This window comes from Perissodus microlepis, chromosome 8 (genome assembly GCF_051167445.1).
Source record: "Perissodus microlepis isolate ML-2025 ecotype Zambia chromosome 8, ASM5116744v1, whole genome shotgun sequence".
In the NCBI taxonomy this organism is placed as follows: Eukaryota; Metazoa; Chordata; class Actinopteri; order Cichliformes; family Cichlidae; genus Perissodus; species Perissodus microlepis.
The window spans coordinates 17,146,267-17,429,683 of NC_140468.1; the positions used below are offsets into that span (position 1 = coordinate 17,146,267).

Below are 283,417 nucleotides of genomic sequence, written 5' to 3' on the forward strand. Positions count from 1 at the left end.
ATGAAGGTACATATAGTTTTGTTTTTACATGTTTTTCAGGCATCATATGTGAGGGGCTCTACGTGAGTATTTCAAAACTTTATATTGAAAAAATGAGAAGACTACCACAAATTTTGGATATAATATTAACAAAAATGTGCTCTTTCAAGAAAGATTCATTTGGATTTGGTACATGGTGTAATACCTGAGGTATCTCCCACTGATGTTGGATGAAAACGTGTGTGTGTGTGTGTGTGTGTGTGTGTGTGTGTGTGTGTGTGTGTGTGTGTGTGTGTGTGTGTGTGTGTGTACAGGCTCTTACTATCTTGGTGGGGACCAAAATCTGAAATTTACTATACTGGAGGGGACCAACAGCCCTCCTGGGGACCAAAATCCATGTCACTCAAAGTGGTTTTAGTGTCAGGGTTACAATTGGGTTATGGTTAGGTATAAAAGAAAGTTTCATTTAGTTGACTTAGGCATTATGTCAATGGGATGTCCCTACGAGGATAGCAAACCAGACGTGTGTGTGTGTGTGTCAAATCATCTGATTTTGACAGTTTTGTAGAATAGTATGTGCCTAGTGCATGAGAAGCTGTAAATAAAATATCAGTCCTCTACCTGCAAAACTGTGGTTTCTGCAGGCCTTTAAATGCTGTCAGAGATTGGACATCCAATTATTTTAAGGATTCAGGGATCCATCTTTCAATGTTAGCTTGAGTTACACTCCTGACAGCCCATGTACATAGAGCCTTAGACCCAGATATTTAACATTTTATTATTCTTAAAATAAAAAGAAGATCCAGGTCAAAGAGTTTTATCAGCTTTTGTAGATATTTTTTTTAAAAATGCTAGAAAAAAGTTAAAAGACCATAATTCCTTTTTTTTAACAGAAAAATAGTATTATTAGAAATAAACCTTTCTGATAATAATAAAATAATAAGTTCCATTAAGAACAGTATGTTTCCCTTGGAATTGTTTCATGCAGATCTGAGGTGGTCAGGTGGACGTTTTATTTCGAACACATTGGAATAGAGATGGAATAACCCCAATATGGTTAAACAGCAACGTGTAAAAATGTCTTGCAAACTGATAATCTATTACGCATTATTATTATTATTATTTTTGCTCAAGATTATAAAAATAACTCCTCTGTGCACAAATGAACATTCCTTTTGAATGCTACTACTACTAATAAGAAGAAGAATATGATTTATATTATAATATGATATTAATTAACATCAGTGGCAATTGTAGCACACTTGTGGCACACTGAATTTCTCAAAACAGAAACAAGCTACACTGCACATGCTCATTAGGATTCTTTCTCTGCCGGTAGAAAAAATGCAGTTAGATTTCTCCTGCAGAAATTTTCCAGGTCAAAATTGATTTTGATGTAAAAAAGTAAGGTTTTTTTTTTTTTTTTGATCTATAGTATTTTTATTCTACTGTCTACAGTTTAGATGACTGTGAACTTAAACGTACTTCACTGTTATCTTTGTGTTATCGGTTAAAAATTAACATCAATGGATTGTGGTAAGATAGGTATTGCTTGGTAGAATAATGTAATGTATTGTAATGGGTGCCATATGTCATAAATAAATGTGAGTCATTGGGCTTAAATTGTAAGAAATACATTTTTCTTTCAGTAAAGAAAAAAATTCAGTAAAATCTTTGTGTAAATTTTAAAAATTTGTAAGATAATTTCTGTACCACACATTAACTTTACTGTCACTGAAATATTCATCTACTATGTAATTACTTTGGTGTAGTATGTTCATGTGAGAGGTGTTTATCAGTAGGAAAAGCAGTAAAACGTGTTATAATGCAGTTAAACGTCCAAAATCTAGGCCACATTTTTCAAACGTTTCCAGTGGATCTTACCGGAGTCTCTCCCAGGCTGATTCTGGCCCCCGAGCCTTATGTTTCATACCACTGATCTACGTGACTACTAAATTCATTCTGTTTGACATGCAGTTACAATGATTTTTTTTTCCCAGTGTTGATTAAAATATTTTAAACATGCCTTTGTAGTCACTAACTAAAAGTAGTCATACTATAATATTGACATGGTTTGTTTTATAATTGTTACTGTTTATTTTCTATCTTTCTTTAAAAAAAATCAGTGCAACGAAACAGACACAGAATGATTGTTAAATGTTAGTATGATTAAATTATCCACGCTACACTAAGTTGTGCACTTCAAATTTGACAGCTCAAAGGATTAAATGATCAAATAAAACAGGACTCTCTAGATATCCCCTAACGAATTGCGTCTGCATCCGCTCCCTGCGTCCATGTATGAATAAAAGAAAAATAATAATAATGATAAATGTCGATGACAAAAACAGTAAAGGAGGTGTCCGCTGCAACTCCCGGGAGCCCACTGCGTGGCTTGTGCTGATGTGAATGCAGAGATAGGCGTATTTTGAGGAAGATGATCGGGAGGAGGAGGGCGGGGGAGGAGAGGAGACGAGAGGATGGAGAGGGAGTGAGACCCGGATGCTGATGCGAGTGAGGCGAAGGAAGGAAGAGGGGAGAGAAAATATCGATTTACGGCAAGAAAACCGAAGGGAGTGTAATAGAAGGGGCCTTTACCCTGCGTGAACTGTCATCAGGAGCGAGGAGGGGGATACGGCAGCTGGTTATAGCGCACCCATATCCGCGGATATCAGTGTGCGTGTGTGTGTGTGTGTGTGTTTTGCACCTGTGTACCCGGCGGTGAGGAGAGGAGGACACGCCAAAGGAGAGAAGAGAAGATGCTGTGATCCGCTACTTGCAGGGATGTAGAGAGGGAGAGACGGGAGAGTCAGGGAGGGGGAGGACGGCGCTACGTTAAAAAAAAGATGCTTGTTTTGCGGGGAATGCGCGTTTCACCTCGAAGTATTGTGAGAATGCGGCGGCCGTGTAATAAATCGTACCGTTTGGCGAAGCCCAGAAACTTCAGGCGGTGTCGGTTTTTTTGACAGGCGGCGCGAGCGAGACGGCCGTTCGTCAAGGCGTTGAAGCTAAAGCTAGCCTCGCTGCTGTGTGGGAGAGCGGCGGCGAGGCTAAAATAGCATGTTGTTGGACCTGTGAAACAGGCCTGGCAGTGAGGGGAAAACAGTGATTTCATTTTCAGTGCAAGCATACACTTGACGTATTGGACGTTTTGTCCGTTTACTTAACTAAAAATAATATTAAGCGTAGGAAAAATACATGAATATTTTAAGGCAGACGTGAAAACCTGCTCGTTTTAAGGCTATATAAGGGTAACGTTTTCTCATTAACAGTCATATATCGTTAACGTCATACGTATAACAAGGTGCGAGTTATAGAAATAAGCTAATGTACATAAATAAGACTCGTTAGTTTGCCTACTTTAGAGTAGTGGTTGGTATTTAACGCAGAAAACACCCTAGAAACTTAATGCCATGTCAGTTCCCCCCGCTTTATTCTACATATAGCAAGATGTTTTGTAAAAAAAAAAAATAATTAAAAAAATAAACATCATGTTTACCGTGCTGTCTCGGTTTAGATGAAAAACGTCCACCCAGGTGTTGTAAATCAGCAGCAGTTTTCACTTCTATGGTTTTTTGTTTTTTTCACGTTCATGAAGTGACTTCAAAGAAAGTCCGTGTTACCGCTGACATAAAAAGACAGTCGTTCTAATTTGAGCATCGTCTTGTGTCCCACAGTAACTTCTGTGTAAGCTGTACAATATCACAGTAATTGCAATAACTACAGTGCAGTAAGTAGTAATAATTGTGTGTTAGCCTCCAGTTAAGAGCAGTATGAGTAAGGAACTGTCTCTAAGTCAGTCAGCTCAATATGTTGGGCCCTATCGACTGGAAAAGACTCTGGGGAAGGGACAGACAGGTGAGTATTGTCGAGTTGTTCCTGAAATTAAAACTAGTGTTTTGTGTAGTGTTTAAACTGTGCGCTTTTATTCTACCCCCACCCGCCACCCTTCTTGTGTTTTATATTGATCTCTCTCATCCAATCTACAGGACTTGTCAAACTGGGGGTCCACTGTATTACGGGTCAGAAGGTAGCCATCAAAATAGTCAACAGAGAGAAGCTGTCTGAGTCAGTCCTGATGAAGGTACAGTCTGACGCTGTTGAAGGTGTTGCTCACAGTGACGTTAATGATGACACTTATATGTATATACATATACATATATATGTATATATATATATATATATATATATATAGCATGGTGTTTTAAGATGTTAACAAAATGTCCCATATTCACCATATTTATCTTCTGTATGAGTTAACAGTTAACCTCCGTTCAGATGTGTGAAAAACAACTCGCTCATGAGCCTCGCTTCAAAATCTTTCTCTCTCTATGCTTTCCCTTCTTTCTAACCAGGTTGAAAGGGAGATTGCCATTCTGAAACTGATTGAGCATCCGCATGTATTGAAGCTGCATGATGTTTACGAGAATAACAAATATCTGTGAGTTCCCTCTGCATTCAGAAAAAGCTTTGCTCTTTGGCTCAATGCAGTCTGCATGCTTTCTAGCTGCATACTAATCTTTGGAGTGGGATGAGTATAAATATTGCAAGAAAAGCTGTAATAATCTGCTGTCGTTACTGTAATTCTCACTTTTCCTTCATCCCCTACTTTTATTCTCAAAAGTGTGTCTTAATGAGGAGTATGTCTCAAATCCTTTAATACCCTTACAAAACAACTGTTGGAGTAGACAGACGGGTTGTCCGAAAGTGAGTACAGCCTGAATATTGTAGTCCTAGTATCCAACATCATAAGCTTATTATATCAAACCATGGGAAGTGTCTAAGTTTAAATAGTTTTTTCTTAGCATCTTGTCTGCTTTTCACTACTTGCACCACTTTTCCACCAACGTGGTGCCAAACTAAGAACCTGTTTCCCACATTTTCACCAAAAGTGCAAACACTGATATCCTTTTCTGCGGGATGGGCCTTTAATTCTCTTCCTGTAGAAACTACATCAAACTTTTGCAGTGTTCGGTTCGGTCAAAAAAGTCGGTTGGTCCTCTAAAAGCACCAGGGCAGAACTGGCTCTGCGCTTGGTCCAGCACCACGTCAGTGGAAAAGCGTTATCAGAATCATAAGTTCAAATTACAATGTTGTCCCTGTTTGTGGACAGGTACCTGGTGTTAGAGCATGTGTCAGGAGGAGAGCTTTTTGACTACCTGGTAAAGAAGGGCCGGCTAACTCCGAAAGAGGCCAGGAAGTTCTTCAGGCAGATCATCTCTGCTTTGGATTTCTGCCACAGTCATTCCATCTGGTTGGTTTTTTGCACCGAGCTGTAATAACCGTGTTTGAGTCAAGTTCATATGTAGGATGTTGATTTAGGGCTCATCTACTGACTTACAAAGCTATTTTGAGCGTTTCTTTTTAAACAATAAAACAGCTGTTGTCTGATGTACTAAATGAGTGAAACACATTATGATTGTGCAAACACATTTTCAGAGTCATGCAGTTGTATTTAATTTAAAGCACCATGTTGACAACAACTCTAACAGTATTGGTTGTATGTGTGCAGTCACAGAGACCTGAAGCCTGAGAACTTGCTCCTGGATGAAAAGAACAACATTCGTATTGCTGACTTTGGCATGGCCTCCCTACAGGTGGGAGACAGTCTGTTAGAAACCAGCTGTGGGTGAGTACCAACTCTGTGTGTGAGCTTCATGAATGATGATGTACATACATAAACAGGGTTATATAATTCAACAGCTTGCAGTATGACTCTGTACATTTTAAACGTTAAAGGCTCCATGTCAGCAGGAAAATACAGTGTCTACAACACAGATCTATGACTTCTTTTATACAGTGCTCATTTTACTTTCACTAATATTAATGGCAAACCTTTTCTGATTTTAGATCACCACATTACGCTTGCCCTGAGGTTATACGGGTAAGTATCCAGCTCTTATTCTCTCTTTCTCAAATGTTCTTGTCTGAAATGCAAATAAAAACATTTTTTTGTAGAGAGATGAATCGCTCCAAAGGTACATGATCTAAACCAGGGATGTCAAACTCATTTTACACTGTGAGACATGTACAGTCCACTTTGATCTTAAGTGTGTTTGATCAGTTAAACTCTGCTTTCTGAGAGTGTAAAGAAGTTAAATCACACATTTAATCTCAGAGATATTTTGATATTTAAAAACGAAGTGCAATTTCAACAATACAGTTTTTCTGCATGCTAAAGAAATGCTGTGTTGGGCTTAAATTGTAAGAAGTAAATATATAAAATTACAGAAACAGTTCTGTTAGTTTATTGCTCAGTCTGTGATTATAAAGCGGAACATTTTTGTTATTTAACAGAGCATCCTTTTTTTTGAAATGGTGAACCCTATGTAAAAATTGTACATTTCTATAGTAGACAGTGAAAAAACAGGAATTTTTTGTCATTTAATTGTTTATCTTTTACTTATTTACTTTGGTGTAGTATGAATGGTTTTTCACAAAGCTGTTAACCGTTTGAAAATACAATAAAAAGTCAAATTTATGCCCCCACATTTTCCATAGCTCTCCAGTGGGCCTGATTGGCGTCTTTGGCTGGCCAATTCTGGCGGCCGAGCCTTATGTTTGACACCCCTGATGAAAACTAACCAGTAACATGACACTTTTAATGTTAAGTTCAGTCTGTCTTTTGAATTGTTTTTCTGAACGTTCACACCTTTTAGCATGAGTAAATCTTTAGGACACTCAGCATTTAAAAGATTATCCAGTGTTGTCGATTCAAATCTGGCTTCATGGTATTTTTAGACTGAGTTTGCCTAAATGGATTTTAGTGTTCCTTTCAGTGTTTTTCATCCTGAAATCAGCCTAAATCATCCTGTGACGGGTGCCAAGTTTTGTGAATCACTTTTGTATTGAAATGGCCGGCGATGAATAAAATCATAAGTGTTTGTGTGTTTGGCAGGGGGAGAAGTATGATGGGCGGAGAGCAGATGTGTGGAGCTGTGGGGTCATTCTGTTTGCCCTACTGGTGGTAAGTCTTTTACTTGTGTTTTCACAGTGCACTTTGGTCTTTTTTTTAAATCCCCTTGTCTTATGTTTTTTGCAGTTCTTTCTTACATCCCACGCTTGCCAGTTTTTTTTGTTTTTTTTTTAATGCAATCTGTTTTTTTGTTCCTTTCTTGTTTTTGTCTCTCTCTCTCTCTGCCCTACAGGGGGCCCTTCCTTTTGACCACGACAATTTACGCCAGCTCCTGGAAAAGGTAAAGAGCGGGGTGTTCCACATGCCTCACTTCATCCCCCCGGACTGTCAGTCCCTGCTGAAGGGAATGATTGAGGTCAACCCTGAAAAGAGGCTCACGGTATGAGACTGCTCACATTAATCCAGACCTCAGATGCAGCATGCATTTACACCTGTTTTCAGTCACCTGCCTTAAACTGGGATTGCCTCTCCTTCTGTAAGATAAAATATATGTTTAATGGGACTCTTACTTTTGATACAAATAATTTTTGTCTGGATTCACTTTTAGATTATCCTTCTTGCCTTTCCTATTATCCTTTTTTGCTGGATCTGCACTCTAGCTGATATTTATGAGGGGCACAGTTGCATTTCGTATGTGTTTTATTGGCGCATTCATTGTAATACTGTACAGTCAGGAAGATGCATTGTAGTGGCAGCTGTTGAAGCATGTTTTGGGGACTTAACTGAGCCATCTAGAACTTGCTCAGTAATATTTCTCACACACACACACAAGTGATTTTCTGATTAAACTTTCAAAAGCAAACATTGCAAAGTTGAAAATGTTTTTTATGATCCAGTTTAATGGGTAATATTCTGCAATCGTGAGATTTGTGGATGTAAAAAAAAAAAAAGTGATGTGAACTGTTTACACAGCACAGCTCTGTGGCCATCTGGCTGTTAACAGACTGTAGACACTAATGGCCCCATCTGCCCTCTCACCCCTTACAGCTAGAGGCCATCCAGAAACATTCCTGGTATCTGTGAGTATACATTCGTTTTCTCATACGTGACGGCTGAAGTGATCGTATTTAATCATGTGCACTACATCTGTGTCATTCCTATGTGCTTCATTTTGTTTGACTCCTACTAGGGGTGGTCGTAACGAGCCGTGTCCTGAGCAGCCTCCTCCAAGGCGAGTTTGTGTGAGGCGAATCTTGTCCCTGACTGAGCTGGACCCAGATGTGCTGGACAGCATGCACTCGCTCGGTTGTTTCCGAGACAGAGTCAAGCTCACACGTGACTTGCAGTGTGAGGAGTAAGTAATTTCTTTCAGCTTCCAAACACGTATGTGGTTTCTAGTGTCAGCTTGAAATGGCTGGAAAAATCAGAACATTTGTGGCATATAATATGCAATGCAGTCACAAGCATGTAATATTTCTTTCAGTGTATATTTTGCTTTTGCTGTTGCGTATTTTTTGTTGTATTTTTTTTCTCCTTTTAACACTCAGCCAGCATATTTGATGTTATGCAACCGATTAATATTGGCCACAAACATCTATCTTTATCTTTTGTCTTATTTGCCTATATAGTGTTGAGGTAGAGGAAGGAGTATGTGGCTTATTTTTAGCTCTTTTCCCATTGGTGTGATCAGTTAAATAAACTGATTGTGTCATGAAATCCATGTCTGCGTGACCGTGTGAACAGCCTACTAAAAGCTAATCGCGTGGCTGTGTGGCATCTATACAGATTTCCTTTTTAAATAAATATTATGACATTTTAGCATTTCATTCACTCTGTATTTTTCTCCCACCCCCCAACAGAGAAAACCAGGAGAAAATGATCTATTACCTTCTGCTAGACAGGAAAGAGCGGTACCCCAGCTATGAGGATGAGGACTTACCTCCGCGCAATGATGTAGGTCAGTCATTAGGGGGCAGGAGGGATCCACTCAAGAGAGGACGCTACAGTTATCGGTCTGAGACACATTTTACCGACTTTTTCAAGAGCGGTGTTCCTGTATGCTCAGTTCTCCTTCCAGTGAATTAGGGATTACTTGAGGTTATGATTTAAACACTATTAAGTTATAATTTTATTACTTGATGCACTGACTGCACTGACTAGCATTAGCATTAGAGATAAAATATACAGCAGTATGGCCCTTAATGTCCTTGTGTTGTAGTTTTAGTCTGTTTACCTGTTTCTTTAATACTATAAGTTGTCGTTGGCTTTTACCATGATTATACCAGCCTTTGCAGGACATCTGCAAGCTTTGTTTATGAGATAAAACTGGAAGGGACAGCAATTCTGTAAATGCAAATGAAGCTAAGTTTATCACAGTCACAGATGGTGCAGTGAGCAAAAGGCCTGTGAAAGAATTAGAATTTTTCAGAAGAAATTCCTGAAGTGCGAAACACAGCACAAAGCTTAAAATTAAAACAAAATTTGTAATGAGTTTATGGTGGCGTTTCTCAGCAGACCCTCCTCGAAAGCGCGTCGACTCCCCTATGCTGACGCGCCACGGCCGTTGCCGTCCCGAAAGGAAGAGCCTGGAGGTCCTGAGTGTCACCGAACAAGGGTCTCCTACACCACCTCGCAGGGCCCTGGACACAGCTGCACACAGCCAGCGGTATAGCATGTTTTTCTTACACATATATAGTACATACACTCTGTATTCTGCAGAATTAGAGTGCAAGACTTCATTATCATACAGTTTTTGTTTTGGGTTTTTTTTTTGGGGGGGGGGGTTAACAGCTTATTAATCTTTGGGTCTCTTTGTCAGGTCTCGCTCAGTCAGTGGAGCATCAACCGGTCTCTCCTCCAGCCCTCTCAGTAGTCCCAGGGTAAGGTTCTGTAAACCAACTTGTTCATACTTTTACTACATTATCTTTGAACACTATACCTGGATCCATAATAAAATGCTAATTTCTGGTAGTCTGCATTTATATTATTTAACTCTCCCCTGTCAGCAATATAGCTTTAAGTCCAGTCTCATATTTGTGTCCTGCAGTTCAGACAGCTGTCAGTGTCAGCAGGGTACTGTGTACATTTTAGCCTCATTGGGCAATAACAGCACTGTAAACCAACAGTGGAAATGACTTCAGAGATATTGTTGACAGACTAGGTAGTAATTTAGTTTACTTCAATTCAGTATTACTCCTTTACCAACTATTGATTCCGTATGTAACAATGCATTGTTTTTTTTGCTGATGTCAGTCTCTACATGAAGCTGCTTTAAACAAAAAACAAATATTCACTCCTCGCAACTCCCTAAAATATCTTTGTAACAGTCTTCTCAGTCATTTTTACACATCATCACAACACAGGTCCCTTAAATGAATTGTCTCACCCAACAGGAGGCTTGCATTTGTTTTCTGTCTTCATGTCACTTTTCTTCCTCCTCATGCATGAGCTAGTTTTATATATGATAATTTGAACAATTTGACAGCTTAATTAGATGCTTTATTGGATAATTAATAGTTTGATCGTGCTTGAAAGTGTATAAAAACAGTCCCTAAAGAGTAAAAAAAATACCTTAATTGGCAGCAATTACTCTATAGTAACACCTTCACTGCCACTGTCCTGTGTCACTGCATTCTTAACCCTGCCACAACTGTCACGAAACCCTCACTTTCAATAGATTTAAAGGGCGCGTACTAAAGACTGAAATGCACTAAATGAAAGACTTTATGATCGGCACTTAGAACTGCATTCGGCACTTTCACTCCTCACAAGATGCACTCTTCTGTCATTAAGCATGATATTCATTTCCATCCTTTCTCCATTTTCCATCCCTTCTCTTTCTTGTTTTCCATGTCTCCCACCCCCTCACCCTGAAAAACCCCCACCCCCCAGTCCTATCAGAGCCCCGTCTTCACTTTCAGCCAATCAGATGTCACCTCTGCCACCGCTTCCCCACTCACAAAGGAGTCCAAACAGGGAAGCACCACCACTCCTCGCTCAGCACGGGCTCATGACAAGCCCAAAGCTCCCCCAAACCCAAAGACCCAGACCTTGCCCACCAAGGGACCCGCCAACCGACCCCACCTACAGCCCATCAAATCCTTGCCTCTGCAAAATCCATCCTCCCGCTCGCCCTCCCCTTCCCCACTCCTGTCACCCATCCCCCGTTTCTTCTTCCCTTCCTCTTCTGTCCTAAAGTCAGTGACTAAGAGCTTCTACCCAAACTCTGCCCACTCTGTGCCGCAGGTCACTCCCCAGGGCTCTCCGTTGCCCACACCCTTGGGCACCCCTGTTCACCACCCTCACCACCCCTCCTCCACCCCGCCCTCCTCTTCCTCGTCCTCATCCTCCTCGCGGGCGGAGGGAGGGGGAGGGGTGGGCTCACTGTCGCTGACCCCACCCTCCAGTCCAGGAGGGGGGAGTGGCATGGCAGCCAGCAGCTCTGCCCATTGGAGGACTCGCCTCAATTCTTTCAAGAACAACCTCCTGGGCTCACCAAGATTCCATCGGCGTAAATTGCAAGGTCAGTCCTGTATGTTTGCTCTCATATTTTGTGGGAGTTATGCTTTTAGTGCGTAGGGTTATAGCTTCAGAAGATTTTTTATTACTTCTAATACACTGATTTCCTTTTTCAGCTTTCATCTCTGTAATCGCTGAGGATTATCTATGAGTTAGTTTTTCCTTTTGCTCCAATCTGTCAAATGTCGATTGCGGAATTTTTGTGTGTGCTTCGTCTCTCTCACAGTTCCTACATCAGAGGATATGTCCAGCCTAACGCCAGAATCCAGCCCTGAGTGAGTCCCAGCTCCTGGAGATAAATATTTGTCGAGGTGTCGTATTTTCACGGTATAAAGCCGTTTGTTTGCGCTGTCTGTGTCTCCTCATGCTGTGTATTTCTTTTGTCTGGCTACCAGGCTAGCTAAGAAATCGTGGTTTGGGAATTTCATCGGCTTGGAGAAAGAGGAGCAGATCTTCGTGGTGATCAGAGACAAACCGCTGAGCTCTGTTAAAGCTGACATTGTCCACGCCTTCCTGTCTGTGAGTGTCTGACTTGGACTGTCCTTCACGGCTCTCGCGATCAAAGCATGGCTCTGGCTGGATCTGACTTGTGCTCTCATACTGTACACACTCCATTTCTCTCATTATTTCAGTTTTCTCTTTATTTAATCTTTATTTGATCTTGCTCACTCGTGGCATGTAGATGGATCACTTTGCTTTCACCAATGGCTCACTCTTTCTCTCTCCTCTCCTCACCCTCACCCTTTGTCTCCCTATACTTACGTCGGTCCCCATACCTCTCCCGCCTCGTAAGTCTGTCGGTCTCTCTGCTTCTTCTCTGTCTCCCCACCACACAGATCCCATCCCTCAGTCACAGCGTCCTCTCACAGACCAGCTTCCGAGCCGAATACAAATCCTCCGGCGGTCCCTCCGTCTTCCAGAAGCCCGTCAAGTTCCAGGTGGACATTGCCTTTTCCGAGGGCGAGAGGGAGCGGGACAGGGAGAGAAACGAGAGGGAGGGCAGGAGGGAGACAGGAATTTACAGCGTGACATTCACCCTCATATCAGGCAAGTAAAGCAGATGCTAAAATTAGCTAATGGTGGATTGAAATGTTAAACATTTTGACAAAACTATGTCGCTCCCTGAAAAAATCTCAATTTTTGGAAATCTGCTCAACAGCTTCCTGCTTTGGAAAGTTATATGAAAGAATCAATAATACTCGTGTCAGCAAATAAAGCTATAGCAAGATGAGGTTTAATAAGTCAAGGGGTTTAAGAGGGCTAATAAGTAAACCTTATAGTAAAATACTCAACATTTCCTGAAATGTTTATGTTTTTGGGCAGTATTTTTAAGTTGAAACTGGGTTCTCATTCATCTGAGAAGTTTGGTTTGTTTTTACCAAATTGAGGGTTTTTCTCTGAAAATAACTTTGGATGTATAAAAAAAATCAGGTGACGTTAAGATCATATTATTTTGGAACAGTACCTACCCTAAGTTAAATGTGTGTGACTCCTCTTCAGGTCCGAGTCGCAGGTTCAGACGGGTGGTGGAAACGATTCAAGCGCAGCTTCTCAGCTCCCATGATCACCCATTGGTGTCAGCCCTATCTGGTAAGATTGCTTAACCACGCAATACTTTTCCACACACTGCTGTAGAAATTCACCCTGTTTCACTTTTAGTCTTTGAGCTGATTTCTAGATCCATATTTGTTTTTGGAGCTGACTATAATAGCTTTGCATGATTCACAGTTCCTAGACTATAGTGAGCAAAGCATAGGGTGGAAGATTAGCTGCCACCTTAATCAGGTCCTTTCATTCACACCTGCATTTCTGCCACTGACCCGTGAAGCCTGTGGATTGTAAACATTCAGAGTGACTTTCCCGTTCTCTTCTCTTGATCCCTTCCCAGATGAGAAGAACAGTCGGCCCCACGGGACCCCCACCCGCCAAAACTCGAGGCGCTCCGAGGGTGGGGGCGACAGGTGCGAGTGGGGTGACCGAGCAGATGGCGGAGGCATAGGAGGCAGCGGGGGAGTTCTGCAGCGCAGAGGCTCAGCCAAAGAGAGAACCCGACTGCTGTCCTCCAACGGAACCCAATCCCAACCGTAGGATAGAAAGTTAGACTGCGCAGCAGGATGCCTGAACTACACCAGAAAGAAGACAGTGTAATTTCATCTCCAAGTATCCCTGCAAGCCATGAGCTACTCCTATTCTTCCTTGTCTAAGTTACTGAAGGTGCTTGACCACAGAGCAAGGATTGAGCCTTTTTCCTCCCCATCATGCACATTTTTTCCAACTCGAGATTCTACCGAGCTTATGATTACCAGGATTCCTACCCTTAAATGAGAAACAAGTGTTAACAAACCGCCCTTTAATGAAAAAATAATAATAACAATACGTGAATGAGCAGTTTGGTATTCATCATAGGTACAGCTTCACAGATCAAACTAGGAATTTTGAAGTGCTAATGTGCATGCCAGTTAGCGAATCAGCCTGCTCAAGGATGCTGATATGATCAGATAGGCTAGTCTACCATATCATCGTAATACAGTATCCAACACCAAAAAAAAAGGAAAAAAAGAAATAACAGTCTTGTGATGGTTCTCGAGATTACTCCTAAAATGAATCAGTGCGCTCATATCACTATCAAGCAACATCTAAACCCGCCCACTAAAAAGAAATATGAATGCATCTCAGCAGAAGAATCCTAAAGAGTTAGCACCCTGCTGCCGCCCCAGTGAGTGGCGATGAGCTCAGTGAAGGTCCTGTTTTTCTCCAGCAGTGTCTCCTCCTAAGGTAAAGAAAACCAACAAAGTAAGCTAAGTAAGTGAATGTGAACAAAAAAAGATATTTTTTTATTTAGTTTTTATTTATGTTTACACATTTCTTTTAAGGATGTCAGTAGCACAGTGATCACAGTAAAGACAGCAACTGAGACACTCCACACAGTGTTTGACAGTGGAAGCTGCTTTTCCGACAGGCATTCATTCAGAGTTAAGTGTTTCGATTCTTTTATATTTGCTTTTTACTCAGAGACAATATGAAACAATGCTTCTAAGATTTTTGCATTGGACCCTCGTTGCTCTGAAGAAAAGTGTTTGAACAGAAATATGAACAGTAATATATGAAAGCTTTGTTTTGTCGTCACTATCCGTGATTAGCTTCATGAACCTCATCACAGCTGTTTGCGCCCAGATTGAATGAGAAGAGCATCACCGGCCTGTGGATCAAACAGAAACCGCCTTTCTCGTCAAGCTTTGTCTCCTGTTGCCATAGTATTCATATACTGACTCATGTCAAAATAAAGCAAACAAACAAACAAAAAAAGAAGATACACAGTAAGGAAATTCATCAATGGGACGTATTCATGATGCTGGACTTTAAAAAAGGTGTCAGCTTCTTGTTGAACAGGACTTCCTAACCCCACGCTCGTTATTTCAGTGTTCACCGACAAGCCAAGTATCCATCGCCGCACCCTTGCTCATCACTAAGAGTCGCCATTCTGCAAGCAGACGTAGCAACTCAAGGCAGTCACATATATTACTCCAGTACTCTATCAGACTAGTCGATGTTCATCACAGTCTTCCATACGGTGCAATATGCAACAAGAGTGCAGAAGGATTTCAGAGAGACACACAGTGCTACACCTTATTATTTTAATGTCATTTTTTCTAATCTGTCGATTTTTCTGTCTGTTGTTTATTTATTTATTTATGGGGGTTTTTGTCATGTATTTGTTTTATAAACTAGATTTCATGCCAACAAAATGTGTCAATAACAAACCCAAGAAACCCGTTCCTGTTCCTGTTATTTACTCTTTTTTTTCTCGATAGCAGCAGTTGCTCTCATCTCACGTCCCCACTGAGCTTTTGTCTGTATCTTGCGTCTCTGTGACTCACACTGATCTCTGGTAACTGGTATCTGTGTGCGAGACGGGTGGGTGGCGACTGAATGAGAGTGGGCTGAGCACTTTGCAGCGGATGCATTTTGAGGTAGTTACGTGTGGATTTTCCCGACTGACCCAGTGATTTTGAACTAACCAACACAGCCAAACCCTAACAGGCCTATGTTTTCTCTGTCACAAACACGCATGAGCACATCAAATACTTGCTTGTTGGCTTTATCTCCTGTGTTAATGCCTTGTCCGTTTGACCTGTCTGTCCCGCTTCCTCACCTCTGTTTTGTTCCCATTGTCACAAGAAGAGAAACTGTATGGAGTTGGTTGCCTCACAGTCCTAAACACACTGATTGCTCACCTCATCTTTCACGTCACCTTCATTTTTCATTGACCCAACTCTGGCTAAGATTGTAAACTATTCTCCATCCATAAGGGTCAGTAGAATAAGGTGTTTAAAAAAAAGAAATGTCTGTATCATAATTTAAATATAAAAAGTGCACTATTATAACTATTGCCTGTGATTAAAAAGAACAATTATGATTGAATTGATGGTCAAAATAAAGAGAGATCCACCTTATTGTTATGGTTACAGTAATAAACCCTAAATTCATATGTGTGTCTGTTTAGTTCCTGTGTAAAAAAAAAAAAAGTGGCTTACTTTTAGGAAGCTTTTCCTTTCTTCATGACAGTTTGTCGTGACACACTGTCACACAAACAGGAAGTGTAATGTCTTATACAGTAATTATAGAATAATATTAAAGATTCTTGTGACCTTCTGAAGTTAGACTACTCAAGGCAAGTTTGATGGAGTTTATAATCACTTTTTTTTTTTTCAATTTAAGCAAACCTTCAGAATAATCTGGTCAACTTGAATCAAGATTTTTCAGAAATATGTGTAAGAGACCTTAATTGCTTTGCTAAAATATAAAACAGAAAACCTATGTTTTATTCTCTTGTAGAAACAAGGAAAGCTGTGCCACGTGATCCAAACTATCCACCCGTTAAAAACGTTAACATTTCACAAAGACTCCTACTCTCGGCATTTTGTTTAAGAAGATTGGCATTGCCTCATCGCTCAGGTATTATGGGCGTTACTCTCAAAGCGTTGTCGTGAAATTTACGACAGTCCTTAAAGGCAACCTCAGCTCATAAAGCGAGCATCAATGTAGTACACCCGCGAAGAGGAAGAGGAGGAGGAGGAGGAGGTGGTGGTTTTCCAGACCTTACTGTAGCGGTTACCGTGTGCTTGTGCGACGTCGGAAGTTAGCCGTCGGTTCCTGCTTCTCAGAGATTTCTGGAATTTTGACATCCGTTAGGAGTAACAGGTATGTTTAACAAGCTTTTGACGGTGCTTTTAGTGTGTTGCAAAGAGGAGACAAACGGTCGCATCTTTGTTAGCACTGTTAACATGCACCATCAGCAGCCGTTTGTATGTCCCCAACTCCATGAAGGGCTGGGTGCTCTGCTAGCGAGCACTAGCCACGGCTAACGTTAATTTTCATACCTGCTGCACTTGGGCAAAACACTAGCTGGCTTTAACCGTCACCACTTGCCTTACTGTGGTTATAGCTAACAGGAACATAACGCTTTCAGAAATAATTTCGATAATTATTAAAAACGTACCATATATATATTTGTATTTTATTTTTATATTATTTTTTTCACTGTCACTGCTGTGAATTGGATTTTACTTTGTTTAAGCAGGACGTATCTTTTTTGTTATTGTTATGGTTATTAAAATGTTATACATCTTTGATAACGCTTTTTTTTTTTCGGTTTCCGTATGCGCCAGATTGTTATCTCCACAGTTAATCGCTTTGTTGACTTGTTATCTTAAACATATTTCGCATATCGGCGGCAGAGTGCACAGCTTGATGTTCCCATCCAGAGTTTGGGAATGAGCTGCTTCCACTCGTAAGTTTTCTGCCTGACATGTACACCTCTGCTTAGTCATATCTGGAAACCACAGTGGCTCAGGTGAACTTCGGGTCAATCTCAAGTGAGTTGATGATGTACAAGCGTATTAGACTGGTGATGTCGAAGTATGGGCCCTCACATTCCCTCTTTTGTGGAAGACTTTATAACAAAGTAATGCTACATATCTAGTTAGTCATGCTATATGACATCAAACAAATCTGAAAAAATAAATTTAACACCCGCCTTAAGTGTCACGGTCTTCTGTTCAGCATGCTTTTTCTGTAACTGTGAGCATCAATGTCATGGGATTTATCACAGTTTCCAGCAGAAAGTCTGTACCAGTTTAATGTCTGACATAAAGCAACAGGGAAAAAAATCATTGGTACCCTGCATGCTTTAGCTGCATTATTTGTATTATATAGTTTACTGGACTAAACATCAAAAAGTGTATTCTGGGCAGATGTTTTAAAGGTACCATTCTTACCTACATTTTGATATCAAATGTTAACTGGCTTTATTGAATATACCACAGCTATTGTACAAAAAAGGAGCTGAATCTGAGGGGCTCAGGTGGAAGCGCTGATTGATTTTTCGTGGATTGAGTTGTAAATCCCATCAAAGCATCGTGGAGTCTAATGAAGTCATTTAAAAAAGGATCTTGGCTTGGATTGTCAGTGTTTTCACAACAAGAAGCTCTTAGTTTTATGAAATAAATTTTCATTGCATTTTTTGCTATTCAAACCTGCACTGTGCATATCCGTCTGACATCACGTCTGAAAATTGTTGTTAAGCTGAATTACTTCAGTCTGTTTAACAATACCAGATTTTACATTACATTACAGACCTTTAATTTTTAATATCTGTCCAAATGAAAACATGGGCAAGTGAGAAGAGCCAGCACATAAGCTTGGCTGATGGGCACGATGGTCAGTTGTTGATTTTCTGCAGGATATTTGTGTGCAATAACACAGAAGATACAGTGCTTCACATGTTGAATTAAAGTGTTTTTGAGTTCCTGAACAATGTGCACATAATGATTACACTTTCAGTTCTTGTAGTCACTATACACATTCACCAAGGTTAAAGCCAACATGATTATACACTAAACACATGTACTGAAGTTAAAGCCAATATGGCATGGTGTCATGTTCACCAGAGTTGTGTAACGCACAGGGTTTGTGGGGTTTTTTTTTGTTTTTTTTCTTCTTGTTACTCGTCATACAGACAGGAAATGTTTAGTCGAGATAAGCTGAGCTTGTAGAAACACCAAGAATCCAACGGCTCTTGATCTTTTCTTGAACCTCATAGCCGTTTTCTGAGCACAAGTGTGCCCCTGTGCACAAAAGTCATTCTCTCAAAGTTAATGAGCAACAGGAGCAACAACCTTTATTTTCACAACCCGAAACATACGTCTCTGGTCTGGTGCAATGGGCATTCTTATGCTTAACCAAGCTTAATGCAGTTTGCTTGTACTTTGTTGTGGTGTAAATTCCTCAGTGGTGTTGGTGTTTACCTTTCACCTAGTTTTCACTAGCCCTGCCTAGTTCTTCTTTTTCTGTCTGATTTCAATGCTGATCTGCTGGCAGTGTTTGCCAGTTTTTTCTGGTTTAGTTCATAGATAAAGCAACTTATCTTATCACAGCTCATTATACCCCTTATCTGTTACTTGTATAAATTAAACGATATCTTTAAGTTGATCAAAATGCTGTTGTTACGCTGTGTCAGCATCTGATAATAGGAATTAAAAGGATTAATACACACCTGAGTACACATTAAGCTCTCAAAAGTTTTAGTCTAGTCAGTGAGATATTGATATTAAATCTAGAGGGACCCGCATAAAAAGGCTCCCTCATGGCACGTGCCTCAGATATGACCTGAGCAGGTGTGCTGTGCCTCTGTTGTCCCTGACAAAAAGGAGCTGAAGTAAAACAGGTGCAGCTTTTTAGAGTACTGCAGATATTCCAGATATGACATAAAGCTCATCACCTCACTGGGGTCTAGTGATGGTGAGAAAACATGTGTTTTGTATTATTTTAGATGCAGTAGGTTTAGCTTCCACAGGGATGCATTCCAGTGTGACAGTCACTGTACCTCAGGGCATTATCCATAGCCTTTTTTTTGTGGCGGAAAATCAATTCCCTTTGTGAAGAGAATCAGTAATTGCTTTAGAAATATCCAATAACATCAGCAGCCGGTCAGCGCCTCCCCCCATCAAACATCAAATCAAGTTTCAAGTTCACTTTGCATTTGAAAGGAGTTATTTTGAACTTGTCTTTAAAAATGCTCAAATGCACATGATGGATGTGTTCAGCTTAGCATAAACTCATTTTCAGTCTGATGAATCATCTTCACTTCATTCGCTACCACCTTCAGGGCCCAGCAGCTGCTGTAACCAAGTTACACATGAGAAATATCACAGTTCACGACGTGTAGAGGTTACTGCTGCAATCTGTTTTCCGTTTACTGGTTTAAGGGGGCCAGTTGATGTTAAAGAAAGTAGCAGTGGAGATGTTCCTTGTACATGTCCTGGTTGTTGTAATGTACCCCTGGATAGCTAAATCTCATAGCCAAGGACTTGTTAGCAGTTAATCTAATATTTATCTGGCAGATGCTTTAATTTGTTATTGCTACAAAGGGTAATGCCTCAATCAGGTCTTTTATGGTGATTTACATTTGCAACTCCTCACCTATGGGGTGTACTTTAAAGTAAAAGCAATAGCTTAGTAAGGTTTGTTGAGCCTGAAGCCGGAGGGTTCAGTGTCAAGGCCAGACTGCTTTGGTGATTTATGCTGAATTGCATGTGTTCAGAGTTGTGGATTAAAATGGGCTGTAAATGGAGTGGCTGTTACATGTAGTTGTTACATATTTTCCTAACAAGTGAAGGATCAGATTGGTTGAATTCTGGGAGGAGACACAAATCCCTTTGGGGGATTGCGTCAGGGAAAGCATCTGGTGTAAAAATCTGCCAAATCAAACATGTGGAGCTGCCCACTGTGGTGACCCTAAAAGTAGCTTTTATTCACTATCAGCATAGATTCTTGGAAATCCGTTGAGCAGTACAGCAATGATGCTGCAGTTCAGAGCTTTGCAGTAAAATAGTAAATAATTATGTTTGTTTGCAAATTTGCATGATTAGCCAAACTCTTTTCTTCCAGCGTCTCTCTTTCTTAACCTCATTTGTTGCAACAATGACGCTTTTTCCTGTGAAAAAATTTTAATATAATTCTTCATGACCTCTTTCACATGAGTGAAGTGGAATCAGCTTGTTAACTGTATCAACTCCAAGTATGTTTACTCTGAATTAGGGGTGCCAAGAAAAGTCATCAATAGAGTTCCAATACCACAAGTTCCCATTGCATTACAGAGGATAGAGGCCATATTTCAATTTAGTGGAACAGAAATATGAATGCATGCCAGTGTAGGTCATGACCTTTATCTTAAAAAAAGAAAGTAGTAGAATGAGTCAGAAAGTTCACACTGTTGCTTTTCATTCAGTGCCCTCTGTTCATTCATAGTTCGGACTCATTCACACATTCACATAGTCAGCAGCACACTGATTGTGACGAGAATTTCTATCAGTGCGGTCGATCACAGCATCACATAAGATTGTTAGTTTATTAGTGTCTAAAGCTTCATACATACATATTTAAACAGTGATTACTACAGTAATGAACAGATGTTTTAACTGCCAGGTTATCAGTGGCTTAATGTCCACAAAGCTCAGTTATAATCAGGCACAGTTCCTCTCTAGGTAACAGATTAATGATAAAAGCATGTTATTATTATGTCCTTGTAAAACAGATATGTGCTTTGACATTGGTCATATAATGATTAACAGCGCCTTCAGGCTCAGCAGGAGGGGAGGCCAGGACAACGTGTCAGGTAGTTGGTTTTTAAGCCTTTCTGGAATGGAAAAGCACAGAATTTGCCTCATCCCAAAGTTAACAGAATTTCGCCTATTCTGTTTATCTGGAAAACCTGTTAGATATTTAAACAGGTTTTTGTTCTTTTGTGCCTGTTTTAAAAGTCGGCACCTGGAATGTTGAATACTTTCGCCTGATGTTTAATTTCGCCTGAGGTTGGTAATTTTCCACACGTGTTCTTGTTCTTGTGTCTAAACACTCGGTTCTCTGGCCTCTAGGGTGTCAGATGACTTTTCTAAATTGTTAGTTAAAGAAAACCTTTCCTCTCCTCTGCTCCGTCTTTATTTCAGGTTCACTGTGCACAGTAATCATGGCAGAAGCCCACCAAGCCGTCGCTTTTCAATTCACCGTTACCCCAGATGGCATTGATCTGCAGCTGTCCCACCAGGCCCTCACTGAGATCTACCTCTCTGGCATGCGTTCATGGAAGAAGCGTATCGTCAGAATTAAGGTATCTTTGTTCGTGTTAAGCGGCATGTCCCTAAAACATTGTTGGTATCATTCTTCCTCTTTTCGTATTACAGTGGTTCCTTAACTCATTACAGTAGCACGTGCATCTGAGCTGCAGTTAAATGTCAGAGTGGCTTTCACCCTGTAGTTTTGTTTTCATTTTAGTCTCATTATGTTTGTCTTTGTATAACAGTTATTTTTAGTTTTGCTTTGAGCAAGTTTTTTTTTTTTCATGTGGGTTTAATTGTCAGCGATGAACACAACACATTACTGCACACGCTTCAGAAGTGAGTGTTTGACTTTCTTTATTTTGTCTTCACTTTGATCACACTCTTTCAGAGGCGCTATGAATAATTACTAAAGTTGTTTTGATGTGGTAGCATTTTACCGTGTTGGACACCCACCTTTTCGAGGCTTAAATTTCCAGTTTAATTACTGGTAATATCTTTTATAAATCCAATGTGAAACCGAGCTGGATCTAATTTAGCCATTCATAGTTGAACATTTATGTAATCTGCACCTTAATTATAAGTGAATTTGTGTACAGCATGCCAGTGAAATGACTACAAACAGAGAATAACATTTTTTTTTCTCTCACTCTACCAGAACAGTGTGATAACAGGAGTGTATCCTGCTAGTCCGTCATCCTGGCTGTTTGTGGTCATCGCAATCCTGGCTACTATGTACACTCGCTCAGACCCTTCAATGGGACTCATAGCCAAGATACAGGAGCACCTGCCAGTCAGGTAACACACCTCATGACTCCTTTAACCCTCCTAAGACCCGAACTCTTACATTGCATGCATTTTTAAATTCTCTTTGCTATTTGGGCTGTTCAGGACCTGATGAATGTAAAGAATTTCTAGATTTTTTTAAATCTGATTTTTGTCTCTGACAAAAATAAGATCCACATATGAGGACATTTGTTTTAAATTTCGATAGAACAGTGTCAGTATAATGTCCTCGTATATATATATCAGGTCCTTGTAGAGTAAAGTTTTGTATTTTGGTCTAGACATCCCGAAATGTGATGTCCACATATATGGACGCCAGGTCCTAGGAGGTTAAACAGTGTCAGATTAAGATGATTAAGAGGCACCCTTTCTTCATTTTCTGTGACACTCACAGAGAGATCAGTGTATTAATGAATGAATGTTTTCTTATTAGTTGTTAAATAAACAGAATTAATACTTTAGTTTTACTGTGATTCAATAAAAATACCAACCAGATATGACACACTTGCATTTATAAGTTCCAAAAAGCTCTGCATATGAGTGCAAATGTAATGTTTCTCTGGTTTTTAGTCAGATTGACCAAAAAAAACACGTTTTTTGTTTGAGTTGTAATGGGTTCACTACAACTATAAGCACACTTTAAGGCAATGAGATTGTGTCTCCCTGCTAAACAGAGATCTATGTTTTTTTTCTTGTCTGTTTTTAATAAACAAAAATGCTTGTAATAAAAATATAGTTGGTGGAACCTGTAGCCAGAAGCTAAATCAACATGAATTTTCTTTTTTCTTTCTTGCCCGCCTTTGTCTTAAATATTAAATGTGTCCATCTTCTTTCTTCACTGCAGCATCTGAAGCTTTCGTACTGTCTTGTACTCGAGTCTTGTTCACTCATCTTCTTTTTGTCTCATTTTATTTCACACACACATCATTTCCAGCCAGTCGATGAGTACACAGTGCCAGGCAGTGGTGTCAGCAGTGCTCTTCAGCACCATGCTTTGGCTAATGCTCATCTTCACTATGCGCCTGTGCCTCAAGCAGCTCCTCTCCTACCACCGCTGGATGTTCGAGCAGCATGGCAAGATGTCCACCACCACCAAAATCTGGGTGGTCAGTGCTTTTTCTTCAGTTTTTCCACTTCCCAGTGTGACATAACTACCTTCCACTGTCCATCTGGTTTTAGATCTCGTAAAATATCAGGTGTCCCTCTATCATACCAAGTTTATATGATATTTTTATGCATTAGAATAAAGCATTTTTATTTACAGCTTTGCTTTGAGTCTAAGTTTAGAGGCCCTCATTATTTAGCATAAAAATCTAATGTTTATTTATTTTACATGGCATTTTTATCTTGTGAAATACTTGTGTAAATTACTGGATTCAAATCCAAACCAACTACTGTGAGTCATATAGGTGTGATGTGCATTCATATTTACAGTGCGTCTCTCCTTGTGTGTCTATGTCAGGCGCTGGTGCGCATCTTTTCTGGCAGAAAGCCGCTGCTCTACAGCTATCAGGGTTCGCTGCCAAATCTCCCTGTGCCCACCATCAAGGACACAGTCAAGAGGGTGAGATGTCACATGAAGCAGAGGAAATGATAACATGCTGATCACTGACCATAAAACAGATGGTTCTTTTATCACATTCATCATTCGTTTTCAGTTTTTTATTTTTGTTTTTTTTAGCTAGTTGAGAATTTAGTAAAAAAAAAAAAACAAGGTTTATATTAATCCACACTGAGCAAAGGAGGAATAGAAAAATAATTTTTGTATTGTATCGACAGAATTAGATATGTTTGTGCTCATATAACATTTTTTTTATCACGTTACCTGTTTCATTTAGTACTTGGAATCAGTGCGTCCGCTGATGGATGATAAAGAGTATGAACGCATGACCAAGCTGGCCGCAGAGTTTGAGAGCAGCCTTGGTAACCGCCTGCAGTGGTACCTCAAACTCAAAGCTCTCTGGGCTTCAAACTATGTAAGTGGTTGGTCACAGTGATCTGGTAAGGTGTGGCCAAAGCAAAGCCATTAAGAGAAAATTTCAAATTCCATTAACAATGTATATCTGTGGTCTGAATTATTTAGCTTGTGTGAATATGCAGTCACTTTTGCTTTCAGGTCAGTGACTGGTGGGAGGAATATGTCTACCTCCGGGGTCGAAGCCCAATCATGGTCAACAGTAACTACTATGGCATGGTAAGAAAGTGTTACTGCATTAAGTTTCTTTAAGATATTTCTGCTCTAAGAGACGATGACCCTAACTCCGGATTGAATACAAGTTGGTATTTTGAGCAAGCCAATAGATTTTCATTTTTCTGCGCCATTAAACATATTAAAGGATAATAGCCAAGATCCGCACTACATAAAGTTTTTGCCAGGCCAGCATCGCTTTTTTGCATTGCTCAGGAATGAAAATGCAGTGATGAGTGTTTAATTTCTAAAAATGAGTAACTGAATGAATATGAAGAATCTTTGTGCAAAAGACAAGATGTCTTTTACTCAGAGTTTTTTGTTCCTAGGTCCTGTGTACAAATCATATATAAGCAAACCTTGTCTGAATAGTCAAACAGTGGTGTAGAGAGCATTTGCAAAAATGCAGACAATAAAATCACTGACTGCCAAGGCTCTCTACGTTGTAAGGTAAAGACCCAACAATCAGACCATCCCTTATGAGCAAGTACTTGGAGACAGTGGGAGGAAAAAACTCGCTTTCAACAGGAAGAAATCTCCAGCAGAGCCAGGTTCATAGAGGGACAGCCAAAATGTTTTGCCATCACAAGTATCGCCCCCTGGAGACCATGTTGGTGCCACTGTTTTTAGAGAAATATGACGTGGGTACTTTCTCCACGTCATATTTCTCTGTGTTTTTAATTAGGGCATGGTGCCAGCAAATCAGTATTTCTAATGTAAACCTCTCCATAACCTCAAACCTGTCACCTTTTAATCCTAGATGTACTCAGGGATCATTTTGTCTGGATGATCCTTACTTTCTGTATCTGTTCATTTTCTCCGCAGGACTTCTTGTATGTGACTCCAACTCCCATCCAGGCAGCCAGGGCCGGCAACAGCATCCATTCATTCTTCCTTTACCGCCGCAAACTCAACAAAGAAGAGCTCAAACCTGTGAGTTAAGCCACCAGTCCACCCCTGCTGCTACGTATATATGAAAGCATTCATTTTTCTTATCTTTGTGCTATAGCAACAGATGGCTTGTTAACTGGATGTCTCATATTTTAATGTTATTTTTCAAACATCAGTGTATTATGTGATATGTAGAATAGAGTGGGTGCATGAGGCCATCAGTATGTGGTGTGTGTGTAGCATTAATTCTTTCATTCATCTATCCATCAGCGTTTATGTGCCTTGTATCTCCATACATTTTATTTTTTTGTAAAGACATTTCCCTTATGTTATCATACCATACTCATCTTTACCCCTTCCTTTTGTATCCTTTTCAATCTCTTCTTTACTTGCTTGATTTTTCTTTATTTACCTCCCTGTTTCCCTCTCACTCTTAAAAAAAAAAATCTCCTCCTTTTCTCTGGCCCTACGTTTCTTCCATGGCTTTTTTCTGTTCTTCTCCCCGTGCCCTCGCCTTCGTCTTCTCCTCTCTGTTTCCCAGAGTCGTATACCAGGCACTGTCATTCCTCTGTGTGCTGCTCAGTGTGAGAGGATATTCAACACCACACGCATTCCTGGAGAGGAGACGGGTAAAGAGACTGAGCAGCATGCACGCGTCAACAGCATTCTGATCCACAGAAATGTCTGAATGCGAAGTCTGCTCCATTTTCAGACTTCATAGCGAGCATTGCTAACACACCTCCCCTTCAGCAATGATGAGGCATACTGAAGGTGTCTGAAGCCTCTGGAGTTTAAGCATGGGATAGAAAATTGTGTTAGTGTGTGTTTGTATGTTTGTGTGGTTCAAGTAAGGCGTCTCTGATTCACTGAGTCACAATGTCTCTGCTGAACAGCTCATCCTGTCATCTCTCATCCATCTCCTCTCGCCTGCTGGTTTCATCTCAGGTCTGTCTGGGTTTCTGGAGAGACGCTGTCTTAAACTCATTTTTTTCCTTCTTCTCTTCCCAACACTTCCTTTCTATCAACCTTTGTTTCCTCTTCCTCCTTCTTCCCTATACTGTTCCTGGTCTGGTCCATACTTCTCTTATTCTACTCAGTGGTTGCTGAGGTCTGCAGTTCCTTGCTGTTCCTATCAGTTTGAGCGGATGTTTGACACTTGTCGAATCCCTGGAATACTAACAGGTAGTATTTATATTCTTACTCAACTGGCCCCAAATTTTTTTAGGTCTCTAAATGCCCCCCAAAAAAGTAAAAAAAAAAAAAAAAACAATTTAAAATTGACAAGAATTCTTGTTTCATATGATATAGTTTGTGTTTGGGCATCATGATATATGACGATCACTCTGTCAGTCATTTCAAGTTACAGATCATAGTGTAAAGAAACCCAAATTTCATTCCTGCTTTTATTATTGCAATTCCACTCAAGCATGCAGGCTCAAATTTGACTACGTTTTTTGCAGTTGTTCTCAGTCACAGCCTGGCTTAGGTTAGGTCATTGTAAACCTAATCAGTGAAGTTGTGCTTTGCCCTACACTTGGCTTGAATTCAGTGAGGCCAGGTGTTTCAGTCATGTATGATAATGATGGTTTAGCATTGCAGTCTTTTTACAACATCTTTTTAGATGCTCATGGCAACATCCTGACCATCTCACACCATGTGCATTCAGTTTGCATTGGACAAGACCTGAAATATTTAGAATGGTGTGCTGGGTTGTTGTGAATTCGTCTATGTTACAGTGTTACTGGGGATTTTAGCTACACTGAAACCCCACGCCATAAACTTGATGTGTACCTCAACAAAGGTGTAACTATATATCACATTGACACAGGCAGCAGCTATTGTTATTGGCCTGTTGAATGCTCCTGTGCATTTGTGGAGACTTTTTCACTGCAGTTTTCAAATTTATCAGTGAGAGAATAATCATCACCATCTCATTATAAGGACTCAGACTCCCTGGAGGAGATTGTTTAAACTATTGCAATGGAGGTGTAAAAAGAAGTAGAAAATATGAGGAGCAAATATGTTTTCCCACAGAAATAAGTGACGACAACAAAGAGAGAGGACCCACGAGGGGAAAAAAGCCCAGCATTTTTTTTTTGTTGCTGTTGGCTGGTACCGCATATAAAACACGGGATTACATGGTAACACATAATGCACCAGCACAAGCATAATAAACCAAAATCTGATCAGGCCTTTAGGCTACTTTGGAAAAAACTAAAGGTTTCGAAAACACACACACACAGTGTGCATGCATTTATTTTAGGGACACAAGACACCTTAACCTGTAAGTTAAGTCTATCATCTTATGTATGTGTTTCCCTGACATTGTGGGGTTTTTTTACAGCACCTTCCCACCATCAACATTTTCACATCCCACCTCATTATCTTCACTAAATTCATCACTATTTTACACCACAGTATGTCCACTTTGTCTTTTACCATCTTCTTTCTTCTTTTCTATCCAAAGATACCGTCCAGCATTGGCAGGACAGTGACTACATTGTGGTTTACCACAGAGGGCGCTACTTTCGTCTCAGGGTGTACCAGGCAGGCAGACTTCTGTCTCCGAGGGAGATTGAATTCCAGATTCAGAGGATCCTAGATGACCCTTCACCTCCTTCCAAAGGGGAGGCCAAACTTGGGGCCCTGACTGCTGGAGACAGGTCAGTTTGATTGTTTACATTACCTGCAACATACACCACACTGTAATTCTAATGTAAATGTCTATAATCACTAGAGTTCCCTGGGCTAAGGCCAGGACCAAGTATTTCAGCAGCGGGATCAATAAACGCTCTTTGGATTGCATCGAGAAGGCCGCGTTCTTTGTGACCCTAGATGACGAAGAGCAGGGCATGATGGGAGATGACCCAGCAGCCAGTTTAGACCGCTACGCCAAATCTCTGTTGCACGGGAAATGTTATGACAGGTACTTTTGCACTAAAATATTCACTGTGTTATGAATTTGTCATCAAGTTATTGTTGCTCTGCTGTTGACTTGGTGGAGATTTTCCTGTAGTGATCTGTTATTATTGGTCGCCATGCAGGTGGTTTGACAAGTCCTTCACAGTTGTTTACTACAAGAACGGGAAAAATGGCATCAATGCAGAGCACTCCTGGGCTGATGCGCCAGTGCTGGCACACGTGTGGGAGGTAAGGAATACAAAAGAAAACTTGGAATGTTGTTATGTTGCTCTGAGTAGCTATAATTTTAGATGCGTTTGTGCGTTTCCAGTACACTCTGGCCACTGACAGCTTCCAGCTCGGTTACAACGCAGAAGGTCACTGTAAAGGAGACGTGGATCCATCCCTGCCCCGACCAGTGAAGCTCAGCTGGGAAATCCCTCCAGAAGTTAGTTCTGTGTTGAAATTTTTCCATTAAACATTTTCCTAAATGAAGCAAGCTATTGTCATAAAGACGGAAACAAGAAAGTACAAGAAATTCAGGGATAACATTATGACCACTGACAGGTGGAGTGAATAACACTGATTATCTCTTCATCATGGCTCATGGCAATGAGAATGTGAATATTTTATCCTGTAAGATGATTTGTTAGAAGCACAAAAATGGGCAAGCATAAGGATTTCAGAGAGTTTGATAAGGGCCAAAATGTGCTAGCTAAGCGACTGGGTCAGAGCATCTCCAAAACTGCAGCTCTTATGGGGTTATAGATCATGCAGAGGTTATACATATCTCAGTTTTGACTGATGTTGTTTTTCACTGTGTGTGTGACAGTGTGAAGAGCAGATCGCTCAGTCTCTGGCTGTGGCCCAGGCGCTGGCTGATGATGTGGACTTCCATGTTTTCTCCTTCCAAGAATTTGGCAAAGGAAAAGTCAAGAAGTGTCGAGTCAGTCCAGACGGCTTCATTCAGATGGCTCTTCAATTGGCCTACTTCAGGGTGAGTGTTCCACTGAAGTCGAATGGCAGTGTTACCATCTGATACCTTACCTAAACATGTAAAACAATGATGAGCTTTAACATAAAGAGAACACATGCAGGTTTAAACGTTTGAGGTCAGACTGACATCTGTTCAAAAGTTTAACCTGTTTAAACAAAGCAGAGTTACATAACTCTGATGGTCCGCATCCACTCTTTAACTTGAGATGTTTAAAAGTGAATCTAATATGTAATACATAATTAAAGGTTCCATGCACTGAAAATGAACCTTTATGAATTTGTGATTTCAGTTTGAGGTAATGATTTAATTTAATGACCCCAAAACAGACAAAGTGAGTTTGAACCAAACACCCAAAAAGGCTGAAACTTGCTTTGGAGACATGTGAGACTAGTGTTAATCAGACTTCAGATGTCTGGTAGGATACGAGATTGACAACTTTATTTATTTTTATAGCATATATTACATTAGAGCTCAATGTGCTTAACACAGAAAGTGAACACATGGCATATGAAACAATTGTACACTTTAATCAGTTGTTTGTTTTTTGCTGTTGTTGTTGTTTTGCGTGGTTGCAGGAACGGGGGACTTTCTGTTTGACATATGAAGCCTCCATGACCCGTCTGTTCAGGGAGGGCAGGACTGAGACTGTTCGCTCCTGCACCAACGAGTCTAGCGCCTTCATCCGAGCGCTGGAGGGCGGAGAGGTGAGAGCATGAAAACCCTCTCCTGATTTGTTTTATAAAACCTAAACACAACACAGCCATGTCACTTCACCACGTCATTCTCCACCAGGCAGCAGACGTGTGCAAACATTTGTTCCGAGTTGCCACAGAAAAGCACCAGCTACTTTACCGCTTGGCTATGACTGGAGCCGGCATTGACAGACATCTGTTCTGCCTCTACGTGGTGTCCAAATACCTCGGAGTGGAGTCTCCTTTCCTCAAAGAGGTTTGTTTCCATGTCGTGTTTTTGTCTAGTAGCGCTTACACTGAGTTGATGTTAGCAAACTGATGTGGTGGCTTGTGTGTGGTTCAGGTTCTGTCTGAGCCATGGAGGCTGTCCACAAGTCAGACTCCCATCCAGCAGGTGGAGCTGTTTGACATAGATAACCACCCGGAGTATGTCTCCTGTGGAGGAGGCTTTGGTCCGGTCAGTACCACCTCCGGTGTTTCACAGACTTTAAATAATTGTTCTACAATTATTTATTTTATTCTATATAGTTCCTACTGGATTAGTGGACAGATTACATGAATACAGATTCAAGGGACTGGTGATGATTCAAGTATTTTTGTGCCTTTCAGGTGGCCGATGATGGATATGGGGTGTCCTACTGCGTTTTGGGAGAGAACATGATTAACTTCCACATCTCGTGCAAACACTCATGTCCAGACACTGTGAGTTTAATGCTTTTGGTCAATTTGTAGTCAAATGTCTACTTGGAGTAAGAAAACCAGATGTGTATTTTAGTACTTCATATGTAAATCTAGAATTGTGTTATGCTCCCTTATGCCTGTAGTTATTTACAGAAAGACATGGTTGTTCACTGCACAAGTAAACCTTTAAAATTTTTATATTTTGTTATGCAATGACCATTCTTACTATTATTTAGATTTTTTAAAAAGGCATAATATGACATTAATTTTTTATTGGCTCAATTTTGTTTTGTTTGCTTGTTTGTTTTTTAACGCTATGCTAATGCTTTTTCCCCTTCCTTCTCCTTATTCTGTGCTCTTCGTCTCTCCTTGAAGGACGCTCATAAGTTTGGTGATCAGATCAGACAAGCCCTCCGTGATCTGCTAAAGCTGCTGAGCCCAAGCCAAACAGAGGCCAGCAAAACGGAAGAGAGCCAACCCAAGGTCAAGAAAGAGCAGTAGATATTCAAATCAGAAGATGTGATGCTGAAGGGAACATGTGCAGGCATTACAATATGAAGTGAAGAAAGGCGGGTTTTTATTCTTAATTTAGTCTGAGGCATTTATAGCCAGGTAGTTGATATTCGTGAGACAGCTCCACTGGAAAATGATAACAACGGAGGTGATGTTTTTACTGATATGCATATGTTTGTGCGTTTGTATTAGCTGTGTGATGGGTGCATGGAGCGAGAAAGGGTCTGCAGAGTTTGGTTTTAACAGTGAAACAACTTGAAATGTGCACGTGTAAATGAAAAGTACAGTGGGGCCAGTACACATCTCAGTGTTAGGATGGGAGATCCTAACTTCACCTTATTGCAGGGAGTAAATGAATGCAAATTTCTGCAGTGTGTTTTTGACACAAGTAAAGATAAAACTCTCCTCTGTTGTTGGATCTGTTTGGGAAAACGCTGTGGGATGTTAGTGTGGATTTTGGAGTATTGGCATGGGGAGAAAACATGATGGACTGTTGAGGTGACTTCATTTTCTACCATCTGAATGCAAAACTGCTGTAACGATGACACCAGGTATTTTAGAATCATGGAAGTCTGTGACTTCTCAGTGTTTACTCGATGTGTATAAATTGCTTTTTACATACACAACTGTAATGCTGTACTTAAAGCACCAGGCTGGTTATACATGTAGTGAAGATACATGGCTATTTTAAATTAATTAAATATATCCAGTGCCATATTTTTATTTTTTTTTTCTTGGAGGCTTAGTTTGTATTCACTAAGTTTAACTTAGTTAAACTTAGACATACAATCTAGTTATTCAACTGCTATAAATGTATTTTATATTTTTACTTTATTGTTACCACTGTTTAAAAGCACCATAACAATGCAAGTTGTATTTATGAATATGATGTGCAATTATTCAGTCCCACGCAGCGCTGCAGGTCAGACCTGGATTAGATGTAAAGTGTACCTGTGACACAGATTGATGTTTTTCTCCACTTACTGCTGCCTTCTTTGGTTTTTACTCCAGATCAGCTTCTCTTATTATGTTGTTCTCATGAGCCTTTTTAATGCAATATTACGAGGGGAAATAAAGGTATTCTTAAAGAAAAAACTAGTGGGTTTTTTTTTTGTTTGTTTGTTTTTGTTGCTTTGAAACGTCTCTCCCCCAGGTTAGCAGATTGCTCATGAAGAAACCTGTTGGGTGTCTGTATATTTCTGTGCAACGCTCAACACCAGCGCTGACTTACTTGCCTCAACTGATATCACCAAGAAAATTTATGTTCAGGCTATTTTTCTCACAGACAGTGCTGTGAAAAAGTATCTGCCCTGCGTTCTTTTTTTTCTTGCATGCTTCAGATCCTCAAACAAATTTTATTAGGCAAAGATAACCTGAGTAAATACAAAATGTAGTTTTTAAATGATAATTTGATTTATGATGGGGAAAAAGTTATTCAAACCTACCTGGCCCTATGTGAAAAGTAATCGCCGTATTTGTTTAATCTTGAATTAACTTTGACCACATTTGAGTTTAATTTCATTTACCACAAACAGATTTGAGTAGTGCCAGACCTGCTGAATCAAGAAATCACTGACAAAGTGAAGCAGGCTAAATGATCTCAATAAGCAAACATTGACATAGAGAACCACCCACAAACATTTTGCAGCAGGATAAGATCCGAAACACACCAGCATGTCCATTTTTTCATGGTCTAGTCAAAGTCCAGACTTAAATCCGATTGAGATGCTTTGGCATGACCCTAAATGGGCCGTTCATACTTGAGAACTCTCCACTATGACTCTTTGACTTTTAGGAGAGCTTTAAAAAGTAGAGTAAAGAACTGACCTCCTTTAAAATAGCCTCACTCACAGCCAGTCATTTTTTTATGTTTATCATTGGCTTCACATTTCTGTTCGCAGTTGCTGACGCTTTTCTGCTTGATGTTGTGCTGCTTCTTTTTTTGTTGTTGCAGAAGCTACACATAGAATCAAGTAAGCATGTGGTTTTTCTTATAAGTCTTCAAGTCATCTTTAGGACATCATTTTAAAATAACCAACACGCAGTAACTGACAAAGAAAGGATGTATTTATCAATAGCTCTTTGCAAAGAATAGAAATGTACCCTGTATATGCTTACCAATGTAACAGATAAATGGTTTAAGGTAAGTACAACCTCTGTCCCAAAGTGCTTTGAGAGGAGGACTGCACAATGAACACTCCATCATTATTTGGTTGATCAGTGGCCCAGTATCTGAAGGAGCTGTTGCTCTGGTCTGACCATTTCCACTCATCGTTGAACAAACCGATCCAGACTGAGGACAGCGAGCCATTGTTATTGTCACTGATTATTTGCTGCAATGCCAGAGTTTCAGTGTCTCCCCCTGCACTGGCCAAGTCTTTATTCATCACTCCACAATCTTGTTGGGCGTCAGTCCAGCTTTTCTCTTGAAAAACAACATACAACCCAACGGAGCCAATGTCTGTGAATAACTTTTACACAGAAAAATTCGATTACATGTAGAAAACAACATATCACTGCTGGCTTTCATGCTGTTGGGTAACAATAAAGATGAATTTGAATTCAGGTGACTGGACAATGAGGGCAATAATTTAGAACTTTTAACTGTATTCTCATAGGTTTTATATCTTTTGTTAAAGACCTCACCCATTGCCATTCATACAACAGCAAAGTAATTATGCAATAGATAAACAATTAAAAGACAGAAAAATTCCTGATTTCCACCATCTATTATTGATTTTTTTAAATTATGTATTTATTTATTTATTTTTACAGTGGATCTATAGTAATAAACAAGCAAACAAAGCACAAATACACTGCGGTTCCAATGTTTAGAACAGTTTAAACACCAATACAGGCCATTTACCATTGTTATAGCCTGTCTAAAGTCTCTGTGTATTTCTGCTGGTCTCTTTGTTTAGTTTAGCCCTCAATGCGTGTGTGTGTGTGTGTGTGTGTGTGTGAAACAATTAGAATATAGTATATAGCCAAAATATTTGCTGAACTTGAACATGAGTGACACAACTTTTTGAAACTACGATAATGAAATAATGTTTGAGATCAACGTTGCTTTTTAAAATTTTCTGCTGTCTGCTTAAACACTGACACTGATTATTCGAAGCACTATCTGAAGAGGTCAGAGGTCCAAAAAAGTGATATTTAGAATGTTGTCAATCCAATAATAACTGCAAGAAACAGTCTTAAATACCTCTATGTAGCATTATTATCACTGTGATCTTCAGAATCTATTGACTTTGAATGAGAGGTCAGAGGTCAGATGGGAAATAATATTTTTAATCTTTTCATGTGTTAAGAACACACACCACACTTGTAAGAATTATTATTTGTAAATTATAAGGCTTTTTGTTAATTTCCAACCAATAAATCATTATATTGACCATGAAGGCCTTGGCAGATTTAATTTTGAAGTCTAAATTTACACATTCTGAATGTCTTTTGACAATTTATTAGTGTGAGTTAACACCAAGCTGCACCCAGATCACCCACTCATTGCAATTGTTTTTTCTTACCTGATGGCCACAGCTTTCATAGCAAAAGATACAGTGCGCTTCTGCAGGTCGCTGCTTTTTGTCCTTCTGCCTTTCTGAAAGTCTATTTTTTTGTCCATTTCATAGTGTGTTTTTGTTTTTTGCTGATGGCCTATGGAATACATATTTGCATTTTTATAAACAAATTTAGCTTTGAGGAGCTGAGCAGGATGTTGTAAAGATCTAAACTGATAGATGCTATCACAGGTGCCAAAAACTTGATGTAACCAACACACTGTATTTCCATTGGGGGGTTGAAATGATCTTGTTTTATTACCTCTCCTCTATCTGTCTGTGTTCCTGCCACTTGTCTTTCTGTCTCTTATTTCAGCAGTGAGGTCACTCACTGTCATCATAAACCTTAAAATGGGACTGACTGTAATGAAGTATTCTTAATTGTTATTGCTTAATTTAAAAAATATATATTTTATTTACTTATTTAATTTTTAACAGCGTGACAGTTTTCTTTTATTCTATGTGGGAGCAGCTGACGACCATGAAAACGCATTTCTTTGGGATTAAAAAAGTTTCATGATATGAAATGAGAGGTGTTTCTTTCTGGCTTCCTCCAGAGACGCTGATGTTTTAGTTTCTTCAGACTTCCTCCCTCAAATATTTCTTATAGATCCTCTCTTATAACACTGTCACCATTTTCACTATTTTATCTTGAGGTACACATATTTCCTTATATAAAGAAAAGTGGCCAAAGCAGTATTCAGATTGCTGTATTTATGAAAATTATGTGAAATGATCCAGTGCTAGGCAGTGCTGAGATATCGATTAGATATTAATGTGTGATAATAGTAACACTTTTTTTCTCCACTTCTTACTGCTTTCGTTTGTTTTTACTCCAGAGCAGCTTCTCTTATTATTTTGTTATAGCTGATGCAATATTATGAGGGGGAAAAAAATATTTTTAATCATCATACTATAATGATCGTAGCTTATGTATTTATGTTCCCTATTTGATCCCGGACCAATCTTGATGAAATTTTGAATAAACATTGTCTAGCGTGCTGTCAGTGCCAACATCTATATGGCATATGCAAATATTTTCTACAAATCCCAAAGACAAACAAAGTGATTCACTATGTTTCTTTATTATAATGTTTTCAGACAAAAGACAGCATGTGGAAAAAATAGTGAAAGTTCATGTCTACCCTTACAGGTTACAGAGTAATAAATCAACAGACTTTTAAAGACTTTTAATGAGTATTTAATATATCACATATGCATATTATATTTGCCACATGCTTAAAAAAGACGCTCCAAATGAAAGCATTCCAAATATGATGTGAGCAGACTTTAAAAACAAACAGTAAAAAAAAGTCTCCCTTTATCTCTATTCATTTAACGCTAGGCTAGTTTTGTTTATTCTCTACATGCAAAATCGTGAGTAATTTTTCACTGCAGGAAAACTTCATGTCGTATTCTAACAGGCATCCTTGATTTCCTTCTCCTCTTCCTTATGGAAAATTTTCCCATCAGGCTGGACTCTCCACCGAACCCTGGTATTCTGGTACTTTGATTGGATCTATGGAGGCATTCAAATGAGCTAGTTACAGTGTGTTACGATTATAAGTGCCTGAATCCAGTAAAAGTGACTTCTTGACTTATATCAGAGCTTTTAAAAAGACACATTAATGGAACATTTTAGAGTAGAAAACTGACCTGCTGCAGAATGGCATCACTCACACTGAAGTCATTTAAGTTCAAAGATGACTTAAATTCCACCTTAACAGTTCTGGTGTGTTTTGTTTCTTGATTGGCAGAACATTGACATAAAATTCACATGCATTTAATTTGTTAAATAAGATGCCATGTTAAGAAGGGCAGTAACTAAAAAGAACAGATACATTTGTTCTCTATAAAAATAAACAATGAGAAGTCAAAAAGGTACATGATACACTGTGGAATTATATTCTTACCCTCATAGCAGATGAAGGGTAGAGAGTAAGTACAGCCTCTGTCCATGAATCCTTTGAGAGATGGATTGTACAATGTACAGATTCCATCGTTATTTGGTTGACCACTGGCCCAGTATCTGAAGGAGCTGTCGCTCTGGTCTGACCATTTCCAATCATCTCTGAACAAACCGATCCAGACTGAGGACAGCGCAGCGCTATTGATTATTTGCTGCAATGCCAGATTTTCCACCTGGCTCCTCGCACTGGCCAAGTCTTTGTTGTTCATGCGACAGTTCTGCTGGGCATATAGCCAGCTCGTCCCTTGAAAAACAACATACAACCCACTGGAACCAATATCTGTGAACATTTACAACAAGAAAGATTAAAATCGAAACAAAATCACTCAGAGAGCACAACTCTCCTCGAAGGGCAAGGGCTAAAACTTTGACATTTTATGATGATTTTATGACAACATGCTGACTTCTGACCTTTGATCTATGAACATGAATAATTACATAGTAAAATAGTTTCTTTTATTCGCATTCACATTTATGTGAAAGAGGAGCTGTGTGTATTTTGAATGATCTTTCCCATGAATGCACTGACCTTGGCATACATAAGGAAGCGTTGTTGTACAGGGTGCGCTGAACCATTTCCCATCATCCCTCATTCCTCCACAGTTGTCAGTGGAACTCAGTAAACTGGCCCAGTTAGTGTATTCAACTACTCCATCACTGATCTGAGTTTCTCCCACAGACCACAGCCAGGCTGGTGGGCCTGTTTGTGTCAGACCGATCCACATCTCTGCTGTCACACCACTGGCTGATACCATGTTCACCAGCCTCTGCATGTCATCCTGGCTGCCAATCGTGGCGAGGTCGGTATAATTGCTCCTGCAGTAACTCTGGGCATCAGCCCAGATTTTAGCCCCGTTTATCAGGTAGAACTCCCGATGAGTGGGAGAACACAGAGTAACATAGCCTGTACAGGTGCACCAACCAAACATCAAACAAAGGAGGACTGCATCATCATAACACTGTTTAACTTCAGCATGAACGTTTCATCATAAGCAGTTAAGAAAATGGATTCATGAATGGATTTCATCACTTATGACACTTACCTGAAACTAGCAATAAAATCACTGTAAGGACCATATTTTCTCTAGGATGTAAAATAGAAAATGTTATACAATACAATAAAATCAGTTTGCATTTGTTAGCCTACTAAAGTGGTTAAAGACTTTTTAATTCAGTGGTAGTCCACTCAGTCTCAAACTTTTTAAAACCCATGAAACTGAAGCATTTCCTGCCTTACTTACTTTAATGTTACAATCACAAGTCTCTGAATGCACAGCCAGAGCATTTAACAAATGTGCCAAAACAAATGTATGCGACAACAAAATGAAATAAATCAACCAGTCATCAAAGAAGGTGACAATACTGTGTTCTAACATTTTGAGGGACTTTTTTCCCCTTTCAAAGCATAACTGGCATCTTGTGCTTAATCAAATCAATATGGAAGTAATACAGATTTTTTGTTTTTGTTGTTAGGTTTTGTGGTTAGATTTACAGGCAGAAGTTTTAAGGACAGTGCTTAAAGCAAATAAAAACGAGGACAGATGAGTCACTTTGGTAGCATCCACTTATTTTTTAAATGTATTTCAAAGACACTTATTTTTTGGTTTTAAATGAATTGAAGCTATTTTATTGAATAAGTCAAAAATGTTTAAATGACAAATACTAAACTTTAAGAACAGAATTGTTTGTTGTTCTGGCAGACAACAAATTTGAAACTATTTTGGGAATCGTTTCATTACTTACATAATTACTCTTATGTCCTAACTATACTTGTACAGTATGGTTAGGAACCATAACCATAACAAGAATTGGCAGTAACATGTTTAAGCTAGTGGCATGGACACATGCCTGTCTATAACTACCCTGCTCCCTCTGATAAATCACCTAACTGAGCAGCACCATTACGTGGGTACAATTACCAGCCACACCTAGTAATGATGAAAAAGAGGTTTTAAACTTTGACAGTTAAAGATTTATTTCTTTTGTATAAAAATCTTTTTCACTCTTTTTCACTCTTGAAAAGTTCAAATAGGATTAATATTATGGACAACCTGATACAGAAGAACACATAGACTGATTAGAGAATTACAACGAGACACAGATGAGAACAATCAAAGAATAAGCAGGAGGACAGAGACAGTAAGTAGAACTAACAACAACAACAACAACAACAAAAATACACTACCTTAGAAAGTAGAACAGGCACCAACACAAAGACTCAAATGTATTAACTAAGAATCCAAAACTGAGTGCAGCAGAAAATCCAGCAATCCTGAGACGATTCATATACAGATTTTTTCCAGGTCAAGTGACACTTTACATATAATTTAACTCTCCATAATTCTCAGAAACATTTAAATTACATTGATGCTTTAGCATTACTAATGTGTTTGTGTTGACAACACCTAACATCATGACATGGCAGTTGCTGTCCACCCAGATGATCAACTCCCTGCTATATTTTTAGAAACAACTCTCTTCTTACCTGATGGGAAGATATTTTATTACAAAGGATTAAATGGACAAATAGGCAGTTGTTAATCCTACTTCATACTTCCACGTATTAGTGTTTTGTTTGTTAGCAAGTAGTCTTTGTATTTGTCTTTATGAAAATGAAGCACTGAAGCTTAGCAAAGATGCAAAAGAATATTTGCCTTCCTTAGGACAGGATGCTTATGCAATATGATTTTTAATATATATATCTTTATATAATTTTGCACAAAAAGTAAGGAATTTGTGTTTGGTCTATTATGTCTTTGTTGTATAATAGACCTGTCTTTGTTGTTGTTAAATCTTGTACGGTTGGAAAGCCATGCATTTGTGAGTTGAGCAGAAGAGTTGAGTATGTGGGTTGTGCCTATGAGTGTACATCTATGCCACATATGGACTACAAGTCCGCAAGTTCCGAAGGGAGACACGAGAAAAGGTGGGTGAGACCAAGAGAGCACAATTCCCCCTGAAGTGCAAGGGCTGAAAATATAAAAATTGTGCTGTACAGTTCTCTCAATGCCTTTTCATATGATACATTGCTTGACATGGTTTCTTGAATTTTTTTTTCCAAGGTGAACTTTGATCTTGGGTGCTAACAATCAAGGTAAAATGCTTAGCCAACCTAGGTACTCATGTCCCCCAAGGCCTAGTATATTGTTGTGAACATTGAAGACGATCAATAAAAAACTGTGGGTAATATATGTTTTTACTGATTTTCACATTTGGTGCTTGATTCGCACTGAAGGAATCAAAACTATGAATGAACACATATGGAATTATGTAGTGAACAAAAAAGTGTGAAATAACTCAAAACATGTTTATTTTGGGGGGATTTTTCAAACTAGCCACCCTTTGCTTTGATTACTCTTTGCATTCTCTCGATGAGCTTCATGAAATGGTTTTCCAACAGTCTTGGAGGAGTTCCCAGAGATGCTGAGTGCTTGTTGGCCCTTTTGCCTTCATTCTACGGTCCATCTTATTCAACACCATCTCGATTGTGTTTAGGTCAGGTGACTGTGGAGGACAGGCCATTTGGCGCAGCACTCCATCACTCTCCTTCTTGGTCAAATAGCCCTTACACAGGCTTGAGGTTGTTTGAAGTCATTGTCCTGTTGAAAAATAAATGATGGTCCAACTAAATGCAAACCAGATGGGATGGCATGTTGCTGCAGGATGCTGTGGTAGCCATGCTGGTTAAGTGTGCCTTCAATTTTGAATAAATCCCCAACAATGTCACCAACAAAACACCGCCACACCATCACACCTCCTCCTCCCTGCTTCACAGTGGGAAACAGGCATGTAGAGACCATCCGCTCACCTCATCTGCATCAAACAAAAGACACAGCAGGTGGAACCAAAGATCTTAGAAATATGGTATCTAACCAGATTCTTACTCTGTATGGCATTACCTTGGCCTCCAGTAACACTGTGAGAAACCTTGGAGTCATTTTTGACCAGGATGTGTCCTTCAATGCACATATTAAACAAATATGTAGGACTGCTTTCTTCCATTTGCGCAACATCTCTAAAATTAGAAATATCCTATATTAAGAATGGATAGATAGTTCATGCATTTATTACTTCTAAGCTGGACTACTGTAATTCGTTATTATCAGGATGTCCTAAAAACTCCCTGAAAAGCCTTCAGTTAATCCAAAATGCTGCAGCAAGAGTAGTGACAGGGACTAGAAAGAGAGAGCAGATTTCTCCTGTTTTGGCTTCCCTTCATTGGCTTCCTGTTAAATCCAGAATTGAATTCAAAATCCTGCTCCTCACATACAAGGTCTTAAATAATCAGGCCCCATCTTATCTTAATGACCTTATGGTACCATATTACTCCATTAGAGCAATTCGCTCTCGCACTGCAGGCCTACTTGTTGTTCCTAGGGTATTTAAAAGTAGAATGGGAGGGAGAGCCTTCAGTTTTCAGGCCCAGACCCAGCTTCCAGTTTGGATTCAGGAGACAGACACTATCTCTACTTTTAAGATTAGGCTTCAAACTTTCCTTTCTGATAAAACATAAAGTTAGGGCTGGACCAGGTGACCCTGAAACCTCCCTTAGTTATGCTGCAATAGGTCTCGGCTGCTGGGGGATTCCCATGATGCACTGAGTATTTCTTCTTCAGTCACCTTTCTCACTCACTATGTATTAATAGATCTGTCTGTTGAATCATATCTGTTATTAACCTCTGTCTCTCTTCCACAGCATGTCTTCTATCCTGTCTTCCTTCTCTCACCCCAACCGTCCCTCCCTGAGCCTGGTTCTGCCGGAGGTTTCTTCCTGTTAAAAGCAAGGTTTTCCTTCCCACTTTCACCAAAGTGCTTGCTCATAGGGGGTCATATGATTGTTGGGTTTTTCTCTGTATGTATTATTGTAGGGTCTACCTTACAATATAAAGTGCCTTGAGGCAACTATTGTTGTGAGTTGGTGCTATATAAATAAAATAAAATTGAATTGAATCTTAAATTTGGACTCATCAAACCAAAGCACAGATTTCCACTGATCTAATGTTCATTCCTTGTGTTTCTTGGCCCAAGAAAGCTTGTTGCTTTTCCTTAGTAGTGGTTTCTTAGCAGATATTTGACCATAAAAGCCTGATTTGCACAATCTCTTCTGAACAGTTGATGTAGACATGTGCCTGGTACTGGAACTCTGTGTGGCATCTGTCTGGGCTCTAACCGGAGGTGCTGTTAACTTATATATATCTGAGGCTGGTGATTTGGATGAATGTATCCTCAGCAGAAGTGGTGACTCCTGGTCTTCCTTTCCTTATGTGAACCAGTTTCATTGTAGCACTTGATGGTTTTTGCAACTACATTATACATTCAAAGCAATTTTCCAGACTGACTGACCTTCATTTCTTGCATAAAGTAATGCTGGACTGCTGTTTCTCTTTACTTAGCTGATTGGTTCTTGCCATAATATGAATTGTAACAGTTGTCAAATAGGACTGTCAGCTGTGTACCAACCTGACTTTTGAACAACACAACTGATAGTCCCAAGCCCATTAAGAAGGCGAGAAATTCCACAAATGTGTAGTGTATTTTTTGATGATGCCACAGAGAGTACATAGAGAGGAACAACATAGAAAGCATGAAATTTAATGCTCTCTCTTAAACTGTTCTTCAGATTTATGGATTTGTGTTAATAATCTTTATAAAAACCAAATGTAATCAACACACTTTATTTCCATTTTGGGACAAACTGTTTTTATTCATCTGAGCTCCTGCCACCTGTCTTTGTGTCTCCAATTTCAACAGTGAGGTCAGCATCAAACACTGTTCTCATTTTTTTTGCCTGTCAGACTTCAGCTTATGCCCTCAATACCCACTAATAGTCCACATTCAATCCCTGTTCCTTATTTTTAAATTATGACCCATATTCACATGTTTGTAGCATGTGAATATGGGTCATATTTGTGTATCGTGTAAGTTATTGGCATTACACAATCCCACTTCCTTTCTCATCTTAACCATCAAAACTAAATTTCATATCCTAATGCTGACCTACTTCTACCTAAGTTCACCACCAAAGCAATTCTGAATTCTCCAACAGTTGTTTTAAGGTTTGTCTGACAGCAAGAAGCTGCCAAAATGTCCTAAAATCTTCAAAATGACCTCAAGGTCTTAAGCTCAAACTGGTGCACAACAGAAAACGCTAAGTATTATGTTCATTACTTTAGAGAATTCCTGGCATTACATCCGTCATGCACCAATAGTGAAACAATCAGAGACTGTGAAAATACATTTGTTTCCACCGTATGAGTAATAACACACACACACACACACACACTCTCACACACACACACTCCTCCTTGTCGCCCAGAGGACCCCATATAAAGCCGTGTTTCCCCTGCACTTGTTACTGCTCTTCGTTTCAACATCAGTGTTGTTGTCTGCTGTTCAGGTATGTACTTTGACCTTTTCCTATGATATCTAAACTGACATTTAAATTATAGCACCATCCACATCCAAATAAGATAATCAGCTCGAGCTACAGTTTCCACTGAGCACATGCCCAACTTAGTGTTGCTAAATTAACAGCTATGAAAAATCAAGCATTTTTAAATAAATGGAAAGACTTTGATGATAAGACACAAAAAACTTTGCTCAGATTAGTGAGTTTGGATTTGGAAATGACTTATTTGTTATATTCAGTGTCTTTTCCGGTTATTTTGAGTGAAATATTAACACCCAGTGTGCAGCATTTGGTGTTTGGGATTTTCATGAAGTGAAAAAACTCAGTGGTTTATTCTTGATCAAAACAATTCTGTAATGTATTTAAATACTGAACCCACCAGTGTGTTAGTGGGTGATGATAAAGGTGTAACATTTCTCAGAATAAACATGCTCCAGTTATTCTCGGTAACTCTGCTGGTCAATTAATGCAATAAAATCCTCCTGAAATCCTTTAGTCATTTTGTCCATACCTGTTTATTTAGACTGACACAGTCATATCTTAAAATCCTTGCTAAAATTGACCTGTGAGGTATTGTAGACACTTTTATCAGTGCCTGTAAACAGGTAGTGTCATACATTTGCATAGGAATGAGACTTCAATATCCCAAATTTGCCTTTGTTGGTTTTTGTCTATTTGATCAGTCAAACGTGGTTTTGTACTCATGCAACATCTCACAGTGACACATGTGCATAAGCCTATGAAGTAATGGTTAAAATATCTGTGAGGCTACGCACGTATTTAAAGATCCTTTTAATTTACTGAGACTGCACGTAGATCAAATGATAATAGAGGACTTGGCTGGTGTTAATAGCAGCTAGCCGACCAGCTTAATCTCTTTCTATCCCACATTCTCTCTTGTAAATCAAATTAAACAAGATGGACTGGACAGCTGTTACCTCACTCTGATCCTGGGTAATTGGATGCTGCTCCAATCCAGTGTCCCTCTGGCCTCTTCTATTCCTAGATCATTAGCTCCAAATGGCCTTTCACTTAATCTTATCCCCTAAAGTAAAATCTTACACTGGATGTTGCTTTTTTAATTTCAAAGGCTTGGAAAAAGAAGTGTGGTGCGTTATAACTATACATAATAGCACTGATTTTTATGTGTCTTTCCAGTGTCATCATGTCTTACTTAGATGAACACGGGTGAGTCGATCCAGTCCAGAAAGTTCTAATTCATTAACTTGTGTTTTATGGCACGTCTAATGCATTCTTTCAATTCCTTTTGATTTAGAGGGCATCACGAGGGTAAGGGCAGCAATTCTTTCATTTAATAAATATATAAGCTGCAATTCATATCTCAACTCAATCAGACTGTGACTCTTTCTTTCTCCAGAAGAAGATGAGGAGCAGGGAGAGGGAGGTGAGACTGAAGGCTCAGTGTGGGTTGATTATATTTAGCATACCTTGGAGATAACACATCAACTACCAGCTGTTTTAGCAATCCAGTAGTAGAGACACCCCATAGACCCACACCCCATAGACCCACACAATTGTTTAAATCCTGTAATTGACTTAATGTTTACGTGTTGATTCTGTATTTCTGTGGGTAGTCCATAATCACTACTTTAGTACACAACCCAGTATCACGGCAAAACGTGTAATAGATGCGCTGGTCCATTTGGACACGCATGTTGAGGTAGCCTGTAAGCTGCAGCACCAGCAGAGGGAGATATTTTATTTAAAGCAAACATGAAAATGATCGGAAAGCATTTAAACAGACATTACTAACAGATTTACATGTAAATACACATTAGCCGCCTAGCTTAATTATGTCTGGTGATTAAGGACCTGGAGCATACTTCATGCATTCCTTGCTCACTAGCCACTTCTTGGTTTTAACCCTATAATGCCATTTGTATCATATTTGCTACATGAATTTCTGAGACCTCTATGTCATCAACATGATCAATACTTGCCAGAATTTCAAAATGTTATGGACAAAACTCTTTTTTTTTTGTCTAAAATTAACATTGTTGTTAACAAAAGTTGCCAAACATGCCCAATTTATCAAATGCGATACAAAAAATATATAATAAATATATCATAAACATGATACAGAAAAAAAAATTGTGGATTTTGTTATAAGAACATCTCAGTTCCAAAAAATCTGAATTTTCTGGCTATTTTTTGATGGGTTGGGTCTCACAGGGTTAAATATATTATCTCCCCTTTCTGGTTCTGCAACTTTTGCATGCAGTACCACAACTTTTGCATGCATGTCCATTTCATGCTTTGGAGAGGCAAAGCTGGCAAAGGTGGGGCTGTCACCTTGGAGGTGGTTTAGAGAGTCCTGAGTTGAACCGCTCTTTCATCATGTGAGTCGTTAGAAACATCTGTAACATTTGTGAACTTTTTTTCCACCCTCACCATACGAGTTATAAAGGTCACATGGGTCGAGGTGTGAGTTGGGGTTGAATCGCATGGGAAAGGATCTCAAGACTGTGTTACAAGTAGCTGACAAATGGTGTCATAGGCCACCACCTCTACTTAATCACGGCTGTTCAAGCTGGACATCGATGGCCTCCTTGACTCCTCTGTTTCATTTATTTCCACTCTTGGCTGTGTACTATGTGGGAATCTTTAACATTTTAATCTCTGGAGGTGAGCATAAGAGACTCACCTGCATGCTGTTTTGCTTGTTAGTGGCTGCCAATATGAAGAAAGTTAGCTTTAAAGAGGGTAAACAGCTTGATTCAAACAGTAAATGAAAATGAATTGCAGGGAGGTTCCAACACCCAGAATAAGATAAAGATAAACAGCTTCCTGTCTGATATAAACTTGGTTTAACTTGAGCTTTTCTGTTTCAAGATGTATTTTGGATTATTCTAATAACAATAATAATAATAATAATGATGATAATAACTGATTTACTGTTTCATTACTTTTCTGGCTGCCATACTGAAGAAGAACGGCCCAAATACAAGTAAGAAAATACAAGAATATTATGCTGTGAGCTTTCAAAATGATTTGATTAGTTAAAAACAAAGCATAGCAAATCAGTACGCCTTCATGTGGTTTTACAGGCCACTTACGCAACTCGGTGCACCAAAAATCCCAGAGGGAGAGAGGGTTGACTTTGATGTATGTGCCTTAATATCATTGTTTAAGAAATACATTACACGAAAACCAAACATAAGTAATCCCAGTAAGTTTCTCCCATGCTAGGATATCCATAGGAAAAGGATGGAAAAAGATCTTCTGGAACTACAGACACTGATTGAGGTCCACTTTGAGCAGAGGAAGAAAGAAGAAGAGGAATTGATTGGGCTCAAAGCAAGAATTGTAATGCCCTTCCCCATACTATTTTCTTGTTTTGCATGTTTGTCTATTTTCCCCTCACTTGTTTGTATGAAAAAGGGATTTGTCAGGGTGCAGTGACCATTCAGACTAATAGAGAGTAAAGCAGCAGAGTTGGTTTTTTTTTTCAATGTAGGAAAGCCGGAGGGCAGAAAGAGCTGAGCAGCAGCGTGTAAGGGCTGAAAAAGAGCGGGATAGACAGACACGGATAGCGGTAATGAGTTATGTTAACACATATGTTGCTTATTCCATGAAAATATCAATAATCCAACAAAGAAAAGAATAATTTAAGTGACGATGCAACTCAGGAGGAGCGGCAGAGGAAAGAGGATGAAGAGGCAAAGAAGAGAGCAGATGATGAAGCCAAGAAGAAGAAAGTTCTCTCCAACATGGGCGCTCACTTTGGAGGGTTCCTAGCAAAGGTCAGAGGGATTCAAGTGATTCATTTGTGGGCAGGTGTGCCGCTATATTCTGCAAATATGTGAGGTGCATTTCTAGGCTGATGTGACTGGGCAAGAGCGGTCGTTTCTTACAGGCAGAGCAGAAACGGGGTAAAAGACAAACTGCAAGGGAAATCAAAAAGAAGACACTGGCAGAAAGACGCAAGCCACTGGCAATTGAGAGCCTGAAAGAGGATGGCCTGAGGTCAGTTAAAGCCTTCACTGGATTACATTTTTATTTAGCTACATGTTATCGATACATCAACTGGATAAGCCTGAGGCAAACAATTGTTTAAGCCTTAGACACAAGCTATAATGCCTTTTGTGTTTTAGAGAGCGAGCCAAGGAGATGTGGGAATGGATCCACCAGCTGGAGTCAGAAAAGTTTGATCTGACTGAGAAGATGAAGAGACAGAAATATGAGGTTAGCCCTTTACTTGGGAATATTTAAGATTTTTATATTAGAAATCGGAGACATTATATTCTTATGTACTTTTTCTTTTTCAGATCAATGTCCTCCTGAACAGGATCCAACACGCTCAGAAATTGTGAGTCAGACGGCTTGTCTCAATCTACCCACAAAACAAGGGAGCTAAGTGCAGGGTTGTAGGTAGATCAACTCTTTGCACATCTTTGACTATGCAAAGATTTCACAGGTCACTGGCAACAGCCACACACGCACAGGAAACACAACAATCTAAGATTTTGCCACTTTCTGAACAGGATACACACACTTTATTTAATATATTTAAATAAAGCGACAGAGCAGAAAGAGGAACTAGCACTACTTTACTGTCTTACATTTCGCTGATCTTCTGTGAACTACTGTTTACGATCTCCTTTTAATCTTCTATTTTCTTAATGCAGCAAAAAGGGACATGGCAAGGGAAAAGTTGGAGGACGTTGGAAGTGACCTCATACACACACAGACACACACACACACAGGAAGCATAAACAAACAAGAGGATGGTTCACTAGTTCCAGGACAAACTTCCAGCAACTTTGCAGTGTTCAAATAATGGCTTCCTGTCGAGTTTATTTAAATACATCAACTTATACTTACATTTGTGGCTATTAAAATACACATATAAATATATTTGAACTGCTGTAATGGTTCCATTTAAACAAGATGTGAAATATTATTATTAATTCATAGTTGCTACCAAACAAATATGAATTATTATCTGAAGCATCTGACAGCTCCTCCTAGTTGGTTTGCAAACTGCTGATAAACAAGATGTGAAATGTCTCTGTTGTATGGCTTTATTATGCTAAGTGTCTCTCGCATCTTGGTAAACAGCTATGCTGTGATACGAACACCTCTACTTTATCTGTTGTACGAAGACGGCGTGGACGTCATCACTGGTCCCCTCATGCCAAGGTTCAAATCCAGCCTCTAAAGCGATGTCCTCTACTTTCTTTGCAAAGCCAGCTTCTTGCTCTTTATTCAGATCCAAAATGTACCTGAGACACACATAATGACACAGGAATGCACTGTGAATCCAAATATGGCGATCGCTGTCGCTATTAACTTTCAAGAACAGTGTCACAATTGAATTATAAGGAATATGTGGCAAACTCAAAATATCCCATATGCAAATGCCGATACACGGCAGTCACTGTAGTCCTGGTGGCCATGGTAACGAGCCCTGTGTTACTAAAAAAACCCTCACTTGGCCAACTCCACGACAAGCACAGCGTCTGGTGCTGCAATCTGTCTCATCATCGGGCCCAACTGGTGCACAAAGCTTTACAGCAGAGGCAGAGGAGGAAGCAAAAACACAGAGAACGAAACATGGTCAGCAGTTATACCAGTAGTGTGCAGTCCAGGTGACTGGATGCTAAAGGAATATTTTTTCAAGATGACTTAATATATTTCGTATTCATTTAAAGAAAAATCCACCTGGCGGAGAAGTAAATGGTGTTGAAGAATTGGGAATATTTCTGTTTCTCAGGCAGTTTGTGAAATGAGTCCAAAGGCAGGAAGGTGACAGAGATCCCATTTGGATACATCAAGTCTGAATGGGATTAGAGAAAACGCAGTGCTGGTTTTAGTTTCTGGAAATGAAACATCAAAACATATTGCATAAAGACAGGAGGTAATACAGTAAATAGCTGGAGCACCTCATTCCCCTTTAAACTTCTCTTAAAGTTGTCCAAAAGAACAAAATGAAAGAACATATAAAAATAGAAACCAACCTTTCACATCACTTTAAGGGTCTTTTTGTCACAGTGGTTTTACACTCTGGTTTTAATCAAAGCTAAAGCTGAAGGCCTTTTAGCATTCATAGTCTTTCACCTTTAATACTGACAGTCCGTATGGATGTGTCGTCCTCTGCATCGGTGTATGTTTGAGAAGTAGTAGGGCAGCCCCGTCTGCTGGACAGGGACTGGAACAATCCTTGCAGATTTGCAAAAGAGATATCCTGGGCGGTCTGTGGATGTGAGAACAGGATGGATGACAACAGACAGACAGTAATGTGTTTAGAGATGTGCACAAACTGATTCCAGCAATGAAGACAGAAAAAGACAGAAAAACTTTGTACTTTTTACCTTAATGGGTTGCCCATTCTGTGTCTTCAGCAGACTCTTGTCATCAGTTTCAATGCCAAAGGACAGGTACGGACTAGAAACAATGTCTCCCCAGTATCCCCTGATGGCTACTTTGTCTCCTTTCTGTACAGACACATGACCAAAATTAGCTTCCTTCGTCAACTTACTGTTTACAGTGAAGTGAAAAAGTAGCTGGCCCCTTCCTGATTTCTTGATATGGTTTTTCACACATTTGTCACACTTACATGTTTCAGTTCAGCAAACTCATTTTAAATATACAAAGATAACGCGAGTAAATACAAAATGCAGGTTTTCAATGATGGTCTTATTTATTAGGGGAAAAAACGTTATGCTTACCTATCTGGCCCTGTGTGAAAAAGGCATTGCCCCTTTTGTTGAATCATGAATGAACTGTGATAACCACATTCTTTAGAAGGCTGAGTTCAATTTCTTCTCCTTCACACTCAGGCCTGATTAATGCCAGACCTGCTGGATCATGAAATCATTTAAACAGAACCTGTCTGTTCTGTTTAACTGATAGATAGAGCAGGCTTCTCTATCTATCATCTACAAATGGTTACAAAGAATTTTTTTAGGCTTTGGGACTCCAGTGAACCACAGAGTCCTTATTATCCACAAATGAAGAAAACATGAAACAGGGTGAACCTTGCCAGCCTACTAAAATTACTCCAAGAGCACATCGATGACTCATCCAGAGGGCACAAAAAACCCTGAACAGCATCTAAAGAACTGCAGGGCTCACTTGCCTCAGTTAAGGTCAGAGTTCATGATTCAACAATAAGAAAGAGACTAAGCAGAAATGGTATCCATAGGAGCCCCGAGATGAAAACCACTGCTGACCAAAAAGAACAGGCTTCTCTCATGTTTGCCAAAAAACATCTTGATGATGAGTCAAAAGCTGAACTTTTTGGAAAGTTTGTCTGGACTAAAATCAGACTGAGTTACTTTGACAAGCTTTAAACAAGTCTGTTCATACTTAAAATCCTCCAGTGGCTGAATTAAAACAATACGAGGACAATTACTTTTTCAAGCAGGGCCAGGCATGTTTGGATAGTTTTTTTCCTCCTAATAAATGAAATCATAATTTAAAAACTGCATATTTTATCCACACAATGTATCTTGGTCGAATATTAAGATTTCTTTAATGATCCCAAACGTGAAACACGTGACAAAAAAAAAAAATCATTGAAGGGAAAAATTCTTATTCACGGCACTGTAGAAGAGCGATGTAGAAAAAACAATATGTAATTACCTGACTAAAGACTCTTGAAGACAGCAAACTAGGATTAGTTATTTGATAGACGCCTTCCCTCATTTCGAATGCCAGTCCCTGTTCCCTCCATCGCATGTATTGCTGTCTGTTGATGACGCCACACTGCAGACAACCAGTACACAAACATATATTTGAATTTCTTTAACCAACTTTTTATTTGCAAAATCTCTGGCCACACCAGAGGAATGTGCAGAAACTACTCAGATACCCCTTTCTCATGAAGCTTCATTGTAAGATCCCAGTCAAAGCAGCCCTTCTTGGAGTCATAGCGTGTCCCGAGGTGTTGCCTGACTCGATAATCCCAAGCTTTGGACATGATAGGAGCAGGACGCTCTGGTGATGAAGACCGAGTTTGGATCCATGACTTAAATATCATGTCCAGTTCGTCTCGCTCCTTAAACTGTAAAAAGTGTCCATACTCAGTGAATAAAATTTGGAAGCTTTTTCTGAATGTGTAAAGCACTTACACTTACAAATTTTAATGATTATGTTCAGTGCACTACAGGTTATACTGAGCAAGCCGCAATGTCTGGCTGTTTAGGTAAAAATAAGCTCCTTCAGCAGATGTTTGTACCTTAAGGAGAGTTGTGTTCAGACAGGCATGCGTTGCCATCGTTTCAGTAACAGACAGAGAAAGTTGTGATGCTACACGTTGCAGTACTTCCTCTGCCTGACTGCGGATTTCTGCGTTTCCAAACACTTCTAGGAAAACTTCGGTCTTCTCTAAAGATTTAAAATAAGGATTAAAAAACCCCACTGGTTTATGGACAACAACACATCTTGCTTTAATAAAATGAATAATTTATCCAACTCCCACGTACCATTAATCCCCATGCTGTCCTGGGGAATCAGTGCCAGGTAGAGGAGCAGCAGCTGTCTAGCAACCACCTCCATGTTGTTTTCTATCACCCATATCTGCAGTGTGGCAAAAAGAAGTTATTTGTAGCTCAAAGTATTGTTAGCCATTTGCAGTTTAAAAAGACTTAGGCTCACATGGACACTTTGGTTGTCTTGCAAACCGGCAATGGTCTTTAAAATATGTCGTGGATCTCCACTGCCCACCAGTAAAACATTCATTTCCCCTTCACATCTCTCAGGGCCTAGTAAGAGAAAGAGACAGAGAGAGAGAGCACATATTATGCTTCTGTCTATTTAACCTGACAGGGACAAACTGTAGGTGATAGAAACTGAATATAGAAATCTGGAGAAACAGCTCAGATGTTTACTGATGGACCTGTGATACTGACAGAGTTGACAGAGACACAGTGTAGCATACAGCATCAGATGATAAAACACGACTGACGGATGACACAGTTTGCTGATCCATTGCATGTATCCAGTTCTGGGTCGACTTACCGAGGTTGATTTGTGTGATTTTGAGTGGAAAATATGTCAAGGATCAGACACCATACCTTTCAAATGTCAAATTTCAATCTTTGAACAAATTTCCACAAAATGTTCAGAAGACAAACTGTCTACAGCTGCACCAAAAAACTCACTGAAAAATGCATTTAGTTGTTTTACAGTCTTTAAATCATTTCAGCCTCATCTTCACTCAAATATTGCCATCAACTCCAAGATCCAACTGTGATAAACACTATTTCCATCAGTGTGACCAATTATAATGTGACAAATGATTGATCATCAGTGCTATTTTTGCCTCTGTTAGCTGCTGTTAGCTGGCATTAGTGAAACTTTCTTTTAAGCGGATCCAGAATTGTTGGACTCTCATGCAATGTGAGAATGTAATCAAACAGTTTATTGGGAGGAAATGTACTTCTGAGGCCTACCATTAGCTAGCACAATGCTAGTTTATAACCAGCTGGTGTTTTTGTTTAGCTGGTTCATCATCAGCTGTCCAGAGACAGGAGGGTCGCATGTTTAATCTGCTGACGATCAGTAACTGCGGCAATATCAGGAATAAATAAGCATGTTTATGCATGTCTTCCTGACTTCAGTTCAGGAGATGGGGCTTGAGAGGAGGAAGAGGATGAACTTTTATTCAGATGCTGATTGTGTTGTCTCTCTCTTTTTGTGCTTTCACTTCTTTGTTGAAGTGGATCCCTTCTCAGATAATAAAAAAATTCTTCATATCTTGAGTATGAAGGTGCAAACATTAATTAAAACTTGCCTCCTCAGCACATGAACTCCTGAGAATTAACTTCTTTTCTGCCTCTGATATAAGACATATGTGGCAATTCTCTGGCCACATACATAAGATCAGGCAGAACAGTCCATCGGGATCACTGCATTCAAGAGGCAACATGACATCTTACACTATGTATTTTTAATGCTTTAATTCTTTATTTGTTGGAATTTAAAATAAATTTAGAATTGCACACTAATAAATCTATATTTATGAGTACACCATTATTTTTTCTATTAAAAAAACTAAAAAAAAAACAAAAACCCGACTGACTACCTAATTTTGAGATATCACACGTGTATTGTGTATTTATGTGTGTGAAACTAAAACGTGGCTGTCTATTTTTAAATGCACTCAACGCAGCATAATAAATGAATACTCTTGAAAAACATCAAAGCAACTCATACAATCCTTTATCTGCTCTGACGCACGTGCGCGGGCCCACTCACAGGATCCTCGTGCAGCCAAGACTCTTACCGACATGGAGCAGGTCGCGTGCAGGACTGAAGCCCCACCAAGTGATGCAACCCGCACCCTCGGATGCCCGTCCAGCACTCATACTGCAAAGAAAAGCAAACGAAGGCGTGCACCCCGTTGGTTTATGTCAAGACAAAACAAACGGCGGTAGGCAAGGGACCATATCTTAACACAAAGCCGTAAAAATATAAAATAGCTTAGTTCAACTAATGCTAGCCAACTGCTACATAACTTTTAAATGGTGCCCTGAAAATACAGCTATTGCTCAAACCCATAAGCGTGTCTCTGACTTTAATTCTGTAATTAAAAAACCTTAGATAATATCAAAAACTGTTTGTTAAACCTCACCTGACCGACTCTTTGACGACAGCTGTAAAAAGTGTGAAGCTGAAAGTAAGTTTGGGTTCTGTTGCTAGGCAACACTTTTGGCTACGTAGACACCATCTACTGGTGAAAAGAATGAATTACACAGTACGTTCTTCTATGAGTGCCTTCATTGTTAAAGTTTATTCAATTTATTAAAAGAAACTGAGCATTAATGTGAAACATTCCATTGTAGGTTTATTTGTTTATTGCACCACAACACTAGAAAGTGAGCAAAGTGGCCCAAAAAAGGCCCAAAATACATTAAAAAACAACAAAGTTTACATCATTGAGTAATTATGTGAATAAACTCTCTTTCATAAATTTTTAACATAACCTTGCATGGGCCTACACAAGAGATGCACATTTACAGATATGTGGTTTCTAGGCTTATAAAGACAATCACTTTGGTTTATGGTATGAGGTAAATATGGGGAGACAAGGTTTTAATAACAGCCAAATATCAAACATTGCTTGACAGGTGCATATATACACACCTACAGACACACACACACGCAATAAAGTGTCTCAAAGGAAATAAAATGGAAAGGAGAAAATAGAAAGAAAACTTCGGGTTTAACAACAAGTAGCATATTGGCAGCAGTCACTACTCAGGTGTGACTCTAACGAGGTTTTGCTTTGAGTGCCGCATCTACTTCTTCTTCAGGCAGAAGAGTGTGCCACTGGGCTACTGGACGTCTGGGATTAGCAAGCATGTCTGACCAGTGGCGCAGTCCGACTCCTGTAGCTCCATAACCCATAAAGGTCTTTCCAATAGGGTCGTTGCTTCCAAGTTTATCGTAGTCGAATACTGTGATGACAACCTGCACTTTCTGAAAGGCAAAAGAAATACAAATGACCCAGACAAGCTTGTCCACACAGTGCTTGGTATTTCAAAACTGATTACCGGTAATAAAAGGTACCTGTATTTGCTCAAAGGGGACTTCAAAACTGAAACTCTCATTAAAATAAGGATTGAGTGTGTTTTTCTTTACTGTTGTCTTCTTCTTTTTAATCCGTTTCCCATTTTGTTGCAGAACAATCTTCACATATGGGTCTTTTGAAAGAGGAAGTGAAGGTGAGTTGCATCATGCATGTCTATTTCAATTCCTTATGATACTTTGGGATTTATTTATTCATTTATTTGACTGATAAAATCATGAGGCCTGATTACCTGATAAACCTCCAACATCCATTTTCTTAAGGTTCTTTGCCTCCATGATGTTCACTGTCAGTTTCCCGGCAGTGGGTACATAGCGCAATGAGATGCAGATATCACCCAGTTTTTCCTGCTGGGATAAAATTTTGTGAAGAGAATATTGAAAAAGGGTTATTATCCAGATGTTTAGCATTGAAGGGTTGAAGAGCTGAAACATGTTTAAACAAAGATACAGTACATCATACCTCCTCCTTCTCACCACTCTCCAAGTCCCTCCATTGTTGCATTGGCTGACCCAAATCAACACTGTTCATGGGAATCTTTATTTCACCGATCATGTCATGCTTGGAGAATCGATCAAAGTCAAAAACCTGCAAGACCAAAGTCTTTCCACCCAACTCTGCGTATGGAATCTAAAAAGAGGGGGAACATGATAACAGACATTTCAAAACATACTGCATTGGTATTTTGGGGGGAAGGGACAGGTTGAGGTTGATTAAGGGGAAGAAAAGTCTGAAGAGGAAGTGGAGACTTGTGCCCAGCGAAGCGTGAAAAGCAACAGCCCGAAGCACCAACTCGAGCTGTGACAAAGACAAAACCCTGACAGCATCAAGTCGACAAGGACAAGTAGTACCTTGAAGATGAAAGTTTCGTTGAAAACAGGGCACAGGTTTTTGCGCTGAACCTTGGTCTCGTACTTCTTCTTTTTATCTGGCAGCAAAAAAACTTTGACATAGGGGTCTGAAGTCCCCCCCATGTCCATAGCGGCAAGGTCCTGAGCCTGAAGGATACCCACGATGAGCTTTAGAGGAAAGAGATCAAGTGTCAGAATCAATGTTATTAGAGTTATCTATAAGTAAAGACTAAAACTAGTTGAGAAAAATGTTTTAGTTATCTGGAATAAAAATCTAAACTAAACTGTAAATGAAATAGAAATACTTAAAAATACAGAACTTTAATATATCTGGACAGAACTGGTCTGAAGTGGTTTAAGTGGTCAAAAAGAAAAAGGGTAGGAATTTTGACGTTTCCATGAAGGACCTACTTGAGCATCTGTGAAGTTGTAGTCCAAGGAAAACTCCAGTTTACCCAACTTTTCCTGTTCTTTCTCCTCTTCCTCCCCTTCTTTCTTCACCTCCCCCTCCTATAAGATTAAAACACACACACACAAACACACACACACACACACACACACACACACACACACACCTGATTTTCTTGTAGTTCTTGAGCTGGTAAGATAAGATAATATAATACAGTGATAGGCGTACCTTCTCTCCAGTCTCTCCTTCACCTTCCTTTGCCTTTCTGCGGCGACCTGCCTTCCCCTCCCTCGCTTTCTTTGGCTTTTTCTTTTTACCAAAGCATTTCTTAAAAATGCAGAAGATGAAGCATGCCACCAAGACCAGAACCACCACAACAATGGCTCCCACTGCCCACATGGGAACTGCCAAAATAGAGATATGGGTTGGCTCATCAGTGGATGTTATAGAAGTATGGTTATCATGAAAGTGCTGGAAATCTCTGATCCGCCTTTGCTGTTAACATACACAGAACTAACACAATGCTGAAACAACAACCAAAACCTCATCAAACAAATATGAGTCAGAACTTTAGATTGATATCCTCACTTTTCAATTCTCTCTATGGAAGGTTTTTTAAAAGCTTGCTGATCTCATATCTTAAGAAGAGTTTTTTTTGTATTTTATATCTTAAAAATACAAAAAAAAACTAGGGAAAGTCACTTTTTCCCAGTGTTCAGTTGTATCAGGTTAATCAGTTATAAGAATATTGTTCAAGGGGACCTATTATCCACCTAATTGTTTTTTACAGTAGTGTGCAAAAGTTTCGAGCCACCCCTCATTTGTGATATTTTCGATTTTGAGCAGCAAGGTCTTGAGCATTAGTTCTCCAGACTTTCTGAAGGACTGTGGACATTGGGTTCTTTTTCACTTATTTTCAGTCCAGTTCTTGTATTTGGGCATTTTCAAACAAATGCCTTTTTGCATTCAAGAAGAAAAAAACTAAAACTAACACAATAGATGAACCAGTGTTTTGTCCACACACATAAGTTAGCAAAGAAGGAATTCTTTAGTTGAATATATCAATGCCAAAGATAAATGCCAAAGATAACACAGTTTGATGGGCATAAAATAGTATTTTTACAGGTTTTAGATGTGTCCTTGATCGAGCACAGCTGATTTAAATGGCTAAATTACCTCCTCAACATGTCTTAAAGTTCTCTAGAAGTCTGATAATGAACTAATCATTTGAGTCAGGTGTGTTGACCCAGGGTCTAAAACCTGCAGGACACCAGTCCTTGAGGCCTGGAGTTCCCCACCCCTGGTATACACAAAGGAGGTCAGGAGAGATGTACAAAAGTGAGTGTCCACAGGCCTCTGTAAAACACGGTGGAGGTTCTGTCATGGTTTGGGCCTGCATTTCAACCAGTGGTGTTGGAGATCTTGTCAAAACTGATGGAATTATGAATGCAAAAATGTGCTTGGAGATTTTGATCACCCATGCAGTACCATCTGGAAAGACTTTGTTTTTCAGCATAACAATAATCCCAAACATACTAGCAGAAAAAGTATACCTGGATTTAAAACACACACACACACACACACACACACACACACACACACACACACACACACACACACACACACACACACACACACACACACACACACAATGGAGCCCTCTCAGTCATGGACTGGCCTCCCCAGAGCCCAGACCTCAACTTTATTGAAGCAGTGTGGGATCATCTTGACAGAGAACAGAACAAAAGGAAGCAAACTTCCAAAGAAGAGCTTTAAATGTCCTTCAAGAAGCCTAGAGAACTATTTCTGAAGACTACTTAGGAAATTACAAGAAAGCTGCTGAAGAGAGTTCAGACTATGTTGCAGAATTAAGGTGTTCATATTAAATATTACCTTTCAAGCTCTTTAGAATTGTACAAAGCCTGATTTTTGCCTCATATAGTTTATGAGGCAAAAAAGTTGATCTATGTTTCCACGTGTTTCAATAATGAGTGAATCCATTTCCCATTTTCCAAGCAACATATGAGTAAATTAGAGATGGCATAAGATTTCTGCACTGGAATGCATTCTTAGAGTAGTGGATGCCTCATTTAAATTTCAAAATATTCTAATACTGGGCCTTTGCGCAGAGGCTTAGTTTATGTTTGATCTGAAATAGGTCAAATAACTCACAGTTATTTGCATGTGATTACCTCATTTTTTCAGACTTTGCTCATGGTTGTTTATGAGTATCTGCCACCGTAACAGTAAATATATTTCAGAAAGTAAAAGCAAAACATAGCAGTTCCCCTTCAGACATTAACAGCTGTTCATGAGCTCGGAGACAGAACCAAAGGTGTAATGCATAATGTCAAAATAAATCATGATTTCTTCTTTTTACCACAATAACTAAAACGTTCTCAAAATTATATTTTAAGCACTTTGTTATCTATGTTTTGCTAATGTTGTGTTATGTCAATAATACACATGTCAGCATTGAGATAATAACAGTCTGTAAACTCACAGCCACCACCCGCAGAAGCTCATTAAATGCTTTACTCTTAGCATCATAAGCAGTAGTTCTTCATTTCTTGGCAAAATGACTCAGAAGCACGTTTTCGTGTTCTGTCATTGTAGGCATAAACACTTAAACTGTTGACGTTCTTTGACATCATTCTTTATGCCACATCACTTATGTTAAAAAGAGCAATTTAGTGTAGGAAATTTCTCCTTACATCTACAGTAGCTTGAACTTTTGTGGAAGACTATAAACATAACTCCTAAATATAACTGGTAAATATTATTATCCATCTTCTTCTGCTTATCTGGAGCCGAGTCGCAGAGGCAGCAGCCTAAGCAGAGAAGCCCAGACCTCCCACTCCCTGGCCACCTCCTCCAGCTTGTCCAGGGTAACACCAAAGCATTCCTGGGCCAGCCGAGAGATATAATATCTCCAGCATGTCCTGGGTTTGCCCCGGGGCCTCCTCCCGGTGGGCATGCCCGGAGCACCTCATGCCCAGGAGGCATCCTTATCAGATGCCCGAACCTCCTCAGCTGGCTCCTTTCGATAAATAAATTATAAATCCCTTTGATAAATATAAATTTGACATAATGTAAATTCTGCACAGGGATAGTTTCCTCCCCAATAGCCACATTTAGTTTACGTCATCACTGGTTTATGGATTTCTGTATCATTTTGCAGATTGTGGCAGTAGCTTACTTGACAGATGACTCAGCTCATTCATGAACTTTTCCTTCATGTGGTTGTAGTCGTGCCCAGGGTGATGTTCTGTATGTGAGTGCTCATGGTGTTCTGAATGAGAGTGCTCATGATGAGCAGGCTCTGTTGTTTCCTCCGATTCTGGTTCAGACGGCTCAGCGGCCCTCCGGACTCGAACCCCAGCACCGACCAGCCTCATGTCAGCTGCCAAAACATTAGAATTACTACAGTTATTCACGCTGTTTTTAAGTTGGCTGCCACATTGAATGATAACACAACTTTACATGCATGCTGTGTAATCCCTGTGTTAATGTGTTGCAGGAAGGTTGAAGAGCATAGGACAACTCTAAGCCAGATGCTCAACATGGCTGACCCTAATCCCTCTGTTACTCTCATGCTCTCCTCCATCTCGTGGCCCACGCTTTCACTCCCACGTTCAGCCCATCCCCATTTCTCTCTCATCACTGACTCTGCTGTGGACTGGATTAAACTATGCCTCTACAATATTAATCCAAAACCACAGATTCTCAAAGCTTTAAAAAATAGGGGTTGGTATCATCCTTTGGTTTGCCTTGCATAAAGCCACTGTTTCTGTCATATTGACTGTTTAGAACAATATTTAAATGAGGTTTAGTGGAACACAGGCAACTTTTGGAAAAAACTGATTTTTTAATAAGTAGTTATTATGAGCTGTATTTCCATTTCAAAAACCAAACAAAAATGGCAGTGAAAGTAATTTTTACTGCACCCATTTACTGTGTTTAATAATTGAACTTTGAAATTGAATATAACTTAATGGAATTAAATGATCACTGAAGGACATTTATTAAAATTTAAAACACAATGTGACATCTAATAGGAAACTAAAGTATGTAAAATGAACCATTTGCAATATTAGTGGTCCTTTAAATTGGTTTCTTCAAAGCCAACAGAAAGAAAATACACACACAGAAATACAGCATGTTTTTCTCCTCAGTTTAGACCTTTTTTTTTTTTAGGATTTTTCCACTTAATCATAACAACAGTGTTTGAAATTTTACTGAATATTTATCTTACCTGTCGATATCTCCCTTTAATTTTGTCAACACCAAAAGGAGGCAACTTCTAGTTCGGTGTCTTTCTTGTGGCTTTTCCTCTGGCTTGTTGAAGACCCTGCACACCTATCAATCCTTGGGTATGCTGTTGACTAGAACTGGCAGGCTCCCTGCAACCCTTTCCACCAAAGCTAAAGCACTGGCAAATCACTAGAGAAATGTTGTCATTTAATCCCCCACTTCCCCCCCTCCTACTGATATTAGAAGGCAGACAACACATCTGTTGCTTTACGTCTGACTAAAGAAAAATATAGACCATCATTCACCTTTTATCGTGTTGTAGTTGCAGGGTTGGTAAATTTAACATGTTGAAGTATTCAAAGCTTTTCCTTGCGCCAGGGGAAAACTGTTTATTACACTGATGGCAGTGTTTATCCATTAGACTCAAGAGATTGTAGTACATTCAGCCCTTCACTAATCTCCTCAGCATAGCTGCCCTCGCAGTCGATCGTCCAACAACAACTTGTACTGCGAGTGGATATTGTGCATGTATGTGTGGATATGTAGTTTTTCATCCTTTTAGCCTGCCATTTTACTGTACAAAACACATACGCATATTTATCAAACTGTAAACAGTAATCTGTTTTGTTGAGGGGGGGGGGCACAGATGAGCATGACATAATTGCCTTACATAGGGCGGGCACTTAAAAGAACTCTGTATTTCAAGATATTTTATTAATAAAAAATACATTTTATGCTGCAATACATTAAACCACACAAACACAAGTTATGAATGTTTTCACACTTGGTGAAAACCTGTGCAAACCCTTGTGGTTTCTTAATCTGTCTGTCAAGTGTTCTATCTCAAACCACTAGAACCAAAATGACACTTGAACAGAGAAAGGCTACGTCCACACGTACACAGGTATTTTTGAAAAGAAAAATTTTCCATTTTAGTTTAAAAGAAATTCTATCCACACGTGGTTTTGAAAAAATACCTCAGTCCACATGTAAACACCAAAAGACGCAGTCAAACACTGTGAAGAACATGCCAAATCCTAACCGTGTAGAAATGGCCAATCAGAAGTGTAGAAGCCTGGGAGGAAAAGAGTAAACAGGGTTTTATGCAAACCTTGAGTACTTCTGAAAAGTTTTTGTTTTTCTGGAAAGGCAACTAATTTTGTGTTACTTTTCAAGTGCCTTCATCATTTCAAATGTTAATAACCAAAGACAGTATTTTAGCTGTTGTGTAGACTCACAACTTAGGAATGAACAAAATGCATATAGCATACATAAATTTAATTAAAAAAATATTCAAACCCAAAGACGACGTTGGGATTTGCGTTGTGAGAGCGTCTGTTGAATGGAGAAGTTCACTCTAATGCCTCTATCTTTCTAAATGGAGTGACAGTAATTGAGTATGCATATGTAACCATGTAAAAACTGCAGATAGTAAGATCAACAGCATTTTGTCCATATCCGCCACTGTAGAAATTCATCTCATGTAAACAATAATGTGGCGCACAGCATGACGTCAAGGTGCACACCTTTGGCATTGCGTGACTAAGTCTCAGTTTTCCTCGTCCACACCTAAACGCAAAAACAGAGTTTTCAAAAATCTTCACCATGGCAGGAGTATTTAAAAATATCAGCATTCAGTGATCGAAAATGCAGTTTATGTGTGGACTAAAGGCTCAAAAGCATAGAAAAAGCTCAGTTTTCAAAAATACCCGTTGAGGTGTGGACGTAGCCTAAGACCCATGCCTGTGTGGGATCCACTCTGACGTAAGTCACATGACTTATCTTTGCTGTCAGATAATTAACCAAGAAGCAGCTTGGAAATCGTTAACCACAAACTCTCCAGCAGCCCAGCGTTAGCACCACCCAACTGGGAGTAAGCATGTGCCCACTGTTATCTCGTGCAGACGTGACCTAGATAATGTGCTCAGACATTGTGACGAGTCAGATAACTACCTGTCAGAGGAACTGAAAATAACAGTTACACACATGAACCTGACTTTTAAAGACACAAACAAGAGATTTGTCAGCATAATGAGACTTTATTGAATGTTTGAAATGTCCATTTGTTTTTCTTCTTCATAAATTTTTCATTTATAAAAATGTTCTGTGGGTTGAAACATGATAATGGAATGTTTCACACATGATAAAAAACGGAATCCACATGAACAAGTTACTCATTGTAACAGCTTAGAAAAACGGTAGTGTTTAGCACCACATTTATGAGAACAATTTCCCCAACACATTTGAATTTCTTTTCTTTATAAGAAAAACTGAGGCATTTCGATTAAACTTGGTCTAGTGCAATTGGATAATACCTGTGGTTGACTGTAACAATTTTGTAAAGTTTTAATGGGAAAGGACGTACAGTGTGGATTACTGCCTTTGTCTATCTCTGTATATTTTGAAATGTGGACCTTTTTCACTCTTCTCCCAGGACCTTTTACAGAGTGTGCTTGTCAAAGAGGTATTCTCCCACAGCACCGGTCGTCTCAGACGCAGTGATGCGGGTGAGACTGCCAATGTAGTCGCCCAGCTTCTTGATGGTGTCATGGCTGTCGACGAGGAAGTGCTGCTCGAGGAAGTCACACAGCTACAAGAGAAGTTAGATAAGTGGTAAAATAATTCATACTATGACACTCGTAAATATTCTAGACCAAATATACTTCTTGTGTTAATAGCACAAGAATTATATTTAGATATTTAAAAAACTAAACAAAAAACCCAGACATACATGGGGATCAGTATGGCTGCCAGCTCTGCGGTGCACATCAAGGATACGTGTATTTAAGGTTTTCTGATATTCCAGGGAAAAGGTCATTGCATCCAGACCGCCCTTCCAGTCTTCTTTACTTGGTTTCTAGAACAAAATGTTTATTGGAGGAGGGAAGAAAGAAAAAAAAAAAAAAAAAAAAAAAAAAAAGGTAGTGTGTACCAACAGATACACCCATCTCAACAACAACAACATCTTTAAAATGACACCCATAACATTTGGGACGTACAGAGATGTTCTGAAGCAAAATTCGTCCGCCTCTCATGTTCTGGTATTCCAGCAGCTTCTCAGCCTGTTCCCTCTCTTTGGCTGAACGCTCCAGGAAAAAACTGGAGAAGTTTGGCAAAGCAACATCATCCCTGTCGAAATACATACCCTAAAAAAGAGAAACAAAACAATAATGATATCTAGAAAAATATAGTACAGATTATGAGACATACAGGTACTATACTGCTAGGTATTAGTGTTACAATTACAAGAATCATACCAGGGCAAGGTAGGCGTAGGATGCATTTAACTTCAGGTTGATCAGTTTGTTGACATCTCCTTCAGTTTCTGCATGAAAGTTTTGTTTCACCGCAGACTGCATGTCTACAACACAGAAAAAGAAAGCAACGAATGCAGTTAGTGTTGTGCTTAAAAGACAGAAAGAACAATAGAGACAAGTGCCAACAATGAGTGATTTCTCCTTCGTAGTAGAAGTAAGCCCAAAAGAAAGTTAAATATCTCCTACCGCCTCTTCCTCGGGTTCAAACTAGCAAAGACGTTCCGTGTGAAATGCGCTCGTTTTAGCGAAGCACGTATTTATCAGCCAGCAACACATTGCAACTGATATTTAAGAGCTCAGAGAAACACCTGCCCCACTGCCGCCGTGTGTCATCAAACGATTGGGTTCAGGTGGTTGTTACGTTAGTACATGTTATTAAGACTGTTGCTCGGTTAAACACCACTTTTTGTACCCACTTAAACAAGAAATACCTGCTGATGCTATCAGGGTGCAGTTTAGCTAACTTTAGCTACGTTTGCAGCAATTTAGTGCTTGTTAATATACCGTAAGATACGCCAGACTATGAATAAAGTTTTATAAATCTATTCCGGGTCAGTGTCACCCTACCATTTTGTTACCTACCTTTTATTGTGACACCAACGTGACCGCAATGTCACTATCTTCCAGCACAAAATTGTTTATTGTTTACGCCACAAGTAGCGTCCGGTTCTTCTTCTTCGTCGTCGTTGTATGGCAGAGATACACTGAAGTGCAGCGCCGCCCCTGTGGTCGGAATGATTCCTGCAGAGGATTTAACCTGAGCACAATGGAAGAGAGAGAGGGAGCGAGAGAGAGAAAGCAGAAGTTATTATAATTTTTTTTTATACAAATACTTCATGGCTTGAGGTTTTTTTCTATACGTCTGTTCTACACTTCCTGTCTTTATTTTTAAATTTTTTTTCCCTTCTCTGTACACGTTGCAACTTTACAACTTCTATTTTTATGTTTCCCCATTCTTTCATTGCTGCAAACCACTGTATTGAAACGGGACATGTCTCTCTTTGGATTATTTATATACAGTTGTGTTATTCCATGCACCTGGCATATTTTTCTGGCTTTCCTTTTATTACAGCTTTACTTTTGTTTTCACCAGATTATTAGTTTTCTTAATATACCCCTACACAGTACACTGCAATTGATTCCCTGGCATCCAAACACACCAAACATGTAGTTACGCTAATATGCTAAGTGTTTTCTTTGTCCCAGTTCCCCTTGTCTTGTGTCTCTCTGTTTCAGCTTGGGCCTGGGTGCTGATTCAACAATGGTTAAAGTACAGGTTGGAGTACTAATCTGGGTATCTCTGTCTAGTTAGATTTCCACCAAGAATAGTTGCATTAGAGGTGGTGCTCTCATGGACATCCAAGACTGCAGCAACAGATCAGGCACACATTCCAGCAGCTAGCAATTTTGTGTTGGACAACTTCAGTTAGTCACAGCGTGGTGGCACTGAGGAAAGTGTTGTACACACACTGTTTTTTGTGTTCTGAGAACAATGGCTTGAGAGTGCTCTAAACTGAACCAAGTCTAAACTGTACAAGTGAGTATATTTGTATATTTCACAACATTAAACATGGATTGCTTTCCCCCCCTACAGTTAAGGGTAGAGTTCTGATAAATGCGTTTGAGGTTGTAGGAGCCATAATATATGCTATTTATTACTTTACCATGGCAACTATCTCTTCCAGTTACTGGAACAAGGGATGTGGTTTGAAAATATTTCCCGATTCTCTTTTAGGATGTGATTTGAACAAGGAAGATGAGCAGAGTTCTAGTACTTTCTGTGAAGCTGTTCCAGTGCAGCTTTGATCCCTACACTGAGGGAGATTAGAGATTTTCACTGATGTGTTTGATGGTAGTCTTCACCATCATCATGAAAACTTTAGCCTCCTGCAGTGAAACAAAGGCCAGCATATAAGTGTTCACACAGAGAGGTAAAAAGTTTGCATCTATTGTATGCGGTTAGGGCTGAAAGATTTGAGAAGTAGATTCAGTGAGGCTTGTCACGATAGCATATGCAGGTGACACATTTATTGCCATTCAAACTATTGTAACAGAAGAGGCTGCTCTAATTGTGGTAGAAGAGCACTGCCACCACTTATATTAAAGGAAAGCTGCAGAATGTGGTTTGCAAAAGCGTCATGAAACTCAAGCACCATGCTAAACAGAAGCGCATTTGTTTTTAAGACTTTCACAAGTCTTAATAACATGCAAATGATTGTGCTGAAAGCTCCCTACATAATAAAATACTGTTATTTAAGTATGAATAGTCAATGCATGCACTTGTTTAAAAAGAGCTATCTTTATCCTCAGTATAACACGGAAGCTCAAAAATTGAAATGACTCCATATTAACAGATGAGGAAAACTATTATCATTTATGAATCCTAACTTCCCCATCATGTTTCCACAGTGGACAACAATTTTCTTTGAAATAGCAGCACTTTTATTGAGCGCTACTCAAAATATGACACCATAAAGACTGTTATGACTTTGTGCGCAGTTAACAGTATGAGGGTAAGTTTCTGTTCGCAGTTCCTTATTGAGATCAACCACAAGGAAGCTATAAATATCACAACTTTCTGAGACAGTGCTAAGACACAAGAAGGAGATCCACTGTGCTGTGAAAGCAATCAGCGGAGGAACCTAAACAGTGATTTTACTTAAAACCTTAAAAAAACTGGAAATTCTTAAAATAAAACAACACAAATATTATTTATTCAAAGTAGCAGTTCACAACTTTACCTGTGATCATAAACAAAAACGTCTCATCTTTTATTTGCCCATAATAAAGGCACACAAGCGGCCACAAGCATGAACAGATAAATAGCAGCTGATATACAGCAATTACCTCCAATAAACATGTAAGAGAGGCAAATGTTCTTGATTGACGTACCTTTGACAAGCAGCACAGCATGACCGTTAATAAGGAAGTAACAGGCGGGGCAAAGGTCTCTGTAGTTGTACAAGGCCAGAAAGGAGAAGCAGTTATTTACTTAGTCACTTGCCAATATGAGAAGGGACCAGAGGTTACGAGAGGAGGATGTAGCTAAGAATTAAAAGTCAACAACTTTGAATTAAAGTTATCATAGTGCAGGGTCAGAGAAATTCTTTGCCAAGCTTAAGTGTGGTTTTTGTCAACATACCAGCAGAGGTGCTGAAAATAGCAGCTACAAGGTTATCCTGGGAAAACAAAGGAATTGAACAAGTTCAAAGTATGTGTGCCAGTTAGGAGTCCTGAAGACGATGAAGCTTTTATCTCTTATCTCAGACCACTTGTTGCTCTGTGTCTTCCTGAGTCTACTCTGGGTAAGTTTTTTTTTTACCTTTCACTTTGATGGTGATCAGATAGCGAAGCTCAGTGTAGGTTACCCTCGACAAAAGGAAACAGTACAGTCAAAACCACAGTGAAGCCTAAATGCATGACATGCTTCATTATGTATTTGAAACACCATAGTTGTTTTGTAAAATACTGGTTTGTACAGAAGTACAGGAACAACAAAATCTTTTTAAACATGAATTTATTCCTTCTTTGCAACACCAATCTATTATCATTTCCTCTGAGAACAAAAAGAGCATGAAGGAAGAAATAATGTTAAAACTAAATTCAACAATATCTTAAACACTTACACGATACAGTCTTAATGATTTAATCAGATCAGATGTGGAATTTTAAAGAGTGTGTCCGAGGAGAAATGTGTTAGATATTTTATAGAACACTGATTAAGTAACTGTAGCTATAATATACAATATAATAATAAACATGATTTGCATTTTTAGTGAAAACAAACACTTAATACATTTTTTTGCCAGCTCTGTGATTTTTATGTTTTAGATGTTGCTATATAGTTTGTAGAAGCTGACACATAAAATGCTAAAATAATTTGATACCGACTTATTTGTTTCCTGCACATCAGAGAATATCTTTAAGAATTACATCTTTAATCAGCCAGTCACGCTTCTGTTCACATAATGTTCATGATATAATGTAAAATTAAAAGCAACAAACATCGCTCTGTGAGATTGCCAAGCCTCAGGTTAACTGGGTATTCAATGGCAATTTGGTTTTACAAATTTTAGATTCTGCAGTTTTCACTCTTTTTGTGTTTTTAGGGTACAACTGACTCCACTACAACAGCAAAACCAGAAACAACCACAAGACTAACAACCAATCTGCTGACAACTACAACACGACAATCCACTTCACTGGCTCAAAAAAAAGAAAGTTCTACTCCATTGACTTCAACAGAACAAACAACTACATCTTCAACAACAAAAGCCCGTAAGAATGAAACACTATCCTTTGACTTTTGTTGGTGAAACTGAAGTGAATGTCATTCTGGGTTTTTATTGTGGTAAAAGGTGAACGCCACTCTTAACTCATCACAGCTCCTGATGATGTAACAAAAGGCACAGTGGTACAAAGGAGTGAAAGCAGTATAATCAGTGCTTCAGTTCTTGTTCTTTTTTTAACTATAACCACTGTGTGTCCTCTTTTCTTTTCCAGCTCCAGATAATGTTGACAGAGTGAATGTGACACAAAATGAGAATAGTATAACTCTGACGTGGAACAAGGTTAACAACATCTCAACATACATCCTGCAATATGGTGATATAACAGTAGGTATTAATAAAACTGAAGAAGGACCCATAGTTCATGTGGTCACTTCTCTGACTGCTGGGACAAACTACACATTCACTCTCATCACCGCATCTAAGGGACTCAACAGCAGTGGATACAGATTCAGTGCTGTGACAGGTTAGTGAGCACTGAACAAAATGTTCAGTCTAATTAAAACATACACAAAATGCAAGATTTTGTTGGGAACATTGTTACAGTTTCTTCTTTGTACGTTTTTCTATTCTAGCTCCTCGTAACGCTGACAAATTTAAGAAAAATGGACAAGATGAGACCAGCATAACTCTGGAGTGGAAAACAGTCCCCAACATCAACAATTATATTCTTGTGTTTAATGGGAGCAAGATCAACATTAGTAATTCTGAAAAAGAATACAGAGTGTCAGATTTGACCAGTGGAACCAGATACAATTTCACTCTCTTCACTGTGTTTGTAAATGTCAGAAGCAGTGGAGTAAACTGCATCGCTGTTACTGGTGAGATATATTTTCTCTAATATAGATATATAAACCAGGATGGACCGGCTCATTAGTACTTGAAACTTTAGCTGATGGAGAGTTGTTGGTTTTTTTGTGGGGGTTTTTTGTGTGTGTTTTTAAATCAAAGCCACTTTCCTCTGTTATCTTTAGCTCCACAAAGTGTTAATAATGTGACTGTGGTGCATCAAAGTGAGATGAGTATACCACTGGAGTGGAACAAGGTTAAAAACATCCCAGAATACATCCTACAGAATAATAACATAAACATTTGTTAAATCTTCCGATTTGAATATGTCAAATACTAACCCTACCTATAATCCTAGACTGCTTACTGCTAACCTGGTGGAGGTTAACAGATTAAAAACATCTAAAACAGTCATAGTCCTTTAAAATGTTCCACAGTTGATGCTCCTCTACAACATGAACAAGGGCAGAGCTCTATAATGATGTTTAAGGTTTCTCAGAAACAGAAGAGTGTAGCTCACCTAATATTTTTCAAAAGGACTGATAGAAATACTGAAACTGAAGCCTCGCTCCATGTTTCTGTTTCTGACAGAAAATGTTGTTACAGTTTCTTCTTTGTACGTTTTTCTATTCTAGCTCCTCGTAATGCTGACGAATTTAAGAAAAATGGACAAGATGAGACCAGCATAACTCTGGGGTGGAAAACAGTCCCCAACATCGACAATTATATTCTTGTGTTTAATGGGAGCAAGGTCAACATTAGTAATTCTGAAAAAGAATACAGAGTGTCAGATTTGACCAGTGGAACCAGATACAATTTCACTCTCTTCACTGTGTTTGTAAATGTCAGAAGCAGTGGAGTAAACTGCATCGCTGTTACTGGTAAGATATATTTTCTCTAATATAGATATATAAACCAGGATGGACCGGCTCATTAGTACTTGAAACTTTAGCTGATGGAGAGTTGTTGGTTTTTTTGTGTGTGTTTTTTTTTTAAATCAAAGCCACTTTCCTCTGTTATCTTTAGCTCTACAAAGTGTTAATAATGTGACTGTGGTGCATCAAAATGAGATGAGTATACCACTGGAGTGGAACAAGGTTAAAAACATCCCAGAATACATCCTACAGAATAATAACATAGACATTTGTTAAATTTTCCAATTTGAATATGTCAAATACTAACCCTACCTATAATCCTAGACTGCTTACTGCTAACCTGGTGGAGGTTAACAGATTAAAAACATCTAAAACAGTCATAGTCCTTTAAAATGTTCCACAGTTGATGCTCCTCTACAACATGAACAAGGGCAGAGCTCTATAATGATGTTTAAGGTTTCTCAGAAATAGAAGAGTGTAGCTCACCTAATATTTTTCAAAAGGACTGATAGAAATACTGAAACTGAAGCCTCGCTCCATGTTTCTGTTTCTGCCAGAAAATGTTGTTTCTGTCAAGGTTCCTTAAACGGACTCAGGCGCTGACCAGGGATATATTGTGCAAGAAAACAGTGTGTTTATTTACAGTGAAGGAAACACCAGGTTAATATATATACAGAGTGCCAGGGGAAAAGGGGTCCGGAGCTCCAGGGTCCGTAGAGGAACAGGGAAGGGTCCAAAACGCTCCTCTCTCTCTCCAAAGAGTCCAACTCCTCTCCTACTGCTCACTTGTCCAAAATCACAAACGGGTTCAGGGATGAGCTAAACATACAGAAAACTCCAGTTAACAAAAGTCGCACAAAACTCACGGGTTCAGATTTACTGATTTGCAGGATGACTGACGCCAATAGCTCAACGATTCCAATAGCACAGCCCGGCCTCTTAAGTAGTGCTTTAATCTACTGGAATCGGCAACAGGTGTGATGACGAGTGCAGGTGCGTGGGCCAGGGGCGGGAAGAGAGAGAGAGAGAGAGAGCAAAACAAAAACAAACATGTCGCCTGACACGGAGTCAGCCGGCGAGACACGGGGACCATGACAGTTACAGTTTCTTTGTGTGTTTTTCTATTCTAGCTCCTCGTAACACTGAAGAATTCAAGAAAAATGGACAAAATGAGACCAGCATAACTCTGGAGTGGAAAACAGTCCCCAACATCGACAATTATATTCTTGTGTTTAATGGGAGCAAGATCAACATTAGTAATTCTGAAAAAGAATACAGAGTGTCAGATTTGACCAGTGGAACCAGATACAGTTTCACTCTCTTCACTGTGTTTGTAAATGTCAGAAGCAGTGGAGTAAACTGCATCGCTGTTACTGGTAAGATATATTTTCTCTAACATAGATATATAAACCAGGATGGACCGGCTCATTAGTACTTGAAACTTTAGCTGATGGAGAGTTGTTAGTTTTTTTTGTGTGTGTTTTTAATCAAAGCCACTTTCCTCTGTTATCTTTAGCTCCACAAAGTGTTAATAATGTGACTGTGGTGCATCAAAATGAGATGAGTATACCACTGGAGTGGGACAAGGTTAAAAACATCCCAGAATACATCCTACAGAATAATAACATAGACATTTGTTAAATTTTCCAATTTGAATATGTCAAATACTAACCCTACCTATAATCCTAGACTGCTTACTGCTAACCTGGTGGACGTTAACAGATTAAAAACATCTAAAACAGTCATAGTCCTTTAAAATGTTCCACAGTTGATGCTCCTCTACAACATGAACAAGGGCAGAGCTCTATAATGATGTTTAAGGTTTCTCAGAAATAGAAGAGTGTAGCTCACCTAATATTTTTCAAAAGGACTGATAGAAATACTGAAACTGAAGCCTCGCTCCATGTTTCTGTTTCTGACAGAAAATGTTGTTACAGTTTCCTGTTTGTACGTTTTTCTATTTTAGCTCCTCGTAACGCTGATGAATTTAAGAAAAATGGACAAAATGAGACCAGCATAACTCTGGAGTGGAAAACAGTCCCCAACATCGACAATTATCTACTTGTGTTTAATGAAAGAAAGATCAACATTAGTAATTCTACAGAAGAATACAGAGTGTCAGATTTGACCAGTGGAACCAGATACAGTTTCACTCTCTTCACTGTGTTTGGAAATGTCAGAAGCAGTGGAGTAAACTGCATCGCTGTTACCGGTGAGATATATTTTCTCTATATTTTCTCAGTTTTTTTGGGAACATGCTTATATACTAGCTTCTCGTAACATAAACATTTGTTAAATTTTCCTATTTTTGTCTGATGTACATTTACAACATTAGACAGGGGACATTAGAATTTGAAATTAAATTTTTATACTTTCTAAAGGCTTAGGAAACATAAATGGTTACTTAAGGATGAAACATTGTGAATCAGACTTTGTAAAATTGTCTTTATTTCATCTTTAGCTCCTGATATAATATATTTAAATGGACAATATAAGTCCAAGTCGATATTCTGTATTTTCCTTCTGGCCTGCAGTGCCATTTATCCATCCTGGCTCCACCCACCAACCATATCTCTGTGAAGAAGGAAGTGTGCATCTAACCCTGATGATAGGCTTGTGCTTGTGATAGAGCAGCAAATATGGATAATGTGCTCTTAGCGAGCAGCATGCTTAATTATTATATTTTATACAATAATTATCTAATTATTATATTATTAGTACACACTATTTATTTAATTTTGACTGATCTGATCACCTGATTGGAAACATACATCGATGCTGAGCCATTTAGCTCACACACCTACTCAGACTTAAGTATGTAAAAGCTTGTGATAACTGAACTAGCTCTATACTCCTGTATTTCATTTTAAAAGAAAAAGCTGAACAAATTCCACTTCTGAGTTTTGTTTTTGTTTTTTCAGTTCCACCAGTGGTGCCTTGGGTCAGTGTGACTGAACGATTTACTAACAGCATAACTCTAGAGTGGGAGAACATGAATAAAGCCTGGGAATACGACCTTCAAATCAATGGTGTGTCAGATAGTGTGTCAGACAGGTCCTCAGATACAATCAGAAAAGTAGTGACATCTCTTCAGCCTGGATCACAGTATGATTTCAACTTAACCACAGTGTTCGCTGGACTTAGGAGCACTCCTTATACGAATTTCACTGTAACAGGTAAAAAAATTATCTCTGTTAGACTTTTATAACTTTTTCTTGTCTCTTTTCAATGAGTTGTGTAAAAAACAAGAAGCAGGTTCCTGCATATAACTGTTTTCTCCTCTATTTCAGCCATCGACTGTGCCAGTGCAGACTGGAAAGTTACCAACTCATCAATCAAAGCAAAGATTGAAGGCTTGTTCTCGACCGCAAGAGCCTATAATGGACCTAACGTTCATGTCAGTGATGGACATGAAAATGTGTCGTTTACTGGACTTTACCCTGGTGCCACCTATAATATCTCTCTTGTGTATCAAAAGTCTTCCAGAGTTTTCCTGCAGTGTGAACACAAATTAACAATTCGTGAGTACAACAGAAACCATTTGAAGGACTAACATATTTTTAATCTGTAAATTAGTTTTTAAGATCTTAAAGTATTCAGTCATATTGGTTACAGAAAGATTATCTGTGAATTTATTTAATTAAATTTTTAATTTTTAGTTTTTGCCCTTGCATTAAATTTTTTAATCTTAAAAAGGTTTGCAGAAAATAAATTTTATATACAATCTACATACTACCGGTTAACACAGTTATATAATATGATTCAGTATTAATATATGAGCTTCTAACTATCATTTTATTATTGACTGACCAATTTGTTCTGATAAATTAGCTCAAGAAATTAAAAAGCTTAAAGCAGAAAATGAGTAATTCTTTCAATATCTAATGTGTCAATGTTGAGGTCTTTATTTTTAGTTTTTTATAATAAATTATAATAAACTTTATAAACTGTAGGGTACTGCTTTGAATTAAAAGTAAAGCAAATAATCTTTCTATTTGAGAACAAATTTTAAAATGATGCACTTTTCATAGACTCTGTTCTATAGTATAAAATGTTCAATTATATTTACTGTAAGTCATATATTTTCTGCTTTAGTTGTGATTGTAAAACCTTTTTCTTGTTTTACTCAGTTCCTCCTAATCTAAATGCTCACTGTGAGTACTGGGCAGCTGGATACTCTGTTCTTATTAAATGGACAGACGCAGAGGGCGAGTGGACTAATGCGGAGGTGAATGTGACTGGAAAGACTCACACAGTAGCTAGTCCTGAAACTGAGATCATAATCGATGGATTCCAACCTGCCAAAAAATATAAGGTGTCTGTAACTTCACTGTCTGGGGTGAGGAGTTCTGAACCGCATGTTTTTTACTGTCAGACTGATCCAAGGGGTGAGTAAAAGTAACTATATTACCATGTTACTGCTTCATAACAGTATACAGTATTTTCAACTTTGACTTGATTACAAATCGTTTCATTTCACTCAAGTGTAAAAATAAACCTCTAAACTTTTTAACTTTGTTGCATTTTAACTATGCTTTTGCTCTCTTTAGGAGTTATTGCAGGGTCCGTATTTGGTGTGCTTCTTTTTGGTCTCCTGGTCGCTCTGGTTGTCTTCATTTTCCTCATAAGACCAGATATTATTAGGTGGGTCTCACTTCACTGACAAGAATAAAGTAGATTAAATCAAGACATTTATCAAATTTAATGTTTTGATCCTGCAGCAGAAAGAAGTCTTCATTCATTGGTGGATCCAAAGTATCAAACACACAGAGCAAGTAAGTGTTTTTTTACAATGACAATTACCCACAATGAAGAAAAAACATTAATTAAGGCAAAATTAATGAATACGTTTGAGAGACAATCATTAATGCCAAGTACTATTGTATAATCTGTATTATTTCATTAGGTCAAAACAAAGGTAAGATTAATTTTACTTTTTTTATGTTTTATTTATTTATTTATTTTTAGATCTATTCCTGTTGCAAAGTTTCCGAATCACTTCCATCAGCTGAGTTTGGATGAGAACAGAGGCTTCAGCGAAGAATATGAGGTGCATAAAAAGATCAAGATTTTTTTTCCTCTTCTGCTTCTGTGTGTTCCTGTTTTTGTGTCTTTACTGTTTTATATCTTACCATTTTATTTGTTTTATGATGGCCAATATCTCCGTTTCATGCTTTGTTATCTGCTGCGTTCATGCAGTGCCTCGCTCCTGTTGGAACAGACCAGACACGAAAGACTGCTATTCTACCTGAAAACAAAGCGAAGAATCGTTTCAATAACGTCTTGCCATGTGAGTCTCTCCTCTGACTGTTGAACCGTGCTGTTGTGAGCTCAGTCTAGCAGTCTATGTCAGGTCTACTGGAGGTGCACTGGAGTTAAATCACCTGTTTTCTCGTATTAGATGACTGGTGTCGTGTGAAGCTCACTACATCAGATCCTGATGGAATTTCAGACTATATCAATGCCAATTACATGCCGGTAAGTGTTACATTAAGATAAAGTTCAGTAAAGATCTCTTTATAACTACACCATACAGAGATCATATAAACAAGCACCTTTGTGTGATTTCATGAGCTTTCTTTTTTAATTTCTATAACGAGCAGAAGACATACAAGCTAAATTAGTCTACATATTAACTTTGTCCACTGCTTTTCAGGGCTACAGCAGTAACAGAGAGTACATTGCCACTCAGGGCCCTCTGCCCTCTACTGTTAATGATTTCTGGAGAATGATTTGGGAACAAAGAGTTAAAACGATCGTTATGGTAACCAACTGCATTGAAGGAGGGCGGGTAAGTCTTCAGGAAAATCTTAAAATGTTTTATTGATGGCTTTCCTTGATAGTCTTTCAAGGAAGTGGTTGTCAGGAGGAAACATACTGGTCACTTCACAAAGAACAGATCAAGATCTATGATTAAAATACATTTTGTACATGTATTTTTTTGCTTTTTGCTCAATTTTCTAGACCAAGTGTGAACAATACTGGCCTGCAGACAGCAAGTCATGCCTTTATGGAGAGCTGTTGGTAACCATGAGATCTGAGCAACAGGAGACCAACTGGACGCTGAGAGAATTCAACCTGAAAGATGTATAAAAACTTACTTATATCTTCTGAGTGTGTGTGTAGATGGTACTAAGTAAGGCTAGAAAACATGAATAGAAAACATTAAAGGCTTTAGCTGTTAATGTTGCTTTTAAAAGAATAATGGTTGATTGATAATTGCTGTAATATCAAGACATAGACATAAAGTAACTGTATATGAATGTTCCTCACAGAGAAAAACCTCAGAAGAACAGACAGTTAAACATTTCCACTTTACTGCCTGGCCTGATCATGGAGTCCCAGAGTGCACAGAGGTCCTGATCCAGTTCAGAGGACTGGTGAGACAGCACATAGAGAGAGAAGGGGGCAAAGCACCAACTGTGGTTCACTGCAGGTACGAAATAAGCGTTTCCTTTTACATGGGTGCAGAGTTGCTTTTATACAATATCCACCCAGCTAGTGTGTCTGTTGTGACAGAACAGTTTGTTCAGGTTTTGTGTTTTCTAATCCGTTTTTCTTTCTGTTGTTATGTCTTGTTTTCAGCTCACTTTAGTTTCATTTTGCATTAACTAGTTTCACTTTGGTTTTTACTGTTTGGAAATGTTCAGTTTTATTGAAGCTTTAATTAGTTTCTGTGGGTTTTTTATGATTAGAACATTGAGGGTATTTGTCAGGGGTATATTTTTAAAAGTTTTGAACAGATATTACATTAAAAATTGCAAATACATGCATCAAATCCTCACTGTGATGACAACTTTGACCAAAGACATTTCCTCAATAGGGAGGATTAGTATTGCACATTATAGTTTTTCACTTTTTTCAAAAGTCCAATTCTGCATTTTAACAGTTTTCACATCTAGTTATAGGTTCTAGTTTCGTTTTTGTTAACTACAATAACTTTGGCACAGACACAGTGATGAGAGCTTTCTATGTGACCTTAAAAACCTTTTGCTGTCTTATTATGACGCTTGTGTCTCTCTTAGTGCTGGAGTCGGGAGAACTGGCACTATCATTTCCCTGGATGTGCTGCTTCAGCAGCTGGAGAAAGAACAAGCGGTCGGCATCAATGCCTTCGTACACAAGATGAGACTGAGCCGACCGTACATGGTGCAGACGGAGGTAACTGTGTTAAACTGCTTCTGATTGAGCCACTACTTCCTTAATTAGCTAACCGTGTATTTCTTTATAGTCACAGCTGGTGAAACAACACACAGACAGCATTTTATTCATCATAAGATATGCAGTTGTTTTTTTGTTTGCTTGTTTTTTAAATTGGGGTCCTCATTTTTGATCATTTCATCTTAAAATATGAGTTTGAAAAGGATTTTTTCTATTGTTCAACTTTTCAGAACAAGGCAGACTTTGTAGGTATTACCAACAGATGCCTGCTTAAAATATATTTAATGCCCAGTTTTGTTAAGTAGTAATTTAGACAGCAAAACACTTGATTGAAATGTTATTATAGTCCTGTTGTGACATTAGAGCCAGCATTTCTCTCTAAGGGTCTATGTCTACATCTTTTTAAGTAAGAGAGCTGAAAATTTGTTTTCATAAAACAAAGCTTTATTGGATCTTTTTGTTTCAGAAAAAAAAATGAAATGCTTTATTGTGAAACTGTTTAGCAATGTTGCCTGCAAGAAGCTATCATAATCTCCCCTGGCAGAAGTTCTGCATTTCAAATGACCAACAACTTCTGGTATTTCCTTTTCAGTCTCAGTACGTTTTTCTGCACCAGTGCATCATGGACAGTCTGCAACCAAAAGACACGAATGAAGAGAACATTTATGAGAACACGTACGAGAACGCAGATATGATATACGTCAATGCCACTGCCCTCCAAGAGCTCCGTCGGCAAAACGCAAATGCGTAGTGTCAACCCTGCACTCAATGAAAAACTATTTGTCTATAAGCAATATGTTGGTTTTAAATGTAATAATACAAACTATTACATCTTAACTATTGCTGTATATGCATTGCACACTTCAGATCTTATTCAGTTTGCATCTCTTCTAAATATGTAATATTATTATTTTTGTTGTCATTGTTTTTATGTTTGAAAATAGCACTCTGATGACTTGAAAATGTTTAAAAAATGAATTTATTAAAAATAAGTACAAAACAAAGGAATAATTACAAGAAATATAATATTTCACATTCACAGAAATATAAAAGCTGAGTTTTGGTTTCAGTGTGTCATTGATCCTCTTTCATAGACCAGAAACAACCATTTATGCATCTTCTTCTGTGACGTTGCTACCTGAGGGGTCCTGACTGTTGGACACAGCAGAGAATTTACTATCAATAACTTCCTGTCTGGCTTTGAGGGCCTCCTGTTTGATCTCTACTGGCCCTGACTGCTGCTTGCCAGGATATAGCGGCTCAGCTTTACCAGCGTCAGGCGGGGGAGGGACAGAGAACTTTTTAGCAATGTTGTGCAGCACACTGCATGCTTTGATAATGTTAGACTGTTTGTTAAGTGAGCCTTCTTGTGCAAAACCAAGTTGCATCAGACACTTGAAACGCCTTTTCATGGAATCCAGTGTCGTCTGCATGACATCGAGGATCTTTGTGTGGGCCTCGTTGAAGCAGATCTCATTGTTGTTCTCGGGCAGTGATACAGGAGTCAAGACGTGCTTGCTTAAGTGGTAGCCTTTCCCACCTTCAAATGAAACATAAGAAAATGCAGTGAATATCAGAGCAGGAGAGCATCTCTGAACAATGTGGACCACACAGGTGCCACTCTATTGAGAGCCATTCTCGGAATACTTTGATCCCTGATTACAAACTGAGAATCTTCTAAATGCCAGAGCCCAGATCTAAATATTGATGCTGACTATGTTCTCCCTTTATGACCACAGTGTACCCATCTTCTAGTGACTCCTTTAGACAAGATAGTCGCCATGTCACAAAGCTCAATTCATGTAAAACTGGTTTCTTGAGCATGAAAATGAGCTCCCTGTACTGAAATGGCCTCCACAACTCAAAGTGAGAATCACAGTGGGAAAGAAAGAACTTTGAACGTGAGATGTTAATGCTAGATGGGCTGGTCTAAGTATTTCACAACTGTCTGCTGGGATTTCCTCACACAAGCGCTGGAGTTTACATATAATGGTAGGAAAAAGAAAATATCCAGTGAGCAGCAGTTCCCTGGCAGAAAACAGCTTATAATGTTAGAGGTCAGAGAAAAATGGCCAGAGTGCTTTGATCTGATAGGAAGGCAAAAGTAACCACGATTGAGGTATGCAGAAGGTCATCTGTGAAAACACCTGAAGCCAATGGGCTACTACAGCAGAAGACCACAATGGGTGCGACAGCCGTCAGCTAAAAACAGGAAACTGAGGCCACAGTTTGCACTGGCTCATCGAAACTGGACGACAGAAGAATGGGATGTGGTGATCAGGGAGATTCCCGTTATGGATGTGCAGCTGACAAATCTGCAGCAATCTGATATGAATCAAGAAACATTGACCAAAATCTCTGACGAAATTTTCCATCACCCCGTTGAATCGAGGTCATGAATAATAACGTAATAATGCATTAATAACATGCCCAGTAAGTTTATGTGTAAGAAGTTAAAACACTATTTTATTTGTGCGTTTTGTAAAAAGAATGAACTATTCCAGCGAAATCAACTGTTTGCCAAGAAGTTAATACTTTTGCCAACTGTCAATTTTGCCTTTTTCAGGGGATAGAAACACTAAAGAGCAGCTCCGTTCTTTCTGGGAATAACTGCCTTGCATTCATTGCCTTAACTTATATCTGTATCTTTGCATCCCCTCATACACCTTTACTTAATCAAGGGATCTTTACACCTTTCTGGAAGGGTTATTGCTGGGTGACCCAAGTAGGGGAAGTGCAGAATTTCAGGTAGTTTAGATGATGGGGTGGGGTCTTCCTGGGCGTCTTCTTGTTGCTAGGCAACCAGTCATCGTCAGACGCAAACAGATGATAGTTTTGTAGGTTTTTATGCTTGACTTGATACCTCACTCCAGTTTACATTTCTAAATAAACATTTGCACAAGAGGTCATCACTGCTCTTACCAATCAACCAAAACGGGCTGTGCAGGTCCTCTTGCATTTCCCTTCCTTTAAAGGAGGAGTCCCACATCTCTTGCTCAAACGTGCCACCAACACAGCACTTTTCAACACTCAGTATGTTGCCGTCGCAGTCGCATATGATCTGGCTTACAACCGATGTGTAACCCAGGGCATTGATAAAAGACCTGAAAGCGTCCTTTTCATATGGAGATGCTCTGATCTTGAAGTGCGCAGGAGCCAAGACGCCCAGCACGTTTGGGATTTCGCAGAATTTCTCTATCTTTAAGGCGACGTTAGTTCTGGCGTCCAGGGTTAGCGGGAAAGAGATGAATACATCGGACATCCCTGCTATGACTCCCGAGATTGTACCAACCACAGTCGTGGGGCAATCCGTCTGCCTCAGTCCGGCTTTCTGCAGCACGGCAGTGGTGGAGACCCCATGTGCGTAATAATTGAGCGCCACCATGACCATCTCGTCCACGGGCAGCTGGGATTTCTTGGGGGCGGCGTCCTTCATGCGGATGCGGACGGCGTCTGCGATGAAAAGGATGCAGGGTCTGCTCAGGTGGAACAACTGAAAAAGAGCTTCATCGTCGAAAGCGTCAAAACAGCTCGAAGCTCCGCATTCTGCCTCGTTTTGTGCCAGGAGCTCCTCCTGGACCGCAAGCCACACAGGCACAGCGAAAGCCATTAGTTTTTACTCCGAAGAATTTAAATAAGCAAAGATCCCCCACGGCGTGCCCGAAATCGTTCCCAAACAACGTCTTCTTCTCCTTTGGCTTGGCAGACTGGACGCTGGGCGGCGTGCTGCTGCCCTCTGCTGTTCACTTGTGTCCCTGTTTCGACAGCGCTCTCGGCGTTGTTACATATTGCAGGATTATGCGGACACTCGCCCAACTTCGTAATCTTATTCCGGTTATGCACGTTGATTAAAGCGCAACAACAAATCTCCTGGTTGCCTGGTCTTTGTTTAACGTTTAGGCTAAAGCGATCCGTTATCGCCACCTAGTGGACACCAATAAAAAGAATATTTGAAAAAGACTGCAGCTCATAATGTGTAAACTACAAGTTGTGTTAACATACAGTTAAACAGGTGTACCTAATAAAGTGGCTGGTGACCAAAAACCAAAAATTTATTGTGGGATAAAATGCTAAAAACTGCCTCTTATTCTCTGGGATAATCAAGTGCAGATGTTCATTTGCAGCTTTAGTAATGATTCAGATGCAGATTGGGCATAAATAATTATCTGGAGCCACTTTTAATTTAGACACACATTTCTGACAGGCATTAAAGTACAAGAACAAAATAAGATGTTAATTTCTCCTAGCAGTGGACTTAAAAATAAAAGAATTAACATAAAAAATATGATTATTTATGATATGTTTATTGCACAGAATAATAAATATAAGCATTCTGTATTTTAACATAGACAGTACAGCCATTTACTTTTGTTTTCATTCAATATACATCTTATTGTGACCAGTGTATTCACATTTAACCATTATAAAGACACTTAAACAATAAAAAAGTCAACAGAATATATCTTCTTATAAATAACGCACAAAACATTTCATAAAAAAAGACAAACAGTAACACCAAAATAAAACCCCTGTAGCTTTACTTCTGCTTTGTCCACAGCAGTATCAGACTGTGCTTGTTACATACTGGGTGATAAATAGAACATTTTGTTGACTTCACTAATCGACACATCCTTCAATCTGGGTATTCCTCCGTTACGGCAGGACTCGGTGCTCTGGCCTTGTGCATACACATCTGTGACAGAAAAAGGACATTTAACAATCAGGAAATTCTGAAAATGTGGCATGGTTGTTGGTGGCAGACAGGTTGGTCCGAATATTTCAGAAGCTGGTAATCTACTGGGATTTTCCCCACACAACAAGAGGAGAATGGCCAGACTGCTTCAAGCTGACAGGAAGGCAACAGTAACTCAGATAACCACTTGTTATAAGAAAGCACCTAATAAAATGGCCAATCAGTGTAATATACTGAAGTGCATTTTATTTTCAGCTTGTTTACATGTATATTCTCACGCAGTACAATTTTAGATTCCTTCTTCTTCTCACTCTAAATGTTAGCTAACCTAATCAGGCAGTCAGAGTCTGAACAGTGCAGCATCCTCACCTGTGATGTTGTCCACAGAGTCCAGCGGTGCCGTGTTGCTCATGTTCACACCAAATAACAGAATGAAACAGACTGTTATTGCGACCAGCAAGTAGATTGGCATCGCAAGAGCCCAGTACCTACACAGGACACACATTTGACACTGTCATGAAACCGTGCAGGTGCTTTCCCAGTGATCCATTTATCTCAGAGCAGTTTTATACAGTGGCCCTGAGAGGCCAAATGGACTGCAACTTCAGAAAACACTTGCAAAAAGAAAAACACTTGCAAAAAGAAAAATGCTGCAAAAAGTAAAATGCTGCAAAAAGAAAAACACTTGCAAAAAGAAAAATGCTGCAAAAAGAAAAACGCTGCAAAAAGAAAAATGCTGCAAAAAGAAAAACGCTGCAAAAAGAAAAATGCTGCAAAAAGAAAAACGCTGCAAAAGCACACAAAGCACAACGGAAATAGGAAAAAAGACAACGGAAATGTTTCTGGGGAGACAATAACCGGACGGACCAGTTGCACGAACCAAAACATGCTAACAAGTGCACTGGGACTGGGAGACACTTCAAAGAAGTGGAGCGGCCAAAGAGTAAACTTTCAAAAGTAAGTTCTGAATATTATGTCACTTATTTATGTGCAAATGTTTAATAATGAGGAACATTAAAACATTACTGTTGGCCACATGCCGGCAAAGTTATGTGACATTAGCAATGTTTGTACTTTCAGCATTTACTTTGTTTTAAAGCCTTTACTTTATACGCCGTTAGATAGTCGAACTTAATCTTACAGAGAATCTGATGATTTTGTGGATAATTAAAGTCAGTCATATATCCACAAACACAACAGGCTGAAAGTCAGTGATGCTGCTCGGTTTGCAGTCCTGAATATCACGGCACAAGCAGGATTCACTGCACTGCTAATGTTAGCTATGTTATATTGCTGCCTCTGTTCGGTGGTGTCGAGCCAAACGGACTTTAACGTGTGTTTGAATGAGCTGACGGTTCACTCGTTAAGCTGAAAGAAAGATACTTTAATCACAGGAGTCACACATGTGTCCACTGTACCATCTGGGAACTCTTCTTGTTTAGCACTCGTAATAACACAAACACTAAATCCTCCTGTTTGTAGCAGTGTATACACCTGAGACTGTCACCTGTCTGTCCTGCACTCTCTCTCTGTTTCTTTCTCTCTGATTGTGGAATAAAAGTATGAACATTTATTTATAAGTTACACTTGTGTTTGAATCCTGCAGCTTATCATACATTTGATTTCCATGTGTGACAACTGCAAGTGTCCAGAGTGAGGACAGACTGAGGGACCCACTGCTGCACATCATCTGTGAGGCTTTGCACCCCTGATGATCCACCAGGACAAACTCAGCAGTGTGTGAGGAAGAGGAGGAGGAAGAGCCAGCAGCAGCTGACAGATGGAGAGAATAGACAGACTGTTCCCTGTTTGTGAAGGACTGCTAGAAAAGTTTAGAATCACTAATTGTCTGTCCTGAATCAGTCTTATTAGGTAATGTTCAAATAATTTTATCATTCCAGTGTTTTCAGTGTGGGAGAAAGTACTCAGGGCCTTCAAGTTACACACTATGAAAGGCAGCAACAAGTTTAATATTCAGAAACCTAAAGTATGTATCAGCAGCAGAATGGAGCTAAAAATAAATGTTTGTTTCAGTTCTATGAAGCTTTGCGTATTTTGGATTAGTAGCACTGCTGTGTTTGTTGCATCATATTGCTGTAATTGTTTATATGCTTTATATATTCTGAGGTAAGTTGATCTATAGTGTTACATCATATTCTATAAGGATGTTATGCGTTTGGATGCTTTCTGCCCAGTTTGACCCATTTAACAGAAGTCAGCCTGTTTAAGGCTCTGATATCTATTCTGTATGACTTAAAGCAGTTATGACATGGTCTGATTTTCTCACCCAATAAAGGAATATTTAATATATCAGTCTACTCTTCATTCTATCAGAAACAGTTATCACAGCTCGTACATTTGCTTTTTACACACATATTGAGCCAAATTTAGTAATGCCAACATATTAAAAGAACAATATTTGTCTCTTATATATAATACATCTATATATACACTGTCACAGATACTTGTCTTTAAGTGAAGATTTAAGGTGATAGGAAATATAAATAAATGCAACTTGAATCTTTACTGAAGCTCAGTGTTTGGCACAGAGTTCATGTTCACTGCTGTAATAACTAATAATGATTAATATAATATTGGCCATATTATATTTACATTACCAAAGTGAGATGACTTTAGTCTCATGAACAACATTAGCTAATTGTTATTTACTAGCTAATCTTAAATGACTGTTCAGTACAGAAATGAAGCCCAAAAATCATGTTTTACAGTCCTGTGGTCTCAGCCTCAGATACTTATCAAATCACACAGAGCTCATGTAGAAACAAATGTACAAAATATGTTCTCCTTCATTTCTGTCAAACAAAGCTGTATGAAACGTTTCCAGCTGTTGGTATCATGGTTGCTAGGCAACCTGGGCAGCGCAACGGAGGCTAGACTGTCCCATCTCACAAGCCTACAAGCCTCACACTTCCGGCCTCAGCGGTCTTTGAGTGCGGCCCTTGAGGACCGTTAAGGCTGCGTACTTTAACGCTGCAGACCCTGAATTGGGAAACAGCCATACATACATGTTTTGGTTCGTGCAACTGGTCCGTCCGGTTATTGTCTCCCCAGAAACATTTCCGTTGTCTTTTTTCCTATTTCCGTTGTGCTTTTGCAGCATTTTTCTTTTTGCAGCATTTTTCTTTTTGCAGCGTTTTTCTTTTTGCAGCGTTTTTCTTTTTGCAGCATTTTTCTTTTTGCAAGTGTTTTTCTTTTTGCAAGTGTTTTTCTTTTTGCAGCATTTTTCTTTTTGCAGCGTTTTTCTTTTTGCAGCATTTTTCTTTTTGCAAGTGTTTTTCTTTTTGCAAGTGTTTTTCTTTTTGCAGCATTTTTCTTTTTGCAGCATTTTTCTTTTTGCAAGTGTTTTCTGAAGTTGCAGTCCGTTTGGCCTCTCAGGGCCACCGTAGTTTTACTTACTTTTGAGGCCAGTAAGTGAGCCCTATTGAATTAAGCCAATCCTCTGGCACGAAAGCCCATAAGCAATACAGAACTGTGGAGAGACACAGTGAGTATTACTCAGTTGTATATAGCATTTGTATTCTATTTTTATCTTATTGTATATTTATTTTATTTTATTCTACTGTATATAGTATTTTATTCTATTCTGTACAGTTGTGTACTGTATTTATTCTTATTGTATCCTAATTTTTGCCTCATAACTTTTGCACTGTCCACTTCCTGCTGTGACAAAACAAATTTCCCACGTGTGGGACTAATAAAGGTTATCTTATCTTATCTTATCTTATCTTATCTTATCTTACAGACATGCACTGCTTGAACACCTTTTTGTGTTTTGGATTGGAGGACGCGATATTTCACTTACAGAAGCCAAACTGTGATCCGAGGAAGAGAACAAACCCATAAATGGCCCTCTCAGGCAGAGGAGATGGAGAGTTTTCCAACATGATCTACAACCAAAACACAGACAGAAACGTGTGAGAGCAACGAGACAGCAATAATACATTCAGGCCCCAAAGAGAAGTTACATACCTGGAAATACGTTTTTTCTTTGCTCCTTTAAACGCTAACTTTACTCAGATGCTTAACATTAATTACCACGTTAATTATATGCCTGATGATTATCCAGAGTAATACAACATGGGTTTAATACGTCTATCAAAACCCACTGGTTTTTTTACATTAGTGCTATGAAGCCTTCCGCCACGGTCCGTCATTTTTTCTCAGAACGATGAGAAAACCTTTCTAAAACATTAGTTCCGCATTTGAATCGCCCACAAAACAAGCGTCAATACATGACTTTTTACGTTAATTATATAAAATTTCACATGTATATAATTGTAAAGCAAAAGCACGGTCGGAGATTTTTTTTCATATCTTACTGACTTGACGCACTTGCGCTACAGCACGACGTCATGTTTGTGACGGACACATTTTACTGTTGCACATCGTGGGAAAACACTCTACGGCATGGCTTCGGAGTGAGTGAAGTTTTACGAGTAAGCGATTTTATGTACAGTTCAGGGACGTGCTTCAGTGATGCTCGTGTGCTGGACGAAAGGTGAGCTTAGTCTGGGGGAGACATTTCTTACTGTCTGAAGTTGTTTGGCAACTCAAGTAACGGACATCCGACAAGCCAGCGTGGCTTCACACACCTCACCAAGAAAAATATAAGGAGGTGAGGATACATGAGATAGGTGATCATAATGTCTAAGGTGGAGAAACAGAAAAAACACTTTCCCGCTCAAGCATCTAAGCGGAAAACTAATAAGAAAAACGGCATATTAAAAAAGAACGAGAGGCATTGGTTTTACTCAGCTCCTGCAAACAAGGAGCAGGAAAAGCCTACAGCTCCACAAACTGCTCCTCCAAAAGACTCCCAGCAGTTCTCTGCCAACTGGAAAGCACTTCAAGAGGTTAGTGAGTGCAATAGTTTGAGCTCCATGCATGTCCTGTCACACACTTTGGTTTTTGTGTGCCTGTGTTTAATACTACCCACAGGTTTTTCTCTCCTATTTTACTCCCTTCAGGTGTTGAAGGCCAGTCAGTCAGAGAAGAAGCAGCTGGCAGCACCAAGACATCAGAACGGCTTCTCGCCAAAGAATGTCCAAGAAAATACTTCTAAAATAATTTCTAAGAACAATGCTGCACCAAGCCAGAGAGACACTGAGAAAAAAGCAGATCACAAAACTGTTCCTAAGAGTTTTGTCTCCGGTAAGACTGGGGTCAACTCAAAGGTGTCTAATGTCTCGAAGACTAAACATGCTATTGCTCCAAAAAGAGAGCGGGATAGCGGGAAGCCAAACAGCCTACAGGCAGCTAAGAAGAAGAAGCTTGAATCCGAGGAGATGAAGCCAACAGAGTATGTATATATTAGCACTGACGTTGACTCATTTATTCAGCAAGAATAAATATGTCTGATAATCCCATCTCATTCTCTGTTGCAGAGAGGACCTTTGGTTTGATGACGTGGACCCGGATGACATTGAGGCGACAATGGGAGCAGAAGCAGCCGAGATCATGAGGAAGAAGCAGGGCAAGGCCAAGGGTACGGATGGTGCATCGGCTAATGACACAGAGAAGAGCCTGGTTAAGGAGAATGCTTTTGAAGGGTAAGTCGCTGTGCATTCAGTGTACAGTGGGAAACACACTCAGAATACAGCGGGCAGCTTTGATGCCATTTTAGAAAAGTGCCTGAAAATATTCCCGGGGAAAGATGCACGCCTTGACAGCGATTATAAAAAATATCAAGTCTCTAATGTTATTACTTATCTCAATACAAGTATTTAAGAGGAATGTTGCTGCTGGGGTGGGATTAGCTGGCTGTGATTAACTGTGGATGTAATATTAACAATGTGAATTTGGCACATAATGTCATACTTGGGGAATGTCACACAAAATGTGTTTTTCCCAAAATTCAGACTTTAATATCTCTGAAACCGCTCAACTGGGTCGACAACATCATGTGCCTCGTGTATAAGAAGCTCAAAGTAAATTATCAATCATTATGATCAGGTGGGATTTATTTTTTTAATTTGATGAAATTGATGAGATGGAATGACCCAAAGGGGATGGAGACTATTTTTCCCCCCTCAGTGGAGAGCTTCATGGAGCTTTCCTTCAAGGAGTCAAATATTACACATAGTCTGTGATAAATACTTTTGTCATTGCATGTTTTAGTGAATTGACCTGACAGTGCATGAACTAAACATGGCTGCTGAATATTTTCTGCAGGATATGGAAATGGATAAATTGTTGAATGGAATTTATTGTTCACTGTACTTTGTGGTGACGCAACCTGTCAATACCGCTTCAGAGTTCACTACATTGCTGTAGAAAATCACTGATAATACGATAAATGCTGTGGAAAAACCTGTGACTCCTGATGGATGCATGGATGGATGCATTCTGAGCTAGGTCACAAAAGGTGTGACCCTATTATGGACTGTGTGTCACGCGCTGGATTTGACATCACAGCCTGTGTCTGCTGGTCATGCACCTCTCAATGTTTGTAGCCTGAAGTGTCGAGCAAGGGTTAAAGATGCAAGTGTAAAATCATGTCAGCGAGCGAAGCGACCATTGCGTTCGGTGTACATTGAGGGGTTTACATTGACACAGAAGATGATGATTGTAATGTCTCTCCTTTCTTGTCACTTTGTCATTCACCTTAAGCCTCACTAAAGCGGTGGCCATTGACTGTGAGATGGTGGGAGTTGGTCCTGACGGAGAGGACAGCATCTTGGCACGTGTGTCAATTGTGAACCAGTTTGGGAAGTGCATCTATGACAAATATGTGAATCCCACAGAGAAGGTAACAGACTACAGGACAGCTGTCAGCGGCATCCGACCAGAGGACATCAAAGATGGTGAGAGAAATGAAATGAGTTGCAAAGAACAACTTAACGTCTCTTTGTTCCTTATGTTTTGTTTCTGATGTTTTTTAAACCACGTTTGTCTCTCTGCAGGAGCGGATGTACAGATTGTACAGAGGGAGGTTGCTAACATCCTGGAAGGGAGAGTAGTGGTTGGACACGCCATACACAATGATCTAAAGGTAGCATGGATGTGATATCTGAAATGGAACAAATGTAATATTTTTTTTAGCCTGATTATGAGCAGCCACAAACTATCTCCCGTTTCAGATTCTGCTCTTGGATCATCCGAAAAAGAAAATCAGAGATACTCAGAAATATAAACCCTTTAAGACGATTGTAAAGGTATGATGCAGTCACCAATGTCTCAACAGTTTCCGCAGTGAATGTGTGAATGAATTATAACTGATAATGAGGCATTTTTCTTTTGTTTTAGAGCGGTCGACCCTCGCTCAAACTCCTTTGTAGAAAAATCCTCGATGTGAAGGTCCAAGAGGGCGAACATTCATCTGTAAGTCATTCGATAAACTCCTTTTAAATCATCAGCGACCGAAAATTGGCACACGGGTATATCTTTGACGCCTCAAGGCCAGAAGATAGTGTATATAATATATAATAATAATAATATTCTCGTTAGCAACCACTTACCCAAATGGTCAATTTGCAGCATTTTAGCACTTGTAGCATCTTACAAAAGCATCGTGTCACTTTATATTCATGACATTAACATTTATTCTATATCTAGAAAACTTTATTGTTAATCTCATGATGTCATCATCCAACAGTGGACTAAAATCACTGACCCAGCAGTATTGCAGCATGTAGAAACAACCAGTGTGTTATTGCCCAACAATGTTAGTAACACTTGGGCTGATCTTTGCCTGTTGCTTTCTCCAGGTCCAAGACGCACAGGCCACCATGAGGCTGTACACAATGGTGAAAAAGCAGTGGGAGGCAGAGATTAAAGTGAGTAGGAAAAACAAATTCTTGGACAAGAGGAGCGAGAGAAAGGCCAAGCTTCCCAAAGACAAGAATCACTGAGGATTATAAATTCAAAACAAGCACGCAAGAGGACAGATGATCTCCTGATCAGAGCAGAGCTGACTGAAGTGATCAGAGGATTCTTTTAAGAAGAAAAAACAACTGTGTATTTTTGTTTATTTTAATGTGAGGGATGTTGACCCTGTGATTGTATAAAAGCGTGACTTTCCTGAGCTTTTGTGAGATCTGGCGCAACAAAAGCGTGTTAAATGCTTTCGCAGACAGTGACCGGTTTCATCAGCCTAAGTCGCTCGGGGAGATCGTTGCAGGCTGTGAAAGACTTTATCGAGTTGCAAATCAAGAAGTTTTGTTCCTCAGTGTGCCAGACTGACTCATGCAGGGATTAGAACAGAGTCTTTATATACAAAGATTGTAAAAATGTCTGTTTTTAAAGTATAAATAAAACAAAAGATGTACTTCGTTTAATTCTGCTATGCATATTTTTTTGTCCTCAGTCTAATACAACCACAGGAGGTTCAGTTTTTATTTAAAAACTTAATGCATTTAATGCAAGCTAATGTCAAGACATGAATTGCTGCCTCACATTTAGTTCATGATTACTGAGACTTCATTTCCCATTTCTCTGACAAACATCAGGAAAGCCATTAAAGAGGACAAACGTTACTGTTTGCTGTGAGTGCAACCAAATGTGCAGCTTAAATCATTTATTACTCAAGTCCAGTATTTCCTTACGTAATCCCATGCAGGCCTTATTTTGATTTTTCGTTTTACTATGTCATGGTGATAAAGTAAGAAATCCCCTGCCTGCCAGCAGTGTGTCAGCGTGATTTGCAGCCCGGGAGCAGATGCGCTCTACGCTGTACTTTATTGAAAGCACGCGCCCTCGGTCTACAGCCTCCAGGCTCTAAATTAGGTTCTCTGTGGGTTTCTGACAGGTAGTGCGAAGGCTTCAGGTAGCACAGCAGATGCTGGTGTGCCTTAATATGTTGACACAAGATGGTAGCATGACTTTTGTTTTCTGCATATAAATATTTTTTGGTTGTAATGTAATAAAGCAGCAGTTTCCATATGCTGACAGTTCAAACTATGTAACCATGCCTTGCCCGGTGGTCACATGTCGGCATATACTACAGCAAACAAACAGCTGAATTTAAAGGAAGAAATCCATTACTGGATGTCCGGGCTTCAACTATCTAAATACTAAAGCCTTAAAAATGAAAAGCAGCGCTCTCTGTACGCTTTTACTCAGGTTTTATGGGAGGCATCAAGTTGCATTGGATTTAATGTAACTGTTGAAGGTGTGTTGATAAAGTTTAGCACTATCCTATCTTTTAATCAATATTTCTCTCCTGGGGTGGCTGTTACATAGCTTCTATTAACTTCTGAGGACAAGATAATAGCTAACAGAAGCGAGGACTGTCTATTCAGTGATGTGATTCCAGATTTTCCACCTTTTCAACTGAAGAGTTTGCATAAATGATACATTCAAAAGTGCCACCAGTGTAGGCAAATTATCACAAACACACAGGAAATAAAGACAACCACACCAAGATACTTTTTCTTTATTTTAAGTTAAAGAAATGCAACAGGTTGTGTTTCTGTTTACTACAAAACACTGATGTGCTGGGCATCCCCAATTGCACTTTTCACCTCTGTGCAACCAGGTCCAAAACATTATTATAAAGAAAGGTCAAGATTTATGTCCAGAAAAGCAAACCACCTCTAATCATATGTATTGCATGTGTCTGAGTGTACACTGTTTAAAGCTACAGTAGTACAATAGTTCTTTTTTTCCCTTAAAAAAATCTTGAATGAAGCAGATAATTACACACTGCCCAATAAACAATAGAAACAAGTCAGCTCGAGGCGATATTAACAGCAGTGTAGGAAACACCATGATAATAAGACTGCTTTGACTCATTTCATAAATCACATCATGAGACTGAAGGCATTACTGCTGTTGCTCACACGTCACTAGTTAATAACTCTTTAAAAGGCTTCTTATAGTCTTCCCAATTACTGCACTTTGCTGCGGCTGTTGTTGACATCTGGTGCTTGGTCCCACACAGCATACAAACAGCAGCTCTGCACTGTTTGATTTGTGTGTTCTGTCTCGTTCCCTTACCAGAACCAATTGTATATCCTCATACACCTTCCACCGAACATAAAATGCATCAAACGCCTTAAGATCGCTTCGGGAGGTTTTATTTTTCATTCTGAACATGGGAACCCCTGAGTGAGTGGACACTTTTTCAGTTAGTGGGAGACGACGTTAATAAAGATTATTCAATTGCCGGTTTGTCATCGTCATCGTATTCTGAAGACCAGCAGTCTTTTTTCTTTTATATGCATATGTGCAAACACCAGTATATACGTGTATAGGCTGTTTAGTCCTGATTGTAGTCCTGCCCTCTTTCATTTTTTAACTACGTAAAGTGCTCAACATCCACCTCTGCAGTAGGAACAATAACTCCTAAATAGATTACTAGAAACTGTGTTGAACCTATGAGATTGAGGGCATTTTCACAGCTTCTTTCTCAATGCAGGAAATCTTGTCTCGTCCACACAATGTATGCTCAGGTCTGCTACCTGCTTCCTTATGCATGAGCTGCGGAATGCTCCCGTCCAGAGATTGACTGTGAGTGTCTGTGATGACTAATGCTCACTCTTAGTATGGACAAAGTTGAGCATTCAGTATTTATGCAGGTTGATGAAGAAACAGTGTCAGCTACTTTCTGTGGCCGACTTCCTGCTCGTCTGTTCTGGCCACAAAGCGAGGCTTCACTTTGAACTGAAAGCAGAAAATGGTGCCTTGATGAGCAGTGATTGATAGTCTTGTTGTTATTGGACATAGTTGGTACATTAGGTTTTAGCTTAGCAGCTCTTTGACTTTGGGCCATGCTAGTATTTTGGTTGGTTACATTTATGGGGACAGCCACACAGTGGTGAGGTGTGTGGCAGATGTGGCATATTGGTTCAAGGTGGGGGTGGGTTTACATGAGGGTTGACTGACAGGCTGAGAGATGAGGTCAGGCAAGACTCTTAGTGGATGTGCAGATGATGCTGTAATCTATACTGAGAGTCTGGAGAGCTAGAGGTATGCAATGGAGAGAATAGGAATGAAAATCAGTTGAAGCAAAACAGAACATGTATAGACAGATGTGGCTGTGAAGGTGCAAGGACTACAAATGGTCCACTATCCAAAACAATGGACAATGCACAAGAAAGGTGAAGAAGAGAGTGCGGGCAGAGTGGAGCTGGTGGAGACGAGTGTCAGGGGTGATTTGTGACAAAAGGGCAGCAGCAAGAGTAAAAGTCGAGGTTTATAAAATGGTAGTCTGACCTGCTGTGACGTATGGCACTGACAAAAAGACAGCAGACCAACCAGTGGCAGTGGTTGAAGATGTTACGATGATCACTGGGAGTGACCAGAATAGGCAAAATTAGAAATGAGTACATCAGAGGGACAGCTTGGGTTGAGCATGTTGGAGACAACGCTAGAGAAGCAAGGTTGAGATGGTTTGGACACATCATCATCAACTACATCCACCATCAGTGGAGGGATGGTGGATGTAGTTGAAGAAAGATGTTGAAGACGGAGCTGCCAAGCAGGAGGAAAAGAGGAAGACCACAGGGGAGGTTTGGGAATGCAGTGAAGAAGGACAAGCGGAGTGTTGATGTGACAGAGGAGGACGCTAGGACAAAATAGTGGTAGATGGAGGCAGGTGAGCCACTGTGGCAAACCCTAAAGAGAGCAGCCGAAAGAAGAAGAAGAAGAGTCTGATGGTTGATTGTTCCTCCATTTTGGTCCAGACTGGATTATTTCAGTCTGGACAGATTATTTCAGACAATTGATTGCACTGTAGTCAGTTCAAAATCTGCCATTGAGGCCTTTTCATTAGCACAGTTTTTTCAGAGTTTGCAGTAAAATTTCTTGTGAATTATATGACTTTTATTTAATACCTACATACATCTAACACTATATCCAGGCATTAGAAATAGTGTGTATAACTCTTTGACACTGACTTTAATCACTTAAGACTTTTCTTTAGTTTCATGAGCAGTTTTATCCTCCTCAGTGTATCACTGTGAATTTATACTTATCTAAGGCTAAATAATGTGGCATGTGAAAGCTACTGTTTTAATTATAGCTATATAAATTCATAGGGTCTAAAAGATAGGCTCTCCCAAGTGTACCTAACAGCGGTCCTTTGTGTTCCTACTGTACTCTGACTGCTTTCCTTTGCAAACTGTAAACAAAGGATCTGTGCTTATAGTTCTTATGTACTTCTACCACTCAGTACAATTAAACACATTTAGTTTATTGTTTATTTCTCAAAGAATTCTCTGATTTCTTGTTGGATCCTCCCTTTGCCATCCCATTTTTTTTTTAAATCCTGGAAACGCCCCTCCTGTCGCTTCTCTCCCTGCCTCAGGCTGTCCATGCACAGTTATGCAAGGGTGGGGAAGTCCCAAAGCAGAGCTGTGCCACCAAACTGAAATGACTGCAGATGGAATAACAATCCTCAGGCTAAATGCTAAAATGATGAATTTGGTAGATAATTCGTGCTAAACACCAGCTTCATTACTGAGAGCATTACATGAAAACATGCAAATGTTGGCTTTTGTCCAGTAAAGCCCAATAAAGCTGCTGCTGTCTTGGCCAAAGACTCATAGTACTGCCAATACACCAAGTGCTATAGATGGTTTTATGATAAAAAAAACTGTGGTGTAGAGGAGTTTGACACCTCTATAAATCATACGTTTGACTGATCTGAGACAATGCCGCAGGGCTCTTGGAGGTATAAATGAAGGCGTGTTCCCTGAGGGAGGAAAAAGCAGCTTCTAGATTTTGTGCTTAGATCTGTAAGGTTCGTAAAAGGTGACTTAATTTGAACAATTACTTAAAAAAGGACTTAAAAGCAGCTTTGCAAGACACTAATGGCTCCTGCGTTAATCGTTTTAATTTTTCAACTTAGTGGAGAAAGTAAAAAAGAAAAAAAAGACTCAGGCTTCCTGTTCAGAATAGCAGACTGTATTTATATTTTGATGCCCTGCCTACAGCATAAAGCCCCTTTTCCTTGCACAGACTGCATGGGATGCATGGGATAAACTATCACATTAGAGTTCAGATGTTACAGTTTTCAGTGTTTGATTCCATAAAAAAAAATCAGTAAATATCCTTAAATATCTCCCACCTTCCTTTGTCTCCTTAGCTCACTGGTTTTATGTCTGCACTTTGCTCTTACAGGAATATTTTGTGGTCAAAGGACTTTTTCTTCCTTGTAAGTTTCATGAGATGATGCAGCTCTCATTGACAGTTTCCTGCCAATAAGTGCACCATCAAGATATCCTGCTGATCTCTGTACTTTTGCTAGAAGTCGTCTCCACACACCATTAGTCTTCTTGTAAAAGCAGCAGGTAGAAAGCAGAGTCTCTTCCCCCCCCCCCCCCAAGATTCACCTAAAAATCATGTTGTTAAACCTGTGACACTTTGTAGAATATTACAGAGGCATACATAAAGGGAATATTCTCCATGCAGCTTCACTTATTTAAAGATTTTCAGATTTTTTTCTTTTAATGTATAATAGCAGAGATGAAAAAAAGCCAATTTTTCTGTATTTTTACTGTTTTCAGACATAATCCACCAGCTTGTACCACATGACTGCTGATGTCAGCCAAGGCAGAGTCAAGGCTGCGAACCTGTAGACAAAATGGTGTTTGTGCGTCCGTCCAGCAGAGTGAGCATGTGTGGGCTCCAGGCTAAAGTGGGGAAGTGAAGGGGGGGAAACGGGGGGAAGAGAAAAAACAGGCAGTTAAACAAATGAAAATAAATCAGCGCATTTATTCTTTTTATAGCCCAGCGTGTATTTTCTTTCTCTCTCTCTCCTCAGCATATGTATTTATAAAGTTCAGCAGCCGTATGAGAAATTAGCCTCTGTATTCACCGGGGTCCTCCCACCCCTCTGTCTTCTTCTCTAATCCGCCCACATGTATCGTCTGAGGAAAAAAATAGTGCAGAAGGTGACGCTCCTCCAAAGGAACAGAGAGAGGCACAAGAGAGGGAAAGGCAAAGAGAGCGAGGTGTCTACAGGCTGCATCTCCACTGAAACATTTGGATGGGGGAGACAGAGGAAGAGCTGAATGGTAGCTACACCCTGCGCCTGGAAGCGTAGAGACACTGTAACAAAGGCTGGCAATTATTTTTGTTTTTGGCAATAACAAAGGTGGGAGAGGGGCTCTGAAATCGAGGGGAAATAGCCAAAAGACAGATTTTTGTTTTTCAGGGGGACTTCTGCTTCATTTCATCCGAAAGACTCATCCCGTGCCATCATCAGCATGACCATAAGCTCTAAGTAACATTCGGCAATAACGCTATCAAAACAAGATTTCCAGCAACAGTCGCGCGCAATCCTATTTCTGATTTATTATAATCGTGTGGAGGAAAAAACCCTCCACAAAAAACAGAAAAAAACCCAAACAAACCCCAAAAACAGATCAGCTGAATGCCTGCGAGAAACTGGATACTCTGTGAAAACGTAAGAAAGAGCGATCTAACAAAGAAAACTACATTTTGATTGATCTTTTTAAAGCTTGATGTGCGTGTTTCTGCGCGCACTCGAATCGAACCAGAACCAAAAGCAAGTGAGTATTAACCGTGTCTGTGTATCTGTCTGTATTTTTATGGTGGTTTTATATTCTGCGTTTTATCCGCCTAATATCAAGAGGGTTTTTATTGGCCTGGATTAAAAAAAGGCGAAAATACAGCCTCTAACCTGCATTCAACAAGTATCGTGTCTTTCCCACAATATCTGCAAAATATTTCTGTATCCTGTTTCATGTTTTAAAATCAGTACGTGGAGAAATCAGGATATGTTCTGTTCTTTTAATTATTATTTTTTCCTTCTAGCTGCTATAAGAGAAATTCAGTCTGATTTAGTGTTGCCCACTGATATGACGCCTCAGAATTGTTCCATTTTATAATTCCTAACATCCTTCATTGCACAAATGGTGGGTGTTTCCCCATCTACACCACTAGATCAGAGCAGGTTCACGCTTCTGAGAGGAATGTGTGTGTGTGCATCTATGTGTGTGTGTGTTTGTGTGTGTATGTGTATGCATTCCTATCTGCATCATTTTGTCTGTCTGCATGAGTAAATAACTCCATGTGTGTGCTGCTTTTGCGCATTTACAGGCATGCATTTGTCCTACCTGCATGTGCTTTCAGTGTGTGCATGTTTGTGTGTTTGCTTGTGCATCGTGGCAGCACTGGGTAAGCGTCAAGGCCTGAAATGGAGGTTTGATAAAGGCACTATAGGAGTAGGGTGAGAGGGCTGACACACAAACACACAGAGGAGAAGATGCTGTGAGGACAATATGAAGGGTGGGGGTTACTGGAGTGGAACTACTGGAAGGTTATAGCGTCTCATCTAGGAAGTCTAGCAGGGCAGTTAAATGTCTAGACATGGTCATCTTCTTCTTCTTCCCCCTACAACCCACCACGCCACCACTTCACCTATACTCTGACAATCTGCTTCTGCCACGTTCCACTGCATTACACACAAAGTCTCTGGTTTCATAATGCCTCTTCTGCCGTCACTTATCCAGCCCATGCATTCCTTTTCCTGCCAACTGGCTCCAACGTGCTCTCCTCCTAATGGGAACTCTACATCTTTTCCTCCATTTGCACTCTCTTTTTCTGCCCCCAGCATCCTGCATTATAAATCTACAGCTGGTGCTATTTTTAGATTAAGGGTAACCCAGAAAACACCCCCTCCGATTTTAGCACAAAAAAAGGAAAAAAAAAAAAGGGGGAAAAACTCCAGAGACGGTGGCATGCTGTCGGTTGATGTGATTGGCAGAGTAGTGATGGGGCTTGAAAAGGAGGGCGCTGCTGTTTAAGCAATGGGGGGGGATAATCTATTTTGAGGCAGTGATTGAATTACTGATCTGTCGTGTCCTGGGTTTAGTGTGTGTGTGTGTCCCTGCCTCTGACCCTGTCTCTTCTCTGAGACTCTGATGGTTTCTCTCGCTTCCCGTCTTCCGTTATGAGAACTTTCCTCCCGTCTTTCATCTGATTTACCACCTGATTGAGCCTAGCCGGTCTTTTGCGCCCTCTTTCTTTCCACCACTTGACCTTGAGGTTCACCTCAAGATCACCTTTCATGTCATCTCTTCTTGTGCCATCTTGTTTTTATAGCTCTGCTTTAAAACTTCTCGCCCTACTCCCCACCTGCTTAGACTCCCATCTGTGACTTAACCTTGCCCTGCTTTTATGTCTAATTGCTGGATAGTTCACAGGTCAGAAATTAGTCCAGTAATACCCCTTCCCTCGTCCCATTTGTCTGTCTGGCCTCATGTACCACATCGCTGCACTGCTGGATCATAATGGTCCTAATCATGCAGGAAGGGCAGTGTCATTAATTAGGAGGAGACAGGTTTAAATTGCCTAAGAGAGAGACGGGAGGTTTGGGGGATGAAGCTATCTGCTTCTGATGCAAATGCTCCAAGAAAGTTTGAATACTGAAGGATGTTCGCTCAGATTTATCCATGTCCAAAATTAGAGTTCATTCCCGACATGACACACTATCCTGTGCCTTTTCCCCCCCTGTGCTCAGTGCTGTTTCAGAATTGTTTTGACCTCTCCTTGAAGCACCTCCTCCTCCATCACTCCTCCTTCACCCTACATGCTGTATCACCCAGATCTATCCAAAAAGAAAAGAAAAAAAAAAAAGTCAGCCCTCATCGTCCTGTGGGCAGAAAAGATTTTAGTCATGGACACTGACTGAGCTTCGGAGCTCTATTACAGGCTTCATTGCAGCCAGTCTATTCCTGAAAATGACTTTATGTATTAATCTCCCCCCCCCCATCCATCCCCCCCACATCATTAAAACAAACGTTCCCAGGGATATGTTTCCTTTCCTGAAAAGAAAGGGAGCAGCTGCTGCTGCATGCTTCTGGCTGGGGTGATTGACCAATATGCACAAGGCTCAAGACCCCCCTTGGGGGTGCTGGTGCTGCGGTATTTGTGGATTGGTCAGCCCCCGGGAGATCTACACACTGGTGTTGCTGAGTGGAGGAGATGCCTCCGGTTGATTGGCCATTTCCTTTATGCCTCCTTAATTGATTGGCTCTTTAATTCATGTTCTGGGAATTGGCCACTAGTGAGCTTTGTCATTGTTATTATTATTTTTGATGTGTGGTGCCCGCTTACATTATATTTTTCATTAGATTAAGCTGTCTGAGAGCTGCTCAGAGCCCCGTTTTCTCTGCATACACACCCTTTTTTCTTTTCTTTTTTTTGTTGTTGTTGCTTCCTTTGCATCCATTCATGTAATTCCTGCTATTCATATCTATTCATACTCTACCCAACCCCGTGCCACTATCCAGACACAAACACCCACACACATCTTCTGTTCTCCTGGCAGAAAGAGAGTCAGAGCATGAGGTGCAGTGACAGTGGAAAAGGGGGAGGTGGGGGGAGGACAGAGTGTGGTGTGACACCGCACTAAAAGGGGAGGTGACCGCAGTGCTTTTTTACCATGCTGCAGTGCTTCGGTTTCTCCTGCTGGGGTCTCCTCAGCACTGGGGAGTGCGCGAGAGGGGAGAGAGCGAGGGGGGACGAGGAAGGGAGGGAGGGAGGCGATATGGATGGAACAGCGTGAAGCCTTGTGGTTACATCCTTTGATGAGGTAGCTGGTGGGAAAAAAATGGCTGCACACCAGAAACACATACGTAATTTGCGCTGTCTCTCCTCTCTCCCTCGCACACACACGCGCGCATACATAAACATACATTACACACTTGCCTGCAAAGCCTTCCTCTCCCCCCACCCGAGCGGCACATTTGCCATTCAGCTCAGCTGTGTGTCTGTTTTACACCCATACACTGGTTTTCCTTCCTCTGCTCGCCCTCTTTTAATCACTCTGCTGTTTTCATGCGTTTTGCTGGTACTGCAGGACATCTCCCTCCCTCTCCTTCTACACACATGCCTTCACGTACATTCAGGTGCTATCCTGAACCACTGCAAGGTCTTCCTCTCTGTGCTTCTCCTTCTCCTCCCCCACCTGTTTTTGGCTCCTCTCTTTCATTGCCCCACCACTCTCCACTTTGTCCTATACCTTCCCTACCCCTACCTTTTCCCCTCTTCTCCTTCTCCAGCACATCTAAGTGTCTCTCATCTCTTCCCATCTCCCTCTCTGCGATTGGTAATGGTTCTTTTTTTTTTTTGTTGCTTTTTCTGCCAACTGCTCGTTCTGTTCCGCATAGTCAGCACTCCTCCAAATTCCTCTCTTTCCTCCTCCTCCTCTCTCTCTTTCTCTCTCTCTCTAGCGTCCCCCCCCCCCCCCCCCCCCCCCACCCCGGTGCTGCTGCTGGTACCTCACAGTCAATGCATCCCATAATCTCGTGCTCCCTCCCCCTCTTGCTGCAGTGTTTCTGCTAATATATATTAGCGTCAGTGCAGTCTTTGTGCACGAGCATCGCGCTCCTCTCTGAGACCCGTTCTCCATATCTATCTGCAGACGTGATCTCCTGCCCTAAAAGGTTTAGAAAAATTAAGTCGCTTTTCGGCTCCAAAATGTATGTGTGTGTGTGGGTTTTTTTTTTCTCAGCCTTTTCATTGTAGCCAGGTGAGCATGTGTGTGTGTGAGTGTGAGTGTACCCCTCCCCTCACTCCCTCCCTCATTCCCCTCTCCTTCTCGCTTTCTTCCCCTCTGTATGTGTGCAGTGGTGAGGCAGTAGTAGCAGGGTGGCGCAGGACATGGTGGCCAAGGCAGGAAAAGCTGCAGGAGAAAGAAAGTAGTGATGCTGGAGGGGAGGAGAGAGGAGGCGAGGGGATTGTTCCTTCACTTTGCTCCCTCAGCACTCTCCCCCTCCTCCTCCTACTTGCTTCTCCTTCAATTTTTATCCTCTTTCTCGAACCTTTCTCTCTTCTTTCTCTCCACCATTTTTTTTAATAACCGCTGATTTTTTACTTTCTTCATTTTGCACCTTCTGTATCCTTACTTCCCCACTTTTAGCCCCCCCTTCCGTGTGTTTTTGTGCTGCTGCTGTCAGTGCTGAAGGTGCTGATGCTGACTCTTAAAGAGAAGTGCTTACCTCCACTGTATTAGGCTGAACTGAAATGCAAAGCACTCACCTCACCTCTAAACTCTTTACAGGCAATCTTGTCACAATGACGGCAACATTCACTCAAGTTCAAACTTAAAGGCTTTAACAATTCCCCAAAAAAGTGTGAGAGAGAACCCAGCTGAGCCCTTTCCCACTTAACCTACACGTTCTGGTACATGAAAGAATGGTTAATGAGAATCAATAGTCCCACCATGTTTAAGTGTGAGGGAACAAAAAGGCATTTAACTGCAGTGACAGGCTTGTGGCTGTCCACGTATAAAATATTCAGAAGTTCAACTATATCCCATGACTGCCTGTGAAGAACACGTCAGGGCGCAATGTGTCAAAGTTAAAATGGCAACAACGCAAAAAGTTATTTAAAGGATGGAAGTTTCACAGGGAGTTCACAGAAGCTGCTTCTTAAAAGTTCCCGAGCAGAGAGAGTGAAAGAGTGCCGCTGTCCGTGGTGCTGAAAAATAATCCACCCCACAACACAAGTGTTCTCTGCCGGGAAGCCCCACCGGACAAAGCTGACTGTGGATTAAGATCTTTTTACACTCTCCCTCTCTGACCTCATCACTCCAAACATTCTGTTTGTTGCAGATATTTCTTCAGGCTCTATTTAAAGCATCAAACTAAAAGTACTTTGGCACGATAATGCAGTGCAACTAACAAATTCACAGTTTTTTCTTTCTTTTCTGTCAAGTAAGCAGTTTGAATGCTCCTGCACCCAAAAACAAACCAAAAAACAGCAGAAAAACAAAACTGCAAAGAAGTAAGACTGCCACAGAAAAAAAAAATCTTAAGGCATCTAACACTTTGATTTGTTTTCTGATCTGTGAACTTAGGATGTATTACTTTAAGTTTTTGTCTCCTGTGCACAGTTAGTGCTTAATCCATGCAGTAGCCTTGATTTTGCTGGATCTTACCTGAGTGTTGCCAAGACACAGGAAACTTTTCCATGGACAACCAAAAAGTTGCTCCTTCAGACAAGAAGCCCAAAAAACAGGATTAAGCTAGCAAAGCGAAAGAGACGTAGTGGTATCCCGCGTGAAAGATGGCAAAAAGTAAGAGGGGGAAGGAGAAGGAAAGGATGGAGCCGAAGGAAAGGAAGCTTACTTTGGGAAAGGAGAAAAAGAGAGGAAGAGGTGAGATAAGTCAAAGATGAGAGAAATGGAAGAGAAGAGAGAATTAGACTGTAGGACTGCAGTGAGTAAATGAAAACAGGGAGGGGGGGGGGGGGGGGTGGTAGAAAGAACTGGAGAGAAAGACAGAGACGGACAGGTACACTCGAGAAGAAGAAGTGAAGCCCCGATCCCCTTCCTCCAATGAAATGTGATTCCTTTATGCGGAATGTGAGCGCAAGTGAGGAAGACAAAGTGAGGGAGAGAGTCGAACTAGGCAGAGGGTGGGGGGGAGGGAGGGCTACTAAGAGCTTGCAGGAAAGGAGGGGGAGGAGGAGAGTGGTGCATTTCCTTGACTATAAAAAAAAAGGTTCACAACATGGATGTGGTGCAGGTACGGCCTTTGCGGCTGCCATCACGTGGCTTTTCTGAAACATCGCGAGCCCCTCTGGATGGCAGAGCAGCCCGTGGGTGAACAATCCGACCTCACCTGGAGTAGAAACAGAGGGAGAGCGCGAGCAAATAACTCTGGCTTTTTACTGCAGCAGAATTCATTCACTTTTATAGAGCACTCTCCTTTGCAATTCCTCCTCCTCCTCCTGCCCCCTTACACACGCTCTTCTACCCCCTTCTTCCATTACTAGAGGAGAGACAATATTACAGTAGCTGCTCGCTGTAAATGCCCCCAGTGAGAGTGCTGCATTCACTTTGTCTCTTTTTTCCACCCCTCTCTCAAAAAATCACCCTTTCTCCCTGCTTTGTTCCCCATCATAAGGTCATTGTCTGAGCCTCGTTCTCCTGATTGTTCTGTCCTTTTTGACCCTTTGGTGGATTTAAAAAAACGAAAGAAAGAAAAATTGGATTTATGTCCTTTTCCTCTCACCTTTACTTCACTCCCCTCCTCTTATCTATCCCTGCATGCCATCACACACACACACACACACACACAGAGTACATGGGAGAGAGAACAGCAGAGAGAGCATCGGCATAACTGTGCGTTGCATGGATCTCAGTGCGGTCGGAGGGGGCTGCAGCAGTGTGTGTAGCACACGCATAGGCTGATTGAGGAGATCTAACATTAGTACGGACACCGCACTCTCGGGAGGCAATTAACACACACTCACACACACACACACCACCGTGTCAGAGCAGCATTCGTGAGGAAAGGCGGGGGGATAATAAGAAAGATCCCCAGTTCTCCTCTATGTTCACACATGACTCTTTGGTAAAGGAACAGGATTTCTGCATTTGTGCAGGAGGGGTGAAGCTGAGTTGAGTGGCTCAGTTAGAACACTGACTTGAGCATCAACCAGATCAGTATAGAGACCCTAAAGCTACATAGCACAGTAACTCCAGACTGGGATCTGGGATCTTCTCATCACTCTGGTGTCAACAGTCAGCCCATATGGTTGCTGACTCATGAATGTGCTCTAAGCCACCTGTTTATTGCTCTGGCATGTTTGTGTGCTCCGGTATGCTGTGCTTAAAAAAAACAAAACAACTTTGCTACCCATCAATTCCATCCCTGCTCTCCTTGTTCCCTCTGCACCTGCACAAGGTCGTCTTCCTCCCTTCCACCGGCTGATTATCAAGTGAATGATTGCACATACAGCTGGCATTAGCGTGTGATTTTTAATGTGTATTGCAATGTTGATAATCCACATCTATTTCTCCCTTCTGCTGAAATTTTCTGCCCTTTTTTCTCTCCCGCAGACTCCTCAGACTCCTCCCTCCTCCTCCCTTCGGTTTCTCTCATCCTCTCCCTCCCCCCGGTCCTCTATGCTCAGTTCGGTGTGTGTATCCTCTTTTAAAGGGCGCAAGGGTGGGAACAAGTCGTCCAACAAAGCATGTTACAGCGCAGACATGACTTGTCCGTCGGAAAGCGAGAAAATCGTGATAAACTGCGGGGGGGTGCGGCATGAGACCTACCGGAGCACCCTAAAAACGTTGCCCGGTACCCGCTTGTCGTGGCTCACCGAGCCGGACGCGTTCAGCAACTTCGACTACGACCCCAAATTAGACGAGTTCTTCTTCGACCGCCACCCGTCGGTGTTTTCCTTCATCCTCAACTATTACCGCACCGGGAAGTTGCACTGTCCCAACGATGTGTGCGGTCCCCTGTTCGAAGAGGAGCTGGCCTTCTGGGGCATTGATGAGACGGACGTGGAGGCTTGTTGCTGGATGAATTACCGGCAGCATCGGGATGCGGAGGAGGCGCTGGATAGCTTCGAGACTCCAGAACCGGACGCGCCAGACGACGACCCGGCGCTGGGTGGTGCGGATGGGGACTTGAAAAGACTGTGCATGCAAGAGGACGCGAGGAAAGCGGGCTGGTGGAAAACCTGGCAACCCAGAATATGGGCACTCTTTGAAGACCCCTATTCCTCCAAATATGCCCGGGTGAGTTACCCACGTCTCTTTCAGAGGGACCAACTTATTTCTGCATAGGCTACTGTTGCATATTCTGACTAATGACATCTCAGAGTACTGCCTGAGTCATGATAAGTTTAAAAAAAAACTTTTTTTTTGTCACCCAGTTAACATTGCCTGCAAAAACAGAAAAATCAAGCCCTCGTAATTACGTGAAGAATTATGACTGCTGGCGTGTTATTTCCAACAGTATAGCTCGAGTTAAATGTTGGTGTATATAGACTTACTGCTATTGAATAATTAATGCTGATAGCGCAAGACAAAAAATGGAAAACTATATGTCAGCTGTGTTGGTAAATGGGTATTAGACGAAGTAACAGTGAAGACTGTCAATCACATTTCCACATTTGTCTCGCTATCATGATTTCCATCGTCACATTCTCCTGCTCCAGCAGGTTTAACGCATATCTGCCTCCGAACGCAGCATCCGCTGCGCCTCCTGCATCCAAACGCCTTCATTAGGTGATACTTGTCCGTTTGTGATGCACGTCGCTGTGCCGTTTTTCATGTTGGTCGTATTTATTCTGGCACGACTCCGAAAGCAAGCTTTTACGACGTCGAAACGTCAGTGTTGTACTGCATGTCTTTTCACACATTTGCCCTTGGTAGTGCTTCACTCTGCTGATTTTTTTCTTGTTCCAGTTGAAAGCTACATGCCTTTTACGCACGGTCCTTGTTCCTGTTACGCATAACTTACTCCTGAGCTGGGATAGCCTTTATTGTTTTCATGTAAATAGTTAATGATTTACTTGCTAAAAGCAGCTGTTTAATGGCATTTGATCACACAGGTGTAAGAGTAACAAGTGCCCCTGACTGTGGTATGATCTGTGGGTTTGTGAAAACAGTTACATTTGGCTTCGGGTCTCCCCCCTCTCACTTAAAGGCATATCCAGCTGTTTGATCACAGGTGCTTTGATTTTGTGTATCGAGAGTTATATTCTGATCATCCTCATCTTGCTCCCTGCTTTTGCTGCTAGTGATATTTTCAGTTTTGAAGGTGTGAAGGCGAGAAACCACTGGTGCTGTGGAATGTATGAATACTGTAGGTCCACATTCTAAACCAGACAGTCGGCAGACACCTGCAGTGGCCAGGCATTCATGCCATCATGCTGAAAATAGCTGAGTGGGGAAAATGTAATCATAAATCACTGCACACTCAGCAATACATACTACATCTACAGTTATCCACAGATGAGACTATACCTTCACTCCCCCTGTTTTCAAAACTCACACATACATTCGCACCTCTTCTGGCGCCAGGTATAGATCTGCATACCTGACTTCAGTTCCCTCCAGAGGAAGAGAAAAGTGGCGGATGGTGACTGACACATAGTCTGGGTTTAGGCCACCTGATCTGCCTCTCTGGACTTGGGATCAGGCAGGAAGTGCTTCTCTAAGAATTGCTCTCAGATTGATTTCTCGCTACTCCAACCCCATCTACCTCCACTCCATCCCATAGAAACAACTCACCTGGGTAGTTATGTATACAGGAAGGAGACATAGTTTGGATTTACATGCAAATTTGGTCCTAGCAAAAGGAGGCGTCATTTTTGCTGTTGCCATACCTCGGATGCAAGCTCCTGTAGCTCCTGTCTAGTTGCTCGAGTGCTGTGTGTTATGCTCTGTATTATGCAATGTACAGTTAAACACTACATCTACAGGCAAAGACCACATGAATCATACAAAAACATTCATTCAGCATAATGGCTGCAGTTAGTGGTGCTGGCGATACTACATGGGTGTTAAGGTGCGATTAGTTGGATTCGTTTCAGTGCCTGCAAAACATTGGCTGTATTTGTGGGCAAACATAGCCCCAGTTTGCTGTGTAGGTCTAATATGCCAGTGCCATACGTCAAACAGCGATGTGACCCAGATCATTCCTTTTTCTATTCCAGCCTTGCTCTTTCTAAAAGTGTCCTGTTCGGTGTGGCAGAACCTTTTTAATCCTGAGGGATCCGAATTACATGTGAAGAGACAGAGATGAAGAAGGGCTGAGAAACAGGGGAAAATAAAGAAAAGAAAATGAGATGCTGATGTGGAAATACAACGAGGCAGATGAGAGAAAGAGACATAGGGAAGAAGTGGGAGATGAGAGGAAATAAAGAGAGACAGGAGGAGAGACATTACTCTAATGATTTAAAGGGGGTTTGTTTGCATGGCTGTGATGTAACGCGCCAGCAATCAATGTTTTGATCGGAGCGTTCGACACGCACGCGGGGGCTTTTTCTCAATTTCACCTTCATTGCAGGCGATCGTGTGAGGATAGCTCGTGGATTTACCGTAGTATCACACACACACACTCATGTACAAACACACACATGCTGGTTTTCTCGGTGCTGGCTTTTCTGCTGCAGTAGACGCGGGAGGAAGGAGGGGGAGCACTGGAGAAAGAGAAAAGAGGTGGAGGGGGTGGGAGTGAGAGAGAAATGGAGAAGAGGTGAGATAGTGGAGAGACATCGAGGGAAGAGGGACTGAAGGGGAGCCTGAGAGGGGTACTGACTGGCAGGAGGGGGTGCACTGAAGAAAGAGAGGTGAAAGAGGGGTACTGAGACAAACAAGGAGGGGGTGACAATCACAGAAAGAAAGACGTTGCACGATGGGGGTGGGGACCCTTGTCTTAGCGTCTTCGATTATCTGTGAAGGCTCGAGCCATCCAATTTTCCTACCCCGACCCTCTTGCCTGCCTATTGATTGATATTTTATTGATCATCCTCTCTCGTTGCCTGTTTTTAATGCAATTCCCTCTTTCTCAGTCGGCTCTTAAACTCCGGGTAAGCTCGGGCTCATTCTGCGCCACTGAACACAAACGGTTAACCCATTGACAATTTTTATGGACGTATATGTTTCTCTTTGATGAGGTCTTATACAATACAATTTGCATCTGATTTCATTATTGATCCAGGCCTGGGTGACATAGATTTTCCAGCGGAGCTAAGACAGATTTTTGATCTTGGTCTGTTTATTCCCTTTGTTGTTGATGTTTTCCTCAACTTAGTGAACAGCAGCGATCGCAAAAGAATAAGATATAATCTACTAATACATAGTAATGTTTTGTCAGTGTCATTAATTGTCACTCGACAGGTTGAATACATGCTAATGATGAAGACAATAACAGCTGATTCATAATTATTAGTTACCTTAAAAATGTATGGTGTAATAACAAATTAAACAGACACTTAAAAAACACGGGACTGATGTTAAAGCCTGGATTAGGGGAGTTAATCTGAATGAATGTGACACCCAGATCAATAACACCACTTAAACATAGATCTCTATAAGAATGTTGAACTAATTATTCTTTGTACTGTTTCAAATATTTTGCTGTGTTTAAAATAATCTACTTTTCAACCTGCTATTAACTGATGGATTACCTGTTATAATCCTGTCATACAGCGCCACTGTCCCACTGGTTTTGCTGTATTTCAGTTACTTCCAGTTTCAAACCAAAAGGGCCCAGTTGCCTTTGTCAGCAGTCTTCTGACAAAACACCATTTGCCGCTCAGCATGTACAAGACGCCCCTTTGGCCCCACCAAATCTGACTTTGTGTGCCTGTATTTGAGTCTTTTTTGGAAAGGGGGGGGGGGGGGGGGGGGGATTGTCCAGAGCCTACCTCTCCCTGAAGGTCATGTTTTGTGGTTCATTGTTTGCAGTTCTTTTCCACCGTGTTCAGTGCTGGAGCGCACAATGCTGTCATAAACACAAATTTGACCTGCCGCTATGCCACAGCCTGAGAACAGGTTGTCTCCGGGTAGAAAATGACAGGACTGGACAGAAAATAGACAGAAAGGATGTACTGACAGGCATTTATGTAACCTAAAGCAGATCACAAGTTTATGTTGGAGACAATACATCTGAGTTAAGACTCGGTCACCAAAAAGCTACGTATGCAAAGACAAAAAAAGAAAAAAAAGTGTTTTAGTTGTCTAATTTGGCTCATAGACAGCAGTAGTAAAAAGGTCTTTGATAAAGGATTACATCAATTTTCAATAAAGCATGTCGCCCTCTTTTGATTTTAACTGGCAGAGGATTTATACTATATACTGGGTCACTTCTAATTTAGCAGTCTTGTGAGATTTTTTGCACCAGTTCTGTTTGCCCCAGAGCTACACAGCTCCAAATACAGAAACTCCCAATTCTGGTAGGATCTCAATGGAAACTGTGGTGAAGGTGACTGTCTATTGTCTGCAAATTCCTATGGCAAATAACAGCCAGTTCCCTGCCACAATCGGAACAACCAGCTGATCCAAGCAGAGCAAGAATAGCCAACGGCTTTTAGTGACAATAAAATGATTATTTTTTAAACCGCATTGTCATATCATGTTAGTAAGAACTCATAAATAACTAAACATAGCAGAAATTAGGGAAATCTGTGTATGTTTCTGGTGCTGAAGAAAAAAAAATATCGGCCCATGTACTGGATTTCTAAATCACCATATGTCGTATCGGTCTTCAAAATCCTGTGTTGGTGGCGGGCCCAGCCTGCAGCTGAAATCCTTTATTAAGCAACAATGGGAAAATTATTTCAAAACTCTTTCAAAACTGGAGCAGTGGGTCTCCTCTGTTCCCAAGTGCTTGCAGAGTGTTGTTAAAAGAAGAAGTGATGTAACACAGTGATAAACATCCCCCTCTCCCAACTTTTTAAGAGTTCTTGCACCATCAAAGTTTAAATGAGCGTTTATTTTCAATACTAGAGAAATACTGTGTCTTATTTATTCTGTTTCCATTTAGATAACATGATTAAATACTTCTCAAATCATTGCATTTTTATTTAATGTACAGCTTTTTTGGATCCAGAGTTCAGATTCTACCTTCAGCAGTGGGAGTGATTCCCAATTACTTCCATTCAAACGCAATCCTGCTAAAAAGGGCTATTTTCCCACTTCCATTCTAGATCCCCTCCCTGTGGGCTGCATCTGAAAATAGCAAAGAAAGGGAAAGGAGGCCCTAATTTCATTCTTGATCGCAAATCTATTCTTCCATTACTGGAGAGAGGATAAGACTCTGTGCTTATATGACCATTCAGCAAATAAGCAGAAAAAACCCCCACAATTCTCAAAATACCTAAAGCTTTAAGCGCGTTACCAAGTTCATTAAGATAAACTGTTTTTTCAGATCAAGTAGAGGCATGGCATTTATTTAACCTGCCTTTCCTGTGCTTGCACTTGGTAAATATATATTTTGTTCTGTTTCAATTTTCACTGACAAGGTTCTGTACTGCAGGCCTTCTCGTGTTGTGTTTGCATCGACGGAAGTCCCTGTCCCCTCTGTTCGCTGGCTTGTAACTTGAGCTCTCACTGTTGGCGATACATAACTGGATAAATGCTTGATGTTTCATAACAAGGACAGAAGCACGACCTTTGAATTAGCAGACAACACCTGAGAGGGCCAAAAAGAGCCTGATGTGACCTTTGTAGTCATATTTAAAGGACCGCATACATTGCAGCTGTAAGTAAGCCATCTGAATGCCTACACTTAAATCTGAGGTGTTAGAGGGGAAAAAAAGAGTTGACTAAACTGAATAAATAGTATCAGTTTAACCTTTTTTACCCAAGGCCATGAGTGTCAAATTCATTTTAGTTCATGGCTCGATTTGATCTCAAGTGGGCCAGTAAAACTGCTAATGATACCTTATATAAAACACCTCCACATTTTTCCCTTTCTTCAACTAGTTCATTCTTAAAAAGCTCACATTTATTGAACTGTGCATTAACAAAAACAGATGCTAAAAGAGCCCCAGATGCCTTAAGAAACATAACTCTGGTTTATGCTACAGTCACACTACCAAATCCAAGATTATCGTAGCTGTGTGCAAGCAACTTGCAGTCTTGTTCCTTTCTGATGCTTGCTTTGAAGATGGGGACCAGGTCTGCACCCGCTCACAGCCAGCTGCCATTTTCAGAGTGAAATTTTCAAAGTCAAAGCTGTGGGGTCAAGTTCCCAGTTACATGCAGTCTGTGATAAAACAGCATTTAACTTTGATATCTGTTACTGTCTACACAAACAGAAATTCACATTAAACAGAAGCTGATATTAACTGCTTACATTCAGAGTCCAGTCCACCAGACGACCTGTGTGATCACCTTGATTTTGAAAGTGGTTACTTAGAGGTTGAGCATGCAACACCCTAACCATGTGGGTGAACAGTTGGTCACTGCTACTACGCGTAATCTGTTCTTGAATGCAAACATTTAAAAAAAGATAAATAAATAAAAGAATTTCTGCTTGCGAGGAGGTTTCCATTCTATTTTTACTCCAGAATTACTGATCCATTAGAAGAACAAAACAGTTTGGGACATCTGCCTCTTGTGACATTAGCTATTTTTGCAACTTGTAACACAGGAAATGCAACACAATACATTCCTGCATTTTTCCTGCATTCCTGTGTCCCAATACGTTCCCTAACTTTCTAGAGTTTTCAATGTATATAAAGATGTGAATTTGGCAGGCAGGTTCTGGCCCACAGACCATATGTTTGACACCCATGCTCCAGGCTAGGACAAAGGAGGATTTTGGGGAATTTTATTGTCCTTATGCTTATTATTACCAGTCATAAGAGTGAAATTTAAACAGAAACAAACCAACTTTATTGAGTATTATGAATTTTCCTTCAGTTTAATCAAAACTTTATATAAGAGAATAAGGAGCAACTTTTTATCAGCAAGCCCAAATCCAGCATTATTGAACTTATTCTAGAAATCATGACTTCTAACTCTTCTTCTAAAAACCCCAAGCCTTTAAAAAGCAAAAAAAAAAAAAGCATTTGTTGCCCTTTTTATAACAGATATAGCCTGAACCCAACAAACAGACCTCCAGGGAGGAAGAGGTTAAGTGAGTAGGTCAAGATTTTGGGAAATATGCTTAGCCCCTGTCTTGCTGAGTGTTAGATGAGACATCTGATACCCCCCTCATGCCTGTACAGTTAATGCGGTGCTGCAGCCAGCAGCTGGTTAGCTTAGCTGTGCATCGAGGCTGAAAACAGATGGAAACAGTTAGGCCGGGTCTGAGTAATAAATACTAGCAAATTCTGAATGTCACTTAATAACACATTCTGTGTAACCTGCACAAAAATCAAAGTGTAAAAACACTGATTTTAAATCTTTCAGCTGTTATGTTAGCTATGTCTTAGCCAGGACCAGTGACTATCTGAAGGCTCTGCTGGTTGCCTGGCAACTGCTCCGAGCCAGGAACTAGACTGACACATAACCCTCTGAAAACTGTGAATTGCTTCTTATACACTTGGCCTTGTACAGCTTACACAAATGGGACAATATTGGTGACTTTTGCATGTTTTGGCATGCTCATTTCGTTACGTTTGGGACTGAAAGAGGTTAGCTGTCTCTAAGTTAAGGTTATGGCTGATGCTGCAGGCTGTAGCAACATATTTATCCAACACACATGAAAGCGGTATCAATCTCTCCGCTCTTGGCAGTGAAAACAAATAAGGGTATTTGCCAAAATGTCAAACTACAGACACAGCATCATATTTCAGGCAGAAGCATTAAGCACTTCTAATACATTCCCGCTCTTTATGCCCGTCTCAGCCATCTCCCTCCTTCACCTCGGCCTTGGTCCATTTAGCCATCCTGGTTAAGTGCTGAATCAGCACTCTTCAGGACTGCACACACAATTAGTTCAACATAGTGGCAATTTTGCTCTTGCGCTCTCTGGGATTGGAAACATTCAGAACAGTGGCGTGGAGGAGAGCTCTCACGGTGCCAGAGCCGATTACAGTGGTAGGAGTCTGAATTCCCTAAATGGGGCAAGTCTTGTTAAATCGTGCAAGGGAGCGATGTGCTCTGTACTGTAATGATCACACAAACTGCCACATTCACATGTATGAGTAAACAAAGGAGTACACCGTGTGCACATACTGGCAGGAGAAAAAAAATGTTTTAATTGCATGCTGAATCAAAAGTCCTTTCACAGCGTAAAGGCAGTCAATAATTCATAAACGATATCCAGCAGTATCTGGAGAAAGTCTTAGTGTGGTAGAGAAACACGCTATCCATTTCTATTATGGCACGCATGTTCCATTTGACTCCCTCAAACACCTGGCCGGACATACATCATTCTGAGCACGCTCACATGTCCACATTGGCCTGTACACTGTAAGGGTAGCTGCCCATAAACCGGTCAGCTGAGTGTGCGCACTTAGAGCACACTGATAAATCACTTCATGCCTCCGCACGTCATCCTGCTGATCACTCTCACTCACGTGTGGATAAAGCGTTAAACAAACTGAATGTTAGTTTGCTATTAAATTAAACCAAAAAAGGCTTCCCATAATCACACAAGGGTGGAATTAATCAATATTTTTATTAAGAATTAGATTAAGCCAATACAATGTAACTCCCTGAAATAGCTTATCTTGGCTGACTATTCAAACTGAATGATAGAAATCAGAGAAATACAGCAAATTATTACATTTGAGAAGATGGTAGCCTTCAAATATTAATTTTAACAACTGTATTTTATCATGATATACTTTACTACCCTCAAGAAATATATACCATAACTCTGGATGCAAAGGAGAACCTGCCACATCTTCTAAAGTCTCGAGGGGCAAATTATATTTTGTGTCCTCTCTCCTGAGAGTAGAGCCTGCAGAATGTGCCTAGAGTGGAGGTCGGCAGCCATTGGGATACAACCCAAAGAGATTCAAGATTCAGGTTAGGATAACTTACAAAATATTCCCAACCAGTTCAGTTTTGGAATTTAATGTAATTATGATTATTTAATTGTAATTATTGTAGAATTACCTAAAGGAACAGTTTATTATCAAATACCTTTTGTGCTGATATTCAGCGTGTGGTTATTAAGGCGTATGCTTTTACAGTAACAGGTTTGTGTCTTGGCTTGGTTCACCACACTTACGTGGCACTTAGACACTCACACTGGATCCCTGCTCATTCCCTTGGAAAATGACATTAGACGGCGTCACTGGGACAATTCCTGTGTGACCATCTGCTTACTTGCGATCCAAGTGCCCAAGTGGCAGCAGAGGCGAGGTGGAGTGTGTGTATATGACCATTTTAAATATAAAGAGGATCTATATAAGCGTGTAAAAGCCTGATTTTGGAGTAGAGTTGGATGGAAATGTGTGCAAACATTTGTTTAGATCAGGAAATTTTCGGAGAATTTTCCTAGCTTCTTTTGTTGTTGTTGTGCTCTATGAGCAGTTTGGATTTGCTCAGATTCCATGATGCGTCTTCTTTTTTTATAAGAGGTGGAATATGGACAAAGTAATGAGGCAGACAAGGGAGAGGACAGGAAGCAAGGACAAAGGAGGTTTAGAAAAATAGATCTGCTTTAGAGGCTCAGACAGTACAAGCAGGATAGGAGAGCACGGATGGAGACTGCAGGGTGAGGAACCAAGAAAAAAAGATCGACTGAGAGAGATTGGAGCTGCGTCGCTAGGAGAAACGGAAATATACGGCAAAAGAGTCCGAACCAAATACGGAGCAGACAAGAAGAAACATACATGCACTCAGTTTATCTCCATGCTGCGCCTTTCTATTTCCTTTTCTTTTTTTCCCCAGCTTAACAGGATTGCAGTGGGAATGAAATGGAGGAGACCTGAATGCTGCAGAGCATGTACGACACTGTGACGTGTCGACTAGAGAGCTGGGGAGTGTGTGTATGTGTGTGCAACAGCTTACCGATTTGACTGTATCATGTCAAGGAGTTGACTCATTCAGGGAATCTCTTGAAACAGAAGTGCGCGTTGTGATTGAATTTTTACCTGAATCAATTCCAAGAGCACTGACCCTTGAAAGTCAGCGTTTCCGGCTCTCAGAAAATAAAACATACGCAAGGATTAACCAGAGCAGAAGCTAATTATATCTCACATCCTGGGTCCAGCCGTCAACGTTCTACTCTTTCATGTCCTCGTGGATTCACAGGGTTTGATAAGCCTGAAAAAGCATCCGTACGAGCGTGGGATGTGGCCACGTGTTTCGCGCGTTTGATAATTCAACATATGTAGCTGTCCTGCTGCACGTGCCACATTTACCAGGCCCATCATTTTCATGCCTCACCTCTCCTGCCCTTCAAATTCCGCAGTGTCCCGTGTTGGGCGGTGGGTGACCCCTTAGTAGGGGCTTTAACTGCATGTTCTTCGCTCTGTGCCACTTTTCCCCACCCGTGTTGTTTATCCTGAGAAAAAAAGCTCGACAATTAATGGAACTTGACTTTCATTTACAGTTTTGGCTTCCATCAATTGTCAACAAAGATAAATGTGATGGAACTGTTCCTGAACAGCATCCGGTTATACAACACTGGCCTGATTTTGTCTTGTGCTATAAATTTAGACAGCGCCATCTCTGTTAAATCTGTCCTGTTAACTTTTTTTAATCATCAGTGTTGATTTCAGGTAGTTTATTTATATATATATTTTTTAAATAAAATGTAAAATTAGGTTTGTGCTGGACTGTTTCCTGACTGGGAGGAGTCTAAGCCGTCTGGCTGCTGGTGGTCACTTCTTACAGTGCTGTGTCGTCTTGAGCAAAAGTTCACCAGGTTTTCTGAAGATTTTTAGTGTTTCTCTTGAGAAATTGGCTGCTTTTTCACTCATTTTCAGTTCAGTGCTTCTACCTGACCATTTTCAGAGGAATATTTTTCTGACCTATGAATCCCTCAAGTGTAATATAGTCTCTAAATTCAAGAGATGAACCAGTGTGAGGTAGACATAAGAGACAACTCAGCAAATAAGACATTTAGATCTTTAGGCTCTTTGTTACCAGCAGCCTGTTGCAGAACTCCATAATTTGTTCCTAATTCTTTACTTGAATCTATGAAAAATAGCAAAGAGAACACTTGTTAGATGCTATTAGATGAAAACTTGGCATATATCTTGGCATTATGTGAAGTGTGTAATTAAACAAAAAAAAATGAGGAAACTGGACAAGTGGGGGGAGAAAGAAAAATTGAAGGCCTATCTACAGCAGGCAGATGAGCAGTATAGGAAAGTCATGTCCCTAAACAATAGAAAAAAATCCACCAAAGACCAGACACAGGACCTTGGTGGATTCTGCTTTTCACTGAAGCCCTGCTAGCAATGGTCTCACTGGAGGGGTGGTTGTCCAGAAGCCATTCTTAAGGAAGGGAAAAGAGGAGAAAAGCGGCATTACACAAGAACTGGACCTAAAAATCAGTGACAACAGGTCTTACTCAATAGAGGTGATTGCTTGTCTCATGTGTGTGCTGTGTGTCTGTGTGCACGTTTGAGGTTATGTGTATAAAAGTGTGTGTATGTTAGTTTGTCTGCCTCGGACTGAGGGTGAGAGAAAGTCATCCCAACGCTTGCTCGTTAGAATTGAACAAGCTTCGTTGTTGCCTTATATAAAGTATGTCCATCTATGTTTGCACATATTTTCACATTTGCATTTGCAAAGCATAAAGAAAAGAGGGGCAGCTTAAGACTTGGCAGAGACATGGCAGTTGCTTTGATTATAATTTCTAAAGTGTAGCTGTTAAACTGCAATGTTGGAACGCCACTGTGGCATTAGCTGTATGTCAGTGGACTGGATTCAAAATGATGTAATCGTGGTTCACATGGACATATTTCATAAGCTGCATAAAGTAAACTGACATAAGTCATTCATAGTTCAACAAAAAGAAAACATACAGTTCTGAAAAAAGAGGAAGGCGTGTTTTCTCTTCTCTGATTCAGACTTCATCTCTTGTCACAGTCTCCCACTTCACGTGTCGGTAAAGGGAGCACGCTCTCTTTCCTGACATTTTAGTTTTGGTGTTTCACTCTTTTTTTTCTTCTCTTTTTTCTTTTTGATGATCTTGGACTAAAAGAAACAAAACCATCAATTTCAGTATTGCTCTGCAGCAATGATGATGATGATGGCACAAGTGAAGGCTATTCCCGTTACCCACCCAAGGTTACACTCGCCCTGCACGCTAAGTGGTTACTTTGGAAGTCTCTGAGTGATGGCCGCGGTCGTTCACCTAAGATAATAGATTAATCACCCGATCCCGGTCTGAGCCGCTGCTCAGGTTGCCCTTCAGGAGAGGGTTCTGTTCAAATGTTCATTTTTCATGCCTCATTCATGTGCAGATTTCAGATCATCCTTCAGTGTCTCCTTATCAGTGCTGACTCCGCAGCGGCGGTCCCCCCCTCCATTTGCTTTGCCCTGCTGGGAAAGACTCCACGTTCCACCGCTCCCTGATTGTCATACTAACACTAATCAAACAAAAGCCTCGTTAACGAGAAGCGAAATCCTTTACCTGCCTTTATGTATCACTGTCAAGGTCACGCGCCCTTAACTTGATAAACTAAAGCCTTTGATTGGACAATCAGCGTCTGGACCAAATGATCACAATTTGGCTCTTGCTCCTGTATACATTCAGCCCTCTATGCCAGCTGTAGGAGCAGTATTTGGCTTGGTCTTGTCCTTGGTGCCTGAAAGCAGAGGCTAACGCAGTGGTTGTCATGGTGACACAGAGCCAGGCAGGGCTGTGGTAATACTGTAATGATAAAGCTCTTCTGGATGGTGCCGCAGTAAACACAGCGCCACTAGGGTCCCGTTAAGGAAGAGCGCAGCGCACCGCCATGCATGCAAAAATGCCTGTAGGGCTAATATCAGCTCCGACAATCTCTCCTCGGTTATATCGCTTACATTCGTGCTCTCCCAGCACCTCCTCCTTCCTCGCTCCCTGTCTCTTTATTGCAATCTCACTCTCCGCTGCCCCTCATTGTCTTCTCTCCTCTTTCCTTTCCTTCTCCTCCACCTCCATTCCTTCGCTCTCCCTTCTTCATTCATCCATCGGAAACACAATCAGCGCTCGCCGTGATCAACTTCCTTTCGCAGTTTCTCTCTCTCTCTCTCAAAAAGGCTCTTTTTTTCATTTGCTCCTCTCTCCATCTTTGACTCCCGCTCTTTTAAATTTATGTTGATGATCTTTCAAAATCTAATTTCGGTGTCTAGAGAGTGAGGAGGAAGGTGGTGGGACGGTGTGGTGGGCTCGATTGGACCTTGAAGGTCATTGTTAGCTTTAATGTAGGGAATTGACCACATTGCACCTGTGCCTGTAAGTGCTACGCACCGAGAGCATCGTCCAGAGTGCACACCTTCACGTTGCTGTGACGACAACAGCGACAAAAAAAAGGGATGGCGGGAGAGAACAAAGCGCCCAAAGAGATAAATAAGTGTGAAGTGACAGATTGCTACTCCTCCTTTTATCATCTTCTTCCACTTCTCTCTCTCTGTCTCCCTGCTCATCCCTCTCCATCACTTCAATGCAGTGCTCATGCAGCTACCACTTGCTATCTGTGATCAGCAAGTGTGCGCACACACCTCCTGTGCCCATAGGCTGTTTGTCTCTTTCACATTGTGAGTCATGTCCACACACGCACACGTTTGGTGCCAGGAACTTACACCAACAGATGTATATGGATCGAATGCATGCACAGGCTCTGCAGCTGTGTGCTGCAGGCTGATTTGATGAATAGATTTAAGCAGATTTTATTAATGTTCAAGCAGTTTGAGTGCTTCTCCGTCCCCCTCAGAGCCAGAAAACTCCTGCTTGCCATGTTGATTGAGTAGTATTGATTTGATGTTCGCATCTACTGTGCAATCTACTGTACTCTGCTGCTGTAAATACGGCTCGACTTACTCACTGAAAACATGAATGGACCTTTGTTTTATCAGGAGCAATAATTGATTGTGGCTTTTAGCTCATCTCAGTCAAATTAATTGCAGTACTTTTGGTTCAAGCTGCCAGGGTAATGAAACCCAAACCCGAATGTGTCTTTGCATTTTGTTTTTGCTGAATACGTTTATCTGTCATTGTTAGGTCAAGCTTTCTCAGTACAGAGTGCTTTCCTCTGTGTATAAGATTTCCTACTAGGAAAAACATCCAACTCCAAAAGTTTAATTTAATATGAAGCAAGAAATTTGCTAATAAAGAAAGGAAGATGGAAGTCAGTAAATATTGTTGTTTGTTAAGTCAAAGAGTGAAAAACAGTCATTTTACCCAAGAACTGTGACTCGTGACTCATATGATGCTTAATTGAGTCATCATTATTTTTCTAATGAAATCATCTCTATAGCACAAAACAGCCAGAACGGCACAAAGACTCACTCGGACATTTAGAGCATGCACATTCTTGTGGTCCATCTTAATGGCAGTTTCATTTGATAAATTTATAAATTTATATTTGACTCTTTTATATTTATGATATTTATATATCATTATATAGCAGAAGTCAGTGTGGTTAACACAGGTGATAAAAACATAAATTTTCAGGGCTTAGAGCTGGCACTGACTATAATTTATTATAATCCTGTTTATTCTCCAGGTGGACGATGGCGGCTCCTCAGCCACTGTTAGGTCATCACTTACAATTTTGCAATCGGGGAGGGGTCACAGACTTCTTACCCATAATGGGTGTAATACCTTAAAATATTAGTGTACTGGTACACCTGAGATTACAACCACATTACAACTACAAGCAACTCTAGCTGGGTGCAGAATATATATGTACACATATAATGCACAATGAACGGTGTAATGTGCAATTAACTTAAACAAACTTAAACAATACCCTTTCTCAACTTACTCTGTTTTTTCTGTAAGTCAGCCAATGCCTCTCATTAAGAGCAGTCAGACTATGTGCCAGCTCAGCAGGTGTTAAAGGTTTTGGCACGGTGAATCAAAAATATACAGCGCCTCTGAATTTTATTACATCAAGTATCGTTTTAAAACTGTTCCAGATTAAATTATAACACCCAAAATATCAGTTTAAATTCCCCCTTGTATTAATTTAGTCATTTATAAGTTAAAAATAACAGCTGAAGAGTTGATGTGCCAGCATTACAGGTACAGTTGCAAAGGTTTTAGGCAGGTGTGAAAAATGCTGTAAACAAAAGAATGATTTCAGAATTATAAATGATTGTTTATTGGCCCTAAATGTATTCTGCAGCAGGACAATGACCCCAAACACAGAGCGAAAGTCATTATGAACTATCTTCAGCGTAAAGAAGTACTGGAAGTGATGGTAGGGCCCCCACAGAGCCCTGATCTCAATATCATCAAATGTGTCTGGGATTATATGAAGAGACAGAAGGATGTGAGGAAGCCTACATCCACAGAAGATCTGTGGTTAGTATTCCAAGAAGTTTGGAACAACCTACCGGCCGAGTTCCTTCAAAAACTGTGTGCAAGTGTAGCTAGAAGAATTGATGCTGTTTTGAAGGCAAAGGTGGTCACACCAAATATTGATTTGATTTAGATTTCTCTTTTGTTCATTCACTGCATCTTGTTGATTGATGAAAATAGATGATTAACGCTTTCGGGGTTTTTTTTAGTTTCTTTTTTTCCCTTTATGTTGAGTTAACTGGAGGTATTTTGGGTTTTTTGGTTAAAAGAAAATGTTATTTAGTGTAAACAGAAGTGATTCTTGCAGCTGGAATCAAATCAGCTTTTAGATGTGTGTGTTTGAATAATCTAAACAGATCTGCTCTGTTTAAGACAAAATTCTGCAACAAATCAAGCTCGTGAACAGTGCACTCAGCTACATTTGGTTTAGCAGAAATATTATTTTCACTGTATTAAATTCGTGAGCTGAGCTCACTGTCAGATCGGCTCAAACAAAGTTGTTTAACTTTCATATTTTGGTGCTAATATGTGAGTAGATAAAAATTGGCCTTTTTTAAAATGATGTATAAAAGCTTAAGGTGTGTGCATCTACTGTGTCTGAGCCCACATAATTATATTACATATAGGTATATGAGGTACGTGAATGAAAAAAACAACAACATGAAGACTAAATTCAAAAGTGAAAAGAGATTGAAACACCCACTGGACACTTTATTAGGTACACTTTGCTTCGTATTGGGGTGGACCCTCTTTTTCCTCCATAACTGCCTTAATTCTTCATGGCATAGATTCAACAAGGTGCTGAAAACATTCCTCACGGACTTTGATACGTATTGATACGACACCATCACAAAGTTGCTGCAGTTTTGTTGACTGCATTTCCATAATGAGGATCTAGATGCTCTACTGAGTGAGATCTGGTGACTATCTCAAGAAACCAGTTTGCATCATGGCACAATTTCCTGCTGGAAGCAGCAATCAGAACATTGTACACTTTTAACCATCTCCATAAAGGTCTGGAGATGGTCAGCAACAATACTCAGGCAGGCTATGGCATTTAAACAATGTTCAGCTGGTGCTAAGCATCTCAAAGTGTGCTAAGAAAATATCTGCCACAACACCACACCAGCCTACTGGCCTGAACCGTTGATACCAGGCAAGATGGATCCAGCTTACACCACATTCTGACTCTACCACGCGAACGATGTCACAGACCTCAAAACTCATCTGACCAGAGGAAATGTTTCTTCTGCTTACCAGTTTTGGTAAGACCCTTCAAATTATATTCAAGTTTCCTGTTCTTAGCTCACAGCTGTAGCCCAGCTGTAATCTTCTGCACACCTTGATTGTAACAAGTGGTTGTTTAAGTTACTGTTGTCTTCCTATCATTCTCCTCTGACCTCTGGCATCAACAAGGCATTTTTGAGAGATGCTGCTCACTGGATGTTTTCTCTTTTTCAGACCATTCTCTTTAAACCCTCGAGATGGTTGTGCAAGTGAATCTCAGTAGATCAACAGTTTCTGAAATGCTCAGACAGCCTCTCTGGCACCAATAACCTTACCATGTTCAAAGTCACTTAAATCTCCTTTCTTTCCCATTCTGATGCTCGATTTGAACTTCAGGAGGTTAAAAAATGCATTGATTTACTGCCATTTGATTGGCTCATTAGATATTTACATTAACAAATAGCTGAACATGTGTACCTAATGAAGTGGCTGGTAGTGGAGATTCTACCACTTTTGTGCTAGAACGATTAGATGGACGTATTTGACATTCAGACATTCACCTAATCCAACTTTGTGTGAGATTCAGTAATATAAACTAACTTTATGCATAAGTTCCTAGCAGCTTTGAAATCACTTGTATGGAATAACATGTTGGAAAAAGACACAGAGCTCCATCTGTCCCTCCGTTTGACAGAAGTTGCTAAGGCCTGTCATTTATTATTAGCCTTCAGTCTCTTGTTAGGTTTGCTTCTTTTTCTTTGGCTCCTCGCTCTTCCCCTCACCATCATTTCCGTCATACTTTTTGTCCTCTTGCTTGTCATTGCAAAAGTCGTCTTTTCATCACACAGTCACATCACGTTAACATCATCAGAACAATGAGCAAATCTTGCCTCGGTCACATCTCTGAGTTTTGTTAACCGTTTTGGCATTCGTCCATCCCTCTCACCTCGCTCGTATTACTCTATGTCCTTGCTTCTGGACTGTTTCAGCTTTTTCCTTTGTGCTTCTCCACGCATGGATCCGCATCGTCTGGTCTCCCTCCCACTTGTCCACCCCCTCCTGTGTCTCCACCTGTGTAACCTACATAAACGATACAGTGTTATTACGGTTTTGCCGTAAGTTTCTTTTTGCAGTCTCTTGTGTATGTGTTAGCTCGTACATGCGCAAAGGACAACATGAAAACGCTCACTTTGAAGACAAGATCTCACACTTTTTGTCCAGTCTCTGCATCCTCATGCTTTCTACAGTTGCCCATGCTTATCATCTACTCAGTTATTAACTATTATTATAATCCTTGCATCAGTAATGTCTGACGTCGTAAAGAATAAAAAGAACAGTAGAAACAAAAACAAACAAAAAATGAGCACAACACTTCAGGGTGAAACTCTCTTCGTTGTTGTGATTTGTACTTGTGAAGACTTTCTGGTGCTCGGCCAATAAGGGAACATCCTGTGCTGGTCCCACTGGTACTATCCCGCTTCATTGGGACGGGAGGGTGGGGGTTGATACCGGGGGTGGGGGAGTATAGAGGGTGTTTGAGAACCTCTGTGTGTGTATGTGTGTGCTTTCATGATACAGAGGAGGAGAGTACTGCAGCAATCTGAGAAAGTAGGTCAGACACCAACTAGTGAGAAACATAGCAGAGGAAAAAAAGAGGTAGAGAGTAGAGATGGAAAAGAGAGGGAAAGAAAGAAAGAGCATAGATGGTAGAGGAAAAGGAGAGCGGGAGGGAAAACAGACCAGAAAGGACGGCAGATGCTGCAAGAATGACACACCAAAGCAAAAGAGAAAAACAGGAGCAAATCTAATGATAAACATTACCAAACTATTTGGGCTGCAAAGAGGTAGCCTGTAAAAAAAAGAAAAAATGCAATTACACTTTCTTGATTCATTGAGCCAACATTAAACAAAATAAAACAAAATTGCAACCAACAAATGGTTGAAACAATCAAAAAAGAATTACAGAATGGACACCAACTTACTGATTTTCCTGGAAGGTCACGTCTTTGGCTAAATGCTCGTTGGCTAATGTCCTCAAGAAATACAACCGCTCACAGTATTAAGCCTTCTGCCCAGTCTGTTTCTGTCATGAAGGCACTTAGAGAAAATATGTGTAGGCTCTCATCCAATTTCCAACCCAAAGAAAAGGGATGGTGGGGGGGAAGGAGACCTTTCAAGAAACATAAGTGGCACTGGTTGCTCTTTTTGCCCAGTTATAAAGCCTCTTCTTATAAACATTTTGCTCTTGATATTACATAAGTGCATAATGCCGAAAATACAGGCTGGCACTCACAATATGCTGAGGGCACTCATGGTTCTTATATATATGGACTCCACTCAAGTATGAATTACCTTTCTCTTTTGCTCCTCGGGCCATGGTTGTGTTTTATTATTTATTTGGTAATGCACAAAGTATACTGCATCTATAAATACACTGCAGGGCTTAGGAATGGACCACAATGGGGAAAGACTGTGCAGCAGCCACTCGCACACTGGTGTCATCACACTACTGTCATTGATTCGCTGACAACTGAACAGTTACAGTGAAGGGAAAAGATTGGCTTCATATAGTAAACTGCAGATCACGCAGATGAGCTAGAAACAAACTGGAAAACAGAGATGTCTGAAGCGGGACAGTGTGATGGTTTAAATTGGCTTGTTTTTCTTTCTGTCAAGGAAAGCTGCAGAGATTTCTGAAGTGAACAGGCAAACCCATGGGATGCAAAATATTGTAGTATATAGAAAGGACCCAGGTTGTGGAAAGATAAGCAATACATTTCTCACAAGAGGTTCACAATAACAACATAATAAATCAACAAAAAAGCATGGGAGTTAGTGTGAGTTGTTAGTTTTAATAGGCCAAATGCAACCATAGCATTAAGAATATGAACACCAAGTATTAAGTATTGAAAAGACTCGTCAAAATATCCAATTTAAAGAAACACACACAAGTAGGCCAAATGATATGATTGTGTGACGGGTAATGTTACCTTAAAGCATCTGCATGATATTTAAATGAGCAGTGAGGTTAATGAAATCTTCATAACAATGGGATTCCAAACAGTACTGTAAAACTAACTAAATACACCCAGTGATTGTTTTGGCTAATTTGCAGAGCGACCTTTAGCAGGAAAAACTTGAATTAATTGTTTTCTGTATGTCTCTCACGTCACTGTGAGGAAATTTTGGCCACTCTTCCTTTTATTTATTTACAGCTCTTTTAAGGTTTCATCACATCATTTCAGTCAGTTTGAGCTCCAGACTTTGGGACGTTGCAACAGATTTGTTGCTGTGTTTGGGGTCATTGTTACATTGTAAAGCCAAGTTTTAGCTGATGGACGAAATGGCCTCGCATTTGACATTTAATAGTTTGGCATATAGATTGGCTCACTGGCTGCAAGCTGCCCAGGTCCTGTGGCTGCAAAACACTTGGCATGAAGTGTTTTTGGTGATGTGTTTGGTTTTCTGCAAACGCGGTCTGCTGTCTATTTAACCAAACTGTCTTTGGTCTTGTCTGTCTGTAGTTTATTTAGATGCAACTTTGCAAATCTAAATCATGTTGCCAAGTTCTTTTTAGACAGTATTTCTCTTATCAACCCTTTCAAATAAGCCATACCTATTAGTCTTTTTTTCATTGCACCTTCATGAATTTTAAACTTTAACATGCACAGTTGGATTTTGGGGGGAATTTGCTGTGATGTCCACAACTAGGAAGATGGTGACATTGTGTTAACACACACTTGAATGCTCTAGACCGGGAAACTGCCAAAACCTCTGGTTTTATAGAGGTGCTCACACTTGCTAATGATCAGTTATTTGGGTCAATTTGATTATCAGCACTGGCTGCTAATTACTAAGTAAGGTGTTCTTAGTTTCTTTGCATAGAGCGGAATAAACTTCCTTCTCCACATGACTGTAATATGGCAGACATATTTTCAGTTATTTATTTTATCCCTTCTGATTATAAGTTGTGTTTGTGGACTACATGCTTCTGAAATATTTTTTATAGCTTTCTGCACACTTTTTGTTTTCTGGTTAAGATGTGGTAATTAGTTGGAATATGTAGGATACACACTGACATATTAAGACATTTTAAAATATTGAGTCGAGTATTAACTGATAGTATACTATTTAAGGGTATAAGTGTTATACATTCACTGGTTGTTAAATTTAATTTAATGTAATTAAATTGAATGAATAATTAATGCATTTACTTTTGCAGTTGGCTTGAGGTTTTATACTGTTAAAATGCTGACATTTTCTCTGATGTCCTTTGCCTTGCTGGATTTTCATAATTTGACTTTTTTCTTTTGCTCTTTCTCTGATTTCTCTTCCTACATTAACTCTTTCTATTTACCCTTTTCTTCATTCTTTTCAGTATGTGGCTTTTATCTCCCTATTCTTCATCCTCATCTCCATATCCACGTTCTGCATGGAGACGCACGAGGCCTTCAACACCATCCTCAACAAGACAGAGAACGTCACAGTGGGCAACATGACTCGTGAGGAGATAGTTTACGAGGTGGTGACTGATAGCTGGCTGACATATGTGGAAGGTGTGTGTGTCATTTGGTTCACCATTGAGGTCCTGCTTCGAGTCACCTTCTGCCCAGACAAGTTTGAATTCTTCAAAAGCACCCTCAACATCATCGATTTTGTTGCCATCCTGCCCTTCTATCTGGAGGTTGGTCTGAGTGGGCTGTCCTCCAAAGCTGCCAAGGATGTCCTGGGGTTCCTGCGTGTTGTCCGATTTGTTCGTATCCTCCGGATCTTCAAGCTGACTCGCCACTTCGTAGGTCTCCGTGTCCTTGGCCACACCCTGCGTGCCAGTACCAATGAATTCCTCCTGCTCATCATCTTCTTAGCTCTTGGTGTCCTCATCTTTGCCACTATGATCTACTATGCTGAACGAATTGGTGCAGACCCAGATGACCCAACAGCCAGTGCCCATACCAACTTCAAGAACATCCCCATTGGATTTTGGTGGGCCGTTGTGACCATGACCACGCTGGGTTATGGAGATATGTACCCGGAGACATGGTCAGGGATGCTGGTGGGTGCGCTGTGTGCCTTGGCTGGTGTGCTAACCATTGCTATGCCTGTACCTGTCATTGTCAACAACTTCGGCATGTACTACTCTCTGGCTATGGCCAAACAAAAGCTTCCCAAAAAGAAGAACAAACATATCCCCCGAGCGCCACAACCAGGGTCCCCCAACTACTGCAAGCCAGATGCCTTGGCGATGGCTACTGCATCACCACAAAGAATCTTGGGAAATGTCTTAGGAGGAGTGATGGGGTCTGGAGGAATAGGAGGTGACTGTCCTCTTGCCCAAGAAGAAATTATAGAGATCAACAGAGGTGAGTGTTTGTTGTTGTTTTTTAATGCTGCTTATGTTTATCATGAGAAAATATGCAATCTTTTTTACTGTTGAAAAGATAGGAATGAATAAATGTGTATGTTCAAGATAAAATTCAAGTTTCACTATGTTGTTTACCACTTTAAGCAATCTAAAACGAACTTGCATGATTGTAATCAATATGACAGTTTGCTCATGGTAGTTTGAGGCGTACAAAAGGATTTTAGACTTTTAACTGAGAATTAACTGAGTACCAAAGTGTCAAGAGAAAGAAGTGGAAGTACCATCAAGAAGAGATGCATAGCTGATTCTTGAGCCACCCTGGAGAAATTGCTGGCCCATCACAACTCATATGTAATTTATGATCAACTGGTAGGTTCACAGTTGCCTTAAGGCCTCCATCTGTCAGGGGGGAAAAAACAAACATTATGGAAGGAAAATGACCTCAATTATCTTTTAAAACAGCTTAATGCATCTCAATTTTGAGCTGACTTCCCGAATTGAGGAAAGTCAGCCCACATATTATCTCTCTGGCATTAGCAGTGAAATCAGGAGGCGAGGTAATGTGGCTCTTGGTGCGCTTTTTACATGCTGCAGCATCAGGCGTCAGTCATATGCCACAATAATGCACCTTAAATGCATTACTCCAATGGCCTGATCATTAGTGAGTCAGAAAACATTTCTTCAGTGCTTTTACTACATCTTGTCTGCTTGGCTTTTTTCCAGGTATTTGTGGGCGGTGTCTTTTCTTTCTTCTTTTTTTCTTTTTTTCCTTGTTTTTATTAGCAAGTTGTATCAGTCAAACTTTTGATAGCAGACTCCAGACTTGGAAAGTACAATCAAGTAAAAAATTTCATGGGGCGGTCCTCTGATTTCATGGTTTATGAATAATCATACCTACTCAAAATATATATTCCTTATTTACTGTTTTATTTTATTTTAAATAAGACACATTTTTATATGCAAAGCTTGTCTACTAACATATCTTTGCATGACTCATAGTTCCGTATCATTCATATTAATCTTGGTGAGGCCCTCAGCTCATTCACTGCGTAGAACAAGACATTTTCTTCTGGTTGGCTTCCCCTTACAAACAGAAGGGTTGACCAGAACATGCTTTATTTTCCTACATTAGAGTAGGACACATTCATTGAATTTTATTAATGCCAATTATATTGTAACTTAAAGACCCTATAATGTTAGAAATAACCCCAACAATCAGATGACCCCTTATGAGCAAACACTTGGTGGCAGTGGGAAGGAAAAACCTTTTTTTAACAAGAAGAAACCATGTTTAGGGAAGGAAAGCCATCTGCCAACATTAAAGCCTCTCTTTCGATTGGACTCTACTCGATTTTTAGGGTTTTCCATTAGGTAGTATTACCTGGTACCAAGTACTTTGTTAGCCAGGGTTCCAAGCGAGCTTCATCAAGCTTAAAATGTGACGTCGACAGCCTGCATGCCACTGATTGGCCAGGTAGTGACGGCTCAGGCTGGGTCATGAGAGCGACTCCTTCACAAAAATCAAACAGAGCATTTTTGAACAAGAGAAATGGTTACAAACAAACAACAGTGGTTTGTTTGTAACCAGAGTCAAGTCGAGTCAAGTACAGCCGAGTAGGCGAAAAAGAGGCATTAGATATGAAATAGTTTTTTGAGTTAAACAAGATGTTTAATTTTGTAACACAATGATTCTTCTTTGCGTGTTTTTCACTTTCCTTTGCCTCAACTAGATTCTAAGCAGAATGGTGACGCAGCCTCAGCCGCCTTGGCTAATGAGGACTGCCCCACCATCGACCAGGTGCTGAGCCCGGATGAGAGGAGTCCTATTGGGCGAGGCCCCACTCGGGAACGCTACCAGCAGGACAGAGCCTGCTTCCTTCTTAATACCAGGGAATTCCGTGCCACAGATGGGAATGTGCGGAAAGGTATGTTTCACACCAGGAGACGGATATGCAAAACATGCACATCTTATGTAAACAGATCCACACAGCAAGATATTTGGCACAGTACGAAGTAAACATACATTATATATTATATAAGTGCAGAGGCAGCCAATGCAGATAAACTACATATAGGTCACTATACATTTTGAATGTCACATTCAAACATGCAGGAAAGATGCGCTGGATGGGACAGCACACTATAAACTGAGTTAGGAGACTTCAGTCACAGCTAGCAACAAAACATCCACACATCTACAGTCGTGCATTTACCACACATGCATACACACCAAGTTCTTCTGCTCTGCTCTGTTTGTTTCCATCTCTTCACATTCATGTTGTCTGTGTTTCCATCACCGCTTGGTATCACATTTTATTTCTTCTGTCAGACAAGAATCTCTGTCCCTCTACCTCTCTCCTTTTCCTTTCTCTTCACAATGCCTCAGCCATTCATATCTTCCATCTTTCCACGGTGTCTGTGAACTTTGTTCTGTGTCCCATAATGTCACATTCATTCATGCTCAAAAACGATCTCTTTCTCTGTCTTCTGGACTCAGACAGTTGACCATGCATTAATTTACTTCTCGTCACTTCTGTTTCTCCCTCTGTTTCTCTCTTTCTCTCTCTCCTGCCTTGTGTTGTCCTTTTTATTTACTTTTCCCTCAACCCCTTGACCAATTACCCTCCCAAACTTGCCCCACATCTACCCTCCCGTCCCCGCTCTTTCCCTTTTGAAACCCACGCCCTCATTTCACCCCTTCTTTTCCTTTGTGCTCCACCATAACGCCTTCCCTTTTCGTTGCCCCATGTCCATTATCTTCATGCTCATGAAAACCCAACACCTCATTTACTACTGCAATCCAACTACCACCACTGCCACCAACCTGCACTGAAACACTCCCCCACACTCCCTCCAAACTTTCGACACCCCCCTGTTGACAACAAACTAGAGGCAGCAGCCCTGGCACCCAGCCCAGACTCCCCTCTGACTGAGGATTGGTATAAGATGGAGGGGTCTCTGTTACAGCAGGACCTCAATGCAAACTCCACATCTTCCTGGATCAAACCATAGACCAGAGGTAACACTAAAAAAAAAAACCAAAAAAATTTTTAATGAAGGAGCTTGTATCCTGGAAACATCCAGAAATTTTTAATCTGGCTGTCCTAGAGGTAGGATGTTTTTTAATTGCACATACAGCAGTGTAGTGGCCACTTTAACACAGATGCAGCTGCACATGCTACGCATGACCTCAAAAGATACACCAAATGTTTTCACAGTGTTGTGTCTAAATGTTCAATGGAGTTTGTCCTTTGTGTCACCTGTAAGAAGACTGATCTGTGCCTGAACGCGTGGAATGATGCAAACATTTGAGCTCAGGTTAGGTAGCACTTCAGTGTGAATGTGAAGGTTTGGGTTGCAAAGGGTATTTCGGGGCTCACCTTGTGATTTCTGAGGTATTTCATACAATGAGTCCTAACCTCAGCCCAATGTTGTACTTATTATTATAAGTTTGTGAATAACAATCTCAATGAACACTGTACAAGATGTAATAAAAAAGAAAAGAAAAGAAAAAATCTGGAGAGAAAATGTGAAAATTTTGCTGTGATATACACTCAGTAATTACTTGTTTGTCTGTGTGAGAGCTTAAAACCTGCATACAGTCATGAGAGTGCAAGAGCGCATCCATGCGGGTATGCACATGTGCAAATAACACCCAGAAGCTCAAATGAAAAATAACCCCGTTGTTGTGTCCTGTGTCAATAACTAATAAAGCAAGACACTGAAGAAGAACCAATGGGAACAGCGGGTCATGTTGTTGTCTGATGTGCCTCTGTGTTGTTGTTGTCTCTCTCTTCAGGTTGTGTCATATCACGCGTGTGTATGTGCGCTTTTTTCATTCTTACATGTTATACACTGTGTCTCTGTCCTCTCAATGCCGTCTGAGTGTTGTGTTTGTGTTTGTCGTGTGTGGCTTAATTTAGTTTTTTCCCTTCCTATTGTGTTTTACTCCCTACCCCACGGACCTCCACCTTGGCAAACAGAAGTGCACACTGCAATTTAAAAAAACAATGTTTGACTATAAACAACACCTTTCTATTTACACCTGTATATATAATATGTACATGTACTCGCACACTGGTTGTATGCACTAACAGTGGCATTTGTCCCTGCTACGCCGTGATGTGGCCACAAGGATTTGCAAAATTACATGTACATATGCACCATTTCTAATCAGCTAGTCTGCACTGATACTTTAACACATTGTGATTGCAGTGCTGGATATCACCTTTCCAAGGCCCAAGGTAACTGGGGTCACTGGAGCCATCTGTGTCAGGGGATATCACTTCATGAAACATGGCATGCTTAACACTAGCAAACATTTTAAGGAATGCATTAATCAAAAAACAAACAAACAAAAAAATCGACCTGCAAATCAGTTATAATACCAGAGTGCTAATTTACAAAATAAGCGTGCAATGGATCTGAAATACTATCCCCTGACCGTATAACTGTGCTTTCAGTGCCTAGTGTAGTCCAAAGATTAGGACCTTTTGTATGAGTACTGTGGAAAAATCAGAAGGAACATAAGCTGCACTTGGTGACTGAAACACTTACCGGCCAGACAGAAAGACAAATGCTATGACAGAGTTGACCAAAAAAGTGGCTTCATGCTGTTTAAGGTAAGCGAGCCTCGAGCTGTCCGAGCCTTTCAGTTAGAGGTTGCTGACATCGCTGCAGTTTTTAATGGTTTTCTATATGTAATATAAAATCTAGGTGCTACAAAGATCCCTCTTTAAAACAAATCAGGAGTCCATTGAGCAAAACAAGTGCTTGGGTTATTAGGATGCTGCTTAGAGCTTGTAATTTGTAGGTAAGCGATGTATAAAAGTCTTTATTGTTTTAGTGTGTATTTTAATGTTGAGCCTTGTGCACTGGGGGAAGAGACTGTACTAAGTGCTTACAGTAAATACCAAATCAATTTGATCTGTTTCTTACTTTCTCTGACACCTGATTCTCTAGTATCTGATAACAAGATTCCATGTCTATAAGCCCCGTGTTAGACAAATGACCTGGCCAAGGTGATGCCTACCTCTTTCCTATTGGGGGGAAAAAAGATAGCCATATAGGAGCATTCAAACTTATATGACTAATCTGTTAAATTTGTGAATCAGAAGTTTTGAATATCAGTTAAATGAACAAAAAGCACTGGGTTTATAACAGTTATGATAGTGCCTGCTCTCCACTTGTTTTTAAAGAGGGATTTCCTCCATGCTGACTAAAAATCATTCTTGTGTGCTTTATTTGTGATTTATTTTGTAGATATATGCATAAGGTGTTTTTGCCAACTTATTTTCTTAGCTTCTCAGATTCTTTTGTTGGATTGTTGGCCATTTGACTTCCTACGCACCCAGTGCCGTATGCATGGCTCACTAAGGTCAAACGGTCAATCACCCCCCTCTGATTGCTCACTCCAAATCACTCCTCCAAACCTTCTTCAAGGAGTTTATATTGGCTTCTGTCTCTCTCTTCCTCTGTCTCTCTTCTTCTCCACACTCTTTTCCTCTATATATGTATATGAGGTGTTTGTTTTTTTTTGTTCTGTTCTGTGTTTCTAACATGCTCTGTGCATCTGTATTACTGTGATGTGTTATCCAGCAGTTTTGTAAAAAAAAGAAGTATTTATTTGAATGCTTTATTGTTTCGAGGTGTATGTGTGTGGATTGAGTTGATTTATGTTAATTTTAATTATATTTTGCTGTATTCTGTATTTTGTTTTCTTTTTCTCTTGATATTGTGTTTTGTACAAGTTCGTTTTGTGTTTTGTGACTTCCCTCGTGTTCTTCCTGTGATCCCCTTTGAGTTTCACCATCACCTGCGATCTGTCTTTTCTGAATCGGAGTGACAAACAAAACTGCCAACAAAACAGCGGAACGAATTAACAGAAAAGTGGTGCAAATCTCGCTGGTTAAAGGCATTCTCAAGAGCATATTTGGCCAAAACGTTCACTACTTATTAGCAAATCCGTACTTATCTGTGCTTTTTATGCATTCATGTTATTACGCTAATTATCATTAGTTTACTTATATATATATATATATATATAAGAATGAGTCCAGTGTGCTCATTCTTAGATGAATTGGTTATTTGTTAAGCTAAATGCAAAGTGTCACGCATTATAATTTAAAGGTCCTTTTGTAGCTGGAAAGAGTTTTAAATGAACTTCTTTGTAATGTGACATTTCCCACTGTAATCAAAATAGAAAGTGACTCAATAGTCACTCACAACAGGATGTGATTACCGAGGGTACAAAGTGATTTAAATGTGGCTGAGAGGACATTTTTGTTTTGGCCATTTGAAGTTCATACCAAGTAAATACAAAATGGGCTGCTGACAAAGCATAATGCAAGGCAATTAATGATTCCACATAAATTCACTAGTGGTATAAGATTTCTTAAACTTCATGTAATCAACTACAATGTATCAATGATATCAGAGTATTTGCTGTTGTGTAAACTGCGGTTTTGGCCAAATAGTTGTCCAAATTACCTGAACATCGGACGTTACCGTTCACAAGGTGTTGGGTAATTGGTGTTAGATTTTTTAATACTTATTAGCAAATCCGTACTATGTGCAGTAAATCTGCGGCATTTTCATGGATTTCATTTCATTTCATTCATATACATTCATATACATTTTCATGTATATGATTTATTTAGAGACTTTAAACAGATACGATGCTGAGGTTTACTGGAAAAAAAATGCTCTTCATTGACATTTCATCTGCTCCTTTTTTACCCCATTGTTTTATATTGTTAATTTTGACACAGATTAAAGTTAACTTTTGCCAGAAATATTTTTCCAGCCACCACAGACCTGTCTGTTGTTTCTGTCTGTGCTCGCGGTCATTACCAGAGCGACGCGCTAACTCTAAAAGTAACTCCTAAAAGCCTTTTCCTACCCTTGTGAAAGTGTGGTAACACTTGTCAGTCCTCTCATGTGTTCTCTTTACGGTTGACACAGTATGTAAAACTCGCTATACATTGCCATGCATGATCTGATATTTGTAACAGTACCACTGTGTGTGTCTTACTGTGTTCCCCCCATCATGCTCTGCAAATATTCTCTCTGAGCCAGATTTTTACCGATACACATGTGTGCACAGCGTATATTCACATATATGTACAAGAAGCAGGGACATAAAATATTAATTGGGTTCAACATGAACTGCATAGGTCTGACCTACATACTACGAACTAGAGGATGTAGGATACAGCTGGATGTTATATCTTCTCTAGAAGATATAGTAGGAGCTGTATGTAGTGTATGCACATATTGTGGCTTCAGTAATGGTCATGACCAAATCAGTACATTTCATTATTGGTAACAGGAGATCATACGATCTTTATACCATGTAAGAATGAACTAGTGTGTATGTGGCCACTCTTAGAAAAGAATCAAACAGTCAATGAAGCTATAAACAGTGATTGAAAACAGGTTATTGCCTTCATACATGCATACAGTACACTCTGTGTGTACTGTACAGTGTGTTTTTTAAGGCTATTTTTTGAGTCAGTCTTAATTTCACATGATTATGTGCTTGGTAAACAGTCTGGCAACAATATTTGCAGTGCTGTCTCTGTTCCTCTGTCTTCCCTCAACATAGCCTTCTCCTTGTGTGATTAACACTCATTCTCCATCCCATCCCCAGGCCGCCACTGCAGTGCAAGTGTAACTAAAGTCTGACTCTAGGTAGGTACATACTCCCTCTATAGTGTAAATTAAGTGTGACTTTGGGCAGGAATTATGTCATCACTGAATACAGTGACAGCCAGACTCACCGTTTCCCTTGATAGAGAATCCCAGAGCACAAAACCACAGATGATTGTTGTTGTAAATGCAGCAGATAGCCCAGAGAGGAGGAGAGCAGACTGTGAGAGACTGCAGTGGCCGAGACATGATTAACTTATTTTATTTTCATTTCACAATATTTCTTCTTCTTGGATTTTTTTTAAACAAAGTCTGTATGTGACAAAAGCAAACTAATGTCAGCTGAGCAACCATCACAACCATGTTACCACCTGATCTCATCGCTCTCTATCACTTTCACCTTTCATATAATCAACAAATGGGAACTGCTTTTCTGTCTCTCAATTTCCATTTTAACTGATATGCCATTCGGCAAATGTTACGAATCACATTAAAAAGCTTGATTGAAGAAATCAGTTTATTAAATGTCAGTGAGATCATATTAAAGCCAGAAATTAAGAAGACCACCATTACCAACTTTATTTCAATATACACTCACGGGCCACTTTATTAGGTACATCTTGCTAATACCGGGTGTGACCCCTTGCTGGTCGATTTTGATGATGACGATGATGATTTTATGATAGGATAACACAGTTGCTGGATATTTCTCTTGCGCATCCATGGTGAAAATCTCCTTTTCTACAAAATCCCGAAGGTGCTCATTGTGATGCTGAAGAAACCACTTTGAGATTATTTGAGATTTGTGACATCCTGCGTTATCCTGCTGGAAGCAGCCATCAGAATATTGGTACACTTCTGACCATGTTCATAAAGGGATGAACAACTAAATATCCACAGCACCATTACACAACCAGCAGCTTGAACCATTCATGGGTTCATGCAGTTTACATCAAATTGTGACCCTATCATCCGAATGGAATCGAGACTCAGGTCAGACAATGTTTTTCCAATACCCTGTTGTCCAGTTTTAGTGAGCCTGTGGCAATCATATCCTCAGTTTCCGGTTCTTAGCTGATGGGAATGGCACCCATTTTATTCTTCTGCCACTGTAGTACATCTGCTTTCAGAGATGCGCTTCTGCATACCTCAGTTGTAGCAAGTGTTTATTGTCATCTTGAAGCAGTCTGATCATTGTCCTCTGGCATCAACGAGGCATTTTCACCCAGAGACATGCAGCTCAATAGATATTTTTGCAGTTTTGGACTGTTCTCCATAAACTCTAGAGGTGTTTGTGTGGGAAAATCCCAGTATAGCACTTTCTGAAATCAGACCAGCTTGGTGCTAAGTCACTGGCACCAACAACCATATCCTAAAAGCCTAAATAAACTGATTTGCTGACATGTGGTTGGCTAGTTAGATGCTTGCCATATTTAACAGTTGAAAAGGTGTACTTAATAAAGGGAGTGAGTGTATATAAAACATAGCTATTACGTGAGCAGAGAGGAACACTTAGCATGCTGCATGGTGATCTTTAACAATATATAGAAAAAAAGAAAGTTCTTATAAAGGATTATTTTTTGTGAACCCCCATAAATCATACGTCATATCTTCAGATATGCAGAGCATTAATCCAAATTAGAAGTTGTGTAATATTCAGCCTTTACTATTTTGTAAATCTTCACGATTATGACTATTCTGTTTCCCTTTTTAAAGAAAAGAAAACATCTTTTCTTACGTGTGAATCTGAACAGTAAACTTAAAATCATGTTGGATTTCAAGCATACATTATGCCATAAAAAGATCTTTGCTTGTTAGCTATAGGAAAGGCACCTTCAGATTATTTCAATTTGACTATTTTAACTGTTAAACAATATTAAGAATAAATAAGCAGAGATGTTTGAGTTTTGATCTTCAACTCTCACTCTGAAAGCACACTATCAAGCGTTGTTTAGTTCCAACAACATACCAGGTTTGTTTATTTTTTCTCCTCCCGTGTTGTACTCAGTCAGCAGTCTTTCTATACATGGCTGCCACTTGATGTAAACTGACAGTTTGTCTTGATGCATTTGCGTGGTATGAGAAAAACGTTCCTCTAACTTAACTTGAGAATGAAGCAGCACCAGATTTGCCAGGCAGCTTTTCAAAAGTGTTTGTGGTATGTTACGCCAAAGATGACCAGCACAGTGACATATTAATGATGCAAATATGCATCATTAATATGTCACTGAGGTACCATCTGACGAAAGTGTTTGAGTAAAAAAAAAAGAAATACTTTGATTTAAGGTTGGTTATCTGGAGTGGTAGAATCGGCCACTTTGACCCTGAATGTTGTCATATTTTTCCATTGCAACAGGAAGACACAAAGGGTGTCACACTGGATCAGTGGGTGTTCTTTGTTGTCTGACTGCAGCCTTATGGTGGATGGAGTTTGACAAAAATTTACATGCATAACTTAAGTGTACAGAAACCACAAACTCTGCTCCAGCATCACAGTGTTAGAGCATTACATTCATTTCAGCTAACATGAGCATATTGCTAGTAAATGTATAAAACTCCACTCACTATAAGTCAGTCAGTCATTGTTAGAGCAGATAGCTGCTATCTAACAATGGGGCCTTTCACTACAACTGGTGCAACAACACTGTGAGCACAACACAACCTTGTTTGTGGCTGCTTCCTACAAGAAGGGCTCAATATATGCACGAAGTGTTTTGGACCAAAAATACAGTGGGAAAGGAAACGTAGTCCAGTGTGCTCATTCTTAGATGAATTGGTTATTTGTTAAGCTAAATGCAAAGTGTCACACATTATAATTTAAAGGTCCTTTTGTAGCTGGAAAGAGTTTTAAATGAACTTCTTTGTAACGTGACATTTCCCACTGTAATCAAAATAGAAAGTGACTCAGTAGTCACTCACAGTAGGATGTGATTACCGAGGGTACAAAGTGATTTAAATGTGGCTGAGAGGACATTTTTGTTTTGGCCATTTGAAGTTTATACCAAGTTCATACCAAGTAAATACAAAATGGGCTGCTGACAAAGCACGATATGATTCCACATAAACTTCATGTGGTCAACTACAATGTACAGGGAGTGCAGAATTATTAGGCAAGTTGTATTTTTGTATTGTTTTTAGTTTTAGCTATTTTAGGGGGATATCTGTGTGTGCAGGTGACTATTACTGTGCATAATTATTAGGCAACTTAACAAAAAACAAATATATACCCATTTCAATGATTTAGTTTTACCAGTGAAACCAATATAACATCTCCACATTCACAAATATACATTTCTGACATTCAAAAACAAAACAAAAACAAATCAGCGACCAATATAGCCACCTTTCTTTGCAAGGACACTCAAAAGCCTGCCATCCATGGATTCTGTCAGTGTTTTGATCTGTTCACCATCAACATTGCGTGCAGCAGCAACCACAGCCTCCCAGACACTGTTCAGAGAGGTGTACTGTTTTCCCTCCTTGTAAATCTCACATTTGATGATGGACCACAGGTTCTCAATGGGGTTCAGATCAGGTGAACAAGGAGGCCATGTCATTAGTTTTTCTTCTTTTATACCCTTTCTTGCCAGCCACGCTGTGGAGTACTTGGAAGCGTGTGATGGAGCATTGTCCTGCATGAAAATCATGTTTTTCTTGAAGGATGCAGACTTCTTCCTGTACCACTGCTTGAAGAAGGTGTCTTCCAGAAAGTGGCAGTAGGACTGGGAGTTGAGCTTGACTCCATCCTCAACCCGAAAAGGCCCCACAAGCTCATCTTTGATGATACCAGCCCAAACCAGTACTCCACCTCCACCTTGCTGGCGTCTGAGTCGGACTGGAGCTCTCTGCCCTTTACCAATCCAGCCACGGGCCCATCCATCTGGCCCATCAAGACTCACTCTCATTTCATCAGTCCATAAAACCTTAGAAAAATCAGTCTTGAGATATTTCTTGGCCCAGTCTTGACGTTTCAGCTTGTGTGTCTTGTTCAGTGGTGGTCGTCTTTCAGCCTTTCTTACCTTGGCCATGTCTCTGAGTATTGCACACCTTGTGCTTTTGGGCACTCCAGTGATGTTGCAGCTCTGAAATATGGCCAAACTGGTGGCAAGTGGCATCTTGGCAACTGCACGCTTGACTTTTCTCAGTTCATGGGCAGTTATTTTGCGCCTTGGTTTTTCCACACGCTTCTTGCGACCCTGTTGACTATTTTGAATGAAACGCTTGATTGTTCGATGATCACGCTTCAGAAGCTTTGCAATTTTGAGATTGCTGCATCCCTCTGCAAGATATCTCACTATTTTTGACTTTTCTGAGCCTGTCAAGTCCTTCTTTTGACCCATTTTGCCAAAGGAAAGGACGTTGCCTAATAATTATGCACACCTGATATACGGTGTTGATGTCATTAGACCACACCCCTTCTCATTACAGAGATGCACATCACCTAATATGCTTAATTGGTAGTAGGCTTTCGAGCCTATACAGCTTGGAGTAAGACAACATGCATGCAGAGGATGGTGTGGACAAAATACTCATTTGCCTAATAATTCTGCACTCCCTGTATCAGTGATATCAGAGTATTTGTGGTTGTGTAAACTGTGCGGTTTTGGCCAAATAGTTGTCCAAATTACCTGAACATCGGACGTTACCGTTCACAAGGCATATCATAACTCGCATTTTCTTGTCTTGTCTTGTCTGTCTTGTCTCTGTCTGTCTGTCCTTTATATGTCTTTATAATTTTCATTTAATATCCTTCATTTTCTTTTCTCTTCACTTTTGTGGTTCTTTTTTTTAATTCCTACTTTTAACATCTTCAACCTCATGTTCATGTTTCAAAACTATGAAACCTTCATAAAAAACATTCTGCATATGGGAATTTTTCATATTATCTGTAAACATTTCACTGATTTTCTTTCCATTTATTCGCACATGACATAAAAAAAATACAAACAATTTATTAAACTGATTTATTATTATATTTATTGTCTTAAAGCAACCGGCTATGAAAAATCTCGCAGTCTTAATAACATATCGGGAATGACTGGGTCAGCACTGCGACTCGCTCCTATTACTAGCCCGCCGTTTGAGACCTATGAGGCTCCAGGACCTCTGCGGCGCTGTCGTTCCCCCATCCCCTCCATTTTGTAGCAGAAATTGTGTTAATGATTGGCTGATAAGAGATGCAGCAGATTAGCCATGGACCAATTACGTTGAAGCCTCCATTTGCATTGTACGCCATGCAAATACAATAGCAATAACATACAATGAACTCGAATGTAGAAAGAATGAGATCTCGTCTTGTGAATCAAATGGTTTATGAAGCATGTTAGGTGGGGTTAAATGCAAAATTTAGCTTTAAAGATACATGGTTATTTAAATAATTACAAGTAATGTAAAACTGATTGGGGCTGCTTAGTGAATAAAATAGTGCCACGCATCAAGAAGGTATTATAAAAATGTGCTCAGTTACATTTTCAGATGAATATTTTTGCGCTTTCTGGACAAAACTAACTTAGACTCCTAACACTCATACAGTGAAATAATCATGGAACAAGATAAATGTTATGAACAAAATTACTGAGCCACATCTCTTAATCTTTGAATTCAGGTGTTTCAGGTGTCCCATTGTCACAGCTGGATAAAATCCTTCACATTTTTTAAACAGTTTTTAAGACATTTCACCTCTCATTCAACAGACTTTTTCCACTTCTAAAAAATGTAACTGTTATACTGTAATTGGATGCCACCATTGCAATAAGCAAGTCAGTGAAAGGTCTTCCCTCCAAGATAGTCCATAATCAACTGTAAGTTGTTTTGTTGTAATGTGGTCACAAAGCAGGGTCACACATAAAGGTCAATAACCTCCAAAGCTCCTCTTGTATTAACATCAGGACAAAAATGGTCAAGTCATAGTCAAGCAGCTCCAGTAAGTGTTATACGTAAGTGGCTTAGTACTTTTGTCCATATTGTGTAATTTAGTTTATTTAGCCAAAGACAAAGAAAAATATATAGATAATATAATAAATATATAGCGAGTGAGCACAGCGCCGCGTAAGCAATCCACAATGTCGAAAAAAAACTTATCCTATGTAAGTCTCAATTAACACTCAATTCATTTTCATTATTGTGACGTCATTGGGCACTTTATGCTGATAGTTTACACAGCAAAGTTAGGGGATGTCAACAAAATCAGAAACAAATGAAAGTAATACGTGTTTTATTGTACCAAAAGAGCTATCTAATTCTGAGGGTGAACATGTCTCTTGAAAATAATAGTTCTTATATTATATTGCTGTTAGGAGCCAATATATACGACCATTGTCTTGTTGTCTAATCCTTTGTTAGATGCTTGCACATTCACTTGATCCACTTGCTATTGTTGTTATTCTAGATGTCTAATATACATAAGCCAATACTCACTCACAAAGAAAAGTATTGTTTCATTAGACACTTTAAATGATTTGAAAAAAAAATTAAAACTTATGCTTATGATTAACTTAAGAAAAAAAAGCGTAAAAAAATCAGATTTTATTGCTTTCCATATTTACTTCCCTGTAACGCTAATTTATTTCCCCAATAATTTTATTGTTCCACTGGATCATTTTGCATTGCGTTGTAATATTCCTTCAAATGCACTGTCACATAATCGCCACATAACAGCAAAATCTGAACCTTAAATCTACCCACATGTCAGCCAAATCCTTATACCAGTAAGGCAGACATTCACAAGGTCTTTTTTTAAGCTTTTTGATAACAAATTATAGTGAAAGGCGATATGTGAGAAATTTTACCATTCAAATATCTATATAAGTGGGACTGCTTGGCTCAACACATGCTAACTGGTTATTCTGAAATGGCCTTTGGCAAAGGAGCAAAATCTTCTGTTTTATGGTAGCAAATTACTGAGTTGGCCTGAAGTATAATCAGGACAGTGATATAAATGAAATATGCACTTGTAGGTCTAAAACGTTTTATAGAAATTTAAATGCAAAGTATTTATAAACAAGAAAACTAGAACAAATGTACAATGTCAGATATGGATTACTACTTAATTAACTATACAGTTAAATCAAATGCAAGCACTTTACTAACAATCATTGTTAATTTGCTCACTCTTGAAGCTTGTGTCTCGGCATCAGAAACAGATGATATTACAAAACAAGTATACAATGAAAACCTTGGACCACCTAATCAAACTGGCCTCTTCCTTTTTTCTAAATCTAATTAATTTCTTCCTCACCATTTATGCTTTGAAGGTTTTTTTTTTTTGACATTTTCTTTAATACTTTCAAATAAACCATCATGTTTAGGTGGGCTGTCGCTATAATTTTACCTTCAGCAATCTCAATCAAAAGCAAAAAAAAAAAAAAAAAAGATTTAAAAATAGTGACACATTCACAAATGCAATAAACATGCAACATTACTTTAATGCTGGAAAACATGCTGTGCACATACATATGTAAATACACAAATATATTTTTAATCTAAAACACGCACAGACTTAGCAGGCAATCTCCTCATTATCATTGATTTAGCTGTACCAGCTGTAAATATACAAAAGTTATTCAGATGACACGAGCCATTTTTCTTGTTTTATTTCAAGCCAGTATATAGACTTTTTGATGTCCAGGCTGTCATTTTAAATCGCTTTAGTTTTTTAATGATTTTGTATTTTTTTCATGAATACTGTGTATTTCATGGCAAGAAATGACATTTTAATGCCACTGGTTGTCTAAAATAACTATTAAAAGAATACAATGTTGTAAATTGTTCATAGGATTCTTAACCAACAGGAACATAGACTGAAGAGAGCAAAAAATAAAAAATCAAAATGCTTCAGAACTAGTTTTTACAGACAATTGTAAAAGGAAAGTATTTCCATACTTGTTTTGAAGTCTTACTATCCACATGCTTCCAGACCCCATATATTTGTGAACCTAGATATGCAGTGTTTACATGAAAACTGTGACATCACTTGAATGTTTTGCTTGAATCTGTTGTCGAATGATGTTTTAGTGTCTGCCTTAGGATAGATTTTGACATTCAGGCACTGTAAGAAGTAATGCTTGCCTGGCTTCATCCGTTGCTGGTTTTGAAGGCCATCGCATATATTTTCAGACCAAAGTAGTGTTAGGTTGATTCACTTCATGATTATGATGTCAGAAAATTACAACATTTTAGTGTTGTCTGAAAATATCCGAAACCGCATGCCGAGATTTAGTTCTCCCGTGAATGAAAGCATTTTTGATGGATACTTGATGTAAAATGTCAAACTGAACTTGTACAGTTAAGATAAGAAAACTCTGGGATAGGTTTTTCAATTAATTTATCCTGCAGAGAAGTCTTTTGTGAAGTGAAATGAATCACTGATTGGTCTAGATCACATGCTCAAAGATGTTCTTAGTCCACACAAGCAAATCTTTTGGACTATAAGGTTTGCTCACATCGCTTCTCAGTGCTCATTAAACCTTTTTTGTGCCCACTTACTGTACTGTATTATCATAGAATGTCTACGCAATCTATAACATCCCCATTGTGGATGTTATAGTTTGCAGATGCTTTGACTTCGGATGTTATGCAACTTTGTGTAGAATGTAAATTTGTGTTACAGTAAAAGAACATGTCCATCCATCATTTACAATGTCTGCAGGGGATTGTTTTGCTTGAATGCTTTAACTGATTAACATCGAATGAGGGGAGTACCACACCTCACACAACCTTATCCTAACATTAACACTACAAGAGTACTGTATTTGTTTATATTCAGTTTGTATTGCCTCTGAATCGACTGACTATATGTTGAGTAAAAAGAGAAACGAGTAGTTGTGGCAAATGCAAATAACCTAGAATCCTCCAAAGCACCCATTGTTTAAGTAAACGAAAAGGGCAGTATGTTGTAAGTGCCTCTATGAGGCCCATGTAGGCTTAACTTAAAGTTAGATTTAACTAGCTAGACCTTTGATGTAATGCTTAATAGGTCAGTGGTTTTTACTAAATATGTACATATCTGTATCTACATATACATTAAAGCCACAACCTATGTATGTATACCATATGAGGGGAGGGCAAGAAATTCCATAACCACTGATTCTGATCTCATATGCATGTAAAGTGATGTTTGGCTTTCCCTAAAAAATCCTAAAAGTCCCATGCACAAATTTGGTTTCCAGTTATAAATACATACTTTTGAGGTATGTTTGCATTTTTTTTTTTATTATCTTTTGCTTTACTGTTATCACATGATTAGGGTTTTTGTTTTTTTTTAAAATCTATGTAATTATCCAGTGACCTGTAATGATGGCTTGAAAGAAGGTTCAGAGTGTAAGTTCGGTATTTGCTTTGATAAGAACTGATTTGAGTACATGTGCTTTATGTTAATCGATATAAACGTACAATGAGTATGAATATTTCAGTGATCACGACTAATGTATCAAAAAACGTTTGATAAATGTGCAGCTTTGTGGGAAAATATGCAGAACTGTACTGTAAAAACCTTCTAGAAAGGAAGAGAATGAAGCTGAACTTTGTGCTTTGAGAAGGGTGGAAGTGAAACTGTGAATTCAGTTAAACGCCTGTGTGTGTCACTATTGTGCATAACAAGATAGTTAGACTAACTTGTAGTGGCCATTAAGAGGATGATGAGTGAATAAAATCTCAAAGTCTTGGACATAGCAGAAAAAAACAAACAATGTCAATCCCCAACAGCGGAAAAATTAGGTAAACTGTTCCTCGAATTTGCCCTATGGATCAGATTTATAACTAATGTACAGATTAAAATAATGCATACACCACCCTTTAAACAAATCAGGCAGTAATATTTACATTTGTAAAGTGCTGGAGCAATATAAGAACATAGGAATAATGTCAAAGACACCTGTATTTGTTATTTGTGTAATGTTAAAGATATTTCTTGTTGTTTTATTTTACTTATGCCCTGTTTATAGCTTCGTAGCTATGTTGTGTGGAAATGAGTGAATAAGACAAAGACACAGTCAGAACTGCATATTTTGTCCCCAAAACATCAGATCCTAAATGAGGCTGTCACAATGTCAGATTTTTCACAATAACAATATTATTGCAATATCTATCAAAATGAAAAAAAGAAAACAAAGCAATAACGACGAATCTCATCCTCCTTCAACTTTGTGCACTGTGTATTTTGTGTTTTTGTGTATTTTTGGGCAATACACAAAGTATGAGTCTAAGGCTGTGGAAGATGTCTGCAAACATAACTATACTAAATTGAGGAAAAAGATATTAAAGTGTAATTTATGACCAGACAAATAATATTGTTTTACCGTCCAATAGTGGATAATTTATATATTTATATTTATATTCATACATAGGAACTCTCACTTGACAATAGGAGAGAGTCATATACAGTAATGGTTATATGTCTGCATTTAACACATCTAAAAAAAAATACTTTATTGATATTAACAGAATTCAGTGACTTCACTTAATGTCTTGGTTAAATTAAGATGTACTGAGCAGTAATTGTAAGCTTGTAAGCTACATTTACTGCAAAAGTGACTTTTACTAGTTACTGTGCTGTGTTTTTATTTTTTGGTTTGTTTGGGTTTTTTTGTCTGGCGCCTTTCTACTGGATACTGATAGAAGAAGGAAGTCAAATGAAGAGATGAAGGACCCACAGGAAGAGCTTATACAGCATCAACAATAGATAATTATATTGTACATTAATGTTTGCTGGTGTGACCACAACAGAAGTGTTTTATCTCTTGAAAGATGTTTAATGGCATCACAAAATTTGCTAGATTTGTTAAATGAATGAACTTCATAGTGTGGTGTTGTTGACAAGCATTTTCTGGAATTAGTATCTGTGTTTTCAAGTGTAGCTTAAGGGTAGGTGTTAAACCCCTGAAACTGTGTCTGGGAGTAATGCCACAATCTCACAATCTGAAGTCCAATAATACTTTTGTGGATGTGAAAACCTCCATAAATGGCATTCAGTATGTTTCTATGTGTCCATGTGTCAAAATGTCAAAAATGTCTTTTTCCGTGAAGTATACATATCATTCAAATGAAAATGTTTGCACACACGCACTTACACAGACTAGTGAAGAACTGATTAGAGTCTCCCTAATCCTGCTCACTTTGACATGTTCTGTGCTTTGAAATGTTCGGTGCATAACTCACTCATGTAACAATGACTGCTGTGTTCACTGAAAGTTGAAGTGCAACTTTGCAAAGTTGGTCAGTTGGCTGGTAGCAAGTTTCATTCAGTCTATTGTTTGTGTTTTTTTAATAATGTCAGCTGTCATTTTTATCGTCACTGATACTTGAGTATAAATTATAAATGTGTGATTACAAAAAAGTACAGCAACTCTGCCCATAATAAGCAAAATCTATCCCAACTTAAATCTCACTAATCTCCTTGTGCAGCTCTGGACCACACCCAGCAATGCTGTCATTTTAGTTTGCTTCCTATACGTCCACTTTGTACTTGCACTCTGCATCTGTGATTTCACCATAGACCCCAGAGTAATATATTCAGTGACTGCTAGAGAACTGTGGTGCGAGCCGCAATGACACAGTCTTCACTCACCACCCATCCTGTTTGCCATATTTGGCTCCTTGCGACATTGTTCCTTTGACACAACGGAGGGGATCCGGCTAACATCACAAATGCAGAATGCAATTTGTCAGAATGGGACTTCACAGGAATGTACTAAAAATAGCAACCTCTACACTCATTTTTTATGTGCAGAGTTGCAGAACTTAAGTTATATGCAAAGTTACTGTCTGTACATATCTATGAGACAGACTGTTTTTTTTGTAGCTTGTTGTAGATGTCATTACAGTTTAAATGTGTGAACCTCATTCTGACTCTGTTAACCTGCAGTTTACAGGTAATAGCAATCCTTGATTATTTTCCTATTCTACATAATATTAACAGAATTAATAACCTGGATTACAAAAGTCCCTATTATTGACATTCAGAATATGAGAACAAGAAAAACAATGACTTTACAAATAAGACTGGTTTATATCAGTTAAGCACTTTTATAAATTAATCCATTTGTTTATAACGTTTTACTGTGCATGCTATTTCACAAACTCTGTGGACCTGATATTAATGGCTTTCTGTTCTTTTCTTTACAGTGTTAAGTTTCTAGCATTCGCCCTCTCTCTAATGAAGAGTCCATAACCGGTAAACACAAATTTGCGGCGGGAGCCACATAACGACAGGTGTGACACGGATGGACAGTTTAAAGGAGATCTTTGGGGTGACAAGAGAGACCAGAGGTTAATCATGAATTAAAAAATCATATGGTCTGCTCCTCACATTGTTACCAAAGCAGCCTCTCGGAACTCCAACCACACTTTTTACAGCTGTCTGACTGACCTTTTCTTTTCCTTTCCTTTGGCAAACTGACTGAGCATTGCACTTACACACTTTTGGGAGAAAAAAGGACCCCTTAGTTCACATTCCAGATGACATCTCTCTGACACTAATACTCGCCATCTTGTATGAAGACCAACTCAGTGCTGTCTACAGTACTGAACAACTGAGCAACTTTGAGTTTCTGAAAAAACAAAACAAACAAACAAAAAAAACACGTCTTCAACGGGACTGAATGAACAATGTAGCATCTCTGCTAACATATTGTAGCATTTGTTGGCTGGGAAATAACTTGACTTAACTCATCAACCGTTCACAGAGAGAGGAATTTATGCATTCAAGGGATCTTTTAGATGTCATTTTCCTCTTGGGTTTCTTTTCCAGTTAAAAAAACAAAAACAAAAAACGAGTACACGAGAGACAAAGGATTGGTCTTACTCATTAAAACACCTGGCATTCACACACATATATTTTATATATATATTCATAAATATATATACATATATATGGCCCATTTGGGGGACCCTGTGTGTATATATATATATTGATATGTATATATGTATACATATATATATATTACACCCATATGGTCCCTTGTTCAAGCTTAGCACGTGTATAGTATGTTTGCCACTGAATCTATGTCTTCCATTAACTTTTATCTGACTGAAACACTGCCCTCCTCACAGCACTGATATCAAAAAAACTACAAACTATACCAAGTGTGAAGCACATGTAAACAAAGCACATGTAGCATCTGCTCAAACATGTCACATATGGCATTTACTGTACATTTATACTCACCTGAAACAGTCACTGCAACAAAATAGTGAGAAAAGACTTGTCTTTATCTCTCATGTACTGACATGGGCTTGCCCAAAGGTCCTGTAGCATGCACTTGCTGAATGACCTTCTTTAATGTGTTGTAGATTGAGGAAATATTCCATTAAGGTTGAGTTTTATACTTGCCCTACAATTCACTGCCCAATAGAACTTACTTATTAAACTGCCACTATCCCTATCCTGATTTGCACATATAGAATATTTCCCATGTCTGACTGACTCAGCATTCAGCCATGGGGAGTAAAGAGAGGTGAAGTCCTCATCGATCAAGGGATAGCAGCCTTCCTGAATGACAAATAAGACCATACCACTACAAGAACTGTTTTTAATTCACTCTCCAGTGGTTGTAATTTCAATGTTATTTTGAAAGGGACCAATCAGATAAATATTCTCCCTCAACACAAAGGCTGTCACTGCCAGTCAAGGCACAGCACTCCCTGGACTCATACTGCCCCATCTCTCCCTTGCCCTTGATGTGAACGATTTCACGGGCAAGTGTCAAGATAAAGATGGCCCATTTCGGGGACCCTTACGCGAAGAGTTAAACCAGAAGACGTGGACCAAGAGTAGAGCAAACGCGGAAGTGTACAAAGAGAACAAATCTATATTTTGATAAACAAATCCACAACTCTCCATTACTTTGGAGGAGATTTCTGAGCAGAAAAAAAGTCCAGAATGACAGAAAAAATAGAGTCAGATGCAAATGTGATTTGAGTATTTGGCATCAAGAAATGGAGTCAAAGTCCTATAAAAATACGGAGAGAAAATAATCTGTTATGAGGGGTGTGCAAAGCTGTTTACCCCACAAGCACTGAGAAAATGTTTTCTGAAAGACAATGAGCAATGACAGACTGCACCTACAAAGACATGGGGATGATGGAGGATGGACGATGAGATAAACAAATGGAGAAAAAAGATAATGCATTTTTGTAACTTTGTTTACCAGCATGACTACTTTGCATGACTGTCTTTTCTGCAAGCCCTTAGTTGAAGACAAGGGTGCTAGAGATACAAAAAAATATATATAAAATTAATTAAAAAAAATGTTATATGCAATTAATGTTTTAAAAAAGATTATAATGAAAGAGAAGAGCTATATTTTGTTTTGAAAAGTTAAAAAAATGTGAATATTGAAACATGTATGTTTGCAAAGTACACCCTGAACTATGTTTTGTTTGATGAAATCTCTCTGCTACTACTGCCCTACATTCGTCATTCCAGTGTTTTTGACCTTTTCTGTCACTGTTTTATTTTCTAATGCACTGAGCAGTATATTTTTTAACTCTTCTAAGTCAACAGTGGTCGTTCAAGACTTTGCCTATAGCACCTGCGCAAAGGCTTTCTTTCCTGGGATGTTCTTTGTTTTTTTGTTAGGTCCATGTTTTCCTCCTTGATTCATTTGCACAACTTACGTAGCAGCAGCAGCAAGAGCAGCAGCAGTTCTAAAACAGCAGCACTCCATACCACAACTTTGACAGCTTGAATACTACTCATAGTTTGCTTTTTTTCTTTGGCAATAATACAGTAGTTGTCACAAGATTGTAGCAGGTCAAATGGAGAACCTTGAGTCCTTGGAGTATCTTTAAAATCTCAGTGTTAGAGATTTATAAAGGCCTTGGATGACCCATGGCAGGATTTTGCTAGGATAGGCAATTCTGTTCCATTCATAGAAACATGGGAGTAGATGTGTAGGTTATCCAATAAAGACCAATAACAGTACGAAAGATACTATATTGGCAAATAGTCGGAGATATCAGGTTTGCATGGAACCAACTGCCATTCCAAAATTTGTGTGGTTTTAAGGACTCAGGTGTGTCAATGATGTGCTTGGATGTAGGTGTTTTGCTATTTTCTTTCTAAGATAAAAAAAAATCCTAGTATATAGACGACGATAATGTGAACACCTCACAGTGATGTGTAAAAACGCATGCATTATGACTTGATAATCTCTCAAGGGGGGGAACAGAGTCTTGACATATTCCCTTAGCCTCCTATCATTGTTTGTCATGAATCCAGTCCTGATAACTATAAACACTGTGCCGTGTTGTAGAGCAGAAACGTCTTCCTCCAAGAGGCAACTGAAAACTACTCACACTCGCAGTGTCAGCATGAGTGTGTAGAGGTAGCTCGTCTTCGTTTTTTTAGATGGTCAGGTCTTTGCATTCGTCACTTACCATGATTATCGTCATCCAGCTGGCTAGTTGGCAGCTTATTACAGCAAACAGCACAGTCATGTGAGTACCAATCAAAAAGACCCAGAGCTTCCAAAATGATGTCAGAAAGTGGGAACAAAAGGGTGAGAAATACCAGTGTCCACCAAGGGGAGATTGATAATGATGTAATAAGTAAAAAATAATGTCACTGTTGAGTGCTCTCTAAGCCCCTCATCCTTGTCTTGGTATTCCAAGTGAGTTTCAGGCCCTGCTGGTCCAGGGCTTAGCTCAGGCAGCTGCACGGTTCTTTGTCCATTCCTAGTACATTGCATTGGAGGCTCACCAGAATATGAGACTCAGTGGTGTGATGTAGACTGTAGAAGTCCTTCAAAAATTCTGTCGAGTCTACACTGGTTTTACAGGGTCTAGAACTTTTGTCTATTTGCATTAAATGGTCCATGGAATTTCTTTTTTGGTCCCGTATCTTTTTAAAACTCACAATTTCAGTTCCCATTTTGGAAGGCATTAAGCTACCATGGCTTTGATGGTCACAAAGATGTTTATGAATATTTCAGAGGTAAACTTCTTGCAATGGTGCGCACACTTGCAAAAACCTTGTGCTTCACCCAGCTGTTTTTGTTTTTATGGCCAAGTAGTGTCTTTTCCTCTTTTTATTTTTCATGGTTACAGTCTTTATTTCCTTCATTCTCTACGTTGTGGCTGCTCTGCCAATGCCAGGCTGAAAAAGATGTCTTTCCTTTTCCAATGCATAATACTGCCATTTGATTTAGACACGTTTGAAGAGAATGAGTTACAATGTTGAGAGTGCTAAGTCTGTTTTATTTTTACAATCTGTTAAAAATGTTATAAATTTCATGTAGAAACACTCACCGTAACCAAAAGAACAAATTTGCTTTACATGGTAAGGAGGTGCAACTGTTGTGACAATGACTATTATGTATGTGGACATGTCATCTGCAGGTGTTGGGAAAGTGTCATGTGGTCCTTGGATGACACATACTCAGTGGTAACCATTTTCTTTATATGCTCGTTTATGTTTAATATGTTTTTCTGTTTTTCTTTTTTAAGTTGAGGACACGGTATGCAATCTGCACCACGAATGCCACTGATAGACACTTACTGTATGCTCCCTGAGACACAGATATTCTGTCATCAGTTTAGATGATTGCAATGTGTAGTGGCTTTATGGTTTTCCATAGAGTAACTTAGCAATCACACTAATTGAAAAATATTTTATTTTACAAATTAATAATAACAGAGTTGTTATCAATGTTATCATACTAACTACATTTTTCTAACATATATCATATATCTTATTTTAATTAGAAATATAATGATTAAAACAAAGTCATACCCAATATACGTTGAACTAACAGTACATAGTATCATTATGCATCCAAAGATGAAGACATATTCATTTTAGAAGCTATCAAACTGTCTAAAACAGACTTAAGTACTAGTCCATTGTACTGCGGTCTAAGTAGGAGAGTGAATGGGGCGAAGAGGTGGTCACTGGATTATCTGGTTGTGACTTATGCCGGATTTTATTTTTGAAATGTTGTAAAACAAAGAACAACTCATCAAGAACTGTATAAAGTATATTTCAATGGAATGTTCATGATCTATCTTTTTATATTTTGAAGAAAAAATAGAAACATATCAATAAAGTGTCATAATTGAACATATTTCTACTATTGAGACTTATAATGTATGAATGTCAATGCGATCTAATGTGAATCTCAATCTTCATAGCAGCTTGAATGAATAACAAACTAAAAGTCATGAGATGCTTTTTCAGAGACATTAAAATTGCTTAAAATCATTGAAATTAACTTAAAATAAATGAAAAAGTAACACCACTCGTGTGTCTGTTTAAGATTTCTGATCAAATGTGGGCGTTTGTGAACACCGGCTGAATATGACTGATAGAGTGACATTTTGCACCGACTGTCACAGTTAACACTGTTTATCAGCCTGTCGGGAACAGGATACCACAATAAAGTGATTGATATAATTTGATATGAAGTGAGAACACAGTGAAATCCAAAGCCGTCCAAGAAACTGGAGACTGACATTGAATTCATGACTGGAAGGACATGGTGTATATCAGTGCCAGCATTTACAAGAAGTTTCTGTTTAAGTCAGTAACTGTTACTTTGAGAAACAGTCACATAATGGCAATCGATAAATTTGAGGTCAGCAGTAATTGTGTCATGATATTTAAGATTGAGGATGTAATCTAAGAGCTATCTTCCCAGCTTGATATCAGATAACTGTAACTTATAATATTCCTGACACTGGATACCAACATATCCCTTCCTGTTCCAAAGGAGAGGAACAGGAATGTCTATAAAGACATGGACGAGTGAGTATGGTGTCAAAGAACTTGACTGGCTTGCACAGAGTCCTGATCAACCCAATAGAACACCTTTGGGATAAATCAGAGTGGAGACTATCAGCAAGGCTTTCGCATCTGACCTAAAAAATGCACTTTTGAAAGAATCACCAAAACCTCCCATAAACACACTCCTAAACCTTGTGGAAAGCCTTCCTAGAAAAGTTGAAGCTGTTATAGCTTCAAAGGGTGGGTCAACATCATATTAAATGCTATGGAATTATCACTCAAGTTATACTGATGAAGGCGAAATTTTTGGCAATAAAGTGTATTACTTACTACCTGTAATATTTTATACCTCAACTATGGACTGTTTGGAAGAAAAAAACCCAGATATTTAGAAACCTGGTTGTGAAGCGCCATTTTGAAGCATTTTAGTCACATGCCTGTTGTTGTTGTTTGGTTTTTTTTACCTCTAAGTGACCATATTTGAACGAAGAGCCAGTCTGCTAAGTTATCAGCTAATGCTAGCTGGCTTTATTAGCAACCTACATCCATATACTGGTATGTGTGCATTGAACAGAGGCAAACACCCATTAATTCAGGCAAACTAACCGACAGATACTAAGTTTTCACTTACTGAAGTTCTTTGGTGGGGCTTTTACTATAGTTAACAATATGACACACTGTTTTATTTCGCTAAATGCTTCGGAAAGCAGCAACTCAATTTAGCTGATGTCAAGTAGCAAATAGCTAGCCATTGTCTGTGTCAACATCAGGGACAGCATAAAAGATGGATGTAGTTACCATGATGGTACCCACTGGTTTCTGAGGTCGTGTTTTTTGAAGCCTTGATGTGAGTGTTTCTTCCGTTGCCATCTGGCTTGCTAAAGAGAAAAAAACTACTAGTGAGGAATATGTCTGACTGTGAAACTGCGCACACATTGGCTAATGAGTTATGTTTGATAAGAAATATTCAGTGTGTGGATTCATATCACAGACAACTCTTCATTAAAAAAACAACATATGACCAAAATTAAAACAATATTTTAAAAAATAAACTTCTATGGGACTGTAAGTCTGTTTTGCAGTCACAGTCACCTATCTAGTAGCCTGTAGACAGAAAGCAGATTTAAGACACTCCTGCAGTGCCTTAATTTTTCCAACCCGGAAGCTACGTCTGTCTTATATGCTGTCTAGGTTCAGTACTCATTTCTATCACTTTTAACTCAAAGCAGCCTCATTTTGAGTAAAATTTGTTACCGGGAGAAAGTAGCTTTAGAAACCAAAGCTTGTTGAACCTCTTAAAAGAAAACTTGCGTAGTGGAACAAGATTACTGCATAACATTTGCACTACTGCTGCTTGGAAAATGAAGGCAGTGAAGCTGGTGCAGGGGCCACATGCTAAGAAATAAAAATGTGGTCTAATGAATTGGCTGTTCTTTCTACTCATGGTTACCAACTGTCGGTTTCAAACTGTGTTGTGAAATTGTAGTGGTTATGTGTAGCCATCCCATGGGAGTTACAAGATGTAATGACTGCTGCATAGCTGCACGAACAGCAGAGTTATACGGCACTATATAGAACCAGGAGCAATCAGGTTATGATGAATATTGCAACACCAAGAATACCACAAAATGATTGATTTCCACAATTTTAACCCAAACCAAAAAATCTAGCTGAATTCCCTCTTGCATTTTATTGATACTTTATATTGAAAAACGTTGAAATATTTGTATCTGTATATGCCTGAGTGTATTGGTTTGTAAAACAAATGGTCATCAGATTCTTAGTAAGCAGACTGTGATCAAATGACAGTGTATTATATCAGCCCGGATGGCAGTTTGTTTTTTTTGCCAACAGCTATTAGAAATGTCTGCAGAGGCCTTTTTCAGTTTTTCTCCTTTGTGCCTAAACATCACCTCCCTCTGGTGGTAAAACATAGTAGTAGTCCACTTTGGTAGAGATAGGTTAACATCACAAGTATTGTGTGTGCAGTTAGAAATAATCTGTGGTCCTTTACAATATGTGACACATTACTGAAAACAATAACAGCTTGGTATTCTTCTTCTAGGGCACATTTATCTATTTTAATATAGTTTTATATTATTTCTTTTTTGTTTATGGGTAACAAATGACACCTCAGAAGACAGCCCTGTCATTAAATGTAACAATGGCTTGAATCTGATTGTTTCTAGTAGATTATCTCTCTACAGTCATGACGGTCCAAAAAAATAAAAATCCACAAATTTAGTAATATTCTTCTCGTATTGTCCGTTTGTAGCGCATACCCCTGTAAGTTGTCACAGACACTTGAATGATTTTCCACCCAACTGCATGAACTAGCAGATCCAAGGTGTAGGCGGTAGCTCTTTTCCCCCCCATGAAGCCTGTTGTGTGGCACAGCTATCGTCAGCAACAGATTGAGAGTCTGGTGGGGGCTGATCCTGATTTAGAGGTGATGGAGGCAGACAAGGGTCCAATTTCCTTTGAACTCAAAGTATCATTATCTGTGAAATAAGGGTGAATATGTGATATAGCAAAATAAAACCTACACTGGTAAATAATTTATTATTGTGCCGCTCCACAAATAGAAAAATGTGAGCCAGTTCACCTAATAGGTTCAGTGACACTGAAGACATTTTTGTACATAAAAATAACAAAAGCACGAGATGTATTAAATAAAATAATAATGGATGATGATTTCACTTGTGTTTGCCAACTTGTGGAATAGTTTAGTGGTGGACTTTGTGAAAATCAACCCTAACAATATTTACATAAATGAAGATATGTCAAAAGCTAATTTTTAATATGAGCTTTGTAAGAAATTCAAGTGATTGTGCTTTTACATTTTTGAATACTACAAAAATTTATTAAATTTGGTGTAAAAATAAATGACTGTGATGTAAAAAGGAAAACATATTTAGAGCAACTTAGTAACTACAACACTGTTGTTGTTGATTACGGTAGTTATACTGTAAAATAACAATTTCATGCTGGCAAACAGATCCAAGTCGTTTATTGTAATTTAACATGAAATTTTGTTGCAGCATATTTCAGTTCACCCCAATCTCAGGCTGCAGCATTGGTTTGAATGTAATTGGAGGAGCCTACTGAAGACGCTAGAAAATGGAATTAATTAGAAAGCTTTGAAAATATGTTTTCTATATGTTCGTTCAAACTCCACAGTTCTGGTTTTTAATCTACGCACATTCAAATCCAGTCATTTCGACTTAATGAAAAACAGTGAGGGTTTTCTGTCATTCACACGCCCATGCTTGTTAGAGAGGGCAATACCATGCAGAGGTGACATTTGATAGGGAGGTTGAAGGTTGACATGCCCCCTAGCTAAAATGGAGGGAAGGGACACGAAGGGGGTGGAGGGGTCCAGCACAGATCAAATTTCAACAGGACAGCATTCCCCCCAAAATTTGAAGGCAGACAACGTGAGGCAGTGAGGGACAGGACGAGATCCTGGATGTTCCTGGAGCAAATAACTGGAAGTAGAGTTTGTGTAAAGCTGATCAGAGTTAAACCTCTGTGTGATAACTTAGATAGCCAAACAAGGGCTTCGTGCTTGTGACAGGCAGGCACGATGATAGAAAGGAAGAGAGACAACCTGATGAGCCGAAGGAAACAAACAATGTGATTTTTCACCCCGTCATTAGCCTCTGCCAGCAGCTGTTTTTCTTAGTGAGTAAATTATATTCATTAACTGGGTACTAACATTGTTTGTTGTCTTGCCTTCAGTTCATCTAAAAACAAAAGCATGAATTAACTTTTAATGTAATGAAATCTGTCATGAAATGTCAATTTCCCCTCTTTAGTCCTTTGCTGCTAATACTTATCAACTGAAAACCTATTTCGCTGATGTAATTATCACTCTGGTTTTAAACAGGTTTTCTTTTAAGTCCAGGTGTTCAAAATCTCAAGAGGGTGGTTTGCAGCATTCCCTCAGTTAGGATAATAACAGGGATGGAAAGCAGGGATCCACAGTCCAGTGAAGGAGAAGGCAGAGGGAAAGAGAGCGATGGGGAGAAGGACAAGCATCACAAGGACCAGCTCGACAGTGAGGAGAAAGGAGAGAAGGAGATCAGGGGAAACGAGAAAGAGAAGAAGAAAGAAAAGCGTCGCTCAGGATCTCTATGGAGGAATGGATGGGCACTGAGTGAAAGACTGGCCATCAATGTATCAGGGATGCGTTATGAAACTCAGCTTCGCACCTTAGCCCAATTCCCTGATTCCATGCTCGGCGACCCCAGACGAAGGTCACGCTACTTTGACCCACTTCGAAATGAGCTCTTCCTGGACCGCAATCGAGCCTGCTTTGATGCCATTCTGTATTTTTACCAGTCAGGGGGTAGGCTTCGGAGGCCTGCAAACATACCCCTGGATATTTTTATGGATGAGCTGATATTCTATGAGCTCGGAGAGGACATCATGAACCGCTTCAAGGAGGACGAAGGTTTTCCAAAAGAAGAGGAGAGGCCTTTGCCATCCAACAGACTCCAGAGAAAACTGTGGATGCTGTTTGAGCACCCAGAGTCCTCATCGGGTGCACGCATCATCGCCATCATTAGTGTGATGGTAATCGTGGTGTCCATCCTCATCTTCTGCCTGGAGACACTGCCTGACCTCAGACATGACAGAGAGGTTGGAAATTTAATTCAAGTTCATGTTTGGGAAGGAAAGGTGTGAAAGATGGATGGTTTTTGCAGGGTTACCTGAAAGACAAAATGGTGGTATCAAGGCACTAAAAGAGAAACCCAAAATCTTGTTGTAAAGTCTTGAATGAAATATATGTGATTGTTTGGGTCAAAGGAAACATAATACTTTGGTAAGCTGTTGTTTAGGTAAACACACACTAGAAGAGTACTACAGTGTGCTAAGAGGAAAAATACTGACATAGGATACTATTGGCCAATATGTCTGGAAGCAGACCAGAGCGAGCGAGAGCTTATGGCGTGATTATTTTAGTCGGCTGTTAAATTTGATACGCTCAGATTCAGGAAGTGTTAAAGGGTACAGGGAGTAATGGGTGGGTATTGGGATACAAATAATAGGAAGCATATTCAGACCCGAGAAGACAGTTAAGTGTGTTAATTAAAGGTCACAAGTGACCATACATATAGGCAAAGGTGAGCCAAGGCCTTCCAGGTGGCTTAGAACCAGAGACTAAAAGGTCTCACAGGATGAGTTGCATAGTTTTGGGTCATGTTAACACATTCCTCCAGGACTGCTGTGCTGTGGCAAACTTCCTTTGCACAAGGCAGCTGCCAGGAAACTACTGTAACCTCCTCCTGTTCGAGTCAGCGGTACACTCACTGAACTGCACTGGCAATGTTACACGGCCTCGGCAGCCAGGGCGATGGGAATAGCGATGAAGGTGGAGATGGATGAGGAGTGGTGCAAGTAGACACTCATGTTTCTCTTCAGAGATCTCACTGGGTTAAATATAGTCTTAGGAGAGCCCTTGGAGCGAATCAACACATAGATGTCCACCTTTAGTAATAAACACTGTCACTGACCTGCTACTGAAAGTCATAAGGAATACACTAAGTTTATTTAAACTACTCTGAGCTTTATATATATTCCACACAACCCATTACAGCATACTAAACACATCTATTTTAATCCATGCAATCCGATTTCATACTGTTAACTGAATGTTTAGTATAAGATGTTTTAAATAGCCACCAGCCAATGCTTGAATATGCAGTGTTATAATAATAAGTGGCACACATGATGGAATGACAGGTGGACTAGAAGAGATAGCTGAATGGAAAGGCGCAGATGCCAAACACTTGCAATGCTGCCAAATGTGAGAACCAATAGCATGGTGGGCGACATACTGTAGTTTAATGTATCAAACACTACCTAACTCAGCAGTATTTTTTTAAAGTAAAATACTTGCACAATATACAGTAACAGCTTTGCATTTGAAAGAACATATGTTTACTTAATATGTTTTAGAAAGACTTAGATTATAAAATGCATACCACGTTCATATATATATATATATATATATACACACACACACACACACATATATATATATATATATATATATATATATATATATATATATATATAGCTATAGCAACCCACTTAGCTTAGCTTAACTAAGCTTAGCAAAAAGACTGATCACAACAGGTAACCTGGTGCTATCAAAAGTAACAAATCTTGCCAGCACACTTAAAGTTTTTTTTAAAATGAATTTTAATCCATATAATATTAAAATTAGTTCACTGTTCAATGGATGGCTACCTACCAGATTTTTTGCCATGGTTTTGCATAGTAGTTTGCAGTTAGCACTGTTTCCTTAGAGCAAGACAGTTCTGGTTAGCTGGGACATCTCTGTGTAGAGTTTGAATGTATTCCCCACGCCTCCATGGGTTTTCTACACATTTTCAGCTGAGAGACATACAAATGTATTTTATTGGTGGTTAGAAAATAGATGTAGGTTTGATTTACAACAAATCCTGTGGGACTTCACCCTTTGTGTGTGTAACTTATGCACTTTTAGTTTATGCACACTTGATCAAACAATCAAGACACATCCTGTTAATTTTAAGGTGCTGGCAAATGTTTTTGTTACTTAGGTGTTTTTTGATTATTTATTTTTTTTAATTATCTTTTGTTTTTACTTCTAACTTCACAAGTATGTTTTACATTTTTCCTGTCTACCCTGTGTCATTCACTCAGGAGCATCACTCCCAAGCAAAGAACATGTCTGAGAACATGCCGGCTGCATCAAGTTTTTTCCACGATCCCTTCTTTATGGTGGAGACTGTGTGCATATGCTGGTTCTCCTTTGAGCTCATCATGCGATTCACTTGCTCCCCCAGCAAAATGCACTTCTTCAAGGATGTCATGAACATCATTGATTTCAGTGCTATTCTGCCTTATTTTGTCACTCTGGGAGCAGAACTGGTCAAAGACAATGATGCCTCTCCAGCCACGTCCTTGGCCATCATCAGGGTCATCAGGCTGGTGAGGGTCTTCAGGATCTTCAAGCTGTCTCGTCACTCCAAGGGCCTCCAGATTCTTGGTCAGACACTGCGGGCAAGCATGCGAGAGCTGGGTCTTCTTATCTTCTTCCTGTTTATTGGCGTCATCCTCTTCTCCAGTGCTGTCTACTTTGCTGAAGCAGACCACAACAAAACAGACTTTGTCAGTATACCACATGGCTTCTGGTGGGCAGTTGTCACCATGACTACAGTAGGCTATGGTGACATGTACCCTGCAACAGTGTGGGGCAAGATGGTGGGCTCTATGTGCGCCATTGCTGGTGTTCTTACCATCTCGTTGCCTGTTCCTGTCATTGTGTCCAACTTCAGCTACTTTTACCATCGAGAGACTGAATGCGAGGACCGAAGTGAGTACACTCATGTCGAAACTAGCCTATGGGAGGATGAGGAGGCCGAACGAGAGGATTTTGAGGAAGATGGCCAGGATCCAGAGGGAGATTATTATGCCAGTGAAGGTATTTGCAGCCCTCTAAATGGGACTTTGCTTGGTGGACTGTGTACAGGACAGAGTATAGAGTACAGGGGAGGAAATATGTATCTGAGGGAACCACTGGTTACTCAAGTTTAGGGAGGAAGTTTTGTATCCTTTGACAAAATCATAAAAGCAAGAAAAGTTCATGATTCACAATTAAATAAAAATGTATTTAAAGGTTCTGAAGTCCTGGCAAGACAAACTAGTGAACCAACAAATGCTAGTTTGTGTCATTTCAATTTAATGCTCATATACCTCCTAACAACCTAATATTGCCTTTGTTATTTGCTGGAACACTAACCAGTCAAATGTCACTGAAAAGCAACTTTTGCATAACACTGGTTTAAAAAACAAAAGTTTTACATTCTCAGGGTTGTGATATTAATGAAATACAAGCTTTTATTTATTAATGCTGTCAGCTTGTGTTTGAGATGACTTCCTGAATGTCTTGTGTCTTGAAACTATAATGTCTTAGTACTTGTGCCTGAAAGTTTGAAATGAAAGCAGACAGATCATAGGCGATATGAATGTCACATCTTTTCAGAACTCAACCAAATACCAGCTGAGCTGTCAATGAGGACAGACTAAGATCTCTCATACAACACCTTTCACATTCTCAATATTGTTCTATAAGTATAATGTATGCATATTTGATTTTTTTTTTTTTTTTAGTTCTGGCTTATATATTACCTAAAATACCTGTGTTAAATAATTGATTTGACTGCCATGGCAAACGTTCTGTATTTATCTGCTTGATTAATGCATTCAGTGTTTTTGATAAAGATTATATTTTAATAATTTTCTTAAGTTTCCCATTTTGTTTTTTGGTTTTTTTTGTGGTTTCCTTGTGTTGTTTTTTCAGTCAGTATTTAACAGTTAAGAAAAGGTCTATTACAGCAGTGTTATTTATGAAAATGAAATATAACAATCCTTGATAGCTTAGTCTACTGCGGCTCTGTTTTCACTATTGTGTGTCCATGCCTGACCTTTCCAAGAGCCACTAAGCTGTTATAAGCAATACCTTCAACAACATTGCTGTCAGATTCACAGGAACACATAAGACTTTCCAACACATCACAGTGATGATCCATGGAAGGTATGTGTGCTTATGTTACCTCACTTGTGTAAACTGCTGTAATAATGTGTTTTACTTTGTGTTATTGATGTTAGCTTAACAGTCAGTAAAGGGCAAGTACACTGTAAAAAAAAAAAATCCTAAAAAACCCTTCTGATTACAAGGCAAACTGCCAACTCTTGAGCCACGTTCGCCCTAAACAACGCTAATAATAATAATTATTTGATGTAAAAAAAAGTTTATGAGAATCATTTTATATATTTTTACATAGCATTACATTTGAATTTAACAGTTTAATCTTTCAAATAACGGATAAATATTTGTGAAATTATGATACATTTGTGAATGCATTTTAACAATGTAAATATGCATATGTACAGACAGATACATTTAAAAAACAAGAAAATTATGTTCTTTTACATTTACAGTGATTTTATGTTAATTTACATTTGAAATGTAAAATCACAGTCTATTTATGTAATTTTAATGATATTCTAGAAAAACATTACAAAACTGTAAAATACACAGTAAAATACTTTTATATTACTTTTTTTTACAGTGTAGATTAAAATAAACCTTTTTTCATTGTCTTTAACAATGGATCCCTGTCTGCTGGAATAGATTAGTCAGCGATGCAATGCTTGGATGGCAGTAGATGTCTTTTTGAGTTTCAAACAACGCCACAAGTAAACTCTCTGTTTACTTTATAATAATGGAAAATAGCATGAAATACAAATCTTGTGATCACTTATTTTAATCTTTATAGGGAATGTAATCATTGTTACGGTCACCTGCAATCAGGCCTGAAGTGATGAACAAAGAAAGTGTGCATTTACAATGCCTGTTTATAGATCACAATGAAAAAAAAGAACTGATATAAAATGAGAACAATTAAACCTTACAAAAAAAGATCAAATAAATCAAAATATAAATTGTTAAACTCACATAAAACTTTTTTTTAGGGGGATATAAACTGAGAAAATCTGTTGGCCAAAGACGAGGCAAAATTTCATTAGGCACAAAAAAACAATAACTGTACAAAAAACAGACAATAGAGACGTTTTGGCTTTTTGGGGAGCTGTCGCATCGTCCATGTTTTCTACAGTCATTGAAAAAAACATTCACCCACACACTTGGTCTACCTCTCATTGGATTTTGTACCACCAGAGGGTGCTCATGCTTTCACTTCAATACGCTTGTTTTCCCACTTCTACTTTCCCGGTCTGTGTACTTGGTAAATACATGCTTGCTTTTTTAAGTACATTCTGGTTTGTTGAACCATTTAATAAGGTTGCTCAATCTTTTCATGACAAATTTGACAACAAATATTTATATCATGTTTGTTTTAATTCAGAATTTCTCCCCAATAAGTTAAACACACTTGAGTTGTACAAACAGAAACCTCTTAGGCTTCCCCAGCACATCTGGGTTAGGGAAACTTCAGAAACCTCACATGTCAAAATCAACAGAATGTTACAAACATGATTTCAAAGTACAGTTACAGTTTTTGAAATGTAAAAAAAAATAATAAATAACCATTTGAAATGCACAATACATAGTAATAAATAAATAACTTACATTAGTATTGCCTCCACAAAAACACGTTGAGAACAAATAACAGAAAGCTACTCATTTCAAAACTAAATCAAGTTTACAGGCTGAGTCTAAAAACATATATAAAGGTGCCGATCTGTGAGAAGTCTGTGCAGTTCATTCTTTTATTTGTCCATAGAAAACTGAGGACTGCCCATAGAATTTAGACCCATTCCAAGAAGGTCATCAGAGTCCACGTTAAAAAGTCTCTGATTGTTTGGCATCTGCTCAGACACGCTATCCGTTTTCAAGTTATTCCTCAGTGGTAGGAACCGTGTAAAGGGAAGTGCGTGTCGATCTGGGGAATGTCTTGATGCCAGTGACATGGGAAATCCATATTGTGAGGAAATGAAACGGGTGTATCCGTCAGCCAGCAGCATTTCTCTGAAGGTGCAGCTGGTTTCCGAATAGTGACTCTGAAAATAGTGTTAAAATATTGTTAAGATTTGATAGAAAGTGATGCAAAAAAGGAGGAATCAGTTTTCGGTGTTATAGCTTACCTGCCCTTTCAGATTGCCTTCGCTATCCATACAGAGAAAAAGAGATGATGATGGTCCTTTAATGATAACATGGCCTGGTTTAACTGATTTCAGCTGCAGCAAACCTGGAAATACAGAAATAGTGATAATAAAAACTAGATTTCTACATAGGCCTCAAATTATCCACTGTCTTTTGTGGATGGAAGTCAGTGCCAAATATGCAATCTGTTGCGAGCTTATCCTCCTAATACTCACTGTAAGGTGTCTGAGCATCACTTCCTGTGACTCTCCCATCCATGTTCATCTGCAAATACATCCCACGTCTGTGGTTATCTGCAAAAAGAAGCAATGAAGGAAAGTAATCAGAAACATTTGAGTTTTATAAGAGTGACATCGCCTCATCTGTATTTTTGCGCATGCATTCGATTATTCTGTGAATTGCTGCAATGAAAAAATGTTTAAATACCTGTGTAAAGATGCACTTCTCTGACTTGATTATTAAAGGATAAAAGCGGGTTGGAGTCAGGGAGATAAAACGACACAGAGACAGGAAGTGGAATGATTAAGAGAAGAGAAGACAGGTGAAAAAACAAAGGCATTTGGGCAAAAAAAGATTGACGAAGCTTTAAGATAAAGAGATGAATAAATAAGAGATAAATAAAAATAAATAGATTTGCAAAGATGAAAAAAAATAAATAAATATTAAATAAGAAATATACCACTGTGCACTAGTGACTCCGGGAGCAAGTTTTGGCCCTTATAAAGGAGCTTGGAGAAGGAGGTCCTACTTCATGACCGCATGAGTCAGACATTTCTACATAATTAGTGTGATTGAATGCTGAGGGGAAAACCTTTGCTCTCATACTGTGTATGGACTTCTCAGATCACTTACAGTAAGAGGTGTTGTAAAGTTGTGTTTTTTTTGGACTCCCACAAGTTCAAGTGGACTAAGTATTTTCTGAGGCATCATGCACGTGTGCAACATGTATACATAATTATGTTAACCAGTAATTTCATCACTTAACTCAACTTAATCACAATATTTACCAACACCTGAATTTTAGTCTTTTTTTGCACAGAACACATTTTGATATGAATTAGTATTTAAACAACTGTTTCTGTTCATATTAATTGAAGCCCTACACCTTACAGAACCTCCTTATGTGAGGAATTTTTAGTATTGCTTGGAATTTGCAATTCATGACTTCTTGATTAGATAGAGCATCACATATACTCAGTATATTTCAAAATACCTTGATTACACAACAATGCATTGTAGCAATTCTTTCCTTTTCATAGTTTTCCTTGAAATATTGGAGTAAAAATTGACCGGAGCACAACACTAATTTTGCTTCGTCACGTGTGGACGAGTGTGCTGTTTGCTTTTCCATTCATCCCTCCAATTATACATTTAAAAACTGCAAGAAAATATAACAGGAAGTGTCTGCGTCATCTCCCGAATGAATAATAGCAATGAATTGGGAGTGGGAAGTGACCAAGTGTGTTTTGAGTTTTATGGTGTTTATCTTATTTTGATATGCGTGTGTTTGAGAGAGAATGGGGGGGACGAGTGGGTGAAGCAGATTTATAAGCAGCCGGAGTGTTTACAGGAATGCAGCTGTGCAGTCACAAGAGAGGCCTCACGTCAGATCGGAAACTCTCCAGTTAGGAAAAGGTGCATCACGGTGAAACGTCTTCAAACTGCACCATCACTTATTTCACTGCACTGTCATACTGAATCGGTCAGTTAAGAATGTGAAACATCTGCAAACACTACCCTTAAGGCCAAAGGAATAATTGATGATGCTTTCTTAAAAGCTCTGATTTACTACTGATCCATCTCCAACTTCTATAAAATAAGTAATAGATTTAGGTAAATAAATGTCTCTGTTTTATACGGAAAACTCTTCATGCTGTTTCCCAATCAAATGGTACAAATACACACAGAACATAGTCATAAACACTTCAAAATATTCCTTAATGTTTATGCTGGATTTTCCTGTTTACTCTTTAAGCTTCCCAGAAAATTGGGGTGTAAGTCCCATCAGTGTGTGTGCGAGAAGTACTTGTAAGAAAAACCCATCATGCCCTTAATTTAAGCACGTTTTTCCCCACCCTCACATATTAAGGATCTTTATGAATGCGTCAATATATTTACAGGTGATGAGGGTGAGTATTTCAATGAATAGAAATCAAACTAAAACTTCCCCAGTTAATTACATAAATTAAAATCATTCTTTTTTGGCTCACACTTTTTATGGTATCCTGAAATATGCAAATAGACTCATTTAGACTGCGCATGTTGGATGGTTTTATTCCCATAACCTAAAAGAATGAGTTATGGAAGTGAAACGATTGGAAAAATATGTTCTGCCTCTGTGTTCTCACCTTAAAAAAAACAATCTGTATTTGTCCAACTGTTTGTGATAAACAGCCCTGCACTATTTATAACTTCCACTATAATCTGCCATCTGTTTTGGCTCATTTCCAGTCATGTGGTGCTAAATTTACCCTGTAACATAGGCTGCAATTATAGTGTCACTACAGTGATCTCTTTGCTCTAATATAATATTAAAAACCAGGCTGTTTACATATCACCAACATGTCTTATTATAGATCACTCTGTTATGGACCAAATTGCAGGCAAGCATGACAGGAACATAAATGTTAAAAAAAAAGTGCTACCATGCAACTTCCCAATTTGATTACTTACATAAAGCATCTATTTTTTTGCTTTACAAACTCAATTTTATCCATCTACAGTGCATACAGTACACTAATTTGCTTACACAGAACAGACATTGTCATTTATTACTAAATATTATTTAATATAAAGTCAGATTCAAAATTTCTATTTCCTTTCATGTACATATTAGAAGCAAAAGTCTTTACAAAGGAAATTTTGGATGTTGTTCTGCCATATATCAGAAAATGTTATGGATAGCCATAAAAAGTCAATTTCTCTCATTTATTTCGGTATAAAAATGTTCCTTAATGAAACAATGAAAATGGGAAAAAAATGAAACAATTTTGTGAGACGCATATTAACTTTAACATTTTTACTGGAAAACATCATTTACCATTAAAACGTTTAAGTGACTGATATCACTATGAAATCTCCCCACTGATGAACTCACATTAAGAAATTTTTGTAACTTTTCTAGAATTTTCCAGTCATCGTTTTATCTAATTTAAAGTGCCACAAATTGAAACTGTGTTAAATATAAATGTAAATATATATATTTTAGTCTGATAAACATATTTCTTACTAAGAGCTTCATAACTATTGACTCACCCGCATGTGATCTTCTGTGGGCAGGCTGTGTGAAGGCGAAACTCTGAAATAACTCCTTCAATAACATTCATACAGGTATGTTTGTTTTTTTTAATTACAGCTTTTACAATCATTATCATTATTGTTATCATATTATAATCAATTATCATCACTACTCTCCAATAATATGAATTGAAATCATAACACAATTTGTTGTCCAAAATGTACACATACAAGTAGCATATCTTAAATGTCCATAATTTAAAACATATTTCCTTTGTCAACCTAAAATGAAATTACAGTCAGTCTTAAAACTAAGTATGAAATGAACGTACAGTTTAATACGCACACATACATACTGTACATACATACATACATACAAACAATAGCAGTTATCATAAAAAAATGATAAAAATAAAATACACACATTTTACAAAGTCCTGCTTTCACATCATTTGATGATCGATATCATGACGTTCACTCTAAAATGGTTGAATTTGGCATGCATATTAACACAAATGCTCCGTAACTCAAGTCATTTCCCCCCAGTTTAAACAGGATTTTGTCATAAAGCACTTTGCTAATTGTCTCATTGTCTGTCCTATTCACATTTGTGCATCTCACCTCCGTTATGGCTTAAGAACATACATATCGTCCTCCTTGTGTACTCCTACATTCTGGCCTTAAACCTCCCCCCTCGCCACACCATACTGTATTGTGATGTTACTTGGCGTTGTTGAGTATGTTCTATAATCAATCTAAATCACAGTCAGACCAACTTAAAGGATGCGTGTTGGACTATTGTTCTCTTGATAGGAACAGGAATGCATTTTCCAGTTTAAAAACTATAAATTCATTGTGTCAATATTGCCGTCTTACACTCAAAAAACCAAAAAAAGGAAAAACAGAAGATGAATTCACGATAGGCATTGGTCACTTTCTACAGGCCACTTTCTACAGAATCAGACAGCATCATGCCACAACTATGGATCGAAAGAGAGAGAGAGAGGGAGGGAGAGAGAGAGAGAGAGCGAGAGAGAGAGAGACTGATGGTAAAACAGACATTCACTCCATTTTTAACATCTTTAAATCATTCACTCTGTATCTTTGATTTTTCGAGACATGTGGCTCGAAGGTTGTTGGTCATCTTCTAGTGTCCTTTTTGTTTAGTTTTTTTGTTTTTTGTTCCTCAGGTTTTTTTTCCTCTAAAATGTGTTTTTTCCTTGGGTTGATTTGGAGGCGGGGTTCTATGAAAATATAAGAAAAGACATTTAAAGAGTCACAATGGCACCGTACAGACGTGACTGATGTGGTATCCGCTCAAGCTATTTTTAGCTATGATCAATCAGAGTGCTTTTCTCACCTGGTGTGCTTATTTATTTCTTTATTTTTCTTTTTTTTTTTAGCAGGAATATGTTCTCACAGACCCCGACTCTGCTCTTGGACCAGAGTTTGCTGACAGGGGAAAAAAAGGTAATTAGTCCTTGTTAAATATACAAGACAAACAGATACAAGTCAGTAAAGCAAAACATTACTGATGTTATTAAAAAAACGGCACTGCTAAGCTTTAAATTCTGTATTGCAAATATAAACTATTTAGAAACACAGCATCCCAGGGAAACACCGATTTTGCTCTGTTAAGCTAATAAAGCTTACTGTTCCTCAGGAAAAACCAACTACTGGCTATAGTTTCATATTTACTGTAAAGCAAATCATGTTAAACTTCTCATCTACTGCTCTGCATGAAATTAACAGAGATATCCAGTATTTCTTTAAAAAACAGTTTCTTGTTCTTTTTCTTCATAACCAATGAAACTGCTAAATTGTTATTATCACTGTAGGAAGTAGGAGCATTTGCAAGACTTTGTTTATATTTCTGCATAATGCGTTTTTAATATAAAAGTCTTGCATCACCATTCATTGCTTTATACTTTGCAAAGAAAATGGGAAATAGGTGCAGCTGCTGTGGACCAAAACTTGAACATTTTGGTCCAAACCATATCAGTGTCTACAGACATCTTCAGTTTCATTGGTTATGAAGAAAAAGAACAGGAAACTGTTTTCTAAAGAAATACTGGATATTTCTGTTAATTTCATCTAAAACATGGTGGAGGCATTTCAGCCAATGGTGTTGGAGCTCTTTTCAAAATAAGAAAAGGATCATCAGATCCACCATGCGATACCATTTGATTGGCTTTATTTTTCAGTATGACAATGACCCCGAACACACAGTCAAGTAAAAGCATATCTGGGTGGAAAAACACACAAAGGAACATATCGGGCATGGATTGGCCCAGAGACCTTGCCTTTTATGTTTTATTTCCATATATGTTTGCACATGTTTCAGTTATGTTTGGTATGTATAGACTTCATCCATTAGGTGCATCTTTTTTATTCTTGAATGACTCATAGACCAATGTTAACTGACTTAAACAAACAAAAATCACTTCTCTGAAAAGGGTCAGGTACAAGAGCTGACCTGAAAATGAGTGACAAAGCAGCCAATGTCCAAAGAAAAGCTTCAAAAGTCCATTTTAGAAAAAAAAAACCCAAGTCTGGCTCTTTGAAATGAAATTATAAAGAAATGAGGGTTGACTCAAGGCTTTTGCACAGCACTGTATTTAAATATAAATATAATCTATCCAGATGGTACACGTGGAGCACCAAAATATCTCTTTGTATAAATCACAAAAAACCTTGTTGTTAGCAAATTTATGCAGGAACTATTTTCTTTTTACTGTCTCTATTTGCCAAACAAAGGAAGCATGCACATAGATAACATGCTCACAGCAAGGTTTGTAGAGTCAGTTTTTTGTATTTTATTTTGGTGCTTGGAGCACCCAGTTCCATCATAGTTCTGCAGTTAATATCTCCACATCCCAGCAACTCACACCCACATACTTCAGAATGATAAATAGCAGCAAAAGCCAGAGAAATAAAAGATAGAAACTTGATTTTGGGGTGAACTGTTCCTTTGTTTTTTTTTTTTTTAAACAGGAAAAAACTGCTGTGTAATCCCTGATCCTGACAGTATTGTTGTTATCATGCTCAAGTCCTCACCTTCACTCTGGACTTTTCTCAGTGTGACAGACGGGGTCGAGATGGCAGAGGCACGGAAGTTGGCAGGTAATGTTTCTGAGGAATCGGAGGTCACGCCACGGAGGTCTTTCTCCCTAAACATCTTCCTCCATGACGGTGACCGTGTGAATGTTTTTGTGCCGTCCTGTGGAGACAAGGAAATAATGCTAGTGATTCAAAACAACAGCATTCACTGGCCCTTATTCATTATGCATTAGTGGGGTTTAACAAAGCAGTATTTGACAAAGCAGTATTTGTTGTGACAATATTCCACAGTTGCACAGTTTTTAGCCCTACAAGCTGTAACTAAGCAATTAGCACCCGTGTAAACACAGCTGAACCACTGTGGCTTGCCAGCAGTTCACTAGCAGTAAAGCCTTCCTTTACAAGGAAAAGCCATGTTTTAGTCTTTCTTTTTAACCCTGAAAGAAATTTATCTTTCATAGCACATTAAACAAAGGGCAAAAAAAATATTTCCTGAAGTCTATGTTGTTGTACCTCATCGGGCCTCCTCTCTGTTCCCATGGAGATGAGATTATTGTACTCTTTCTCTAGGAGCTGCCTTGCCTGAAAGAGACAGACGAAAAGATGTTTCGGGTAATTTTACACCTGTAGATTAGGATAACAGAAGAGCATCTGACATCGCCGGCTGTTGTAGAGCACGTGAGGCAGTCTACCTGTGTGTTCTGATTTGGTATCTGAAGAAGGAGGGCCAGGTCAGTGTAGTCAAAGGTGTCATCCAGTGCCAGCAGGGCCCCATGGACCCCACTTTCTAACAGGTTGTCAGCAAATTCTTTTAGACCGATAGACTGCACCCAGCACATCACTCGCTCATTGGACCACACCATCACATCTGGAGAAACACAAATTCAAAGACAAAGACAAAAACACACCAGTGTGAGTAAACTAATGCTTTGAAATCAAGTTTGGGGCATTATCCAAAGGCCTCACCTTGGTTCTGATGTTGGCTCTCATCCCTCCTCCTCTCCAGCTCCTTTCTATCATAGTTCAAGCGCTTCAAGCACATGATGCCATAGTGAAGGCTCACCCTATAAGTAGTAAGGACAGAGACCTAAGACATGCAGTGGGTGGAAATATGCAGAACATAAAATTAATCCAATAACGTGGGTGCCCTTTCTTTCACCTGTGGAAACTGTCCACCATCTTCAGCTGGCCCCTCAATTCTTTCTTGGTGAGGTGATCGAGCATGCGAGCATCAACCAGCGATTCCATGAAGTAAGAGCGGTACTGGGGTAGACCCAGGCTGGGCAGCCATTCATTTCCCACCCACTCATGGTTCATGTCTCCATAGGCCAGGATCTGGAGAACAAGGTTTATAGACATGAGAGTAAACAAGATGCATAATAAACATGAAAAAAAAAATCCTAAAGGTAACATTCTGAATATAAAACAAATTTGTGTGTTTCACTTGAGCTAAATAATGAAACAGGAAAAATTACAATGTGTTTGAATTAACAATATTTAGTGACTTCTTAATTCTTTGGAACAGGGCAGATAAAGTGCAGAGAAAATAGTAGTAAAAGGGAAACCTGAAAGTGTAATAAAAACAAAATCCCCCGCCATGCAGGGTTTTCTCCATTTGTTTCTCCTTCCCGTGGGCTCTATATACACCACACTCGTGTATATACACTGCTGGCCACTCAGCGGTCATGCTAAACATCTCTCTGACACAAATTCTGTATTACTGGGAACAGGAAACATTATACTTGTAGCCTAAAATGGCAAAAACAATTTGGTCTCACTTTCTAAAAATGCGCCGCTAAAGTGTAACTGATATCTCAAATAATTAGTTATGTGTTAACTCTAGACCTATGAAAGTAAAGTATTTCTGCTGCTTTTTGTTTTCCTTCACTTTCTGATTATTTAAAGAGAGAGCTGAAAAAAGGCAAAATAAGTGCCAGTCTACAACCTTCAAACCTGGATTTATATAAGCATGTCTTGTTAGACACACAGATGCATATTTAAAGACTTCATTTTAGCTCTTCTTCCCTTTAAGGCTGTGTCTCCTGGTTTCCTGGTAAGCCTTTATTTAAAAATAAATTGCAAATCATGTGATGGCCTGTGGATTCTCAGCAGCTCACCTGATCCCAGCTGAACTCCTTTTGCTCCTTACGGTTCAGGCCGAGCGTACAGAGGAAAGGAGCAGATATTTGCAAAGAGAGGGAAAGGTCACCAGTGAGAGTGTTTGTGTTTGTAATGAATCAGTGTCGGGACAGAGGAGGAGAGGGAAGGCAAAAGGAGGAAAAGCTTTGTTAGTGAGTGAGAATTAGATGGAAAACACTACATCAAAACTGATTTTTAGGGAACAGCAAGGGAAAGGTGTAGCCAAACATGCCTAATTAAGAGACAAAAAAAAAGAAGAAACCTTATTAACGGGACAGTTTGCTCACGACATAACAAATGCGTCAAATAAATCAATGCAATATAAAAACAGCTTCTCTGTATTTCACATGAAATATAATCTTACTGGTTTGGTGGCAGCAGTGAGAGACTCCATCTCAGCGTGCGTCATCCAAATGTTACTTGTTGACTGTAACGGCAGCACACAAATTATTAGTTTGTGTCTAACCCCCCGTGCCGTGTTTTTTAACTGGGATTTGTACGCAGGCTTACAGAGCGAGTGCTTGCGGGTGCAGACGGACTGGTGAGGGAGACCATTTCCTGAATGGCTAGGCGAAGTTTGAGTCTGTGTAGAGGGTTGCTGATGCCAATCTCCCTCTGGATCTCTGTGTCCGACAGGTTTGCCATGATGGCGCCGCTCTTCACGTTGGCGCGACATGCTGCCACATACCACGCTGGCATCCCAACCCACAGCTGGGACAACAGAAAGCAGAAGTGGTGCACAACGAACAGTAACAGTAACATTCTTCAAATAAAGTATGACTTGGTGACAAAAACCTTGTGCCTAATCCTAACGTGAAATACCAAAAAAAAGACATCCTTTTCCTGAAACGAGCATTTTTAGCTTCTCTCCCCAGCTACCTTCCGTTTAAGCTGGCTTCCTTCTGATTGGTTGCCCTTCACAGACAGAAGGTTTTAATAGCAGTAGAGTAGGGCTGCTTTACCAAGAGTGGAAAAAAAGACTTCTCCAAAACTAAGCGTGATTTATAAGTCTTACCTGTGCATTCACTGACCTCATTATTTAAAGCTTTGGCTTTAAATAATATTATCATCTACCATCATGTATACAATATATATTCCGGTAATGTAATATGTCGGTAATGACAACATACTAAACTTTACATAAACTGGTCCGAACCAGTCTGATGGTTTTATGTCCTGAGGCTCAGAAACGTACCTCAAGCCACGTAACAACAGTCGGGCCATCCCATGAGGCGAAAGGCAGACCCTGACGACATGCCTCCTCTAATAAGTCGTGCCTGGCAAGGAGAGTGGAAAACAGAAGATTAATTTCTTCATATCTCACCTTACCACTGTCTTCTTTTATAAATAGAAAATCAACATGAGAAGTTAAAAACTTTTCAGCCTTGCGGCACCGCATAGGCGTACATTTTTCTGTTTAAATTAATACTAAACTACGAACTACTATATTGCATTAGGATCAAAGATGTCGCTACAACATGAGAAGCGTGTGGAAAGATGACTGATCTCACTTCTTTTTGCTGCGGCGATCTTTTTCCACTGTTCCAGTTCCAAGTTTAGCCAGACCTAATGGATCAGCTGAACCCAGGTCATCAGAGGGTGTGGAGGCTGTAAAGACCATAGGTTAAAAATAATAATTACTTCCTGTATTGGTTTCACTGTTGATGATTCTCTCACTGCAAACAGATAAATGTATGACTTGGACATGAGAGACGGCATTTTGAATGACTAGTGTCCAGGCTGTTCACACACCCAGTGAGGCAGATTCACGTCCAGGTGCACCAATCCGTCCCTTTTCCTTTTTGCCAAAGAGACGACCAATAGAGGATTTGATGCTTTTCTTTTTGCTGGCTTTGTGAAGGGAATCCTGGCTAGCTGTGGTGGCACCGTCAGCAGAAAGACTGGACAAACAGAGGGACGGAAAACTGAGTGCATTTCAGGGCTAAATTCAGAGCCAAATATACTGCATGTTAATATTATTCTGAGTACCTGCGAAATTCACGGTGATCATCAAGGCCTGCCCCTGGGTGAGTGTGTGTCATTCGGTCCAACCGTAGGGCTCGAGGAACAGGCGGAGGGGTGGAGTCAATCAGGGCGAGTGCTCTGCATTCTTCACCGTCTTTGTTGTTCTGCAAGGTGGACAAAGTTCAAAAGGTTTATATGGGGAAATTCAGTGTAACTTCACTCATTTGTTGGTATAAAACAGCAGTGAGACAGCACCTGCTTATCGCTCTCCCTGGCAGGTGAATGGGGCAGGCGGGGGGTGGAATGTCCAGAACTGGGTGGCGAGGGTGACGCCAATGTGGACGAGGTGATGGAGGGAGTCATGTAGCCCCTCCCGACACTGTCACGTCCACCCAGTGAAGAGGGTGGAAGAGTTGAGGCATCGAGGGCTACGCTGCTGACCCGACTCTCAATCTCTTCTGCCCTCAGCTCCGTGCTCTCTTTTTCTTCCTGAATCAGCCTTAAAGGAGAAGAGAGAAGAATTTTAACACTGGGCTAAACAATCCTAGGATCTCACAACACTCTCATCTACACACTGTTGCACACAAAACCTACTTAATCTCTTTGTTAATGGCCTCCAGTTGCTCCTGTAGCATGATGGCCAAAGTCTGTACATCCGTCTGCCCACTGGGAGAGAGCAGCTCCGACCCGAACATAGTCTCCCGATCCTCTTCATCATCAGAGCAGCCTCCCTCCACGCCGCCCTCAAACCCAGGACCCAGCATAGTGCTGCTGTCCCACTCTCCATACTGGAAAATGAGAAAAACAATAGAACGGATAGAGACAATGGTGTCATTCAGAAAATAGCACCATATCACAGTATATGCAGTTGTGGTCAAATGTTTACAAAGGCTTATCATAAGCATTAATATCTTGGTAATCTGGTGCTTTGAATGATTTCTTTGAATTGCTCACGTCCCGGTGTGGAATGATTGTGCGGCATGCATCTTTAAAGTCTTTAAGAACCAAGATTTGGGTGCAAAACTTTGAACTGATTTAGGATTTTTTCTACACAAAACTATACACATTCCCTACTGATATTTGCTTAAATGTCTCTTAGCAAATTGCACCTTGACCAGACACTTTTGGTTCCCATCGATAAGCTTTTGGCATATTTCTGACTGAATATGTGACTGCTCTTCTTGGCAGAATTGGTAAAATTCATTTAAATTCCCCCTTCTTCATTATTCCATCCACTTTGTGTATAGTGTTGTTCAGTGTTGGGTAAGTTACTTTAAAATAGTAACTTAGTTACATTACTAGTTACTTCTCTCAAAAGTAACTCAGTTACTTCAAGTTACTCGTTACTTTCAAAGTAACTAGTTACTAGGGAAAGTAACTTTTACTAGTTTTACTCAGAATTCTCTTGTTAATGTGTTGCTTCCATAACTTTGCCAGTCTTCTAGCTTGCTTACTTGCCACAAGTGCACTGTGCCACCTACCAATAGAGAGGAAAAGATAATGTGCATATTTCCACGAGAGAAATCCCACGCCTGGACCATCATTGACTGCTGCCATGATTCTAGCCTACGTCACAGCGTCATGTGCGCCTTTTACATCCAACACAAAAACTGCAGTCGTGGTGCTTTTGATTGTACTCAGAACTCGGAAATTCTGCCTTCTGAATAGGAAGATGTAGGTAACACCAGACTGCAGATGAGCTGCATACAGGGCTGGACTGGGACAGAAAATTGGCCCAGGAATTTTGACTAGAGACTGGCCCACCATTATAGGAAAAATCATAAAGCCTTTGAATGAAAATAAACACTGTTGTGACAGTGATGTTCACTGTTTTGATGGTATATATGCATCAATCTATCAATCGTTTGTTGTAAGACTCAGATAATTATTTTTTAAAAGCTAGTCATTTTAAATGAGAATAAGAAAGAAAAGTATTTCTTTGTGCCCCCCTCTCCCTGTTAATGCCCTACCTGCCCCCCTGGCAAAACTTTGCTAGATCCGCCCCTGCACAGTTACCAGCTGTCAGCTACATAGAAAAGGATCCTGGGGTTATTTGTCTCTCAGAAACAGTTCATAACTTCCCTTCAACTCATTCATGTCACCTAAAAGGTAAACCTGTTTCTCCATCACCTGTTCAGCTCTGATGATTCAGTAAAGACATCTCCTGGTTTCATCTTCATGTTTCCCTCTCACCAGATAACCAAACCGACATCATGACCAGCAGCTTTACAGCTGTGGCTCCAGCAAACATCAGCTGATACTAGAAATTAATATTAAATAAATTCTAACAACAGCTGATCAAGCTTAAACGTGCTGCTGTTGTTTAGCGCGACATCCGCTGGTTTCCTCTTTCGGCGCAAAGTGGGCGATAAACAAACAAGAGAGATGATCAGCTGATCATTGATCAGTTTTCATGATTGAAGTAGAAACGGGAGAGGGAGGGGGAGAGAATGAGAGGAGAAGAGGCAGCTGTGCAGCAAAGACACAGAATAACTCCAGCTTTGTGCCTTTTTCATTGTAGCTGAATTACGGGACAAACTGTTCCTTTTCACCTCAATAAGAAACGCGTAATATTTTCTCTGAATACCAGACGGGACGGTTGGCAAGTCTCATAACTTATGAACAAAATAAAGTTCAACATCATTAACTTCATAGCACCCACCCAGCTGTATAGAAACTCCGTCATGCTAGCTAGTACGCAGTACGGAAAAAGTCAGAATAACGAAAATAAACTCCCCCTAAACTTGGTTTATATCTGACCCAGATAGACTGCAGGTCATAACTTCTTACCTGAAGTTCAGTTCACACTTGGACCGGCGGCCGCCTCGGGTCTCTTTTCCTCCTGCGTCCCCTTTCTCTCATCCACCTGCTGGCCTCCACCACTTGCTAATGTTACTGAATCTGTGGAAGCTCCGCGATAGCCACCACACGAAGTAACGAGTAACGACCCTATCTAAATCCCAGTAACGACTAACGCGTTTCTGATTTTGGCATAATAACTAGTTACCGTGCTCGTTACCACAATAATAACGTAGTTACTGTAACGCGTTACTTAATAACGCGTTAGTCCCAACACTGGTGTTGTTACGCTCAAAAGCCCCCAACCATAGCTCTTGTCATTGTGCCAAATAGCTGAATCTTTATCCTGTCTGGCCATAAAATCTTTCTACAGAACACATTTGGCTTGTCCATGTGGGCAGCTGCAAATTGAAATTGAAGATGCCGATTTTAGTCTGTATCCTCTTAGCCCATAGTGATGAAAAACACACTTTACTATGGAAGTGATGTTGGTTTTAAGGCAGTTCTCAGCTCATAGCAGGCCTTGGTGATTCCTGCATCGTTCCTGAGCATCCTAACCAATTTCCTTTCAACTGAAGGTAACAGTTTGGGTCTTCTTTCAGATCTTGACGAAGTGGTGACAAATCCAAATAACTTAATCTTACATACAGTTGTTTTAACTGATGATCTTGCAACTTTGCAAATGTTTAGTATTGACCCACTAGGCTTCTGGAATATGAAATATTAGTCAGGGTATTTCTACACTTTTGACCCTGCATGGATTAGAGAAAATCCCAAATAAATTCAAACTTTTGCACCCAGTTCTTGTTTCTTTGTACAATCATTCCACCCTGGAAAAAGAACATTTTAAAGAAATCGTTCAGACCACAAAGTTAAGCCTATGATGGCTGTATATAACTGTGCACCTTGTTACTATCATCTCTAGGAGTCCCCCAACGGCCACGATGACGCCTGACCACGACCCCACTAGAGGAGCTGCCGTAGCCAGCTGGGAGTGAGCCTCCACCCTGAGGGTACCGCAGCTCCGAGGCACTCCCTGGAAGAGATCTTCGAAAAAGGGTGGAGGGAAGTGAGCTCACGCTGCCCGCCCTATGATGAGATCCAGAATTCAAATGTTACGCAGCAGCACTTGAAAACATTTCGTGGGTGAGTGTGCAAACACACAGCACTGTCACACACAAAGATTCCCCCATAAATAAACAAGGAATTTAAAACTAAAAGCTATAAAATTATAAATAAAGCATTTGTTTGTGTATTTATCAGACAGCCCAACAGCCTCCAGGTACAATGTGAACAACTTTACAAAGCAGAGGAGTGTAAACAAATGGTGTAGTCAGCATAAGCGCTGTGTTCTTTGGGAGACTTTGGGTATTCATAAATGTAGGGCACAGTGCATAAATACTTTGCCGTGAGGGTTCATGTCGGCTAACCTGGAATAAGAGGAGCCTGGCCTTCCTCTCAGCTGATCCAGCTCCAGTTGGACTCGCTCCAGCTCAGCAATCAGCTGCTCCTAAAACAAAGAGGAGAAAACACTTTTAGCATGACGCCAAAGGTTTAAACATCTGTAATAGGTGTAGGGGAAAAAACCAATACAGCATCATATCGTGAAAGTTTGCGTGGGGATATTGTATCAATACACCAAATATTAATATTTTATTAAACAAGTCCGAACACTCTGGAAACAATTAAAAAGGGCTTTGATTAAATAGTCTCAAATGAAAAATCACCCAACACTTAGCTTTGATGATTTATCTGCATTATCAGTAACAGACTACATGTAATTACCAAGTTGACCTCATTCATTCTTCTATGGCAGATTTTAGTGACGGTGTTGGTTATGGCTCACAGCCTCTTTTGGCAGCATAATAATAACTTAATTGAGATGACTTATTTAACTTTTAAAAAAAAGGTTACACATTGAAGTATTAGTTATTGCAAACTGTAAAAAAGCGCAATAATATCGTATCGTGAGTGAAGTATTGTGATAACATCATATCATGGGGCGTCTCACCTCTAATCTGTAACTACAAAAAATACAAAAGTGAATACCTTATTAGCAAGAAGATCATCTTGGATTTTCTTCATATTGACCAGTTCCTCAGAAAGAGCATTCTAGAAGCAAAGAAAACAAAAAGTATACATATGCATTTTCATGTGGTACAGTGGTTTATACACAATACACTTCTTTCTCTACCTTCTCTTCTAGTGCTGCCATTCTTTCTTTGAGATGCAGCTGAAGTCTCTCATTGGACTCTGACAGAAGTTTGTCCACGGTGTCTGAGAGGCGTTTGTTGTGTTCGTCATTCATCTTCTCCCTCTGCCTGGCCTGGAATGAAGACACGAAGGAGAGGAGGAATAAAAGCAGAGATAAAATTTCAACTTTATTCAGAATTGAGAATTCACATCAGACTGTGTCTCAGCAGGAAAATGTGATTAATGTCACCCTCTGCAGCTCTTGGTTCTTCTCCTCAAGTTGAGCTTCCATTTGCCGTAGTCGCTCCTCAAAGTTTCCGTGACGTTCTTCAGCCTTTTGAGTGAGAACAGAAAGATATTTGCAGATGCTGATTAAAATATTTGAAATGAGATTCGAATAAAAGCTGGAATATTCTATTCAAAAGAGTTAGTGGTTGATATTGATTGCCGACCTTGTTGAGAGCAGCCACTCTTTGTGCAAGCTGGGCCTCAATCTCAGGTAATGTCTCTGCCCTCTGCAGGGTCTGCTGGAGCTTCTGTTTCGCTTCATCCAGACGCTCCTGTAGCTGCCTGTTCTTTTCTTCACTCTAGACAGTCAAGAAAACATTCATCAGACACAGAAACGTTCGTGACTTTTGTTACCAACACAGCTGGATACTGGCTTGTTTGAGCCAAACTTTACCTGTCTGTGCAGGGACTCCTTGCTCGCCAGCTCATTTTCCAGCTTGTCTTTGATATCATGTAGAGAAGTCGCCTCCCTCTGGGCGCTGAGGTACCTGCAACACAAAGCCGCCATCAAAGAGGAATGCTGCAGCGGTCCTAAATCAAAATAAGGTGACATATATCAATGTTTCTGACTGTTTTAAGTTAGCTGGTGCTGAAACAGCACTAATCTGAAACAGGAACTTAGGTAGTTTAATGGAGTATTAATTCTAAACAAATGTTAATATAACCCAAAACACTGAAGAGGATACCGATACATCAAATCTAGGGGGTAATACATCCAAACTAATTACTGTTTCTGTCCAAATGTTCACTGAATCATTAGTGAGAATATAATGCAAATGTCATTATGTAAAACTAGCTTAGATGCTATAAAGAGGCGTCACGATGCTTTTGCAACACATTGCCTGCCAACAGGTGAAACATATGGTCCTTCTGCTATGTCCATTATAGTTTATGCATGAAATTCTGGTCTTCTGGTCTTGAGCTTCGTTCAAGCTACAAATAGATGACAAATAGACAAGATAGCTACAAATAGAAGACTAAAAAAAGAAAAGAAAAGAAAAGAAAAAAATAATACCTTCGTTCTAGTGTTGTAATCCTCTCCTCCATGTCCTCTCTTTGGCAAAGGGCCTGGTAATATTTCATGAAACAAAATGATATAAATATAAAACTTGCAATATACAAAACACACGAGTGCTTATCACGTTGAAAACTACTGGCCAGGTAAGAGATTTCTACTACGCTTCTTTGAATACGTGCACAGAGCACTCTATTTTTAGACTGCAGGAGTATATTAATATTTATTATGGCATTCATTTCAGCCCAGCATTTCTTTGATATCGGTTAATTTTACTCTCATCCCCCTTTGGAATAATAAATATTAATACATATGCCCATTGTGTTGTACTCTTGGAACCCTGGGTGCTGTGAGATCTCAGGGTCTTGGCCATGAAGAGACAGACTGGCCCAACAAACCTCTTTCACTTCCCTTTGGAGCTTCTGATTGGCCTCCTCTGACTTCGTCACCTCCCTCCTGGCGGCGGCAAGCTGTTCCTCTATTTCCCCGACCTAACGTGACAACACAAAGGGACCAGAGATGACACAGATTGAACCTACGTGAGCCAGTATTAACCGCCACGGCACTAAGTGTAAACAGACAAGACAGTGACTGATTACAAATGCCAGTTGGGTCCACACGAGACTCTGGGGGTGTAACGCGGTGACGCACAGAACACGCAAAAGGTTTTAAGATGTTTTGAAGGTTAGAGCAAAGCATTACTCATTTTACTCTAAACATTTCTGATCTCTTATGTAAGATTTTGTGCTGCGTACAGCTATTAAAATCAAATGGCGTCATATAGCCTACTATATGGGATGAATATGGTGTCTTAAAGCAACTGCAGTAGTGTAACCGGCCACAAGAGGGAAGAGGGTGACCAGGAGAAGAACTGTGATTAGTTATCCTCCTTCTTGGGATATGCTGTGTTGCTGGAATTGCTAGTGAGGAGCTGGCACTGATTTATTACGATAGCCAGGGTGGTTATATAATAAACCAATCTTACAAACAAAGGGGAGACAGAAATGTAGCTGGGAATTCAAACAGTTTCACCTGCTTTCCTTGAGGCCGTTTGGGATGGGTCAGGCATGTTGTGGACGTGTGGACAATACTAAATGTTTTAATCAGGACTTTGCTAGAAGCTTTTATATTTTATTTTGGATTTTGACAGAGAATTTGTGGGCGTATTTCAGTTCTGATTACCGTTTAAGACATGAAACCCAATGCAAACTCTAAAAGCCATTCTCACAAAGTTCGACACAGAGGATCACAAACACCAACCTGCCGGCACATGAGGGCCAGCCTCTCCCTCAGCTGGGAGAGTTCAGCTCTCTGCCGCTCTATCTCCCCTTCTCTCTGTCTGTCAAGCTCCCCATCTTCCAGTCCAGAGGAAGGACCATTGGGCAGTCGCTGGAATGGTGAGAATAAAGCAGGAAATGAGAGTGATGAAGAAAAAAAAGAGTTAGAATGGATTGTTATTGCAGAAAAACGTAAATGAAACTGTAGGTGAGTTAAAAATCACACTGACACACCATGTTACCCAATATCTACTTTCTACTGACTGTCTGGACGCTAACACATACACAAAAACAACTGGAACCAACATGCATAAAACCCTCCCTTACATCTTTCCCGCCGTCCACCCCTTGCTGACGTCTTTTAATTTGGTCTCTTAAAGAGATTACCTGAAAAGAGAGATAAACAGACGATCCAAATAAATGTTCCCTTCACACTGAGCCGGTCGTTAACGTCAAATCACAATCCTGGCACGTTAGACTTTACCTCTTGAGAAGACGCTGCGAGTTGATCTTCTAGCATGGACACCCTCTCAAGGGCCACACGGAGCCTTTCTCGAACCTGCGGGGTGAAGCAATACAAAATGGCATGCAGTAAGTCAACTTGGCACTGGGGAATTAATATCAAGATTGTGATTACATTTTTATCACTACCGAATAAGCAAATAAGAGTTCATGAGAGGTCAAAACACACGCATCAGAGATGAAGCTCACCATGGAAGCTACACTGGGAATTTCTGCACACCACACTGCATTTTAATTGAACCCAACTCAGCACTGGGTGTGAGCAATCCTCATGAGACAATCACTAAGGCTGACAGGACTTGATTTATTCACGTCTATCACACTAAATGATGCTCTAGTGCTAACTCGGAGAAGAGCAGTTCATTATAAGTGGACCTTTATATGATCATCACAGCAAACAATGTCAAAGTAAATTTTCGTTGTCATAAAGCAATGATATTTGATTTTATACGGAAACATGTGAGCTAAACCTGCAGCCTGAATGCTACTTTGAGCAGCCAAGTTGTATATACAGGGAGTGCAGAATTATTAGGCAAATGAGTATTTTGTCCACACCATCCTCTGCATGCATGTTGTCTTACTCCAAGCTGTATAGGCTCGAAAGCCTACTACCAATTAAGCATATTAGGTGATGTGCATCTCTGTAATGAGAAGGGGTGTGGTCTAATGACATCAACACCGTATATCAGGTGTGCATAATTATTAGGCAACGTCCTTTCCTTTGGCAAAATGGGTCAAAAGAAGGACTTGACAGGCTCAGAAAAGACAAAAATAGTGAGATATCTTGCAGAGGGATGCAGCAATCTCAAAATTGCAAAGCTTCTGAAGCGTGATCATCGAACAATCAAGCGTTTCATTCAAAATAGTCAACAGGGTCGCAAGAAGCGTGTGGAAAAACCAAGGCGCAAAATAACTGCCCATGAACTGAGAAAAGTCAAGCGTGCAGCTGCCAAGATGCCACTTGCCACCAGTTTGGCCATATTTCAGAGCTGCAACATCACTGGAGTGCCCAAAAGCACAAGGTGTGCAATACTCAGAGACATGGCCAAGGTAAGAAAGGCTGAAAGACGACCACCACTGAACAAGACACACAAGCTGAAACGTCAAGACTGGGCCAAGAAATATCTCAAGACTGATTTTTCTAAGGTTTTATGGACTGATGAAATGAGAGTGAGTCTTGATGGGCCAGATGGATGGGCCCGTGGCTGGATTGGTAAAGGGCAGAGAGCTCCAGTCCGACTCAGACGCCAGCAAGGTGGAGGTGGTTTGGGCTGGTATCATCAAAGATGAGCTTGTGGGGTCTTTTCGGGTTGAGGATGGAGTCAAGCTCAACTCCCAGTCCTACTGCCAGTTTCTGGAAGACACCTTCTTCAAGCAGTGGTACAGGAAGAAGTCTGCATCCTTCAAGAAAAACATGATTTTCATGCAGGACAATGCTCCATCACACGCTCCAAGTACTCCACAGCGTGGCTGGCAAGAAAGGGTATAAAAGAAGAAAAACTAATGACATGGCCTCCTTGTTCACCTGATCTGAACCCCATTGAGAACCTGTGGTCCATCAGCAAATGTGAGATTTACAAGGAGGGAAAACAGTACACCTCTCTGAACAGTGTCTGGGAGGCTGTGGTTACTGCTGCACGCAATGTTGATGGTGAACAGATCAAAACACTGACAGAATCCATGGATGGCAGGCTTTTGAGTGTCCTTGCAAAGAAAGGTGGCTATATTGGTCGCTGATTTGTTTTTGTTTTGTTTTTGAATGTCAGAAATGTATATTTGTGAATGTGGAGATGTTATATTGGTTTCACTGGTAAAAATAAATAATTGAAATGGGTATATATTTGTTTTTTGTTAAGTTGCCTAATAATTATGCACAGTAATAGTCACCTGCACACACAGATATCCCCCTAAAATAGCTAAAACTAAAAACTACTTCCAAAAACATTCAGCTTTGATATTAATGAGTTTTGTGGGTTCATTGAGAACATGGTTGTTGTTCAATAATAAAATTATTCCTCAAAAATACAACTTGCCTAATAATTCTGCACTCCCTGTATATGTATATCCTGCCTCTCTGTTCTCACATTATACACCAAAAACACCCTCACATTTTGTGGTCTATTTAATCTGGAAAGTCTCCCATCTTTCCCTCTGACATCTCCGTGCTGCTAGTGGGCTGTATTGCCACCTGCCGATTCTGTCCTTTCACCTCCCTTTTTACCTCAAGCATGTTTCTGGTGACTTATGACTTTGAGTTTAATAAACTTTTGGCTCCATTTTTGGCCTGAGCGAGTGAAATCTCTTGCTCTCAGCCTTTCAAACACACCTTTTCATCCAGGGCCTTGTGGTGCTCAAACAGGGATTTGAGGGCCTTGAGGACTTCCACCTCACTGGAGACCCCTGCAGGGGACTGGGCTTGTCTCTTCACCACCGTCATCCTCAAACTGCGCTCATGGCGAGACACAAGACACTCCAGGTGTTCCAGCAACAACTGAACGATTGAGTGGGTTAATTGGGAGAAGGATGGAGAGAGAGAGAGAGAGGTAAGAAAGGCAATTTGAAGGAAAAAGCTCATACAAAATGAGCAGGAATTAGAGACAGGAGCAGAGATTACAGGGTAACAGCCGGGATCATGAAAAAAGAGAGTAGGCTCAGGGGCGGCACAGAGCAGTGAGGGTTTTAAGAGTGACGAGAAACGTTCAGCACAGCAAAAAAAGACATAATGAAAGCAGATATGGACAATGAAAAGGGGCCATGAAGAGAAAAGAGAGCGTGGATTAGGAAAAAAAAAGAGGATCAAGAGAAGGAAAAACAAACAGAAGCAAATGAAACAGTGTGACACCCACACAACCACAATGGGTGAGGAAGATAACACAGAGCCTGTTACAGTGCTAATAAGCAAAATGGCTGCTAAACATCTTACACGTGTGTTGTTTCTTTCTGCCTTCAGCTCAGCGATCTCCTCCTCCCTCTCTAGAAGCTGCTCCCGGCAAACGTTCAGCTCTTTAGTCAACACAGCAAACTCCTGTGGAACACACAAGCTGCGTTCAGAGGCAAGAAAACAAACTACACAAACGTATGGCTTTAATAGATTAAGTGGTCTCGGCACAGGCAGTTCAGCTGCAGTGAGTTTTGATCTAGGCGAGACACGAGCATGCACACACACAGCAAATGCACACATAGTGCTAAAAATATACAGAACCAAAGGCTTACAGTTACACACTCTGTGAAACACCTGAGACCAGCAATGTAGGAGGACAAACATGATGTAAACCTACATAATAATCATGTAAATCAATGACACACTTTCCACCACCGCTCTCATCGTGCTCATCCTCCTCTGTGAACTCACATTCATGCATGGTTTACATCACGCTGTTACACAATGACTCGGCTCTGGAATGCACAGGAGAGACCCCCCAAAACACAGCATCGATATGTCATTTACAGCACCACTGGGAATGCGCTCGCAACTCCTTCATGGTGCTGAAAGTGAGCCCGAAAAGGAGAGGTAGTACTACACGATTTCTGCACAGTGAGAAAAACTCATAGGATCCACGGTAAAAGATTTTTTTATTTCCATAAAACGCATCTAAGGCCTTAGAAGCTGCTTTTAAGAGTGACAGTGTGCAGATGTTTAGGGTTAGGATTCAAAAACACTTAAAGGTAGGCATATGAAACTGGTTTGTGTTTACAAGGGGGGAAAGAGAAAGAGCCAAAGAGAAATCTATACAGATGGTGACACAGCGTGTTTATTGGCTCTTGGCCTTATGGGATTGTTTCTTGTTTGGATAGGGGTCAGCTTCGCAGTTGGCTCTCCTTGTCCCCTTGTCGTTTCATTTCTATTTCATCTCACTCTATCTTTACAGGCTACGGCCTCCATTTGTTTGAATAAGTTTGAATTCCTGGTCTACAGTGCACGTGGCCCTATGTCGCGGAGAAATTACACATTGTCTTATAATTCATGCTGCACTCACATGAACACATGTACATTCGAATTCCATCCAACAATATGGCTCTTACATTAATACTTAACCTTGTTTCCGAGGTGTTCAAGGCCATAACTGCTTATTATTATAACCAGTAAATTAATTTATGGAAAAACTGAAATGCTGAGAAAACAAAGACACACATTCCAACATCCATATAGTGGACATGTAGGAGGATGTATATGATATTAAACTAGGTTTATTATGGAAATTTAAGGGGAAAATGTGTGGTAATTTTGTTCAAAATAAGCAAACTATAATAACCTATCAAAATAGTTGGAGAGTATATGTAGATTGTATGATGTTCTAGGCGAGTGTTAGAGCCTAATACTAAGGAGACACGTAAAACTGCCTGCTATAAATAAGTATTGTGTTAAACTGCGTGGTCAGTATATGCTGTTGTATACATACATTAATCACTTTCTTTAGTTTGGGTTGCTGCGGCACCTTTTTGTTATCCACACACACTCTTTGACTTCCTACTCACTCTGGACTACTTTTGGACACCAAACTGAACCGTGAGTAACTCAGTGGATTAACTTAACATCAGTAACCCTAAATGTTTGGAAGAAAGCCATTACAACAGTCAAGTCAGAAATGGACTTTATCAAAAAGGCATAAAAAGGAATCTGACTGAATTAAAAAAAATATTATTATTATTATTATTATTATTATTTGTCGTGACACACCTTGTATATTAGTGGCTAGAGGGGTCACGTGTACATTAAATTCTACATACTATAATTACAATACATTCAGCTTTAGATGGGGAGAAAGGAGAGATTTGGTTTTTTTAATAATGGTAGGATAAAACTTTTAAATTCCAGTTAATATCAATAAGCAATTTTATCAGGCAAGCTCAGAGAATTCCAATAAATTACATTTTTATTGAAGTTCAGATAAGGCCCAAGCACATATTATATTCCATTCTCATTAATCACCCACTAACGATATGATTAACAAACATAATAAAACCTGATTACACAACGAAGGGGAAATTTGCAGATGCAACTTGGACTTGACAGCCAGACGAGCGTCAACCTACAGCATTTACTAGAAACAGAATTAGTGAAGACTCTAAGCATGCAGTGGGGGAAGTGTCTAATGTCCTGTTCTAGCTGGAGCTGAGTGTCTCTCTCTCTCCACGAGGCATCACTGCAAAGGCTTACTGTCTCATGAGCTCGCTTCATGATGACACACTCATAAATGCAGACTCATATGTAACTCAGCTCTGATAACGCAGAGAATAAGCAAAAGTTACCTTACAGGCAGAAATGTTCCATAAAACACTTGCATCAGGAAAACACACTCAAACGGAGTACCCCACATACACAAGCACAGTGTAAATATATACGCGTACAGATTTACCTGTGGCAGAGCAATTGATAGCTGCCTCTGAAGCGACTCCTTTTCATGGCCAAGCTCACGGAGGCGGAGCTGAGCTGTACCCAGGCTCTCCTGCGTCTCCCTCAGGTTCTCCAGCAGCCTTTCCCTTTCTGTCAGCATGTTGACCATTAGAGACTCCAAGTTCCCTGTGCTGCCTCCTTCATCTCCTCCACCTCTGGGCTCCCTGCCACTGAATCCTCCTCCACCCATTGCTCCTCCTGGGCCTCCGATTCCCGCGCTGGCGGGTGAGGTGGGGCCTCCACCGGTGCCACTTCGCCCATCTTCGGATATGGTGGGCATCACCTCGCACATCATCATGAGACCGTGGCGTGTGTGTCAAGTAATAAAAGAGAACTAAATGGGGGATTGTACGTGCAAAACGCCTGCTGTCGTGCCTTGGGTTTTGTTAAGCTTCAGCCAAAAGTTTGATGTACAAAATATAAATCTTTACATTTTTTTTTGTTTTCCAAAAATATTATTCTTTTGGTTTATGTCTACTCCTACATCTTCCTGTGTTTATTGCCTTTTTTAACTGTTTTCTCCTGCACTTACTTTTGTATGTCTTTGCTCACTAGACTTGCATTACTCAGTCCCAACCTGCATGGCAAATGATTAGAAGGCTTATGTGTTCCCCTGTTATATAAGAGGGACTGCAGGAAAGTCGTTCTGTGGGTGGCTGTAGGATTGGCTGAGGGTGAAGAAGGGAAGGGGTAATGGGAAAGGAAGGGACAAAGGAGGGGCCAATGCACCTAAATTGTGTCCACAAGGCAGGGCTCCTCAAAGCGCCGTTGGTAAGAGCTGAAAAACAAAGCACACATTGTATTAGATCTCACACAATAAATTCCACTGTGAGTATAACAACTGTGAAAGTACTGTGCAAGCATGAGCTGGTAGTTTGCGACAAGACTAATGAAAATGTGAGGAACGGCGACAACGATGCCAACTGCTGATTTGTAATTAGCATTTCTGACAAAATGACAAACAGGTTGACCTAATATGTAATAATGCAATGGCAGCTCCAATGAAATGAACAGAATCTGAATACAATTCACACTGATTCATGGACCATGAGAAATGAGCGAGAATTTAAACTAATGCTGTTCAACTCAGTTATAGTCCACAAAACATAGACTCTGACTTTAAAAGGTAATTAAAACAATAATTCAATACTTTGGAAAACACCAAGAGTTCTAATTACAGCAACAGTCACCTCAAGGTGCTTTATATTGTATGGTGAAGACGTAATACAGAGCAATCAGAAGAAGCCCTATGAGGAAGTGCTTGGCGACAGTGGTAAGGAAAAACTCCCTTTTAACAGGAAGAAACCTCCATTATACAATGCGTGTATAATGGAGTATAATGCGTGTTCGGGGTTATAACACACTATAATATGAAAAGACTGATGTCACTTTCATATCTATTTGTGAAATACAGTGTAAAGTACCAGCTAGAAATTAGCTACCCAAGTTATAAACTAGATTATGGTGTAAAAACAAAAACACCCAAGCAGGGTGGAAACTCAGAGAGTTGCATATGTTTTTCTCTGAGTTTCTTTCTGAAGACTCAAAAATATAGGGAGGAATAAATTTAAAACTGATTTGCTAACATCTGCAAAACTCAGTTTACTGTTACTTGTGCTAATACTCCACCCCAACAAAAGCATCTTATTTTTTGTGCTTGACATTGAAAATTACTGATTGTGCCTGTGTTTAGAAAACGCACACCTTTTTGCACATCAACTGAAAAACTAGATACACCTATAAGCCCTATTTGGGGATTGTGCTAGCACACTGTTTTGTCCCATTTAGTAAATCTGCCCCAAAGACTGAAATAGTTGCCTCTGGCTTGATTCAACGTTTCCAAAATCTACCACAGTGAATCACGTTGAGCTGTGGATACATGGGTTTTTACCTTCAGGTGGAACACTGTTAGCTTTTATGCTAAAATGCTGCATTAGCATTATGATGCACTAGCGTTATATTTTTACGGACAGATAAGAGAGTGGCATCAGTCTACTTTTCAAACTTTAGCTACAAAAGCAAACAAGAGTGTTTGCTTTTTGTGATATAAGCACAACTCATAACTGTATCTAATATTTCTTATTCTGATTTGGGCCACTTCCATTCACGTGATTCTTTTGCAGTGTGATCTCAGTCTAACCCTAACCCTCTTCTTGTTTTATGGTGAGCTTAACTTTTTAGTGAGAAATCTAAGAGTCATTTAGCTCTGCTAAGCATGCAGTTGAGCTTTGGACCAGTTCATACTGGAATCTGATCTTGGCCACAAGAAAAAGAAATGAACAAAACATTCAAATATGTTAGTGAAGTTAAAGCATTAAGGTAATCTTGAAATTTTGGAAAAATTTTGGAAAAATCAAAACAAGTTTTAATTTTTTTTACATTTCAAAGCTTTTTTTGAGAACTTGAAAACAGAAAGCAGCTGAATTTCTTTTGGTTCAACTGCCTTCTTTTTTCATGACCTGGATGGACTGAGAATGTAAGGCTTTTCTAAAACAAAGCAATTAAGTATGAAGAAGTGAACTCACTGCACTGGTTTTCTTTTAATCAGCTGCTTATCTTAAATTACCCTTTTTTTTAATTACCAAATGAGGCCTGTGTCTGATCCTGCAAACAGTGGGCCAAAATCATACAGTTCCAAGCAATCAGCATTATTATTTTGTCTCGAGTCTGCTTTCCACAAATATTCTTTACTGTCTTATCTGGAGTACTTAAGGGCTCGCACTTTTTACTTTCGAGTGGTTTGGACTCATGTGGTGAACTACACATAATTCTTTATATCAGTGAGACTGAAAAAAAACAGGAAGTGCAATGAAGAATTTCAGAGTTCAGCAAAAATAATCTTTTTTGTAATTCAACCCTATTTAGGTCACAGGGCTCAGCACCAGTGATAATAACTCTGTTAGTGGTCTCTTCTGTGATAAAGGGGACAGCATAATAAATTAAAATGGGGGATTGATAAAAATCTATCAATCTATAAAAACCTTTGGTGTTTAGCATTAAATACCCCCACTATGTATTTAGGACAGCCCTAAATTTGAATTTAAAAAATCAAAAATAAAAGGTATATAGTTGCTGATAAATGAATCAGCTGGTGTTCATCCACAGTGTGAATCAGCTGGTGAAAAAAGACTGGTGTTAAAAAAATTCAGCTCCTAAAACATTTTTAGTTTATGTAATTGTACATTTTAATAATTGTGCAATGTTACTTAAATTTGGAGTATTCAGAGGATCTCCATATAATCCTAATACCGGATAAGTACTCAAATAGCTTTAAACAGGAGCTATTTAGCCATGGAAACCAACACTGTGAAGCTCCAAGCAAACAGCTTGTTTTTGCTGATGTTTATGGCTTTAAACTCTGCTGTTACTGATTCAGCCGCATGCTGATGACTTTTACACACTTTGGACCTCAAAACTCACTGAGCCCACTCTATAGTTTTATGTGGTCTGTCATTTTGTGGCTGACTTGTTAATTCACTGAGCTCTTTAAACAACCTATTCTTGATTGACAACCCAATTTTGTAAAGGGAGATTACATGTCAAATGCTTTATTTAATTCACCTGTGGAAATGGGACTGGAAATTACTGGAACTATTTGTATTCAAAACGTTTCAGCCTAAAGAATTTGGGTATTTGTGATGTGATATCATGAAACAACAACTTAGAAACAACACTGACGGCCAAAACTGATTAAAATAATATAAAACCTCACAGTAAAAGCCTTTTGGAGGTATTACAGTATGTTAAGAAGGCGTCTTAAATATGCTCAGATGCCATATTTTGCACTTAAAGCACTTTATACACATCAATCTTAAAGGCAGTGTAAATGAGTGTATTAAGGGGTGGCACTGTATGTATTTACAGAATATTGGAGGTTGAATGAGGCGGTGGGGACTGAGGCAACATGGTCCAGATTTTCCTGTAAAATCAGTGCTTATCGTTGTTATATGGGCATCCAGGAACCACAAATGGGGTAGCTGTTGGTTGGTAATTTAAGGTCTGTTACAGCTCTGAATTAGCTTCTCATGCTGGTGAGCTGGCTAGAGCACTTGGCAATATTGCTGTGTGTCCCACTAAAAAACAGCTTACTTCCTTTCCTGCTCCGCTGGTGGATAATTAAGACGCAAGACTGACCTGGCATCGCCTGCATATCCTTAAAATACAGTTCAAAATAAAAATCTGATTCAGGAACAGCTTTGAACTTCTTTGACAGATTAATAGCTGCAGTCTGATGACCACATACACAAAAATAAACCATATCAAGATCGCAGTGTGCGTTCCATATTAAGAAAGGGTGAGATTTTAGGTAAGGCCTTTCAACACAGACACAGGAAATAATAAGGTGATAATCTGCTTCATAGTGGGAGAACTTCTTTAGGTGTGAAATTCGCTGATATAAAAAATGTCACTGAATATCTGCACAGCACCAATAATAGCCTGTGGGGTTACAGAATGATGCTAACGCCAATCATTCACAACCACATGTTAAAATTCAAAACTTTACAGCATAAATTAACATCCTTAAACTTTGCTGTAAAAATACATTTAATTTCCAGCTAGTTCCCCTTTTTGTGGTAACTAACGCTGCTCACTTTCACCATCACACACCATAATTTGGATCTAATCTATTTTAGCTACAAAACTTGCCATCTCTCTCTCTCTCTCTGACACATCAGTACCACTGCTGCCCTGCATGGGTGACTGCTGGTTCACCCCCTCCACCACCTCAGCATCCACCTATAGACTACAGGGAGAGAGATTTACTTATCACTCCCATTTCTATGTGCATCATATTTATGCAAAGGAATGAGTTCATAGCCAAGATGCCAAACTAGGCTCTCCTGCTTTAATAAATAAATTAGACCCTGAATGATATATTTTTAAAGCTAAGACCAATATCTGATTACTTAAAAATCTAATTTGTATGGCGGTGTTTTTTTTCTTTCAGTTGCAAAAAGCATAAACTTTGCATTTTTATGTGTCATTATTAGTTATTTATGAGTCTGTTTTACTGCTACAACAACTCATGGATTACTCGTTCACCCGCTGCTTGATCCTGCATGGGTCAGCTGGTTTTTCTGTGGTTCCAAACATGTGTCTGAGGTGGACAAACTATGTGCCATCAACACCTATAATATGGCTGAAGAGTGTTTCTCCTCTTTACTTTTTAAATTTAGATTTATGAGTCGTTATAAAGATAAAGATACATCAGCAATAGGTTATATACTGGGAGCAGCGGAGCCGGTAAATCAGCCGGGTTCTAAAATCAGTCAGTTCAAACATGAGTTGTCTGACTGAACAGTATGAGGAGAAAAAAATTGCATTAGGTCTTAATTATTAAGGGCTTATTTAGGGCATGACCCCTATGACTGACAGCTTATCAGTGCATGTTAGGATTTTACAATCCAGTGGTTGACACGACGGTGGCTGTTATTTACAGCCTATCCTTAGCACTAAGACAGCTGATGATGAGGCTCAGTATGGATCAGAGATAAAGTATGTCTGTTAATAAAGCCATTAATGTTTATACTTATTTCCTTGGATTAGGTGTTTTTAAAAAAAATCGTTGATATCATTGTTGTTGTGAAATTTAATAACGCACCATTTTGTTTGGTGGTTTTACATTGTTTAGAATTATTTATCACATGAAAGCATTCATCTTTTTTACATTAAAAAGGACCAAATATATTTGTCAAAATGTACTATATGAACTGAAAACCCTTTGGTGATGGTGCCTCTGGCTTGGGTGTATGAATCAGGTCCATTACATAGCTTAGTGAAAATATGCTGTTCATGAAATTGCACCAAGACCCTCAAATGTTTGCCCAGACTTTTCCTCGAGTGGTTCCTTTAAACCAGCAATGTAACATAAACAACAGCTTCTGGCAGTTACTCTGTGTTCCAAACTACCCAAAACATACACTGAGGCGCACAGAAAGGCCACTGCTAAGGACTGAATTAAACTTTCACCCACGCTGGCTGGTATAACCCATCCTAACAAGCACCTTTGCATTAGTTCAGAAAGGGCTAAAGTAAATACTTCAGCCATACTTGTCAATGCACAGGTCACATTAACATTTCTCTGAATTCCTACAGTGTCATATGATGAGTCTGTTGTGGAAAAACGGCAACAAAAGCTGGAGTCCTGATTCAGTGCAGGCATAGCATAACTGTGCAGCCTGCAGTTTTGACTGAAGCGTCAGCTGTGAGGTCACTGGGCTTCAGGATCTGTGTCTTTATGAGCATGTGCAGAAGAGACAAAACAAGAGAGACTGCTGTAGAATAGTTATCATGCCACAAGCTTTAGCAGCATAGTAGCATTACTTAGACCTTTTCTCTTTTCTCCTTATTGCTGTAGAAATATGAAAAGCAGATAGAAAACAATGAGCTGGTGGTAACATTTCCCTAAAATGTATCCGCTTCATTGGTGTAAAGGGTGAGCTCAGGCACAGTGTCACTACTGAAGTCTCAGCTGAAGTCTTACCACACTGAAACGAATGTACTTGCGAGGATGTGATTGCCCACACCAGCATCATCATCATCATCATCACAAGTGATAAACAGTCACACTGAATTCTGATGGGTTCCCTTCTCTGGCTTGGACAGACTGGCTTTACAGTATTTGATTACTAGATGACCAGTTAGGACAAGGCCCCTAATTAGGCGGGGTATCGTGTTACTAAATATTCCCTGTCTCCACAAAAAGAAAAAAGAAAAAATGGGCAAAGAAAAACTGTGTGCTCTGAGTGTGTGTTTGTGGGAGGGAGGGAGGAAGAGAGAGAGGGGGCGATAGAGCTGCAAAAACAGCTCTCCTCCACCAGACACTGGGGCGGGGAGAGGGGTTTGCAGGCTCCCACAGCCGCCAACAATGAGAAACTGAAGAATGAGGGGCTCTGCAGCCGGTTTTACATCCTCTTAAATGTTAAATCACATTCACGGCCAAGAATGCATGCATGCCCAGTGAATTCTTTGCATTTCCATTAAAAGCAGAGCATAGCCACTAATAATGGACGCCTACCCCACTCTTCCCCTTTTAACGGTACCCCTGGGCAAGAGACGCATCACTGGAATCGATAAATGATTGTCGGCAGCTTGGGTGGAGGAATGGAAACACCGGGATCCGAACCAGCATGCTTTCATTTGCAGTGGCATTCACACTGCACACCAGGCTAAAGGGGGAAACTGACAGGTCGACCAAGCTGTAGCCAGCCTGCACCTCCATTTCTGAATGTATGCAGGAAAGACCATCTGATGATGGGCGCACGAACGCACACGCGCACATCTACATTCTCATAGTAAAAAAAAAAGGGCAGTTGTGTATTGCAGCTCTCAGATCTGTCACTTCGGCTGTTAAAATGGCCATCAAAGCAGATTTGGAGGAAGATAAATCCATGCCTGCTCCACAGAGATCCTGGTCGACTAAAACTGTGGACTATGTCCCCCTACCAAATAAATAAATAAATACTCAATGCACATTTTCAGACCAATTTTTTTCTCAAACATTATGGAGTTATAAAGCCATAAGGCAGTGAGAGGAGCTGGGTGGTTTGACTACAAAGCTCCCAACGGCAAAGAGCTTAGTTGCAGCCATGATTAATTACAAGCAAAACATAGCAGGCCAATATACAGTGGCATCTTATCATCTTATGAGGACCCCATCTCGCTCTCTCTCCCTCGCAAGTAGCTATCGCCTCACTTAACTGTATGCAAACGGGAGCGAGCAAGCGCGCCCTAAATAAATCTTGGCGTGTGCTGCCAACACACCTGTCAATGCCCGACACCGACATACCGCGTTGCATAGTCTAATAACTGCCCGTGCTTTTAGCAAATACAACCATGCCCCCCACCCCCAACCAGCACACACTCAAACAAACGCACACTCACACACAAACACATGTAAAGCACCCCCTTTCAATCCGTGACAACACAATGCAAGGCATCCTACTTGTTATCACACGCTTGCACGCGCGCACTGCATCCACCGATATATTAGTGCATGCATGCCTTTTTCTCCCCTCTCCTCTTCTGCGTCTTTCGACGAACACTGTTATCCCTCTCAGTTGAAATTGGGTTGCGATGGGGCGGTGTGAAGTTCCATCCTTACCACAGTCATCAGGGGGGAGCCTGTAGTGTCCATGTTTGATGTTAAATATTCCTTAGATCCATCCCCCGCGGATCCCGCCTCGGCGTGCGTGCCCTCACCCAGAGCCGAAATAAAGCTTAGTGTATGTTTTATTGTTATTATTATTATTTCCTTTCCCCCGTCTCTCCCTGCCCACATGTAGCTAAGCGGCGAGGAAGGGGACGCGGAGAGAGACGATACGCCACCTTACCACAGACCCCCCTTCTGTCGGATTGGAAGGTAATGGGTCTTAAAGAAACATTCTCTCAGCATTCTCCGCATCTCTCTGATTTACGCGCGCGCCACGCACTCACGCGCACTCCCGGGCCGGCCACACACCTGATTAATTATACAGTGTGTATGTATATCAGAGAAGAGCAAATAACCAGCTGACATTTTTCTTGACACTAGCGAATTCTGCTCGTGTTTCTGGGCTGCAGTCTGGCCACAGAGTCACCAGTTAAATAGAAGGCAGTTATATATATATATGCATACAAATGATTCTGCAAAAGCAAGCTGTGGGATGTCCAACTTCAGCTCATTAGAAAAAGTCACATGAATGTTTAACATATATCTCAAAACTATGTGTTGCTAACTGTTAAATATGTCTGCATATGCTGTGATTGTTATGGAAGAAGCCTCTAAAAGTCACAATTATGTCTATATTATGCACCACCTTTTTTCACTTTGTGCTGCAAACACACAATAAATACTGTAGCCGATGTCAGAACTCACTCGTTGCTCCGTTAAATGTATTCAGGACTGCATTTAACAGCCTGTAATGGTGTCTGGAATGCATGGCAATGATATTTAATGACTGCAGGAATATGTTTAAAGTGAATAGCCCTGTTAGAAACTAGCTATATTTACGATTACTGTTCCTAATTTACCATTTACACCAAATGAATTCACCAGCCCATACATAGTGTGTATGCTCACTGTTATTAGTATGCGTGCTGATATTGATATCACATTTGTAAACAGATCAGTGGGTCTCTCTCTCAGTGTATGTCTGCATGTGTGTGTATATGTGTGTGGCTCAGTAAACATAAGGTGGTGCTGTCTTTAAGAGAGAGAGCCTGGGAAGTGGTGATGTAATGTGTTCTCAGACAATGATGTCATCGACTGAGACATGGCAAGGATTTAAAGTGACAAAGGCTTTTTCAGCAGCCCCGTGTAATTCTGCATCAGGTCTCCTCAGAGAAAAGCACCTAAACACCACGGGGACCTTCAGTGGGTGGGAAAAAAAGGGCTGAAATTAGAGCAAAACATAAATGTGATTCTGGCACATACAAAGCTCGAGTCTGGGTCTCGACGTGGCACACAGCATTTTTATTAATCAGGATATCTGAGATACAAAAAACAACAACACATTTTGCAGCTGGAACAATAAAAGGGTTACCAATCACGAGCAGCCATTAGCTATGACTCCTGCGCTATGTTGAATGCATATTTTGAGAGGAATGATCATGTTAGCCTCAAACACAGAGCATGTATCGACAGCGGCTATAGAGAAGGTATTTGGTTTTTTTCCACTGCAAGAACAATACTTTATTTCCATACAGTACATAGTTTTTGTTATGATGAAATATTAAGACTTTCCATTGCATTTGCATAAATGTTCAACAGTAGATAGTGGAAATGTTTAAACTTACCAAATATTAAAGGTGTTTCTGATACTATATGTTCCCATTATACAATTTGTAATTTAAAATTAGGTCCAGACTCCTTCAGTCAGTTGAATTCTTCTAACATTTTTCACTGCAGTCACTCTAAACTGTGTTCTTGTCCTTCTTGAGTTTGTTCACTTAAGCTCCTTAAGCCGTCTCTGTGCTTTCTTTTATAAACTTGTCCTTAATACTGTTACTCTCGCCTTTCCGAAAGAAGCACTCCGAATCACACGTCCGTCTTCACGCACAGAGCTGGATAGAGCAGCAGAGCTTTTGTTGCCTTGTTCTGGGACATTCTCATTTTTCTCCTCACATAAACTAGCAGACTTTTTCAGTTCTTCCGATCTCACTCGCCCAAACTTCCTGTCCCCTGACTCTTTCGTTCCACTACGTTCCTCTCTTGTCTGACTTGCACTTCCATCCGGTGTCTGGTTGGGATCAGTGTCCCCAATGCAAACTCTGCCAGTAGTTTCTTTAACTTTCAGCTGGCTTTCTGACCTTGAGTTGTCCTCACATTCATTTGCAGCGCTGTTTTCAAAAACAGAAGGATCTTTTGTTGCTTTTTCCTGAAGGTCCACTGTTGAATCTCGAGGTTTGGAAGCAGCTGTCCCACTACTTTCATTACCATTAAATGACACAGGCTGAGTGACATCCTTATTCTCTTGGTCAGATGAAGGGCCAACATTACTGGCAGCATCGGCTGGCACAGACTCAGTGATCAACAGTGGGTCTTTATCTTCTGGCCCAGATGATGTTTGAGCACATGAATTCCCATCGTTCTTTGTTATGTCTGAATCTGAAATACTGATATCACATGCAATCTTATAGAAGAGTGAATGGTTCTCTTTCATCTTCTCTAAGCTCTCACTCACTGCTGATAACATTTCATTTGAATCAGTAATGCCATCAGATGAAGCTGCCTGGTTGTCTGCTGCCTCCTCATTACACAGTGTTTCTGTGGCAGGGATCTGTAGAGGTATGAATCCTTTCCACTGGTTTGTGGAAAGGAACCATTTGGCTCTCAGATCAGAGGCCTTAGAATCACTTTCATTATCATCACCATCAGGATTGTCTTCAACCTTTTTCTGTTCATCATCTTTGAGACCTATGAATCTCTTCCCTCCATCTTTCGGATAAACAGTCATGGATGAGATATGATAGGGTGAAGCTGGACGTTTGATCTTACTTTTGGCAACCCCCGGTCTCCCGCTGTGCTGTGTTCTGTTCTCTAACTTGGCCTGATTATTAAGTTGCTGGTGTTCTTCCTCTTTATCCTCAGATATTGCACTTGAAAGCTGAAGCTCTCCAGAACTTCTTAAGTTATCCCCACAGCTTCCATGGCCATCATAGCAATCATGGCCTGAAAACACAGATGATTTAATCTGTCAGGTTCAACAGTTAGCAGTTAGCACTTCTACTAATATAGAAACCATCATAAAAGTTTGACGTAGCCACCATGGTGCCACCCACTGGCTAGTGGACTACTGTTAAAAGCTGTAAGTTCAGTTGCTGTATCATCATTATAATGTTGGCCCAGGACCAACATTGCAACTAACCAATCACATTGTTGTAATATCATAACAAGAATAAGAAAAAAATGTTTATGTAAAACTCTCTTCTACAACAAATAGTAAACATTACAAGTGTTTTCTTAATTAATTTGTGCAATATAACAGACATAGAATCAAGTTAGGCTTGCTGTTAACCAACTTTAGCTTACTTGTGTTGGTTTGCTAGTGATAGTTTTTAATAGCATTAGCTAACTTCTTAGCTAATGTGAACAGACTGCTTAGACAATGAGATTGTTCAGCTGCAATGTTCATCCTGGACCGACATTGTTATGATGTAGGAACAAGACCAACATGGGGATATCAGATTGTCCACGGTCTTATACAATAGCAACAAGGTAGCCAAGGGCTAAACTGTTTCCTGCCTTACTACTGTTTTTCTTCTTTCCTCTGAATGTCACAACAATTTACAAAATTAACATCTTTTTGTTTAAAACTGCCATAAAACTGGCAATCAAAAACATAAACTTATTAGGAAAATGCTGATTGAAGTCATAAATTGAGTGAAATTGAGTTCAGTAGAATCTATTTTTGAAACCATAAGCGTTGCCCCCTGCTGGCTATAAAAAATAATGCTTCCAGTCAATTTCAGACTCCTAGTCCATGTCTGTCTTTTATATACATTCAATGATCTTTAATTGTTAATAATGCCTAGTGTCCTAAGTGACAAGTTAATTATTAACTCAACTACTATATAATGTTAGTAAATCTATATAAATCAGTACTGTATTGCTAAATTGGTAAGTACCTGCTTTCAATCTTTGTTTTCTCGCTGCATCAGGGGGAACATGGTGAACTTCCTTCTCCTTTCCCATAACCGAGAGCTGACTGTGTGTAGTGGCACTCTCTCTGACTGCGCTGATAGACAGACAACAGACAATTTGCTGAGACTTCCATCAATATAAAGCACATTTACACTGTGTAAAAAAGAAAACAGACCCCCCACACCTTCTTATGACTCTCTCTCGTATTCGTTCCACTCGCCGGAGCTTGGCCTCTCGCTGTTCAGGGGTCAGACAGAGGTCATAGTCCATGTTTGAGGTCAGAAGGGCAGTAGACTGCTCCGCTTTCTGTTGAGATAGATTTATATTAAAATGCACATATAACAATAACTTTAACTAAAAGAATAATTTTAAGAGCGCCATTTATAATTTTCTATGCAGTACTGATAAATACAACTGATGCAATGATATTAACATATCTGTCACATCAGGCCTTCTATTACAGCTCAAATACAGCTTTAACATTTTATTAGGCTTTGAGTCACTTATAAAAGTGATACTGAATTAACTGTAGTTCAGAATTACTGTACAGACACCGATACAAGGCCTCTTGCTTCATTTAGAATCTCCAGCTGTTTGTTTAAAAAAAGCTTTATATCCGCATTAAACTTTAACGCAATGTTCACATATTAAGTTCAAGAAAGTAAAATAAAAAGTAAAAAATAAAGCATATTTAAAAAAAACAAAAGGAAAAATGGTCTATGTGCAATTGTCATACATCCCGACAGAGGAGATAAATCTACTGTCAACAGCACATTAGAGCTCATTCAGACTGAGTTAAATTAATCTGCAATCTGATATGAAATAAAATGTGATGGATTTATCGTATTGTATCCTTTTAGTTTATTAATCATATGAATCTTAATGTTGTCTTCTTCTTACCCTTATATTTGAGATTGCGCTTCCATTTTCTAAACCGGCGTCATCTCGAATTTGATTGCTTGACGTCTCTAAACTCTCAGTTCTGCTCACTTCTGAACGTAACTCTTTCGTGGAGGTCCTGGATGCTCCTTGATGCTGATCTTTGTATGTCTTCTTAATGGGCTGATCCTGGTCCATCTCTGCTGAGGACCAGTTTTGATCAGGATTCTCCAACAACGGCCTCCTGGGTGGTTTGCTTAACAGTTTTTTACCCTGTTCAGCCAGATTTAGCTGTTTCTCAGATGGGATCTGCTCAGCCAGTGGAGTATCAAGCTCAACAGGAGGATCCTCGACAGAAACTCGTCTGGCCACGAGCGAAGACGGTAGTACAGCTGTAACCACTCGCGTCACCCTTAAGGGAAAAGGGGCCTGAGAGAATACCAAGTAAGAAAAGTAAATATATATACAACACAATATAGTCATTCATTCATTCATTACTTGGCAAACCTCTGCTTTTGGCTCTGAACTTTGACCCTGAGTCTGGGCACCTGGAGCAGGAACAGGAGGTTTTTTCCTATTAGTCACCCTCTCCTGATTTCTCTTCATTCTCTCAATCTGCTCTTCTTCACTCATCTTCATCTTCAGCTTCTAGAAAAAAAAACATGGGCTGTTTAGAATATGAGTCATTTATGATGACTGCAGCTCAAAGATTCATAAAGCGAGAAACCCTGTCAGCCATTATAAAGATGATTAAAATAGCTTTATGTTTGAATCTGTTTGTGCTGAAGAATCTGTGTGTGTGAAATTATGATGGATATTTGCTCGCTATGCCTGTCTATATATACTGTTATATATATGCATTTGTGCAGGTGAGAAAGAGGGGGTTGGTGGCTACTGTTGAGCTGAGCTACTGTATTGAGACGTGAGCTTCTACCTCCCCCTCTCGTCTACAACAGGTACTGCAACATGCCCTAATTGCAAGGAGGATGAGAGAATCAAAGAATTAGAATTTGGCTGTGATTGCAATGAGGAAATATCAGCTTTGACTGCTTCTATATTTGGAGCATTTTGGATCACACCGCATGCCAACACACAGGAAATTATGAAGAATCAAACCTTGGTCGATTGGTTGGTTGTGTCTGGTGGGATCCACTTTGAACCAGACTGAGAGTCTAAAAATGAGATGAAAATAGAGGAAAGTGGAAAAAGGATGGATATAAAGAAATGTAAGGGTAGAAAGCCACTGTGGGATAATTTAGCATTATGCAAAGAACACCTACTAAAGCTATTAATAATAGATATGACAGAAAAAATTTATATACAGCACGGTGTATTAATATCAGCCTATTTCTATAGTGAGCATATTTGTGCCAACCGGAGGGATCTCTATGTGCTTTCACATTAAGGAGGGCAGGCTGGCTGTTTCCTCTTCTGTGTACAGGATCAACAGTGTGGCTGTAGATTGCCTGAAACATAAGCATAGAAATATCAGAAACATCCATGAAAATATTACCAAACCTTAATGTCTTTTCTGGCGGATTTTAAAATTGCCCACCTCATATGGGGACTCTGCCCATCCATGGCTCATGTTCCTGCTCTGGCTTTCTTGTAGCTCCTGGGGTAACGGTGGGCGGACTGGCGGCTCCTCTTCCACGTCCTGCAGGGATCATAGGAATGTGATGAACACTGTGGAACTATTATGGAAAAGCCAATTTATCTGTGCCAGACATAGTCATATAAATGAATGCTGCTCTGTGCAAATCTTGCTGTTCTGTTTTTACTCTCTAACAACTAGTCTCACCCGATGAATATTATCAATAACTAAAATCAAATGCTGTAAAGCCAAAAAACATCAAGTAGCCAGCAAGCCAGCAAAATGACTTGAATGGACAACAATTCCCTGCTTGTTCATAAGCAGAGCGCAAATGTCAGGGGCCACTGACAAATGAACAATGGACAAGTGTCATACCACTGGAAGACACTCTGTGGGAGAGCCAGGGGATCCAGGATGCGGAGCTGTGGACTGAAACACTGAGGGAGAGACAGAAAAGGTCACAGTGTTGAATCTGCTCATTGTCAGGTTATTGTCAGGTTCCATGTGCAGTATCAAGGTTACACTAGGAAACTGCTGTATACACTGGTGGCCCCAAGTGGCAGCCAGGAGCAATTATTATTATAATTAGCTATGTGGCAATGATCTGCACTGAATAACTACATCACGTGTCTTGCTTTAAAACATGGTATGTCAATCATTTGTATTATTGAGTACATGAGTTTAGGGGTATCTGTAGCTCCGACAGTGTAATGAGCTGGTGTTGTTGATAACCTTTTTTTCATTTAAATGTCACATTTAATGTGCTGTTATTGTTCAGAAATGCAAAGATTCAGGCAAAGATCGACTGTTATAAATGGCTGAAAGCAAAGTTGTGCAGTAAGAGTCTGAATATTACAGTAGGATGTCTAGCTGATGCTCACAGTGATGTCTCTGTATCCCCAGCAGGTAGCGGAAGTGACTCCGATTGGATTTTAGTCCATCGAGTATGTCTTCCATCATCCACAGCTCTCTCTGAGCCTGAGATTGCTCCTGATTGGGTAGAACATGGACATGATCCACATAGAACATCAAAACATAAGAGAGTTTCACATTTTGAGCCCCACTCCCCACATGAGGATCATCAAAGTTGAGGCAAACTTTTCAATGGATGTTGTGCACACTTTAACAAAGTTTCTTTGTGAGGCCATGGGTCTTATTAGGTAAAAACTATTTGGTTTGTAGTGTAAAATTACTTGTGGCATTCCAAAGTTACAGATGTGCTGAAGTTGTGAACGGACAACAGACAGTTCACTCTCCATCCTCTCATACTGGCACCAAACCCGCTCTATTTCCTGAATATAAAGAAAATATCAGAGGATTAGTGGATGATTCAGCATCAGTGAAGAAATATTATTGTAATCTAATATGAGGGTTTTTGTTTTTTGTTTTTTTACACACCAGTGATACGTCACACATTCTGGCCCGGACTGTCACCAGCTCCTCTTGTAACAAAGCCTTCTCGGTCAGCGCTTCCTCGTGGGCCTGGGGTCCATGGCTCTTCCACTCTTCTAGCTGCAGTCTGGAAACTTCCAAAGCACACTGGACATTGTCCTGAAACACGTGCAGATGTGAGGAAAAGAACTTTATATGTGTGTAAAGTTCTAAATAAACATAAACAAAATCTGGCTGTACTTCTTGTAGCTTAATTGCACAAATGTTTTAATTACTCAATAAGTTCAGTAACTTTTCTTACGACTGTCCTATTTTTTCTGTAATAATTGTTGTAATTGTTAATAATAATTGAACCTATATATTTTTTAAATACATTTTCTTTCTATTAGTTGAGTGGAACCAAAAGTAAAGAAATAGGTGTTTGGTTGATTATTAGTTGGTTGTAATAGTGCTTCTTGCCAATAAATCTTATTCCTTTGTAGAGTGTGTTTATTTCCCTTTAAATGGTGCCATATCTACAAGGAAAATCCATTTGTAGGTAGAGTAGGTGGGTTGCACCTGTGAGCAGGGACCCTGCTACAGCAGTCAGTTAGTGTCTGCTCTAAGCATGGATAGAGCCTGTGCCATAGGGCAATTTCAAGCTAGTGTTCTGCAAAGCTGCAGCATTATTTGGAGTGAATCCCAGTATCGTCTCCAAATTGAAGCCCAAGTTCCATATAACAGTGGATGCCAGAGACAGGACCAAGAAGTTCACCACAAGAAGACCATTTCCTCATGTTGTCAGCACCATAGATAGTCTGCTACAAATTTATAGTCAAGGTTTGCAGGACAATATGCCTGACTACTCTCTGCCCAGACAATGCAGAAAAGCCTACATACAACCAATCCCTGGTCTCATAGGGCTGCCAGGAGGCTTGCCAGGACTGCACTTCACTGCCAGGCCTGTTTGCGCTAAGTGATGAGTCAAGATTTTGCCTACGGCAGGTGGATTGTAGGACCAAAGTGTGGAGAAGATGTGGGCAACGCTATGCTGATTGCTGCACTGATAGGGTAATGGCTTTTGGTGGAGGCATGTCATCATTGGAGGCAAACTAAACTCAGAGAAATATCAAGATGAGATTCTGCAACCACTGGCAGTCACACATCTCCACAGTCCTGGACCGAACTCTATCCTCCAAGAAGACAACGCTTGCCCCCACAGAGTGAGGTTTATCAGAGAGAACCTTCAGAATTTGGGAGTGGGTAGGATGGAATGGCCTGCTTGCAGTCCTGACCTCAACCCCACTGAATACTTGTGGTATCAGCTTGAGCATGCTATTCGTGCCAGAGTGATCAGCACAATCACACCACACCACTGACTTGCAACAAATGCTGTTGAAGAATGGGATCCCATCCCACAGCAGTGTGTGACAAAGCCGGTGACCAGCATGAGGAGGACGCACCAGGCTGTTGTTGCTGTGTACGGTTCTTCCACATGCTACTGAGGCCCTGTTTGTTAAATGAATAAAATGTTAACTTGCCAGTATGTCTTCTTTTTTAAGGCTTCAATCATCTAATCCAATAAATGACACCAATCAAGAGTCAAAAGCAGAAACAGCTGTTTGGGATTGGCAGAGAAGATTTGGTAAGTTAATTATGGGTGCGATCCACATACTCAACTCTGCTGCTCAACCCACGAATACGTTTTCCTTCCAAATCTTACACCATTTAAAGGGAATTAAATGGTGTAAGATTTGTTGCCAAGAAGCATTTTTACAACAACAAACAAATACTTGACCACACAAACGTTTCCTTGCTTTTGTGCTAATATATATATATATATATATATATATATATATATATTAGGGGTGCAACAATACTCGTATCGATATTGAACCGTTCGATACAGTGCTTTCGGTTCGGTACGCATATGTATTGAACAATACAAAATTTTTAATTTATTTTATCAACTTTTCTTCTGACGATGCTGTCTGTGTTGAGAGCTCAGTGGATCTGCGTTCGACTACTCCGCCTAGGCTGCACTGTCAAGCACAGACCACTGAGCGCAGCGCAAGCTAGCAAGACAGAAGCTAAGCTCGTTGCAACATGGCAAATTGAACCTCCCCCACCCTCATTCAGATCTGGCCTTTGGAACTATTTTGGTTTTCATGTGACGTATGACCCTGAAGGTAAGCGCGTCATGGACTAAAGTAAAACCGTATGTCGGATGCCACGCAATGCTAAATTACATGGTTGGGAACTACTGCGTTAGCGCAGTTAGCTCGTTAACGTGACGTCGTCCAGCCCCACGCACGGGGCGATCCGCGGTAGCTCGTTAAAGGAGATTTGCCGTGTTGTGGCGTTAACGTCATTTCAGATTAACGCTGACAGCACTAGTGGGAACAAAATGAATATGACTGCACATTTACTCCGACATCATCCTAGTGCAAAGACAAGTGGAAGCAGACAAAAACAACAAGCACGCATGCTACAAACTTTACCCGAGTCATTTAGACAGCGTTAGCACATGATTCTCCTTATGGGGACCTGATATGTTTAATATGCTGCTGAGAATATAGCCCAGAAGAAACGTATAGTATAGCTTTTATTTTGGAAAGAGCCATTTCTCTGTAATAAACTCTCTTTTCCAAATATGAGTGATTTCTCGATCAGATAGATTTAGTATTTTATTATTAAATTTAAAAACTGTACTTTTGAGTTAAAATATATATTTATAATTTTAATAAATGACAAATTAAAAAAGCATGAACATTTTTTTGTATCGAAAAAATATCGAACCGTGACACCAAAGTATTGAACCAAACCGAACCGTGAATTTTGTGTATCGTTGCACCCCTAATAAATAAATATATGTGTGTGTGTGTGTGTGTCTTTAGATTAAATGCTTGGGTCATGTATTGTCTATATAGAATTAAATCTTTAGAATTTCCGACCTTATCCATTTGCAGCTGGGCCAATTCTACAGACAGAGACTGCAGCAGTTTGTCACACCCACACAACCTTGTTAACACAGCCTGAGGAGACAAAATCAAACTCATGACATCTACAAAAAAAACCTAACAAATTATTTCAGTTTGCGCTGGTCTGGTGACTGTTAAGACCCACATGCTGAAATTATGAACACTCACGTCTGCATCACTTTCAAGAGGCCGGAGTGGTGGCATTTCCCTCGGGTCAGGTTTTGGGGCCTGAAAATCATCATAGTCACCCTTTTGTTTCACAGTACTTTTTTTTTTTTTTAACAATGATTTTAAAATATTTCTCCTTCCTCTTCACAAACCTTCAATGTATCATTAGATACCTAAATATATATATATGTTAACATTTTCTTTAAATTTATTTAAAAAATCTTGCTAATGTTAAATCATATTAAGGGAAACGTGTAGATTAATGCTTAAATGTTACTGCCTGAATGTTAAAACTCAGCTGTTTTAACACTGCAGAACACTGCACAAGCTTTAGCACACTGCAACCATCTGCTTATAGCATGAATTGCCATGAATCTGAGAGACAGAAATGTTGAAAATGCTTAAAACACGTATTTTTAGATTACTGATCAAACAACAACTTCATGTAATAGTCATTATAGTACATGTAGCATAATCTTGGCAGACAAAACACAGTATAAATACACAATAAAACAGAAAAACACAATTATAATAACAAACACACAGTTTATTAGTAACAAAAAAAACAGACTTAGTGACAATAAAAGACAGTGACAGACATATAACAAGTCAATGACATACACAGGACAACTGTATTAATACATTTAGAAAAAGTCTACAGTGTTTTCTTTCTTTTCTTTTTTAAATAAAGGGGTAGGACACGCGACACCACAGCACCACTGAGCATGTTGTACCACACAAAATGCTGTAAGAATACAGCACAGTTCAGCAGGCTGGGCTGTACCATAGCTGGCGGTAGCACACAAACAGATAAATGGCTGCGGTGATGGTGATGATGGTGGTGGTGTTGTGGGGGGTGTGGAGAATGTGAGGCTCTCGATGAGGGGGGTAAAGGGGGCAGTAAGTCTGCATGTGCCCCTGTGGAGTAACTCTGAGGAAGGAGACCGCATGTATGTGAAAAGAGAACACAATATCAAACACTGTGCTACTGTGCAGAGAGAGTAAAAACTGTTATTGGTGACTTTAATGATCTGTTTCAGAAGATTTTACTCAATGAAATTTGACATTACTAATAACAACAAAGATTTTTTTTAATTGCTTACCTTCCCTAAAGGTCTTCGCCCACTGCTATGATGAACAGAACCATATACAGGGGCAGGCTAAAGACAGGGAAAGAGAAAGGGTTGACAAACATGAGCTGTTAACACAAAACCGTGCTTTAAAAGGGCCATTCCACTCAAGCTGATGCTTTTTAATACACTGTATTAGTCAAGTTAGATAAAATACGTGATACAACTTGGATACTTTCTTTCCAATCCCCCTGTTTGGAGGCCATTTCTCTGAGATAAGATGAGTTTTGGCATTAGGTTTTATACAGATTGACTCTCATGAAACAATTAAATATCAAGATCTTTTTTTGAAAGTTCCAACCTTGCTTAGACTTTGCCACCTTTCTGAGCCTGGAGTGCTGGGATTGGATTTGAACTCCAGATTCGGTGAGGCAGGTGCATAGTAAAGAGTATGTGGCAGCATGATCGGGTCATCATGGGGTCGTATGTCAACCCTTCCCATCGGTGTGTGTGGTCTTGATCCCAGCTGACCTCTGGAGGTCAAAGAACCTGTTGCCATAACATCTGTTTGTGACGGTGCGATTTGACCTGGGAAAAAATCCTCCTCCTTGTTTGGACCACAAGCTCTTCTTCTGCTTAAATCTGGGCTCGGTGTTCTGTTTGTGAATATAGCAGAAACAGCACAAAGCAGCTTTTGCAGTTATTGTTTCAGCTTTTAAGAAAACCACTTGGATATGCCATTCACACACACACACAGACGACTTGACAACCTGCTGTTTCTTTGATGAATGCTCCGCCTCTCCCTCTGCTCTGAGTGCGATCTCCCCATCCTTCCACCACTGAGCTTACTCGGTTCACTCAGAGTCCTGCTGACGTGCCTGTGTTTCTGGGATAGACCCTCATCATCAGAGGGAGATTTAGGGAGGTCCACTGATTCACTGCTGCCACCTATCTGCGTAAAGTCGTGATAACTTGAGCAGCGCCTGAAAGCATCAGAAAAATGCTTGTGAGTCAAAATGGTGTAAAACGACCGAATGTAAAACCTCATGACTATTTTGAATAGAACTGTACCTGTTCATGGAGCTATCTGGCTCCATTGCAGCAGACTGACTGAGGGCTCGAACCCAACCCAACATGTCCTCCTGAGTGTCTGCACTGAAGAAATAAGAGCGCATCCCCTGATGCACTACCTAGTTTGACACATATTATTCACAAATTGTTTTTTTCATTATTAAAAATTCACATTTCCTAATCTACATATACACTTAAATATTGCATGCACATACGCATGATTGGAGAATGCCTTACATCCTTGCAATGACTTGGTTTAACAATAATACCTTAAAGGTGAACTTTCTGTTCTTGCATTCCCTCGGTGTGCAGAACAGGATTTTGTAGCTTGGCAGTGGGATGCTCCCCAGAACAGATTCTTCTCTGCTGTCTGAGAAGAGGATGGACGAGACATGAACAAAAGAAGGGATGCATCACCACACATGATAGAATTTCTCCTCCAGACAAAGTGCCGATCTCTTACCTTTATAGTAAAACAGACAGTAGTTAGAGAGGACGAACCATCGTCTTTTCCAAAGCTTCAAACCAGAGCTATCCTGCGGGAGGAAGATCAATTAGGCTCTGCTCTTCAGTAAACTCAGTCACACACTCTTCCGCATGCAACAGTGAACTTGTTGATCTTTTTAAGTAGATCATGAAAGCAAATGATGCAAAAGTACTTTTTTGTTGAGCCATCCCCTGATAACCACAGGGCAGTTGGGGTCTCTCTTGGCAGACTGACACCTCTTCCCGAATGTCTGCACCTTCCCATCACTTTCCTGTTACCAAAACAGGGAAAAAATACATTTGTGTGCACACATGTGCTTATGCATTAACAGCATCACACTAGGTCACCCATGCGTACAAAGATGGGAGCCTTGTAATTTGAAAACAAAACTTTACCACGGGAAAATAAGATATTGTGGCCACGCTGGACGCTTGGCTTACTCTGTCGTGGTCATCCATTCTGTAGGGTGACAAATATATGTGTTCAGACCACAGGAAAAAGATGGAAACAACAGTTAAAAGGAAATAGTCATACAGTAATAAAACCCCATAAAGTTCCACATAGACCCCCTGAATACCAAGATACATGGCTGTAAGATGACTCTGCCCACATATTCAAATGAGCTACTTGAAGCTGGTATGGCTAAGATGTAACCGCTTACCAGTACAATCTGAATCAGTGTCCCCCTCTGTAGAAGCAGTCAGTCACTCCACTGACCAGCAGCCCTGTAAGCTCCGACGTAACAAATGCCACATTCCTATATAGTTGAGATTTTTCCCTGCTCAACTGTTCATTCTCTCAAGGACTTGGTGTGGTTGCCCCATACTTCCAGAAAAACTCTCCCACAATTCTATTCTGAGCCATAACAGGCCGGTGCGCATCCCCACCATGCAAACTGACAGGTGACAGCTGCGTCGCTGTGGTGGTAGGGAGGGGCTGGGACTGTGTGAAAACCAATCTGGCAGCAGGGACGGGGCTGGTATGAGACACTATCTGGTCCAAACTGCATAACTGCAGTGTGGATCGCTGAGAATAGAAAACCCAAATAAAGGAGCATGGTGGTGGGAAAGTAAAAGTTGTTTACTTTGTATAATAATAATAATAATAATAATAATAATAATAATAATAATAATAATAATGGTATAGTAGTATAAAAATTTAAATATAAAAGGGAAAATAAAATTTTTGCATGTTTATATGTGACAATATACAACAATCTGTCCATCTAGTATTTTATGTTAAACTACTTTCTTATTACTGTTTCTTTTACTATTAGTGTGCAGTATATATTTATATATTTCTTCATGTGCTACAACAAAAATATTCCTTACATTTCTTTTGTGTGTGCATTAGGGCTGCCACGATTAGTCAACTAGTCACGATTACATCGACTATCAAAATCGTCGACGACTAATTTAATAGTCGAAGCGTCGTTTGAAGGTAAGATCACAAAAGACACAGGAATGAGTAGTAGGATTTAAGAGTGTAATAACGGACTGAAACAGAAGATGGCAGCACTGCATGTACAGGGATGCCAGCTGCCGTTAAACCCCGAAGAAGAAGAAACTGTGTCCCAGAATTCATAGCGCGGCCCAGCTCAGTTTACAACAATGGCGGCAGCTAGTTAGTTTTAATATTACTCTTATTATTCTTTCTGGGTCACAAAATAAACGTTTAACATATTTTCAGGCGAGAATGTAAACCTCAAATATCTGCTCAGTTTATCAAGACACCACATATTTTCAAAAGCGCTCCGACGTTTTCGGAGACGTCTGTTACCCACTAGCTCGATAGCTAGCCGGGGGCAAGGCTCACTAGAGCCCGTGAGAACACCGGACACCTGGCAAATCGTTTTCAAACCACCAAAACCACCGCTGTCTTTCGCTACTCAGGTTAAACATGATATATAAGTCACTTAGATAACTTAAAAATGTTATTGTTTGGCTTTTTCTAGTATTTTATTTGTTCCTGAGTAAATCGGTTTGGCTGAGATTAAAGTTATAGTTTTTACACAGCTGAATAAACGTCAAGCAGACAGCTGATCATCAGAAGTGTGAGATGCTTGAGAATATACTCTGGTGTCCTGTTATATTTTAGATAGCAAGGAGTTTATTAAACCTCACCGAAACAATCTGCAAATTTCATTAAAATTTAACAAACTCTCATCTTGTCTTTATTTTAAGTTAGCACATACCTTAAACACTTAAAGCTGTAAGCTAATGATCGTTATATAAGAGCAAATGCATGCTGGTGCAATAAGCTGTAGAGATGCATGATCTGATTAGTCGACTAATCGAAAAAATAATCGGTGACTAGTCGACTATCAAAATAATCGTTTGTGGCAGCCCTAGTGTGCATACTATGTAAGGCATTTGCATTTGTCCATAAATATTTGACAGCAAAATAACTCCAATGGAGAAACTGAAATTTCGAGTTACACCTGCTCAAGCTTCCTTATCAAAGATGTATTTTTACGGCCTTCTTGGCTCATTTGTGACCCTTGTGAAACACTAATACAGATGAACTTGAAGATGAAAAAATAAATCACGAGGAACATCTCACGTTGAGCCACCACAAACACTTGCGGATGAACCAGATGTTTGATATGATTTGGTATCCACAAGCTCTGCCGGTATCAATCGCATTTCCCTACAAGCGCGGCACGGAGTAAATGAGAGAACTCAGTCACATCTTTGTTAGAGACCAACAACCTCATAGCTACTGGGGGTTCTGTGGGTGTTGTGAAATATTTGGAAAATCTCCTTTTTAATCAGTGAGGGTCACCACCTCAGAGAGGAGAAGACTTAAAATGCTAAAGAGGGATGGTGGGGAGGACAAACGGTGGGTCTGTGCACGACACAGAGTGCGCTTTGTGATGCCCGAGGACTCTGAAGCATCATGTGAAGTTGGACACAGATCATGTTGAATACATTGCCCCAGAAAATAATCCTCTCCCTCTCTCTATCAACAAAAACATTTGCATGTCTCCCACATTCTCATACTTTTAAAAGCCAACGAAAGCTATCAAAATACGTTTGACCTTGATAAGCAAAGCAGTGACGTAGGACACTCTCTCGACTCTTAACTGGGCTGTCATTTCTGAGGACACGAGATTGCTGGTTGCTGCACATTTTAAGGTGTTGAAGCCATAAAGTTGATGCTTATAAGAGTAAAACTTGCTGAGTTACTACAGAAAAGTTTAGCACAGGTTTAAAGAAGTCCCTCAGGGGGCCACTGAGTGTTTCAGCCACAGATAATAAATATCAGCCACAAAGCTGCTTCACAGTATTGTTAACCTTTAGCAACTTTTGCTCACAATTTGTCACATTATTGACCAAAGATTAAATAAAGATAAATGATTAAGAAAGTGTGGTGTTTAACTGTGCAACCATCTAGAACTACATGAGACATAAATGTTAATAAAGATGCCATATTGCTGTATATACCTGACTAATCGCGCCTGCTTGCTGGCTGCTTCAAGCTCCATCACTTGGCACTGTTCCTCACAGCATCTCTTCAGGCTTGGCAGCCTTCTTCTTGGCTACCACGAGCTCCTGTTGCCCAAACAGTCACAACGCTCTTCGGCTACACTCCGCTGCTCTCCGTGGACGTGTGAATCTCCCTCTCTGTTGTCGACTGTTTCACTCTGACTGACTTGTAGCAGCAGTCCTCGCTTGGTGCTCTACCTACGCTGGCTGTTAGCACTCAGTCTGTTTTTCTGTCCACTAACAGTGCACTCTCTGTGAGCCCCTTCTTTCTTCCTCCCCCTCTTCTTCTTCACTGTCCCTCCCTCTTGCCCTGCCCTTGACAGCCTCTCTGTCTTTTGCTGAGTGTGGGTTTGTGACTCAAGAATTCACACACACACATAAAAAACCCAAAACCCCCCCAAAAACAGCTGTTTTCTCGTGCTTCTGTTTTGCCCCTTGCATTATTTAAATTCTCAGTGTAGCTTTACTACAATCACAGATTTGAATGCCAGTCTTGAGTCATCACCCCCAATAAAAGCCAAAATATTCAGAGAATGAGGGGCACAATGAGACAAAGGCTTTAAGGCTCTGGCTTACTTCCAAAACCATTTGACATTTGGTTGATGGATTGTTTATGCACTTTAAATCTAATTAAAGTTTAAATTATTAAAAGAAAAAGAAGCCTTAAGAACAACTGTAAAACCTCTAGAAGCTGCATTAAAATATAAGATAACCAATTATTTTATAATTAGCCTGTCTAGACTTGAAAGGCTCCCACAATTAGGCAAAAATAATTTTCCCAGATGGTCCCTTCTTATATATTTTTTCTGCTATGCCAAGTCAGCTTCTTGTATAGCTGATTGTAGAGAGTACAGAAGAAAACTAATGATGCTCCGTTAATACAGCTATAAAAAAAGAAGAAGAAAGAAAGTACAGCGCTTTAAGGTTAACGGATTGAGAGTAATTAAAACTATGCCTGTTATATACTTATATGTACAAAAGCTTAACGGGAAGAAAGGCACTCAAAGAGAAACTGAATGCTGATAATCAGCAGTGTACACATGCCTCAGGAGAGCTGGTGTTATTGTAGCACAGGAGTAAGATATCAAAAGCATTTTAAGTGGTATGATAAGGACACGGGAGACAAGAGAAAAGTCAAGTGTAAGCGGGAGCGCTCTGAAGCCTGGTTGGCAGTATCTTTAATCTAAGAGCATCTCCTGTGAAATGAGCTTTTCAGAATCCTGCGACCTAGACACAAACACTCAAGCTATTTCTCAACACTCAATAATAATAGTGCTGTCTTATAATTAGCTCACGTGTCCAGGCCATTTGCTTTTATCCAGGAAGGTCTTGACCCGGGATGCTCAGGATGTCCCGTTCTCACATGGGGCAAATCAGCTAGCCTGCAGTAATTATTGACCACTCCCTTTTAACATAGTGAGCAGTCGCCCGGAGTGACAGACAGCTGCATGGCTACTAATAGTCTGCTGTTACACGCTGAACAACCTCTCATAGGAATATGGGAAATGCAGTTTCTTTTAGTAAGGAAAAAATGGCCAAATTAGCTTGAAAGGTCAAAGGTCAAACATAAATCACACCAACAACATTTTATTCAGCAGCATCCATCAGATGATTAAATCACAGGAAGATTTCTCTGGTCAAAGGTGTGTTATTGGTATTTTCATTTGAAAGCGACCTTGTTTGATGCCCGTTCACTGATTGAGCTTATACCGTGTTAATTATTTATTTAATTTGTTGTTAATTAATTATTTATTTAATTTTAAATTGATTAGACTTTTCCTAATAATATAAATCTCGCATAATACACACATAGATTATCTACTATATCTACAATAGGGTTTAAGGTAATTTTGAATTAGTTCCTACTATGGAAACAATTTTTCTAGATAATAATTTGTTATTCATTGTAAGTATTGTGTTGTGAACTAACAGGTAAAATAGTTAAAGTTCGTGATCTACACTATGTGACATGTGATAACATAGAACATAATTTTCCCCATATTCCCTTAAACAACATTCATGATTAATTTTCTAGAGAAAAAAATACACACAGTAGCACTTTAACATGTTTTGTGATGTTCCATATGTTACATACAAAAACGAAAGATCCAAAAAAGAGAAATCAATTTTTGTGTGCACGTGGTTTACTACGTGTAGAATTGGTTTTCTGTTGTGGTGTACTGACAAGAACAATCCAGCAGGTGGTGCTGTTTAATAATTTCGTCCATCACTGTTTCTGCTGCGGGCACTTTTCATTATGGACATATATGATAAATAAAAATATGTTTAAAAAATACATTGATTAGCTTTATGTTAAAATACTTTATTATTGTATGATTTAATAGTAAATAGAGAGTAGTACAGCCACAATTGGAAAAGAAAAGCCACAATTGCTACTTGCAACCAGAAAAGTATACATGTGAAACATTTGTCCAGCAGCAGAGCATGACAACAGTGTAAAGTGTTATGTATAGATAATATGGAGAGAAAGAGCAACATGAAACTGGTGACCCTATCAGTCCATGTTAGACTGCAGATAGTGTGAATGTGGGCTAGTAGATACGTGACAACAAATCTTTTGGAACCAGTATAACTTCATCACAGTAATGCTTGAGTAGCTTCTGCTGTCGATCAGGTGGTGTGGAACCATGAAGGAATAATATTGTGGAAGCACATTGGAACAAACAGAACTTAGTACTGGTCAGTAACTGGTTCTATCTGCTGCACACAAAAAGCTCGGAGAGTGTTTGAAAGCAGGACATTGGAGAAAATCCAACTCTCATCATATCACGCTCCTACGGGAAGATACATTCATAAAACGTTCTAACATTCAATTCAAAAATATTTAAAGGGATATTTTAAATTCTGTCTGTATTGTTTGCAAAGCATGTTCACACAACAGCAGGGATTGCTGGTCATTCCTCCCACCCTCACCCTGCATCCTCCTTATGCCATGCTATATATGTGACCATATGTGCCATTAGCTGTATAGCATATATCACTTTGCTCATGACACCAGTAGAGAGTTTCCACTCTTCAACTCTCTCTTCCAACTCTCATACCTATCATATGATCACATATACACATCCAAAACACGCAGTGAGGTGACACCGTGGGTTTTATTACTCTTGGATCCAAGTCTCTGGTTTCATTTTCTTTGGTCAATGATGGATGTTTGTACCTGTCATATCGGTTTAACTGTACTGGCTGTAAATTCTTATATATACTCATCACAAGAATCACACTGAAATAGCCTAAATAAACTAAGCTAAGCTCAATTTGGTTGGTGTTTAACTGCCTAAAGCTAGACGTGCAGTTTTTGAATATTACTAATTAAGAATAAGTAAATGGATAAAGTACAGAAAGCATTGATTTGATTACACGTTACTTCATTTTGACCCCCTTTGAAGAGTAAGATTTCTACTGACCTGCTTCTGGAAGGGTAATGTCTGTATGTCCTCTGCTGTCTCAACGCTGACATGACTGTCATTGTATGTACAGTATGCAGAAGCAATGACAACAGTTTAAGTGTGTCAAATACCAGAATGACTTGAATGCATTGCTTACTGGGGCTTTTCTTGGCACTTGTTAAATCTATATCAATATGTCTAACATCCAACAAGGGGTCAGTATCTCTGTCTAAATATTACATTACATTAAAAAATTGCAACATATTTAGTTGATATACCACTGACGTCCGTGGGTGCCTTGTGGGCAGGATAACAGTTAAATGAGTGCCACTTTTAGTTCCTATTAAGCTGATGCTTTAGTTTTGAAAGTGAAGAGGTAAGGTCAAGCTGTCAAAGACAGAAACTAATGTTCGAGCTGGAGCATCTCACATGTCAAAGTGAGCCCCTTTAAACTCCAGGGAAGCAGTTTGTAGTCAGTCTTCTTTACTGAACAACACTGAAGGAGTTTTATGTTGTGTGAACTTAACACTGTGCATACGACTTTATTTTAACTAGTTAAAAAGCTTCAGACATTGACCACAGACAGAAAACGTGCAATTAATTTCATTTTCAGTGTTTGCATTAACTTTTATAGTAAAGTACTTAATTAACATTACAATACAGTATAGAACCAAAAACAAATCTCAAAAAGATGAATTGTATGTAATCCCGAATTTATCCAAATTTGAATATGCTGCATGTTTAATTAATTTAAGTTATACAGATTATATTAGATAATAGGAATAAAGAGAAAGTCTTTCTGCCAGGTAAGAAAATAAGCTTTAATTCAAATATTTAGATTCATCATTTTAATTCTGTTGCAATATCCCGTTTGGATTTTATTTATTTATATTTCATTTATGCCAATTGAAATTTTACACCTACTACACAGTTAGACACCAGCCTTATGTCATTTCCATAGCAGCACTCTGGGGAATCACAATTAGATTTGGGACTTGGTCTGATTTTACAATGAGTCTAACATGCACCTTGTGAGTGTACTTCTGTACTGCTTAAATCCTGATTCTGTCCCTACTTTTTGTTTTTGTTTTTTTGCATATTTTTGCTGTCTTCATACTATAGCAACATTCACATTAGCAAAAAAAGAAAAAAAGTCTCTTTTTTCCATACTTTATTTTTGATTAACATTTTTTCATATTTAACATTTTACATACACTTATGTCTAACTAAATATACATTCTTAGCAAACAATAACAATAGAGAAATACAAATACACACATGTATATTAGTATAAACCTCCAGTGGTCCTGTGTTTTCAGAAAAATCCAACAGTGTGGACAGCATTCAGAAGGTGACTCCTTTCTGAATATCTTCTAATTGCACTTTGTTCCCTTGATTAAAATGTTTTTTTAAAAATTTTCTATGTTTTCCTCAGAGATACTTTAGTGTTTTGGTAAAATATAAAACAGCCTTATTGCAGCTTTATTGCAATAGGATAACAGCTACTTCACTCCTCACCCAACAAGAGTTCAGCTCCACTCAATTTTAGATATGATTATAAGCTGCCTCTATGCTTCCACTCCTTTATTCCTCCTTCCTTTTGATTACACAGTCAGAGTTTGTTCCTACCCATAAACCTGGCATCATTTTCTCCTTAAAGGAGCTCTTAAACTGCTTCAAAAGTTTAACCTCCTTTTTCCCATTGTGTTCTCCTCCCTCAATCACATCCTCCACAGCATAAAAATTAATGACACCAACAGGCTGGTCAACATATACACCTATTGTGGAGCACCTGGGAAGCTCCACAATCTGTGTAATGCTACCGTTGTGCCAGGCATGATAGCTGGAACCACTCCAGCCGAGACCCCAGGACTCCTCGTTTTCTCCCAGGCCACAGGGCCCATCCTTGTTCCTTCTTCCAGCTCCTTCGTATGCGACTCCAATCACAACCCATCCAGAATACTCCATTTCCCAGTAGCCTCGGCTTCCCAGGATTCCCTCTTTGCAAAGAACCTTATGCACAGAGGTGATAATGTCACTATAATACACACTGAGCTAATCCTATAGCGTAATGTGAGAGAATTTCAAGCAGATTTGCTTTCTCCTTTTGGAAATACAACACCAGTAGGTTCAGGTTTGAAATAAACCCGGGGTACATACTGTTTCCAAGCACATCTAATTTTACACCATTGTAAACATTTAAAATGAGCAGAAAATACATTTGTAATATATGCCATTTCTGGCTAAATGCATCCTCATACTCTACCTGTGGAGCGTACTCATATCGCTCTGGTCTGTCCAAGACAGGACACGTGAGGTTATCAGTCATTCTGGCCACTTTGGCACCACCTTCTGTGATCCACAGCATTTTATTGGCTGTTTTGTCATCCAGAGACAAGTTAATCCAGTCTGACAAAGCAAAAAATAAATAATAATAAACAATAACTTAACAAATGGTGCTTGGAAAGAATTGTAAAAAAAAAAAAAACTGCACAAACAAACTTACATTTGATAAGATCAGCTCTCCATTTGGGTTCAGGGATATTTGTCTCATACCCTGGGATCTTCTCTGCTGAGTAAAATAACAATAAATGTCAGGAGATACTAAACAAGTTAGAAGAACCATAGTGGGGTCAGCCTTTAAAGAAGGCATGATTTAAAAAAGAAAATCAAAAAGATAATCCAACCTGTGGTAGGATTCAAGTCTTACCTGTGGGCGTTTTTACCACTTTGGCCTTTTTTCCTGAAACCGAAGAAACCTTTATTAACATCAATATTCTTAACTGGTATAAATATTATGCGGGGGTAGGTGACAGGTGCATCTCAAGCGGTGATGAAGTGAACCACAGGAAAACTGGGTATACTTAGAAAAGCATCTGCCTTTGTCAGATCATCACATCAGAGATTGCATGCTTTCTAGAGTCAGTGGTTGATTCATGCCAGGCAGTTGGAATGACCAAGACATCTCAGATGCTGTTGGGGTTGGCTTCAGTCACACTAGAGTGCAGCGTGAAGCTCAAAGCAGATTATGAGATGAGAAGAGTGACATGATCTGTCCGTGCAAATCAGATAAATTGGGGATCTAGATCCTAAGCTAGCTTATTGCCACAAGATCATAGGAAAGTCATCCAAGTGTCAAGTCACACCTAGCTGAATTAAAGTCAGAGTTAATGCGAAGATAATGGATTGCAACACATGCAACATGGGCATCCCTAAAATTAATAATGCAGAAGGCTGATCTTAGCAAAATCACTTCCCTCTTAATTTCTAACTGATTAATTGTTGCATAACAGGCACTTAAGCCAGATATGAAAGTGATATTTTGCTGTCACGCATAAGGATGCAGTCTCAGTGTTTTGGTAAGGACACTTATACTTCACTGCATTAAGATATGAACCTTCAAAAACACAAGTAATGGGATGTATTTATATCAACACGCATCATCTCAGAATATTAATCTACAAACATATAGCTGCTTTATGTAAATCTTCTTATCAGAAATATCCACAGTTTTCAAATTTATACTTGTTTTTATTATAGTGAATATTTGATTCATGTCTAAATGGTTTTAAATATCTACTGCAATATATCTGAAAATTGTGGTGACAGAAAACAGACTAGACAAAAACAGTAGATGATACCTGGAATTGTAATAAATGTATTCTTTTTGGCTTTTTCTAAATTATGGTACTCTGTTCACCCTTTGACTTTTGTTTTGCATTAGTTAAGATAAGTACAGACAAGTTATAAGCTATGATAAGATCTGCAAAGACACTATTTTTAAAGATAGTTCAGTGGAGGCTGAAAACATATGACCATTTTCGAAGCTTCTTTTCACTTGCAGTATAATACATAAATGCATTCCCATGGGTTACATCTGGTTCAGGCAGATGATGCTTTTTGTTTTTAAACCATTGCTCCCAGGGAATAATACCATTATAAACCCATCAACAACAAACAAAGAAATGTGAAAGTATTGTAAATAAATATTGGGTTTTTTAAAGACATTTTTATACAGACAAACTCTGGTCAACCGTTCTCTCAGGATCTGCCTGTGAGGATGAAGAACACTTCACTGCTGAAAATGCAGTTTGGTTCACCTCAGCGAGTACATTTAAAGCATATCACTGTAGTATGTACATGCTGGAAAAAGGAAAGGAAAAAAAAGTTATATATTTTTAGATAAAATATATTAAAAAATCACCTTTTTCTGCCTTCCTCGTCTCTGAAATGATTCTGTTGGTGTTAGGCATCTTGATACCAGCTTGCTATTTGAGTAGCTTGAGTCTATCTCGACCTGATGTGGCTGGTCTCACTGAGGATGAAAAGTATTCGTTGACTGGACTATGTGACAACTTAATGCAGTGCTTATATACCTTTGGTGCAGGGCAGAGATGAAGGAATCATCATTGGTGGTGACATAAGAGATAAAAGTTACCAATAGAAAAGAAGGGGAGGCAGGAAGTTTGTAATCAGAGCTGTGTATGTATGTTTTCCTTTTAAAGTATAGAAGGATTCTTCGGCGTCTCTAGGACGCCCCTTTTACCAAGTAAACCCCACCCTATTCTCTCTACATCACCTCCAGTGATCTCTGTACATTGCCCACTGACAGTGCTGATGTACTTATGGTGGATGTATGTGGGAGCAAAGCTATGCAAACACACACACATGCAGGCACACATACAAATTCTAAGTACCAATCTAAAAAAACCCAACTTTAGCTTTTAGATATGATACTTTATGTCCTTACAGCGATACAAATAATAATAAAAAACTAATAAATTCAGTTACAAGTAGCTTTAGATATGAATTTAACTGTTTTAAATTATTATCATTACCAAGGTTTTTACTATGGTAAAATATTATACTTAAAATTCTGTTACTTAAAATACTAATGCAACCTGAAAAGAAATGATAGATTCTTTTTGTTTTCACTTTTTAAAATACATTTACAATTGCTATGCAACATCCATATCACTGTACATATCAGCACACATGCAAAACTAGTTCAAGTTCAAGTTTTAATCCTGAAAACTGGATTTAATGTGACTAAGTGTGACCCAAATACTGCGACAGGGAGTTGCCTGAGTGGAGGTTCCTTGGTTCATCGTACCAGGCTCAGCTGTGCTCATGACCCACATCACTTCCTCATAAACCGTTCGCCATTACAGATGCCTCAATGTGAACAGGTCGGGTTAAAAGAAAAAAGCATGTCGCTGATTGTAAACCCGTTCTTGTGATCATCTCTCTGCTCTCCACGGCAGGCTGCGTGACTGAGGTGTTTACTGTTTCCGGCAACCTGCCAAACTTCATGTCAAGGCTGCCTCATGATTCTTGTGTTTCTGCATGTGCAAGCAGATGACTCACTGAAGCGCTGATTGCAGTGCTGACATTAAATAGTACATGCCGTGCATGCCATGCACTGTGGTGTCAGAAGTGTCCCATAGTGCCCGATGTGTTTGCATCTGTGTCTGAAATACTTTGTTTCTTCTCTCACATGATGATAATAAACCAAATGCATTGATCATTTGAAACTTTTAAATAAATAAATATAAGTATGTTTTATTAATGTTGCTTAGTGGGAAAAGACCAAAAATCTACCAAAAACAGTATATAAAATGGGAACACAAGTACTATATAAAAGTAGTAATAAAGGAATAAAGAAAAATGTGTTTACTTTAAAGTAATGTTTTTAAAACAACAGTGGAATCTGGTTCCACTTCAAATGAAACCAAATAAACCAGGTTTATCTTTTTATCCATCGCCATCTCTAAAAGGCCCCCTCTGTTCTGGACAGGATGACCACATTAATGAACATGATGGTATTAATTATATCTCTATTATGTAAAAAAAAACCCCCAAAACAAATCAAAGCAACTCAGCTTAGGGGTGGAAACGTGGACTCTGGAAAAACCTGGCACTCACCCGGACCATGACAATCAGTATGTAGTGTCACTAACACTGTGGGACTCTATAGGTTTCTCTGGTCCCTTCCTCAATCTAGTCCTTCAGTGCCGCAACCACTGCATGTCATTAACGTTCTTCTCGTTCCAGGAGATTTTCCCCTTCTCTATACTCTCCTGGGAACATTAATCCATCAGTGTCAGATGAACTGTTCAAACTGTACCTCAGCTGCCCTGAACTCTTCATTCTTAACCTTACCTTGTTAACAGGAAACAGGGGAGTTAGAGGATTAGACGGGTGACATGAAAGCTGATCCTGAGAAGTAATGAACAAGGCTGCACGTGAGCACGTAGATAGGGAATCGAGAGAAGGAGGCGGTAAATTAGGCAGAAGATATGGACCCAAACTTAGTGCTGACATATGTTCATAACACTGGAATGAGGATCAGTAATTACAGGATTGCACTGAGAATTTTCATGGATAAACTGCACGGGGATCTGTATGAAGTCTAACTGAAGTCATAATCTGAGCATTATTATTATTAGTAGTAGTAGTAGTAAAACCAACAAAATAACTTAATTAAATATATCTTCTTTTACTGCTGATACTGTGCCATTGTGACTCCTACTATAAACTGTCAAATAGAAATGTGGACCATGCTTTATTTGTGGGTAAGGAAAAGCTGTCTCTGTCTCCCCCTACTGGCTGTCATTAGGAACAACATGTCACAACAAATCTGGAAACTGTAATAGCTTCTCTGCAATACAGCCAGATGTTCAGCAATTGTTCTGCTTGGATGGATCTATTTTTGCATCATAGATTAGTCTTTAAAAATAAAAGCAAACAATAAAAACTAAAATTTTGGATTATTTGAAGACGTCAGGGGTTTTATAACAATATTACATAAAAGTAAACTCCTATAGAGCTGATTTGGAACAAGTTTTTCATCATATTAATGTTACATGGTTAAACAGATTTCTTGAACATGAGAGAGCGCATTCTTTTTAACTGCTTCGATTGCAATTTTTTTCCCCCTCTTTGAACACATGGTGAACTTTTACAGTAACACTCCCATCTTACTGATCACAGGACATTCATTCTAATGCTTCTAAATTTCTCTTTTTTAAATCTATCAACATGCAGTGTTTGAACAAGGCTCAGAAGGTGATAGATGCAAACAGAGGACATGGGAAGTATCATGAAATTTGCAACACTGAGGGTTATGTGGAGAAGTAACACAATTGTCTAGAAAAGGAGACAGTGAGACACAATCACGAGCAAAAACAAAAGGTTTTTATTAAAGATTAATCTTAAAGTAAGTGCCAGGCTGCTACTACTAACTAACACAAGAACAAACACAGCAGAGGCCAGTCAACAAAGCAATTCACAGATTCGCCTCGAAGAAAGCCTAAGCGGTCACAAACACACACAGATCACATGAAGCAAAGTCAAAAGGCACTTTGGCACTGGCAGTGTCTTCTGCATCAATTTGTGCCAAAGCTAAGTGCTGACAGGACAGCTCCTCAGATTACATTGCCTCCACGGGAAAAAGTGTGATTTCTAAGACAGGGCAGAGAGTGCACTAAACTAAATTAAACTAAACTAAAACAATACTTTCGCCATATGAAACTAGTACTTTTTAATCTAAATTGAGTACTTAGAGTACTTAGTAGAATATTTTTTTATCTAGTTTTTAAACTAACCAAGTACATAACTGGTCTCTTCTGCTTAGAAATCATGCTTGGTGCCAAGCACTGTGACATCGTCATAGTCTTCATATAATTCATCACCTCCTCCATCACACTTGGTCATCTCCATGGAGACAGCTGGATTGTTTGTCATCTTCCTGCTCCAGTAGATAGACAGAAGCAGACCAGTAGAAAAGCAGTAAGGACTGAAGACCACTAGATGGCGGAAGAGTCTCAGCACAAATGAACCTGAGTGGACGCCAGTTAAATTTAAATTAGAGATGTTTTGTGTTGTAGCATTGAGACAGACTATTTATGTTTTGTCAAATTTAATAGCTGTGTCAATGAAATGGCATTAAGGGACAGTATACAGTGCTCTCTTTATGACTTCTAAGTTTTTTGCATATTTGTTAAAATGAGATCACACATTTCATATTAGACGAAGATAACTCAAGTAAATTAACTTCTAAAGGGAGCAAAAGCACGATTAAAATACAATGAAGTTAAAAAATGTAGAGGTTTATTTTTAAACATGAGTGAAATGATATGATTTGTAATCAAGTCAAAGTTGAAAATACCGTATGTTGTTATGATTACAAGCAGTAACATGGTAATGTAGTTACTTTTACTCACCCCTTGGATCAGTTTGGCAGTAAAACACATGCGGTTCAGAACTCCTCACCCCAGACAGTGAAGTTACAGACACCTTATATTTATTGGCAGGTTGGAATCCATCGATTATGATCTCAGTTTCAGGACTAGCTACTGTGTGAGTCGTTCCAGTCACATTCACCTCCGCATTGGTCCACTCGCCCTCTGGGTCTGTCCATTGAATAAGAACAGAGTATCCAGCTGCCCAGTACTCACAGTGAGCATTTAGATTAGGAGGAACTGAGTAAAACAAGAAAAAGCAGTAAATATAATGAAACTTTTTATACTATAAAACAGAGTCTATGAAAAGTGCATCATTTTAAAATTTGTTCTCAAATAGAAAGATTATTTGCTTTACTTTTAATTCAAAGCAGTACCCTACAGTTTAAAAAGTTTATTATAATTTTGGGGATTTTCATATAAAAAACTAAAAATAAAGACCTCAACATTGACACATTAGATATTGAAAGAATTACTCATTTTCTGTTTTAACCTTTTTCATTTCTTGAGCTAATTCATCAGAATGAATTCTTCAGTTAGTAATAAAATGATAGTTAGTTAAAGCTCATATATTAATACTGAATCATATTATATAACTGTGTTAACCTGTGGTATGTAGGTATGTTAACAAAATTATTTTTCTGCAATAAACTTTTTTAAGATTAAAAATTGAATGCAAGGGTAAAAACTAAAAATTAAAAATTAAATTAAATAAATTCACAGATAATCTTTCTGTAACCAATATGACTGAATACTTTAAGATCTTAAAAACTAATTTACAGATTAAAAATATGTTAGTCCTTCAAATGGTTTCTGTTGTACTCACGAATTGTTAATTTGTGTTCACACTGCAGGAAAACTCTGGAAGACTTTTCATAGACAAGAGAGATATTATAGGTGGCACCAGGGTAAAGTCCAGTAAACGACACATTTTCACGTCCATCACTGACATGAACGTTAGATCCATTATGGGCCGTTGCGGTCGAGAACAAGCCTTCAATCTTTGCTTTGATTGATGAGTTGGTAACTTTCCAGTCTGCACTGGCACAGTCGATGGCTGAAATAGAGGAGAAAATAGTTATATGCAGGAACCTGCTTCTTGTTTTTTACACAACTCATTGAAAAGAGACAAGAAAAAGTTATAAAAGTCTAACAGAGATAATTTTTTTACCTGTTACAGTGAAATTCGTATAAGGAGTGCTCCTGAGTCCAGCGAACACTGTGGTTAAGCTGAAATCATACTGTGATCCAGGCTGAAGAGATGTCACTACTTTTCTGATTGTATCTGAGGACCTGTCTGACACACTATCTGACACACCATTGATTTGAAGGTCGTATTCCCAGGCTTTATTCATGTTCTCCCACTCTAGAGTTATGCTGTTAGTAAATCGTTCAGTCACACTGACCCAAGGCACCACTGGTGGAACTGAAAAAACAAAAACAAAACTCAGAAGTGGAATTTGTTCAGCTTTTTCTTTTAAAATGAAATACAGGAGTATAGAGCTAGTTCAGCTATCACAAGCTTTTACATACTTAAGCCTGAATAGGTGTGTGAGCTAAATGGCTCAGCATCACTGTATGTTTCCAATCAGGTGATCAGATCAGTCAAAATTAAATAAATAGTGTGTACTAATAATATAATAATTAGATAATTATTGTATAAAATATAATAATTAAGCATGCTGCTCGCTAAGAGCACATTATCCATATTTGCTGCTCTATCACAAGCACAAGCCTATCATCAGGGTTAGATGCACACTTCCTTCTTCACAGAGATATGGTTGGTGGGTGGAGCCAGGATGGATAAATGGCACTGCAGGCCAGAAGGAAAATATAGAATATCGACTTGGACTTATATTGTCCATTTAAATATATTATATCAGGAGCTAAAGATGAAATAAAGACAATTTTACAAAGTCTGATTCACAATGTTTCATCCTTAAGTAACCATTTATGTTTCCTAAGCCTTTAGAAAGTATAAAAATTTAATTTCAAATTCTAATGTCCCCTGTCTAATGTTGTAAATGTACATCAGACAAAAATAGGAAAATTTAACAAATGTTTATGTTACGAGAAGCTAGTATATAAGCATGTTCCCAAAAAAACTGAGAAAATATAGAGAAATTACATCTCACCAGTAACAGCGATGCAGTTTACTCCACTGCTTCTGATATTTCCAAACACAGTGAAGAGAGTGAAACTGTATCTGGTTCCACTGGTCAAATCTAACACTCTGTATTCTTTTTCAGAATTACTAATGTTGATCTTTCTTTCATTAAACACAAGTAGATAATTGTCGATGTTGGGGACTGTTTTCCACTCCAGAGTTATGCTGGTCTCATTTTGTCCATTTTTCTTAAATTCATCAGCGTTACGAGGAGCTAAAATAGAAAAACGTACAAACAGGAAACTGTAACAACATTTTCTGTCAGAAACAGAAACATGGAGCGAGGCTTCAGTTTCAGTATTTCTATCAGTCCTTTTGAAAAATATTAGGTGAGCTACACTCTTCTATTTCTGAGAAACCTTGAACATCATTATAGAGCTCTGCCCTTGTTCATGTTGTAGAGGAGCATCAACTGTGGAACATTTTAAAGGACTATGACTGTTTTACATGTTTTTAATCTGTTAACCTCCACCAGGTTAGCAGTAAGCAGTCTAGGATTATAGGTAGGGTTAGTATTTGACATATTCAAATTGGAAAATTTAACAAATGTCTATGTTATTATTCTGTAGGATGTATTCTGGGATGTTTTTAACCTTGTTCCACTCCAGTGGTATACTCATCTCATTTTGATGCACCACAGTCACATTATTAACACTTTGTGGAGCTAAAGATAACAGAGGAAAGTGGCTTTGATTAAAAAAAAAAAAAAAAAAAAAAAAAAAAAAAAAACACAAAAAAACAACAACTCTCCATCAGCTAAAGTTTCAAGTACTAATGAGCCGGTCCATCCTGGTTTATATATCTATGTTAGAGAAAATATATCTTACCAGTAACTGTGATGCAGTTTACTCCACTGCTTCTGACATTTCCAAACACAGTGAAGAGAGTGAAACTGTATCTGGTTCCACTGGTCAAATCTGACACTCTGTATTCTTTTTCAGAATTACTAATATTTATCTTGCTCCCATTAAACGCAAGAATGTAATTGTCAACGTTGGGGACTGTTTTCCATTCCAGAGTTATGCTGGTCTCATTTTGTCCATTTTTCTTAAATTCGTCAGCATTACGAGGAGCTAGAATAGAAAAACGCACAAACAAGAAACTGTAACAACATTTTCTGGCAGAAACAGAAACATGGAGCGAGGCTTCAGTTTCAGTATTTTTATCAGTCCTTTTGAAAAATATTAGGTGAGCTACACTCTTCTATTTCTGAGAAACCTTAAACATCATTATAGAGCTCTGCCCTTGTTCATGTTGTAGAGGAGCATCAACTGTGGAACATTTTAAAGGACTATGACTGTTTTAGATGTTTTTAATCTGTTAACCTCCACCAGGTTATGTCTGTGAAGGTTCTCAGTCATCCAGGTCATCGTAGTCAAAGGAGCTTGCAAAGAAAAGCGTCTGGACTTCTTTAAGTTACTTGAAGACGTTTCACCTCTCATCCGAGAAGCTTCTTCAGTTCTAAGGTCAAATGGTGGAGAGTCCCAGATATAAACCTAGTGGGAGTATCCCCCCACAGAGGGACAAAAGGACCCCCTGATGATCCTCTAATCGCCTGAGCCAAGGTGTGAAACTGGGTGTGGGTCCCAATCAGCCAGACCTAAGATGTAGACAAAGCAGAGTTGTTCCTAAGAGCCTGCGCCTTGGATCCACTGTCAGGGGATACAGAGCAGACTTGATTCTACAGAGAGCACAAAATCACCCTTTAAGTGAAAGGATAAGACAGGTCCATTTCACCATAGACGCCCTCCAGATCAAGATCAGCCAGACCCTGCAGGAACTGGAAATCCTTCTACCCTCTCCAATCTTAGAAGAGGTTTACAAGTTTGTGGACAAGGCTCAGCGGGCCCAACACTCTAAAGGAAAAGAAAGACAACGCAGGAAATTTCACACCTTGCTTTCAAAAACACACACTCCTCATCCTGAACCTACACAACCCAGAGAAGAAAACACACCTGAAGTCAGTCAGGAGAAATGGGTTAAGAACTTTTCAGACAGGATTCTCACTGAACCTGAAAAGAGAGTATTAGCCAAAGGACTCAATTTTGCCATTTCTCCACAACAGTTGCCCATAGTGGACCTCATCACAGCCACAGAATCTGCCATACGGATTAATAAATTATCACAGACAGAAGCAGAGCAAATCAGGATGAAAGTCTCAGCCACGCTCTCCAGTGCCAAAGTCCCTCCATCCAACCTCACAATACAGGAAAAGAAGGCCATCGCTTCCCTGAGCAAAGACCACAACATCACTGTTTTACCAGCTGATAAGGGAAGATGCACCGTGGTCCTAAACACTACAGATTACCATACAAAGATCACTACTCTCCTCAGTGACAACAATACCTACGAAGCCTTAAAGCGAGACCCCACAAGCAGCTACAAAAAGAAAGTTATAGCTTGCCTTCAAGACTTTGAAAAGGACAAAATTATTGACCGCCTTACATATCACCGCCTTTACCCAGGGGATGCCATACCCTGCATCTACGGACTTCCTAAAATCCACAAGGAAGCTGTCCCACTCAGACCCATAGTCAGTAGCATAAACTCAGCCACTTATAACATTGCTAAACACCTTGCTACCATCCTTGCTCCTCTTGTGGGGAACACCCAACACCACATCAAGAACTCCACCGACTTCACTGACAAGGTCCAGAAACTTACCCTGGATCCAGATGAAACCATGGTGTCCTTTGATGTAGTCTCTCTCTTCACTTGCATACCCACCACGGAGGCCGTGGAGACTGTCAGAAAACGACTACAAGAAGACAGCTCCTTGGAGGACAGGACCAACTTCACACCCGATCAGATTTGCACACTGTTAGACCTCTGCCTCACCACTACATATTTCAAATACAACGAAGGCTTTTACAGACAAAAACATGGCTGTGCCATGGGCTCCCCCGTGTCACCTATTGTAGCCAACCTTTACATGGAGGAAGTGGAAAGGAAGGCTCTTGGCTCTTTCAAAGGAAGAGTACCCAGCCACTGGTACAGATATGTGGATGACACCTGGGTCAAAATCAAGACACAAGAAGTGGAATCCTTCACTGCGCACATTAACGCTGTGGATAAAAACATCAAGTTCACCAGGGAAGACACAAAGGACAACTGTTTGCCTTTCCTGGACTGCGCTGTGTACATTGAAGAGAACGGCAAACTCAACATCGAAGTTTACCGGAAGCCCACACACACGGACCAGTACCTCCTCTTTGACTCCCATCACCCTTTGGAACACAAACTTGGAGTAATTAGGACCCTACACCACCGGGTAGAACATGTTCCCTCTAAGCCTGAAGGAAAAAAGAAGGAACACACACATGTAAAGGAAGCACTCAAAACGTGCGGCTATCCTAAATGGGCGTTCTTAAAGTCAGCAAAGAGGCACAGAAAAGAAGACCAGACACCAGCGAGGGAGGATAAGAAGGACAGACGCAACAACATTGTCATCCCCTATGTAGCCGGTGTATCAGAAAAACTTAGGAGAGTTTTCTCCAAGCATGACAGCATTTCAGACCCAGCAACACGCTCAGACAAAAACTGGTTCACCCGAAAGACAAAACGCCAAAACACAGACTTAACAATGTGGTGTATGCTGTACAGTGCAGCGAGGAATGCCCAGACCTCTACATTGGAGAGACCAAACAGCCACTTCACAAGCGCATCGCACAACACAGAAGTGCCACCTCCACAGGACAAGACTCAGCAGTCCATCTGCATCTTAAGGATAAAGGACACTCTTTCGAGGATGCCAATGTTCACATTTTGGACAGAGAGGACAGATGGTTTGAAGGAGGAGTGAAATAAGCCATCTATGTCCACTGTGAGCGACCATCTTTGAACAGAGGCGGGAGTTTACGACACCAACTCTCTGCCATCTATAATCCAGTTTTGAGATCCCTTCCCAGACGCCTTAACGCCCACTCGCATCCTGGGCCATCTGACCTCAGGAATTCGCATGATAAGGTGGGGCCAGGTTTCACAATGAACACACCCGAAACTCTGGCTGATTGGGACCCACACCCAGTTTCACACCTTGGCTCAGGCGATTAGAGGATCATCAGGGGGTCCTTTTGTCCCTCTGTGGGGGGATACTCCCACTAGGTTTATATCTGGGACTCTCCACCATTTGACCTTAGAACTGAAGAAGCTTCTCGGATGAGAGGTGAAACGTCTTCAAGTAACTTAAAGAAGTCCAGACGCTTTTCTTTGCAAGCTCCTTTGTCCACCAGGTTAGCAGTAAGCAGTCTAGGATTATAGGTAGGGTTAGTATTTGACATATTCAAATTGGAAAATTTAACAAATGTTTATGTTATTATTCTGTAGGATGTATTCTGGGATGTTTTTAACCTTGTTCCACTTCAGTGGTATACTCATCTCATTTTGATGCACCACAGTCACTGTCACGGCGAGTGAAAAGAGCCGTGTGGAAAAGGAAAAGGAGGATCCAAACGCAGGCAGTCGTGAAGGTGTACGGGTGATTTATTGAACACAAAATAAATATGGACAAACAGCAAATGGAGCACGAACTAAACTAGACTGGAAACAACTAAACTACAGAGCACAAACCTGGACAAGAATGAGAACGAGCAGAGGAGCTTGACGATGGACAGCAGGGAGAACACACGGGTGACACATGATGGATACACAGACGGACCAGCAACTACAATGACAGAGGACACAACTTAAATACACAGAGAAACACAGGGGAATTACACACAGGTGGTGGACACAGCTGGGAATAATCAACAAGACGAGACAGAGGTAAAACTGAACACACCCACATGAGACGCAGACCTTCACAATAAAACAGGAAACGAGAACACTACACCAAGACGCAGACCTGACACTGAGACAGACAGAATGACACATGGAACCTGAACTAAACCTGCAAAAACATGACAACTCAAAATACTGGGTCAACCTGACCCAGAACGTGACAGTCACATTATTAACACTTTGTGGAGCTAAAGATAACAGAGGAAAGTGGCTTTGATTTAAAAAAAACCCCCACAAAAAAACCAACAACTCTCCATCAGCTAAAGTTTCAAGTACTAATGAGCCGGTCCATCCTGGTTTATATATCTATGTTAGAGAAAATATATCTTACCAGTAACTGTGATGCAGTTTACTCCACTGCTTCTGACATTTCCAAACACAGTGAAGAGAGTGAAATTGTATCTGGTTCCACTGGTCAAATCTGACACTCTGTATTCTTTTTCAGAATTACTAATGTTGATCTTGCTCCCATTAAACACAAGAATATAATTGTTGATGTTGGGGACTGTTTTCCACTCCAGAGTTATGCTGGTCTCATCTTGTCCATTTTTCTTAAATTCGTCAGCATTACGAGGAGCTAGAATAGAAAAACGCACAAACAAGAAACTGTAACAACATTTTCTGGCAGAAACAGAAACATGGAGCGAGGCTTCAGTTTCAGTATTTTTATCAGTCCTTTTGAAAAATATTAGGTGAGCTACACTCTTCTATTTCTGAGAAACCTTAAACATCATTATAGAGCTCTGCCCTTGTTCATGTTGTAGAGGAGCATCAACTGTGGAACATTTTAAAGGACTATGACTGTTTTAGATGTTTTTAATCTGTTAACCTCCACCAGGTTATGTCTGTGAAGGTTCTCAGTCATCCAGGTCATCGTAGTCAAAGGAGCTTGCAAAGAAAAGCGTCTGGACTTCTTTAAGTTACTTGAAGACGTTTCACCTCTCATCCGAGAAGCTTCTTCAGTTCTAAGGTCAAATGGTGGAGAGTCCCAGATATAAACCTAGTGGGAGTATCCCCCCACAGAGGGACAAAAGGACCCCCTGATGATCCTCTAATCGCCTGAGCCAAGGTGTGAAACTGGGTGTGGGTCCCAATCAGCCAGACCTAAGATGTAGACAAAGCAGAGTTGTTCCTAAGAGCCTGCGCCTTGGATCCACTGTCAGGGGATACAGAGCAGACTTGATTCTACAGAGAGCACAAAATCACCCTTTAAGTGAAAGGATAAGACAGGTCCATTTCACCATAGACGCCCTCCAGATCAAGATCAGCCAGACCCTGCAGGAACTGGAAATCCTTCTACCCTCTCCAATCTTAGAAGAGGTTTACAAGTTTGTGGACAAGGCTCAGCGGGCCCAACACTCTAAAGGAAAAGAAAGACAACGCAGGAAATTTCACACCTTGCTTTCAAAAACACACACTCCTCATCCTGAACCTACACAACCCAGAGAAGAAAACACACCTGAAGTCAGTCAGGAGAAATGGGTTAAGAACTTTTCAGACAGGATTCTCACTGAACCTGAAAAGAGAGTATTAGCCAAAGGACTCAATTTTGCCATTTCTCCACAACAGTTGCCCATAGTGGACCTCATCACAGCCACAGAATCTGCCATACGGATTAATAAATTATCACAGACAGAAGCAGAGCAAATCAGGATGAAAGTCTCAGCCACGCTCTCCAGTGCCAAAGTCCCTCCATCCAACCTCACAATACAGGAAAAGAAGGCCATCGCTTCCCTGAGCAAAGACCACAACATCACTGTTTTACCAGCTGATAAGGGAAGATGCACCGTGGTCCTAAACACTACAGATTACCATACAAAGATCACTACTCTCCTCAGTGACAACAATACCTACGAAGCCTTAAAGCGAGACCCCACAAGCAGCTACAAAAAGAAAGTTATAGCTTGCCTTCAAGACTTTGAAAAGGACAAAATTATTGACCGCCTTACATATCACCGCCTTTACCCAGGGGATGCCATACCCTGCATCTACGGACTTCCTAAAATCCACAAGGAAGCTGTCCCACTCAGACCCATAGTCAGTAGCATAAACTCAGCCACTTATAACATTGCTAAACACCTTGCTACCATCCTTGCTCCTCTTGTGGGGAACACCCAACACCACATCAAGAACTCCACCGACTTCACTGACAAGGTCCAGAAACTTACCCTGGATCCAGATGAAACCATGGTGTCCTTTGATGTAGTCTCTCTCTTCACTTGCATACCCACCACGGAGGCCGTGGAGACTGTCAGAAAACGACTACAAGAAGACAGCTCCTTGGAGGACAGGACCAACTTCACACCCGATCAGATTTGCACACTGTTAGACCTCTGCCTCACCACTACATATTTCAAATACAACGAAGGCTTTTACAGACAAAAACATGGCTGTGCCATGGGCTCCCCCGTGTCACCTATTGTAGCCAACCTTTACATGGAGGAAGTGGAAAGGAAGGCTCTTGGCTCTTTCAAAGGAAGAGTACCCAGCCACTGGTACAGATATGTGGATGACACCTGGGTCAAAATCAAGACACAAGAAGTGGAATCCTTCACTGCGCACATTAACGCTGTGGATAAAAACATCAAGTTCACCAGGGAAGACACAAAGGACAACTGTTTGCCTTTCCTGGACTGCGCTGTGTACATTGAAGAGAACGGCAAACTCAACATCGAAGTTTACCGGAAGCCCACACACACGGACCAGTACCTCCTCTTTGACTCCCATCACCCTTTGGAACACAAACTTGGAGTAATTAGGACCCTACACCACCGGGTAGAACATGTTCCCTCTAAGCCTGAAGGAAAAAAGAAGGAACACACACATGTAAAGGAAGCACTCAAAACGTGCGGCTATCCTAAATGGGCGTTCTTAAAGTCAGCAAAGAGGCACAGAAAAGAAGACCAGACACCAGCGAGGGAGGATAAGAAGGACAGACGCAACAACATTGTCATCCCCTATGTAGCCGGTGTATCAGAAAAACTTAGGAGAGTTTTCTCCAAGCATGACAGCATTTCAGACCCAGCAACACGCTCAGACAAAAACTGGTTCACCCGAAAGACAAAACGCCAAAACACAGACTTAACAATGTGGTGTATGCTGTACAGTGCAGCGAGGAATGCCCAGACCTCTACATTGGAGAGACCAAACAGCCACTTCACAAGCGCATCGCACAACACAGAAGTGCCACCTCCACAGGACAAGACTCAGCAGTCCATCTGCATCTTAAGGATAAAGGACACTCTTTCGAGGATGCCAATGTTCACATTTTGGACAGAGAGGACAGATGGTTTGAAGGAGGAGTGAAATAAGCCATCTATGTCCACTGTGAGCGACCATCTTTGAACAGAGGCGGGAGTTTACGACACCAACTCTCTGCCATCTATAATCCAGTTTTGAGATCCCTTCCCAGACGCCTTAACGCCCACTCGCATCCTGGGCCATCTGACCTCAGGAATTCGCATGATAAGGTGGGGCCAGGTTTCACAATGAACACACCCGAAACTCTGGCTGATTGGGACCCACACCCAGTTTCACACCTTGGCTCAGGCGATTAGAGGATCATCAGGGGGTCCTTTTGTCCCTCTGTGGGGGGATACTCCCACTAGGTTTATATCTGGGACTCTCCACCATTTGACCTTAGAACTGAAGAAGCTTCTCGGATGAGAGGTGAAACGTCTTCAAGTAACTTAAAGAAGTCCAGACGCTTTTCTTTGCAAGCTCCTTTGTCCACCAGGTTAGCAGTAAGCAGTCTAGGATTATAGGTAGGGTTAGTATTTGACATATTCAAATTGGAAAATTTAACAAATGTTTATGTTATTATTCTGTAGGATGTATTCTGGGATGTTTTTAACCTTGTTCCACTTCAGTGGTATACTCATCTCATTTTGATGCACCACAGTCACTGTCACGGCGAGTGAAAAGAGCCGTGTGGAAAAGGAAAAGGAGGATCCAAACGCAGGCAGTCGTGAAGGTGTACGGGTGATTTATTGAACACAAAATAAATATGGACAAACAGCAAATGGAGCACGAACTAAACTAGACTGGAAACAACTAAACTACAGAGCACAAACCTGGACAAGAATGAGAACGAGCAGAGGAGCTTGACGATGGACAGCAGGGAGAACACACGGGTGACACATGATGGATACACAGACGGACCAGCAACTACAATGACAGAGGACACAACTTAAATACACAGAGAAACACAGGGGAATTACACACAGGTGGTGGACACAGCTGGGAATAATCAACAAGACGAGACAGAGGTAAAACTGAACACACCCACATGAGACGCAGACCTTCACAATAAAACAGGAAACGAGAACACTACACCAAGACGCAGACCTGACACTGAGACAGACAGAATGACACATGGAACCTGAACTAAACCTGCAAAAACATGACAACTCAAAATACTGGGTCAACCTGACCCAGAACGTGACAGTCACATTATTAACACTTTGTGGAGCTAAAGATAACAGAGGAAAGTGGCTTTGATTTAAAAAAAACCCCACAAAAAAACCAACAACTCTCCATCAGCTAAAGTTTCAAGTACTAATGAGCCGGTCCATCCTGGTTTATATATCTATGTTAGAGAAAATATATCTTACCAGTAACTGTGATGCAGTTTACTCCACTGCTTCTGACATTTCCAAACACAGTGAAGAGAGTGAAATTGTATCTGGTTCCACTGGTCAAATCTGACACTCTGTATTCTTTTTCAGAATTACTAATGTTGATCTTGCTCCCATTAAACACAAGAATATAATTGTTGATGTTGGGGACTGTTTTCCACTCCAGAGTTATGCTGGTCTCATCTTGTCCATTTTTCTTAAATTCGTCAGCATTACGAGGAGCTAGAATAAAAAAAAACACACAAAGAAGAAACTGTAACAATGTTCCCATCAAAACCTTGCATTTTGTGTATGTTTTAATTAGACTGAACATTTTGTTCAGTGCTCACTAACCTGTCACAGCACTGAATCTGTATCCACTGCTGTTGAGTCCCTCAGACGTGGTGAAGAGAGTGAATGTGTAGTTTGTCCCAGCAGTCAGAGAAGTGACCCCATGTACTATCGGTCCTTCTTCAGTTTTATTAATACCTACTGTTATATCACCATATTGCAGGATGTATGTTGGGATGTTGTTAACCTTGTTCCACGTCAGAGTTATACTACTCTCATTTTGTGTCACATTCACTTTGTCAACATTATCTGGAGTGGAACTTTCTTTTTTTTGAGCCAGTGAAGTGGATTTTCGTGTTGTAGTTGTCAGCAGATTGGTTGTTAGTCTTGTGGTTGTTTCTGTTTTTGCTGTTGTAGTGGAGTCAGTTGTACCCTAAAAGCAGAAAAAGAGTGAAAACTACAGAAACTAAAAACAGGAAACAAACAAGTCAGTGTCAAATTATTTTAGCATTTTATGTGTCAGCTTCTACAACTATACACCTATAACATAAAAATCACAGAGCTGGCAAAAAATCTATTAATTAAGTGTTTGCTTTTACTAAAATGCAAATCATATGTATTATTATATTGTATATTATAGTTACAGTTACTTAATCATTGTTCTATAAAATATCTAACACATTTCTCTTCTGACATACTGTTTAAAATTCCACATCTGATCTGATTAAAACATTAAGTCTGTATCGTGTAAGTGTTTAAGATATTGTTGAATTTTCTTCCTTCATGCTTATTTTGTTCTCAAAGGAAACGGTAATAGATCGGTGTTGCAAAAAAGGAATAAACTCATGTTTCAAAATTTGAAAATTCCAGAATTTTCATGCTGTTTAACAAGATTTTGTTGTTCCTGTATTTCTGTAAAAAACAGTATTTTACAAAACAACTATAGTGTTTAAAATACATAATGAAGCATGTCGTGCATTTAGGCTTCACTGTGGTTTTGACTGCACTGTTTCCTTTTGTCGAGGGTAACCTACACTGAGCTTCACTATCTGATCACCATCAAAGTGAATGGTAAAAAAAACTTACCCAAAGTAGACTCAGGAAGACACAGAGCAACAAGTGGTCTGAGATAAGAGATAAAAGCTTCATCGTCTTTCAGGACTCGTAACTGGCACACATACTACACATTCACCTCTGCTGGTATTTTGACAAAAACACAAATGATTTCTCAGCACCTGGGCGGTTACTGTCCAACACAGACTGTAATTCTTAACTATGCTCCTCTTGTAACCATGTTAGCAAGTGGTGAAGTAAATAGCTGCTTTTTCTTTAGGGCCTTGCATAAATACAGAGACCTTTGTCCCACCCATTTCTTCATTATTAACTGTCTGCTGCTTGTCAAGGGTACATTAATCAACTTGTCTGTTTTATGTGTTTATTAAAGGTAATCACTTTACATTTTCTGTAACTGCTAGTTCATGCTGATTATGTATTTTTATTATATATAAATAAAAATGTTTTTTTATGTTTAATCACAGGCAAAGCTATCAACTGTAAGCTAAAAAATACTTTTTTTAAGGATTTCAAGTTTTTTCTTAAGTTTGAGACAGAAATGTTAAGACATTATAAAAACTTGTGTACGGCTGCCATGGATCTCTGATTGATCCGAGAGCCTAAGCGGCCCTTGCTTTTCTCACAACCTGAATATTTTCAGGTTCATTCTTTACTTTATTATACATAGTCAAACATTTTATGGAAGACGAGTGTGTTACTGAGAAACTCACATTTCAGAATTAAAATCAAAAACAACATTTTGAGTGTGTTCATCCTTAGACAAAATGTCACAGTAATGGGTCTGGGGACCCAGGGTTTGTGTTTTTTGTTATTTTAAATATTCTTTGATTTAGTGTTATTCATGTCTTAGTCTTGTTTCTCAGTTATTCTTTGTAGTTTCTAGAATTTAGGTTGTGTTTCTGTGCCTCTCCCCTGTGTTCTTTCTTTCATACCTAGTCGTCCTCGGTCCCAGTGTCAAGTCCGCATTTCAGTCTGTGTCTCATGTTTTCTATTTTATTTTGATAGTTCGTTGTCTGGTGTGTAGCATGTTCAGTTCTGAACATGAACATGTTACACACCAGCAGTGTATGTTTGTTGTCATGAGTTTGTTTTGGAGTTTGTTTCTACAGCAGTGAAGCTGCCTCCTTTGTTCATTCTGTTGTTCGGAGTCCTGCGTTTGGGTCCCCATCCTGCCTGCTACAGCACTGGACATGACAGAAACAGACATTATGCATTATTTTGATGCCATTGCCATTATATTATATATTTGGATCACATTTGTTATGGAATGGAAAACAGCAGACATCACTCTGACTTGATGGAACAGAGTTTATTGGCCAGTCTTTTACACCCACACACAGAAACTTCCAAAATGGCAACCTATCCATTTCTTCTTCTTCTTCTTTTAAGTTTTATTGGCAGTTGGCAAACAACAAAATGGTGTATTACATCCACCAACTGGAGTGTGGACTGGAACATTACTCAACCCCCCCCCACCCCACCCAAAATCCTCAAATACTGCCAAGCGATTTTCTCTCTTTTCTCTAAGTCCTCCTTTATACCCTTTCAGACCACGCCTTCTCAGTTCAAAACGCCCCATGACATAATCCTTCCAGAGAGGGACAAACAAAGAAGATTAGTTTTCACAAATAATCCTAACATTATCAATCACTTGTCAAAAATGAAAGCAGACGTGTCATGTATGAAAATACATATTTTAAAGGTCATTTTACTGACTTTAAATTTCTGCAAATGGTTGACCAACCAAACTCCTACTCTTGCCAGCCCATTTCCTATAAAAGAGCTGCATTTGAGGCGGTTTTCCTCTTTACCGCCAAGACAAGATGGCCTCCAAGGACATACAAGGTCTTAAATAATCAGGCCCAATCTTATCTTAATGACCTTGTAGTACCATATCACCCTATTAGAGCACTTCGCTCTTGCACTGCAGGCCTTGTTGTTCCTATATTATTTATTATTTATTATTATTTATTATAAATATTATTTATTTATAAGTAGAATGGGAGGCAGAGCCCTCAGTTTTCAGGCCCCTCTTCTGTGGAACCAGCTTCCAGTTTGGATTCAGGAGACAGACACTATCTCTGTTTTCAAGATTAGGCTTAAAACTTTCCTTTTTGCTAAAGTATATAGTTACGGCTGGACCCGGTGACCCTGAATCCTCCCTTAGTTATGCTGCGATAGACGTAGGCTGCCGGGGGATTCCTGTCATGCATTGAGTTTTTCCTTTCCAGTCACCTTTCTCACTCACTATGTGTTAATAGACCTCTCTGCATTGAATCATATCTGTTATTAATCTCTGTCTCTCTTCCACAGCATGTCTTTTTCCTGTCTTCCTTCTCTCACCCCAACCAGTCGCAGCAGATGGCCGCCCCTCCCTGAGCCTGGTTCTGCCGGAGGTTTCTTCCTGTTTTTCCTTCCTACTGTCGCCAAAGTGCTTGCTCATAGGGGGTCATATGATTGTTGTGTTTTTCTCTGTAGCTACTTTACAATATAAAGCACCTTGAGGCGACTTTTGTTGTGATTTGGCGCTATATAAATAAAATTGAATTGAATTGAACTGAACTGAATTTATTGAGCTGGGTAACTTACAAACATTTTGCTTTTATCTTGGTGCACAGAGGTGTGTTTACACATTTAAAACAAAAGCCACCATAGGTGAGATGGGGCAGAACTTGGTGCCTCCTAGCAATGTTATCCTGAGAGTTATGCTACTAAAAACAAGAAAAAAAAGTCAACACCACATTTGAAGCATTGATTATGCTGCTTTCATTGTTTGTTTCACTGATCACTTTCTTACATTACAAAGTCCAGTAGATTTCACTATTGGTGTATTTGCTGTAGTGGGGTCAGAGGCACCCTAAGAGCAGAAAAGGGGTGACATATGTATACGTTTTCCTTTAATATCCAAATTAAAACTCCATATCTACTGATTAATTCTGCATAGACTACAACATGTAAGTAGTCTTTAAGATATCGCTGCATTTAGATTTGACATCATTTCCATGTTCGTGCTCTTTTTCTTCTCAGAAGAAAGGATAGTAGATTAGTGACACTAAGACAAATAGTTTGCACTGTGTAACACTTCTTTGTAAATTGTTGATGCATTTTAAACACCAACTAATATTTAAGAGATCATCATTTTGACTGCATAAGTTCCTCTTAGCAGGGTAACTGACAGTGAGCTTTATCTGATCATCACGATGTGTAAAGACAAAGTAGATTCAGGAAGTTACACAGCATCAAGTGGTCACAACTGAAAGATAAAAGCTTCATACGAATCTCAAATGACACCACATATTTTGAACTGTACAAATTCCTTTGTTTTCCTAAGATAACCTTGAACTAGCTACATGATATTCTAACAATAATAATTTCTCTGATCCTGGGATCGGAGATCCTGGGATATTACTGCTCAATTGTTAACTTTATAACTTTTGGTCTCTTTTATTGGCAAGTGATTAACTAAATAGTTACTTCTCCTTCCGCACCTTGAGATCTTTCACCTCCATCTGCTCATTTCATGTTTATTAGTGCTAGTTAAATTTGGTGCCATTATTAACTTATTTTCATATTTCATATTTTTCATATTTTTAAACAATTTTAAAAATGATTTGGGTCTAATGACTTCTTAGGAAACTAGAATGTGGTGGAAACTAAACTGTTTGGTTTACTCTCTGTGGCTGGTTTCTCTGACGCTACGGTGAAACGTGTTAACTTTTTTTTTGTACAGTCTCAGCAAGCAGCAATATTTATAGCACCCTTATGCTTGACATCTGTAAGCTTTTTTTCAGTTCCTCCTTTTTGTTCATGCCATGCATAATAGCCGAGCTCACTACCATCTTGTAAACTTTTCCTTTTACCCTAATCCCTTTCTGTCACAAATCACTCCACCTTGCCTGTACCTGTCATCTGTACTGTCCGTTGCTTTGAATGATCACCCCCAGATATTTAAACTTATCTTAGATCAAACATATGGGTAATGTTTGAGGTCTTCCAACAGTGATATGGACTAACTTTGGAGAAGACTGAATGCAATATAAAGGACAGGCAGTGTGTTCTGAAATGTAGCTATGTGGCTGACCACATGGTAGTGTTATTGTGAGAGAAGCTGAGCTGACTGAACCTTTTAAAAGTGGTTTCTAGGAGATGTTTCAAGAGTCAAACTTGTTTGGAACAGGATAGGGTATTTCAAAAGTTTTTTAGTTAACCATAGGAAAATAATACAAAATATCAACAAATCACACAAACGTGCAGATTGGGACAAGAAAACATGGTATCTGTTGATATGCTTTGTCAACATTGGATGGAATATGTTAAATGGAGAGTCAAAAGTATGTCTTGTCCAAAAGGTTACACTGTTAAAAGTGGGAACTCCACTTTTTCTCTTGTATTGGAGTAAATGTTTTCTTGTCCTAATGAATCGAAGTGATACTAAACAAGACTAGAAAAAGTTCCTGTGAAAATGCAGCGTGAATGCAGTGTAGCGGAAATTATCTGCCGAAAAAAGCTGAAAAAGCAGAAATATCTGCTGAGAAGAGGTGTAGAAGCTGAACTGTTTGCTGAAGACAGCTTTATTTGAAAGGGTAAAGTGAAGAGTGTCAAGAATGCAGAACGAGCGCTAGCAGGGAAGCTGTGCAGCAACTGCCACGAGCAGTGGCGGTCCTAGCCTGTTTGGCGTCCTAGGCGAACACTCCCTCTGGTGCCCCGGTACCCTCCACCCCACCCCCCAACCACACATAAAACATATTAAGGATTGTACATTAATATATTTTATTGTAAAAACTGTTGTCAGAACCATACTGAATTTAACCAGAGAAACATACACACACACATATGTATGAAGAGAGAGAGAGTATGCATAGTATGCAAACGGCTAACAAACAGCTGTCATAATTCGTCATACAATGAGAATAGGACAAATCAACAACTGACAATCACTAAGTAATATTGTGCTGAACACAGTCTGAAAGATTCAGTAAGCTACATCAGTGTCTACTGTTTACTGTCATAGCCAAGTGGCTAACAAATGTAAACAGAAGTTTTCACTATCCCTACTATTTAATGTTCTATCTCGGTTGTGGTCAGTGCTATCCTCTATGCTGTTACCTGCTGGGTCAGCAGGTTGAGGGTCACAGATGCCAACAAACTAAATAAACTGATCCTAAAGCCTACTAATGTTGTGGGGATGGAGCTGGACTCTGTTAGGGTGGTGTCTGAGAGGTAGATGTTGTCCAAGATAAGGACAATCATGGATAATACCTCCCACCCACTCCATGACATGCTGGCTACTCACAGGAACATGCTCAGTGAGAGACTGAGATTACCAAAAAGCACCACGGAACAACACAGGAAATCATTCCTGCCTGTGGCCATCTCCCTGTACAACTCCTCCATCTAATACACTGTAAACACTGCAGTAGTTTCACCCTTTTTACACACGCTCTTTTCTACTCTGTAATATTCTTGGCAATTTTCTTGATATTTATTTATAATCACCGCTGTTAATCCTGGATATTTATAATTGAGTAATCTGTATATATTATTGATATTTCTTAAATGTCTAAGACCTGTAACATAATGTATTGTTTGGAGTTTTGTCTGTTACTGTTACTATTTTTACCATTTCTTCTTGGAGCAACTGTGACCCACATAATTTCCTTAGGGATTAATAAAGTATTCTGATTGTGATTCTGATTGTTTCAGGATACATAACTGGAGCCTCATCGTCTCGTCTCTCTATGTACTGTACTATATGTAGCGGAGATGACAATACAGTTTACTTTGACTTCAGCAGCAAGCAGGCGCACCGAAGGCTCTCGCGCTCACTTTTCGCTTATAGAATTTCGAAAAAACATCAATTCAAATTATAAATCTGTATCATTATGTCTCGTGTTTGTTGGGTTTTATTTTATTTTGTTTCATTTTGCGGGTAGGTTATTAGATGCTGCGAATCCCCCGGCGCCCCGCCCTCTCCTCTCTGTAGCAGGCGCACGTCGCAAACGGAGGGCGCCCTTACTCCCCGCAAATGGGTGATAGAAAACTGATCCGTGCCTATGCCATCCCCAAAATTCGCTGGCATGATTTCAGGGCAGCATGAATACGAGCAACTTTTTTTGCCCATGCCCTTGATGCCACCCCCACCACGATGCTGCCCTGGGCAACCGCCAATATCAAAAACCGCTACTAACCACGGGTAGGACTCGAACCTGTGTCGACCAGAATCAGGGCAGCTGCTCATCTCAGTGAGCCAAATCAATTCACATTCCAAAAAGAGATATGATGACACAAAAAATGTGCAGGGTGCAGAACAACCTGAGCTGTCTGCTGAAAACAGTTGAAGAAGCTGAAATCATAAAAACTTTGCAGAATTGTAATAAAATAGCAGAAATATTAAACAACCAAAACAGTCTGCTAAAACAAGCTGAACAAGCTGAACAAGCTGAAGTTCCATTCAAAGTAGTAGTTGCTGAAAGGTGAAAAATTGGCACAACATGAAGAAGCTGAACTGTCTGCTGAAGACAGGTGTAGAAGCTGAAGTCCATATTAGAAAAGTTGCTGAAATCATAAAAACTTTGCAAATTGTAATAAATTAGCCAAAATCCTGACCATGCAAAACAATTCGCTGAAAGAAACTGCACATGTTGAAGTTCCGTCAGTTTGAAGAGTCCGCTGAAAACATGCTGCCATGGGCAAGATTCGAACCCGGGCCTCACGCTCTTAGAAGGGCTGCTCAAGTCTAGGTAACATTGATGAGACCTCATCCACACCCCTCTTCCTGGGCAACTCTAACTGTAGGCTGCCTCCATGGGTGCCGGATAGGTTTAGATATTTAGCATCTAATGTCGGAAATATTGTATTAAAGCCTTTTGTGGGTGTGACTTCAACAAAACACTATTTTAACCCCATAGTATAGTACTTGCATTTTCATCTTGGATTTTAAACATCTTTTCTTCCCTGGCAGCTCCAGGCCCATTGCATTTCATGTATTAAATCATTTTTAATAAACTGTGCTTCATCAGCATGAATGTCCCATATTTGTCAATCTGTAATAAAACTGGTTTGTTACTGTTTGATAAGTGCTTTATGGCTTCACAAAACATGAAAAATGCATCAGAACAACAACAAATAAAAATTATAATTTAGCCCTGTGCTTTTAGAAAGGGAAGTGGGCAAAATTGAAAATTTGGTTACTAATATTTGTAGCATCAGATTTTTATTTTGGAGTTTCACTTGATGTGCAGTCTTACTGCAGGCTCACAATTATTTTATTGCAAGAAAATGCTCACATTTGTTTAGTCAAATGCACAAAATGTACTTAAGTTCAGGCTGTGAATGTTATGTATTTGTATGTATGTGCTTTACCATAATAAAGTTAAATGTAAAACAAAAGTAAAGTCTAAAGTATTTGTTTGTGCTTGTGTTTTCAATTGAGCACCATCATGCAAAATATCTTGAAATTTGAATCTTGATAGGATGAAGCCCTTGTAATTGAGCTGTCCGATAGGCATTTAAATTCACTCAAATTGCTCAAATCTTTCATAACTATCACTGATGTACTGTCAGTACTTTCAGTCACCTGAGTTGAGTTCTTCCTAGTTGTATTTGACATTTCCTAATATTACCACAAGATGGAGCCATCATGTCATACATTAGCCGGAGGTTAACACAATGAAGCCTTTAACCAATAATTTTGCAATTATTTGCTGGGATTGCTTCAATGTTATGTAAAAATAGTGGGATTAAAAAAAAGACATTTTGAACTGGAAGATACAAACTCAGACATTTTAAATGCCCCAAACTGTTGACATATTTTCCAGATGACTGACTAATGACTCTGCTAATGAAAAAATATTGATATCAATTACATTTAATTTAATTACAAAACATTTCAGGCAGAAAATGCCATTAGACTTATTGAATGTAGATGACAGAGTGTTCATTATGTGAATACTTGTAACATAAACCTTCATTTGTCTTAAAGGTACAGAAAATATGGGTTGCTCAGATTGAATATAGTATTAAGACACCCCGGGAAAATAAATAGATTTTTAAAAAATATATATTTATATGCACTTAAAGTAGGGAGTTACCATAACAAAATAAAATAAAACAAACCCTAATATATTTATATTGCCCACCAGGCAGTGAAGTAATTAGTCAGTCTTTAGCGTAAATTACCAAGCTGCTGCGGTGCAGGGAAGTACTGCTACTGAATTTTATGTTTAAATTAAGCCATCTAATTACAGACGGTATAAAAAAGATTCTGTTCCTGTTGCTTTGAAATTAATTCAATGTGTAGAAGGAGTTAGAAAAAAAAATTCATCTTTAGGCAAATCTTTTGGCACGACAGCCATAGATTACAGTTATTTGTGTCTTCAGCAGTAACCATGGGGCTCCTCATAAAAGCTTATCAACAACTGCAAGTCAGACAGCTAAAGCAATAAAATCTGGTAAATCAGGGTGATAATATATTAGCAGATGTTGAAAGATGTGCTTTTCTTTCAGGAGAACGAAATGCAAATTACAAATTACATCTGCGACTGTCGATCAGTAAAAGTCCTTAGATAGTTCAAGTTTCCCTCTGTTTGATTCTCTTATCAGATTGTTGAGAGTATTTGAAGAAAGCTTGTATAATTTTAAAAAGTATTGCCGTAACACAAAGTCACAAATGTCAGAATCATCTGCAAACTTCTGTGGCTCTAGATTAATAAAAGGGGTAATATTAAGTATGTCAATATCTGCAATACAGTTTACACTGTTTAGATAAAAACAGTGAAGCATGCAATTCAAAATGTAAGAAGGTGAAAAAAACCTAACAGGAATAACACAAAGCCATATAAGAGAGCATCCCCGGCCTCCGAGGGTTTTGTCAGCTGAACAGCTGTTGAATGCTAGAGGCATGAAGTGGTAATTTCAGCATTTCTTCTTAAATGCTGCATCAGCTAGAATGCTTTCAATTCAAAATGTAAATTTCTGCTTGCAGACACTGCCTCAAAAACTCATATTATATATAAAACTCATATTATATATAAACACATATTCCTGAATAATCACTGACTAATAACATTAGCTACACTGGGTGCTGAGTAGGAAGGGTTATTTTCATGTTGCCAATTAATCATCTCATCACTATTTAAAATGTTTTTTGCAGCGCTAAATTGCACAAAGTGTTCTCTGAGAAACTTAATATACATGCTGGACTTATCTGTCTCTTACTGCGCACGCACACAGTCATTCTAGCTGCCAAGCGCAAACTTCTTTGTAATTTTATTTCCTGCACCAGGTTTATTTTAAACAGCACAGTCTACTTTCCATGCATGAGCTTTACTGTTCACCACTTACATGCTGTTATCATAGTGCAAGGACCTATAAAGAGTTTAAAAAACCAATTGCTTCAATATTTTGTAAAATAGGTATCAGCATAAAGATGCCCTGTCCAAAGCCAAATAACCATACATCAGATAAATTACCTGAGTCCAATGATCTTTTTCCCTTTCTAGAGATATGCCAGCCTCTTCAACTGCAGAGTAGGTACTAAAGTTATATTAGGTTAGGGACCACCTGTCTGACCACTAGGCTATCTAACTTGCAGACAGTTGGGCCCACGGATGACATTCCTGTCCCTTTCAGGGATTCACACTTTGACCCCAGGGGCAGAGGTCTTGTCTCCAAATTGACTCTAGCTGATGCATGCACATTTCTGATAAATGAAGGAGAAGAAGGCATCCATTGATGAAGATATGTATAGTATCTGAATCTATACAAACAAATGTATGGGAAAAGAAGATGCTGCAAAGGGTAACTCTATAAACCCTATAAAAGCATGCTGCAACTGTTCACACCAACATGTAAGCTTCAGGTATTGACCTGTATTTTAAGTGTTGCTTTCAGTTGTCTTGAGGAAAAAGAAAAGCCACGTTTTGGAGCACTACAATACAAACTAACATTACTTTAGATGACAACATGTTGGTACCTTTGCTTATGTAAGAACTTGAGCGCAATTCTTGAGGGAAGTAAAAGGAGATGGCTAATGAAAGGAATGTTAGCAAAGGGTTAGCTTAGCTTAGCAGAAAAAAAAATAGCTTGAGCCTCTCAGTAGGGGAAAACACCAAACACATGCCACTGCTAATAAAGAAACCACAATTTTTTTATGCTTACTTTATATGCAAATTGTCTTGATTTTATGAAATCAAAGACAAATTGTTTTTCCTTTTTGTTCTATCTTCGTGCTAAGGTAAGTAGCTTCTCTCATATTTAAAGGTAAGTAGCTTCTCTCATATTTAAAGGAAAGTAGCTTCTCTCATATTTAATGATTTTGCACTTTCTCTAATTGTCTACTAGAAAGCAAATGAAGTATATTTTCTAAATATTCTTACACAATCTTATAAATAGTTGTACTCAGTGTAAAAATTTTCAAATTATTTAGGTTTTACAAGGATGCAAGGCTAGACGATTGCTAACTTGTTAAATTCTGAAAAACTGTAGGCATCTATCAAATATATATAATTTAATGTATGTTAGGTGGGTCAGCCATGTATTACCATATATAGCTTCTGGGCTTTACATCTAAGGGAGTACAGCATATCTAACAAAGTATTAAGTGAGGTAAAATAAACCTAAAGATAATCTTTCAAATGCTTGTTGATCTCAATTTTAATGTGAGCATAAGAGGTGATAAGTGAGAGATTAGTCTGACACTGCAAGGAGCTAGATAAAGTGTCAAAAACTTAATCACCTAGTACTCGTTTCAGTGTATTCTGTATGTGTCCAGCAAAGATTCAAAAGCTCAACAGGTTTAGTAAGCCTATTAATGTCGTCATCCTGCAAATGTGACCCTTTTCAACATCACATTATCCTCTTTTGTCTCCACCTTAACAAGGTCTCACTCTGGGTGCGTCTCTTTTTGAACTCCTCAAGGGTGTCATATCTCCAAAACTCTTCGCTCCCTGGAGGACGTGGGTGACTTGAGTGCCAGGAAAGCTTTGAATAACAGAAAGAGAGAGAGAGGGGAGAAATAAAAAGGAAAAAAGCCCCACAAGCCCTCAGTCTTCCAGCAGCAAACAGAAGACACAGGAATAACCATGCCTGAGCCAGTCCCTGAAGGTATGCAGATACTTTTTGTAACATCATAATTCATTGTAATTAGTTTAGAGAGTTTCATTATACTGAGGTGTGTTGACTTGAAAAATATAAATAACAGTAAATTCACACGAATGTTGTAGAAATTAATGGATAATATGAATTGTTCCCTATATTTTGTTTTCATTTTTTCAGTGTTAAATATATAATCATTACATAGTGCACTAAAACTGAGAAATTTTATTTTAAAAAATAATATATGCGTATTTATTTACACTACACATATCCTATAGGTTGTGAAAAACAAACAACAGTACTATGAAAGATGGTTTTGTGGTATGTTGTGCAGCATGTCTGCTGTTATGGCAGAAAATACAAGCAGATGACCAAACTTAAATGGGGTGAAAGTGGCTTTGGTATTAATGTTATAGCTACTGGTGAGACTGACCATGAGTTTGAACCCGATATTAATATTACAAAGGTAATATTACAAAGCGATTCCTACAAAATATGATGGAAAATAGCCATCATTTTTTATTTATAAATGAAATAATTCACGATTGATACTACGCATTTGTCAAGGATATTCCCATTTCACCTGTCTGCTTTCTTGTTATCTGTCCATAAAGAAGATTTGAGATGGAGTAAATAATGACGTAGCCAGTTGTTATTACATCACTAGACTGAATATTTTTATGACATCGGAGCACAGATTGCTTTCTTGTTGACTGAACAGGCAAGCTTCCAGCTGCAGCAGCTCCATAAGCAAATACTGCTGGAGCTTTACGCGAGTCCTATATGAAGGTCAGCTTGTGTCACTGTAGCTGACTCACTTCATAGAATATATACACAGTACTTGTTTTCAATGCAGCGTTCAGGGTAAAAAACTGTTATTGCTATTATATATGATAATCTGCATTTTGGATTATGTAATGCCCAATAGGATAGGGATTTGACATCCTTGATTGCATCATGCCTTCTCATATATAATTGCCTGTTGACCTTCACTACTATCTTCCACATTGACCCATTCAGTATCACCTTAAATCAACTGACTAAGCTGATAGCAGGCTAAGGTTGCAGACAGTCTCAGTTGCCCTGATAGATCTCTTGGGATAGCCAAGTTTTGTAGGGCAAGATTGTGCTGACGGGTGTTGAGCCTCCCAAACCCTTTCCCCCAAGGGGTCTCCCGCTGACCACATTGTGATAGTGAAAGTCATAGGCTTTGCTGGAGTTGTTCACACATTATTCTTAATTCTACTGTGTAATATTTGATTCTGTTTCCCAGCATCTGTCCTTGCCCTAATCCTTTTAAAGATCTAATCATGGCCCTTTTATTTTTATCCCAGAAACCTAACCAGGCACTGCTGTTATTCACCATATAGAGCCAAAGTGTTTATCTGAGTAATATGAATATGATTCCACTTTGCATACTCTGCCTGCACCACCCACTGTTCTGTCATTCCAAGCCAAACTTAACTGCAAAGCTTCAAATACAAAGATCAGATAACCTGGCACTTTTTTGTTTTTAAGCTGTGCTTGGTGCTTCTAGGAAATATTTGACGGAATATATTTTTTAAATACTTTCTCAACTAATGCTCTTATTGAAAAGAATTTTGGTGACATTTTGTACCTAGCGTGCAACACCACTATTATACCCACAAACTGAATTACCTTTCACATTTCCACATTAGTTCAAAGATTTTCTGTGCTACTTCACTTAACAGCACTCAGATCACACCCTCAACTAACAGCTAAAAATACTCTGCAGTAAGCCCTGACCTTTTCTACTTTCATAGAGTTTCACACACCCTGACGTATCGGGTTTTGCCTAACAGTTTTGGAGTCCCGGCTGAGATAAATCATTATGTAATCTGTCATTTTCACCTAAAGAGTTCCTTCTTGGTCTTCAGGTCTGATGCCCTCTTTAATGTGGCACTGCTCCAGAGCAGTCAGTCAAGTGCGTGACAGTTTTCTAGTCAGTGGTTGGAAGCAATGGTATGATCCACGGTCGTAATTCCTTTCATCGCTGTGTCCTGATGAAACACGATGAGCGCAAGCTGAATCAAAACTGCTCTGTGAAGTTTCTCCAATCCCTCCGCGCTGTTTATCTTCACAAGGGTTCAAAAACCTCAACTTAAAATGATGAAATGATTAATGTCCACTTGGCGAATGAATACATTTGTCTTTAAGTCACTCTTGATGGCAAAATCTGTGATTTCATAATCCATATAGTAAAGTACCACCACTAGAAACCACTGTCACTTCCTCACTAAGTGGCAGAGCTTTCATTAACTGCATATATAACACAATAAGCAGCTTAATCGTCAAAATTTAGCAAGCACATGCAGATATTGTGGCATGAGGCAAGAAAGGTTTTTTTTTATCTTTCCTGGCAGCAGTGCTGAAGCAAGACATCAGAGAACGTGTTTGACTGCCTGGTGCAGGGGAAGGTCCGGGTTATCCATTTATTATCCATAACCATTCACCACAGTCATTTGGACGACTTCTGCATCAGCTGATGGAGGAATCCAAGCAGTGCATTGATCCAAACTGAATTCAAATAGCAGCAGCAGTGACGGGAAAATTCCCTCTGCAAGTAATACAGTGGCATTCCACAGCTAGCTGTTCAATTTCCAGGCCCCAGAAATCAATTCCTTCAAAGTAAGATGTCCGTGAGTATAGTACAGCTAGCGCAGCCCGTGTTATTAATTTAACATGTTATATGTTGTTTTACATTATTTTAGTATTGCAGACATTTGACACTAAACAATCATACTTATATCTAGTTTATGTCAGTCATTAAAAATGACTTTTATCCTCTGAGACTTCTCTGAAACTCTGTGTCAGTGTATCAGTGTAAGATTATACAAAGCTGTTTTTGTCAGTCAGCTACATTACAGTATAGTTCATATGCAAAGTAGTTCAAGCATATCAAAATTTACAAGGGGTTTTCTGGCATCAAGGTGCTTTATATACATTGGCAACTTATCTCTGTGGCTGAATTGTACCTATAAAAGTATGCAGAGCTGTAGAGTTGGTTAGTCTTGTTCAGATTGATTTATTTTTTGTATTGATTCGCAAAAGATAAACTTAGAAGGCAGAGATGGATGGCAGTACTAAAGAGAAGCGACTTTCAGCCAAGTTTTCTGAAGCTGTCACTTCAAGTTAGAAGATTTTGACAGGAGTGGACAGACAACTTGTTTAAATGGAGTAATCCTGCCAGGTTTTTTTTTACATTTTTTGACCATCTGTGTAAAGTTGGTGTTTCTGTTTGACAAGTAATGACAAGCTGTTAGGAATTTTTAATAATGCATGAAGTGTAGTACCTAGTTAAACCTAGTTTTTACTTATCCCCAGGTGTCCAGTGTAGTATAATCACCTAGAAATCACAAACAGCGACTACAGAGATGGAGTTGAAACTTATTACACAAATATTACTTTCACAAAAAGCATTCTAGGTCATCAAAATTGGGTTTTAAAAGTATCCTAAGTATCATAAATACAGGTCTGACTCTTACAGAAGCCAAACTCTTTGAATATAAGTCAACAATTCAAAGAGTTATGATTTTTTATAACACCGGCCCCTTGCCTCATGACATACGTGCATTAAATAGTGTGACTTCACACTCTTGAGAACAATGTGTCGGCTTCACTGACACATTGTTCCAGTAAACAGTGTCACTTTCTGATCTCTATGCATGTGTGAAAATGCGCCTCTTTCCTGTCACCTCTGCCAGTTAAAAGCAGTCTCTGCCCGGCCAGAATTATTGGTTGATGACATCTCTGTATTATGTTTATACCAATGAAATGTTTTTATATTTTCACACAAAAATATATATTGTTGTTATTGTTTGTGTGTGCATCTTTCTTAAATTTATAAATTTATTTAAAAAAAAAAGATTTATAAAAAAATCTTTTTTATAATATATATCACTGTGGGCTAATTTTATAGTTTTTTTCTTTGTTTTTTATTTTTTGTTTTGCTTTGCAACCACTTTTCCAAAGTGCACAATGTCTGTGGCGCCAGGTTTGCGCCACAGACATTGCGCACAAAAATGTCAATAATTGTGTTTGTCATAAAGATAATGTAAGTCTTGTTCTTTTTTTAATATACTTGTATATTAACATCTATCGGCGCATCTTCAAAAGCCTCCTAATTATATGAGTAGCAGAACTGCATATGAAACCACCGAAAGTCTCTGAGGGGACTATTTTGACTGTGAGAAGCAGCTGTTCAGAAGTTCATTACACTGCTTTATCACAGACTTGTTGAAGAGGATCAAGATTCTCGCTCCATGTGGACTTACATAGCAGATGCCAGTGCAGATTTACACTCAATGCAGGTCTTAAATCCTCAAACAGGATATATGAAGTATTAAAACCAAAAGCTCTTTTTTCTCTGAATACTATTTCAATTTATATCTGTTTCCAGCTTCTTCTACTGAAAAAAAATATCAAGCTGTCTTATTTTTTCCTTTTGTTAGATATAGCACAATGTCATATGAGATAATGCAGTTGTAGCATTAAATATAATGTTGTTATGAGGCATGCAGGCATGTATTAGTATTGTATTCTACACATTTAAGATCTTTTAAAAAGAGAAACACAATCAATCCTGATTATATTTTCTGTCACAACACCTGTTTTATCCAGAAATTTACGACATGTGAACAGTAAACCACACCAGGTCAAGTTGGAGTGGCTATTCAAGGAAACTTTGTGTAGCTAAGAGAATATGGTATGACTTCAGGGAGGTCATAAGACACCATCCCTGGCCTTTAGCAGCTACTCCAGTGACCCCCAGCAAGACACTGTGGAAGACGGGTGTATTATATGCCTCTATTTCCATTGAGAAGTTGCTTTTACCATATTTAGGCTTTAACAATCACATTGGATGTGATTGTTAAAGCTACTTTTTAAAATGTATCTTCTTACTGTACGCCATATTTAAAATTTACATTCTGAGATTAGTAGCTTCACTAATAAATAAGATACATGCTAAACGTCATCATTTTGTAGAAAGCCATTACCCTCAGACAAACAGGACCTTTAACCATCGTCAGACTAGGTGTTATTAAAGACACAAAACAGTAAGTCTACTAAAGATATCGTTTTCCCTGAGAGGAAGGATCCTTTGAAAACAGATAAAGGATTCTTAAATGTAACAGATCACAGTACATTTCTATAACTTCTGAATATATTTTTCTAACCTTTTTCCCCTTTTGTGTTTTTCAGAGAAACCAGCGGTGGGTAAGTAAACTGCTCCACAACTGACCTTTTGCGTGTCTTACATTATCACATGGTGACGTGATTATAGCTCTCACATTTTCACTTTTCACTCACATATCATGTCAACTGCATGTGTCAGGCAGAGGCAGGCTTCAGCTTATAATGGCGTGTAATCAGTGTCCACTGATATTATTTATTCATAAACTTTTTATCAAGCGAGTGAGCATCTTCATTTTATTCCTGCATGCCTACATGCGACTGTGTGGTCTCTATTTTTATCTTATAGTGTTTGAGAATATTTTATGAAATGCATTATGAAATTGTTGTTCAACCAACTGTCTTCAAATTATGTAGCCATACAGAAAGAGCTCTGGCAGAAGTGCTTTGGTTTCCACAAGCCATATTTTAGTGTGGTCATGTGTCTCTAATGTTAGTTTTCCTATGGGACTGTCATGGTTTTATTTTTTATTTTTCTATGTCCAACAAACATCCACTAATTGTAGCCCCAGTGGAGGCCGATGAAGAAGAAGGACAATGACTTTCTTTGCTTCTTTTTTTGAGACTTTTGAGGATTTGTGCATTGTTAATAAGGGACACGGAGTGGGTTTGAGTTGAACTGAGTGTTGAAAAATGCATTTTAACTAATCTGTAAAACTAATTACCTGATGAATACAGAACAAATGGTTTTGCTATTGCTAGATAATGAGTTGAGCAATTACTGAGTCAAGAAGACAGGCCTCAAATTCAATCACATCATGAGACAACAGGAAACTGCTGAATGGAATAATGAAATTGTTGTGCCACTCCCATTTAGTGTGTTTGCATTTTTTAGCTGGCCTATCACATCTCATCACCAGAGCTAACTACAAGCAGACACTTTAATATTACACTGTGATTATGTAAAATCAAGGAAATTACACCATGTTATCTGCTGTATATCAAAGCAACATGCTTATTTGTTTATATTCATAACCACTCTAATTAGAAATAATCATGGTCTTTACTCCTTCTTTTCCTTTTTCTTTTCAGAACAACTGGTCTTTTCTTTGTTAATATCAATAGTTTTGGATTGTACAGAAATGAACTGTGTGTGTGAAGCAGACAGGACAAGCTGTCTGTGAGGATTTTAACATAGTTCATTGACCAACTGCAACTGGATGCATTTTCCACATCTGTAGACTCTGAGTTCTCACTGTGACCTTTGGTTTGCATTTCACTGCAGGCATGCACTGTACAAGTTTTTGTGAGTTTTTGGTTTTGTTACATTTGCAGCGTTTCCAAATGTAACATTTTCCAGGTCTCAACATTTGTTGTTATTAGTTACTTAACCATTATTCATTTTCCCCCTGCCACATCCTGAAGAAGATGTGGTGGTCTATTAGTGTCAGGGAATAATACACTATAGGGACTAAAGTATATCCATTCATCCAGCCATTCCTTTTCTTCCTTTTATGTAATTCAGGGTCACGACACAAAAGCACATAAATTATTTAATAAAGTATAAAATCAAGGACCTAGGAAGGACACTTCTTTCCTCCTGGATAAACCATGATCAACTGTAAATAGTATTATTGCAAAGTCAGAGTAGGGTCACCGAGTTCTGAGGTTGTGCATGAAAGTTTCCATAGCTCTGCCGACTCAGTAGCTCCCGAGCTCCAAATCTCCTCTGCCATTAACATCAGCATAAAAACTGCGCACCAGGAGCTTCCATGCCCTGTAGGTGTAATGTGTAGGTGCCCCAGTGTCTGTCTAATGTACAAAGACATTCTTTTTCGCTGCACGTAGTAACTATTTCTAGTGTATATTGGAACTCCAAGTTAATGTCCCTTCATTTTCCTTAGATGCACCCGCTGAAGATGGAGGTAAGGCAGAATCGTGGGAATGAACTGACATGGAGGCACTAAATTTACCTTGAGTGTTATATTTTAATGTATATGCCTGTGGTATCAATTTAATGTCCTCACATATGAGTTCATATGTGACATAATGTGTGAAAATTACAGTATGTGCATGAGTCCTTCAGGTTGCAAGTTTGTAGGTTGGTCTCAGGTGATCCTCGTAACTTTTTGTTGTGTATTCTCGAAATGGGCTAAATCTTCTTTTTTTCACAAAGATTTTTCTTCACAGAACTAAGCGATACGTTACCGACTGTAACATATCTGACTGCTGTGCTGTTATGACATGAATAACAGGATTATTCATGTCACATGTTGTGATGATTTTTCTTACCTGACTCTTTTTTTTTAATACACTTTATATACATATACCTTATAGTATATGTTATGTGTGAAATTAAAGTGGACCTACTATGCTTTACTTTTTGCCTTGGTACATGGTCATGGTTTCAAATACCGAGGTCACCATATGTACATGTAAGCAGAGCTCTCTAAACTGCTCTGCTATTAGATCTGTATGATGTCATAGGAAGGAAATACACTGCTCTGGTAGTGAGCACACCAGCTCCCACCTGCTTTTCAAATCTTCTTCTTGCAAGGATGAGCTAAGCATTAGAAAGTTTTCTTAAAGGGAGGAAGGTGTTAAAAAGGGAGGAGCTGCTTCAAACAGAGGGTGACCAATGTGGCTGCACCAAGGCCTAGTTTGAAATGAATGAGGGTTGTTTTGAACCATGAAACATGTGGAGCTACTCTAGAAGAGTTTGAAATAAAGCTGGTAATGAGCACAATAGGTCAACTTTAACCTTAAGCTTTATATGCTGAACATGTGAAACACATGTAGCGTGTAAAACTGCACAGTTTTGTTATTTACATCATTTAAAAGTATGTTTCTGTTTCTATTTTTAAAAAATTCCATAGTTTATGTGTTTATCTACCTAGCAACTCTGAATGTGTTAATAGGAAAATATTTGAATTTGCATATTCAAGGTGGATTGGATGTTAGCGATTTTTAATGAAAAATGTGACGGTGCATGGTGCTTGTGTTACAGCCATGTTGCTGTGTTGCTTGGTCTCTGTTGCAGCGATATGTGGTTTTTGTGCAACAATAAGCATTTGCTTCATAGCTGCTTTTTTCAGTTTTGTTTGCTTCCTTGTCTGCAGCAGATACAGAAACTGATGGAGATGGTAAGAAAAGAGCAGCATTTTATGTTGATGTGTTTGCTGAAACTATATTTTTCTAAATCATCTGTTTGAGTGTTAAGATTAATATCAGTGTAATATCGGTATTATGTGCTAGTCAAACTGCCACATAATATATTGTTTAGTGAGCCTGGGTCCAGTTTATTAGATGAAATCATTTGATTACTTCAGTTTGGACTGATTTAATGCTGTTTTAAATTTTTGGAGGTTATTTGTTTTCCTAGCATTTGCATGTGCCTCATTCTGTCTGTAAACGCAATTCTGATAAAACTATGTAGGGTTGTAGAGTTGCGTCATGTTAACAGTCAACAAATGTTTTTCTTACATCCACCAAGGCCTTCAAAATAAACTTTATAATTTTTGGATGAAAATTGACAAAAAGCCTTATAACTTGGAAAGTACGAATCTTAAAAGTATTGTCGACAAAATATCATGTAAAGATTTCACCTCTGACCTCTCCTTTAACATCAATAGATTGTTCTGAAGATCAGTCATAATTATGCTATACAGAGCTATGCTTTACTTTGACCTTCAACCTCTTCTTTAAGTTCAATTAAGATAAAAAAAAATTCATAAAATGTCTTTTTTCTTTAAGTTTGTTTAAAATTCTACACCATAGTTATTATCCAAATATTATGTCATATTTGACCTCTGACCTCATTTTGACATTTCACATCTGCCTTTCTTTCAAGTTGACTTTAAATGTGCTATATCTTTAAAGAAAGTTAGAAATATACTGTAGTATAATATTCGTTTTTATTCACGTCCAATTATTTACAAATTAATATCTATTAGCCATTATGTGCTCCTCCAAAAATATTTATATCAAAATACAATATTCCCCTAAAAGAAAACACTGCCTAGAGAGTGAGCTGCATTGTTGGAGGTTTTGTAGTGCTTTTTATTTTTTCAGTTTTACAACATATATTATTAAAACCAGTTGGTTGCATACAAACCTTCTTTGGATTAAAGTTGTTTGTACACAAGGTTCTTGGTCTGTGATGAGACTGCTGTCTGCCAAGACAAAGTATCACTCACTACAGAGCTCATAAAATGTGCATGAAGCTGTTTGACCAAAATTCTGTGGTATGCCACAGAGCTCCTCTTGGGGATTATAAAAAGAGATTCTACTTCTCTCAGTGCTTATCAGCCATAAGTTTTAAAACAATAGCCTAATATTGTACAGTTTCCTCCGACCTGTCATGGGATAGACTTAGCAGGACGGATTCAGTTACCTTCAGAGATCCTGAAGGCACTTGAATACCTTGCTCCTGTCAGGTATAGTAGTAAAGTGTGAGGTAGGGTCTTCATAGTTTTGACTTGTTTTCAGGGTTCATCCCACAGATGTTTAATCAAACTGGGAACTATGGAGTTAACACTCAAAACTCCAATGTTTAATTCATGAACAAATTTGAACGTTCTGCTGTATGCAATGTTTGCCTGAAGGTTTGCCACCTCTGTCAGGTAATAACATTACCATAACTGGTTCTACTTTGTCTGCAACAATGTCGATTGACGGGATATGTGATACGAGTCAAACATGTACACGAATGACACATTTTCTCATCAGAACATTGCCCAGAGCGTCACACTATCGCCACGGGCTTAGCTATTTCCCATGGTGCAGGATTCTAACTTGTCTTCCCGAGAGAAACCCAGACAAACAGATGGTTGCTCGTGGTTTTTTCTTTTTTTCACACACTTTTCACTTTGACTCACTTATTAGGTTTAGGCAATAAATGCCACATATTTATCTTTAGGTAACTATTTGATTAAGGTTAGGAAAAGTTTAAATTCACCCCATAACACTAGATGGGAGTGACAGGCACAAATATTTGTGCATCATCCATCACCTTAAAGGGCACGTTGTGTCTAACTGCATGGACCAACCTTCACTCTGTAAGTGAACCTTGGGTGCTAGAAGGTTGTCCTTCTCCTGAAGTCATTGGTTACACTTTGTTTGGCAACCCACGACTGGATCCCAGAATGCTGTCATATTGGATATGTTGAAACCCAGTCAGCTTGGCTCCTTTTTATTTTCTCTTTTCTTTTCTGAGTGCACTTTGTTTTTATTAAAACATGTCAGAAAATTCTCATAACGAGAGTTATCAATTATCTATGTCATCCTGATATGTCAGATCATTTGGTGCCTAACATATCTAACCCCTTGATAGGTGGGAGTGTACAGAGATAATCATGTTATTCACTTTTTCTCCCAGTGTTTTTAAAGATGGCTTGTCTGTGTATCTATCTCAGTAGCAGCTTCAGAAAGAGAAAACACTGTGGGCATCCTAGTGTGTGACAGCGTTCTTATGTCATTCATCCATTTCTGTCCCCTACTGGTGGTATCCACTGATGCTACCAGACAACTCATAGACAAATTATTTTGTTTATGTTCTTTCAGCAATTTAGAATTTGTTTCTCCATGTGAAAATTATTGTCTCTCCATCTGTGACCTATGATACCAACCCTCTTGTGCTTCTGTCCCTCAGGCAATTTAAACAATGAGAGTGGAAACACAGCTGTGGTTCGTGTGCGGCACTCATTGGGGCACAATAGCAGCTGTTGACGTTAACGTGCCAAGTGTCATCTGATGTTATGACACTTTTTATGGTTGCTTCTCAAATTTAACATCATGCTGTATTAGGAAACTGCAAGGAGAGGTCAGGTAGTGAGGTCATCCAAGACATTATCAAACGCAGTTCCTCCAGAGAGCGTGTGATCTGCATATAGGGTCATGTCTCGTCAGCTCAAACGATCTGAGATGTTTGACTAACTAAACTTCGTTAAAGTGTCATAAAGGCTAAATCTAAAAGTGCTGCTACAGCGCTGCAGCTCAGGTTTTACAAGAAAAATTTAAGAGCTGTTGATACAAAGCTGTCCCCATCTGCCCAAGTGATGCCAGAGTGATCAGTTGAACGTCTGCTCTATTTTGACTGACTAGATGGAGATCGCATGGAATGGTTCTGGAAGGGTGAAGGCCCCAGGGAGCTGAAGGGTGCTAATTTCTTGGTGTACTTTTTCAGACGTGTGCAAAATGTCCAAGACTTGCTGTGCTTAACAGGGAAACACAGCACTTATAAGGGTTTTCCTTTTCCAATTTGAACATCTATGTGTTCTTAGTATGAGGTAAGGTGCAGCATTATTGGCAACTGAGAAATGTAAACTCTTTCCTGCGGTGCATGTTGTCATATGTTAGGAATATGTTTGGAGTTAAGCCTGGCAGACTGGACCTTGGGAGCGATGCCAGCACTACCAGGACGATTGCCAAAGTGTTTCTTTTTTGGACTGTTGGAAATACGCAGATGATGGACGTGGAGGTATGCAAAGGAAAGATGAGAAGTCACAGACTCTATCAAACGTGTCAAGACTGTTTTGTGTCCTCACAACAAGGCAGCCATGTAGGGAAGGCTGGTTGCTGTGCTGAATCATGCCAGAAAGTAGTGGCTTGCCAAGCAAAAAGTGGGCTCGAGAGTCAATATGAGGTCATGAATATTAAATTGGGCAACTCTATAAATTTCCTGTCAAATGTGGCCAGTGGTGGATGTATGACCACAGCTTTTTCCTTTCCTACCATTTATAAGTGTGCATCTCCTCTGATGTCATGAATGCCCATTGCTGAATGTGGGACTCAGCAAGCTACTCCTGCTGTGACAACATTTGCCTAGAGGGAGGAAAGGTACATTGTACTGCAGATGATCCAGACACAGCTCAGCATGGCACATATATAAGAGAAGAAAGGGTAAGCTTAGTGGTAGAGTGTGAGTGGGAAAAACTGGAGCATGAAACAAAGACAAAAAAAACCTTGAACATGTGCAAAACCTTCAAAGGGAAACATAAGAACTATTGATCTTAAGCTGTCTGCCATATTTTACCCCAACACTGGGAGTACAGTTTCTCATCATCACCATCGTCCACCATGAATCCACCAAGCCACACCATTCTGGTTAGCAATACAGACAAACGCAGCCAGGATGAAGATAGAAACAGAGGGGATCTGAAGAAATGTACCAAAATCAGCCTAATGTAGAAGCTATGATGTCTACATCAAAATCTAGACTAATTTATCTTAATAATTCAACATAATGTCACTAAAAAATATATTTTTTCATCCTCATTAAGTCAGATCTGAGAAGTTTTTTTTTTTTTTCAAAGATCAATATTATTAATATATCAGGCTGAATAACATCATTGACTCAACACTGTGGCATATGGCTGAGATTGTGCACTGATTTAGTCATGCAGTAATTACTCAGGGCATTTAAATTTAATTTCAAAGAATCATCAGGGGGTCAAATATCTTTTGTATACAGTCCACATTTTAAATATAGATTTATAGATTTTAAAAACATTTTCAGGTCTGCCGTTTCTTTGATCCCCTGTCCTGGCTACAGAAAGTTTATTCCACTCCTCTGAGTTGAGTTTGCCTTTAATGTATCTCTTAAGAGTCAATTTCTGTGTGGGAAGTGCTTATCATACCAAGGCTGTTTAAAGCCATGCTCACAGGGGTATAATGTGTGTGTGTGTGTGTGTGGGGGGGGATTATCATCACTTGGCCAACTGCAGTTTGTTTCGGGGCTCTCATACTAGTAATGGATGTCTGCAAAAAAGTTACTGCCAATTAAAAAAAAAGTATTGGAATCCAACATTCCCTTAGCTGAATTTATTGCAACAAAATTTATACTAAGTTTATACTACGTATTAGATTTATAACTTATAAGAACAGGATATAAAAATAGATTTTTAAAAAGTTAAATCTAAATCACACTTCAGTGATTTATTTGGTGAAGTATGTGACATTAATGTTGTAGTTTGATTCTATTTAAAAGCAGTATATAAATTATAAATTCAAGTTCTTTTCATTTTTGCATTCATCATTTATTCACATTTAACCAAGCGCATTTGATCAACAACACCTGGTTGCTACTTACCATCTTAATTCCCATAGAAGCACTAAGGTGGCGCTTCTGCATTTTAACTTACTTTTTACAAAAAAGTAAGTTAAAATGCTTTTTTAAATTATTATTTATTTAATTAACAAATTGTGGGACACTATAATATCTCATGAGTTGTATTTAAATAATTTAAGAACCTGGTATGGACTGTGTTATTTATAATTATTATTATATAATAATGTCCTAATAGATAAAACCTTAGTGTGTGCTTTCTGTGTCACTTGACTGGACATCACTTCTTCTCAGTTGACCACAGTAACCCACACCAGGATTCTGATCTACCTTTTTTCCCATAAATACTTGAGCTTTTTTTTTTTTTTTTTTTGTAAATATTAAGCAGTTTGAATGTGAATTAAAGTCAGTGCTGGCTTGGGATTTTTGTGTAATATTGGGGGGGGGGGGGGGGGGGGTTGTTATTCAGGCAGCATGGGGTGTTCTGTTGTTGCTCTGTGTGGGGTAAAGTATCTGCTTTGATTGCAGCCTTGGAAATCAGTCCAGCAGAAGTAATCAAGATAATTTCAAATATTAGATTCGATGTTTGATGATTAAACTGATTATTTGAAGCTGAGATCATGACTACTGAGATCATGATCTTATCATTATGAAAGAATTGTTGCATTTTACTGTGTGTTGTTTTGATGCAATGACTCTAAAATAATCATTGTGTAACTGTTGTTTACTTACCTTGAGTTTATACTGACTTATGGTACAGTATAACTTAAAAGTGTTATACTTTCAAATGTGAAAGTGGGATAATTGTTTTTTGTAGCAGACCCTGCACTGGAGGGAGAATGAGGACGATGTGAAAGCACAGTGCAGGACTGTGACAATGCAATGCATGAAAACGTGATGAAATTCAGACGTGTGCCAGCTATGTCTTGGTCATGCTCAAAGAGGATATTGTATTCCTGAGTAGCTTCTCATGGCTTCCAAGCCAAGTCTTGGCTGTGATTGTTTAGTAAACTGAATTTATTAGGCACATTTATTTTCCCTGTCAGAAAACAAAGCAGAGAGCTGCACTGTAGAGTAGGACGCAACAAAAGAACCTAATGCCAATTACAAGTGTGCATTGTTGATAGAGTAGCACCTTGAATGCCAAATCTTGGATGATGGTAGAAAAAGCTGATGCATAAAGGACACCAGGTGCATTTGTTAATAGTTTCAGATTTTTATATAGTGATTGTGTATTTCTGTACGTTTTGCTTGCCTGAACAAGCAGGACACTTCATCTGCTGTTACTGAGCTTGCTCTATCAGCAAGCAAGTGTCCAAAAAGTGCCCCCATCGTGCATGGAAGTATCATTGTTCAGAAACAATGTGACTTATATGTGTTTTATATGTACTTTAGATCCTCAGTATAAGCAAAGATATATCCAAACCATTCACCGTGTCTCTTGCACTTTGGCATTTTGAACATTATTTTTTGTTGTATGTTATTTTGCAGCACATGTCTTAAATGAATCTATAAAAATGGGTTCCAGATTTTAATGATTTACTGATTTAACAAATCTTTTTTACTCCTTCTTTTCAGAGCCTCAGTCTACTGAGCTCACTGGGCTCTTTGTGGAGAAACCGCCGGATAATGTAGTCGCTGTCGCAGGTTAGATACACAAATGAATGCTTGTGTTATTGCTGTCTCTGTGAATCCGCAATATGCAATCTGAGTATATGTCATGTGAATTAACTGTTGCTTGTGTATGGCAGGAACGGATGTCACTTTCATAGCCAAGGTCGACTCCACCAACCTGACAAGAAAACCCACCATGAAATGGTTGAAGGGCAAGTGGCTGGACCTTGGCAGCAAGGCTGGAAAACATTTGCAGTTCAAAGAAACTTACGACAGAAATACTAAAGTGTGTGTCAAAGAGAGACATAGATATTTTTTTTGTACCGTGTTGGCCGATCCTCTTCCTTCAGAAATAGCTAAGAAGTAATGAATATTTTCTCCCTAAGATCTATACTTACGAAATGAAGGTCATCAAAGTGGTCCCTGGAGACACTGGTGGTTACAGGTGCGAAGTGACTTCAAAAGACAAATGTGACAGCTCCACCTTTGAGATCTCTGTTGAGGGTGAGTGAAAACAGACTCTCGCCTGCTGAGGCTGCCACGGATTCTATACATACTGATGTTTTGATCTGATCCAGGAATAATGTGCGTTCTCTGCAACTTCTCTTATTACAGCTGCACATCAGGATGCGCAGGCAGATATTTTGTCTGCCTTCAAGAGAGCGTAAGTGCTCTGGGGTTTGTGTTTCATCCTGTGGAAAATGCATGCATAGACTTTTTAAAATGTTTTTTTCTGTGTATATATGTGTGAACATGTCTCACAGCACATTGGTTTGACAGTATAGTACACTTAATGTTGTGCCATGGCAAAATGCATTATGTGTGTTACAGTTAGTCTGATTCTGTACATGCAGTGACGCTGGAGAGGATGAGGGAGATCTGGATTTCAGCGCTCTGCTCAAAGCTGCTAAGTGAGAATCTTGACATTGTTTTGTTTATCGAGGAGACAGTATGATTTTCTCATTGTATTTTGTGCTTCTTCTGCCCTACCTGTTAATAAACCCCCTTTTATTTCTCTGCCAGGAAGAAGAAGAAACCTGAAAAAGAAGAACCAGAGATAGATGTGTGGGAACTGCTTAAGAGTGCCCACCCAAGCGAGTATGAGAAAATCGCCTTTAAGTATGGCATCACTGACCTGAGGGGCATGCTGAAGCGTCTGAAAAAAATGAAGGCCGAGCCTGTTATACATAGCGAGGGTAAGTCGGGTCAATTAACGGAAGGGAGGGGAAGGAGTGGAGGAGTATTGCAAATATGATTGAGAGGAAAAGGATAGAAAGAAGAAGGCAAGAGGATGGGCGCTATGAGGCTGAGCGGGCATGACATATGTGAGCTAATGAGTAAATTTTTCTCTGTGTGTCTTCAACTACAGCTTTCCTGAAGAAGCTTGAATCTTGCTACTCAGTGGATAAGGGCAAGAAAATTACCCTGAGGTGTGAAGTGGTGGATCCCAATGTTCAGGTCAAATGGCTGAAGAATGGTCAGGAGATCAAACCCTCAGCCAAGTATGATTAAAAGCATAAACACACACACACACACACACACACCAGTTATCCACACGCATCTTTTTGTGTGCTTTTTACAGGGTACGGCTTAATTAAACAGTAGTGTGTCATATCATCAGATCATCAAGGTTAGATTGACTTGGTGGGCAGTGCTTAAAAATATCAAGCTAAAATTATCTGTGCGACACAGTCATACTCAGAAATGATGCTGCCATCAACATGTTTTATTTTTAGGCAGTCATAAGGGGCCTCCCAGTGGGTTAAAGCAAGTCATACTGCCAAGACATCTTATGCCCCAAATCCAGAAACTCAAGCAGGACAAAGATCTCTGTTTCCTTAAATGTCCCAATGTGGGAAAAATACTGTATCCTGGCAGAAAACTGTAATATATGTGTTGGCTTTGCTTGACAAAATATGTACCACTGCAACTGTCATAAGATTGATTCAAATCCACATTTTAAAAAGGAAGGATCTGATACTATACAGTAGTGGAAATACTTTCAGAGGTGCTTTCTTTTTGATGAAAAAACACTGTCTTTTTAAGGTATATCATGGAGGCGAGCGGCAATGTCAGAACACTCACCATAAATAAGGCAACCCTGGCAGACGATGCTGCATATGAGTGCGTGGTTGGGGAAGACAAGTGTTTCACAGAGGTGTTTGTCAAAGGTGCACTTTCTCTTCTTCTTTGGTACTTCTTTGGCTACTGTTTGGTAACAGTAGCGATCTGAGAATACAGTAAAGTAGCACATGTCTTGTCCCAAAGCATGAAAAGTGAAGTTTCAGTGCTTGGTTCATGAATTGTAAAATCTTCCTCTGTTGTGTTCAGAGCCCCCTGTGACTATCACCAAGCTGATGGATGACTATCACGTGGTTGTGGGAGAAAGAGTGGAGTTTGAGATAGAGGTGTCGGAAGAGGGTGCCCATGTCATGTGGTGAGTGAAATTCACATTATCAGCAATAAAGATTCAGGTTATGTACATATGCTGAAAATTTTTTAACTTGTTCTTTTTACAAAAGCATTTAAAGCAGGGGTGGGCAACTCCAGGCCTCGAGGGCCGGTGTCCCTGCAGGTTTTAGATGTGTCCTTGAACCAACACAGCTGATTTAAATGGCTAAATCAGCTCCTGCAGTTCTCCAGAGGCCTGGTAACGAACTAATCATGTGATTCAGGTGTGTTGACCCAAGGTGAGATCTAAAACCTGCAGGACACCGGCCCTCGGGGCCTGGAATTGCCCACCCCTGATTTAAAGTCACATGTAGAAAACAATAGTTTTCACAAGACTCCATAAAGTTCTCCAAAAAACTTAAGAACACCATTACCGCGTGCATAAGAGGACAATACACTTGATTAGTTATCAATTAGTCATCAATCAGCAAGTGTGAGCTCTATAAAAGAAAAGATTTGGCAGTTTGGTGATCTGAAGCATTCAGATGTACATTAACACAATGTCACAATCTTCCCAGGAGCAGATGTCTCAGCAAAGTCGCCCCAAAGTTAGTCCATGCAATACTCAAACCTGCAAAAGATGAATCTACAGGCCTCTTTTAGCACCTAAAATGATAAGATTAATGAGAATAAGATTAGAGCAAGATTGAACAAGTGTGGCTTGTTTGGAAGGGTTGCCAGGGGAAAGCCTCTAAAAACAACATGGCAGCACAGCTTAGGTGTAAAAAGTTGCATCTGAATCAGCTACAAGACTTCTGGAACAATGTACACTGTACAAAGACCAAATTGTAGATGTTTTGCTATAATACACGGGGCCATGTGTGGCAAAAACTAAACACAGCATATCAGCACAAACACCTCAAACCAACTCTCAAGCACGGTAGTGGAGGGTTAATGATCTGGCTGACCATGAACTCATCTGTATATTAAAGTATTCCTAAGTCAAATGTGAGGTGACTTAGCCCAAATTTGGTCATGCAGCAGGACAATGATTTTAAGCACAGCAGGAAGTGTTGTAATGACTCGGTCAAAGTTCAGACTTCAACCTAAAATGCTGCACTGGAACCTTAAGAGAGATGTGCAAAAGTGAAACCTCAATGTACTGAAGTGACGTTGTAAAGAAGAGAAGATTTCACTATAAAATGTGAGAGACTCAGAAAATTATTATTTGGAGTTTGTTTTGCTAAAGTTTTGAGCCTTGTGATAACTTTCTTTTCCTCTGGACTTCATTCAGTAATATTCCACAGTTAATTTTTGACCTTCTCATCTTCATATCAGACGAAACTATATCGTAGGAAATGTTGGTTCTGGTCAAAATGTGTGGAGGCTATTTGATGTGCTTGATACAGGAGATTTTGTCACAAACTCAACTGAATGTGTAGATTTTGATATGCATGTTAGATGGCTTTGAACATCGTCAGTCATCAAAAGTATTTCAAGCTCAAATTCTGAAGTTTGTTTCAGTTTGTTTCACTGGAGTTTTTATTTTTGAGATAATTTTGATACAGCGTCGCTAAATTTAATATTGTGTCTTTTTATTTAAAGGTGCATTTTGAAAAACCTAATAAACTGTACAAAGAGCAAATGAATGAAATTAATTATAATTTTAAAAACGTGGTATACACAGCTAGATTTATATTATTTTGTAATATCTTGATTAATCTAAAATCATACATTTCCAAAGCCATTTTGCAGCGTGACTTGTAAAGTTAGAGCTGGTTTTAAAGTTTTAGTAACAACTTTTAAAAAATATCTGTTTTATATTAATTTCCAGGTTTTTTGAAGACCAAGAGATTCACAAAGACAAAGATTCAAAATATCGCTTTAAGAAGGATGGAAAGAAGCACACACTTATCATTCAGGAAGCTACACTGGATGACATTGGAATGTACCACGCTTGGACAAATGGGGGTCATACCAAAGGAGAGCTGGAGGTGGAAGGTACCACGTGAAATCATAATACGTCTTTATTTTAGTTTTGAGTGAGAGTAAAACATAAACTTTTAGAAAAGCCAAGCTAATAATGATAATATTTTTAGAGCATTCACACATGTGTTGTATCAAAAGGTACTATATATACAGTAGCCAAGGGTTTCTCTCATTTAAACGTTCACTGCAGAAGACTGCTGGCCCAAGGGCTCAGCACCTCTCTTTAAAAACAAAGTAACGACTCATGGCAGTGGGTGTCAAGATGAGTGGATCAGTGGGTGTCCTTATTTCCTCTCCTGCTACACTTACACAGTCTGTCTCCTGCCTGATCTATGCTTTTGTGGCCTTCCTCAGAAAAGGAACTGGAGGTGTTGCAGGACATCGCTGATCTGACAGTCAGGGCAACAGATCAGGCTATGTTCAAGTGTGAAGTGTCTGACGACAAGGTCACAGGAAAGTGGTACAAAGATGGCGTGGAGGTCTTGCCAAGCGAGCGCATCAAAATGACCCACATTGGAAGGTGAAAAGACGATACCAAACGGTTTTGCCTTCATGTGAACAAAGTTGGGTTTTTTTTATTGACACAGATGTTTCCATAAAACTACATGATATCTACTGCGCTGCTTGTCTCAGGTTTCACCGACTGATTATTGATAATGTGAAGCCAGAGGATGCTGGAGACTACACATTTGTACCTGATGGATATGCCTTGTCACTTTCTGCCAAACTGAACTTCTTGGGTGAGAAAGACCGAACAATTACAAAGGTCCTGCTGTGGAAACATTAGTCACCAGCAGCCTGGATAATACTGTCACCTCTTTTCTCTTTCATAACAGAAATTAAGATCGACTATGTGCCTAGGCAAGGTAGGTACCTGTAATTTACATCATAATTAAACATCCTGTGTATAGTTCAAACCCAAAGACAGCCTACTTGATTGATGACTCTCTTTGTATGCTGTATTTTAACCAGAACCTCCAAAAATCCACCTGGACACCACTGGAAACATGGTCTCCCAAAACACTATCATCGTGGTAGCTGGGAACAAGCTTCGTCTGGATGTGGAGATCACTGGCGAGCCAGCTCCAACTGTTGTCTGGTCCAAAGGAGATAATGTAAGGGCTCCAAATAGCTGCAGTTAACTAAAACTAAACTAGATATATGGACATATAGATTTAGCAAACTTAAAAATGAGATAAAATTGTAAAGAAAATATTCTTAGTTCACTAGCTGGGCCTCATTTTCAGTTTGACAGCATTTAGGTAGGTAAAGGTGAATGGCTTGGACATGAATTGAGCTGCGGTTTTGGGAAAGCCTCAAAGGGGACTGACAGCGGCTCCTGGGCCTTGCAAGTCCCCATGTACTAAATAAAAGTGATGAAGTTAAAGAACTGAAAAGGTGAGGGAGGGTGGGGCACGTAAACGAGACGAACAGCTTGAAGAAGGCGTGGTCCTGCTCCGGAAATTCCAGTACACAATCCCCAATTGTCGTATTTGTAAATTTGGTAAAATTTGATAAAGATTGTTGAACAAACTGCCTGGTTAATGTTTGATAGAGATTAATATTAAAACTTTGGATGTCTGTGAGTCAACAGCTTTTTTAAGTATAGAAACTAACACTAAAACTAATAACGAGACACTGGAAACTCACTGAAACTGAACTGAATTAAAAACTAAATAAAATAAAAACTGATAAGAAAATTCAAAACCTTAATAACTCTGGTAGGTATACAACTAAGCATGAATTATTTTGGTTTGCATAACTTGACAACTTAAATAATAGGAGATGTGTGTAAATCAAAACTTTTTAGAATATAATTTAATGATCACATGTGGAGTTATGAGCAGACCTTAGGTGTCATCAGTGTCATACTAAGACAGCTCCCTTCTTCTTATTTTACACTCAACCTAAGGTCAGTCCAAGTGGTCCATTCATGCCCTTCTGGTTTGCACAAGTGCCACCAGCTAACACTCGTTTTAGTTCATGTGCCACCATTTCATCACTAGCAGACTGAAGTGGCAGAACAAGTGGACAGTAAAAAGTGAATAAAAAAGATAAATCTCCCTTTAGTATAAACAATACATTCTTGTAATGGTCACACTTTATGAACTATCCATCCACAAAAAAGATGATGAAAAGTCTGAGATGTCTTCAGAAAAAGAAGTGCTGCTTCATAAATACGCCATGCCTCAGTTTTTTCCCGCTCTGTCTTCTGTCTTATTACAAAGAAACACTACTGCTGTAACTTTATGAAAGCACTGGCACAGCTCTTTGGCTTAACCGCCTCACTTCAGTGTGGTACTGCAGGCCCTGAGTAATGTCTTTGGCTGTAAAACCGGGGATGATTCAGACCTCTGGCTTGGATAAAATTAACAGTTCACAGACAGCCCCTTCCCATGATGTGATCCACTCTCAAAGACTTGCAACACAATATTTCCTCGTGCAAAAAACAATGAACAGTCAGAAGATTTTGCCTTCAGCTGGTTTGGATATGTGAGTGGGTTTATTCTTGCCCCGAAGCCTTATGTTTGATACCCCTACTCTAACCTCTGTTACCCCAACTTTAAGTTACAAGTAAACCCTAATTGTTAGGCATGTTTTAACTGCTTTAATATCGTGTGTTAGCCAATCACAGCCACTGAAGGACGTGTAAGGGTGGAGTCCAGGAAAGACCTCAGCTGCTTTGTCATAGAGGGGGCGGAGAGAGATGATGAGGGCAACTACTCCATCACTGTCGCCAACCCTGCCGGAGAGGACAAGGCTGTGCTGTTTCTGAAGATTGTGGGTAAGTGAAGGTTTTACAGGATAACATCAGCTGGTTTCCCCTTGTAGTGAGCAGCAGACCAGGGATGTTTTTTTGCAAATACCAGTTTGACCCTGTCTTCTCTGTTGTATTTAAATAAACTGCAATCTTTTTATCAGATGTGCCCGACCCCCCTGAGAATATCAAGTGCGCAGGAGTGGGAGAGGACTGCGCCTCCATTATTTGGGACCCTCCTAAATTTGATGGCGGTGCACCAGTTAAAGGTGGAGCATGCATTACATTAATTTGTTTAAGGAAAACAAAATTATTATTCAACCTGTTCATGTAACTGCATTATTACTCCACCAGGTTATCTCATGGAGAGGAAGAAGAAAGGCTCTTCCAGATGGACAAAGCTCAACTTTGACGTGTACGAATCAACCACATACGAGGCTAAGAGGATGATTGAAGGCATTCTGTATGAGATGAGGGTGTTCGCTGTCAACAGCATTGGCATGTCTCAGCCAAGTCTCAGCTCCAAACCGTTCATGCCTATTGGTACGTTTCACAGTCGTCCTTACGTCCTCTTTCTCAGCAACTCCCTGTTCCTCCTTTGTTCAGTGAAGCCAGTCACTGATTCTCTTGAGTCTCTTTTCCTGTCATCCTCAGCCCCAACAAGCGAGCCAACGCGTCTGACAGTCCATGATGTGACAGACAGCGCTTGCAGCTTGAAGTGGCTCGCCCCAGAGAAGATTGGAGCTGGGGGCCTCGACGGCTACGTTATTGAATACTGCAAGGAAGGAGGTGATAATGCCGAATATTTACGTGTAATAAATGAAAACAGCTGAATGAATGAAAAAAAGAAAGAGACACAGATCACACTTAGTTTAATTTACTACATGAAGTTTTCTTTTAACGTAGACACTGAGTGGGTGGTGGCAAACCAGGAGCTGTGCGAGAGACAGGGATTTGTGGTGCGCGGCCTCCCAGTGGGAGAGAAGATCAACTTTAGGGTGGTGGCAGTAAACATCGCCGGGCGCAGTCCTCCTGCTATAATGTCACAGCCCGTCACCATCCGTGAGATCGTCGGTGAGTGAGTCAGATTCACAGCCAAATAAAGTGAGAAAGTATAAATGTAAATAGCACATTTGGATGTAGCATAGTTTTTGTTTGTGTTGACCACAGAGAGTCATACGGCATGTTATGATAAGAAGTTTAAACAGGATGTCTGTTTCTTCTTCAGAACATCCAAAGATCCGCCTTCCTCGTGACCTAAGAACAAAGTACATCAGGAAAGTAGGAGAGAAGGTCAACCTGACTATCCCCTTCCAGGTTAGAAAGGATGAGTTTCTGTGCACTCATCGGTATAACAATCAGTAACAGTGATATCTTAGTGAGAGCAGCAGCTGAAACCAAATTTAGTTTTTTTCTTATGTTCAGATCCTAAAAAGCATTAGAATAATAAATTAGGAGCTTACTTTAAAAAACAAAACATAGTTTTTTAGTTTGTTTGTTTTTTTGTTTTGTGCATCGTTTTAATAATTTGAGTATTGAAAGTATGTAAAAACAACAACAACCTGAAGCTACATTTTTTAAGTCATAAAACGTGATTATGTTTTTGCACCACAGGGCAAGCCACGCCCCGTCGCAAACTGGTTCAAGGATGGCAAACCGCTTGACGAGAAGTTTGTCAACGTGCGTAACTCAAACGTGGACAGCATCCTGTTCATTCGCTCAGCAGAGAGAGAGCACTCTGGAACATATGAGCTGGTTCTGAAGATTGAGAACATGGAGGACAGGGCCAGCATTAACATCAGGATTGTTGGTATGACTCCCAGGACTCTAGACGACTTAGCCCAACGGCACACGAGATGATGCAATATTCATCAGAGTTTAGACGCTTACACTAATAGAAGTTTAACCCCAAACAGACAAGCCTGGGCCACCTTTGAATGTGAAGGCGACTGACGTCTGGGGCTTCAATGCAGCACTTGAGTGGGACCCCCCCAAGGATGATGGCAACTGTGATATTTCTGGATACACTATCCAGAAGGCAGACATGAAGACCAAGGTGAGAAAGGGAAAGGGGGGTGTTTTCAGTCTTCGTCAGCGCCACAGTCACCTGCCAAGATGTCCAGCGAGGACCTGTATACTACGCAGGACGTTATCTCTCTGAATCATCGCTCATGACTCACTTTACCTGCAGGGACACTGCTTTCTTACTTTATTCACGTTTTTATTTAACTTTGTTGTATCTACTGTGGTTTCAGATTAGTTTCTTTTGGCATGGTCTATTCTATTTTATTGTGCAACATATCATTCTGCTTATTTAAGCTATTTGTTATATACTGTTTAACTTAATTTTTAACTTTTGCAATCAAGGATTATTCCTAACTCCAAGTTAAAATAAAACCTTTTAACAAATGCGGTCTTTCTTTTGTTCTCCACATAGACCGTTTTATCGGCATGCTGCCAAAGCCTGCTCAAACGTGATTGGTCAACAGAACGTGATATACAAGCAGACCAGAAATCTTGGCCCCTGCCTACAGATTATGCAGACATCTGTTTATATAAACAGTTTATAGCTTAGTGGATTTATGAAGAGCTGCAGGTCTTGCGAGTCTGTTTGACCAACCTGCTTCATGCATTCAAAGCAGAGAGATCACAGCTGACAGGATGACGTGTGTGCTTTGGCTGCATTAGCACAAAAGCATATTTATTTGTGCTTTATGGAGAATTACAGAATAACATGCTATTTATCTGATTCACTGATTTGTTCTGGCCAATCCTGCTTACTCTTGTCGTCTTTGCATCAGAGAAGGTGCCAAATCTGAATCTTGGGTTTGCTAACATTAGCTACCAAATGCTGCTTCTTTTACCTTTAGCAACACTTGGTTTGTTCTCCATGCTAGATTTGTGGGGGATTTTTGTGGTTTAATATAATATTATCACTTTTTTTCTCTTTCTAGGAATGGTTCACTGTTTATGAGCACAATAGACGAACAAACTGCACAGTTTCGGATCTGGTCATGGGCAACGAATACATGTTCCGCATCTACAGCGAAAATCTCTGTGGCCTGAGCGAGGAGCCACGCATGAGCAAGAACACGGCTGTGATTGCCAAAACAGGTATGACAGTGTTTCCAATATTTACATGCAGTTAGACACATATTTAGGCCTAAAATGCTGATTTTAAGTCATCTAAATACATCTAAGTTAGCCAAGTTATAAGTACAGTGTAAGCCATTTATTCCAATGGTGTTTGGTCTTTAGTTGATTGGTGTATATTCAGTTTATACCAACCATATTATCCTTAATGATTTACTATTTAATAAATAAGTAAACTTTTGATTTCATATACTCATGCTGCATTTAATTCAGAAGTAGTGCTTAATATTTGTAGTGGCAAAGTTGTATTTTTGTTGTTCTTTTTAAACATGTGAGCTGCATGTTTAAGTTCATACAGTTAATTTCTGATTTCTGCAACCTTTTTTCCCTGATTTACCTCCCACCCTCTTCTGAAGGCTTGGAACTTAAATCAAAGCCCTACAAGGAGAAAGACATGTGCTGCTCTCCCAAGTTTACTCAGCCGCTGGTGGATAGAAGTGTTGTGGCTGGTTACAGCACTGCCATCAGCTGTGCTGTCAAAGGCTTTCCTAAGGTAAAAGCACATGTTAAAAATTGAGTCCCCTAATTAGCCAAGAAGTTTTAGCTTTAGCTTTCTTAACTCAGCTTGTTCAAATCTTAGCCTAAGATTGTCTGGATGAAGAACAAGATGATTATTGGGGAGGATCCCAAGTACTTGATGCAGAACAATCAAGGAGTTCTGACCCTCAACATTCGAAAGCCCAGCACCTTCGATGGAGGGAAATACTCTTGCATGGCTGTCAATGAACTGGGCAAGGATGAAGTGGAGTGCACACTTGATGTCCGAGGTAAGAACACTGGGCAACCGTCTGAGCAGGTAGAGGAGGACAGATGAAGGAACAGGAGGAACTTTGGTTATTTTAGGACAGGATGAGTCTTGATGGTTCTGCTAAACACTTTACAACAAAACAATGATTGCCATCACACTTGGACTCCAATCTAACAAAAGCTGACAACCACTATCTCTCTTGTTCTTTCACAGTTTACAAAGAGCCAGAGAAGTGAGAAACTGGACAGCAACGAACATGAAATTCAAATTATGAGCCAAACAGTGAATGTAAGCAGTGGACGTCACAATGAGGAGAGCACACTGTCAAGATTGAATCAAATAAAATATAGTGATCCTTGCTGTAAAAGTTGTTTATTCTGATTACATTTTATGTCTGTTAAAAAATTATTTCATGATTATTTATGTATATTGTGTATTCTTTATGAAGGCTCAAATCTGCTCAAGCACACAATAACTATCACGATCATATTACAGTGAACATTAGTTGGGAAGCATTTTTATATTTATATATTTCATGGTACAAGTGTGTCAATCATCTCTGCTACACTTCCCTGGAGTACTGTCCTTTCCGCCTGAGGATTATCACCCCTATACTGAATAACAGCGCCACCGCCAGGAGTCCCACAGCCACTGCAAGAGCTGTTATGGTACCTGTGGGAGACAACAACTGTTTAGCTACACATGGCAAATATCCAAAAGCCTTGATATGTTTAAATGAGGCAGTCTGTTCTGAATAATCCCAGACAAGCCCCCCCCCCAAAAAAAACCCAACAATAATAATAAACATGTTGCAGAGAAACAGACATAGACACAGATTATAAACTTTATCTTGTTCACCTGTGCTTGACCATTTTGTCTTAAACCCACACTCGGCCTGCCAGTCATCTGCCAGTACGTCCTTTACCAGCTCATTAAACAAGGATAAAGGACAAGGGCTCAACCCGTTGCATCCTGGCACAGGGTTGGGGTAGGGGTTGTTCCGAGAGTCATTGTGGTAGTGCAGCTCCACAGAATAGGATCTGGGTAATTATTAGGACGAATCCAATGAGAGGACACACATCTGTAAGTGTTATGCAAATGTATTTGTATTATGCGATGCTTTCACAACTGCAGTCCTGGGCGGCTGCCAAATTTCCTCAGATCGCAAAGGAAAGGTATTTGCTCGGTGCATCCAAACAGAAAACCGCGATACCTCAAAATGTGGTGGGCATCTGACCTACATAGTGTGCTTGAATATGCAAAAGAGAATAGTGCAGGAAATAAAACTGGAAGGAAGTCATTACCCATCATGCTCCTGGTAGAACTCAAAGAGTTGACAGGCAGCGTAAGGAGGAAGAAGCCCGTTATACACGTCCAGAGCTGCCTGGAGGGTGATGAGTGTAGAGTCATGCTGGAACGAGGAACAAGCACCACAGCAATAAGAAGGCGAGGAGATACAGTACATCAAGCAGCAGTTTACACAGCAGATTATAAATGTGTGCTCGTACACAAGCAATGCACTTACAGCTGAGTACATAATGAATTTGAGAGTGCTCCCTTGCTCTACAGCCTTAGAGAAATTCCTCAGGATGGCATTCAGCAGGACCCCTGGTGAATTACCACAATGTCAACAGTGCAAATTAATTTTTCTCACATACCAAGACAATCCTTTTGACCTTATTGAGCATCCTGTCTTGGCCCTGTAATCATCTTTGTCCCATTAGCTCATATGTGCTAATAAACAAAGCTTTGGCCAGCAGTCACATGAGATAAACAGAGCTTTTTTTTTTTTTTTCCTCTTGAGTGCTCTAAATTAATTGCCTCTAATGTGAATTCCCACCTCCCGAGAGCCTGGCCTTCTCTTTTCGCTTGTGACTGAGGATGCTGTACATGACCTCAAAGGAAGCTATTCTCTTCAGGGTGTCCAAGACCTCTTGGGTGGCCCAGCGTGGCAGAGTCAAGTTATGAATCCTCTGCAGAAGAGAAGAATGTTCATTACGGCACTGCCTTACGCTAATAATCACATTATACAACATGGCAACAAACGATGTTTAAATGGCCGTACTTTATAGTTTCTATTATCCCGTCTATTTTTAGCACCAGTCTGAAGATAACAGATGCTCATTTTGCAAGTTTGAATGAACATATTCAACCTGGCCTAGAATCCACCCATCTCATTATGCTTTAATTATCATTTCAATATGTTGCCCCATTCGTCTTTTACTGTATGTATAAAGTGATTTCCCCACACTCCTACCCTCGCTCTGTTTCTCTGGAGATACTTTGACGAAAGCACATTATTGTTCCTTTTTTGTGTTTTTCTCTGTCACTTCTCTGCATCTGGGTTTTGTAGCAGCTTGTAATGTGCATAATACAGGTAGCAGAAATATTTGTGGGCTTGCTTTAAAGTATACCTCACAGTTAAGAGTGTCGTGGACCCTCCATATTTTTTTGCCAACCAGCTTGGACACGGGGTAGCCAGTGTGGTTGGAGAGAGCATCCACAAAGTACTGCACAGGGAAGAAAAGAATAAGGACATCAGTTTAAACTCTTTAAATAATAAGGCTCAAGGGAGCACAACAGTTTAATTACCATTTTTATGAGTAACATTCCATTTATTTATGGATATTTGTCCAGGCACACTGATTAGATATCTATTTTAGGGGTTTATAATCAAATATTGCATAAATTAGCATTAGTAGTTCATTAATGTGGCGATGACTGTAAGTTTAACCTTTGGTCAGATAACACGGTGATACGTGGCACCAGTTTGGTTCGTGTATATACCTTGCAGGTACTCTGCCTCCAGCAGAGGGTGTTAAAATTCAATGCAGGATGCCCTGGCCTGATCTCAAACATCACCCTAATAGGCCGCACGTGGGACTCCATTTAATTAAAACCATTTTATTGTAATTCTTAATCTAATTCAATCTAACCGTTAATTAGTGTCTCTGAGAATGTGAGAGAAATTGCACTGTGCAGCTTTTCATAGGCACTGGAGTCACCGTGCCTGAGAAAATCACTGAGAGGACATGATGTCTTCAGCATAACAAACACGTCTACTAGAGGTGCTGATTATGTTGACATCAACAACTGTGAAGTATATACTTACTGAAATAGGCATTTCAGCATGTGAGTTAATTTACAAATTAGGGCCGGGATAAGCAGACCAGGAGAGGCTGAGGTAAGGAAACGATTTTGTTTGCAGCAATTTTGATTGTGTAAGCCTGATGATATTAAACAACGGGGTTACAAACAAGTTTTCACTGGTTAGCAGGCACATGACTCACGGAAAAGATATGCTGAACACAAACTAGGCTGTGAGCATTCACGTCACTGAACAGATGCTGATGGGCTACAGAACAGTGTATTTAGAGGTCTGTCTGGCTGTGTGGAGATGGCCTTTGTCTTACCTGGTGAGCTTTAAGGAACTTCTGGTAGGGATGACTCTCGAAGGTCTCCGTCATCATAGCGCTGAACCTTGGACAGTCTTTACCTGGAGACCTCAGCAACTTTAAAACAGAAGTTAAACATCAGTGGAAATAATGAACGTTAACTCCAGGTACTTCTTGTGGGCACAAATGTATGCTCATTTCACACTTTAACACTGGGGAATCACAGCTGGGATGCACACAGATGGCCGCATGGAGCTACAGAGAAAAGTCCAAAATAATTTACACAATTTTGTAATCAGCTTTGCGTGGCTGCTGCTGTGAAAAGAAAATATTTATGTGGCTCAGCAGCCCACCTTGTCGAGGGCTCTGGGGATGGTGTGCACTGGAATAGGCCGCCACAGTAACTGGGGCATGATGGGTCTGGTTTGGGGGAACATCCCAGCAAGGCAAGCCTGGGCACTCATCAGAGTGCGGTCGTAGTCAGTACTCCGCACATATATCTGTTGTAATCACAGAGAGAACATGGCATTAAAAAGCATTCATATGCTGGTACTGGAGTGGTTTCACTGATCCGACTATGCGCTGTGTTCTGGGGTAAATGAGGCTTACGTTTCTTTTCTACATTTAGAAATCTCATTAAAGTTTTTCCCTTTATTTTTGCAAGCAGTAGTCATCCCAAGTCAACTGAGGTACTTCCTTAACCCAAAGAGTCATAGAAGAGTCAAATGAATGAGAAGGAAAGGGGAGGGGGGGACAATCTGTCTTGCTGTGATCTCTTCTGACATCAGTCTTCCCTCTTCTATAGCTCTCTGTCACTCTCTATCAGGTTTTTACACATCGTAAATAGAGCAGATAAGGTTGGATGTTCTTGTGATACCAGGAGTGCTTCTGTTTTGCCCCCTTTTTGTGAAAGTAAAACAGACCTGGCAACACGCGAAAAGGTATGGCACAAGTTCACTGAGATTTAGGCAAGAGATTGTCAGTGATAGGTTCTGAGAACAGCTGTCATTAGTTGTGGCAATTGTGTTTTATTTAAGAGAGAAAGACGAGCACTTAAAGCAAGAGAAAAAGGAAGGTAACGAGTATAACAAAGCAGAGGCAAAAGAGAAATTAAAAATCTCTTATAATGTCAGTATGTTTAGGATCCAGCACACAGAAGCTGCATGTTTGCTGACAGCTGTACTTTACATGAAGCCCACGGGCTACATTACCCTCCCATGTTTAGCACACTGCAAGGCCATGACAGTGAGTTCACCAAAATGAGTCAGGCTCATTAACTTATTGTATGTTTTTACAGACGTGACAGATGGTGACTGCTCGTACGCGCACTTGATTTTACAGGGCACGCATGACAAGAGGCTTAGGCAGCTCACAACAGAGTTCACCTAAACAAAGATGGGGAAGGAAACAGCAATTGACACACACATAAACATATGTGTTTGCATACACAGATACACCTACCTCTTTGCTGTTATAGTCTTCACTGAGGAAATTTCCGTAACGGCTCCTTAGAAACCGGCCCAGTTCAAACTGCTGTTTCATGCCCAGCTGGAAGGAAAATTGCCAGCATTTTACATTTTTAGCAGAATTTGACCTTTTGACTGAAAACGCTGCAGATTTATGGTCCTAATCAACCTTTTTACATAGATAAGCAACTTTTACCCTGTTACCAGTGTTTCTCAAAGACAAAATAATGAGTTTATACACTGTAAAGCAGCTAATTGCCCGACAACAGAGCAAAGTCACAGGAGGAAGGAATTTAATTAAAGCCCGAAGTCTGTTAAAAGTGTATTTTATAGTGAAAGATTTTAAGTAAATGAATTCGCAGTTTTTGAAGTACAGTGATGCATTCATTGTGTTAAGCCTGTGATCCTCCTGTTTATGAATTTCTTGTCAAATTATAAGCATAAAGTCTCTATTATTATTTTTCTTTTGTTTTACTTTTTCCACCTATATTTTAGTGAACTGTGTGTCACCCCAGTTCAAGTATGGTGGCCTTAAAGCGCAAAACAAAATAACATTAAAGAGAAAACTAGAAACATTTAGGAAGGACATACTTTGTAAACTACTGAAATGTAATTTTCTGTTTTGTTATTAATTTTAAATGTCAGTGTTTTTTTTGTTTTTTGTTTTTTAAAGGTTTATGTAATATTCTTGTGTATTGTTGTGTAACTTAATTTTTTTTCTCTTGGTGTTATTTTCTAATTTGTTTGTTAAGATAAATAACAGCTTTGACTGTTTTGTTGTTTGTTTCTTGCTATGCTGTTATTATGTATTTTGTTTTATTCTTCTCTTTTCTAAAATGCTGTATTGCAATTTCTACAATTTTCTTTTCTTCTGCACTTTAGGGCCTCCGTACCACAGCCCAAATGATTTTGTGTAAAATAAGAGCTAGAGTAAAACTATTTGACAATTCGGTTTATACACCCAAAATCTCTTCACGTGTTTTGTTAACAACAAAACAAAATGTCAATGACAAATCAAGTACCTCAGTCAACTGTCCGAAACCCTGAGCCCACACTTCCTCCCCATATGGATCCCTGGGATACGACTCAATAGGTGATCGATCTCCGTGCCGGAACACCTGAGCAGCAAAACAGATATTGTCACATGATGCCGTGCTGCTGTGTTAGCATTACACTGCACACTTAAACAAGATTATCACCCTGAGACAGAGGTAATAAATAGAGATCTGTGACTGTGGACAGAGTGGGCAGGATTTGAGGCACAAGTGTCATTCTGATGATGTCATCAAGGGACAATCGTTCGAACTGTTGCATTAGTGTTATTACCTGACAGCTCACTTTCTGAGCCGTGACATAACAGAAAGGTTGAATTAATGGGATTGTGCACACATCTGATTCACTCTTGTTGATCCCACAGTAATTTTACAAAACACTCGAGTGAAACACGTCATAAAAATAACACAATAACACAAACACAAGTCAGCAAAGATCCAAAGGCTTTTGAATATAATTGCTGCACAACACCATGAGATTTTTTTTTATGTATGTAAAGTAACTAAATCAATAACTAAAAATAATAGTTTTCAAAAAAAAAAAAAAAAACCAAAGATTTGTGAATCTAAACTCAATAAAATTCAGTGGAGCTGTATACGAGTTTGCTGAGGACTAGCAGGAATTTAGTGGATTTAGCTGATAACACACTTTTACTGTCAAGCAGTTGGTTAAGCCGTAATAGTTATGTAGCAGATATATAATTTTATAGTATGCTGTCCCAAGGTAATTGGTTAAAGCACTTAAACAACATACACATACAAGTTGTTTTTTTTTTGTTTGTTTTTTTAAGGATACAAAAAAAGAAAAAATATGAAACGCCAAATCATAAGAATAGTGTGATTTCTTTTTCTTAAATCATTCAGTTGGGTAATAAGGTGTTATGTAAAGAGGTTTATGTATAAAGCTGCAGTGTGTGGGAGAGATATGCTAGACACTGTTGGAGTTTAGGCTCAAAGTAATCCTTTGTTACACAAAAAAGTGCAAAAACAATAATACTGATCGGGCAGGAAAACTACAATGCAATCAGTAACCATGCACAGCAAAGTATCTTCCAGATTATGTAATAATCACAGGATTCAACAAAGAAATGCTGTCAAACATCTTGGGGGGTGGGGGGACAAATGGGGGAACTTACAGCTACAACAAACTTCAGCACCCGGCACTCAGTCAAACAGATGCAGCAGAGAAGGAACAAACAGCCCAAACTCTTCTGCAACTTCTGCATCTTTTCAGCTAGTTGAGCGTCACCTGCTTTACAAAATTCTTTCACTGAAAGAGGAAAAGTATCAAGAAAGTTAATCTATAAAATCACAATTTCACATTAAATAAGGGAACAAAAAGAAACAGAAACAGTGCAGTGATGGAGATAAAGTGGGCTGTGTGTACCAATCATGATCTTAGCATATGGTTTATACTATTATTATAATATTGTTACTCTAAGTACATGTTGACTATGATAAGAGGAATCAACTAAGCATGTAACATAATCATTGAAATTATTTTTTTTTAAAATTTGGGTTACTTTGTTCTTAAAAGTTGAAGTCACTTTCAGTAAATTTCCATAATCTGTTAACAAGCTGAGCCACTGATCTGTTGATAATAGTGTTCTTTCTTTCCAGTTAAGAGAAATTATTATTATGTTGTGATTCAAACATTAATTAAAACGTTAAAACACAATATGCAGCGTGCGCATGCATGCAACAAAATGCTTTTTTTAAAATATAAATAAAGATTTGCCCTTACCTCAGCTGCTTGTTCACATATTTTGGTGTTGTAGTACAAATGATTCGCAGACATATAGATATATATATGTGTGTGTGTGTTTGTGTGTGTGTGGGTGGGTGTGTCAAATCCTCACTCACACCCAGGCTGACACTAAGTGCATGTTTCAGTAAATTTAGGCAGTGCTTTTATAGCCTCCCTACCTGGCCTTGCGTGGGTGTTGCTCTCTCTCTCTCTCTCCCTCTTTCTCTTTCTCTCCACCTCTCCTCTGGGATTATTGGTCCCAGTCTATCTCCATTGTCAACTGGAGTCCAAGTCACTGTCTCCTTCTATTCCCCGCTGCGCACATGACATGACAGCCCGCCACGGCAGGCATTTTTGTGTCAGCTTTTGATCTTATGAAAACGTGTGACCCTTGTGTGGATAATTTCACTTTAAAAGCACCCCCACATTTAGATGCTTTACAATAGCACCATGACAAAGTGTAGATGCACCCACCTGGCTTCTAAAATTGTACTCCTGCATGCGTAAACACACATGTCCTCACTTAAGCACTGGCCCAGAGCCACAAACACTCATTATAACTTGCTATGTCATCCACTGTTGGTTTTGCCCTAAAATTACAGGGCCTGGAGTGTTTTCCCTTACATGGCACACATGTAAGTATCTGTTAGTATCAAAGTAGCTTTATGAGATACAATGGGATTAGTAAGTGTAAAGATTTAGAGCTATGCAGCGTTGCTATCATGTTTGATAAGTGTAAGATAGCATCTTCTGTAACAAGCAATTTAAAGTATTCACTGAGGTGGCGTGTCAGAGTAACATTTTAGATACTAAATTAGGTTTTATAGATAATGATCTGCAAAGAAAAAAAGAGCATAACTGGCAGCTTGTATACTGAGCGAGAATCCCGCGTACTTAGTTAAAACAACAAGAAGATTAAATGTGTCCAGTTCTGCTTTTAGTTGGTGATAATTTATATCTTTATTCTTCTGTTTGAATAGTTCAGTAAAGTGTTTTCTAAAGGCTTGTGTAGATTTTATCACAATGCCACTTCAGTTGTATATGTATGCAATGCTAATTATGTGTACTTTATGCAAAGACTAAAATGCTGTTAGTTTTTGTCCTTTTAATACAGACTGGGATTTCTTTTCAAGAAGACAAAAAATCAGGTATTATTATCTCTTTGCCTTATAGTAATTTTTACAGTGTTACGCAGTATTAACAGAAACACACTGGATTTAAAGTATTTTTAGTTGCCACAGTTTAGCTTGTAACCTTAGTGTAATTGGTTTTGCCCTCATGTTTCGAGTATTTTACTTTTTTTCTCTGCTTTCCATGTTTCGCCTCTCTTTGTCTTCTTGTTTCTCTGCGACTTTATTCTTTTCTGTTTTTTCTTAATTTAAAGGTTATTCCTTCACATGCTTCTGTGCTATTACTTCCTCTCTTTGTTCTCTTCACACCCACTTTAGCGTCTGATTCAGTTCACCTGAGCCTTATTAACATTCTCCCTAGTGTGTAATCTGCGTGTTTTCCGTCAATCTTTTCCATATCATCATGTGATCTACCTGTTTATTCCTGGTTATTTGCTTTCCTGGTTTCCTTGTTCCCTTTCTGGAAACTCTGCGAGACACTTGAGAGTTCTGCATGTTCCTGCAGAGCCTTTTGTTCCGTTTTTTTCTCTAAGTCATTAAAGAACATCTTATTTGACTGCCTGCTTGTTGGTCCCTTTTAATGTTCTGCATGGGGACCATTAAAGAACTTTACCTTAAAGAACTGGTAATAAAGTCCATTGTAGCAACTATAATGCCGGCTTTTAAAACATATATGTGCACTGACGTTCAGCATATGTCGAAACTCATTTAAAACTCTGATACTGTGCAGTGGTCTGTGTGTACATCTGTTTAACCCCTTCAATTCCACACCACAGCACTACACAGTAATCCTCTCAGTGGTACACAAACACAGACACACACGCATGGGGGCAACATGTGTGTGATACAGACTTTGGTACAGGTTGGCTTTGAAAAGCACCCCTTTACAAATGGGTCAGCGAGTCCACCTGCACTCATCTCACAGTAACATATACATATATTTGCATATCCATTTAGGGTTTTTAGTGGAGGATAATAAATGCTTTTTACCATATGGGGCCAAAAGAAACTCATATATAATGTAAAATCACATCACCACATTTGCATATTTGTTCGAAAAATGCTAAAATTCACACACTGGTTCATTGAAGGGTCGCAAAACATGCATGTACACGCACACAATCTCTCCCTCTGTTGCTCTCATAAACATAAAGCACCAACACATACACACAGGCAGACATCTCTCACTCGATCAGTTTCCCTCCCTCTCCCCCGAGTGGCTATAGTGTGGTTTTTCCCTTTTTTTTCTTCTTTTCTTTCGTTTTTTTTGTCTTTGTTGAAATAATTGCAGCGATTTTCAAGACCGTTGCCATGGCAACGCAGAGGCTGATGCGTGTTGACAGAATCTGTTGCAGGGCGACCGAGAGACTGAAAATGGGAGATAAGAGGTGGGAGGAGATGTGATGAGTGGCGTGTATGCGTGCGCGTGCATGTGTGTGTGTGTGTGTATGTGTGCGTGTGTACGCACTTGTGTGTGTGGAGCTGATAATGGTGTTGGCGGTATTAGTGCTTCAGTCCATATGATGAATGGAGACGAGCAGTATGGGACATCTAGAACGAGCCTCAAGATCAGGAATGAACAGTTATGAGTGTATGAGAGAAGAGCTGGTGGTGGGGGTTGGGGGGAGGAAGGGGGTGCTATTTTAGTCTGGGCGTTGTCATGGAAACTGCAGCCTCACTACAAATGGAGACATCCAGAACACATGGATCGTCAAACAAATGGCGTGCGTAAGGCTCAGCGTGAAGCTACGCCATGGCTGTGCGACACTATGCCATCTGAGTCGAACCCACCCCCACCCACACAGACACCCACACCCCTCTGCAGCCTGATAACAGTGGCATCTTCTTCATCGCAGAGACTGAATATCAATGGGAGGGTGGTGGTAGTGTGTGTGTGTGTGTGTGGTGTATGTGTGTGTGTGTGTGTGTGGGGGGGGGGGGGGGGGGGGGTTGCTTTTAGGGGCCAGAGGAGATGGACAAACGGTTGGAGTCACTAAGTGAGTCAGGAGTCTCAGTGACAGGCAATGGTGTCCATTCAGTGAGTCGCAGCCCCTCTCTGTCGTCTTTTAATTAACAGTCTTCCCTCCACTCCTCTGCTCTTGTCTCTTCTTCTGTCTGCCGCTTAACTCTCCGTCTCTCTCCCATCCTCTTCCTCTTCGCCTCTATCTCCCCCCTACCCCTCCTCCATCCCCCTCTCTGAAGGACGGAGGTATTCCCACATTTCTCCGTTGCTATAGCAACACTGCAGCGAGAACAGGAAAGAGAGGACGCAGAGGCAGGCAGAGACGAGGGTGGGGGTGCTGGGAGGGTGGAGACATGGTCAGGAGTTGGGGTAGAGAGGATGAGAAGGAGGGGTGTGGAAGCGGCCTAAGATGAGGGGATGTGTGAACAATGCTAATGCTAATGGTAGCAGCAGCAGCAGCAATAGAGCAGCCAAGTGATGGTGAATTCCCCTC

At 39.6% G+C, this 283,417-nt stretch overlaps 20 protein-coding genes and 1 long non-coding RNA gene across 43 annotated transcripts; 8 read left to right on the forward strand and 13 right to left on the reverse strand.

The window, feature by feature from the left end:
* Positions 1-2,431: 2,431 nt before the first annotated feature.
* brsk1a (BR serine/threonine kinase 1a) lies at positions 2,432-15,842 on the forward strand. Of its 7 annotated transcripts, XM_084937830.1 has the most exons (20): positions 2,434-2,986; positions 3,029-3,837; positions 3,969-4,063; positions 4,335-4,420; positions 5,093-5,233; positions 5,492-5,608; positions 5,830-5,863; positions 6,878-6,946; positions 7,128-7,274; positions 7,883-7,914; positions 8,025-8,189; positions 8,695-8,792; positions 9,347-9,500; positions 9,654-9,714; positions 10,727-11,357; positions 11,580-11,628; positions 11,749-11,872; positions 12,190-12,400; positions 12,854-12,941; positions 13,228-15,842. In XM_084937830.1, exons 2-20 carry the CDS (start codon positions 3,753-3,755, stop codon positions 13,439-13,441), a joined length of 2,601 nt encoding a protein of 866 aa, XP_084793956.1. In that variant the 5' UTR covers positions 2,434-2,986; positions 3,029-3,752; the 3' UTR covers positions 13,442-15,842. The 7 variants fall into 7 exon arrangements, with proteins under 7 accessions (XP_084793959.1, XP_084793958.1, XP_084793962.1 ...); XM_084937833.1 differs by having other exon boundaries at positions 2,432-3,837; positions 12,147-12,400; positions 12,854-12,943; positions 13,242-13,346; XM_084937832.1 differs by having other exon boundaries at positions 2,432-3,837; positions 12,147-12,400; positions 13,228-13,320.
* Positions 15,843-16,391: 549 nt separating this feature from the next.
* Positions 16,392-32,212, forward strand: LOC146381742 (carnitine O-palmitoyltransferase 1, liver isoform). 2 transcript variants are annotated; one of them, XM_084937837.1, is made up of 19 exons: positions 16,392-16,555; positions 21,361-21,521; positions 22,127-22,266; positions 23,189-23,360; positions 23,717-23,818; positions 24,093-24,230; positions 24,371-24,448; positions 25,268-25,375; positions 25,875-25,962; positions 27,801-27,996; positions 28,071-28,259; positions 28,378-28,483; positions 28,566-28,682; positions 29,067-29,231; positions 29,807-29,935; positions 30,024-30,179; positions 30,267-30,380; positions 30,533-30,625; positions 30,980-32,212. In XM_084937837.1, exons 2-19 carry the CDS (start codon positions 21,381-21,383, stop codon positions 31,103-31,105), a joined length of 2,358 nt encoding a protein of 785 aa, XP_084793963.1. In that variant the 5' UTR covers positions 16,392-16,555; positions 21,361-21,380; the 3' UTR covers positions 31,106-32,212. The 2 variants fall into 2 exon arrangements, with proteins under 2 accessions (XP_084793963.1, XP_084793964.1); XM_084937838.1 differs by lacking the exon at positions 25,875-25,962 and adding an exon at positions 26,431-26,515 and having other exon boundaries at positions 16,393-16,555.
* A 3,533-nt stretch (positions 32,213-35,745) lies between these two features.
* LOC146381743 (C-type mannose receptor 2-like) lies at positions 35,746-38,949 on the reverse strand. Of its 2 annotated transcripts, XM_084937853.1 has the most exons (6): positions 38,835-38,949; positions 37,693-37,733; positions 37,179-37,553; positions 36,594-36,929; positions 36,337-36,425; positions 35,746-36,199 (listed from the first exon to the last, which is right to left on the reverse strand). In XM_084937853.1, the coding sequence occupies exons 1-6, from the start codon at positions 38,933-38,935 to the stop codon at positions 36,098-36,100; spliced, it is 1,044 nt and encodes a 347-aa protein (XP_084793979.1). In that variant the 5' UTR covers positions 38,936-38,949; the 3' UTR covers positions 35,746-36,097. The 2 variants fall into 2 exon arrangements, with proteins under 2 accessions (XP_084793979.1, XP_084793980.1); XM_084937854.1 differs by lacking the exons at positions 37,693-37,733; positions 38,835-38,949 and having other exon boundaries at positions 37,179-37,662.
* Positions 38,950-42,955: 4,006 nt separating this feature from the next.
* Positions 42,956-47,822, forward strand: LOC146381744 (troponin T, slow skeletal muscle-like). The gene is made up of 13 exons (XM_084937863.1): positions 42,956-43,046; positions 44,217-44,246; positions 44,335-44,348; positions 44,437-44,463; positions 46,008-46,026; positions 46,127-46,184; positions 46,269-46,385; positions 46,537-46,614; positions 46,709-46,822; positions 46,936-47,045; positions 47,174-47,264; positions 47,348-47,388; positions 47,708-47,822. The coding sequence occupies exons 2-13, from the start codon at positions 44,224-44,226 to the stop codon at positions 47,751-47,753; spliced, it is 738 nt and encodes a 245-aa protein (XP_084793989.1). The 5' UTR covers positions 42,956-43,046; positions 44,217-44,223; the 3' UTR covers positions 47,754-47,822.
* A 28-nt stretch (positions 47,823-47,850) lies between these two features.
* Positions 47,851-53,713, reverse strand: dnaaf3l (dynein axonemal assembly factor 3 like). Its single transcript, XM_084937848.1, has 12 exons — positions 53,659-53,713; positions 53,311-53,393; positions 51,681-51,787; positions 51,509-51,602; positions 51,262-51,410; positions 50,896-51,087; positions 50,667-50,789; positions 49,394-49,516; positions 49,140-49,275; positions 48,744-48,858; positions 48,514-48,588; positions 47,851-48,304 (listed from the first exon to the last, which is right to left on the reverse strand). The coding sequence occupies exons 2-12, from the start codon at positions 53,390-53,392 to the stop codon at positions 48,163-48,165; spliced, it is 1,338 nt and encodes a 445-aa protein (XP_084793974.1). The 5' UTR covers position 53,393; positions 53,659-53,713; the 3' UTR covers positions 47,851-48,162.
* A 16-nt stretch (positions 53,714-53,729) lies between these two features.
* On the reverse strand, positions 53,730-60,296 carry syt5b (synaptotagmin Vb). Of its 2 annotated transcripts, none has more exons than XM_084937850.1 (9): positions 60,131-60,296; positions 59,075-59,278; positions 56,104-56,279; positions 55,878-55,976; positions 55,467-55,634; positions 55,078-55,245; positions 54,848-54,965; positions 54,597-54,730; positions 53,730-54,506 (listed from the first exon to the last, which is right to left on the reverse strand). In XM_084937850.1, the coding sequence occupies exons 2-9, from the start codon at positions 59,271-59,273 to the stop codon at positions 54,297-54,299; spliced, it is 1,272 nt and encodes a 423-aa protein (XP_084793976.1). In that variant the 5' UTR covers positions 59,274-59,278; positions 60,131-60,296; the 3' UTR covers positions 53,730-54,296. The 2 variants fall into 2 exon arrangements, with proteins under 2 accessions (XP_084793976.1, XP_084793977.1); XM_084937851.1 differs by having other exon boundaries at positions 53,731-54,506; positions 54,848-54,962.
* Positions 60,297-62,148: 1,852 nt separating this feature from the next.
* On the reverse strand, positions 62,149-64,159 carry LOC146381747 (ferritin, middle subunit). The gene is made up of 5 exons (XM_084937867.1): positions 64,029-64,159; positions 63,387-63,490; positions 63,129-63,275; positions 62,861-62,986; positions 62,149-62,719 (listed from the first exon to the last, which is right to left on the reverse strand). The coding sequence occupies exons 2-5, from the start codon at positions 63,486-63,488 to the stop codon at positions 62,570-62,572; spliced, it is 525 nt and encodes a 174-aa protein (XP_084793993.1). The 5' UTR covers positions 63,489-63,490; positions 64,029-64,159; the 3' UTR covers positions 62,149-62,569.
* A 2,261-nt stretch (positions 64,160-66,420) lies between these two features.
* LOC146381748 (receptor-type tyrosine-protein phosphatase H-like) lies at positions 66,421-77,502 on the forward strand. The gene is made up of 20 exons (XM_084937829.1): positions 66,421-66,751; positions 67,556-67,724; positions 67,950-68,201; positions 68,311-68,556; positions 69,160-69,405; positions 70,530-70,775; positions 71,366-71,611; positions 72,321-72,575; positions 72,690-72,920; positions 73,530-73,787; positions 73,950-74,043; positions 74,121-74,174; positions 74,368-74,449; positions 74,599-74,689; positions 74,801-74,877; positions 75,056-75,190; positions 75,364-75,486; positions 75,675-75,835; positions 76,425-76,560; positions 77,153-77,502. Exons 1-20 carry the CDS (start codon positions 66,689-66,691, stop codon positions 77,309-77,311), a joined length of 3,324 nt encoding a protein of 1,107 aa, XP_084793955.1. The 5' UTR covers positions 66,421-66,688; the 3' UTR covers positions 77,312-77,502.
* Positions 77,503-77,521: 19 nt separating this feature from the next.
* On the reverse strand, positions 77,522-80,269 carry LOC146381749 (putative nuclease HARBI1). The gene is made up of 2 exons (XM_084937852.1): positions 79,483-80,269; positions 77,522-78,100 (listed from the first exon to the last, which is right to left on the reverse strand). The coding sequence occupies exons 1-2, from the start codon at positions 80,168-80,170 to the stop codon at positions 77,670-77,672; spliced, it is 1,119 nt and encodes a 372-aa protein (XP_084793978.1). The 5' UTR covers positions 80,171-80,269; the 3' UTR covers positions 77,522-77,669.
* Positions 80,270-80,719: 450 nt separating this feature from the next.
* On the reverse strand, positions 80,720-85,434 carry pigp (phosphatidylinositol glycan anchor biosynthesis, class P). Its single transcript, XM_084937869.1, has 5 exons — positions 85,244-85,434; positions 85,077-85,161; positions 84,671-84,743; positions 81,623-81,741; positions 80,720-81,253 (listed from the first exon to the last, which is right to left on the reverse strand). The coding sequence occupies exons 2-5, from the start codon at positions 85,156-85,158 to the stop codon at positions 81,138-81,140; spliced, it is 390 nt and encodes a 129-aa protein (XP_084793995.1). The 5' UTR covers positions 85,159-85,161; positions 85,244-85,434; the 3' UTR covers positions 80,720-81,137.
* An 83-nt stretch (positions 85,435-85,517) lies between these two features.
* rexo4 (RNA exonuclease 4) lies at positions 85,518-89,550 on the forward strand. Its single transcript, XM_084937849.1, has 8 exons — positions 85,518-86,127; positions 86,242-86,573; positions 86,659-86,823; positions 87,884-88,077; positions 88,177-88,265; positions 88,354-88,428; positions 88,520-88,594; positions 88,981-89,550. Exons 1-8 carry the CDS (start codon positions 85,918-85,920, stop codon positions 89,122-89,124), a joined length of 1,284 nt encoding a protein of 427 aa, XP_084793975.1. The 5' UTR covers positions 85,518-85,917; the 3' UTR covers positions 89,125-89,550.
* Positions 89,551-90,631: 1,081 nt separating this feature from the next.
* On the reverse strand, positions 90,632-101,776 carry LOC146381752 (uncharacterized). The gene is made up of 2 exons (XR_014801150.1): positions 101,127-101,776; positions 90,632-94,848 (listed from the first exon to the last, which is right to left on the reverse strand). It is a non-coding gene; the product is annotated as an uncharacterized LOC146381752 (long non-coding RNA).
* Positions 94,936-150,336, forward strand: LOC146381753 (voltage-gated potassium channel KCNC1-like). 3 transcript variants are annotated; one of them, XM_084937839.1, is made up of 6 exons: positions 94,936-95,730; positions 103,035-103,721; positions 124,469-125,450; positions 127,183-127,377; positions 129,252-129,272; positions 138,093-150,336. In XM_084937839.1, the coding sequence occupies exons 1-6, from the start codon at positions 95,683-95,685 to the stop codon at positions 138,245-138,247; spliced, it is 2,088 nt and encodes a 695-aa protein (XP_084793965.1). In that variant the 5' UTR covers positions 94,936-95,682; the 3' UTR covers positions 138,248-150,336. The 3 variants fall into 3 exon arrangements, with proteins under 3 accessions (XP_084793965.1, XP_084793966.1, XP_084793967.1); XM_084937840.1 differs by lacking the exon at positions 129,252-129,272 and adding an exon at positions 128,343-128,471 and having other exon boundaries at positions 94,937-95,730; positions 145,223-150,336; XM_084937841.1 differs by lacking the exon at positions 129,252-129,272 and having other exon boundaries at positions 94,939-95,730; positions 145,223-150,336.
* Positions 150,337-150,442: 106 nt separating this feature from the next.
* Positions 150,443-159,719, forward strand: LOC146381754 (potassium voltage-gated channel subfamily A member 7-like). Of its 3 annotated transcripts, none has more exons than XM_084937873.1 (2): positions 150,443-155,489; positions 157,521-159,719. In XM_084937873.1, the coding sequence occupies exons 1-2, from the start codon at positions 154,788-154,790 to the stop codon at positions 158,409-158,411; spliced, it is 1,593 nt and encodes a 530-aa protein (XP_084793999.1). In that variant the 5' UTR covers positions 150,443-154,787; the 3' UTR covers positions 158,412-159,719. The 3 variants fall into 3 exon arrangements, with proteins under 3 accessions (XP_084793999.1, XP_084793998.1, XP_084794000.1); XM_084937872.1 differs by having other exon boundaries at positions 150,443-155,465; positions 157,518-159,719; XM_084937874.1 differs by having other exon boundaries at positions 150,443-155,464; positions 157,490-159,719.
* Positions 159,720-159,916: 197 nt separating this feature from the next.
* Positions 159,917-164,726, reverse strand: fgf21 (fibroblast growth factor 21). The gene is made up of 4 exons (XM_084937866.1): positions 161,929-164,726; positions 161,718-161,795; positions 161,484-161,587; positions 159,917-161,399 (listed from the first exon to the last, which is right to left on the reverse strand). Exons 1-4 carry the CDS (start codon positions 162,059-162,061, stop codon positions 161,109-161,111), a joined length of 606 nt encoding a protein of 201 aa, XP_084793992.1. The 5' UTR covers positions 162,062-164,726; the 3' UTR covers positions 159,917-161,108.
* Positions 164,727-164,827: 101 nt separating this feature from the next.
* Positions 164,828-193,799, reverse strand: LOC146381756 (liprin-alpha-3-like). Of its 5 annotated transcripts, none has more exons than XM_084937822.1 (32): positions 193,497-193,795; positions 185,355-186,170; positions 182,921-183,022; positions 182,324-182,488; positions 179,960-180,034; positions 179,803-179,862; positions 179,459-179,587; positions 178,597-178,689; positions 178,199-178,251; positions 177,578-177,671; positions 177,348-177,482; positions 177,146-177,229; positions 176,897-177,028; positions 176,752-176,814; positions 176,133-176,212; positions 175,608-175,791; positions 172,498-172,691; positions 172,159-172,402; positions 171,928-172,067; positions 171,691-171,839; positions 171,450-171,546; positions 171,134-171,215; positions 170,449-170,649; positions 170,303-170,365; positions 169,917-169,943; positions 168,959-169,134; positions 168,766-168,863; positions 168,492-168,667; positions 168,313-168,381; positions 167,797-167,959; positions 166,100-166,191; positions 164,828-165,983 (listed from the first exon to the last, which is right to left on the reverse strand). In XM_084937822.1, the coding sequence occupies exons 2-31, from the start codon at positions 185,688-185,690 to the stop codon at positions 166,139-166,141; spliced, it is 3,717 nt and encodes a 1,238-aa protein (XP_084793948.1). In that variant the 5' UTR covers positions 185,691-186,170; positions 193,497-193,795; the 3' UTR covers positions 164,828-165,983; positions 166,100-166,138. The 5 variants fall into 5 exon arrangements, with proteins under 5 accessions (XP_084793948.1, XP_084793947.1, XP_084793949.1 ...); XM_084937821.1 differs by having other exon boundaries at positions 193,397-193,795; XM_084937823.1 differs by having other exon boundaries at positions 193,338-193,795.
* A 1,026-nt stretch (positions 193,800-194,825) lies between these two features.
* plekha4 (pleckstrin homology domain containing A4) lies at positions 194,826-210,919 on the reverse strand. 3 transcript variants are annotated; one of them, XM_084937812.1, is made up of 24 exons: positions 210,584-210,919; positions 207,533-207,596; positions 207,310-207,408; positions 207,114-207,186; positions 206,920-207,020; positions 206,651-206,769; positions 206,350-206,562; positions 205,941-206,235; positions 205,613-205,669; positions 205,294-205,440; positions 204,510-204,569; positions 204,315-204,395; positions 201,388-201,540; positions 201,183-201,281; positions 200,871-200,979; positions 200,365-200,426; positions 199,951-200,052; positions 199,771-199,861; positions 199,512-199,567; positions 198,903-199,043; positions 198,417-198,824; positions 197,701-197,822; positions 197,501-197,610; positions 194,826-196,544 (listed from the first exon to the last, which is right to left on the reverse strand). In XM_084937812.1, exons 1-24 carry the CDS (start codon positions 210,622-210,624, stop codon positions 195,355-195,357), a joined length of 3,993 nt encoding a protein of 1,330 aa, XP_084793938.1. In that variant the 5' UTR covers positions 210,625-210,919; the 3' UTR covers positions 194,826-195,354. The 3 variants fall into 3 exon arrangements, with proteins under 3 accessions (XP_084793938.1, XP_084793939.1, XP_084793940.1); XM_084937813.1 differs by lacking the exon at positions 210,584-210,919 and adding an exon at positions 207,799-208,165; XM_084937814.1 differs by lacking the exon at positions 205,294-205,440.
* Positions 210,920-215,332: 4,413 nt separating this feature from the next.
* On the reverse strand, positions 215,333-218,369 carry LOC146381758 (stonustoxin subunit beta-like). 2 transcript variants are annotated; one of them, XM_084937865.1, is made up of 5 exons: positions 218,240-218,369; positions 216,746-216,778; positions 216,542-216,604; positions 216,302-216,444; positions 215,333-216,048 (listed from the first exon to the last, which is right to left on the reverse strand). In XM_084937865.1, exons 1-5 carry the CDS (start codon positions 218,286-218,288, stop codon positions 215,620-215,622), a joined length of 717 nt encoding a protein of 238 aa, XP_084793991.1. In that variant the 5' UTR covers positions 218,289-218,369; the 3' UTR covers positions 215,333-215,619. The 2 variants fall into 2 exon arrangements, with proteins under 2 accessions (XP_084793991.1, XP_084793990.1); XM_084937864.1 differs by having other exon boundaries at positions 216,542-216,607.
* Positions 218,370-221,228: 2,859 nt separating this feature from the next.
* On the reverse strand, positions 221,229-235,280 carry LOC146381759 (receptor-type tyrosine-protein phosphatase H-like). The gene is made up of 9 exons (XM_084938641.1): positions 235,218-235,280; positions 234,195-234,564; positions 233,838-234,083; positions 225,039-225,109; positions 224,414-224,789; positions 223,450-223,704; positions 223,105-223,335; positions 222,261-222,518; positions 221,229-221,876 (listed from the first exon to the last, which is right to left on the reverse strand). The coding sequence occupies exons 1-9, from the start codon at positions 235,278-235,280 to the stop codon at positions 221,668-221,670; spliced, it is 2,079 nt and encodes a 692-aa protein (XP_084794767.1). The 3' UTR covers positions 221,229-221,667.
* Positions 235,281-246,122: 10,842 nt separating this feature from the next.
* On the forward strand, positions 246,123-272,538 carry LOC146381760 (myosin-binding protein C, fast-type-like). 3 transcript variants are annotated; one of them, XM_084937877.1, is made up of 30 exons: positions 246,123-246,308; positions 251,523-251,537; positions 253,358-253,378; positions 254,573-254,596; positions 261,097-261,165; positions 261,270-261,418; positions 261,519-261,636; positions 261,748-261,796; positions 261,987-262,043; positions 262,156-262,328; positions 262,502-262,634; positions 263,179-263,303; positions 263,464-263,569; positions 265,358-265,524; positions 265,867-266,032; positions 266,146-266,252; positions 266,349-266,378; positions 266,485-266,627; positions 268,138-268,297; positions 268,435-268,539; positions 268,625-268,813; positions 268,925-269,059; positions 269,177-269,344; positions 269,499-269,587; positions 269,885-270,080; positions 270,187-270,326; positions 271,225-271,384; positions 271,780-271,916; positions 272,004-272,190; positions 272,385-272,538. In XM_084937877.1, the coding sequence occupies exons 1-30, from the start codon at positions 246,287-246,289 to the stop codon at positions 272,405-272,407; spliced, it is 3,363 nt and encodes a 1,120-aa protein (XP_084794003.1). In that variant the 5' UTR covers positions 246,123-246,286; the 3' UTR covers positions 272,408-272,538. The 3 variants fall into 3 exon arrangements, with proteins under 3 accessions (XP_084794003.1, XP_084794004.1, XP_084794005.1); XM_084937878.1 differs by lacking the exon at positions 254,573-254,596; XM_084937879.1 differs by lacking the exons at positions 253,358-253,378; positions 254,573-254,596.
* Positions 272,539-272,733: 195 nt separating this feature from the next.
* On the reverse strand, positions 272,734-281,570 carry LOC146381761 (testicular acid phosphatase homolog). Its single transcript, XM_084937880.1, has 12 exons — positions 279,829-281,570; positions 279,221-279,354; positions 278,055-278,150; positions 277,028-277,114; positions 275,920-276,066; positions 275,585-275,683; positions 274,586-274,681; positions 274,012-274,144; positions 273,697-273,779; positions 273,476-273,582; positions 273,030-273,211; positions 272,734-272,843 (listed from the first exon to the last, which is right to left on the reverse strand). The coding sequence occupies exons 2-12, from the start codon at positions 279,308-279,310 to the stop codon at positions 272,734-272,736; spliced, it is 1,230 nt and encodes a 409-aa protein (XP_084794006.1). The 5' UTR covers positions 279,311-279,354; positions 279,829-281,570.
* Between the last annotated feature and the right edge of the window lie 1,847 nt (positions 281,571-283,417).

Excerpts from the sequence above, each read along its gene's own strand:
- brsk1a (XM_084937830.1), top strand. The coding sequence starts at position 3,753 with ATGAGTAAGGAACTGTCTCTAAGTCAGTCAGCTCAATATGTTGGGCCC. Across the intron at positions 3,838-3,968 it reads TCTGGGGAAGGGACAGACAG|GACTTGTCAAACTGGGGGTC; the intron begins GTGAGTATTGTC and ends TCCAATCTACAG. Across the intron at positions 9,715-10,726 it reads GCCCTCTCAGTAGTCCCAGG|TCCTATCAGAGCCCCGTCTT; the intron begins GTAAGGTTCTGT and ends CCCACCCCCCAG.
- LOC146381742 (XM_084937837.1), top strand. The coding sequence starts at position 21,381 with ATGGCAGAAGCCCACCAAGCCGTCGCTTTTCAATTCACCGTTACCCCA. Across the intron at positions 23,361-23,716 it reads CCACCACCAAAATCTGGGTG|GCGCTGGTGCGCATCTTTTC; the intron begins GTCAGTGCTTTT and ends TGTCTATGTCAG. Across the intron at positions 28,260-28,377 it reads CACGGGAAATGTTATGACAG|GTGGTTTGACAAGTCCTTCA; the intron begins GTACTTTTGCAC and ends GTCGCCATGCAG.
- LOC146381743 (XM_084937853.1), bottom strand. The coding sequence starts at position 38,935 with ATGAATCGTCTCAGGATTGCTGGATTTTCTGCTGCACTCAGTTTTGGA. Across the intron at positions 37,734-38,834 it reads TGCCTGTTCTACTTTCTAAG|AGAAAATATGGTCCTTACAG; the intron begins GTAGTGTATTTT and ends TTTACATCCTAG. Across the intron at positions 36,930-37,178 it reads GCTTCCTTATGTATGCCAAG|ATATTGGTTCCAGTGGGTTG; the intron begins GTCAGTGCATTC and ends AAATGTTCACAG.
- LOC146381744 (XM_084937863.1), top strand. The coding sequence starts at position 44,224 with ATGTCTTACTTAGATGAACACGG. Across the intron at positions 46,185-46,268 it reads GAGAGAGGGTTGACTTTGAT|GATATCCATAGGAAAAGGAT; the intron begins GTATGTGCCTTA and ends CTCCCATGCTAG. Across the intron at positions 47,265-47,347 it reads TGAAGAGACAGAAATATGAG|ATCAATGTCCTCCTGAACAG; the intron begins GTTAGCCCTTTA and ends TTTCTTTTTCAG.
- dnaaf3l (XM_084937848.1), bottom strand. The coding sequence starts at position 53,392 with ATGAGTGCTGGACGGGCATCCGAGGGTGCGGGTTGCATCACTTGGTGG. Across the intron at positions 51,603-51,680 it reads AAGACAACCAAAGTGTCCAT|ATATGGGTGATAGAAAACAA; the intron begins GTGAGCCTAAGT and ends GCCACACTGCAG. Across the intron at positions 51,411-51,508 it reads GGACAGCATGGGGATTAATG|AGAAGACCGAAGTTTTCCTA; the intron begins GTACGTGGGAGT and ends TTAAATCTTTAG.
- syt5b (XM_084937850.1), bottom strand. The coding sequence starts at position 59,273 with ATGAGGCTGGTCGGTGCTGGGGTTCGAGTCCGGAGGGCCGCTGAGCCG. Across the intron at positions 55,635-55,877 it reads ACAACTTCACAGATGCTCAA|CTCATCGTGGGTATCCTTCA; the intron begins GTAGGTCCTTCA and ends TTTCCTCTAAAG. Across the intron at positions 55,246-55,466 it reads ACGAAACTTTCATCTTCAAG|ATTCCATACGCAGAGTTGGG; the intron begins GTACTACTTGTC and ends CCCTCTTTTTAG.
- LOC146381747 (XM_084937867.1), bottom strand. The coding sequence starts at position 63,488 with ATGCAGTCTGCGGTGAAACAAAACTTTCATGCAGAAACTGAAGGAGAT. Across the intron at positions 63,276-63,386 it reads CCTACGCCTACCTTGCCCTG|GGTATGTATTTCGACAGGGA; the intron begins GTATGATTCTTG and ends TCTCTTTTTTAG. Across the intron at positions 62,987-63,128 it reads TTTTGCTTCAGAACATCTCT|AAACCAAGTAAAGAAGACTG; the intron begins GTACGTCCCAAA and ends ATTTTGTTCTAG.
- LOC146381748 (XM_084937829.1), top strand. The coding sequence starts at position 66,689 with ATGAAGCTTTTATCTCTTATCTCAGACCACTTGTTGCTCTGTGTCTTC. Across the intron at positions 71,612-72,320 it reads AAACTGCATCGCTGTTACCG|TTCCACCAGTGGTGCCTTGG; the intron begins GTGAGATATATT and ends TTGTTTTTTCAG. Across the intron at positions 74,450-74,598 it reads GCTTCAGCGAAGAATATGAG|TGCCTCGCTCCTGTTGGAAC; the intron begins GTGCATAAAAAG and ends GCGTTCATGCAG.
- LOC146381749 (XM_084937852.1), bottom strand. The coding sequence starts at position 80,170 with ATGGCTTTCGCTGTGCCTGTGTGGCTTGCGGTCCAGGAGGAGCTCCTG. Across the intron at positions 78,101-79,482 it reads CAGCCCGTTTTGGTTGATTG|GTGGGAAAGGCTACCACTTA; the intron begins GTAAGAGCAGTG and ends TTTCATTTGAAG.
- pigp (XM_084937869.1), bottom strand. The coding sequence starts at position 85,158 with ATGTTGGAAAACTCTCCATCTCCTCTGCCTGAGAGGGCCATTTATGGG. Across the intron at positions 81,742-84,670 it reads CTCACTTACTGGCCTCAAAA|GTACTGGGCTCTTGCGATGC; the intron begins GTAAGTAAAACT and ends TGTCCTGTGTAG. Across the intron at positions 81,254-81,622 it reads CTCTGTGGACAACATCACAG|ATGTGTATGCACAAGGCCAG; the intron begins GTGAGGATGCTG and ends TTTCTGTCACAG.
- rexo4 (XM_084937849.1), top strand. The coding sequence starts at position 85,918 with ATGTCTAAGGTGGAGAAACAGAAAAAACACTTTCCCGCTCAAGCATCT. Across the intron at positions 86,824-87,883 it reads AAGGAGAATGCTTTTGAAGG|CCTCACTAAAGCGGTGGCCA; the intron begins GTAAGTCGCTGT and ends ATTCACCTTAAG. Across the intron at positions 88,429-88,519 it reads CCTTTAAGACGATTGTAAAG|AGCGGTCGACCCTCGCTCAA; the intron begins GTATGATGCAGT and ends CTTTTGTTTTAG.
- LOC146381753 (XM_084937839.1), top strand. The coding sequence starts at position 95,683 with ATGTGCGTGTTTCTGCGCGCACTCGAATCGAACCAGAACCAAAAGCAA. Across the intron at positions 127,378-129,251 it reads AGATGGGAATGTGCGGAAAG|GTTGTGTCATATCACGCGTG; the intron begins GTATGTTTCACA and ends CTCTCTCTTCAG. Across the intron at positions 129,273-138,092 it reads TTGTGTCATATCACGCGTGT|CAACCGGCTATGAAAAATCT; the intron begins GTATGTGCGCTT and ends ATTGTCTTAAAG.
- LOC146381754 (XM_084937874.1), top strand. The coding sequence starts at position 154,788 with ATGGAAAGCAGGGATCCACAGTCCAGTGAAGGAGAAGGCAGAGGGAAA. Across the intron at positions 155,465-157,489 it reads GACCTCAGACATGACAGAGA|TCCTGTCTACCCTGTGTCAT; the intron begins GGTTGGAAATTT and ends GTTTTACATTTT.
- fgf21 (XM_084937866.1), bottom strand. The coding sequence starts at position 162,061 with ATGCCTTTGTTTTTTCACCTGTCTTCTCTTCTCTTAATCATTCCACTT. Across the intron at positions 161,796-161,928 it reads AGAAGTGCATCTTTACACAG|ATAACCACAGACGTGGGATG; the intron begins GTATTTAAACAT and ends TTCTTTTTGCAG. Across the intron at positions 161,588-161,717 it reads TGATGCTCAGACACCTTACA|GTTTGCTGCAGCTGAAATCA; the intron begins GTGAGTATTAGG and ends CTGTATTTCCAG.
- LOC146381756 (XM_084937822.1), bottom strand. The coding sequence starts at position 185,690 with ATGATGATGTGCGAGGTGATGCCCACCATATCCGAAGATGGGCGAAGT. Across the intron at positions 178,690-179,458 it reads TGGCCCTCATGTGCCGGCAG|GTCGGGGAAATAGAGGAACA; the intron begins GTTGGTGTTTGT and ends TTGTCACGTTAG. Across the intron at positions 170,366-170,448 it reads CACCCGCAAGCACTCGCTCT|TCAACAAGTAACATTTGGAT; the intron begins GTAAGCCTGCGT and ends CTGCCGTTACAG.
- plekha4 (XM_084937812.1), bottom strand. The coding sequence starts at position 210,624 with ATGGAGCTTGAAGCAGCCAGCAAGCAGGCGCGATTAGTCAG. Across the intron at positions 207,187-207,309 it reads GGGGATGGCTCAACAAAAAA|GATAGCTCTGGTTTGAAGCT; the intron begins GTACTTTTGCAT and ends TTCCTCCCGCAG. Across the intron at positions 200,427-200,870 it reads GGGGATACAGAGACATCACT|TGTTTCAGTCCACAGCTCCG; the intron begins GTGAGCATCAGC and ends TCTCTCCCTCAG.
- LOC146381758 (XM_084937864.1), bottom strand. The coding sequence starts at position 218,288 with ATGCCTAACACCAACAGAATCATTTCAGAGACGAGGAAGGCAGAAAAA. Across the intron at positions 216,608-216,745 it reads AGTGGTAAAAACGCCCACAG|CAGAGAAGATCCCAGGGTAT; the intron begins GTAAGACTTGAA and ends TATTTTACTCAG. Across the intron at positions 216,049-216,301 it reads GATATGAGTACGCTCCACAG|GTTCTTTGCAAAGAGGGAAT; the intron begins GTAGAGTATGAG and ends TCTGTGCATAAG.
- LOC146381759 (XM_084938641.1), bottom strand. The coding sequence starts at position 235,280 with ATGAAGCTTTTATCTCTTATCTCAGACCACTTGTTGCTCTGTGTCTTC. Across the intron at positions 223,705-224,413 it reads AAACTGCATCGCTGTTACTG|TTCCACCAGTGGTGCCTTGG; the intron begins GTGAGATGTAAT and ends TTGTTTTTTCAG. Across the intron at positions 222,519-223,104 it reads TGAACACAAATTAACAATTC|TTCCTCCTAATCTAAATGCT; the intron begins GTGAGTACAACA and ends TGTTTTACTCAG.
- LOC146381760 (XM_084937877.1), top strand. The coding sequence starts at position 246,287 with ATGCCTGAGCCAGTCCCTGAAG. Across the intron at positions 271,385-271,779 it reads GGCTGTGATTGCCAAAACAG|GCTTGGAACTTAAATCAAAG; the intron begins GTATGACAGTGT and ends CCTCTTCTGAAG. Across the intron at positions 271,917-272,003 it reads CTGTCAAAGGCTTTCCTAAG|CCTAAGATTGTCTGGATGAA; the intron begins GTAAAAGCACAT and ends TTCAAATCTTAG.
- LOC146381761 (XM_084937880.1), bottom strand. The coding sequence starts at position 279,310 with ATGCAGAAGTTGCAGAAGAGTTTGGGCTGTTTGTTCCTTCTCTGCTGC. Across the intron at positions 274,145-274,585 it reads ACGACACTCTTAACTGTGAG|AGGATTCATAACTTGACTCT; the intron begins GTATACTTTAAA and ends TCTCTTCTGCAG. Across the intron at positions 273,780-274,011 it reads GAAGGCCAGGCTCTCGGGAG|GGGTCCTGCTGAATGCCATC; the intron begins GTGGGAATTCAC and ends GTAATTCACCAG.